Source organism: Microtus pennsylvanicus, chromosome 2 (genome assembly GCF_037038515.1).
Source record: "Microtus pennsylvanicus isolate mMicPen1 chromosome 2, mMicPen1.hap1, whole genome shotgun sequence".
In the NCBI taxonomy this organism is placed as follows: domain Eukaryota; kingdom Metazoa; phylum Chordata; class Mammalia; order Rodentia; family Cricetidae; genus Microtus; species Microtus pennsylvanicus.
The window spans coordinates 24,487,240-24,775,597 of record NC_134580.1 but is presented as its reverse complement, the minus strand read 5'-3'; the positions used below and the strand labels follow the sequence as shown (position 1 = coordinate 24,775,597).

The 288,358-nt window shown below is 40.0% G+C and overlaps 2 protein-coding genes and 1 pseudogene across 5 annotated transcripts; 1 reads left to right on the top strand and 2 right to left on the bottom strand.

The window, feature by feature from the left end:
* The first annotated feature begins 10,435 nt into the window (after window positions 1–10,435).
* Scaf11 (SR-related CTD associated factor 11) lies at window positions 10,436–55,417 on the top strand. Of its 4 annotated transcripts, none has more exons than XM_075960460.1 (15): window positions 10,436–10,664; window positions 24,395–24,476; window positions 26,621–26,778; window positions 36,697–36,774; window positions 39,304–39,404; window positions 40,115–40,179; window positions 42,039–42,094; window positions 42,225–42,331; window positions 43,231–43,332; window positions 45,298–45,404; window positions 46,512–49,154; window positions 50,057–50,397; window positions 51,617–51,790; window positions 52,113–52,232; window positions 52,449–55,417. In XM_075960460.1, the coding sequence occupies exons 2-15, from the start codon at window positions 24,416–24,418 to the stop codon at window positions 52,593–52,595; spliced, it is 4,260 nt and encodes a 1,419-aa protein (XP_075816575.1). In that variant the 5' UTR covers window positions 10,436–10,664; window positions 24,395–24,415; the 3' UTR covers window positions 52,596–55,417. The 4 variants fall into 4 exon arrangements, with proteins under 4 accessions (XP_075816575.1, XP_075816576.1, XP_075816574.1 ...); XM_075960461.1 differs by having other exon boundaries at window positions 51,572–51,742; XM_075960459.1 differs by having other exon boundaries at window positions 51,572–51,790.
* A 7,056-nt stretch (window positions 55,418–62,473) lies between these two features.
* On the bottom strand, window positions 62,474–209,432 carry Arid2 (AT-rich interaction domain 2). Its single transcript, XM_075960458.1, has 21 exons — window positions 209,202–209,432; window positions 209,002–209,095; window positions 207,817–207,914; window positions 135,309–135,442; window positions 128,674–128,892; window positions 126,608–126,675; window positions 117,339–117,405; window positions 116,991–117,241; window positions 116,570–116,666; window positions 116,278–116,487; window positions 115,239–115,406; window positions 112,384–112,465; window positions 110,079–110,213; window positions 105,389–105,585; window positions 102,195–105,034; window positions 93,355–93,503; window positions 82,454–82,592; window positions 82,283–82,368; window positions 80,716–80,839; window positions 80,531–80,622; window positions 62,474–64,126 (listed from the first exon to the last, which is right to left on the bottom strand). Exons 1-21 carry the CDS (start codon window positions 209,291–209,293, stop codon window positions 63,985–63,987), a joined length of 5,484 nt encoding a protein of 1,827 aa, XP_075816573.1. The 5' UTR covers window positions 209,294–209,432; the 3' UTR covers window positions 62,474–63,984.
* Window positions 83,916–84,024, bottom strand: LOC142845366 (5S ribosomal RNA; annotated as a pseudogene).
* Window positions 209,433–288,358: the final 78,926 nt, after the last annotated feature.

Genomic DNA, 288,358 nt, shown 5'->3' with positions numbered 1-288,358 from the left:
TGCACTTGGCTTTGGGGTCTTGCACAGAGACTAGAGAATGTTGGCTGGGAAGTCTGAGGGAGGAAATGCAGCAAAGAGAACACATACGAAAGCCACGGGGGGAAAGTCCTGGGAGTGAGAGAATGTGACATCTCGTGAGGAACTAAGAGACGCCCAGAGAAGAAGCTCAGAAGAACTGCACAGCTTGTCACAAGCCATGCAAATGCCTTCGGGCATCGATGGTCACAGCTGTTTCCTGTTTATGTCTGGTTAGTTATTAATAACTAAACCCCTATATCTAGAGCCCTGTGCACGCTCCTCTCACCCAGTGGCCGGAGGCTCACCTGAACTACCAGAGCCCAGGTCTGCAGAGGCGGTTAAACCATCTGTCCCTTTTACCCACATCACCACGAACCTGACTATGTGATAAGTAAGTTTCATCTTTAGAAATAACCTTATTTAGCACAAGTTTTGATTATTTTTTTTAGAACATTAGCAAATCAGTATGGTGCCACACCCTAACCCTAACCCAAACCCTGTCTTTAGGTTTTGTGTGGACATAGTTTGTTGACACATACTTAGACGCACAGTTGCTGGATCCTGTGGTTAGGTTTTGTTCAGCATTTTAAGAGAGTGTTGAACTTGGGACTTACAGGTGAAGTAGACTGCTAGAGGCTGTGGCCATGAAAGTCAGTGAAGAGGAGAGAGACTGAGACAGTATAAAAAACAACCAAACAAGCAAATATGCTCTTCTCTAAAGAGAGACACAGAGGGAAGAACTTTGAAATGAATGAAAGGGCTCTTGAAGAGTCCAGAGAAGGCCAGAGACATTGGGAAGAGGAAAGAATAAAGTTTTAATCTTGCCACTCGCTGGCAGGGGGAGACAACAGCCACTTTCAAACAGTAAGCCCCTGGGACAAGCCCACAAGCCTCGAGTCAGTGGTAGGTCTTGGTGAGTCGTGATTCTTCTCACGGGCAGTTCAGCAGTGAAGATAAATCTCTACGACTCTGAGGGCCCGGCTTCATCCTGAGAGAGAACCAATTGTTACAGTCTTAGCTGCTCTGGGGGCCTGAAATCATGTAAGAACCGCAAGTCAGCAAGTCTGGTGTAGTTTACCACCCTCCAGTGTGAGGGAAGACTGGGTGGGAGGGTACCTGGGAGAGTCAAACACTGACAAGCAGAAGGCACCAATCCAGCAAGAACATACGGAGATATGGCCCTCTTTCAGCTGGAATGTGTCTGAACAACTCTGGAGGTTGATAGCACCCAGCCTAAGGCCAGTGGGTAAGCCAACCTCAGTGCAGTTCACGGATAGAGCCCAAGAACTCTGAAGCCAGGGCTCTAGCTATTGGTTCATTTTCCCTTTGTAATAAAGTCCCTAAGGATACTTGGGATCACAATATCTAATGTGTAATCTCTATAGCCAATGTTATTCTAAATGGTGAAATCCTGAGAGAGTGGTCTCTAAACTCTAGAGCTAGGCAAACGCGCCCAATATTTCCACTCTTACTCAATATTTTACTGAAGTCTTAGCTAGAGCAATAAAAAAGAGAAAGAAATAAAAGGGGTAGAAATAGAGAGGTTACCCTACCCCTATTTACATAGTACATGATCCTATGTTTGAAAAATTGAAGACTAAACCAACATACTCTTGAACCCGATAAACATTTGCAGCGTTATAGTAGGGTACAACATCAAAATTCATAAAGATGTAGTAGCATTTCTGTATACCAATAATGAATATGTCAGAAGAAACCAGGGGCAGGAAATCATATAGTAACATTAGTTAATTAAAATAGCTAGGACTCACTATCACCAAAAAGGTGAAAGAACTCAACAATGAAATCTTCAAGGCGCTAAAGAAAGAGATTGGAGAAAGCAGCAGAAATTGAAAAGATCTCCCAGTGCTCCTGGCTTGAATGAATGAATTGAATGAAATTTATGCCCTGGCAATGCTGAAGCATGCATGGGCAGCCCGTACATGGTGGTTTTGTTGAACTTGTCCATATTGGGTTTCATGGATTAAGTTGATGAAGATGACTGACCAAGTCTCTTCCTCAAGTGGGCACCAGATCTCATTACAGATGGTTGTGAGCCACCATGTGGTTCCGGGAACTGAACTCAGGACATTTGGAAGAGCAGGCAGTACTCTTAAGTGCTGAGCCATCTCTCCAGCCCTATGCTCCTGGCTTAGGAGAATTAATATTGTGGGGATGGCTGCAATACTGAAAGCAGAGTCAACACACTCTCCATCAAAACTCCAATGACATTTATTGAAGAAAAGACTGTGGTGATATTTTGTTTGAGATCTAACAAATAATTCTTTCCTGAAGATCAGTGTGCAGAGCTAAACCACTGGTTAGCCATAGAAGCCAGGCCACCGTGGCACACACCTTTAATCCCAGCACTTGGGAAGCAGAGGCACACAGATCTCCGAGTTCAAGGCCACCCTAGGATATGTGTGATTGATCCAGTCTAAAAGAGAAACAGAGCCAGGCAGTGGTGACTCACACCTTTAATGTCAGTACCCGAGAGTCACAGCCTTTAATCCGAGCACTAGCTAGGTGGAGACAGGAGTGATGTGGCTGGGTGGAGAGAGGAATGTAAGGTGGGAGGAGACAGGAGCTCAAGGCATTTAATCTAAGTATTTGTAGAAACAGGATCTTGCCCCTTCAGTCTGAACATTTGGAGAGGTAAGAACTCTAGTGACTGGCTGCTCTGCTTCTCTGATCTTTCAGCTTTTACCCCAATATCTGACTCCGGGTTTTTATTAAATAAGACTGATTAGGATTGTGTTACAAAAGACAGCCTCTTCAACAAAATGGTGGGGAAACTGGCTTCCCACACGTACAAGAATAAGAGCAGATCTGTATCTCACACCCTAGACAAAATAATTAAACGCAAGGCCTCCATGTCTGCACCATTCCGCTTAGCACAGATATTTTCAAGGTTCATCCATGCCATAGCATATGGGTCATATTTGTTCCTTCTTACATCTGAGCAATATTGCTTTCTCTAGACATATCACAATTTGACTGTCCTTTGGGATGACTATTCTTGGTCATCAACTTGACTACATCTCAACTGGAATTAACTAACGCCCAAATGACTAGGCAAACCTGTGACTGATTTTTTTATTAATTAAATCATTTTAAGGAAGAAGACCCACTTGGATTCTGGATCCTTAAGGTGAGAAGATCCACCTTCAATCTGGGCCACACCTTCCGCTGGCAGCCTATTATAAAAGGCATGGGTAGAGGAAGCTTGCTCTCTTCACCAGCTTGGACTTGCCCTCACTAGCAAATCCATTCCTCCCATTGCGTTAGAGCCTACTTCTTCAGGATTCCAGAGTATACTGAAGACCAGCTGAGACATCCAGCCTTGCAGGCTGAACAACTACTTAGACCTTCAGTTGGTTGGTAGGCAGCCATTGTTGAATTAGCTGGACCAAACCTGTAAGTCACTCTTATAAACCCCTTTTATATATCTATATATAAAGAGATCCACTCTCTAAGTTTTGTTCATCTAGACCAGTGGTTCTCAACCTTCTTAATGCTATGACTCTTTAATATAGTTCCTCATATTGTGATGACTCCCCAACCATAAAATGATTTTTGTTGCTATTTCATAACTGTAATTTTGCTACTGTTACGAATAATAATGTAAGTATCTGATATATAAAATATTGGGTATGTGACCCCTGTGGGGTCATGGCCCATTGGTTGAGAACCACTGCTTTGGAGACTCCTAACTAATACATCCACCCCCCTGTTAATGGAGTTTGAATGTCTAATTAATAGTGTACTGTATTTTGAAAAGTCTGTTCTTTCGCCATTGAACTGACTTTGAGTATTTCCAAAACCCAATCTGTCACATTTGCCTCTCACATCTCTCTGTCCTGTCCCCATGTAGCAGTGTGTCTATTCTTTCACTGGTAGGTAGTAATTGGCTGGGTCCCTGACGTTTCAGAGTTAGGCTCATGAAAGGAAATCCCTCCCGTTTTGTTTGCTTTTCTAGCTTTGTGCAGGTTATCTTTATGTCTTTGTCTTTATCTCGAACATTATCTTTTCCAGACATATCAGAACAGAGCCACTGCCAAGCCTGGGGGATTCTAAACTAAGAAAAAAAATCAATTAAAAGTGCTTGAGAAAGGAAACTAAACTTGGACTAGCTGACGAAACATGAAGTGCAACAGACGGAGCTGTTAAAGACTTAAGAAAGGGTGGAAAATTTAAGAGGCTTTTTTTCTCTAAATAACGGTGGGAAAAGTAGCATTATTGGTACTACCACTGTGGACCCATCTATGATTGCCAGTTCAAAAATTGAGTCAGCTACCTGCTTGGTTTGTAAAACTATTATCCAACCTCTTATAGTCCCCTGTCACAACAGAGTTCTAACTCTCCTAAAATTAATGTACCAAGACATCCAAATGAGCACATGCTTTGCAAACAGAATAACCGAAGACGTGGGATTTCAACTTAACGATAATGTCTGTGACGAGAATCATCACAAGACAATCTACTGCAGTCCACGGTAGTTTCATCGGTAAAATACACAATGACATTTTACTTACTTGTAAAGAAAAATGAAACGGTGCAATGTTCAGGAAATTGATAGATCTAGAAAGTGGATAAATTTTACAAGACACATGTTTCTAGAAAGAACGGGTGCTGAAATGATGGAGGTTATGCTCTTTTGTCCTGATCTCACCCTGCCTCCATTTGTGTCTGCACAGGAGCTTTTAATCCCCTAAATGCCCTGAACCTTGTCAATACATTCAGGACTTTCAATGACCCTGACCCTGACCAGATGTATAACCAAAATACCTGCTGAATGTATAGTCAAAGCAAATGTCACCATGCCCCCCCTTACCTGTACCTGACGTTGTGCTTTTGTGGTTCCTGGCCTAATAAACACAGTGCCCCTGAACTAAAATGCCAAGCATTATTCTGAAGCCATACCCTGCTCTTGGTCACTGGACACACCCAACAAACAGCCCAGAAAAACAGAAAAGTTTTGTGTGCCTAAAAACAGTTAAGAAGTGAAAAGATGTCTGTGTTCTTACAGATGCTCTAGCTCTCAGAGTTTGCCACCTCCAAAACGTCCCCCGCTGAAGGTCAGTGACCTCTCTGGAGCCCCTGATGGAATGTAATCCACAGACCCCCCCCCATGAACCTGTAGGACATGAGGGTGGGGGAAGGTTAAAAACTGCAAAATTCTGCCAGGTGGTGGGGGCACACCTTTAATCCTAACACTCAGGAGGCAGAGGCAGATGGGTCTCTGAGTTTAAGAACAGCCTGGTCCTACAGAGTGAGTTCTAGGCCAGCCAGGGTTACACAGAGAAACCCAGTCTCAAACAAACAAACAAACAAACACAACCAAAAACCCTGTAAGATTTGAAAGAGAGAAAAAGTTTGTTTAAAACTTGTGGCAAAAAAAAAAACGGTTGATTGTAGCATGAATAATAAAAACCCAGAGACAGATATCAGAAAATAATAAATAAAAACCGAGAGACAGATACCAGAAAATAAAAACCTAGAGACAGATATCAGAAAATAGAATAAAATATCAGAAAATAATAAAACCCAGAAACAGATATCAGAAAATAAAAACCTAGAGACAGATATCAGAAAAGCAAAGCAGCCAAGCCACTAGAGAGCTCTACCTCTATGAAATGTTCAGACTGAAAGAAAACGTGCTCCTGTCTCATCCTGCCTTATAGTCCTCTCCAGTGCTGGCATTAAAGGTGTGCACCACCACTACCCTGTCTCTATGGCTAACTAGTGCAGCTGCTGGAGGAAGGTGTGGGCCACCACTGCTTGGTCTGTATGGCTGACTAGCATGGCTGTTTTGTGTTCTGGTCTTCAGGCAAGCTTTATTTATTAAAATACAAATGAAATACCACTACATCTGGTCATCCCTTCTTGTGGCTTACTTAAAGGCACATGGAAGAAGGAAGCTCTTGGTGTTTGCCTGCTTACTTTCACCCTTTACTGGCAAGGTCATATGCCGAGGTGTTACTTTGCGGGAATTAGAACCTAATTCTTCAGGATTCCAACAAAGACTGAAGAACAGCTGAGACATCCAGGCTTTCGGACTGAACACCTACTGAATTCGTGGCCTTTCCACCAGAAAATAGTCATTGTTGGAATAGCCGGGCCACAGCCTGAAGCCACAGTAATACATCCTCTTTTGGTGTATGAGCAAAGGACTCTGTCCTGCTTCAGAAATATTGGCATAACCATGTTTACTGCTGCTTTGTTCACACAAGCTAAGACACGGAAAGAGCCCAGATGTCCATCAAGTGGTGACCGGACAAGGAAAACGTGTTGCGTACACACAATGAGATTTTCTTCAGCTGTAAAGAAAGCACTACAAAAATGCAGGAAAATGGATGGAGCTTTAAAAGTATTTAACCAAGTAACCAGGAGCAGAAAGTCAAATGCTGTGTGTTCTCTTGTGGATCACAACTTTGGGCCTTTGGTTTAAGTTGGGATGTCTCTAGAAACCTGTATCTTCTGCAGCCAAGATTTCATTCTGATGGCCAATGCATTGCCTATAGTTCACTAGTTGGTCAATAACAGTAGGGCTTTGGTTGTTACATTCTCAGGGCAATCAAGAACTTGACATAGCAAACTGGCTTTGCTTGCCTTGGAAGATGTCTTTGTCCCACTGTTTGACAATCTTTATCTTTACATCATGGACTAATACATGTTGTGTGATGTTTTACTCTTTTGGCTTTTTGAGGGGCCTACCACCCAGCTCCTAAATAAATCACACACACAGATGCTTATTCTTAGTTATGAATACCCAGGCTTAGCTTGTTTCTTGCCAGTTTTTCTTAAATTACCCTGACTATCTTTTGCCTCTGGGCTTTTATCTTTCTTATTTCTGTATACCTTTCTTTACTTCTTTCTGTATGGCTTGCTGTGTAGCTGGATGGCTGACCCCTAGCATCCTCCTCTCCTTATTCTCTTGCTCCTCTTCTTCCTTGTGTCTCCTGCTAGTTCTATCTATCCTTGTTCCTGCCTTGCTATTAGCCATTCAGCTCTTTGTTAGACCACCAGGCAAAGAATCATGGCAAAGAAGCAAGGCTTCACAGAGTTAAACAAATGCAGCATAAACAAAAGCAACACACCTTATGATAATATTCGCCAACATTCCTTTTCTTGTTCTCTTGCTCCTTTCCTTCCAGATTTCTCCTTCTATGTACACTCTGCCTGCCAGCCCCGCCTATCCTTTCTCCTGCCTCATTATTGGCCATTCAGCTCTTTATTAGACCATCAGGTGTTTTAGGCAGGCAACGTAACACAGCCTCACAGGGTTAAACAAATGCAGCTTAAAGAACGCAACCCATCTTTGCATCATGAGACAAATGTTCCACAGCATAAACGGATGTAACACATCTTAACATAAAGAATATTCCACAACAGTATCACACAGGGTATAATCATTTCTGTGTCTTTGCCAGTGCCCTGGAGGGCTTGCTTTATTGACCACAATGGAGAATGCTCATGGGACACACCCTGACTCCATCTGTGTCTGGCTATGTTGATCAGTGTAAGAGACTGTATGTATGTGGTGGTTCATCTTTCTTGAGTGGAATAATGGCTTTAGTAAAGTCGTATTATTTTGTGAAAATTCCTATAACTGTTCCTTGTAGCATTTGCTTCATTTCTTATATGGACATTACGTATTTGACCATGTGCTGTTCACGAGTCTTAATTGTATGCCTTTGAATTTGTCAATTTTACTGATGCAAACATGCCATGGACATTAAATTTAAAACTTCCTCTGTTATCTAAAAACTGAAGAGGAAAAAACATGATGTTATTTGTTCAAAACTGTAAAGGCATTTGAAGTGACCCCTTTCTCACTTATTCCAAGGTCTTTATGCTATGATTTCTTCTCTTAATGTGAATTTTATTTTGCATTCTATTAATAAAAGACAAAGTATAGCTATTATTTCTGATAAAACTGTCAAGATCGATACATTGCATTCATCGTCAAAGACGCTGCTATGGGTGCCTGTTATGCTACGGAAAGTAAGTTGTCTGGAAAGTGCAACAGAACAATTGTGCATTTTGATGAAGATATTTTTATGTGCATCATTTGTAGTTTTTAGCAAATTTCTTTTGGTGGGCGGATGCAGATATGGCTCAGGCCAATTATTAGCATTTCTCTTCCAGGGGCCCTGGGTGTGAGTCCTAGCACCTACATGGTGGCTCATAACATGTACAAATCCAGCCACAGGGTATCTGACACCTTCTCTTGGCCTGCATGGGCACTGAAAGAATGTGGTACAGATCTACATACTGGTACAACACCCATACACATACAAATAAACTAAATTGTGTGTGTGCATATCCCTGTGAGTGAAGGTATGTGTCCCGTTGTACAAACGTGGAGGTCAGAGGACAACATGGGTGCTGAGTCTTGATCTGCAGGCAGGGTCTGTTGTCATTGAGAACAGGCTAGTTGACAGGCGAGTGTCTGAGGGCTCTCCTCACCTCACTGTGGGAGCACTGGAATTAGACATCTGCCATGGTGCCTGGCTTTACATGGGTCCTGGGGATTCAAGCTCAGATCCTCATTCTTGTGTGGTAAGCGCTTTACTTAACTAGCTATCTCCCCAGCCCTCATTTGTTTTTTTTATAGTTATTTTAATTTATTTAAATTTAAAATATTAACAAGTATGCCAAACTACATCTACTTTATTCATCCATTTAATAGTCCGTTCTTTATTTAAAACTCTGACCCTCTTTATTATAAATTTAAAGAGTTGAAAACAAAGAAAACAACACATTTTTATTATGTAAACACAGTAAAGAGAATACTATCTATAGAAATAGACATGGTCTCTTTTGGGGAGCAAGAGACGACCTATTAGAGAGCACCCTCTGTTAAGTGTATTTTGTAGATGGGGAGAAGGTCGTCAAAGGACAGCTTTAGTGAGGGAGGAGGAATCATTTTTGATGCTGTTACACAACACGATGGCTCTAAATGTTAAATGTTCTTTTGACATATGCACAAACAATAACGTTGAAGCAGGAGAGCAGGAGTTTGAGGGTAGATTGGGTTGGATAGTGAGATTCTGCCTCAGAAAATTCATAAATATATACATCTTCACCAGGAGCTACTCTACAGCTAAGATTCTCTAGGGTGGGTTCCGGAGCTTGGCTGCACACAGGAAGGCTAAACTTCAGCCGTTGGATGGTTAACAGGGCCTTTTATTTGATTCTGTCACGTAACCTTTTCAACAAGTTTTCAGAGTCTCCTAATCACCAGCCTTAACTGTCTTTACTACCGGGGAAGGTCCTTCAGAGGGGTTCGGTTTCATCAGAATAAAGTATTTTAGCACCCCTAGATCATTGCTCCCTCAAAAACCGCCAAACAGCAGCACCATCAAATCCCCAAACTTCCTATGAAGATAACGCACGGCAAAACTGCAGACTTTGGGAGAGACAAGGCTGCCATTCACGCATCCCTGCAGCAGCATTTTACCCAGTGCCTTGTAGGTGCTCGGCTCTGTGAAGAGCTTGGTGAGACACCATCGCACTCTTCAGTGTGACGTGACGGGATCTGAGCAGGCAAGCAGCACACGATGAAGGTGCTAGGGAAGCGCCCAGATCAGAGAGCTGGGGACGTGGCAAGCAGCAGTCTGGGAGAACGCGGGCTCGAAGAGAGGAGGGAACAGCTCGGGTCGAGGTGACCCGGGGACAGCAGCGCGCGTGGACAGCAAGAGTACAACGAGAAAAGGCAAGATCGTGGGGTAGGGGACGAAAGAGCCAGCGACCGACGAGAAGCCAGTAAAAAAAAAAAAAAACTCCTCCGGGGTGAAACAAAAGATCCGAGGATGCTCCAGGGCAGGACGTCGCAGAGTGACTGGAAGCCACCACCCTAGAGCGGAGGCGCTTAAAGCCAGCCGTGCTCGTCTAGCCACGGTGACGCCAGCTCGGGACGCGGGAGGATGCCCGGGACTGGCGGGCCGCCGCGCACGTGCACAGCAGGGCTGCATACGGCCTCCGCGCCAACAACGCACGAACTCTTCCCAGGCTCTGCTACTGCAGCCAGGGCCGCGGTCTCTCAGAGACATCTTTATTGTCCCCGCGGACCCGGCCGGGAAGCCCACCACGGAGAGCGGCAGGGAAGGCGGGCGGGCTGCGCAGGCGCGCAGCGCTCCGGGCGGCAGCGGGGGCGGGGCGAGAGGAAGGTTTCCCAGAAGCCTCGGCCACTCGCCGCCGCCGGAGCTCCCGCTCTCGGGCCGCGCGGCGTGCCCCGCCCACCACGTCGGTCCGTTGCCTTCGTAGTTCCGGGCGCCCCCTGGAGGTCCGGTCGAGCACTGCGGCGCCCGCGAGCAGCCAGCGTGCGGCAGGTCCGCCCGCGTCGTCACCACCGCGCGCCGACCTGTGGCGGCGCGGCTGAGCCCCGCGGAGGGAGGGAGGGACGAAAGAGGGAGGGAGAGGGGGAGGCCGCCCGACACGGCGGGGGAGGGGAGCGGCGGTGGCGCAAGCGGCGCTGTCCGGGTCCACGGCTTCGTGGCTGCGTGCTCCCGACCGGGCCGGCTGAACCCGCGGGCTCGGACGAGTCCATGGTGCGGAACTTAGCGGCGGACTGACTGACGGGAGAGCTGGCCTCCTGCGCTGGCGCGGCCGCCGGAACGACGCCTGGACCTCGGCCTGAGGTAAACACGGGGCCGGCCCGGGGAGAAGACGGACGGGGCTGGGGCGCAGCGCGGCAGGCGGGCGAGCTGGGGCGCGGGCCGGGCGGCGGGAGGGCGGGCAAAGTTTGGGGTTCGCGCGCGGCTCGGGCGGCGCCTGGCGCTGCGAGCAAAGTTGGAGCCGCGGCCCCGGGCAGCGCCGGCGGCCGCGCGGGGTGGAGGTCCCGTGTGTGCGCGGGGCCTAGGCGCGGGCTGCCGGGCCTCGGCGGAGCCAGGAAGGGGCTCCAGGCCAGGGCCGCAGCCGCTCCCCCACCCACAGTGGAAACGTGTCGGCCGGGCTTCCGGGCGCTCCCAGGCTGGCCGCTTTACCCCGGAGTGCGCGTCGATCGCCGAACCTCCCAGCCCGCTAGTGAAACCAAACTTCACTGCGCTGTGACCTCCCCAGCGCCTGACGGAGGAAGAGCCGGCGCCTCGGCTCGCTCGGCCTTTCCCTCAAATGCCCTCCGCTGCCGCCTCCCACCTCCCCCACCTCCACCCCGCCTCGTTTTTAAACCCGCTGCCCGGGCTGCCGACGGACTCCCCGGCCGAGAGATCAAAACTAAAGTAATCGCTCACCCCGCTTTAGACTTAGGGATTTTTGTGCCAGGTCGTCTGCACGTTATTCTGAAAATTTAATTGAAAAGACACCTGGTTGTGATTGATGAAAACATTCCCAGATTGAAATGGCGAGTTAAGATGTCCATGTGTCAATATATACAATGCCGTATTTACATTAGTATATAGTTAGCCGTCTTCGTGTGTGATGTAGTAAACAATGCATAATGTAAGTTTTACACATTAGTTGTACTGTGTGAAATGTCGTTCTTAGGATGTCTGATCACAGCTTTTTTCATTCATTTTGGATTACATTGACACCGTCCTTATGCTAGCGTGACCTAAGACATGTAGGCAAAACTGATGAAGTTTTTAGTATGCCTTGACTAATAGAAGCTCCCCCAGTTTGGGCAGTTTTCTCCGAATTTTGGGAAAGGGACATTAATACGTGTATTTTTCTCGTTTTCAAGGAAACGATAACTCGTGCATGGCTGTTTGCCACAGCAGCAAAACACTGAAGGTAGTAGATTCTTGGCCTTTGTAGTTTACTGGCAGTAAAATTTTAATTGTAATCCTGCCTCTCCAGACCAAGTCGTTTCTATCCTGCTTTGGCACTTGGCCTGACCATTTCACTGTTTTGCTATTAAAATCTGAAGGAAAAAGTTATTGTTAATTTCACCTAATCAGACTGGGGAAACGAAATTTTGAAAGTATCTTTGGATTCGTGGTATACTAGACTATCAAAGATAATATGAACTCATCTGCCTTTTGTTTATGCAGTCAGGTTTTCAAAGATCAACGGTTCTTCCTGTAGCTTCACTTTTGCATTAGTGTTTTTGTTTGTCGGTGCTTGTAAATAAGTAAACAGTCATTCACTTCCACTATAGTGGACTTTGCCTTTCAAATTGAAGTACATTTTAAGTTTTCAGTTGGGTAAAACTTGAACGCTGCCCTTCTGTAAATACACTCAGTCCGAAAAGACATTCTTCAATATAACAGAGGAGAAAAATGCAAAAGAAGAAAATGTAAAATTATGTTCCTTAAAAACGTGGTATAGAGAAACTTTAAGAAGAATTTTCTTCCTGGAATTCCTTCATGTGGTTATAGGCCTCCTATCAGGGGTACTTAGTTTTCTCATCATACTTGGAGCACTGATTGGATGAAAACTCGTCCTATTAGCCAGATAGGGATAAGGTACACCTATCATGCTGCTGCTGCTGTGTCCCATACCTTTAGTAATGAAGTATAGTGGTAACCATCCATCAGCCTGGAGCACTGTGCGTTTTAGGTACTTGAGTGCAAGAGAGCTGTAAAACCATACTTAGGGGGTGTGTGTTCAGGTAATAAAAGCTAGTTAAAAAGTCTTGTACACTGTCCACCCCAACTTCTGCTCCTGTCTTTCAGTGATGTAAATTGCTTCTGCCTTACTTTGCTGAAAATCAGGTAAAGTTCATGGCCTTGAACTTGTGGTCTTCCTGCCTCTGCCTCCCAAGTGCTGGGATTACAGTTGTACTAGTTTTAAAGCCTAGATCATTTTTTTTTTTTTAAAAAAATTCTTTATTTTTCTATATCCATGGAGGCCAGAAGAAGGTGTAGGATCTCCAGTTGTGAACCACCAGATGTGGGTATTGGGAACTGAATTCTGGTTCTCTAGAAGAGCAGCAAGTATTGTTAACTGCTTAGCCATCTTTTTGGTCCCCAAACCAAAATCTACTCCCTCCCCCCAAGACAAGGTTTCTCTGTGTATTTATAGTGCCTGTCCTGGAACTCACTTTGTAGACCAGGCTGGCCTCTAGGTCAACAGAGATCCACCTGCCTCTGCTTCCCGAGTGTTGGGATTAAAGCATGCACCACCACTGCCTACCTCCAAATTTTTACTTTGTGTCTGAGCAGTGGTGACTGTAGGAAACCCTAGAGCTGAGAGTTAAAACAGTCAGTATGGAAGCTGTTCTCTGGTGTCAGTGTGTGTGCTGTGGTCCCCTCCGCCCCAGCACAATAGTAATAAGTACGCTGGAAAAAATAGACCCGGTATCACTTGAATTTTATTCCTAAGAATTTCATTTGAATTGTGTCTTTCTTTTCTTTGTTTTTTTTCGAGACAGGGTTTCTCTGTAACTTTGAAGCTTGTCCTGGAACTAGCTCTTGTAGACCAGATTGGCCTCTGCCACCACTGCCCTGCTTCTCTTCTTTTTTTCTTTTTACATTATGGCACAATAAAATTTCAGTGTGAGAATTTTAAAAATACCAACATCTCTTGCTTGGAAAATAACTTCCTAAAACAACAACACCGCTTGCTTATCTTTGAGAGCCCACAGTCTTTAACATTGAGCAGCCAGAACGAGCCATTTGTATTATTAGATTGTGTTACTTACCTTCTCAAAAGGCTTTTTTCTTAGTCTAGTAGAATCTGTAGTTCTCACTGTGGCCTTCTCGTAACTCTAAGTTTCTCAAGTCTCTTGTCTGACTTCATCTCGTTACGTTTTCTCCAAGCCCATTTCTCCGATGCTGCTGAGGTGTTCTCTAACTCTTCCTTATGAATCAGCATCCCCTCCCTTCTCCCCATGTTTCCCATTATAGTTTATGTCAGTTTTCCCCGTGGCATTTTATCACTTTCTCACATACAATTGTTAATTTACTAACAAGACTTTTGTGGGTTTTTTCAGTCTAATGCAACTTCTATGAGAACAGAGTTTTTCTTAATGCTTTTTATATTATATTTACTTATATTGCATGTGTATACACATCTGCAAATACAGCCCATGAATGAAGTTCAGAGGACAACTTGAGGAAGTGACTTCTCTCTTATTTTGGACCTTAGGGATCAAACTCAAATCACCAGTCTTTAGCATCAAGTGCCTGTATCTGCTGAGTCATCTCACTGGCCCAGGGTTTGTCATTTTGTCACTGTTTTATTCCTAAAAATTTGAACAGTGTCCAGCATTATAGTAGGTAAATGATATTTAGAGGATTCATATGATTTTTGTTGTAACTATTAAAACTAGTATTATGGTTTTTAAAGTTTAGTAAATTATTTACATTTGTGTGTATAAACCACGTTCAGATAGAGTCCATGTTTTTGTTATTACTTATTATATGTGCACACATGTATGTGTAGCTGAGTGTCTGTTCTTGTGGGTGTCTGCGTAGGCCAAAACTGTTGTTACAGGTGTTTGTGAGCCACTTGCCATAGGTGCTGGGATCTGAACTCTGGTCCTCAATATTGAATAACAAATGCCTTCTACTGCTGAGCCATCCCTCTAGCCCAGGAGTCCTTTTAAAAAGAAGAGTGACAGCTTTTTAATATAGAAACCCTTGAATAAAAGCAAAGTGATGTAACTGTCTTTTTGTCTTTAAAAAAAAAGTTCCTGTAGAGGTTGTGTTTGCTGTATTTTTGGTAGTTCAGTAGGGTAGATAGGACTGCCATTCTGATGATCTGTCTTGAATGGAAGGAGAGGTAGCAGTAGTGAGAATGGGAAGATAAATCTGGAGGCTTTTAGCAGTAGTCTGGGGAGATGAAAAACCTTGAATAGATAATTGAAACAATAGATATGCATGAAATTGTCTAGGGGTGGGAATAACTAGGAAGAAAAGAGAGATGCCCTAGAATGGAAACACAGTGGCCTTAACAAATTTACTGGAAGAATGTGAGCTCCCAAAGAGCACTGAAGGTCAGAGAAGCAGGAGTTGAGTGTGTTGTTACAGAAGCCACAGAGAAGTCTCAAGGGGAGTGTAGTCAGTAAGGTCAAATGTGGATGGGAGCTGGTTAAAAGTCACTTTTGTTTTTGTTCCCTATAGCAGTACAAAACTCAATGGCTTAATGAGCAGGTAGGAATTAAAGTTTATTTTCTAATTGGTGTTTGTGTAATTGCTCTACTAATTCTAACAGAACTGAAATCAGTTTAAGAAGTTATCCACAGTAGAGAAGACACCTAATGTTAATCAAATAATTACTGTTAGGTTACTGTAGATATTTCACCTTTTAGTTGTAGATATTGCATAAATTCTATTCAGTAGCTTTGTAATATTAGATGTATTAGTCTATTATAGAAATTATTTTTGAGTTTCTAGAGAGATTGAATATATTAGAGTATCTGCTTCATATCTGTATGTAGGACCGTCTAAAGTTGGGCTATAAATAGTCATTATTATCAGTTGTCCTTCCCACCTGTAGACCATTGCCATCCAGTAGACATTTCTGTGATGCAAATACCATGTATCTCCATTGCCTACTATAGTAGCTGATAGCAATAAGAAATCTGGCCAGTGTAATTGGGGAACTGATGAGTATGGTGGTCATAGATGAGAAGTTACTGAAAATAGTATTGGTGATTTAGTTTAGTTGTAGAGCACTTGCTTAACAGGTACAAGTTTTTTTTTTTTTTAAATCTCTAGTGTCAGAAGAAAAAACATGTGAAAATGTTCACTCTTAAGCAGTGGTTCTCAACCTTCCTAATGCTGCAGTCCTTTAATACAGTACAGTTTCTCATATTGTGGTGACTCCTAACCATAGCATCATCTTCATTGCTACTTCACTGTGTGATATTTTCTTTGTGCTTTTAACAGATAGAGCTTGCCTGAACATTAAAGTGCAGAGCCATACTAGTTAGCCATAGAGGCGAGGCAGTGGTGGCACACACTTTTAATTCCAGCACTCAGGAGACTTGCAGTTGGAGTTCTGTGAGTTCAAGGCCACCCTGAGATCGAATCTAAAAGAGAAACAGCCAAGAGCCACGGTGGCTCAGACCCTCAATCCCAGAACTAGGGAGGTGGAGACAGGAAGTGATTGGGTTGTGAGGAGAGAGAAATATGAAGTGGGAGGAGACAGGAGCTCAGGATCCAGTCTGAGGTTCTGTAGAGAGGACATTCAGTCTGAGGAGTCTGTAGAGACAGGTTCTTGTCCGCTTGGTTCTAAGGATTTCGTAGAGGTAAGAACTCTAGTGGCCGGCTGCTCTGCTTCTCTGATCTTTCAGCTTTCACCCCTTAATATCTGACTCCGGGTTTTTATTATTAAGACCAATTAGAAATTGTGCAACACTTCACAACTATAATTTTGCTACTGTTGTGAATTGTAATGAAAATGTTTGATAGGCAGAATATCTGATATTTGACCCTGTAAAAGGGTTTCTGCCCCCTAAAGAGGTTATGACTGATAGGTTGAGAAACAGCGTTCCAAAGTACTGCTTTGATTGCATACCACTTTTAGATGATGTAAGTTTTGTAAGTTACTTAAAAATTGCAAACTTTGAGGGCTGGAGAGATGGCTCAGCAGTTATGAGCACTGACTGCTCTTCTGGAGGACCCGGCTTCAATTCCCAGCATCCACATGGCAGCTCACAACTGTCTGTAACTCCAGTTCTAGGGGATCTGAAACCTTGACACCTATGCACACAAAATAAAGTTAAATGAATTATTTAAAATGCAAACTTTCAGAAGATTTGTAAATCTACTGTAAACATTTCCCCTCAGAACTACTTGAGATTCAGTTGCAGATGCATTCTATTAATCATCTCAAACAAATACAGGAACAAGGACTTTCTGTTACGTTATTATTTTGTGTGTGTGTGTGGTTTTTGTTGTTGTTTTGAGACAGGGTCTTTCTAAGTAGCCCTGACTGCCCTTGAACTCACTCTGTAGACCAGGCTGGCCTCGAACTTGGAGATTGCCTTCCTCTGCCTTCCAAATGCTGGGATTAAAGGCCTGTGCTGCCATCACCTAACAGTTCTTGCTTAATGTAATACACTCACTCGACACACAAATCTGAGAATCACTCAGGTCTCTGTGCTTGTAAGGCAGGGACTTTTAACACTTAAAGACTTCTCCTTATCCCTTCAGGCAGTGGTTCTCAAGCTGTGGATCACAGTCCCTTTGGGGCTTGCACACCAGATATCCTGCATATCAGATATTTGCAATATAATTATAACAGTAGCAAAATTACAATTATGGAGTAACTATGAAATTTGTGATTGGGGATCACCACACCATGAGGAACTGTATTAAAGGGTCTCAGCATTTGGAAGGTTGAGAACCACTTACTGCCTTAACACAGTGTTTCAATGATTAGTGTTGGTATTTTTATGTTTGCAGTGAGCTTCTAATGTAAGAGGCTCTTTGCCTGATACAACCGTAGGCATATTGCATTGAACAGACTTGCTGCTGGTTTGTTGATTTTTGTGAGGGTTAGGTCTACGATAGATCATGGTCCATATCTTTGCCAAGCATCATCTTAATCAGATGCTCTTCTGTCACCCAGTGTTCTTTCTTTCTCTAACTAGTTTTCTGTAGTTTGTTTTCCCTTGCTTGCTGCTGTGTTAATCTCAAAACTAGTACTTTCCATTCCCCCCCCTTCTCTCTCTCACCTGTACCTACTGCTTTCTTAAGCACATTTGATTGAATTATTTCTGAAAATGTGTTAGAATACTTTTCCTTTACACCTCTTTAAAAAATATTTATTTATTTATTTATTTATTTTGTATATAATATTCTGTCTGTGTGTATGTCTTCAGGCCAGAAGAGGGCACCAGACCTCATTATTGATTTTTGTGAGCCACCATGTGGTTGCTGGGAATTGAACTCAGGACCTTTGGAAGAGCAGGCAATGCTCCTAACCACTGAGCCATCTCTCTAGCCCTCCTTTACTCTTATTAAAGTCAGTGGTTACTCCCTTCTGAATTTCTTAGAAACTCCTTACCTGTATCTCACACTTGGTACTTGTATATGCAGTTTTGTTATTTTCTGTATTGTGTTTCTCTAACTCCATGTCAAAAAAGGGTACCGTATCTTAATCTACATTGTCTTTATTTCCAATGTATTGTATGAGAGAAAAAGTTATATGATTCCCAGAGCAATGAAATTTATAAATTATATATGGTATTTTGTTGTAAATACAGTTGTGGCACTGTTATATATGACTGATAATCTGTAAAATGTTTTTATAAAGCCAGTGTTGTAATGGAGAGTAAATGTTAATAACGTCAAGAAAAATTGTAAGCCGTCATTTTCTTGAGCCCTTATTGTGAAAGAACTTTTCAGGTAGGGCGACTTAGTGCAATGCACTGTATGTCTATAAGAACATGTACTTAGACAGCGACATACGTGAGTGTGGTACATGAACAGTACTCGTCTTTATTGCTTCAAAACTGATAACAGAGGGCAGGAACTTCTGATGGCTGCCTTTTCAGAGGACCTGGGTTCAATTCTCAGCATTCATATGGTGGCTCACAACCAGCTATAACTACAGTTCCAGGGCTGCTACCTCTTGGTCTTTGTGGGCATCAGGCACATGATCCACAGACTTACATGGGCAGAACAGCCATATACATTTTAAAAAAAATCCTAAAACTGCCATAGAAATAGTAAAATTAACTATCAGGGAAGCCAATATAATTAAGCTTTAAAGTAAGTTTAAAAATGCATTTCATATTAACAAGCTACCCCAGCTTTCTTGAGTATTATTTGTGTGGCATGTTTTTCCCTATTTTATGGAAAAAGACACTTATACTTTCTATGTCTTTGCACATAAAGTGAGTTTCTTATGGAGATATAATTCAATTCTCTGTTTTTATGTCTCTACCTGTTTCTGTTCTTGTTCTTTGTCTCTCTCTGTCTCTCTCTCTGTCTCTCTCTCTGTCTCTCTCTGTCTCTCTCTCTCTGTCTCTCTCTCTCTCTCTCTCTCTCTCTCTCTTTGTGTGTGTGTGTGTGTGTGTGTGTGTGTATGTGTATGGGAGGGAAGGAGGGAGGGAGGCCTGTTAGAGGACAGTCTAAGGTTCTCTCCTTTTCCCTTGTTTGAGACAGATGGATAAGTGGGGAGATGAGAGAAGGAACACAGTGATGACTTTTTCTAGGGGATGTGGCTAGGGAAGAGGAACACTGAGAAGCTGTTAAGCTGAGAGGGAGTAGTTTCTCTTGAGGGGGAGTAGTTTCTCTTTTGGGATGATAGAAATGTTTTTAAACTTGATAGGGCACATTCTCTTTTATTTGTTGTTGGGCTTGGAACTTTTTATTTTTTTAACGTTGAATACAAAATGCTAAGTTTTATCGTGTGTCTGTCTGCTCACTTGTTCCTGTTTCTCACTACTTCCCCGTTTTTCCCTACTGGTTTCCTTCTAGTTTTCCCTTTTGTTTTTTTTTAATTTCATCTATTACCTTGTTTCCTGCTTTCTTGAGATCTCTTCTTTCTATCTCTTGATTCCCTTTCTATTTTGATGACCTGTGAACACACATGTGTACACACACACACTCATTTACGTTCCATGTATGGAAGAAAACACTGTGTGTTTTCTTTTTCACTTAACATAATGATTTTCAGTTGCATCCATTTTCCTTCAATTGTCATTTCAATTTTGTTAAATGACTGACTGCATAAAATTCCATTGTGTATATGTACTATAATTTTTCAGTTGTTATGTTGATGGACATCATTGCTTGTTCTATTTTTCACTAATGTGAGTAGGATAGCTGTAAACATGGACCAGTAAGTATCTCTTTGGCATGTTGACTTAGGAGTATAGTTGAGAGTGGTATTGGGTTATGGGGTAGTGGTAACTCTGCTCTTTTCAAGACCCGTTTTTTTTTTTAATTTTTATTTATTTATTTTTTGGTGGTGTTTCTATTTTTGATGATCTTCCATGCAAAATTCCATAGTGGCTGTACATGTTTACATTCATAGCATCAATGAGTAAGAGTTGTGCTTTTTTAAAATCTTAGCTAGTGTTGTCCTTTGTTTCCTGAATATTCTTAACTGACAAGGATGACAAACACTTTTTTGCAAGCATTTGTTGGTCACTTTTTTTTGAACTGTTTATTTAGTTCATTAGATAATTGGATGATTTGGATGTTTTGGTGTTTAAATGTTAAATCCATGTAGTTGGCATTGATTCCCCTCCCAATTCTGGAAGCATTCTTTTCATTTCAGTGATTGTTTCTTTTGTTGTGCAGATACTTCCTACTTTCTTATGATCCTGTTTATCACATTTTGGGATTATTTCCAGTGCTATTGTAGGCCCTTTCAGAACAATCCTTGCCCACTCCTGTCTTGAAGTGTTTTGCTTATGTTTTTTCTAGCACACTGATTCTCAACCTGTGGGTTGTGAACCTTTGGCATTGTTGAATGACCCTTTCACAGGGTCAGATATCCTGCATATCAGATATTTACACTAAAATTCATAACGGCAGCAAAATTATGGTTATGAAGTAGTAACAATAATTTTATGTTTGGGGGTCAGCACAACACGAGGAACTGTGTAGCGCAGGGTGGCCTTGAATTCACAGAGATCCATCTATCTCTGTCTCCTAGATCTGGGATTAAAGGATTTATTTATTTGTTTATTTGTGTTATATATTATATATTCTATAGTTTTGTTAATTTGTAAATCCTTGAGTCAGGGCTAGGGGAGAGGCTTAATGTATGTTGGACAGTATTAGACCTGTAGCATGCTTCCCAAATCAGAACACAAGACAACCCCCCATTACCATCCTTCCCTCCTTCCCCAGTCTTTGTTGGCCTTGAATTGGTGATCCTTCCACTTCAGCCTCCCAGTGTTGAGATTATAGACAAGATTCACTAAACTTGACCTTTTTTAATTAAAATATTTTTCTACACCAGATACTGCAAACTGTTTTCTTTTCCATTTTCTCTCCTCTTTGCTCCCTCCGTTTTAGGCTAGTACTCTACCTCCTAGCTGCATCCTCATCCAGTGGCTGATATCTCTCCACTATTGGTTTAGTTTTTCATGTTGTGTTTTGAGGGTTCAAAATAATTGTGGTATGCCACAATTTGGTGGAACAATAATGTTTTGATGCAGTTAAAATTACTTTTAGACTAAAAGGGTTTGAAAGTCAACAAAACAAACCTAAGGGAATGGGACAAGCGATAGAGTTAGCTATTATTATTATATTAAAGTACTTATGCAAAATAGTAGTTTAATAAGATACTTAAGTGCTGTAGAAGCTGTTATTCGGAAATGTTGGGCTGGGTGTTGATTAGTCTGTTTCCTGGTACTATAAAATACCTGAGCTGGGTACTTAATTAACACAAGAAATTTATTTAGCTCATAGCAGCATCTGATCTGCTCTGTTAGTTACTTATTTCATGTAAAATGGAGATGCCTTCTTGACAGGGTACTAAGGGAGGTCAGGGAGACAGTTTATCACCTATTAGGAAGTAGCAGCTACACAGAAATCCAGATCATAGATACTTGAGTGTAGCATTTTTCTTTAGAAGAGTAAACTGAGTAGAACAATTTAGTATCTATACATGCCTGGTACTAATGTAGTAAGTGGGTTTTTTTAAAAGTTTATATGAATATCTGGGTTAGAATAACTGTATTTCATAGGAGTACAATTGTCAAATACTTAAGGAATGTGAAATACTGATTTAAGGACACATTTATTTAATAAGCATCATAAAATACATATATTTTGGGATAACTAGGAAGAGGAGTTTAAGGGATTCACATAGTAAACAGTACTAGTAAAGAAGTGGAAATGTTATTTATGATGTAAAATGACTTTCTATAGTTTATTCATTGTAGCAATGTGTATCAATATGTAAGAGATAGCTGCAAATAAGGTGATCATGTGTCAAGAAACCTTTCAAAAAATAACAGTATTTGTTTAAAAAGAGACTGGTTCTGGAGTTAAAACTCAAAAGATTTAAAAGTTTTGTTTAAAAAAGAATAAAGTACAATCAATTCATAAACAACATTTTGAACATTTTCTTGTTCCCTTTTATTGTAGATGGAAGAGTCTGTTCTCATTCCTTATAGTAGTCAAGTCTATTTGATCATGTTTTCTTTAATTTTAATCTTGAACTCTGGGAGTTTTGTTGTAGTTTGAATATGTGTGTCCCCTTCACACATATCATACGTGTCCCTTTCACGTTGAATCTCTAATTCCTAGTGCAGTAATGTTAACAGGTGAAGCTCTGAGGGGTGGTTAGGCCATGTGATCTTTTGGATAGGATTAGTCACTTCTTATTAAATGGCTTGAGGGGTGACCAGCCCGGCCATTTTGCCCATCTGTCCGTTATGACATGTGAGGCCACTATAATAAGGCACCATCTTAGAAACAGGAACTGGACCTTTACTAAATACAAACCTGACAGTACAGCACTGTGAGAAATACGTTGTAGTTATTTAAGGAGAACACAATGTTAAGTATTTTGTAGCACAAGCAAAATAAGACATTTATTTTCTGTGCCCTGTTTTTTGTTTGTTTGTATTAAGGTTGGTGGTTTGGGAGGAATTACCATTTAATTGATCATTGTTCTTTTTTGGTTAAAAGAGAAGGATTTAACAACAATAACAAAATCACAAAATCTTCTATTTCTATACTGCCGCCCACAGTACCTTTTTCTCTTGGTTTTTTTTTTGCTTGCCAAGCTTGAGGGTTGAGTGCTCTTCTTGAGTGCTCCTACGGTTTTGTGGTAGTGTTTGGTTATAAAATAATATCTTAGTGATCTTTGTCTCTAATAGACATAAAATTTAATCTGCTAAATGTAAATTCTTTCCTATATATACAATGTTTCTCTTCAGGTGACATACAAGCATTTATGGAAGGTAGTGTTTTAAAAATAATTTTAGGTTTGACTTTGTCATTTAAGTTAGTGATGTTAAGAAAAATGAAATTACAGCATTTTCAGGAAAAGTAATGAAACTGGAAATTATGTGAGAAAAGGCAAATTGAGACAGGTATCACATGTTTTCACTCACGGGGATTTAGAAAAGGTGAGGGGATATATAAAACCAGAAGGGGCTGTTAGGGAAGATAATAGGATTAGTGGGAAGATCCGAGGCAGAATACCACGATTATGGTGTGGAATAGGCATATATAGGAAAATGCTGCAATGAAACTCAATTGTTTTATGCAGTTAATAGATGCTGAGAAAAATAAAGAGGGACCCTTAATGCATGTATTACTAAAAGAAATAGTTTGAAAAGGATATAAGCCGTGATTCTAACCAGATAATATTCTAGCAAAGGCAGTACTATGCACATAGTTAAAAAGACCAATAGTCAGGGATTTGGAGTAGGAAGGAGTAAATAGGTAGAACACAGGTGGTAAATTATAGGGCAGTGAACCCTATTCAGACACCACAGCCGTAAATGGTTAATAGATGTCTTACAACACCAAGAGTGTACTCTAAGTAGAAACTATGGGCTTGAGTGATAATATCGTATTAAGTAAGATTAATTGATTTTTGACAAACATTACTCTGGTGTGGAATGTTGATAGTAGGGAAAGTTGTGTGTGGTTATAGATGCCGTGTAGCGATTTTTTGTATAGATTTTCTGTGAACCTATTTTATCTCCCCATATTTTGCTGTTTCTTGAATATCATAAGTTCCACATACAACATCAGTTTACCAGATAATTCCATTTTAAGTTGATTTTTTTCCATGTATAAGACACTATACTTAAGTCTGTGTTAGAGAATTTATTATCTAACCCTTGATAACTAATAGTTATATAAAACTTCTTGTGTTAGTTACTTTTCTTGTGTTTGTGACAAAATACCTGACAAGAAGAAACTGAAGAAAGGGTTTGTTTTGTCTGAGAATTCAAAGGGATAAATACCACTTGGTGGGGAAAGTTAAGTGGCAGGAGTAGGTTGCTGGCTGATCACATTGATCAGATTGTTCAGTCTGACCATGAAGCAGAGATCTGTGCATTCTGGTGGTTAGCCAGTTTTCTCCTTTTTATGTAGTCCAGAGTGTGCTGCACATTCCCATTTATTTAGGGTGATCTTCCCATTTTAACCTAGTTATATCTAGAAATTTGTTTCCAAGATGTTTCTAGATCTTGCCAGTTAAGCAGCTCTTGATGTAAATACTATGAAAGAGTAACTGGATTTTGAGTGGCGATATGGCTTTAAAAGGCACTTGCAGCACAACCTGTTAGTCTTTGAGTTCAATCCCCAGAACCCACTTAAAAGGTGGAAGGAGAAAACAGCTTTCTGCACAGTTGTCCTCTGACATCGCATATGAACTATAACCCCTCCCCCCATAATAATAGATAAATAATTTTAATAAGAGTACTGGGTTGTCCATAGACTGACTGATTTGGCTTATTCTTTTATGTGTGCAATGATTTCTTTCTGTTCGGAAACTTTTGATGTGGTTGGGAGATGGCAAACATAAACATTCTCTTGTGACTATTCTATAGGAGACTCCTTCACAAATAGAGATGAAGAAGAAATCTTTGTATAACCAGAATGTGGGTGATCAGGAGTGTGAAGATATGGAAGGTAACTTTGTTGTTTATAAAGCCTGTATGTTGAAAGTCAAACAGTGTCACTAGGCTTTAAAATTAAGATTTCTAAAGTATTACTGTCTTGTTTTTATAGTCGTAAGAATTATACACTTTTCTTTTTCTTGGTTTCATTGATTGAGCATTTTAAGTTTAACTGCTGGCTGTATTTTTTTTTCTTGATTTGAGTGAAGTGTGTCTGTGTATGTGTACACATTTGTGTGTGGAGGCCCAAGGACAGTCTTGGGTGTTTGGCATGTTGTTCCTCAGGTACTCCTCACTCTTTTTTCTTTTGGAGACAGGGTTTCTTAGTGGCCTGGTACTTTTCAAGTTGGTTGGCCAGCAAAAGCTCCAGCAGTTGGCCTGTCTCTGCCTCCTTAGCACTGGAATTACAAACATGTGTTACTTGGCCAACTTTTAAAATGTGTTTTCTGGGAATTGGCAAGCACATTACTAACTGAGCTATCTGGCTAGTCTTTTTTTTTTTTTTTTTTTTTCGAGACAGGGTTTCTCCGTAGCTTTTTGTTCCTGTCCTGGAACTAGCTCTTGTAGACCAGGCTGGCCTCGAACTCACAGAGATCCACCTGCTTTTGCCTCCCGAGTGCTGGGATTAAAGGTGTGCGCCACCACCGCCCGGCCTCTTTTTAAAGTTTTAAAAGCATCAGTGTTTTCTTCTAAAATTAATCTTTTTTATTTGTTTACTTTACGTATATGGGTATTTCGCCTACATTGTGTGTCTGTTATTATGTGTGTGCCTATTATTATGTGTGTTTATATTGATAAATTTAATCTGAAACCCTAAATGCCCAGTTCAGATATTCTTTATAGAATTTGTATTTCCTTCATCCTAGACTCATACTGGAACCATGTGAGCTCCATTTGAGTGTCTTGGCTTAATACTGATCTCTTTTTCAGATTAGTGTATTCCCATCTGGGGGGCTCCAGGTTGTATTGAATTGTATGTATTGTACAGTACCTACTGCTTGCTTATGGCCCAGTATATATGCTTTTAAGTTGATTACTGTTAGGTACAATCTCATAGAGATAGATTTGGTATATCTATTCCTGTGTTATAAATGTTATAAATGTACATGTTAACCCAGTAATTCCAGTTTTTAAGAATTGCTCTGTAGATACACTTTTTGAAATGTTAGATGATTGTGTTACGATATAAGCTCATTGGTAGAGTACATGCTTCATGCATGGAGTTCTGGGCTCCATAATTGTCATTCTTTGTCATAGCTAATGGTTGAAAACAAGTGAAATGTCCATTAATAAATTATTTTAAAAAGCAGATTAGTATGTATAATATTCTGGTGTCTGTGTGAAGAAAGAAAAGAAATATGGAAGAATGTATTTTAGGGTTTACCCTAGCTTGTTGACTCAACCCTGCGATCCCAGTACCTGGGAACCTGAGATAGGAGTATCGGGAGTTTGAAGCCAGCCTACCTATTGAGAAGCACTTTTTTAAAGTTTTTTTGAGGCAGGCTTTCTCTGTGTAGTCCTGGCTGTCCCGAGACTCGCTCTGTAGACCCAGGCTGGCCTTAAATTCAAAACTCCCTACCACTGCCTCCAAATACTGGGATTAAAGGCGTGTGCTACCATTACCAGTCCAAGAAACCCTGATTTAATTGTGGAAGGGCGAGGAAGGAATTTCTTTTCTGTGCAATAAAAAATAATGGAGTACCAAAAGAAACTTAGAGTTATTTTTGGATTTGACAGAAGTGGATGGGTGTATGGGTGGGTTTGCCACTGTAATCATTTTTACATTTGAACCAGGTAAATAATACTTTAAAATTAAATAATTGTTCATTTATGCCCCCATTTCCTCACTGATATAAGAAAATTGATTGAGAATTTAGCTAAGTGGTAGGGCATGTACTTGGTATATACAAGGTCTTTGTTAAATTTCATAGACTCTCCCTACTCCTTCCATAAACACACACACACAGTGCACAAAAGAAAGTAATTGTTGGCGTTATTGAATTTAAAGAGTATATTTGTCATTTATCTAAAATCTAATTGTAGAGTAGGAGGGCTACCTTTTGAGGATACAGGCAACCATATTGCTTATTAAACATAAGTCATTGGTTTTGGGGCTTTTGAAAACATGACCTTTTTCTTTTCTCTTTTTCTTTACAGATGAAGAAAACAGAAATAATGCTGGTTCCTCTGGCCTTTTGTACAGTGGAGCGGACAGATGTCCAATATGTCTTAGTTGCTTGTTAGGAAAGGAAGTTGGTTTTCCAGAAAGTTGTAATCATGTCTTCTGTCTGACCTGTATTCTTAAGTGGGCAGAGGTAATAAATTATTGCATTTAATTTCCTGTTATAGTTTTATTTTACTTAAAGAGTTGCTACTGCTTTTCATGAATTTTTCATATTAAGGTATTTTCCCACTACTATAGTCAAATTTCCCTGTCTGTTCAATTTCTGTCTGCATATTTCCTTCTAATTGTTTTTTTACTTAGCGTTTTTATTCTTTTATATAATTAAAGAATTTGTATTTATACTTTGAAGAAAACCTTGCAAGAAGAGCAGGCCAAACAGCTTTCTGACTTTTAGGGTATTGCACCTGCCTGCTACTAATAACATTTCTGTGTGCTTTTTGTTTTATGTTTTCACAAAGGTTTATTTGATTTCTTATGTTAACCTATGGAATAACAAGAACAGATGTCATGGTGTCTTTTTACTTTAAAGCTTAGGGATCTTGCATGTTAATGTAATGTAATTTGGCCCAGATTCCATATCTTGGGAGGGTATTATCAATTTAGAATTATATAGTTGTTAATTTTTAATTTATCATAAACTAATTTCAGAGTTTAAGTTACAGATTTTCCTTTAGATTCTTTATAAAAATAAGAAACAAGATATTTTGGGCTTTGACTACCCTGAATCAATTTGGGCCAAATAAATTGAAGTGTATATTAACCTTAAGCCCTGTTGTTATAAATCATAAAATAACAAATTTAGTGTTTTTATATCAGGTTTTGATTTATTATTTTGTGAGTATATTAAAAATTAGTAAAGAAATAAGTAAATTAGTAAAAATTAGTTGTATCTTAAAATTGTTTTTTCTTGTGTTTGGATGTTTTTTAATACCATAAAACACTAACTTCATGTATGCAAATCCTGTTTTTCTGGTTAATCTTCATAAGAAGTTCATTAGACTAGTTGAATTAATGAATATATGAAAAAAACTTTAATCTAGATTAAAAACCTAACTAGTCTTTGACAAGAAGAGACTAAGGATAGGTGAAAAGGTATTTTTAGAAAAATAATATGAATTTAGGGAGAATATTGTTAAATGTTCATATGTAAGTGCAGTGCTGCTTATTGAAATGATGCCTTTTCTCTTCCACTCAACTACAGATGTAAATTCTATTGAAGTTAGTGCATCTGTGATATATATGTATTTAACTGGGTGGGAGTTGAGAAACCCTGTTATTGCATGAGTTGAGTTGAAGGTTTCAGTCTTTTTCCTGATTGTGTTTAGTGACTATATAATTATGAACTTCAAAATAATGTGTGTTTTTCTTTAAGACAATTAGAATGTATATACATGATTCTCCTTCCTTCCTTTACAACCTCAAGTGCATCTTTCAACATAAACTTTATCATGATGTACATGTTACAGGTTTCTCTGGGGTACGTATTGAGAAGTTGTAATGGCTATACATACATATAGATTATATGTAATTTAATGGCACTAAACAGTGGTAAATAGCTATATTTTAACTCATTTTAAATTTGAAAATACTTGGCAATATATGTAAAGTCAGCACCTTTTTTTTTTAAACATAGAATGTATTCCTTGCTTTTTGTTACTTTGTAAAAGTTTATTTTTAATTGTGTGTGTGTGTGCGCGGGGGGGGGGGGGGGGGGGGGGCGTATGTGCCTACAAGGCCAGAAGAGGATGTTTGAGCCTTGGAGTTGGAATTACAGCTAATTATTGTGAGCTGCAGACATGGGTGCTGGAAACCAAACTTGAGTCCTCCTTAAGAGAATTCTACAAGAGAGCAGTGCATGTTCCTAACTGCTTAGCCATCTCTCCAGCCCTAGTATTTTTTCAAAAATAAACCATTTATTGAAGTGAAGTTGCTTTTCATAAGCAAGTTATGTGTACTATTGTACTGCTGTCTTAAGTTGTGATTATGGGGTAGTGTGGAGTTGTTGTACTGTTTAACAAAGTAAGTAACCTTGGAAGGAGAGAAGAGAGAACATTCAGAACTAGTTCATTGTTCCTAGTGGAGATAGCAGCCATCAGTAAACCATTAAATTGACCAGTAACAATAGAGAAATCATAAAAATATTGTTCATTACAAATCATGAATAAATGCAGGCTTACAGAGTTACTTAGACTTCTAAATTTTCATTCAGTCTTTTGTTCTGATAACAATTAGATGCTTTTTAAATTATGTAAATGCTTTGGCAAACAGAATCAGATTTTAATTTCATTTTTTTTATCGTCACCATTAAAGGGCTTTCTAATTTTTTTCAACCTCCTGTTTAAAGAATTATGCAGTCTGTTTCAGATTGAGTACTGGAAATAAATGCTATGTTTAGAGACCCTTGCAGGTTATATTTTCTATTCTTTCATTTAATTCACTATTTTAATGTTTATTTTATGTACAAAGTAAGCACTCTAGACTCTAATTTGCAGACATCGCAAGAATAGCCTAAAGTTAAAATAATTTTTAAGAATATTTAGTTTAAAATTTTACTAATGTCCAATTCTAGGAGAGGCATAGATATCAAAGTAAAATTGTGGTACTTGGATAAGAAAAGCATAGATAAGAAAAAGCATAGGATGCGTTCTGGATCATTTTCTAGATTTTTGTGTCTTTTAGAGATTCAGCTTTGCTGCAGTTTGTAGTTGAGGTTTACTGAAGTATGATTAAGAATGGGTATCAAGGCCAGGTGGTGCGGGTGGCAACTGGATCTCTGTGAGTTCAAGGCCAGCCTGGTCTACCAGAACTAGTTTCGGGACTGGCTCCAAAGCAACACAGAGAAACCCTGTCTCAAAAAGCAAAAACAAGGGGGCTGGAGAGATGGCTCAGTGGTTAAGAGTACTGACTGCTCTTCCAGAGGACTCGGGTTCAATTCCCAGCACCCACATGGCAGCTCACAACTGTCTGAAGATCCAGTTGCAACTGTCTGAAGATCTAACACCTTTGTACCAATGCACATAAAAAATAAAGTTAAATAAACCATAAAATATTTTTTTAAAAAAAAGCAAAAACAAGAAAAGAAAAGAAAGGGTATCAAGCACACCCTTAGCATTGAAGAAATTCTTATATGAAACTGGTTATTTATAAAAGTTTCAGTGTATTTTAGTCTAATATTTTTATTTTGTACAGACTCCTGAAATTTTTTATATTCCTAAAATACCTATTTCTCAAATAAAAGTTAGTTTGAGTTTCTTGGTACTCTAAAGTCTTGTTTCTGTGGTTAAACAAACAAACAAAATTGAAGTAGTAAAGTAACTGACAGTCTGTGGTCTCTAGGTATGTCATAGAATTCACTTTACTTTGGAAGAAGGTTTCAGCTTAATTTCCCCTGTACCATTGTCGAGGCCCCAGAATCTAAAGGCCTGCTGTAGGTATACTAGAACAGATTGAACCTCTTATGACTATGTTCAGTAAAGAGGTTCTTTAGATGGCAAGGTTCTTATCTTAAAAGTACAACCAGGATACAAAGAGTTCTGAAAAGCCGATATGGTGTTGTACATGTGCCATCCCAGTATTGTGAAGCTGAGATTAGATTGTCACAAGAGGGCAGGTAGCGTGGGATACATAGCAAGTACCAGGCTATGCAGGACGGTACACCAAGGCTTTGTCTTAAATAAGGGAAAGGGGGAATAGAAGAAAAAGAAATGGAATATTTAACAAAAATGTAATTGGCAGAAGTACCCTGTTGACAGTTTTAGTAAGCCATTACTATTGCAGCTAAGAATCTTGAAATTTAGAAAATGCGTTTTTCCTGATAAGTGTTATAGAGCCAGTGTGCTTTTACCTTTTCACTGAAAAGATTTCTTTTTCTTACACACTACTGTTTCTCAGCTGGAGAGATGACTCGGCGATTATGAGCATTGGTTCCCACCACCCACATGGTGGTTCACAATAGTTTGTAACTCCACTTCCAGGGGTTTTTACATCATTTTCTGACTTCTGTGGGTTTCTACGCTCACATGGTGCATGCACATACTATCAGTTAACACACACACACACACACACACACACACTCTCTCTCTCTCTCTCTCTCTCTCTCTCTCTCTGTAGGAGGCTACTAGTTAGTTCCTGGCTGCTCAGCCCTGAAATAATCACTCAGAAACTATATTATTTGCAATACTGTTTGGCCAATAGCTTAAGCATATTGCTAGCTAGCTCTTACATCTAGAATTAGCCCATTTCAATTATTTTATATTTTATCATGAGGCTTGTGGCCTACTGGCAAGGTTCCAACTAACCTTCTTTCTCCTCTGGTGACTACATGGTGTCTTCTGGCTCTGCCTTCTTTCTTCCAGCATTCAGTTTAATTTTCCCTGCCTAGCTCTACTCTACCCTATCACAGTTTGTTTATTCATTAACCAATAAAAGCAACACATAGATAGAAGGACCTCCCACATCTCTCTCTCTCTCTCGCTCTCTCGCTCTCTCGCTCTCTCGCTTGCGCATGTGCGCGCACACACACAAATATTTTTTTAAATAGAGCTTTGAGCACACAGAAGTTTAACTTCAGTTATCTGAGCTTGCCCTTTTAAAAATACAAAGGCGAAGGCTACATAAGTTGGATGCGTCAGTGGAAGTAGTGACTGCTGATCATATTTATGATCCTCTACTGAGGAGATACCTCACCTGTATGTACTGAGTAAGAAGAGTGGCTTTCACTTTGGGTTTGGGTATTTAAAGTGTTATGGATTGAGAACTTTGCATGAGAATGCTTTGAGAAGTATTGCATGGTTAAAGGTTTAATAGTTCATACTATATTTAGTGTTGTTGGTGCTGAGGATTGAGTATACTAAGTACATCTCCTGCACTGAGCTGGTATGCTGCATTACAAGGGCTTGTGGTATTTGTGCTGTGTGTGACTAGTATAGTCTTGATAACTACTGAGGGTTCTCCTTCTTATCTTACATATTTTTAAAATATTATTTTAAAAAAATGTAATTAGTTTCTCTACGTAAGGAAATTGTTGAACTTACTTAACTCAATCCTCTATTCCTCTGTAATACTGACAACTTTATTCTGAGAATGAAAGGTTAATGAAGTCAAACTGGGCAGTTAACAAAGGCACTCTCCTGAGAATAGAAATGAAGATACCCTCAAGATGACACAGAGCTCTTAAGAGCAGTGTGCACACAGGTGCAAATGTGTCTTTAGATAGATTAAACAGCAAAGGTTAAGAAAGCAGTTGACACCTGTTACCTAAAGACTTTAAGAATATATGTGAGAATCTTCTTTTAATATTTTTTTACCATTCAGATAAATTAATCTTTAGATACATATTTCTATATAGGCTAGTTGTAAATGTCAGAATATTTAAAATGATTTATATAGTCAATTTACTGAATTTTCTGTTTGTATATTAGAAAAAGAGCATTAATTATTAGATGTCAGACGACATTAGAGAAAGTACATTATTACCCTAGTGTTAACAGTGTATCTTGGTAAATGTGCAAATATTCCTTTTGGGTGGGTATATTGAATGCATACTTAGTGTTAATTTTACCGTTGACAGTCATTAATTTTATGGATATGCTTCTGAAAGCTGGTGTAAAGAACCAGATGTGTGCTAATCTCAGCACTCAGGAGGTAGAGGTAGGCGGTTCTCTGAGTTCGAGGCCAGCCTGATCTACAGAGCAAGTTCCAGGACAGCCAGGGCTCTACAGAGAAACCCTGTCTCAAAAAAATTAAAAGAAAAAGAAAGAAAAAACAACCAACTGCGCATTGGCAAAGGTTGTTTTGAGTGAATGTTTAGATATGATAGAGAACATGTATCATGGCTCCATGTTGGCAAGCCTTGATGGCTAACTGTGTTGGAACTATTACTGAGAAAGGGATAATGGTCAACAGTTCTAAAATAAGCACCAACCTCTAACGGTTTGCATCCCTAAATTATCTTTGATTTTGAACTGTAATTTTGTGCATAATATGCTTTATTCCTTAGTGGCAGAGATAGGTGTTGTAGATACCCACGAACAGGAAGACCTACCTGTAAGCATAGGTATTGAGACTTAGTGTTTAAACACGTCCTTTAACACTTGCTTCTCTCTCTCTAGGAGGGGCTATCTATAGGCAGCCTATGTGATTGAGGATAGAGCAGCATCAGGAAGCAAGAAATGTTAGAAACCAAGAATCCTGAATTCCCAAATAAGGAAGGTTTCCTGTTGTTACATTTAAATATGGGTTTGTCTGAGCTGGGAATTTACAACGCTTCAGAATACTAGGGTATGTTTTACTAAAATCATTAGGAAAGATTTTTTTTTTTATCAAAATTGCCTCCTATAACAGTACAGAGCATGTGCTGTAAGATGTGTGCTCTGTTTTTAATACACATTACACTGTAAAACAATGAGCAAGTTCTATGAACTGTAGTTGTATCATAAAGTTGAATGGTGTTCTTAGATACTTTGGTTATGAAACTAATTAGATACTTAAAATTACTTGAAGTCACATATAAAATAGGTAAATAATGATATTTTTGTTACATGGTAAAGAATCAAAATGGTGAACATAAAATTTTGCATATAAAAAGTTTAATAGTCTTTAAAGTTAAACTCATTTAAAATGTTAATTTTTATCTATTAGCCTTAAATAGGAGCTTTTTAAAACTTGAAGCTTAAAAATTAAGTTAATATTTGTGGCCAAACAAACCACTTTGAAAACTATACTTTGAAGACCAAAGTGTCTGGGGTTTTCTCACTATCTACTAAATGTAAGGATAAGAATCCTTTGGGAATGCCTTAAAGTAGCCAGTCTAAGCCATTTAAAAATAAAACAAACCCTGGTGTACAATTATCACATGATGTGATTTGATACTTGTACATATTAATGAACTTGATGTGTAAGGGTATATTATGGAAAATAACAGTTCTTAATTTTTTAGTTTTGATTTTTTCCATTGACTTCTATAATTATTTTATTTACATATACTTTGAAAATGGAGAAGAGATACTAGATTTTTGTTTTCTTCCTGAAGTGCTCTTCTACAATGTATGTTTTTTAAGATTACATTTGGGAGCATTGTTTCCCAGCAAAGGCTTTTTTATCTTACCTTTCTGGGCTAATTTTTTTACTTAAACTTTTCCTACCTGGAGAAGATAATGCAATTTTAAGATTCTAGTGTTGATTACATCATCTTGAGGAAAGTTAAGTGTGTCCATATTATAGCACATACTAGTTGTTTCTCATTACTGCTCCTTTTTTTGGTTGTTTTTCTTTGTTGTGTGTTTTGCTATAGCAGTGGACATCTTTATTCAAATGGATCTAGTCAGATACAAAGCATTAGTCACAGTAGAAAAAGGAATGGCAATCCTGCTCCAAACCTACATATTTGAAATAGATCAAAGCAGAGTGGTTCAGGTTAAAACCTTGTACTTTAAATTGCAGAGGAGCCAGTCGGTGGTGGCGCTTGCCTTTAATCCCAGCTCTCAGGAGGCAGTGACAGGTGGGCCAGCCTGGTCTACAAGAACTAGTTCCAGGACAGCCAGGGCTGTTACACAGAGAAACCCTGTCTTAAAAAACCAAAGATAAATTAATGAAAAAAAAGCAACGGAAAGAATGGTGGTTAACTGATTTCGAGAGGAAATTTAATAAGGAGAACAATGAGACAGTATAATTTTATCCACTGATTTGATACATAAATTTCTTTGGGTCATAGATTTATTATACTTAGCCCAGCAAAGTAAATCATTTATGCAATCGTGTTTCTCATTTTTATATGTATCACATTACAGATTTTTCTGTTGTTAGTTTTTTTTAGGTTTTTGTTAGTGTAGTTAAACTAGATCTTATGTAGGAACTAGTGTATATTACATATTTTTTAAGAATTGCAAACAATTAATTACCATAGAAAGCTTAAAGCTCGGGCTGGAGAGATGGCTCAGTGGTTAAGAGCATTGCCTGCTCTTCCAAAGGTCCTGAGTTCAATTCCCAGCAACCACATGGTGGCTTACAACCATCTGTAATGAGGTTTGGTGCCCTCTTCTGGCCTGCAGGCATATACACAGATAGACTTTTGTATACATAACAAATCAATAAATAAATATTTAAAAAAAAAGAAAGCTTAAAGCTCTTATTCCTATTTTCACAAGTTACATACTTAAAGCAGAGAATCTGTGTAACAGGGCCCATATTTGGACAGAACAGGAAATAGGAAAGAAGTAAATACAGAGTTTGTGTGCATCTTATTCTTCAACAAACACTGAAAGAAACTTATGTTTCATTTAAATGAATTAAATATTTTCATTTATTCATTGTTTAATCTTCCAAATTGCCTTTAAAATGTAAATAAAAATATTTGAAAACTTTGGAAAAATGGAAAACACTGGCAAGATTGTCCTCTATATAGTTTCAGTATAGATGTTAAGAATGTGTCCTCTTAGATACTGCATAGTCAGTGCCGACTAACAGGCAGCTGCATTGTTAGGACATCAGTTCATTGAGTTAAAATTGTATTTGAAGCCAGGCAGTGGTAGCTTACGACTTTAATCCCAGCACTCAGAGGCAGAGGATCTCTATGAGTTCGAGGCCAACCTGGTCTACAAGACCTAGTTTTCATCACAGGGTCCAAAGCTGCCATGAAATCCTGTTTCAAAAAAAACAAAAACAATGTATTTGAAATACATTATTATTACGGTGCAGAGTACTTTTTTGCTACTTTTTTTGGGTAGCAAATTAATAGCATCCTAAATCATGAGAATTTGGAAGTGCCTTAAGGTGTCTTGTCAGAAGTGATTTATTGTAGTAAGGCCATGTTTTCTCTTTTCAGGGTGATGAAACATTCTTGTGTGACTCAGTTTATATTTTAGCTGCTTTTTAATAACTCCACGAATTTTGTCAGAATGTGTTATATAATCAGGGGCCACATAACATTTTTCAGTAAGGAATAGTATAAGGTGAACTAATTAAATTCCACAACTATCTTTGACCTTTTAGACAATTGCATTAAATAGTTAGAATTCTTTTTTACCTGTGTAGCTATAGTGACTAGTAATGTCATTAGGTTGTTGTTTTTCCTCTTATCCTAGTACAAAACAGTTTGTCTTAAACTAATTTCACAGTATAAATACATTCTTCTACATACATTTAACAATAGAATTATAGTTGATACATACAAACTTTTGAAAGCATAAGAATATATATCAAAATTAGGTTGATTTCTAATCTAAAATAATTAAAAGACAAATTTCCTTACAAACTAAAAAACACATGATTAAATTAGAAGAAAACTGGAAACCTAATGTAAAAATTAGTATGGATAGATTTTTCCTTTAAAGAACTTTTTAATGTACTCTTAAAAATAAGAAAATATGTTCAAACTTATATGAATTAAAATAAAAGAAAACTAAAGTTTATGACATATCATGATGTTAAGAAAAATTGCTTTGAACCAATGTCTGATCATTAATTTAGAAGAAAACAATGCAATTATCATATGAATTATAATATTAAAAATTTGTGTATATTGGGTAACAGCAAAAGTATGTAAGTACTTCTGGAGGGATTATTTAGAACCAACGAGACTGGAGGAATGCTTCATTCTTCCGTATTTTAATCATGTTCTCAGTTCTAACAACTATTCAAAATAATTTGGCAGAAATGTTAAATCATAGGGTATTAATGTAAATGGCTTCCTTAAGGCATTTTTCTATAGCCGATTTAGAATTTCACAAGCTTAGCATTAAAGCCAGCCTTATATGGCAGAGCAGTAGGTTTGAAGTATTCACTGGAGCAGCACGTCCTAATGGTATCTTAGTGAGTATGTGACAGCTCATGATTTCTTTACTCCAGTTAGTATCGTTTAGTGAGCATTTGAGTGAGTGAAGCAAACTTGAGGTGCTTGTGCTTTTGTGTTATGGTACAGTCATTTCCTCTCTGCTTTGAAATTAGAAAAGTATATTTCTGTGGTAGTGGAAAATTACAACTATTAGTGTAGTTTAATTGTAACCTCTTCTAAATACACAATGTAAATATATAATTTCTAATCACTTCTCAGATATTGGCTTCTTGTCCAATCGACCGGAAACCTTTTCAGGCCGTGTTTGAATTTAGTGCATTTGAAGGTTGTGCTAAGGTAAGTTTACATTTCATTGAGTTTATGAACTTCAGAATGTTAATTGGAGCTACTTTGTTTTGATAGGTCTCTAGTTAATATATTTTTAAAAATTGTTCACCTTTAGGTTTAATGTGTGTCATCATTTTTCTCTAGCATGGCAAGCTCATAGCTTCCAACACTGGTAACTAAAATACTGGACCTTTTTCCTTTGCCTTCTAGAGTGGGCATACCATAGTGGTTACCTTATTGTACAGATGTGGTAGATGAGATGTTTTAAAAGAAGTGTTGGATTTAACTATAGAATTATTGGTATATTATTTGTGTTTTAATAAATAAAACTTGCCTGAAGATCAGAGGGCTAAGCAGCCATACTAGTCAGCCGTACAGGCCAGGGAGTGGTGGTGTCCACCTTTAATCCCAGAATTTGGGAAACTCAGGCAGACAGATCTCTGTGACTTCAAGGTCACCTGGGCCACACAAGATTGAAACTGTCTCAAAGAGCTCACACAAAGGTGATCCCATGCCTTTAATCCCAGCACTAGGGGGTTGGAGGCAAGAGCTAGGTGACTGGGCTGAGAGAATAATATAAGGAGGGAGGAGACAGATGCTCATTGCAGTCTGAGATTTGGTAGAGACAGCATCTCACCCCTTTGGTCTGAAGATATGGTGGAGGTAAAAGGTCTGTAGTGGTTGGCTGCTTTGCTTTTCTGATCTTCAGGTTGAACCACTATCTGTCTCTGGGTTTTTATTATTTGTGCTACAATAGAATACTTACATTTCCAAATACCATCAGCATGATTGTTTACCTGTATTTTGAAGCAGTTTTTAGTTGGGCAGCACTTTGAATACATATATTTCATCAAAAAAAGTTTTAATTGGAGTATTGCATTCAAAGATACGCCCATAAATCTTAAGCTCCAAATATCTAAAAACCATTCTTATGAAAAACAAAATTTGGAGACTAGCTAAATAAAATTAAAAATAAATTGACATCTTTGTACTTAAATGCCATTGATGTTATTTAGTATGAGTCATTATTATATTTCAAAAATTTTTTAGTTTTTCAAATTAAAATATAATTGGTCTTTTTACCCTCTCCTCCCTCCAACTCTTCCCAGGTCTCTTGCCTTACTAGCTCTCAAATTTATGACCTCTGGCCTCTTTTTCTTAATTGTTATTATATAGATAAGCTTGCATGTATTTATATCTATATATCCCTAAATATATAAACATAATCTACTCAGTATGTAATGTTACTGTATGTATATGATTTTAGGGCTGATCACTTGGTATTAGATAGCCAACTGGGGGATTGTTTCCTGAAAAGATAATTTCTTCTGCTCTCAGCATCCCTTAGGTAGCTGTAGTTCTTTGTCTAGGGTTGAAGCCCTGTGGGATTTCCCACCTCCATGATAGTGTATCTGTTGGGGCCATCCTTGTTTGGGTCTTGTTTAGGCAGCCATGTTGATGAGACTTCATGGGTGTAGCTTCTCTGACACTCAGTCTCATAGCACACATCCTGTTCCTCTGACTCTTACAAATGATTAATATTTTTATTGTTGATTTTTGGCTTGTTAAAAAGAAGAAAATAAATAGAAACATTCCTGAGTTCATGAGGAAAAGAGGAAGATAGGACAGGACAGTGGTGAGTAAGTAAGATGTATGAGAAATATAATAAATATATGACAATAAATGATAGTTTAAATAAAACCATAGACAATGTGTGTGATGCATCTATGAGAAAAACTGATGTCCATTACAGTTTAGTTACTGGTGGGGAGGGTATAGAGAAACAACTATTTTAGTATTAGTTTTCAGTGTAGGTTTTTTTTAACTTGTTTTGATCTATTTTTATTCATGAGTCTTGATATAAAGTGCAAACAGTATTGCAGTACAAATAAAGTATGTTAGAGAAAGGTTTGTGAGCTGGGGAGATAACCCAGGCAGTAAAATGCATAGACACATAAGTAGTTGAGTTCCATGTCTACATTTAAAAAATAATTGTAGGGGTAGTGTGTGCTGCGACCTTTGCCTTGGGTCTTGCTGGCCAGCAACATAGCTTACTTAGCAACTGGTTTGAGGCCTATTAGAGACCTGGCCTTGGAAACAGAAATGTGAGTGGTGCTTGTGAGAAAATTCTGAAGCCTTCCTTTGGCCTTCACAAGCATGCCCATACTTAAAAATAAACATATACACAAAACAGAAGGATCTGGTTGTTATAATTGCTTATGTTTACCAAATATGCATATTACCATAAATATCTTGGAGAAAAGTGTTAAGATAATAAAAGTTTTAATAGAGTCTCCGGAAGACAAACTGTTTTCACCATTTTTATAAAATTATGTTGCTTAAAGATATTTGTATGCTGCCCTGACTTGTCTGGGATTCTTGGTTTGTCTTCTTCATTCTCCCGAGTGCACAGTGTCAGTCTGTGACTGCACTTTTCATTGAGGTACTTCTGTCTCGTTAATTTGTAATTACAAAGGAGAATTGAAAAGCTATGTGCAGTGTTGGTATACTTCTCTAATAGTTGTGCTTCTCTTATAGATTCAAGTAAAAAGACAGTTGAGAGAGATAAAAGACAAGGAAAGTGAAAGGTCTTTTAAGAAACAACTCTTCTATCATGAAAGTTCCAAAAGTGATAAAAGGTTAGTATCAGCTTTACAAGTGGGATTCGGTATGACCATGAGTAGTTGAGTAAAAATAACTTTGGCAGCTTCATACTACAGACATGCAGGACATTGAGATGAGGTTCACCTTCATTTCTTTTCTCCTCCTCATTCCTGATAAGTAAAGGGCGCAGCAGCATTTTTGCCTATAAAAAGCTCCAGTTACAGTCGTTAGAGGAGAGAATGTTAAATGAATGGAAGGTGACACTCAGGCATGCTGTACTTCCAATTGCTCCTTAAAAAAGTAATAACCTCTCATACTTCTGTTTTGCATGGCTCAGTAACCAGTCATGATAAGTCAATAAAATTGCTTTAGTACTGAAATAATACAACTCATATTAAAATCTAGTTTTGCCTATTACTATTTGATCTGAGTTCATGAGAATATTTAACCATTTATTGTCTTCCAGTAGTATTAATAAGATTTATGCATAATAGATTTATTATGATGGGTAGTGAATTAAAAATAAATGAACATGCTGGGTGGTAGAGGTACATGCCATTAATCCTAGCAGTATTCAGGAGGCAAGAGGATCTCTTGAGTTAGAGGCCAGCCTGGTTTACAGAGTGAGTTCTAGGACAGCCAGGGCTGCACAGAAAAGTATTGTCTTGAAAAACCATTTAAAAAGAAAAAAATAAGTGAACAAGATTTTTAAAAAAATCTTTTAAACTTTTATCCATATCTACAGAAAAAGGATCCTTATTCGAGAAGATCTATTGTGTGAAAAATTTCATGACTTCAAGGTGTTGTATAGTAAGTAACTCTGCTCATGTGTGTGTGTGAGTGAGTGTGTGTGTGTGTTGTAACTTAGTGTTTGCCAGATCCTCTCCCTCACCTTCCCCCCAAGACAGGGTTTCTCTGTGTAGCCCTGGCTGTCCTGGAATTTACTCTGTAGACCAGGCTGGGCCTCAAATTCACAGAGATCTGTCTACCTGTCTTTGTCTCCTGATGGTTGGGATTAAAGGTGTGTGCTACCACTGCTGGCCCTAGATTTCTTAGTAATGCTTTGATTTTGAAAATAGTTGATAATGGAACTTTTTAGATCTCTTCAAAATTACTTTACATTACCTTGCTTTCTTGGTGGTCATTTGTGCTGTTCCCTATTTTTGTTCTCTGTGCTTCGGTTGAAGGGAGAAGGAAGGAAAGGAAGTGTTAAGAGAAAAATAAAGTTTTCTGATTACTTGGTGTTTAGTAACCTGTATTGTAGTCTTATTCCGCATATTCAGGGGAGGTGGTAAAATGTCCATGAATCTTAGATATTTGGAGTTTGGAGTATTTGCATAGATTGGCTGAGCATTACCTTAGGGCTCTTCTACCTTGAAGTGAATTTTAAGTTTGGTTTGTTTTTACCATTCATAGCTTACAAAAATAGTCCCAGGCATTTCCCTTTTCTTTTTTTTTTTTTTTTTGAGGGGGTATATGTAGTGACTCTGTGTGTGTGTGTGTGTGTGTGTGTGTGTGTGTGTGTGTGTGTATCTTGGTGTCCTCTTTAATCAGTCTTTCACTCTAAGTTTTTGAGACAGGGTCTCTCACTAAACCTGAAACTAGATCATCAGCTCAGATTGGCTGGCCATTAATCCCTTGGGATCCTCCTGTCTCTATTCTTCCACTCTGGGATTACAGGTGTCTACTCCCTTAGTTAGTTGTTACGTGGGTTCTGGGGATTCACATGCAGATCCCTGTGCTTGTACAGCAGACATTTTACCACCTGAGCTATCTCTCCAGTTCCTTTCAGGAATTTCTCAAGGACATGCTTTCTCTATATAATTACTAATCTGTTAAATTTGGAATCAGTCAATCAGACTTTGAATACCTGTTTATCACTCAGCTCACAGCTGCCTGTAATTCAGCTATGGGGAATCCGTTGCCTCTGGACTCTGGGTACCAGCACTTATATGTACAGACTCACACACAGACACACCACCCATATGTGCTTAAAAATAATAAAATAAATCTTATAATAAAAAGAATATATGCTTTATGCTGCCTAATTTGAAATTACACAGAAATAATTTCCAGATGAGGACAAAGCAAAAAAGAAAAAGTGATAAGCAACATGGCAGCAGCACTGATGCACCAGATGCAAGGCCAGTCAGCACTTCAGATTACCAAGGTCAGCGGAAGAACCCCCGGGGTGCTTGATCTGAATTGTCAGTGGCCAAAATGACTTCGGCTAACCAGGCCAAACACCTCACTTCCCCTTGGGCAGCTCCTGCTTGAGATGAACACAGCTAACTGTCCTAATAGCTGGATAGGAAGCCCTAAATATGTTAATTGCATGTAACGCTTAAAGACTTGTATGTAAAATTTTTTAAAAGTTAAACATTTGCATAAGGTGATAGAAAATGTTGATTAGAATCATACCCATAAGGCTCTAAGCATGACAGTTCTATTTATTGTAGCCTTACGCATTTTCTCTTTATCTGTGGTTTAGTAAGATATTATGCAATTAGCATTTGGGAAGTTTTTTTAATGCAAATAATACTAGATAAGAAATACTCCTAGACACTTTGACATTCTTTATCAATGTCAAAGGTGTACAGACTTCTGAAATAAAATGTGAGGCAAGTACCAGTAACCAGGTTCTGTTTGTTTGTTTGCTTGTTTTATAGGAAACTTTTCAAACAATAAAATGAGGGAAAAGAAAAATGCCACAGTAAAGACAAAGGTTTGTTGAAATAAAAAAATACCTTCTTTTAAAGATAATAACATTTATAGTTATTTAGTGTTTAAGGTGCATACCAATACTTTAAAGTAGTTTTGTTTCTGGTTTTATTAACAACTTTTTATGTTTTTAGGTTCGAGGATCAAATCAGTGTACGGATCCTTGTATCGGAAATTATGTGTCCAGTTTGTTTTCCTGTGGCAGCCACAGTGTGGGACCTCAAACCCATAGAGCTTCCTGGTTAGTATTTGGTCTTTACACTTGACTGGGCTCAGTGAAAGTGATGAGAACTAATTTTTTTATTATTGTTATTCCTATTGAAAAACAAACTAGTTCCGGCAAAGAGAAAACTTGTTATTTTGTGATAGTCGGTGTTCTACAGTGCTTGCCTATGTCAGTGATCTTTGTTTTAGTAGTAAATTGCTGTGTGAATTTTGATATATGCTGGAGAAACAAGGTATTTGTGAAATTGTAAAAGTAGTACCTATTAAAACAAACCTATTTTAGAGCTGATTCTGTCTTCCTTGGATGTATAGTGATTTACAGATAGATGTTGAGTATATGTTTTTGTGATTTAAATATTGAATTTAAATATTGAATTAAAATTACACAAATTTAACTGAACCAACAAAGTAGAACACAGTTGTGATATTTTAGGGCTTGGCAGAGTACTCAAGAAACAGTTACATCTGAATCCCTTTGTGAAAAGCTAAGCTAAATCTATTTTTGGTTAAGATAACCACACCTCTTTTTATTTTCCTATTTTGTTCTAAAGTAGGACATGATTGTCCTGAGTAAGAATTTCTTTCACCAGTTGGAGTTAATATCTGAATAGAAAGTTGCCTAAAGACCTCATTGTTAAGTACCCATGATGGAGCGCTGCTATAGTCTGGCAGTGCAGCAGGTCAGCTTGACTCCATAGTAAGTTTGAGACCATTTCACAAGGCAGACAGTATCCTGCCACATACTGTAGGATTCCAGGTGTAGTGTGCATTATTTAAATGTTTTGCTTTGTAGTGTAAAAAAGCAGGGATATGCTTATTTTGAAAGTGTGGAAACTATTGCTGTTATTTCATATCTCAGTTTTTACACTTGTTAATTGTTGGAATTCTAACGAAAGTTTAAATTTATTTTTTTAGTACAGAATCTGTAGAAGTCAGTGAAATCAATGCATTGATTAGGCAAAAACGACAGGAATTGCAGTTGTCATGGTTCCCTAATACATTACCTGGAATTGGAAGGTAAAAATTGTTCACTAAAATTTATATGCTAATGTAAACCCAAAAATATCATTAAATTCTTAAGTATATGTTTCATATTTGATAGTATCGTATCTTCTTAAGGAGTGTCTTTTACAAGTATAAATTAAAAATATATAAAATAAAAAGTGAATTAAACTTTGGTGTTACAAATGCCTAATGAAGACTATCTGTGTACTATCTGCTGAGTCATTGTTTCTGTTTCCGTTTCCAAACATTCTCTTGTGAATAATGATTTAGTCGAGTGCCTGCCCTGCCCTGGCCTTCAGACTTTCTATAATCCAGTCCTTTTTAATAGTCCCCGGGCTGGTTCAGTGCCAAATACACACTACTGACTCAAGCTGCTGCGTGCATTGATGAGGAGCTCCTGAACTTTGTATTCTTTCTCTGTTAGAAGATCTTGTCACCGTGATAGAATTTTGTATCTAATGCCTTCATTGTCTAGAAATGGTGGGAAATAAATATAGAAAATACTTGAAAAGTGGATTGGGCTTGAATGCAGAAAATCTTGAGGACTCTTAACTGGTCCACGCCTTTCCTGACAACTTTGAAAAGACATCACTCAGTTTAAGAATTTTAAAATGTATGGGGTGCACCCACACACTGAGACAATGGTGATGTTCTATCGGGAACTCACCAAGGCCAGCTGGCCTGGGTCTGAAAAAGCATGGGATAAATCCGGACTAGCTGAACATAGTGGACAATGAGGAATACTGAGAACTCAGGAACAATCACAGTGGGTTTTTGATCCTACTGCACGTACTGGCTTTGGGGGAGCCTAGGCAGTTTGGATGCTCACCTTAGGAGACCTAGATAGAGGTGGGCGGTCCTTGGGCTTCCCACAGGTCAGGGAACCCTGATTGCTCTTCGAGCAGATGAGGGAGGGGGACTTGATCGGGGGAGGGGGAGGGAAATGGGAGGCGGTTGCGGGAAGGAGGCAGGAATCCTAAATAAATAAATAAATAAATAAATAAATAAATAAATACAAAAAAAATAAATAAAAAGAATTTTAAAATGTAAATGTAGCATAAAAATTCCTTCAGTAGGTGACCTGAGGAAGGGATAATGATTCAGAAGAATGGGAGAAAGCTTACTGAAAAGATAGAAATGGTCCTTCTTATGTATGAATATACATATTGGCTAAAAGTCATCAATTATATACTTAAAGGAACTTATCAGTTTATATTGAGTTCACCTCAAAGTTAGTATTTTTTTATAGTAGCAGAAGAGAATAAACGTTAAAATCTTTTTTTAAAGACTAAATTCTTTTATTTTTTTGAAAACGTATAATTATGTCTGCGTGTGAATGTACATATGTAAATACATGTATGGGTGCCGTTGGAGGCCATGGGAGGGATAGGATCTCTTGGAGCTGGAGTCACAGGCAGTTTGTGAGCCACACAGCATGCATTCTGGGAACTGAACTAGAGTCCTCTGAAAGAGCACCAAGTACCCTTAACCATTAAGACATTGTTCCATACTCCCAAGCAACATCTTGATAAAATGTTTCATTATTTAAAAGAGAAGGAACTATATTCTGAATTCTTTATCTTGTTTTAACATAAAAAATATGCCTTTAATTGGGTGGTGGTGGCTCAGGCCTTTAAATCTCAGTGCTGGAGAGGCAGAGGCAGGTGGATCTCTGTGAGTTCAAGGCCAGCCTAGTCTACAAGGACAGGCTTCAAAACTACAGCGAAACCCTGCCTCGACACCCCCCCCCCCAAAAAAATGCCTTTAAACATTGAATTTTTTTGTTTTGTTTCCTTTGCAAATTGTGACCATGTTTGGGTAGTGAATAACTTTGAGTTTATATGTTTAGGTATTTGGGCAAAAGCATAAGCTCTGCATTTTAATATTACTAATTTAATTTGGAGACTGCTGTAGTTTTAAATTCCGAGCTCAGTTTTTAGACCACATAACTAAAGAAGCCTTTGCTTAAATTTTCAGAGTTGGTTTTGTACCTTGGAGTATTGAGACAGAAGTCCTTCCTTTGATTGCCTCTGTGTTGCCAAGGACTATTTTCCCAGCAAGTACCATGTCATTAGAAAATTTTGGTAAAGTTTGTGAATTTATTTTTTGTTTTAAAAATAATTATTAGCTCCTTTTACTTTCACAAACATGTTAGTGTTGATGATTTAGAATAACTAAGTTAATTAGAGTAACTCTTGACTATTTCTGTAAATGGGTATTTTCTTGCTTTAAAATCATTACCACTGTGTGTGCACAGTGGATTATCATGTAGCCATTTAAAAGGGAGGAGTCCCATCTTTTGTAATGAATGAACCTGGAGGACATTATGCTAGGTGATAAAATCCAGCCACAAAATGACAGTAAACATAATTACCCTCATGTGGAATTGAGATCACCATGGCAGTTACCATGAAGTGGAGTGGGCTATAGTTGAGAAGTGAGATTGGGAAGTTACTGATCAAAGAGTACAAAGTCTGAGTAAGGAATAAGGGCAGTGGATCCAGTGTATATACGGTGATTATGTTAGTAGTATCATCTTAGATTGTGAAATTTCTACACCACACACAAATACAACTATGGGAATGGTGTGTTAATTAGCTGGATTTTTTCATTTTACAGTATGTACTTTATAATGTCGTATGTGAAAAGTACAGCAGACATGGAGAAACTGTCTTTGTTTAGGTTTCTAGTGTCTAAGTCATGGCCATTTAGAAATCACATCTGTGAATTCATTTAGTCTTCACATTCACTCACAGGTAGCATTTCCTGATTCCTTTGCCTAGAAAGTGTTCTTAAATGGTTTGTGCCACGCCTTCCTTTTTTTCTGTAAAGTTTTCCACCTCGGATCTGGCTGTACCCTTATTTTAGTAGCATTGACAAAATAATGGTGACTGACTAGATGATGTGGCACATGTCAGCACTTGGGAGGTGGAGGTAGGAGGACCCAGGAGGTCAGGGTCATTCTTGGCTACATAGTGAGTTTAAGGTTAACCTGGTATATAAGGACTGTCTCAGTCCCCCAAATATTGATGAATCCACCTATTACTCATTTGTTAGCAGAGACACACTAAACAGCTTGATTCACAAATACACTGTTGTACTGTATTACAGGCAGTCATTCTGATACTAACTAGAGTCAGATTATGTTTTGAAACACATTAAAATACCCTTTTATTTTTCAACATTATCAGGTACTTTTCATAAGGGATATGCATTAGCACATGCCCAAGGAGGAGGAGAAAAAAAGCAAACTTCTGGCACATCAAATACCAGAGGATCAAGACGAAAACCTGCAACAACTGTTCCTACAAGGAGGTCCACACGAAACACAAGAGCTGAGACAGTTAGTCAGCCCCAGAAGTCCCCAGTGTCAAATAATTCTGAGTGTGATGCCCCAGGGAATAGTAATTCCTCTGTAAGTATTTCCCCTCCAGCTGAATCAGAAAAGCAAACAAGACAGGCTCCAAAACGGAAATCTATAAGACGAGGAAGAAAACCACCTTCATTGAAAAAGAAACTTCGTAAATCTGTACCTCCCCCTGAAAAAACAACATCTAGTGATTCAGTAGAGGAAGAAACAGCCGACTCTGACACACCACCCATGTTGGAGAAAGAGCAACAGTCAGGTGTAGAAAGTAGTAGCATTTCTTCTGTTCAAACAGATGGAGAAAATCATTTGGTTAATTGCTTGAAAAGTTGCAGTGAACAGACAGAAGATGAACAACCTAAGAATCATGAGATAGAAGAAGAAGTGGAATTTTCATATTCTGAATCTTGTACTCAGGATCCTCCTGTGCTTGTTGGAGAAGATACAGGTATGGAGGCTAAGGAGTTAAGTGTAGACCATGAACTTTCTACAGATACTTCTGCAAAAGGAAGTGATCCATTAGAAAAAGAGCAGGCATCTGGAAGTTCAGAGTCAGAGGTTCAGGCACTTGTGTGCACAGAGAGCCCTCCTAATGATTTTCCTACATGTTCAACTTCTGAGAATGAAGGACCTCAGCCAGTGTCCAGTCCCTTGGGTGAAGTGTCTGCAAATACAGGGTCCACAGGTAATGATGAAAAAATAGAAGAGAGTCTTACAGTGGAAAGTACTGATTTGAAAGATTCTTCAGTAAATACAGATGGATTTGTAGTGAGTCCCAAATTGGAAACTTCTGAGGGTGAAATCACACACACATTGGACTCTGTTGCCAGCTCAGAAACTGAGTTGCCTGAGCCTGTTCAGACTGAAACTACAGAAGTAATTCCAACATGTGACACTTCAGAAAATGAAAGTTCCGGTGCTATTCAAGATTGTGAAGATAATTCATTAAAGCATGATCTTGACAACACCCAACTGGACAAATCTTTAGAAGAAAGGACTGAATCTCTGATTGAACTTCCCCTACCTATAGAGTTATCTAACACCGAGACTGAACAGAGTGAGAAACATTTTAGTGAAGATAACAATGAAACAGTACCTATGGAGTGTGACTCATTTTGTAGTGACCAGAATGAGTCTGAAATGGACTCATCTGTAAAGACTGACTCCAAACAATTGAGTGAAGATTCTGTGGCACACAGTTCTGAAAACAATTTATCTTCTGATCCTACCATTGAGAAGACTGAAACTGAGGCTCAGCCAACTGAAAGCCTAGTGGATAAAGCCCCAAAGCCTCGTACTCGAAGATCTAGATTTCATTCTCCGTCTACAACTTGGTCTCCTAACAAAGATACTGCACAAGAAAAGAGGCGGACTCAGTCTCCATCTCCAAAAAGAGAGACTGCAATAGAAAGTAAGAGTTCTCAGTCACCATCGCCTAAGAGAGAGTCTGGTAGAGGACGAAGAAAATCTCGTTCTCTCTCACCTAAAAAAGATGTGGCAAGAGAAAGAAGGCAGTCTCGGTCTCCAAAGAGAGAGAATGCTAGGGAAGCCAAAAAGTCGGAGTCAGTGTCCCCAAGAAGAGATGCTCCTAGAGAGAACCAGAGATCTCAATCCAGAGTGAAAGATTCTTCCTCAAGAGAACAGTCTAGGTCCCGGAGCAGAGAGCGAGACAGTGATAGAGATGGGCAGAGGAGAGATCGAGATAGAGAGAGGAGAACCAGAAGATGGTCAAGGTCCAGATCTCGCTCTCGATCACCATCAAGATTGAGAACAAAAAGTAAGAGTTCATCATTTGGTAGAAATGAAAGAGATAGTTACTCTCCTCGGTGGAAGGAAAGGTGGACAAATGATGGTTGGAGGTGTCCTCGAGGAAATGACCGCTACCGAAGGAACGACTCAGAGAAACAGAACGAAAACACAAGAAAAGAAAAAAATGACATCGTTACAGATACTAATGATCCAAATTCCACAGATAAGCATAGAAGTGACTGTCCCAGTTGGGTAACAGAAAAAATAAACTCTGGGCCAGATCCAAGGACCAGAAATCCTGAAAAGTTAAAGGATTCCCACTGGGAAGAAAGTAGAAATGAAAATTCAGGGAATTCTTGGAATAAAAACTTTGGCCCGGGCTGGATGTCCAACCGTGGTCGAGGTGGCCGAGGGAAAGGCAATTATAGAGGTAACTTTGCCTACAGTGACCAGAGCGAGAACAGGTGGCAGAGCCGTACACCCCTCTCAGGGAGTGACTCCTTCAAGTCTGTGGAGCAGCAGCCCTCTAAGCGGAAAAATGAACAAGATCTCTCTTTCGGTACACCTGCAGACAGGTCAGGGTGGACATCTGCGTCCAGTTGGGCGGTAAGAAAGACTCTGCCAGCAGATGTACAGAACTATTATTCACGACGCGGGAGGAATTCTTCAGGTCCACAGTCCGGGTGGATGAGACAAGAGGAAGAAACACCTGAACAGGGTAACATTCTCTGCTTGTTCTTGATGTTTAACTTGTAGAAAGAGGCTATTAGATAATAGCTTGAGTTGAAAATGATCCTTAATGCAATGTACTAAAATTATGCTATTAAACCAAACCCTGGTTATTATAAGTCACTCTTAATTATACAAACACATAGTAAATAAACATTTACTTTATTTATTTATATATATACAAATCTATGTGTGTGGCCTGGAACTGACTGTAAAAGACAGACTGGAATTAAAAATTCAGAGATCCACCTACCTCTGCCTCCTGAGTACTGGAATTAAAGCCATGTGCCATCATGCCTGGCTACGTCAGTATTTCTTTAGCACCAATTTCAACAAAGTCTGAAATACATTTTTTAATTTTTATTATTTTGAAATATTATATGCGTAACAACAAGCTGCATTAGAGGAATTTGTAATGTTACTATACGTAATTTAACTTGTATTTCATTTATCTCCAAAAATAAAAGAAAATGCCGTGAATATTCAGTCGGTATAATGTCTATAATTTATGTGATCTTTTAAAACTATTTGTTTGAATTAATAATTCTTTATTTTATTGTTTTAAAAGATAGTGTCTCATTATTTATTCCTGGCTGAAATTTGCTAAGTAGAACCAGGGTGGCCTCAAAACTCAAAACAACTGAGTGCTGGCATTAAAAAGCATGAGCTCCTACTTGGAGCTGTCTGTACTCTGATGTTTGTTATGTGAACGTACACTAGTCGTTGTCAGCATTTCCTTTTGTTAGAGAGTGATCACATATTATTTATAAATGACAGGATTAAATAAGTAGCTTTTGGTGTTGAACCGAGCCTGTTGCTGTTTGCTTCTGTGTTTATGATAAGTATAACATCATTTTCTTTTTTAAACAAAGCTTTTTTTTCTTTTGACAGATTCTAACCTGAAAGACCAAACAAACCAAGTTGATGGTTCTCAGATACCTGTAAATATGATGCAGCCACACATGAATGTGATGCAGCCCCCAATGAATGCTCAGCCTCAGCCCATGAGTATCTTCCCATACCCAGTGGGCGTCCATGCCCCTCTGATGAATATGCAGCGTAACCCATTCACCATGCACCCTCAGCTGCCCCTGCACCTCCACACAGGAGTGCCTCTCATGCAGGTAGCTGCCCCTGCCAGTGTACCTCAGGGACCACCACCACCACCCCCTCCCCCACCATCCCAGCAGGTCAGCTACGTCGCTTCACAACCAGATGGGAAACAAATACAGGTATGTTCTTAGTAGCTTGAGTTAAATCAGCATCCAAACATTTAGCAAATAGGATAAGAAAGGGTTTCCTGGCATTTAGGAACAGGGCTATAGTTGATTGTATTTTTACTTATTTCTAAATTATTCATCATTATTCCTTTCGTTAATTTCCATTCCTATCCCCAAGCAGGAAAATTGACCAGAAACATACATTATAAAGTGCAGGCTATATGCATGCCGTTATTTACATTCAAACTTGTCTGTCTGTCTGTCTGTCTGTCTGTCTGTCTGTCTGTCTGTCTGTCTGTCTATCTATCTATCTATCTATCTATCTATCTATCTATCTGCTGTTTGGTTTGGTCAAATTAGTTAACTCAAGTTAGGATCAGGTTTGAGTTCACTTTTTAAAAAAATTCCCTAAAATTTTAATGATTTTTGGGAGCAAGGTGATTAGGAACTAGTGAGCACTTGTGATAAGGTTTGTGCTGTCTGCTTGGGTAAGCCTTGGACAAAGACATGTCCATTACCGTCTCCTTTAGTTTGATTTTGAGTTAACTGTGCTAAGAGGAGATAAATTCCTGTGCGAGCCAAAACACGCAGATACTTTGAAAACATGGTGCCTACAGCTTTCCCTGTACTTACTTAATTTACTTTTTATTGTTGTATGTTTGTTTTGAGTGCCTAACACAGTAGGCATGTGGATGTCAGAGAATCTTGTGGGTTCCGGGGATTGAACACAGGTCGTCAGGCTTGTGTGACAAGTACTTTCACTCGGTCATCTTGCCATCATCACATACATAATTTAAAAGACATTTGATATACTTAAGTAAGAGCTCTGTTGAAGAATATATTCACTTTTCTTCAACTGCCCCTTCGTACACTTCTAAAGTAGGTACTTCTCTTAGGAATAAGGTCGAATAACTTTGTCAGGTATTTTGTTTTGTTTTGTTGTTGTTTCTTAGAGACAGGTTTTCTCTGTGTAGCTCTGGCTATCCTGGAACTTGTTCTGTAGACCAGACTGTTCTCAAACTCACAGAGATCCCTCTGTCTCCTAAGTGCTGGGATTGAAGGGGGGCGGTCACCATCATGCCCAGCTCTTTTTTTTTTTTTTTAGTGTCGGTCCTGATAACACAGAGTAAATTTTTTTTTTTGAATACAGTATTTCATTAACAGATGTTAAACCTCTTTAAAACAGGGCCTTCCCAGTGCTTCTCATGTAAGTAATACCATGGCTACACAGGTCTTGCCTGCTCCATCGGCAGCTCCAGGAAACACAGGACCAGTTCAGGGACCAAGTTCTGGTAATGCTTCGTCATCAAGTCACGTCCAGGCCTCTAATGCTGCTGTAAAATTGGCAGAAAGCAAAGTAAGTGTTCCAGTGGAGGCCAGCGCAGATAGCTCCAAGACAGACAAGGCAAGTTCAAGGTTGAGAGCAACCTACACAATTCTGTATATAATAAAGATGACCAAATGAGAGCTTTGGTTTTATGAGAGATGGAGGGGATTTATTATTGGAAGTTTCAGATTCTAATATCTGAAGGATTGATGCTTGATATGTTACTGGTAATATTGCATAATCATTTTTAGAAATGTTAGATATATGTTAATAAATGTATTATGTCATATTTGAACAATTATTCACAATGTCAAAGTATCCTGTTTTCAGTTTTATAAATTTCTAGAAAGTCTTGAGATTAAGAGTGGCAGGTAATAATCACACATTTTCTTCTCATCAGAAATTGCAAATTCAAGAGAAAGCAGCACAGGAGGTAAAATTGGCTATTAAGCCCTTTTACCAAAATAAAGACATCACCAAGGAAGAGTACAAAGAGATTGTAAGGAAAGCAGTGGACAAAGTAAGTGTAGCTGCAGCATGGACTATTTTAACCACCTCTGCTGTAATAACGCTCAAGTGTAGTTAATAAATACTAGATCCTGCTCTCATCTGTTTCTTTACCTTTGAATGTTTGTATGCGCATGCACATGGAAGCAGGATGTTCTCTTTTGGGCTTTCATACTACTATCCACTTGGCATTGAGTGTGAAAAACATTTTTCCCCCCCTTTCTTTTAGGTTTGTCATAGTAAGAGTGGAGAAGTCAATTCTACTAAAGTGGCAAATCTGGTTAAAGCCTATGTAGACAAGTACAAATATTCACGGAAGGGGAGCCAGAAGAAAGCTCTGGAAGAACCCGTGTCTACTGAAAAAAACATAGGCTGACATGGGGAGCGCTGTAAAGGACACTGTCAAGATATCTGCAAAGTGCAATTCAGTGTGCACCAACTGTGATCAGAATCTGGTTTTGATAAAACTATTTTTTTTATTGTAGGATATAATGTTTTGTTTTAAATATAGCTGTGCACTGCAACTTCTATATCTAACCCCACCCTCCAATAAAATAAATTCAAGGGAAAATTAAGGGTGTAATGGAATGTGCGTTTTTATCAGGAATGTGTTCTAATGTGGATACTGAAAGATGTACAACTTCTTAAGTGGAGTGCATACATCAGAAACTTGTAGACATATCTATATATCTATGTATAATACATTTATTCTGTCAGGCTGAAAAGTAACATGATCTTCATGACTCCCCCACTTGACTGTAGAAATTGAAACAATGTATTGCAACTAATATTTCTGATATTAATAGAATAAACCAATTACAGGTCCCTAATGTATTTTTGAAGCACATGTCTGAGTAAATGCTTAGGTAAAAAGCAGACCATCATGAGACTTAGCTTGAAGCCTGCAGGTGCTCCTCTCCTGCTGGCACCAGCTCAAGGTCACACTGTGTGTATTGCTTTTGTGCGCTTCTCTCCCACCCAGAAAAAACAATAGCAGTTTGATTTGCTGGATTACAGCTTTGCCAGATCAAAGCTTTGTTGAATTTAGAAGACCAATATGGGAGAAAGCTAGCTTTAAAAACTTTGTTCTTTCATTTTATCTTCTGTCTATCAGTGATGGTAAATTATTTGTGCCAATTGGAGAATTGCTCAGAGATAGCGACCTTCCTTTTTTGGGACTAAGAATACTTGACCTGCTTCTCTGGCTTCAGGCTGTTGGTCAACTGTCCAATCACAGTGCAGTTCTTCTCACACTTCAGAAGTTTCCTAGTACTTACAGTGTATGAAGTGTTAATCTGGTAATTGATAGCCATGCTGCAGAAATCTAGGTGTTATTGTGTCTGACAGAAGGAGAGAAAAATAATGATGTTTTTGCTTAGGATATCAGGGACAAGAGGTCTTTGGGTTTTTTATTTTTTTAAAGCATTGGGATATGTTAATGTTTATGAAAGGTAAGTTCATAGTGCTTTGGCACTATTATTTTCATTGCCATCTAGAAAGAAAAATTCTATGATAAACTTTGATTCCACTTAAAATTTTGAGGACATTTTTTTATCTGAAAAGATGTCCCATAACATGGTGATACAGCAAGGTGAACACAGGCTCAGTGAGGCCTCCCACTCCCACTCATGGGGCAGTGTTTTGTGAGTGCAGGTACCTGACTCTCAGCTCCGCACAGTGCCTCCTCTCTAGTTTTGGTAGGCAGAACCATTCTGAGATTTCAACCCCAGAGTTGATCGTACTAGGTAGATAATAAGTTTTGTTAGGTTATGATTACAGTCCTATACATATTTCCAAAAAGCTTTGATCTTCATTTTTATATTTCTGGGCACTTATGATGCAGTATTTTACAGACATTTTTAATTAATTTGTGTTTAGATTTTGATGGCAGAAGAAGTTTGGAGAAGTTTCATATACCAGTGGCACACTGTGCTCATTTCAGTTCAGAATCCCATAAACAGATGTGGAACTCTGATGCAGTTTCCTTGCTGACTAGTGGTGTGCCGTGCGCTTCCCTGCATGGTTTTCACTGACTCCTGGGAAGTAGAGAACACTGTAAAATCTGTTTATACAGTTTAGGTCTTGCAAACAAGTTTTAAAGCTTAGAAGAAAAGGTAGGTGATGTGGTGAAGTATTAAGGTCTTACGTCTTTGGGAGAGCTCCACTGTTCTTGAAATTAACAGGTGTGTGTTCCATATCTGGTAGGGCACTGGTTAGAGCGCTTTAAAGTAGTGAATGTTTACTATTCTAATATATTCTAATACGAGAATATATTCTAACTGGATTAAAATACAAACTTTTAAAGAATGAGTTAGAAAATGCATGCTTTGAGTTAAGAAATAACATTGCTTTTACATTCTTGGTTTTTCTTTCTTTTTTCTTAAACTCACATTAGTTTTGCATGTGTATGATGAACTTAACACAGTTAAGTTGCAGGTTCCTCTTGATCATGACTCAGTATTGACTTGACCTTTGGAACCGTGGGCCCTTTAACTTGCTAGTCACATTGATCCATGTTTCAAGTTGTAGAAATGCCCAGTAGTAGTTACTCATTATTTTAACATTCCAAAAGTTTTGTATCTGTTTGTTGCTGTTCTGGTAACGACCACCACATCTTCTCCATTCTCTGCCTTTAAATGGCCATGATGTGTACTGCTGACTGTTCCATCCAAGGAAATGTGGCCTCAGAAGCACAGTGGCTGTCTAAGTCTTGAGACATTGCAGTGTGAGTTGCAGTGCTGTCTGCTGAAACAATACTCTAAACCAGATTGTGGTCTGTAATATATCCTAATAAATTTTTTTGCTAAACAAAGTAGTGTCAAAATTTTATTAAGTTTTCTGGGAAATGATGACTTTTATATCGTTTAAACCATTTCCAAATGTGTTGAATTATTTCTTGAATTTTTACCAAAGTAATGAGTATCATGATTACATTAATAGCCAGGCAATAAAGTCAGAGTTAGCTATAAGCATATATTTTAATAGTAGTTTTCCTAAATATAATCACTTTAGGAAATTTAAAACCTTTAGTAATTTCTAAAGATAGACTGGAAACAAAAGGAAAAATCATCTGTAATTCTACCAAAGTTAACCTCTTTGAAGGCTGGCTACAATGCACATTGCTATGTTATAATCCGTTCTTTTCAATTCATGTACTGAGAATATTCCATTTTAATAAAAATTAATTTGACAGCATGACTTTTGGTGACTGCATAGTATTCTATTACACAGATGTACTCGTAAAACAGTCCCTTACTGTGGGATATTTGTTTGTTTGATGTTTTGTTTTTGGAGACAGTATCTCACCATGTAGTCCTGGCTAGGCTTAAATAGATTGGCCTCACACTCAAAGGTCCTCTGAGTGCTGGGATTAAAGGCCACCATGCCTAACTTAAGTTGTTTTTACAAATGTAGATAAAGTAAATTAGTGGAGTGTAAAGTTTAACTAACTTAAAGATGTTTTACCCAGGTGTAACTTATATTCCAGGATTTGGGAGGTAGAGGAAGGATGATCGGGAACTAGAGATCATCAGCTGAGTTTGAGGCTAGCCTGGCTCACAGAGCACTCTCAAAAACAAGACACAGAACAGCCTAAAGATGTTAATAGGGAAATATTTTTATAGATAAATTTTTATACCTAAATCTTTGTTGTTATTTATGAGTAATTTGTTGAAGAATTGGTTATTCAGTCATTTTTGCTAAACATTCAAAAATTATATAATTTTTGAAAATTGAGTTATTACTAGTTTGTAAAACTTGTTCACTTAAAGTGAACAAGTCTGTAGAGACCCACCAGAAAATGTTTTTTTTTTCCATTGTCAGACTAGTTTTGTAAGACAAAGTACATTTCCTGTCCCTTCCCTAGTGTGAGCACTGCTCTGAATTGCTGTGTCTGCCTCCTCATGTGTCAGTCTGTCTCCATTGCATTCTGTTAAAGCAGGGTTGCGTCCTAGACAGTGTTGGTTTTTTTTCTGGCTGTCTAGAGAGCACCCTTTGTGACCGACCACTATACCTTCTATTTCTGTGTACTCAGGTGCGTTGAATTTCAGGATATTCATATTGTAAATCTGGATACTTCATTCTCTGAGAGGAGTTGAAGTCATTAGACCTATCGTGTCTGTGTTACATCATGCCATGCCTGGTGCTCATGGAGACCAGAAGAGGTCATCAGATCCCTGGAACTGGAGTCACAAGTGGTTGTGAGCTGCCTGGTGGGTGCTCTGCAGGCAGCCAGAGCTGACTGCCGCTGTCTCCCCCGCCCCGTTCGTTCATCAGTGCATACTCGCCTCCCGGAGCTCAGAATTTCTTTGCTGCTTGACATGTTGCAAACATTTGATCTTGGCACATTTGTGTACCCCATTTAATAAAGCCAGTTCTAGTATTTTTTATGAAAATTGAGGTGTATAAAGATGAGCCATTATCTAATTTCATGGTTACTTAGTGCTAGATTCAGATGTCAGATTTGTAGACATTGAAGTCTGTGCTTGACTGAGTGTAAATACCGGGTTAGGAAGAGGAAGAGTAGCCGATGTGACACCAAGTGAAGGTGTGGAGGACGCAGTTCTGCACAGGTGGTGAGTGAGGGAGTGTGCCTGTCATGTCGAACTGCGCCCCTTCATCTTATCCAGTGAAGGTGTGGAGGACACAGTTCTGCACAGGTGGTGAGTGAGGGAGTGTGCCTGTCATGTCGAACTGCGCCCCTTCATCTTATCCAGAGCTGTGAACGTGTTACAGGCAAGTTCTTTACCAACAACTCAACATCCAGGCATGTTTATTTTTAAAAAAAACTTTAATAATACTTTTGCATATGTGAAACATTTGATCTTAAAGACATTGGTTTGTTTTTTAAAAAGCTGTACCATTTCCATAAGTTTATAGGAGGTACTGATAGATGGCTCCAGCAGTTAAGATACATGCTCTTCACTGCTCTTCATAGGACCCGAGTGCAGATCCCAGCACCCACACCATCAGCTCCTAGCTGCCTGGAACTCACGCTGCAGGGGACCAACACCTCTGGTCTCAGTCCCTGCACTTGTGTGCAGAGACCCACTCACTGAAACACATAATTGAAAACAAATATCTGTTTTAAAGAAGTTTTTTTAAATGAGTCAAAACTAAGAAGCTGCCTCCCTGAAATCAACAGAGCAACTAAGTTGACTCCACGTGGATCCTGTTGTTAGCCCTGTCTTGTACTATTAAAAACTCTGTTACTGAACAGGCAGCAGAAAAATCTACATTTTAGCTAAGGAACGAGAAAGGCAGAAAACTACAGAAGCTTCTTTGTTGCTGAAGTGTCCTTTGCCCCTCTTCCTCCAGATGCCCAGAGCTACCTCCTTCTGCTTGGTCCAAGGCAGAATTGTTTTGTTTCTGTCTGCTTGACCAGTTTCCATGGCTGCTGTGGAAATCCCTCTACATAAGGGTCAGTTGGCCACAGGCACACTACAGGCCTTGACAATTTGTGTAGTAGCCTCTTGGTTTAGGTGACTGAAATGTTTGAATTCTCTCTATCAAGTCTTTTGCAGCAACCCATGCTCCTTTAATTTCCAGAATCATTACGTACATGGTGTTTACATGTGTTGTCTTTCGATAGTGCGGTTCAGCTTAGGCACTGGAATAGTGATCTAGTAGTGCAGCTGTTTGGTGTGTTTATTAAACCATGAAGGGAAGTGGGTACATAGTATATATACCTGGTGGTGTGTGTGTGTGTGTGTGTGTGTGTGTGTGTGTGGTGCTCCAAGGACCTGGTGGGCAAGTGATGGCACTTTAGTTAACCAGTAGACAGTGAAACCGTGAGAATGAGCGAGCTGGAATAGTAGATGGAAAGTGTTTCTAGCCAAATTTAGCGTCAGAGTCCCAAGCCTAGAGTGGCTGCCAGAGAGATTTGTGGAGGTTTAAAGCTAAGCTGTGGCTTCAAGTTGATTTTTCTTTTGCTAGTACACACAGTCAGTAGGCTAGAGGTTTAGCTCAATGGTAGGGTGTACCCAGCATTCATGAAGGCATCCTGGGTTTGAGTCCCACCACTGAGGGTGGGTGGTAAAACAAGTAATTGTCTCTCAGTAGCTCAATAGAAGTGGTTAAGTCAAAAGTGTTCAACTTTACAAGGCAATACTTAAATTGATTCTGGCAATAGCATCATAACTATGGTGGGGTGCAAGCCTGTACAACACCCTGAAATGCAATTGGAAAATACAAGCCTTACAGAGGTTATAGATTTTTTCCCTTGTGATTAAAACATCCTCATCCACATGTTATCCCTTTCTAGTAGTGTAAAGTTGGGGGTTAGGGTTAATATAAACTATGGATTATTTGTATTAAGCTATTTGGGGACTATTTTAAATGTGTGCAGAAATTGGTGCTTTTGTAACAGTAAATGGAGAAAGGGTACAACCAATATACAATACTCTTTTTGAGACTGGACTGTGGACAGTCTTCCTGCCTTAGTCTCACATCTTGGATTACAGGTGTAAGCCACAGGAGAAGATTCACCATTATAAACCATAAATAGAAGTTCCTTCTGGGCTACCAACAGATGGAACTCTGTATCTTTTCCTTGGCTTCTACATTACCATAGTGGGAATAAAAAGTATGATCAAAATATAATGCCTCCCTCCCAAAGTACAAACTATGGCTTGGAGAGGCAGGGCAGAAAGGACTAGAGGCATTCAGAAGAGCTGCCGTGATTTCCCCTTGGCCTTCAGCTCCTCTCCTTGAGTGCCTGGGACTTGGTGGACTTGGCGGCTGATGGTTTTGACTCTCCATAGGTTTGTGGCTGAGAAACCTGTTTGTTAGTGGTCAAGTAGTGGTCCCAAGTCATAAGCAGGTGGAAGTTATTCTCAGTCCTTTAAGTATTAGGGAAGATCATCTGTAAGTGAAAGCAAGTGGGGAGTCTTGGTTTTAAAATTTAAGAACGTAAGGTGTCACCTCCCAGCACGAATTGTCTCTGTGAGTTCCTGCCTGTTGTGCAGAGTTGTGTCAGGGTTGGAAAACCCCAGCCTGTGTAATCACTGCTGGCTTTCTCAGCCCTCGCACCAACATGTAAGTATAACTTGTCCCATGGTTTGTAATCTAGGTACACACACATTTAACCTTCAAGTTCTAATCTTGTTAATTATCTGGGTTTAGACACCCCTTCCCCCTGCTAAGCACCGAAAGATGATGGGAAACTTTTTGCAGAGTATTTGAACAGCTGGTGCAAGTGAAGCGCTGTAGAACCCAGTTAGGTGTGTACGCCCACTGGAATCTTTGTAGAAAGGAGTCTTACCTTGTAAGATTATTTATTGCATTGCTGCTTTTTAAATCATATGCAGGACCTTTTCTTTAGACATAGATGCATGTGACCTTGAATATGATTGTCCTGCCCTCACCTTTGTGCACTGCTGAGATCTAGTGACCACAGCAGACACATTCTCCGTAGCTCTCACATAGTTCTATGGTCACAGCAGCAGTGCATGTCACGGAGTGCTTACAGCCTCTGTGCTGAGTTTACTTGTAGTCTCCTAAGATCCCTGAGGAGGTTCCACTTACTAGTGTCAAGGGTGTGAAAATCTGCAGTGAGTTTCCTTCCCACAGTCGCATGCAGCCACACCCCAGTCTCAAAGCACACAGCTGTCTTGTTTAAGTGAGATTGCCTTGGGCTGGGAAGCAGGCTCTCCTTAAGGAGCGAGTGGAACGAGTACTTGGCTGCTGCCCTACTGCCCGCCCGCCTGCCCTCTTCTTCTTTGAGACGGATATATATGTAGTCTTGGTTGTCCCAGAACTCACTCTGTAGACCAAGTTAGCCTCAAACTCACAGAGCTGCCTGCCGTAGCCTCTGGACTGCTGGGATTAAAAGCGTGTGCCACCACACCTGACTGACTCCAATGCCATAAAGACTTTTAACTATGAGAAGGGTCTGCTCAGGAGGAGGACGACTGCTCTGCAACATCCTACAGGCCAACTTGGATTCTGATTTGCAAATTATCATGAACGACTGCATGGCACTAATTTTTGAGATAGTAACTACACGTCCATCCCAAGTACTACCCAGCAGAAACATGCCCAAGGGCACTAGGAGACAGTTCGCACCGTCATTTGTAATAGGCAATAGGCAAACCCCTTCAGCAGTAGTGCTGAGTTAGACTACTGTCTTTAAACTAAAAAACTAACCCAGAGACAAGTAATAAGCTGTCGAGTGACTGCTTCAGGGCAGTTCTTTCTGATGTGTGAGTGGTGCTCAGGAAAAGGTGGGATCTGAAGCCGTGGGGGACTGTCATTGTATGTGAACAGTATTTGGATCAGGGTTTGCTGCAACATAGTAACACACTGCATTTTATGTTTTATTTTTTTTTTAATGTATGTCTTAGTTCACTTAAAATATTGATTGTAGCTGTAGACCGTAGTTATTTCATTGTGTGTATATCAGTCCTGGGCATTTAATTCAGATCTTTGTGTTTCATTTTCAGAATGAACCATCCCACTCTCTTAGTGTGGTTGTATTACCAAAGAAAATGAGTTCACTTACCTACATACACAATACAGCCCCTTAGTTTTTTGTTTGTTTTTAAGCAATGCAGGTAAGTTAACAGGAATCTTTGCTAGAGAAAGTTTACTGACTGTAATGGTACCAGCCAGTAATGTTGTCCCTTCTGTTTGTGGCCTTCAAGAGTTGCAGAGCGCGAGAGTGATAAAAACTAGCATCAGCTGGATATAAATGCCTTCTCTTTCTTTTCCTGAATTGTAAGATTGAACTAACAACAGTGTGAGGCGCCCTCTGTGGCTGATCTTCAAGTCCCACTCTTGCTCCTCTGGGGAAGAGCCTCACTCTTTTCTTTGGTCTTTCAGTACTTTAATCATGGTGTAAGATCAATACAGAAGTCAATTATCCAAACACTCATTTTAAAAATCAGTTTTATTGTCATTTTATGGTTTAAAAAAAACATACATGGCATGGCTATAAAATAATGAGACAAGTTTTCATGTGTGGCTTAGTCTATTGAGTCTCATTAATATATAGTCATATCCTGTCTCAAGTTGGAAGAAAAATATGCCTTCACTATATGATCACCAGTTTTGTTACTTAAAATTTATTAAGTGCCAACAGAGCACTAGGCACATATATAACACAGAATTGTACAGTCTCTATGTTGTTGACTATTATTTACATAGATTTCTCAAAGATAACATTAAAGCTTGTATTTACAGAACTTTAGACAAAAATAACAATACTGGAAGTCAGCAAGTTTCTGTCTAGCAAGGAGCACCTTTTCATGACTGCGAGGGTTAAGCAGAACCTGGAGTGCACGGGCACTTCTATTCCATTCCCCACCAAGTCCGTGTTATTCCATTAGAGGCAGATAAAGCTGAAAGAGGGAGATCCTACGAGGGACGCTACAGACTGGTTTCATTAGGTCAAATACATTTAGAAAATTCTGCTGAGACCATTGCTTAAAAGCACTAAAGACACATTTATACATTTTAACACAAAGTCTGCAGCTACAGGATGCAATCCAGTGAGGTGACAAGATGACAGTTACAGAAGTCACTTTCCTAACCCTGTCTTTGCTACCGAACATCAACCACCATGGCAATTTCCTGCTTTGAAGACAAGCAAACAGAGATGTTACAAAAATTGTAGAAAAAATTTTTTTAGATAAAAACAGTGAATAGAAAATTCCCCAACTGTCTGCTCTCAGGAACTTGTCTGGATATATCTGAGGGACACGCTAAGGTACCTGGACTTGGGGGTCTGCTGTGGAGGGGAAGTCAGACCGCCATCGTCCTGAGAAACACAAAGTTTCCGTGACGTCACACATTTCTTGCAGATAGAACTGAGTGCACAGACTCGGATGCCCTTAGGGAGAAACTACTTTTTGGTACTAATAAGTGATCAAGATATTTAAAATTTATGTCCAGACTGAAGCTCATCTCAAAGAATCTGCCCCCAATTCACGTTAAACTGAACCAACAGTCACAGATTGCTAAACATTAAAAGCTTTGTCAGATGCACGACACTCAGTAAGGCATACTGAACTTCAACTGCACCAGCTGTCTATCAGTTGCGCTCGGGGCTGCTGTTTGTTATATCGTAAACAAGAATTTGGTCGTCTTCCTACATTGACCATGGTGTCTGCCATGTGATACACCTATTCTCTACAGTATTAATCACAAAGGATTATAAAGTAGGTAGGTGACCGTTGGACCTTGCATTCAGCTAGGTTTAGAAAACTTAATATTTTAGAATGTCCTAAGCATACTCCAGAAATAAAGGACTCAAGAAAATGTTCAGTCTTTTATTTAAAAACTATAAACAGTCACCAAAGTAAATAAAGCCATTCTATAACATAAACTGTCAGGTCTATATTTTATACTGCACATCCTAAGGACACAGCAGAAATGGTGGCTGGGAGGCCCTCCACATTTGGATGCTAATAGAACAGGCAATAGGCAGTTATAAGTGGATACATTTCACGCTTGGGGGAAAAGACAATTTAAGGAAGTGAGCAGTTTCTGAGCAGGAATGTGGTACAGTATTAAGAATGGAAGAATAATACAATAAAATTCCACACTATATTAAGATAGAAAAAGTAGTGAAGAAAATATCATACCTGCACATAATGCATATATAACACAGGAGAAAACCTGTATAAAATTCCATGTATTTAAACCAATTTACAAATACAAAAAAATTCTGTACAAGCTCTGAGCTTGCACATGACAAACGCTTACAGTGGATACATGTTAGGGAAAACCAAAAAAAAAAAAACAAACAAAAAACAAAAACAAAAAAAAAAACCCTTCAAATAGTTTTTTCTTCTACAAAAATGACATAAGATATATTATTCCATACTCTTTCAGCCAGCAAAATGAGTTCTACAAGGTGTATAATACAAAAAACCCAAAGGGGGGAAAATCCAAGAAAACCAAAAAAAGAAAAGGAGAAAAAAAAAAATCACAGTTCCACAAAACTGTTCTGACTTTACAGCATCAGTACCTTTGCAGAAGTATTTACACAAATGTAAAGAACATCATCCACTGCGTAGAATATATCACAATTACTTACAGTTGACAGGAAAGTCTAGAAAACTTTAGAGCCTACCAATAATGCTTCTAGGACACCACAGAATGTATTTCCAGTGGCTGCAGTGGTATGAAGGGTGTTCATTCTATTCACAAATATTTACAAGATCTATTCAGACTGGTAAATTTTTATGATAATAAATAAGTGAAAATATATTGGCTCAAGTAAGAAAACCAAGCTACTGATTCTAAACAAAACACACAATCCACAGCTAGATATTGGTGGCCCCTCTGAAGCTGGGGGATAGGTGTGCTCAAACTTTGTCTTTATTCAAACCAGCTTAAATGGTTTTGTAAATATAAAAATGTGCTCCTTTTTGGATATAGATAAAAATATTAATGCTTCTATTTCATCTGCTCACGTAGGTTTCACACTATTCATGTCTATTCCAATGTGGATGGTACTGGATTCTGATCACAGCAGTCTCCATCAGGATGGCAGACTCGAGACATCCTGCAGATAAGCTGGCTGACAATCCCACAGTAGTTTTTTTTTTCCTTTTTAGAATTTTTTTTTTTTTTAAACAGAGGAGAAAGGGATTCATTCAGAGATCAGAATACGAAGCTTCCTCTCACTCAGCATCATGGGAGGACACAAAATAATTCATTCTATGGTCTCTGCTCCATTAAGACTTGGTGCTTTCTTCAGTAACAGTATGTGAAATGTATCTGACTTTTGAGTCCCCGCTGTGTAAGTGGGATACGATTTACTACAGCATTTCTGAGTCTTTTTCTTGTTCTTTACTCTGAACTGTAAAGTTAAGTTCATAAAGGCATTTGGCAAGGGTGGAGGAAGCTTCCATGTTACTAATGGCTAGCACTGATAAGTTGTTTTCATGTCTCTTTAACAATCTAGAAAAAAAAAACACAACACAGATTATCAGTCTCCAGGATCATAGTTTAGATTCCTTATCACAGATTATACAACTGAAATAGAAACACCCTACAGTTCCATATCCGGCCAGCGTTAATACAGCTTTGTAGAAAAAGGAGGAACAAGCTAGACGTCAGTCAGCAGAGCTCACCAATGAGTACATTAACGACAACTTCTGGCCCCTGAGCTCAATTGACTTTCTAGCTAGGCACGGTTTGTGTACACCAAAGGTTACACAACCTATTTCTGTATCTTCATTCAGGGTTTTAGAAATTTCACAAATCAGAAAATCAGAAAGTTGCAGGCAAGGAACAAAAACATTTATGAACTTGAAATTTTCTGTCACAAAGGTCACAGTATTGATGTGGCTGAGGAGTACTGAGAGGGCTGGGAAGGGAAGAGTGAACACAAGGACAGGAAGCTAAGGCAAGCACATTAACAACATGAGAAGGTGTGCAATGGTATAATCCTCACAGCACACTTCTTTCAAGTTGGGCTTAAGTCTGAACACTTTCATTTTAAACATCTGGAAAACAAGTCGAACAACAATGAGGGATTATCCCAGATCTTCACTATTTTCATTCAAGTAATCATGGATCAGGGAAACCAGAGGAGAGGCTGGAGAAATGGCCCCATGTTTGATTCCTAGCACCAATATCAGGTGGGTCAGTTTTCTTTATTCTGGTACTATGGGATCCAATACTTGACCTTTGTAGGCAGAGCACACATGTGGTGCATATACATGAATGTAGGCAAAATGCAGAAAATGAAATGAGTACATCTTAGAAAAAGAACAAAATCAGGAGGGAAAAAATGGTGAAAATATTTCTGAAATTATAATGAAAACACTGTAGAGAAGTAAAGCATGGAAACAGAAAAATAATCTAGCTCAACACAATGTGGAAGACTGGAGAAAGCTGGGTGGCGGAACGCGTGCACAGAATGTCCGAGGCCCTAGTTTCGTTGCCCATGACTAGGAGTAAAATGTGGACACACCAAGGGAACAAAACGGCAAGCATAATTCTATTCCAATATGAACAAAGTGCCGCTGCATGTAACTACAGAAACCAATCTCACAGTTCCTGCTGAAAAACCTCATCGTCTGAGACAACTTCTATCAAGTCAAAGTGAGGCAAAATATATTTTACTGTAGTATATATTACTGATTAGGACAATGGGGCGGGGTGGTACTCTACTGTTGTTTCTGTGTGTTACCGCTTTCCAAAAATCCAACACAATTCTACTTTGTGGACTCTATGCATGACTTATTTAAAAATTTTATTTAACAAATTTTAAAATCAACTGAAAATTATCTAATTTTTCTAAAAAAAAAAACTCAGCTCAGCTGAGAGGCATGTACTTGGGAGGTAGATGAACCTCTCTACATTTGAGGCCAGGGTTATAGAAAAACCTATCTCAAAACCAAAGAAAACAAACTCAATGTTTTGGGGTGGGGTGGTCCCTGCACATGCGTTATCACCTGGACCCAGGTACATCCTGAGCCTTCATTTCTATAAGGTTAAAAATCAATATAAAAACCTAACTTCTTTCTGTTTATTCTTCCCCTGAATTTTCAACTTTACATGCTGGCCTAAATTGTATTAATACAAACATTTTAAGATACAAATTATCTTCTAGGAAAACCAAGCAGTTTGAAGAAAGCTTATATACTACCAAAACAAACAAACAAACAAAAACAAAAAAAAAAACCCCACAAAAACCTAGCACCAAGAGATAAAGAAATCTGTCTTTGTAGAAGAATGAAAATAGATCCATATCTATCACCATGCACAAAACTCAAGTCCAAATGGATCAAAGACCTCAACATAAAGCCAGCCACACTGAACCTTATAGAAGAGAAAGAGGGAAGTACACTTGAATGCACTGGCACAGGAGACCACTTCCTAAATATAACCCCAGCACCACAGACACTGAGAGAAACAATTAATAAATGGGACCTCCTAAAACTGAAGAGCTGTAAAGCAAAGGACACGGTCAATAAGAAAAATGACAGCCTACAGAATGGGAAAAGATCTTCACTAACCCCACATCAGACTGAGGGCTGATCTTCAAAATATACAAAGAACTCAAGAAATTGGACATCAAAAGATTACATAATCCAATTAAAAAAATGGAGTACAGACTAAACAGAGAACTCTCAACAGAGGAATCTAAAATGACTGAAAGACACTTAAGAAAATGCTCAACATCCTTAGTCATCAGAGAAATGCGAATCAAAACAACTCAGAGATTCCATCTTACACCTGTAAATGTGGCCAAGATCAAAAACACCGATGACAACTTATGCTGGAGAGGTTGTGGGGAAAAGGGAACACTTCTGCATTGATGGTGGGAATGCAAGCTGATACTTTGGATACTTTGGATATCAGTGTGGCGATTTCTCAGAAAATTAGGAAACAACCTTCCTCAAGACCCAGTAATACCACTTTTGGGTATATATCCAAAGGATGCTCAATCGTGCCACAAGGACATGTGCTCAACTATGTTCATAGCAGCTTTGTTTGTCATAGCCAGAACCTGGAAACAACCTAAATGCCCCTCGACCAAAGAATGGATAAGAAAAATGTGGTACATTTACACAATGGAGTACTACACAGCAGAAAAAAATATCGATAGCTTGAATTTTGCAGGAAACTGGATGGAGCTAGAAAACATTATTTTGAGTGAGGTAACCCAGACACAGAAAGACAATTATCACATGTACTCACTTATAGGTGGTTTCTAAACATAAAGCAAAGAAAGCCAGCCTACAAACCACAATCACAGAGAACTTAGACAACAATGTGGACACTAAGAGAGACTTGCATAGATCTAATCTACATGGGAAGTAGAAAGTAGAAAAAGACAAGATCTCCTGAGTAAATTGGGAGCATGCGGACCTTGGGGAGGGATAAAGGGAGAAGGAGAGAGGCAGGGAGGGGAGCAGAGAAAAATGTAGAGCTCAACAAATATCAATAAAAAATGTATAACAGGGGAAATCTGTCTTGAGAAACAAAACAGAAAAGCTTAGGTGTTAGACACGGGCATTGCTGGAGATGGGAAGGAGAATTAATTAGAATGGAAAAGAGGATTAAGAGACAATTGAGGACCCCTTTCAATCTCATTTCCAAAATGCAAACCCTCATTTTAACTGTCTTTAAAACTGCTTACCCACAAAAGGTGAGAGAATTAGAGGCATTTTCCATGGAGAGAAAAAAAACAAAATTCCTCTTTACAGAACTGACACTGGGGACTCCTAATGGATAAGCTAGCGCACCGAGATCACCAACAGATGGCAACTGCAAGCCAGAACTGCCCGCTCTCACATTCTTCCTTTACTGTATTTTGATGCGGTCTTGCAATGAGGTCCACACTGACCTCCATGCAGCCCGTGACCCATCCTTCTGTGACAGGTGTCCATCGTCATGCCTGGTTTAGAGATTTTATTCTTAAAATATAAAGGAATCCCTAAAGTACTCAAACATTTGAGGAAAGAATAAGTATAGAAAAGAGCAGGAAAAAAATCTGAACAATACGAGCATTAGCATCCTCAGCCACCAAACTCAACATTGTCAGGACGTCATAAAACTGCAGCTGGGAACAAATAAGGCCCTCAAGGAACAGTGAAAACCCCACAAGTTTGAGGATTAAGTAAAAAAAGATTTCCTGAAGAGATTAGAAAAAAATTAAAAGCCAAAAGAAATAAAAAATAAACATGAAAACTTGTCATTATCAAAGTATATGAATCCATACTCAATACATCCATTCAACTGAAGGGCTCACCCAGACCTAGGGAACCCAGAACAGCATGGGACGGCAGAAACACACAGACACAACAGTGCACCAAATCACTTGTGCATCTGTAGCCAGCTGAAGAAGATGCACAGACACTGGAGAAAACAAGTGAGGTTGGTCCACAAGTAATCCTGCAACAATGAAAACAATCAATGCAAAATGGACAAGACAGCTATGAGATATAAAACTGTTCTGAGAAAATAGAAAGGCAAACCCTTGGTCATGGAACAGGCAATGCTCTAGGAGAAAATCTCTGCTCAGCAACGGAAATGACTATGAGGGTGAGAGAACACGAGGAGCTACCTGTAGAGCATGCATCTGACAGAGGAACAGCCAGGGCATCTAAGGGACAGCAAAATCTCAACCTCAAAATGCCAACCACCCAATTAAAGAATGGGCAACCCGCTTAAATACTCATTTCTTTAAAAACAGATATAAAAATTGTTGAGAGCTATATGGCCTAGTATCAGTCACCAGAGAAATGCAAAAGGAAACGATGCTGCCCCACTCAACAGCAATAGCTATTTTATTATCAAAAGTCAAGCTATGCGCACTGCTGGTGGGACTGCTAATCAGCAGATGCCCAGGAAAACAGTACTGATACCTCACAAAACAGAAAAGGCCATCTTGTGGTCTAGATGTCAAGTGGTGTGCTAAAAGCTATTCTGTGCAGGGGCTGAGCTTTGGGAGAGCAGTTTCTGGCTTCACCTATTATCCATCAATGTACTAATACTCTGATCACATCACTGGGGCTGTGTGTGTGTAAGAGCTGGCTGTTGGGCCTGAGCTGGAGGAAATACAGTCATAGGATGAGTAGCCTCCTGTCACATGTTCCTACTCATGACAGTTCTTTAGAATTATTTATTTTTTTATGTGTATTGGTGTCTTACTTGCATGTATGTGTGAGGGTGTTGGATCCCCTAGAACTGGAGTTACAGACCAATGTGAGCTGCCATATGGGTGATGGGAGTTGAACCTAGGTCGTCTGGAAGAGCAACCTGTGCTCTTAAACTGCTGAGCAATCTCTCCAGCTACACTCACAGTTCCAAAAGCAATCCTTTTCTTTTCTTCCTCCCTCTTTCCCGCCAGGGTATCGTTGTGTAGCCCTGGAACTGGCTTGCAACTTGCTCTGTATATCTGTACTAATGAAAAGCTAACAAAATTAAAGCACTCTGCCATTTTACCGCAGTACCATTCATAAGAGCAAGAACTGGAAACATCTGAAGTGTTCATCAACTAATGAACGAACAAGGAAACATGATCCACACATAAATGAAATGCTAATCAGCCATGAAAACAAACATCCTACCAAGTGTGTCTACAGTTCACTGCTGTTCACCATACAGCGTGAAAAGTCACTAGGCACAGAAAGACAAGGACTACATGACCTTATGCATAGAACGGCTGATCTCAATCAAACTGAGTAGATGGTACTTAGCGGGGTCTAAGGAGGGTATGGGGAGGAAAACTGGGGAAAGGTTGATCAGTGAGTACTAAGGCACTGTTTGGAGCCAGAGGCTCTGGTGCGACTGTATGGAATGTAAGGTGAACTACTGTAATGTAAGGTGGACTACTGTAATGTAAGGTGGACTACTGTAATGTAAGGTGGACTACTGTAATGTAAGGTGGACTACTGTAATGTAAGGTGGACTACTGTAATGTAAGGTGGACTACTGTCAGAAGGTGGACTACTGTAATGTAAGGTGGACTACTGTAATGTAAGGTGGACTACTGTAATGTAAGGTGGACTACTGTAATGTAAGGTGGACTACTGTAATGTAAGGTGAACTACTGTAATGTAAGGTGGACTACTGTAATGTAAGGTGGACTACTGTAATGTAAGGTGGACTACTGTAATGTAAGGTGGACTACTGTAATGTAAGGTGGACTACTGTAATGTAAGGTGGACTACTGTAATGTAAGGTGGACTACTGTAATGTAAGGTGGACTACTGTAATGTAAGGTGGACTACTGTAATGTAAGGTGGACTACTGGAATGTAAGGTGGACTACTGGAATGTAAGGTGGACTACTGGAATGTAAGGTGGACTACTGTAATGTAAGGTGGACTACTGTAATGTAAGGTGGACTACTGTAATGTAAGGTGGACTACTGTAATGTAAGGTGGACTACTGTCAGAAGGTGGACTACTGTAATGTAAGGTGGACTACTGTAATGTAAGGTGGACTACTGTAATGTAAGGTGGACTACTGGAATGTAAGGTGGACTACTGTAATGTAAGGTGGACTACTGTAATGTAAGGTGGACTACTGTCAGAAGGTGGACTACTGGAATGTAAGGTGGACTACTGTAATGTAAGGTGGACTACTGTAATGTAAGGTGGACTACTGTAATGTAAGGTGGACTACTGTAATGTAAGGTGGACTACTGTAATGTAAGGTGGACTACTGTAATGTAAGGTGGACTACTGGAATGTAAGGTGGACTACTGTAATGTAAGGTGGACTACTGTAATGTAAGGTGGACTACTGGAATGTAAGGTGGACTACTGTAATGTAAGGTGGACTACTGTAATGTAAGGTGGACTACTGTAATGTAAGGTGGACTACTGTAATGTAAGGTGGACTACTGTAATGTAAGGTGGACTACTGTCAGAAGGTGGACTACTGTAATGTAAGGTGGACTACTGGAATGTAAGGTGGACTACTGGAATGTAAGGTGGACTACTGGAATGTAAGGTGGACTACTGTAATGTAAGGTGGACTACTGGAATGTAAGGTGGACTACTGGAATGTAAGGTGGACTACTGGAATGTAAGGTGGACTACTGTAATGTAAGGTGGACTACTGTAATGTAAGGTGGACTACTGTCAGAAGGTGGACTACTGTAATGTAAGGTGGACTACTGTAATGTAAGGTGGACTACTGTAATGTAAGGTGGACTACTGTAATGTAAGGTGGACTACTGTAATGTAAGGTGGACTACTGTAATGTAAGGTGGACTACTGTAATGTAAGGTGGACTACTGTAATGTAAGGTGGACTACTGGAATGTAAGGTGGACTACTGGAATGTAAGGTGGACTACTGGAATGTAAGGTGGACTACTGTCAGAAGGTGGACTACTGTAATGTAAGGTGGACTACTGTAATGTAAGGTGGACTACTGTAATGTAAGGTGGACTACTGTAATGTAAGGTGGACTACTGTAATGTAAGGTGGACTACTGGAATGTAAGGTGGACTACTGTAATGTAAGGTGGACTACTGGAATGTAAGGTGGACTACTGTAATGTAAGGTGGACTACTGTAATGTAAGGTGGACTACTGGAATGTAAGGTGGACTACTGGAATGTAAGGTGGACTACTGTAATGTAAGGTGGACTACTGTAATGTAAGGTGGACTACTGTAATGTAAGGTGGACTACTGGAATGTAAGGTGGACTACTGTAATGTAAGGTGGACTACTGTAATGTAAGGTGGACTACTGTAATGTAAGGTGGACTACTGTCAGAAGGTGGACTACTGTAATGTAAGGTGGACTACTGTAATGTAAGGTGGACTACTGGAATGTAAGGTGGACTACTGGAATGTAAGGTGGACTACTGGAATGTAAGGTGGACTACTGTAATGTAAGGTGGACTACTGTAATGTAAGGTGGACTACTGTAATGTAAGGTGGACTACTGGAATGTAAGGTGGACTACTGTAATGTAAGGTGGACTACTGTAATGTAAGGTGGACTACTGGAATGTAAGGTGGACTACTGGAATGTAAGGTGGACTACTGTCAGAAGGTGGACTACTGTAATGTAAGGTGGACTACTGTAATGTAAGGTGGACTACTGTAATGTAAGGTGGACTACTGTAATGTAAGGTGGACTACTGTAATGTAAGGTGGACTACTGTAATGTAAGGTGGACTACTGTAATGTAAGGTGGACTACTGTAATGTAAGGTGGACTACTGTAATGTAAGGTGGACTACTGTCAGAAGGTGGACTACTGTAATGTAAGGTGGACTACTGGAATGTAAGGTGGACTACTGTAATGTAAGGTGGACTACTGTAATGTAAGGTGGACTACTGTCAGAAGGTGGACTACTGTAATGTAAGGTGGACTACTGTAATGTAAGGTGGACTACTGGAATGTAAGGTGGACTACTGGAATGTAAGGTGGACTACTGTAATGTAAGGTGGACTACTGTAATGTAAGGTGGACTACTGTCAGAAGGTGGACTACTGTAATGTAAGGTGGACTACTGTAGATTTCAAAGAGGCAGAAGAATGGAATCTGAACGCTTGTACCACAAAAACAAAACAAAAAGATAAAAGAATGAAGGTGGGCTTTACACATTATACAATGTGTGTGTGTGTATCAAAGCATCACAGAACACCTCATTAATATGTACAATTGTTTTGGTAACAGTTAAAACAACCTATAAGATACCACAGTCACTATATCTTAGAAAGCCAGAAATATGGTAAACTTCGGAATAGAAAAATACACCACATGCAAAGAAATGTGACCTAAAATGCCACTGAACTCTAACAGCACAGCTGGGGAAGACCTGCAGCAAAAATACTTTTCCAAATCAGAATTTCACATCTAGACAAAAGACAGGGTTTCTCTATGTAGCCTTGTTCTGTAGACTCAGGCTGGCCTTGTACTCATAGATCTGCCTCCTTCTGCCTCTCTAGTTCTGGGATTAAAGGCCTGTGCCACAAATACACAGCTCCATAGGCATATTCTTAATAAACATTAGGAAAATACCAGAAGAATCTGCTTAAATTCATGAAAGCTACTAAGGCAGAGGCGAGGAGGCATGGGACTGCTCTTGGAAGCTCTACAATGACTTGGGATTCCACAGTTCTTCTGACACGTGGTTTATCATCATACACACTTAAAACAATCCATTGGTAATGGTGCAAGCATGGCTACAATCACTTTTGAGTATTTCGTGCACCCCAACCAGAACCCAAGCTCATTAGCTGTCATTTCCCATTCTTTCCAAGTCTGTTTTGTTATATTACTTTTTCATTTTTATGAAAAAAATATATAATATGAACTTAACCAATTAGATAACATCAAGTATACTGATTCTGTAGTGTAACAATTGTTACTATCTGCAGTCCTTTTATTTTACAACAGATCATTTTATATATCAAACAATTTCCCACTCCCCAACTCACATTAATTCAGTGGTTCTCAACCTTCCTAATGCTGCAACCCTTTAATACAGTTCCTCATGGTGTGCTGACCCCAACCATAAAATTACTCTCTTTGCTACTTCATCACTGTAATTTTGCTACTGTTATGAATCATAATGTGAGACAGAAGTTTGGCAATGATGTTGCAACCCACAGTTGAGAACCTTGGGCTTAACTGGTCTGTCTGTGCTTGTTCTGGTAGAAACCACACAGAACTGGGACTTTGATCCCACATGCCTGGCTTACTTAGTCAGGACGTCCTCAAGGTTCAAAGCTGTGGCCTGCACTAGCACTTTCTCCTTTCTAACGGTGCAGGAGCACCCACTTTAAGTCTACCTAGGATATCTCTCTCCTTTCTAATGGTGCAGGAGCACCCACTTTAAGTCTACCTAGGATATCTCTCTCCTTTCTAATGGTGCAGGAGCACCCACTTTAAGTCTACCTAGGATATCTTTCTCCTTTCTAATGGTGCAGGAGCACCCACTTTAAGTCTACCTAGGATATCTCTCTCCTTTCTAACGGTGCAGGAGCACCCACTTTAAGTCTACCTAGGATATCTCTCTCCTTTCTAATGGTGCAGGAGCACCCACTTTAAGTCTACCTAGGATATCTCTCTCCTTTCTAATGGTGCAGGAGCACCCACTTTAAGTCTACCTAGGATATCTTTCTCCTTTCTAATGGTGCAGGAGCACCCACTTTAAGTCTACCTAGGATATCTCTCTCCTTTCTAACGGTGCAGGAGCACCCACTTTAAGTCTACCTAGGATATCTCTCTCCTTTCTAATAGTGCAGGAGCACCCACTTTAAGTCTACCTAGGATATCTCTCTCCTCTCTAATAGTGCAGGAGCACCCACTTTAAGTCTACCTAGGATATCTCTCTCCTTTCTAATAGTGCAGGAGCACCCACTTTAAGTCTACCTAGGATATCTCTCTCCTTTCTAATAGTGCAGGAGCACCCACTTTAAGTCTACCTAGGATATCTCTCTCCTCTCTAATAGTGCAGGAGCACCCACTTTAAGTCTACCTAGGATATCTCTCTCCTTTCTAATAGTGCAGGAGCACCCACTTTAAGTCTACCTAGGATATCTCTCTCCTCTCTAATAGTGCAGGAGCACCCACTTTAAGTCTACCTAGGATATCTCTCTCCTTTCTAATGGCGCAGGAGCACCCACTTTAAGTCTACCTAGGATCTCTCTCTCCTCTCTAATAGTGCAGGAGCACCCACTTTAAGTCTACCTAGGATATCTCTCTCCTTTCTAATGGCGCAGGAGCACCCACTTTAAGTCTACCTAGGATATCTCTCTCCTTTCTAATGGTGCAGGAGCACCCACTTTAAGTCTACCTAGGATCTCTCTCTCCTTTCTAATGGTGCAGGAGCACCCACTTTAAGTCTACCTAGGATCTCTCTCTCCTTTCTAATGGTGCAGGAGCACCCACTTTAAGTCTACCTAGGATATCTCTCTCCTTTCTAATGGTGCAGGAGCACCCACTTTAAGTCTACCTAGGATCTCTCTCTCCTTTCTAATGGTGCAGGAGCACCCACTTTAAGTCTACCTAGGATATCTCTCTCCTTGTAGAGCTAGCTGATGCAGGTTTCCACAGCAGCCAGGGCATTTGTATTTAGTTTCAATAAGGATCCCTTACCAACTATGTGATTTTGCAACCATTTTCTTACTCTATGATTTGCCATTTACTGTTGACAATGTCTTTTCATGTGCAGGTTTTAGTTTCATGAAGTTCAGTTTGTCCGGATTCTGTTTGCTTCACTTCTAGCATACAAGAAGCCTTTGCCTCATGTTTGCTTCTACTTGGTTAGTAGTTTTAGCTCATTTATGCAACTCATTCATCTATTTTGAGCTAGGATATATATGGCAATAGCAGCTGTTCGATTTCTTTTACAAATATAAGTCTAGTTTTCCAAACATCATTTGCTGGAGACAGCCTGAGACTGAGAAACTGGCAGCCTTCTTCAAGAGCTCTCAGCTGTGTGGTAAGGTCCACGCTGGGGTCCTCCTCTGCTCTCTCGAGCTGCCTGTCTTTAACCAGTAGCACAGGCATAACATCCGTGCAGCGAGTTCTAACACCAGGAAGTTACTATGAGCACTCTGACTTTGTTGTTCTTTGTCAAGATTATTTTTACCTTTTTGAGTGCCTTTCAGGATGGATTAATCTATTTCCAAAAAAAGTAACTGCTGTCACTTTGATAGGGGAAATCTTAAAAAATAAATTTATATATGTTTGCCTGCATGAATGTCTGTGTGCCAGAAGAGGGCACTGAAGCTCTTGGAACTGGAGTTGTGAGCAGCCATACAGATGCTAGAAACTCAACCTGGATCCTCTGGAAGAGCAGACAATTCTCTTAAGCACTATTTCTCCAGTGCCTATATTGGCACTTGACCTTTCGCCCACTGAACATGGGCTATCCTCCTATTTCTTCGTGTATCCTTTAAATTCTCAGCAATATTTTATTATTTTCAACATATAAATTTCCAGATTTAGCTAGTTCCTAAGTGTTTTGTTCTTTCGATGTTGTTATAAGTGTGATACTTTCTTAATTTCCCTTTGGGATTGCTCATGATTAATGTATTTAATCAAAAGGACTATCTGGGGATAGCAGAGATGGCTCAGTGGTTACAGCATTTCTTGCTCTCTCAAAGGATTCGAATTTGGTTCCCAGCACACACATGGTGGCCTCTCAGCCATCTCCAGTTCCAGGGGACCCGATACTTTTTATTGACCTCCACTGGCACCAGGCATGGATGTGGTGAACATGTGTGTGTGTGTGTCTGTGTGTGTGTAGGAAAACCCCCCAAACATAAAATTAAAAAAGCACTTAAAAAGCATTAGTTGATTTTCAAATAAGATCTAAGTATTATTCAGTTATCAAAAGGAAACAAATTTTGAGACTTCACCAGAGCTGAAACTCAATGAGAAGGGATAAAATGCATCATTCAAACTATCAGATCCTGACATTAAAACAAAAATACCCTCATACACCTACCATTTTCCATGTGCAGGGTACTGTATGTCGAAGTAAAGGTAAACTAACATCTACCTCTTAACCTAAATGTTCTTATTAAGAATAGAAATATGTTTTAGTATTATTTCACTAGCAAAGGGATTCCTTACATTCTCCTTCATGTACTAGGATTTCAGACACAGAAAGGTCCAGCCCAGAAAATGCTCACGGGAAGGACACAGTCAAGATGGGCTGGATGCGAAGAACTTGGTGGGCTGCTGTAAGACAAGGTCTCACCATGCATCCTAGGCTGACTTCAAATTTGCAATCCCCTAATGTACCCTTCATAATCTTGCCTGATGGTGGCTTGCATTTGTAGGAAGCCACTATTCCGAGACCCTAAGTACTGACATTCCAGAATACATTTGCGTGACAACAGTCTACATGCAAAACAAGAAGTCAACCAGAAGCGAACAGGGCAAAGTAATAACTTCTAGCTCTGTGACTTATAGTCAGAGAAATGGGCTTTGTCATACAAGCCCAAGCATGCAACCAGCTTCCATGAAGGAACAGCCCTAAGGAAAAGTTATCTTGGGAACTCTAACCATTACACAAATTCCAATCAGATCTCTGGCAGGAAAGGAACCTGCCAGTTCCCCTTCCTTCTGTCTATCACATACATACTGAATGACTGTCACTAAAAAGCAACAATTTAAATAAACACCCAATCTCTCCACCTTCAAAGAGCTCCACATGCAGCAGAAAGGACACAGAGTTATCTGAACAGGGCCAGAGGAAGACACCAGGAATGGGGGTAGGAAGCCCGGATGCAGATTTCCTAAGCTGTGTTTGGGCAGTATTCTAATGTTCATGCTGGAATGGGTACAATCTGAACATTCAAAATGCTTACAGAACAGAGATTAAAAATCCAAAGACAGACAGCTTAGAGAAACAGAACAAGAATAAACCAGTGGGGAATGAAATGCAACCTAAGAAAGGTGCAGGGACTGCAGAGCAGGCTCAGTGAAGAGCACTGGCTACTTTTCCAGAGGACTGGGTTTAATTCCCAGCACCCACATGCTGGCTCTCAACCACTATAACTCCAATTCCAGAGGACACAACACCCTCTTCTGGCTTCTGTGGGTACTGCACACATATAGTGCCAAGAGATACCTGCAGACAAAACTCCCATACACATGAAAAAAAAGGCTATAGAAAGCAGTGCTCATCTGCACAGACTCACAGAAATAGCACACACTAACAGGAAGGACAGCAGAGCCTGCAACAGATGTGCAGAGGCGAAGACAGTCTAATGTGAAGGGCAGCGCGCATTGGTTTTCCTGTGGCTGCAAAGCAGGCTACAACAGAAGACAGGGTGAGCAGAGTGGGGAAGGAGGAAGAACACAGAAGACACTGGTGTCCCGACAGAGCCGGGTAAGCCTTAACATTAAAAAAGTCATTCTTTAGCCGGGTGGTGGCGCACGCCTTTAATCTCAGCACTGGGGTAGAGGCAGGCGGATCTCTCTGAGTTCAAGGCCAGCCTGGTTCTAAGGAGAGAATTCCAGGACAGGTTTCAAAGCTACAGAGAAACCCAGTCTCAAAAACATACAAAACAAAAAAACAACAACAATAACAAAATCATTACTTAAATATTATGAATGTTCAACCTCTAACACCCAAACCAAACACTAACCTCCAACAAAACCAATTTGATACTTTTCATGTTGCACATTAACAAAAAAATTATTCTTGCAATATTTGTCTGTGTTATTTCATTCCCTATATTTTCTTGTTCTGTCTATCCGCTAATTTCATTTTTCTTTACAGTTTAGTACTGTTCCACAGTGAACCCCACATTTGTTACCTACTGGTCAGCGGAAGGACATTTAGGTTGTTTATGTTTCCTGACTACATGAATGGAGTGGCAATGCACATGGCAGAGCAAGCGTTTGTGGAGCAGAACGTGTGGTTCTCCTGGCATATGCCCAAGAATGGTAGAGCTAGGTGCTATGGTATTTATTTTTGGCTTTTTAAATTTTCCACACTGATTTCCAGAAGGTCTTACCAGTTTACAATCTGACCAACAGTGAATGAGGGTTCCCTTTCCCCCACATCTTCTCCAGCATTTGCTGTCATTTTGTTTGATCTTTGTATAGCTGGAAAAGATTCTCTCCTACTTCTGTGGCTTCTTCTTTAACTCGATTGGTTGTTTCTTTAGCTGTGAAGAAGCCTTTTGGTTTTATGAGGACCCACTTGTCAATTGTTGGCCTTAATTCCTGAGCATATAGGATCCTATTCAAAAAGACCTTTTCTATACCTCTATCTTGTAGGTTACCATCTAGTCATTATTCTAGCACTTCCAGTGTTTCAGGTTCAGGTTTTGGTCCACCTGAGTTAGTTTTTGTGGAAGGTGATAGATGCAGGTCTGTTTCATTTTTCTGCACGTGGATTGCTAATTTCCCCAGCACTGTTTTAAAGATGCTTTCTTTATTTCAGTGTATGTTTTTGGCAGATTTGTCAAATATTAGATGTCTGTAGTTATGTGTACTCATATGTGGGTCTTCTATTTGTTTCCTTAGTCTACATGTATGCCAGTACCCTATACACTGGTTCTGGTTTTATTACTCAGTAGCATATCCTGAAATTATAACTCCTCTAGCATTGTTCTTCTCACGTTTCCTTTGGCTATCCAGGGTGTTTTATGATTCCACATAAATTTCAGGATAGTTTTTTTCTGTTTCTGTGCAGAATGACATGGGGATTTTGATTGGACTTGAGGATCTGAACTGGATCTGACCTAAAAGTGACTTCCCTGAGGACTAACTTCCATAGCACTGGAAGGTCCTCTGTAAGCTTCCAAGGGAGGGAAGCAACTAATAGCCCTACATGGATGTGAAGCCTATCAACCACAATAATGGCTAGCATGGCAAGATAGTCTATAAATGACAAGGACAACCAGATATTTCTCAGGGTACAGCATTGGACTTAAGGCCTGCTCAAGAGGAGAAAACCACACCTGGTGCTGGAAACTACCTAGGGCTACGGGGGCATAAACCTTAGAAGAGAACCTATTCCTACAACTCTATTAGAGCGGAATAATTTCTGATTACACTCTGAATGCTCACACCCATAGCTAGATGTAGCTCTAGCTCAGGAATCACTGAAGAACAGCAGAACAATTTTAGAGGCAAAGGAACAGGAAATTTGCTGTGAGGCTGTATCTCCAACAAATGACAGGGAAGCTTTATTGATGAAGACCAACAATATGGCTGCCTAAACAAGACCTCACCAAGTACAGTACCAAGACATTCTAGTGTGCTCTATCCACAGACAAAGACCTATAGGCAACCATGGACTGCTTGTTGAGAGAGGAAATAGTCTTCCCCAGGAATGAACCCCCTTAATCTGTTAACTAATACCAAGTCATCAGCCCTAAAATCAGACATACACAAGTAACAATACTATGTGTGTGTTGAGTGTTGTATGTGGGTAGGAATAGCAATTACAGAAAATGAGGCCAGGAATATGGGAGGGAACAGGGCAGGAACAGACATGGAGGAGTTGGAGGGAAGAAATGAAGGAGAGAAATGATGCAGTTATGTTTTAATTAAAAAATTATCACAAAAAATTTAAAGAGCTGGTATAGTAAAAATATCTTCTTTTGTAATTCCACAATTCTTATTCTTTGAAAATCTACTTTAAATATTATAATAGCTAAAACAATTTGATTGACTATAGATAGAAGGCATTTGTAGGAGACAGGTCTATTTAGTAAGAGGTACCCTGATATACTCTAGGCTGCTCAGTTGAGGATATGGAAAGAGTAGCAAGAAGATGGGCTGAGGAGAAACCCTGCAGAGGAGTATTATGACTCATAATAGCAATGAAATAATTTTATGGTTGGGGTCACCACCATATGAGGAATTGAATTTAAGGGTTGCAGCATTAGGAAGGCTGAGAACCACTGCTTTTAGAGGAATACTGCAGGGCATATTCTTGCAAGGATAAAGAGTCATTTCTACTTAAAAATTTATCTACAGATCAGGCTGTTGCTGATGTCTATTATAAAACATCAAAAGTATTACAGTGATCCTAATATTCACGGCTTTGATAGGCTTATTAAAAATGCCAACTGTCAAATGGAACTGAATTGATTTCACGTGATGCAAATGGCCAATTCCCTCTTTTCCCCAATAAGCACTCAGGTTCTGTCCTCAGAACTTTGTTTTCTTCTGTAAATGCTGTAGCCAGGAAGAAAATTGACAATAAAATAAGTTAAAGGCTTGTTTTCTGTAGTTTCCACTTTATTTTCGGCTTTGGAGAGACCATGATACCTGGCCTTACCATAAGATTTTGGAAACATTCACAAATCAATTAAAAAAATAGCAAATAAGAGATAGGTAATATCATCAACTCACACAGAGAAATACAGTAAGTTTGCTTTGATTATGGAAACAGATTACTCACCTGCGCCCACACTCTGAATATTTACCAATATTTTTTAATATTAAGGCAGCTGTTAGTCGGATGTGTTTAGTTATTGGTCCCTCTTTTTCATCCTTAAAAAGAACGGAGAATATAAAAAAAAAAGAATAAAGATCTAAATCCACAGGGCCACATCTTTACAGACAAGGGTTTCAAGGAGCACTTACTGTAAAGTCCCGGAAGACAAGGTTCCTTGAGCCTCTCCTAAGAGCCATGAGTGCGGCGCTGGGGTGACTGGCAATGGCCTTCTGTGCTCTAGGAGCTGAGCCTGTGCTCCCTACAGCTGGCTGCCTAAATTGATCAGACAGACAATGTTAACTGCACAGACAGACAACTGTGACCCCACCCCCTTGCCAGCCCACACAAACAGGTCTCTGTTTTAGGGCTTGAATTTCCAGCCTGTTCATCACAGGGTTTTACTACGTGCTCGACCTGGCCTTGAACATTCCATGTCCCTGCCTGAGGCAATACAGGAAGCACTATACACCACGCAGTCCATCAGTTTCATTCATTCATTCATTCATTCATTCATTTATTTATTTTGGTTTTTTCGAGACAGGGTTTCTCTGTGGTTTTGGAGCCTGTCCTGGAACTAGCTCTTGTAGACCAGGCTGGTCTCGAACTCACAGAGATCTGCCTGCCTCTGCCTCCCAAGTGCTGGGATTAAAGGCGTGCGCCACCACCGCCCGGCAGTCCATCAGTTTCAAAGCAAACAACAGATGTACTGCACAATCCATCTCTAAAGTTCCTATCCCAGGAAAGGAGGCAGTAACAGTAACTTAACACAGTACCAAAGTTGTAGAGCTCTCATTTTTGAAAGTACTGTGAAGCTATGTGTTAGGGAGGAAACATCAGCAATTTCAGATTACAAAAGAAGCTGACCTGTGGATTAGAACCTGTGTTAAGGACTGTATTCACATACGGTGCTTTCTTAACAGTCTGACTTTCAACCAGTTCTTGTCCACTATTTTTATTAAAGACATAGGGTGGAAGGACTGAGAGACTATAGTATAAACTCCCAATAAAACCACTGCCAGTGTCTGGCCAAGCAGACCAGCTGTACCGCCTGCTGAGCTGGAAGGCAGCGTGGAAAAAGCACTGGAGGATGTAGTCTAACAAACTATGCGTCTTCTGAAACTTGTAATCCAGGGATATTTCTGATGTTTTTAAAATAAATTCTGAATATTAAAAATATAATGTAGAGGGGGCTAGAGAGATGGCTGCTCTTCCAGAGGTCCTGAATTCAATTCCCAGTAACATACCGCGCCTCCAAAATATATAATCTTCATATGTAAGCCAGAATGAATAGTATGTATGTTTATATGTGTGCATGTATGTGTATAAAGAAATCTCTTTCCCATTGTCAAATACATGTTTACGCCCTTTAAAAAAAAAACCCCAATAGTTCTTCTAATTCACAATGCTTCCTCCGGTGCTGTCTGCCTACTGGTGTCTCTCCAGAGTCAGGGCTGCCTCTCAGACCACACAGTGCAATCTCTACGGGAACAGATACCTACGAAGAGGCAGATAAGGAGAGAATGTATGTAGTTTGAGCACAATCTCCTAGCTTGGTAGTGAGAGCTGGGTTAGAACACAGGCTTTGGATTTCCCATATGCTAAGTTTCTTTGTGCTGTTCTAGTGTTTTGCCTAGCTGTTTACTTTTTCAGTGCCCTGACCACTGCAGTGACTGCTTGTTCTTTATGCCCGATAGTAAGGAAACTAATTTTCTTTACTTGGTAGAAGATTTTTGATTTGCCACTTGTCCTGGTTCATCTTGTTTTAATCCTGCAAGCAGAGCATCCTTTGAACAGTGCTTATCCTTAAGGAGAAAAGAAAAAAAAATATGTTATAACCTTTAATGTAACCAGATGAATTACTAAGCAAATAGCATCAAGAAAGTATACCTGTAAGTGGGTAATAAAAGAAAACCTCTGCCGCTGAAAAGGCTCACAACCTTCCCAAAGACACTGCCCTGGATAGACGTCTTTTCCTCCATGTTCAGTAGCTGCATGGTAGAACACCTGTGAGGGTGTCTGAAACCACCTAGGAAAAGAGAAAGCAAAAATATCTGACACTCAGATAAATTCTTTAAATCATGTTGATATAATAGATTTAAAAAAAATTCTTAAGAAATCTTGGCTACAGTTTTTTAAAAAGATTTTATTTTTGATCATGTGTAGCTTGTGTGTGCACACGCACATCTGTGCAGGCACCTGCAGTGTCCAGCAGAGGGCACTGGATTCTACTTTTTGGCTATTACGTAACTGTGTCTATGTTTGAATAAATTAAAAAGTAAAAAAGACTGACTTATGTTTCTGTGTATAAATATTTTGCCTGTACACATGTATATGTGTTATCTGTGTTCTTGGTGCCCCCAGAGGTTAGAAGAGGGTGTTGGATCCCTGGGAACTAGAGTTACAGATGGTTGTAAGCTGCCACGTGGGAGCTGGGAAGAGAACCTAAGTCTCTTTTTTAAATGCTGAGCCATCTTTCTAGTCCTGAATCAATTTTTAATGCATATAATCTATCTAGCATCTCAAATTAATATCAGTCCAGGATACTGGATATTTAAAACAGATTTAAAGAAGAATGTAATTACTGAATTAAAAAAGACAATCTTAGTACTCCAAATATCTCACACACATGAAACAAATGCAACTGGAATGCTGTCACAAGGGACATTCTTATTATGTTCAAATTTCACTGAGAGTTTATTACATTATTATCTGAAAATAATTTTTGGGCTATATAATGATGTTTTGATTAATGACAGATTGCATACATGACTTATAAAAGTATGATGAGACTAAAAACTTCCTATCACCTAAGTGACATTGTAGCCAATTGGTACAGAAGTTGGTATAAACCAATAGTCAGCCACACAAAGGACAATAGTTAATGCATAAAATAAGACATTTGATAATGATAACATATGTAATTGCTTTATCTACTATAATTTTTTCTTTTACTTAGAGCTTTCGTGTGTAGCAGATATAGGCTTCTATAAATACAGGCTCCATGATGCCTGTACGATGAAGAATCACCTAAGTCCCCATGTCTCAGAATGTATCTTGGTTAAGGGATGCCGTTAATATATACTTTAAGTGGAAATGTACTACTTGTGACTTATGAGAAGGACTGAAGTACTAAGCACTTTGCAGAACATAACATAACACATCTCTGTGATACATGAAGTTGGCAATGATGCGAAAAAAGATGGCTAATTTTGAAAATTTTGCTTTGAGAACAGGTCTCACGATGTAGCCCTTATTGCTCCAAATGGCCATCCTCCTGCCTCTACCTTTTGAATGCTGGACCACACACCGCATCTAGCCAAATAGTGTTTCCTTGCATCATTTTTTTTTAAGCCTACCGTACCCGGTATTCCCAGGCAGTCTCCCATCCAAGTACTAACCAGGCCTGACCCTACTTAGCTTCCGAGATCAGGCGCATTCAGGGTGGTATGTCTGTAGACCCTTGCATCAATTTTAACTGCTGAGATGTATACACAATTGTGTGTAAATGACTTTAAGATAGCAAAGGTTTGTCATCCTACCCATTAAAGGCTGTACTTGGCACTCCTCTCCAGTTCCTTTCCCACCCCTGAGTCATGCACTGGCTGTGGTAGGTAGTTCAGGATGAAGTTCTAAGGTATCTAGTTCTAATGCAGCCAGTTTCAATGATTGTACAGGTGTGAAGACAGTGAAGGGTCCACACTAATATGATAAATGATCTGAAGTTATAAGTTCAAATGTAATACAGGGGGAAGAGCTGGGCCTGGTGGCACCTACCTATAATCCCAACACTTGGAAGGCTGCGGGCCAAGGCAAAACTAGGCTACCTAGCAAGTTGCTGTCTCAACACACCCTCCACGCTCCAAAATGGAGAGCTAATCTAAAGAATGAAGCAAACGTATATGGACAATACAGATTATGCATTTTTCGGGGAGGGGAATAATCAATGACTAGTTACTGCTTGTTACCGTATCTAAAAGAACTTTCCTCATGCCTTCCTTTCTAGCAGTCACCAAGCTCACTCCTCAAATCATAAAAGCATACTCAGGTAATGAACCCGGAGATTAAAGAACAGTAAAGAAAACCAAAGTTTCCTGAGATCCAGTTCATTTCCTCTGGCCTTCTCTGTACTCTGCTGATTAGATGCTCGCCATTCCCACCATAATATGCATCTTTACTCAAATTGTACCCGTGTTTTCTTCAGCATACTGTACTGTCTTCTGCTGAAAACTAGTAGCATCGACACAGCCAATGTGCTCCTTTGCACAGGCTTACATGGTGACATTCTTAAACACTTCACTTACTGGAAATCTAGTCTTGATATTATTCTTAAAACCACCTGATGATAGATGGCTCTATCTATTTATGATAGATAAATAGATGGGAGCGATAATCACTAGTCACTGTGTTTGGCGATACGAGTAGCAACAGAAACCTCCTATACTTTCACCTCCTATTTTGCTAACTCTTTTCTGTTTGAGACAGTGTCTCACTGCGGAGCTCGGGCTGACCTTGAACGATCCCATGTGCGACCACCCCAGCCTGTCTTACTAACTCTTAATTCTGATATAGTCTCAGGATTCCATGACATGCCACTAAGCTACTGCATCCATTCTCGAGTGATTCACCAGTCAGCACTCACCAGAACTGGCCCACAGTCAATGCTGACTAACTGAGCAGTGTGAACTTGTGAACAATGAATGTCCCAGTTTTATCTTCCTCTCCAAAGGAGACACAATCCTGACAGAGCTTAGTGCTTCCTCTCTCCCTCCATAGCCTCTCGGAGCTCGGCTACCGTCCCCAGGCTGGCTCTATGATTTGCTCACTGAGTTCTATATTTTCTTTGACTCTCCTATCTTTCCCTGTCTACTGATCACAATGTTTAAGAAGAGTGTAGATGCTAGGGCCATCATGCCCGATGTGTATTATTTTATAGTCAAATGAGACCGCGTCACTGGCTGCTAAAAACTAGGAGTACCAATTATCTTGGTAGAGGGCTAGGCACATTGTATTGTAAGAGTTTAAGATGGGAGGGAGATGAACAAGTCTAATTTCACTGTTAAAATTCCTTATTCCGAAGCTGGAGAGATGGCTGGTTGGTTAAGAGGACACACTGCTATTACAGACAAGTTCAGTTCTCAGTATCCATGGCAGATGGATAGGCTTACAGTTGCCTAGCTCCCGCTCTAGGAGAATCAGATGCTTCTGTCCTTGGCAGACACTTGCACTAACATGCATAGACTCGCTAATACATAATTAATTTTCTTTAAACTACAAAAATCAAAGCAGATCTCTGCAAGTGGTATATATAGTAAGTTCTAGGCCAGTCAAGGGTATGTGGAAAAACCCAGTCTCAACAAACAAGCAAGCAAACAAAGATTTAGAGACATCAAGATATGTTTATTTGGTTTTTGTTTGTTTGCTTATTTGTTTTTGAGACAGGGTTTCTCTGTGTAACAGTCCTAGCTGTCCTGGAACTAGTTCTTGTAGACCAGGATGGCCACTAATTAAGAAAATGCTCTACAGGCTTGCCATAGCCTGATCTTAGGGAGGTATTTTCTTACATGAGGTTCCCTCTTCTCAGATGACTTTAGTTTGTGTTCAGTTGACATAAACTAGCCAGCACAATTGACCCCTTGTCAACCTGACACACACCACATTACTGTTAAGCCACCTCTCCTTTCACATCCATCCCTAAGATCTCATTAAAAACAGAATAACTTTAAAAGTCACAGTCTTTATAAATCCTTAACATTAAAAACTCAGTCCCGTTAACACATTCAGTATCTTTAAAAGTCCAATATCTCTTTTAAAAGTTCAAAATCTTTCAACTCTGGGTTTCTGGGGGGAAAAAAAAAGTTAAATACTTCTGTATTTCAAGAGGGAAGACCCTGGACACAGTAACAATCAGATCAAAGCGAAACCAAACTCCAACATGTAAATAATGAAATGCCCATCCAGGTCCTGGCATCCACTCACAATCTTCTGGACTCTTGTGGTCACTTCTCTAGCTCTGCCCTCTGCGGCACACAGTCTGTCGTCTAAGCTAGGGCAAAGTCCACTCCACTGCTGGTGGATATCCCAAGGTACTGGAGTCTCTCAAATGCTGGGGTCTTCTGCTGCAACTGGGCTGCACTTTTACCAATAGATTCTCATAGGCTCTCCTCATGGTACCAAGCCTCAACTTCTCTGCATGACCCCTTCAGTCCTGGGACTTCAACTTCCACTGAGGCTGTACCTTCACCAATGGCTGAGTCTCCTGGCTTCTTAAGTGCCGAGCCTCAGCTGCTCTCCATGACTACTTCACGCCTTCAAACCCAGTACCATCTAGGTCACTCTCACACTACCAAGCCAGCTGCCAGCACGAGGTACAGCCTTGGCCTTCTCTGGACCACAGCTTCTGGGTGCTGACCCCGAGGAAACACTTCCCAGGACACTGGGAAGAAGAGCTCAGTGATGCTGTTTTCTTCTTGGTCACTCCTAACGGCTCAGCTCCAGGTAAGCAGCATCCCAGGAAAACAAAGGCTTTTCTTCAGCACTTCTAGTTTCTTGTTAGTCACAGCTGAGTCTTGAGCCCCAGCTGACCAGACACCGCAGACTCTTCACACAAAAGGCCTGGTAGAGTCTTTGCTTTCCTGAAACCTCCCAAGCCAGGTTTCCATCCTCTGCACTGCTCTCAACAGTCTTCTCTTCCAGGCTCCCACAGAACAGCCCACTGAGCTCTCCACACTCAGTGACTTCTAGCTCAAAGTCCCAAAGTCCTTCCACGGCCCCCAACCCCTGTAACACGGTCAAGTCTGTCACACCTATGCCCACTATAATGGTACCACCTTGTTTTAGTTAGGGTTTCTACTGAGTGATAAAACAGCATGACCAAGACAACTTGGTGAGGAAAGGGTTTATTTCAGCTTACACTTGCAGGTGACAGTCCATCACTAAGAAAGTCAAATCAAGAAACTATCCATGACAGATATACATATACATTCCTAAACATAACCAGTTCCGTCCAGATACTTTTCCTTCTATGTATGTTTTCAGAGTTGACCATTTCATATTAGAAAACCAATTGGTGTGCTCGTCCCCGAGGAAAACTGTTTCTCTTCCTCTCAGCATTCTTTAGTTGCCTGTAGTTAGTTCTGTGTAGGGTTGGGCCTTATGGGTTTTTGTCCCTTTCACCTGACACGTCTACTGGTGTCATCGATGTTCTCATGTTTGGGCATCATGTTGAGACTTTATAAGATGTAGCTCCTAACATTACAAAGAGACACAATCTCACTACAAACTCCTGGATCCTCTGGCTTTTACTATTTTCCCACCCCTCTTTCTGCAATGTTCTCCGAGTCTTAGGTGCAAGGAGCTGTATGCATATTCTGAGCAGAATAAAGGAAGGATCGAAATGAATCTGAATAAAATTCCAGCATGAGTACTTACTTGGTTTCCCAGAAAGAGCAGGCACTGTGCACAACACTGTTCTTGGGAAGTAGCTCACAGCACAGAGTGCTTCTATCTAAATGTTGCTCAGTACACACAGGCACCAGGCACATTCACATCCCCTATTCGCACCCCCACTTTATGCTAAAAAGTGGACTTCTGAACATCATTTTCCAGAATCACAGAGCTGGGATTTCAAACTAGGTATATATGTTGAACACTAAAGACTGATTTTCTCCCCTAACATAACTTAATATACATAAATACATTACTAGGTATAAACTAAGGCATACTTTTATTATCAGTGTCTATGATACTGTAGTTTGTTTTTCATGTTTGTAAAAATTCTGAAAACAAACTAGGTTTAAGAGATTAGTAATGGCTGATAATTTTTCTGTATTCCATGAATAATTTCCCAAGGAATAAATATTAATAAACTACAGGCTAGATTCCCAACCTAGGAAATTATATTTATAACATTTTAAATATTTAACATTAAAACCATTTTAACCCCAATTAATTTTATGTTATATGAACCTTTTGATATTTGGTAACACAGTAATTGGGCTCTTTTGTTTGTTTGTTTTTCTTTAGACAGGTTTCTCTGTAGCTTTGGAACCTGTCCTGGAACTAGCTGTTGTAGACCAAGCTGACCTCAAACTCATAGAGATCCGCCTGACTGCTGGGATTAAAGGTGTGCGCCATCAATGTCCAGCTAATAACTGGGCTCTTTGGAACTCAATGTTGAAAGAATGGAGCCTTGTTCCAAACCAACCACCACCCACTCAAGCAGCTGATGCACATCACTACCATAGGTAATAACACTCCTGGTCACTATTTTCTTAGCACAGCGGTGGTGAAGCCTTGGGGAGCATACACTTCCCAAAATAATGCTGCCCATAGCAGCGCTACATGAAATCAGTCTTGCCCTTAGGAAGACTCATTGGCTCTAAATATCATCCAGACTTCCAGTGAGTCTCACTAGTACACAGATTCTTGCACCCAAACACAAAAGAATATTACTTCTCAGCACCTCAAAGAACTTTCTCTAAAATTGACCACATATTTGGTAACAAAGCAAACCTCAACACATAAAAAAAAATATGGAATAACCCCCCTGTATCTTATTGTATCACCATGACTTAAAGTTAGAATTCAACACCAACACTAATTTTAGAAAACCTACAAACTCAAGGAAATTGAACAGAGTGCTCAACTGAATCACCCCTGGGTCAAAGAAGAAATAAAGAAATTAAAGACTTCCTAGAATTCAATGAAAATGAATGCACAACATACCCAAATCTATGGAACACTATGAAAGCAGTGCTAAGAGGCAAGTTCATAGCACTAAGTGCCTACATAAAGAAAGTAGAGAAATCTCATGCTAGTGACTTAAGATCACATTGAAAGCTCTAGAACAAAAAGAAGACTCACCAGGTAGAGCAGATGACAGGAAATAATCAAACTGAGGGCAGAAATCAATAAAATAGAAACAGAAAATAATACAAAGAATCAATGAAACAAAGAGCTGGTTCTTTGAGAAAAATCAACAAGGTAGACAAACCCTTATGCAAACTAACCAAAAAGCAGAGAGACTACCCAAATTAACAAAATCAGAAATTAAAAGGGGGAAATAACAACAGACACTGAGGAAATCCAGAGGATCAATAATTAGGTCATACTTTGAAAACCCATATTCCACAAAAATGGAAAATCTAAAAGAAATGAACAAATTTTCTGGATAGGTGCCACATACCAAATTTAAATCAAGACCAGATGAACAATTGAAATAGACCTATAACATGTAAGGAAATAAAAGCAATCATCAATAGCCTCCCTACCAAAAAAAAAAAAAGGCCCAGACACCAATGGTTTTTATGCAGAATTCTACCAGAACCTTCCTCAAAGAAGAGCTAATACCAATACTCCTCATCAACAGAAACAGCAGGAACGTTGCCAAACTCTTTTCATCAGTATACTCTGATACTGAAACAATACAAAGATTCAACCAGGAAATAGAATTACAGACCAATCTCCCTCATGAACATTGATGCAAAATACTCAATAAAATATTGGCAAACCGAATCCAAGACTTAAACATCAAAAAAAAAACAAAACCATCCACCATGATCAAGTTGACTTCATCTCAGACATGCAGGATGGTTCAACACAGAAAAATATATTAAAAGGAATCCACCATATATATATAAACTGAAAGAAAAAAACTACATGATCATCATTAGATGCTGAAGAAGTCTTTGACAAAATACAACATCCTTTCATGATAAAGGTCTTGTAGAGATCAGGGATACAAGGAACATACCTAAACATAATAAAGGCAATATACAGCAAGCCAACAGTCAACATCAAATTAAATGGAGAGAAACTCAAAATGATACCAATAAAATCAGGAATAAGACAAGGCTGTCCACTATCTCTATATCTATTCAACATAGTACTCGAAGTTCTAGTTAGAACAATAAGACAACAAAAGGAGATCAAGGGGATACAAACTGGAAAGGAAGAAGTCAATCTTTTGCAGTTTGCAGATGATATGATAGTATACATAAGTGAGCCCAAAAATTCTACGAGGGAACTCCTACAACTGATAAACAGCTTCAGTAATGCGGCAGGATACAAGATCAACTCAAAAAAAAAAAAAATCAGTAGCGGGCTGGAGAGATGGCTCAGTGGTTAAGAGCATTGCTTGCCTTCCAAAGGTCCTGAGTTCAATTCCCAGCAACCACATGGTGGCTCACAACCATCTATAATGAGGTCTGGTGCCCTCTTCTGGCCTGCAGACATACATGCAGACAGAATATTGTATACATAATGAGTAAATAAATAAATATTAAAAAAAAAAATTAGTAGCCCTCCCAATCCTACTCTTAAATTCTTAAAAAAAAAGTCCACAAACAGCTTTAATAGACTACTTACTTTGTCAGTTATTCTTTACCAGAGAACACAGAAAAAGAAAACAGAAATTCATAATAAATAGATATAAAGTAGACACTAGTGACCAAAATGTCAAATTAGCTTACTACATAAGCTAAAATAATAACAATACCAATAGTAACAACATGAAAGCAAGTTCTGAAGGCATAGCCAGGTGGCAGAGCCCTTGTTTAACAAGTACAAGGCCCCAAGTACCATGTCAATAACAGCAAAAAGAGACAGAAAAAAAAAAATATGGTGAGTTTCACTGAATTAAAGAAGTAAGCAGACAATCTGAAGAATTTCTCTGGGACTTATGTCATGATCAAGTACACATAATACAGAAGTAAAAACAATTCCTACCCTTACTAACATGATGAATGTGTTTTATTTTTTCATTGAAAAGAAAACAAACAACAACAACAAAAACCACTGGTCAGGACACATTAAATTGATAGTATGCACCACTGCTGGGTTGACATTTAAGATTAAGTTTGATAAGCACTGGTTTTGGATGCTATTAATAATCCCAGGCTTATGATCTTATGAAATTAACAAAACATAATTATCTCTAATAAATAAAAAGAGCTAATAAAAAATTTTAAGCTATGAAAATGAAATCTTGGCTGAGCAGCACTTGCACACGCCTTTAATCCCAGCACTCAGGAGGCAGAGGCAGGTGGATCTCTGTGTTCGAGGCCAGCCTGATCTACAAGAGTTAGTTCCAGGACAGGCTCCAAAGCTACAGGGAAACCCTGTCTCGAAAAACCAAAAACTAACAAATAACAACAACAACAACAATAAAAAATGGAATCTCTATTCTCTATAAAATGAAAACTACTTTGCCTATTAAAGTAAGTGTCCAATGCTTAAAGTTCTCAAATTACTTACTCAAGGCAAAGTGTCTTGGCTCAGCTCTTCTGATGGAAAGAAACAATTTTAGCCAGCATCTTAAGGTTTCTTTCAAGTCTAAGAATGCTTTAACTAAGTTCCAGCTCTTTCTCAGCACATGCAAAGACCTACCTTCCAAACCCAACACCACCAAAGGAACAGAGGGAGTTCAGTCCTGGGGCTAGAAGATGGCTCAGTGAGAGAAAGTGCTTGCTGCACAAAGGCAAGGAGATCTGAAACATCACCACTCAAGAGTGCCCACACATGTGGACCTGAAGGGCTTTCTGGCCAGTCAGCGTAACCAACAGGCTGAGCTCCTGGTTCACACATATATACCATGCATGTACTGTGTGTATACATGCACATACACATGCACGCTCGCGCGCGCGCACACACACACATGCACACACACACATACAAGCACATATAGATACACTCACACAGTAAGTTCAGTTCTATTTGCTGTTAATATTTGTCACTAAATGTGAAATGGTACAACTTCAAATGATTTTCAAAATTAAAGACAAAATTCATTTCCTAAATCATATTACTTCTAAGCTTTTCCAAAAAATTTACATTTGTTACTATATTACTTTACAAAACACATTATCAGCCCAGCAGTGGTGACACACGCCTTTAACCTCAGTACTCAGGAGGCAGAAGCAAGAGGATCTTTGTGATTTTAAGGCCACTCTGATATAAAGAGTAAGTTCCAGGACAGGCTCCAAAGCCACAGAGAAACTCTGTCTCAAACAAACAAACAAACATGAAAACCAAATCAAACAAAACCAAAAAACACATAATCAAATTTGGTTTTACTTTTCTTTTTTTATTTTTGTTTTTCAAGACATGGTTTCTCTGTAGCTTTGGTGCCTGTCCTGGAACTAGCTCTTATAGACCAGGCTTGCCTTGAACTCACAGAGATCCACCTGCTTCTGCCTTCCAAGTGCTGGGATTAAAAACACCACTGCCCGGCTGGTTTTTCTTTTCTTTGAGATCGATCTTACAATAAACACAGGCCTCAAAACTATGGTAATCCTATTGCCTCAGCCCCCTAAGTGCTGGGATTACAAGTACTAATAACTAAATACTTCGGGCTATAATGGCTTTTTTTCCCAAAATGAGATAGGGTTTTATTATGCAGCCTTGGTTGACCTGGAACTTGCTATGTAGAACAGGTTGGCATCAAACTCAAGACATTCATCCATTTCTGCTTTTTGAGTGCTGAAATTACAAGTTGTACCACTATGCCTGGCTTAAAATCAGGTTATTAACTCATTTTCTTCCAAAATTAACGCTCAGACACATTTCTTACTAGCATTGAACAGTAGAGTTCTTCTGACTACTGACACACATCTTTGAGCTGAAGCATGCCACTTGTTCCATCTAAGTGTAATTAGCAACACAAAAGACTTTTCATTAAAAGTTACTGGTTTCAGAAAAAGAAATTATAAACTATATAAGATAGGAATGTAAATACGAAAGCACTCTAAAACAAATAACACTTTTGTATAACAAATAAAATAGTCATTTACTTTTTACAAGACTGCCATAGACACATGAAGTTCTGCCCAGGTTTTCTCACGGGATCTGCATGCTGACTGGATGCATTGAGTGGAGAAGGCTGAGAACTGTTAGGCTGGCCCTGTACTTGTACAGCTGCTGAAGGTGGCAGAGGAGTGTTCTGTAGAAAAGGACAAACACAGTTTGTGACTTGACACTGGAAAACAGCATTTTATAGTCTATAAGTTCATTAACACATTTACGCATTTGGAACATAAAATTTACATTTTGTAATTTTAAGTTATTGATTATATTTAAAAATAATCTTTATAAAAAAATTAAGAAGTATGCTTATATGCCAGGCGGTGGTGGCTCACGCCTTTAATCCCAGCACTCGGGAGGCAGAGGCAGGCGGATCTCTGTGAGTTCGAGACCAGCCTGGTCTACAAGAGCTAGTTCCAGGACAGGCTCCAAAACCACAGAGAAACCCTGTCTTGAAAAACAAACAAAAAATATGGAACCAAAGAAGAAAGATTATACATAATGTTATTTCTTGACATCTGTGGGGGCTTGGCTCCAGAATCCTCATGGACATCAAGATCCGTGTACATTTATGTAAACGGCAAAGCAGTCGGATATAAATGTGCATGTTTTCTTTATATAGTTTAAGTCATTCCTAAAATTATATACAATAATTCAAAGAATGTAATACATAAATGCAAATAGTTGCTTCACTGTATTGTTCAGGGTATAATAACAAGAAAAAAGCACATGTTCAGTAAAGAATCAGAAATTTTCTGATATTTTTGATTCAAGTTAATTTCATTCATGGATGTGGAACCGACAGACATGGACAACAGACTACATCACTCAAATTAAGACTCTTAAGCAGAAGCAACTAAATATAGTTTTAAATGAAAATGAAGCCATTTGATTTATTTGTGCCCTTCAAGAATAGATCAGATGTAAATTAATGCTTTGAATAATTCTTGTCTTTTAGATTTCATCAGTGATATAATATGAATCAAAGCAAACTTCAGATCTGAGTTAACAGTGATGAATATAACCATGTAAGGAGAGTATCAGAAATATTAAATAATTTGCAAAAAAAGTGGCTACTAACTTAATCTTTGCTATTCAGTTACAGTTTGCACTGGTGCAGTTTTGGGGATCTAACCAGGACTTTTCCCATGCTAGGCAAGTGCACTACCACTGACCTACAACCATAATTCTTAGTTACGGTGCTCAGGCTGGCTGGCCTTGAATTTGCCATGTAGACCAGAATGGCTTATAACACAGTCTTTCTGGCACCACCTCGTAGATGCTGAATCAGAGACACAGTCTACCATGCCTGGCAGGGACAGCTTTGATGGTAACACTGGCATAAAGTAGACATACAGTCTTCTAAATACAACCTTTGTTATATTCTATACCATATGTTTTTGTCTTTAAGAAACACTAAAGTATCTTTTAAAAAAATTAAGTCATACATTTTCTTAAAATACCTTAAATCATGTAAAAATTTCTTATAGAAACACTAGCATATCCTTTTCAAGAATTGTTTAAAAGTGTAGTACAATTCAGAATATATTTGTTCATTTATTGGTAACATCAGCACAGAACGGCAAATACTGAAAGTACTGTTCTTTTTCTGAGCCCAAACAAAAACATATAAGACTATAATAGTATAAAATACAAATAAAGAAGAAAATAAAATGCTCAATACTTGGCAGAAATGCAAATAGGACTTGAGTTCTAGGCCTAGCTGAGGCTGTAGCTCAGGGGGCAGAGTGCTTGCCTAGCCTGTAGTCCTGGAGTTGATCTCTCACACAGGAAGCCAAGTGTGGTAGTTTGCTACCCTGCGATGCTGGGAAGCTAATCCAGGGTCTTCCCCATGCTAGCAAGTATTCTACCACTGGGATTACACGTCTGTATTTCTAGCACTTGGGAGTAGAGGCTACGTGATCTGACGTTCAAGGTCATGCACAGCTATGAGTTCCAGGACCAGCACGGGTATACAAGAACTTGTCCTTAACGACAAGGAAAAAAAGCAAACAAACAGAAACAGCAAGGAAACAAACAGAAATGTTTTATTCTAAGCTCCAGGAGGAGGAAGCCTACTCTAGGAAGACAGGTCAAGTTGCTTCTGCAATTGGCTAGCATCTCTGAAATGTAGGAATGAGAGAATCAAAGTATGAGGAACTGGAGTGCCTCAAGCACCAAGGAAAGGGACCTTCCAGCTCCACGGGTCAGGACTCAATTGTTCAATCTGCTTTTTAAGGAATTTCACTCTTCTGTACGCCCGTCCCTGTGTGCATGCCTACGGCAGAGGACAATGTTAGGAGTCGGTTCTCTTTACCACCATGTGCTTCAGAGATGGTTTTGTGTGCTGAGCCATCTTGTCAGTCCTCAACCCCAGTGTGTCCTTTTCCAACAGCTTATGTGACCTGGGCAATCTTGTTACCTTCATTGATCCTTGATTTTTTTTTCTTTTTTAAGTCAGCATTCTGACTGATTTTTAACCATACATGGAACACCTAGATTTTCATTCCATGACAACTGTCACTATTACCATTATAATAAAGAAACCCAGAAGGGAAACATGTTTTGAGTTCAGAGGGTAAGATGAACCTACTCCAGATATCTCTGAATGGGTTAATACTCCACATACAGATCAGCCACTGTGGGGAGAAAGACCACAAATGGAGCATGCGAAGTGTTAGACAGTTTCTTTCTGAACAGAAAATTATGAATTCAATAATTGAAAAATAAAAGGACCAATTCTAGCCAAGCATAAATCTCAAGAACGAGGAATTACAGCACACTGAAATTTTCTTAAAGGAAGCATCTGCCAAGGTTAATGAACTTTCCTCATTTAGTCACTACTGCCTTTCAACTGGGAGTCTTACTGACCATCCTGCCCAATGTGTGTATAAAGGCTTACTGACTTTCACAAATGCCAAAAGACTTTTTTTGGTGGTTATGAAAGTCTTATTGGGTCACAGAAAACAGTAACAAGTAACATCGTGTGAGATTCTACTCCCTAATGTTAACAAGGGATATGGCAAGGATGACTGAAGTTAGTCTAAGTTGTGAATTAAAAATGAATAAAAACATATTAGTCAAATGCAATGTGTAGAACATTTTAGTATCCTCAAACAAAAAACACAGACACAAAGGCACAGACAGACAGACAGACACACACACACGCACACGCACACACTCTCTCTTACTTTAAAAGACAACTAGGGAAGAAAACCTGGCATATAAACTGGTGAAAGGAATGTAAAGGAACCATTACTTCTGTTAAGTAAAATTTGGTATTACAGTGCATGCATCCACCTAAAAGAAATAAAAATTGAAATGTAGTGAAATGAAATGTTTGTATTTGTTTTGGAGGAGAGGGGAGGGCATAAGGGAACAGAGGAATCCAAAACAACAAAATGTGACTAATATCTGAAGGTGGCTGGTTCTGTCATTAAAAAACATATACATATATATTTTTAAATACTCCAGTACATTAATGTATTAAGAATCAGGTTTTGGGAGCTGGAGAGATGCTCTTCAGGAGACCAGGGTTCAATTCCCAGCACCCACATGGAGGCTTCATAACCATTCCAACCCCAGCTCCAGCTCAACCAATGCTCTCTTATGGCTTTCCCCAGCACCAGGCATGCTTATGGCACACAGACACACATACAGGCAAAACACCACACTCATAAGATAAAGAATAACTAAAGGCCTTTTTACAAGAATGCAAAGCTGGCCTCCTATCCCTTCACGTGGTTTCTAGTGACTGCAGAAGGCTAGCCACAGCCAGAACTCAAGACAAAGACACAGAAAGCTACAAGAAGGATTTCAAGATATCTGAGCCAGAGGCATATTGTGTTATCATTTGTTACTGAGAAGAACTAAGGCTTTTTCCAAATTATGTTTTTTAAAAACAATGTGAAAAAGGCTTAATTGAACAAGCAAATGGCAAAATTAATATAACGCAAGGGATGTAAAAAATTGTTATGTTTTGTAATATAAAATTAACAAAAATGTTCACAAATATGGCAGATTTAATTTCTGGAAACAATACTATTCATTTTGTTAAACTATGACCTTGTTTCCTTTTATTGTCTGTTCAAGAACAAATTATGGCTAAAAATTCTACATACCACTGATAATATTTTGATATAACATTCTTGGATCTCTTTTTAATATTAGTAGTAAAAACCTTTGAGTAACATCTAACCTGAGTTATAATAGAGGGGAGTCTGGCGGCCAGGAACTGGATAGCGACAAAGATGTAGCAGGCACTTCAAAGGCTTCCGAGAATTAGAGCTGTACACAGACTGTGAGTATGTGCCTGCACTTAGTCTGGATGTGTAGCTCTTCCACAGCAGAATGGAGAGAAATAGCCATCACTGGGAAAAAGAGGATGAGGACTCTACACCAGCTAACTTTCTTGAGGCTGTACTAATTCCGTTTTCTTTAACTACAAGTTAACCATACTAAATGTGACAATCTGAAATGTAAGTTCTAAAAATTTGAAACTTTCTAAGCACTGGAATGACAAGTACAAAATTCCCTTCTATGACCCTTCTGTACTATGCACAGTCACGAAACATATTGTATAAACATGTGTATAAGATAAATGTTTATATACAAGATACATAAAAAAGAAACATATTTTGTGTTTAGATTTGGTTCCTATCCTTAGGATATCTCATTAAGGTCTTCAAATATTTCAAAATTAAAGAGGAAATAACAGGAAAATCTGTAAAACATTTAGTCAAAAGAACTTTGGATAGGGGCTTTAGCTTCTACTGAACTTTTTACTCTTATTAAGAATATATATAATGCCGGGTGGTGGTGGCGCACGCCTTTAATCCCAGCACTCGGGAGGCAGAGACAGGCGGATCTCTGTGAGTTCTAGGCCAGCCTGGTCTACAGGAGCTAGTGCCAGGACAGGCTCCAAAGCTACAGAGAAACCCTGCCTCGAAAAACTAAAAAAGAATATATATATATATATATATATATATATATATATATATATATATATATATATATATATATATATATATATGCCCTTGTAAGAACAAGTAGAAAGACGGTGGGCAGTGCTGGAACACACTTTTAATCCCAGCACCTGAGAAGCAGAGGTAGGTGTATCTCAGTGAGTTCGAGGCCAGCATGGTCTACAGAGAAACTTTTAGGGCAGCCAGAGCTATACAGAGAAACCCTGTCTCAAGAGAAAAAACAAAAAAGGAAGAAGAACATGTAGAAATACAACAAAAAAGGAAGTTAGATTTCTTGGTAAAGTCTTCCTTAGTTATTGCAATATGCAATTACAATACAAATCTCAGCAATAGATTAAAAACACTGAAATGGTATCATGTGGCTTTTGTTAAAATGATTTCTTATAATAACACTTAAATGTGCCCTCCTGAAGGCTAAAGATTCTCCTTTTAATGGGATGAGGCAATTCCTCAAGGTCCTTTTCAAAGGGAGGAATAAATTGAGCATGGTGGATCAGATTTGTAAACTGACTATAAACTCAGAAACCAGGAAAGAAGGTTGAGAGAGGCCAAACTGAGCTACATAGTAAGCTCTGTCTCAGAAACCAAACCAATACAGGAAGGGAACAAAAAGGAAATAAGCAAAAAACACTGCACTATATCACATTGAAAATGAGTCCTGTGAGAACAGGGAACTAAAACCTAATACACATAAAATATGTGTTAGTCACAACTTAATAAATGATTGTTATATACAAGAATTTAACAAGTTACCAAAAGCTGGGCATGGTGGCACACATTTGTAATCCTAGCAGTTCAAAGTCAACCTTTTCTACACATAGCTGAGTTCAAGGATAGTCAGAGCTATATAGTGAGACCCTGTCTCAAACAATAAAAACAAACAAACAAAAAAAAACAAGTAAGCAAACAAACAAAACACAAGTCATCAGATCATGGGATTATTAACAGATACAGAATGTTCAATACATGTTTTGCATGATGTTGAAAAAAACTTTCATTTATTTTTAAGTCTTTTAGTCATTTTTACTTGTAAATATGTTAATGCAGGTTTTGTTTGTTTTGCTTCTAACAGGCATCAATTCAAGGAAAATGCAGAAGGTAGGCCATCTGGAAATGGTACTCCATAAGGAGCATTCAGAACTTGCAAATATAATAGATTTTAAATGAGCAGCTATAAATAAGGAAATCTGCCTTGAAGCAGGAACAATTTTAAAATTTCTCTACATATTTCTAGTTAAATATCATTTAAATGTAAAATTTATATTTTCACACCACTTATTCTCAAGTATTCTTCGTCACTTCAGCCTTCTATAATTAAATTAATACACCTGATTAACAGGAGAAACAATCAGTAAGAAAAAGTGGTATGATACAGGCAATTGGAAGGATTATCTACTGCACTGCTCCAACCTTTCAGCCCTGCACACTCTGAAAGTCTAGTTACCCCTTTCTAGGGACTATACTCCTTCTTGGCATCCCTAGATCCTTTGAAATAGTAGGGAATGATGGCTCCATTTGAAAAAACAGCACATTTACAAATCCTCTGCCTTCTGTGTTGATGCAACAGTGGCATGAATGTTAAGGAGTAATTAAACCTCCGGATTAGATTTCAGGTTTGCCCATGGGAGAGAATTCGGTCCTGTACTGTAAATCTGGTCAAAAGACTATAAGCTATGAAGGTCACTGGCCCTACAGGGCAACCTTCTGCTACTACTACTTTGCTAAATATACACTGAAATGTTGACTATAACTAGACATTTAGTAAATTTGATTATTATATGTGAGAATCTCTTGTTTCATCTTGATTATAGGCCTGACTAGATAGACACATTGTTAAGCTGCCATCTAAATATTTGTTTATAACCATAGATTTGAGCTACTCTCAACCGTGGTCAGAGAAGGACCTCTGTGTAGTTGGCAGAAGTTAATGCAAAGACTCATACCTGGTCAAAGTGCTGGGAATAAGTCACTGTTGAGTGCTCAGCCCTACTAAAAACATCTGTATGCATCTACTGCCTCCTATTCCAGGTCTCTAAGGCTCAGGGATCACTGTAGATAATAGGATAGACCAAATGTAAGAACTGGAGAATGGGAGGATGCTGTGAAACGCTGACTTCTGAAGCTGGTGTGGTCACTGCACTCATTAACTCACAAGAGCCAGTTTCTGAACACAAAATCAAGCCAGTCGATATTCCACCATGGCTTGTAGCCCTGTCCCGTGCTGAGGAGCTACTGCCAGTTGATGGCTGCTTGAAGAGTCATTTTTCCTCAGAAATGTGGCATCTGGAATGGGTTGCTCATACTCTGGATGATTCTATGTTCATATGCATACGGGTACTATTAATTAGACTCAGTGGGTTATAAAAAGAGATGGGTCCAAGCACAGTGGGTAAAAGATGAGACCCCTCTCATATGATATGATTCAAAAACGTATAAAATCATCAAAGAACATTAAAATGCTCTATTTTGGACTCTTGTAAGCTAACAATTTAAATAATGAACAAAATGGCATTAAACCAAGGCCTAAAAATAAAACCTTGAGAATGAATAAGGAGATTTAAGAATCTGGGTAACAGTGAGATTGGTTCCTCAGGAGTAAGCAGGCTCTTAAGATGGCCCAACAACTGTCATTAACACTGGACTTGGGTTGTAAAGTCCGTCCCATATATCTAGCCCATATAAGTGCTTCATCTTATATATGGGGCTGAAGTAGACCTGAACCATTATGGGATGTCTACCTGAAGCAGACACTATATTAAACACCACACAAAGGAAGCTTTTGTTTTTATCATGTTCACAGACCTCATGCATACTTCATCTCTTTTCTTGCAACCAAGTATCAACTTTGGAGATAAGAGGCTTTGGTACAGTCTAAGTATTGAACCCAGTTATTGGATAGGCAAAACAAGCCACTCACACTACCACTCAGTTATACTCTCAACTCAGAACACAGCTTTTTTTAAAATGGATTGTGTTCTCATAGGAAATTAGTAGAGTTTAGTACAAAATGTTTCAGATCAGTAACAAAATGCATGATTTTAATGGCCTGAGCCATCTGCATATAACTAATATGGTTAAAATTTTAGTATTTGTGCCCTAAACTGATCATTTAGTAACACTAATGTCTTCTATACAATAGTTTAAATAATTAAAATGTTAGATAAGACAAGTTTCTATAGTTGTAGAGAGAAATGATGTGAACAGGAGAGCAAAGCTCATGACTTAAGAGCTGGCTTCAGTCCTGGACAAGTTATTTGGCATCTGAGCTTTTACCTCTACTGCAGTGTGTAACAGTTCCCATGTTAATAGGATTCCTAAAGATTTGATGAGAAAATGGTGGGGTCCTAACACCAGTTAACATTACTGTTCTTGGTTACTGAGCTTAAGAACACACAAAATGAAGGTAAATTCCGTAACATTAGAGTTCTTAGAGACCCCAAGAGAAAAACAATCCATCAGATATATATATATATATATATATATATATATATATATATATATATATATATAATCAAGATGAACTAAGAAGTTCACATATAGTAAAAATTAAAAAAAATTCAACATTACATCATTTAAGTGAAAATGCTAACACGTGGCGTTATGAGTAAAAGTGCCTTAGAATTTTCTACCAATCACTGAGCATCCACCATCATGATGAAACACATAACTGAAAAAATTCTTACCTTGAATGCTAGAGTGAAGAACTGAAAACTGTTTATAAACAAGGAGCAGGGAAGTGTGAGTTGTTATGACCTGACACTCTAAATGCTTAAATTGAGACTTACATAGTCATTTCCCCTTCATGTTACAGGCACCATTTTCACGAGACAAACAAAAGGACTCACCTGTGGAACCGCACTCTGTATGTAGGGTGGTGGCTGCTGTTTCTGCTGAGCAGCACTTTCCATTGCCGCTTTAGCTACAGTGTTTGCGTTCACTCCTGCCGGTACAGCAACCATCGTTGCACTGCTGCCGGCATTGTTGGGGTCACTGATTGTAACAATTCTAACTCCTACTTTATTTGGAATTGCTGGGACTGCTTCCCTATCATTATCTTCTGCTGGCCTCTTTACAGTTTTGCATTCAGCTGTGCCATTTGTAGACCGAACATCAGATGATAGGGCAGAATGGGACACTCTAGATCCTGAGTGGGGGACGGCTAGGATTTGATGACCCTGTATAACAGGGGTTGTAGAATGTGGTGAGACAACCACACTTGGGCGTTGCTGAGGCACATCTGAATTCAAACTTGAAGCTAGAGGTCCATTAGGCAAATCAGTACCACTGACTTGCTGTGTTGCCACACTTGAAGCTTCCTGCATACTGCTTGTGGACGGTGACCCACCCAAAGTTAACACAGGTCCATTAGAAACTCTTTCTAATTGATCACCTTTGGCAGTATCTTGCTGAGTAGCATCTGAAGTCCCCTGCGGTTCTACTGGAGATATCTCACCATTTCCTACATGATTAGAAGTTTTGTGATTTGGAATGTTTTTACTTAAATGAGAACCATCTCCTTTATCAAAATCACAGATCCCATTAACGAGTGTTTTTTTCAAATCACTTTTTATATCCTGCATGTCCATTTGTTCTGAGTTCTGTTTTCCAGATGCTCCATTCTCACCTGGTTCCAAGGATGGCCCATTACTAATTAGTGAGCACTGATTAGTCTCACTTTGAATTTTCCCTGAGTTTGAAGGAGGTAGACTTGAGTCACTGTACTTTCTTCCATTTAAAAGACTTCCCACCTGTATCTCACTTTCACTTGTATCCCCATTGCTGGTGTTTGTAGTTCCTCGTCGGCAAGACGGATTCTCCATGACTTCAATTTTCCGTTCATGAACATGTAAACCTGTTGCTTCCTTTGCTTCCTCCTCCTTTTGGCAAATTATTTTATCGCCTTTGAATGGGGGGGTAGCAGTGGTACATGGTGATTGTCCAGCTGGAAGCGTTTGCACCTGAAGTCCAGCTCCCGCCTGTGCTCCGCTCATGCTAATTCCTGCTGGAGCAATGAGCTGAGCTGCATTTCCCTGACTCACAGTCGCAGTTGCAAAACTGGTATTTGGCACAACTGTAATGGTTACCTGGTTGCCAGAAGTCCCTTGGAAAATTGTTGCTGGGCTATTTGAGATCAGTGGACCCGGCAATATTTGTAAGTTCGAAATGGGCACAGTTTGCACTCCCCCTGTTGGTGGCATTGCACTTTGGACCAACTGAACATTTTGCTGTCCAACCAATAGCTGTTGAGCTGGAGTTTGCCCCTGCACTCCAAAACCAGCTGCTTGGTTATTGGCCACCTGATAGACCACCTGAGGGCTAGGAGCTCTTGCATTGTTAGGGGGAGGAATCTGTGGTGCTGGGAGGATAAGCTTACCCCCTGGGGTTGATGGACCCCGCTTTGGAAGCAGCAGTTGTTTTATCAGACTAGACTCATTGGATGCAGGCTGGGCAACTCCTGCATTTGTTTGCTGGGGCTGAACTTGCATTTGTACTTGTTGTGGCTGTTGAACTTGTACCTGTACCTGCTGGGTGGGAGGTGCTGGTGAATGCTGCTGCTGTTGCTGCCTCTTCACAGACAGCATTTGACTGACAGTAGGAGGTGGCCCCTGTGATTGAAGAGTGGAAGATGATGACATGGCAGTAGGGACTTGGTTAGTAGTAGTTGGGACAGGTGATGGCGAAGAAGATGGAGTTATGTTTGGTTGCCCAGTTAGCTGAACTGTCTGACCAGCTGGGAGAGCTGCCGGATTAGCAAGAACAATTTGGTGAATGGCTGGTGCATAAGTTTGACCTTGTTGAGCTGGCTGGCTTACAATCACAACACTTTGCTGGGTTGGCTGCTGTGGTTGCTGAATAGGCTGTTGTACCACTGTTGGTGAAACTTGCTGAGAAGGAAGCGGTTTGGGTGCAATGTTCTGGAATCCGACCCTGGAGGGCTGTGGACTTGGAACACCAGCTATGGTAACCACCTGTCCTGTAGCTACCTGGAAATTCTGGACTGAAGTTGCTGAAACGATATTGGACGCTGAAGTTGTTACATACTGTGGGGGTGCTATGATAACAGTGTCTTGTGGCTGGCTACCAGCTGCTGTCTGCTGAGATGAAGTGTGCATAGGCTGTGGTGATGTGGTGATTAACTGTTGACCCTGTGAAACTGTAGACGTACATGCTGGTATGTTCTGTACTCTTCCAAATATATGACTCTGTGGTACAGTTTGCTGAATTACTGTAACAGGAGTGCCTGAAGGTATCTGTCCTGGTACCACTGTATGCAATGACGATGGCTGTGGCATCACAGAGGGATGGTGAAGCAATGTCTGAGAATTCACAACTGTAACAGGTTGTGGCCCTGTACTATGATTCTGAACCACAGAACTCTGTGCAGGTCCTCCTCCAAGAGCAACACTCACAGGAACTGCTGTCTGGGGCATAGAATTCTGAATTACTGTTGCCTTAACGACCTCACAAGGGATTGGAGCTTTATTCTGAATGACAGTCACTGGAGCATTTTGTTGCTGGTGGGTATGAACTGAAGGATTTGGCGGAATTCTAGAAACAGTCTGTGCCACAGTATGAACACCTTGTACTGGAAAAGACATTTGTGTTGCGGTCAAATTCGAAGATTGATTGGTAACAGGAGTCCTCTGAAAATGATTTCCTACAACTTGCGATCCATGAGGGATTCCTGTAGTATGGGAAAAAGGAAAGTTCCAAGTGAAATGACTGCAGAAGCCAAATTTCTTTTTAATTAATACAAAAGGGCGGGTGTTAAGAAATTAATGCCCCCAAAAGAGGAAACATTCGAGCATGACAACACCCATGAGAAGCACTGCAAAAAACACAGGGCATAGTCATCACTTAATATACATAACATGCATTTAAATTCTGGTCATACACAAGCAATACTTAAAAAAACTGAAAAACTTGAGTGAGTATGCTGCCTTTTGCCTGTTAATCCCACTTTCAGGAGGATCCCAAGATTGAGGCCAGCGAAGACCTGCCTATGAATACAATAAATATTAAAAATTAAAATTAATACCTGCAGGTGAAGGAGCTGGAGATATATCAGCAACAGAATCAACACGGACAACAGGAGTGGAAACTGGCTGTTGCTGATAGTACATCTGGATGGGGAGTGGAATAGCCCTCCGCTTCACTCCTATTACATGGATATGTGCCTGTCCACTGTTACTGGAATCCTCCACTCTCTTCACTGTATGATTTGGAAAAACTGTTCTGTAAAATAACACATACTCAATTATGAAAACCAGCAAAAGAACACAATACCGCCTCCAGTAATGCTTAGAGCACTGCCACTGCTGTTAGTGTATGGACCACGTGCTTCACAACGTAAGATTCTACTAGTGTATGGACCAGTGTGCTTCACAACGTAAGATTCTACTAGTGTATGGACCAACGTGCTTCACAGCGTAAGATTCTACTAGTGTATGGACCAGTGTGCTTCACAGCATAAGATTCTACTAGTGTATGGACCAGTGTGCTTCACAGCATAAGATTCTACTAGTGTATGGACCACGTGCTTCACAGCATAAGATTCTACTAGTGTATGGACCAGTGTGCTTCACAGCATAAGATTCTACTAGTGTATGGACCACGTGCTTCACAACATAAGATTCTACTAGTGTATGGACCAGTGTGCTTCACAACGTAAGATTCTACTAGTGTATGGACCAGTGTGATTCACAACGTAAGATTCTACTAGTGTATGGACCAGTGTGCTTCACAACGTAAGATTCTACTAGTGTATGGACCACGTGCTTCACAGCATAAGATTCTACTAGTGTATGGACCAGTGTGCTTCACAGCATAAGATTCTACTAGTGTATGGACCAACGTGCTTCACAGCATAAGATTCTACTAGTGTATGGACCAGTGTGCTTCACAACGTAAGATTCTACTAGTGTATGGACCAACGTGCTTCAGAGCGTAAGATTCTACTAGTGTATGGACCAGTGTGCTTCACAGCATAAGATTCTACTAGTGTATGGACCAGTGTGCTTCACAGCATAAGATTCTACTAGTGTATGGACCACGTGCTTCACAGCATAAGATTCTACTAGTGTATGGACCACGTGCTTCACAATGTAAGATTCTACTAGTGTATGGACCAGTGTGCTTCACAGCATAAGATTCTACTAGTGTATGGACCAGTGTGCTTCACAGCATAAGATTCTACTAGTGTATGGACCAGTGTGCTTCACAGCATAAGATTCTACTAGTGTATGGACCACGTGCTTCACAGCATAAGATTCTACTAGTGTATGGACCAGTGTGCTTCACAGCATAAGATTCTACTAGTGTATGGACCAGTGTGCTTCACAGCATAAGATTCTACTAGTTTATGGACCAACGTGCTTCACAGCATAAGATTCTACTAGTGTATGGACCAGTGTGCCTCCCAACGTAAGATTCTACTAGTGTATGGACCACGTGCTTCACAGCGTAAGATTCTACTAGTGTATGGACCAGTGTGCTTCACAACGTAAGATTCTACTAGTGTATGGACCACGTGCTTCACAACATAAGATTCTACTAATGTATGGACCATGTGCTTCACAACGTAAGATTCTACTAGTGTATGGACCAGTGTGCTTCACAACGTAAGATTCTACTAGTGTATGGACCAACGTGCTTCACAGCATAAGATTCTACTAGTGTATGGACCAGTGTGCTTCACAACGTAAGATTCTACTAGTGTATGGACCAACGTGCTTCACAGCGTAAGATTCTACTAGTGTATGGACCAACGTGCTTCACAACATAAGATTCTACTAGTGTATGGACCACGTGCTTCACAGCATAAGATTCTACTAGTGTATGGACCAGTGTGCTTCACAATGTAAGATTCTACTAGTGTATGGACCAGTGTGATTCACAACGTAAGATTCTACTAGTGTATGGACCAACGTGCTTCACAACATAAGATTCTACTAGTGTATGGACCACGTGCTTCACAGCATAAGATTCTACTAGTGTATGGACCAGTGTGCTTCACAACGTAAGATTCTACTAGTGTATGGACCAACGTGCTTCACAACCTAAGATTCTACTAGTGTATGGACCAGTGTGCTTCACAACGTAAGATTCTACTAGTGTATGGACCAACGTGCTTCACAACGTAAGATTCTACTAGTGTATGGACCACGTGCTTCACAGCATAAGATTCTACTAGTGTATGGACCAGTGTGCTTCACAGAATAAGATTCTACTAGTGTATGGACCAACGTGCTTCACAGCATAAGATTCTACTAGTGTATGGACCAGTGTGCTTCACAACGTAAGATTCTACTAGTGTATGGACCAATGTGCTTCACAGCGTAAGATTCTACTAGTGTATGGACCAGTGTGCTTCACAGCATAAGATTCTACTAGTGTATGGACCAGTGTGCTTCACAGCATAAGATTCTACTAGTGTATGGACCACGTGCTTCACAGCATAAGATTCTACTAGTGTATGGACCACGTGCTTCACAATGTAAGATTCTACTAGTGTATGGACCAGTGTGCTTCACAGCATAAGATTCTACTAGTGTATGGACCAGTGTGCTTCACAGCATAAGATTCTACTAGTGTATGGACCAGTGTGCTTCACAGCATAAGATTCTACTAGTGTATGGACCACGTGCTTCACAGCATAAGATTCTACTAGTGTATGGACCAGTGTGCTTCACAGCATAAGATTCTACTAGTGTATGGACCAGTGTGCTTCACAACGTAAGATTCTACTAGTTTATGGACCAACGTGCTTCACAGCATAAGATTCTACTAGTGTATGGACCAGTGTGCCTCCCAACGTAAGATTCTACTAGTGTATGGACCACGTGCTTCACAGCGTAAGATTCTACTAGTGTATGGACCAGTGTGCTTCACAACGTAAGATTCTACTAGTGTATGGACCACGTGCTTCACAACATAAGATTCTACTAATGTATGGACCATGTGCTTCACAACGTAAGATTCTACTAGTGTATGGACCAGTGTGCTTCACAACGTAAGATTCTACTAGTGTATGGACCAACGTGCTTCACAGCATAAGATTCTACTAGTGTATGGACCAGTGTGCTTCACAACGTAAGATTCTACTAGTGTATGGACCAACGTGCTTCACAGCGTAAGATTCTACTAGTGTATGGACCAACGTGCTTCACAACATAAGATTCTACTAGTGTATGGACCACGTGCTTCACAGCATAAGATTCTACTAGTGTATGGACCAGTGTGCTTCACAATGTAAGATTCTACTAGTGTATGGACCAGTGTGATTCACAACGTAAGATTCTACTAGTGTATGGACCAACGTGCTTCACAACATAAGATTCTACTAGTGTATGGACCACGTGCTTCACAGCATAAGATTCTACTAGTGTATGGACCAGTGTGCTTCACAACGTAAGATTCTACTAGTGTATGGACCAACGTGCTTCACAACCTAAGATTCTACTAGTGTATGGACCAGTGTGCTTCACAACGTAAGATTCTACTAGTGTATGGACCAACGTGCTTCACAACGTAAGATTCTACTAGTGTATGGACCACGTGCTTCACAGCATAAGATTCTACTAGTGTATGGACCAGTGTGCTTCACAGAATAAGATTCTACTAGTATATGGACCACGTGCTTCACAGCATAAGATTCTACTAGTGTATGGACCACGTGCTTCACAGCATAAGATTCTACTAGTGTATGGACCAGTGTGATTCACAACGTAAGATTCTACTAGTGTATGGACCAGTGTGCTTCACAGCATAAGATTCTACTAGTGTATGGACCACGTGCTTCACAGCATAAGATTCTACTAGTGTATGGACCAACGTGCTTCACAGCATAAGATTCTACTAGTGTATGGACCACGTACTTCACAGCATAAGATTCTACTAGTGTATGGACCAGTGTGCTTCACAACATAAGATTCTACTAGTGTATGGACCAGTGTGCTTCACAACATAAGATTCTACTAGTGTATGGACCACGTGCTTCACAACGTAAGATTCTATTAGTGTATGGACCACGTGCTTCACAGCATAAGATTCTACTACTGTATGGACCAGTGTGGTTCACAATGTAAGATTCTGCAAGAGTGGAATGCAAACAAAGATATGTAGATGATTAATTCTCTAACTAAAAACCTTTTGTTATTAACAATGTTGGGTTTTAAGCAATTCCACATATAACCAGTTTAAAAACATATTTTTATGAATTTAGCAAAGTATCAAAAAATCTCATCGCTGGTCAGATACATATTAATTACATATTAGAATTCAAGACTTAAGAAGAACTATGTCAGCCGGGCGATGGTGGCGCACGCCTTTAATCCCAGCACTCAGGAGGCAGAGTCAGGAGGATCTCTGTGAGTTCGAGACCAGCCTGGTCTACAGAGCTAGTTCCAGGACAGGCTCCAAAGCCACAGAGAAACCGTGTCTCAAAAAACCAAAAAAAAAAAAAAAAAAAAAAAGGAAGAAGAAGAAGAAGAACTATGTCTTCAACATGCCAAAGTAAATAGGAGAAAAAGGACAATTTGATTTCTTTTCTTTCTTTGATAAACCTCACCCTGCTTCAGCACTGTGACTTTACTTAAGCCTCCACTGCACAAACAACGTGTGGGCAAGTTCAAGCAATGGAGATGCACAAGTCAGCCTTGTGGTGTTCTCTCTAGTGTGCAAAAGCAACCAACATGAATGAACTTCACTTTGAAAACCATGCACTTTACCTCAGGCACCTGTAAAACCCAGTTGATGTGAGGATGCCTCCACGAGCTAATTTACTACAAGTTGAGAGATACTCAGAATACATTTCTGCTCGCGAGACTGAACAATCTGGATTTACTTCAAAATGAGCATTTAGCCTAAAAAAAGAGAGAGATTAAGGCATTATATAAAACTGGAAACCCTATCTTTAGCTATATTAAAAGATAATGTTATACTAATACTTCAAACTAACCACATTTTACTACATCATACGTCAGGAGTAAAAAATACACACTGGGTTTTTGACAGATTTAATGAAACAGACCAATTGCTTATCACACAGCAGTATTATAAACCAGCCACAGCCACATCTCAGCACAGGAAGGAAGGTCTGTTAGCAGCAAATGTTCTCTAAGAAGAAGTGTTACCCAATGGTTATTTGCTGGTGTACCTGTCTTGCAATAATTCCTAATCAAAGATTACATACTATGCACTAAGATCAAGGAAATAGTGGGAAACTGAACTCACTTTTTCTTTGCTCCTGGATCAAATTTCTTCAGCCACGAGTCACCAAAGCTTTTTTCAACTATGCCATCAAACAACGACATACTACAAACTGCCACTCTCATCTCAAAACACTTCCACTTGCTACTTGATAACAAACTAACATATACTTCTGTTTAGAGTAACTTCCATCTATAGGAATATAAGTAAGTGTGATAAGCAATTGGTCTGTTTCATTAAATCTGTCAAAAACCCAGTGTGTATTTTTTACTTCTGACGTATGATGTAGTAAAATGTAGTTAATTTGAAGTATTAGTATAATACATTATCTTTTAATATAGCTAATTATATAGGATTAGAAATCTAGTTAGCTTTGTAAATTCTCTTTCCAGAACTCACTTTGCAAAATAGGCCAACTTGTTTCTTTCTTTTTTAAAAAAAATATTTATTTATTTATTTATTATGTATACAATATTCTGTCTGTGTGTCTGCCTGCAGCCAGAAGAGGGCATCAGATCTCATTTCAGATGGTTGTGAGCCACCATGTGGTTGCTGGGAATTGAACTCAGGACCTTTGGAAGAGCAGGCAATGCTCTTAACCGCTGAGCCATCTCTCCAGCCCCCCAACTTGTTTCTTATATATTTCATCAAATAGTAACAATGATAAAATATTTTCTTTCCTCCTTGTCAGAAAGTGGCAGGAATATAACTGGGATGTGAAAAGTCTGCATGCACACACACACACATGGTTTAATGTGGTGGTGGTTTGTGTTCTTTTCAACTTTCACAATCCTCTGTGGCCTCAGAGTTCAAGAGCAGACAGAAAACATCATTTACTTTGTTTTGTACCGCAGAAGGCTAATAAATCCCACTGGCATTACAAGAGTCCTCAAGAATAAAGGGTTAATGTGCAACAATCCAGAAAGAAGGTGAAAAAAAAGCAGACTGAGATATTGGAAACCAAAACCTGGTCAGAACAGAGCACAGCAGTCTGGGAGCACGAAAACAGCACCACAGCACAGTGACAGGAGTCTGGGCTGGACACGACAATGGAGGATGGGAGAGGAGTTTTCAAGTGGTCACATAAACAAGGTCTGCACAGCTCCCACCAGAGCCTCGGCAGCTCTGCACATGCTTTGCTCAGAGCGGCTGAGATTAGATGACACCATCTTCTCAAGGAGGCAGTACTGTCAAGTTGTTTATCTTAAGGTAGACACACCAGCTATTCTATCATGTGATTAATTCTCCCTTATTAATCATGGAAAGAAAGCTGGACTACCTTTAAATAAGAAGTTTTGCTTTAAGCCAGGTGTGCTGGCAGCTGCCTGTAACCTCTGTACTTGAGAGGCAGTACACATTCAAGGATACCCTGGGCTACACAGGAAGGACCTGCCTCAAACACAAAAACAAAATCAAAGAAGATATTTATCAAATAAAAAAAAAACTGGTTCTACTTTTTTCAACACTAGTCCAATTTAGTTTTAACAAAATAATTTGACTAGATTACTTTCTACTGACAAATATTATTTCCTACAATGAAAAAAAAAATTTTTAGCACAAATTCTATTGCAGAGGCATTAAATGTCATAATTTAAAGACATTCCAGTTAGGCTGTTTGAATTTATAAATTTTTGATGAATTTTTTTCTTTCAAATCATGCCAAAGTCTAGGTGAGATGACTTACACACTTAGACCTGACTAAATTACAAACTCAGACCTACTCTTACTAAGAGCTGCTGGGTCACAAAGGAACCCGTTTCTTTCCTGGTGCTTTGTTCTTCCCAAGGATTTTAAAGCTGTGACAGGAACAAGTAAGTCACTTACCACTGACAAGCAAACTTTTCACTATCTATTTCCACTATTCCTGGAGGTGGAGCGGCATGCTGTGTTACAACTGTTCTGGAAGCTAAAGAAAAGATACATTAGTATATCACTTAAAAAATGTGGTCAGTATATGCTACATTCATGAGCACTGAACCGGTTCTTATTTATAAAGAATATCTTCTACAAAGGTATGGAAATACATGGGGAAAAAAACACAAAAAATTAGAGAAAGAAAGCAAAGTGAGCATATATTATATCAGATATTGTTTTAGATTCTTCCTATTTTGCTTAGCCTAATGGATAATTAGTTACTAGCAATATAAACTATTTTTCCCATCCTCAGAAACTGACTGAATACTTTATATATTTATTATTTTCCCAGTTCTTTGTTGTGTAGTTACAGGGAAGAAAATCAAGTCACAAAGTGATTAAAATAGAACCAGGCCTGAGTAAAGCGGCGGACCTGCGTGGAAGGAGTGCAGTCTGGTGGCAGTGTGCTTGCCTAACCTAGGTACAATGCCTTCATTCAGTCTCAGTACTGCAGTCAATAAATAAACAAGTGAACAAACAGAAAGGCTAATACCGCCAGCTTGATAAACATCTGTCAGCTGTTGCACAATGCATTAAAAACAATAAATTCATTTTTTAAAAAGATGAGTATTAATTCTATAGAATTTCTAGATTAAGATGGAACAGAAAGCAAGAGAGTTACCAATTCAAGGCTAGCCTTGGCCTCATGAAAAGACCTATTTCAAAAAACAAGCACAGAAATTTTGCTTCATATAAATAATAAAAATTAGCTTTGTGGGGGTAGACCCCGAGTGTGTGCTGGCACATTCACAGCCAATGCTTGAGCCCAAGCACTAACAGCAGCATGTTCTACCCCAGCTTTATTAGTTTGGTTTTGTGGCACACATTTTCATGTATTAAGTGAGGGAAATCTGTACCATCAAGATTTTTAGAAGAATGGAATCAAAACATATGATACAAGGCACTTTATAAATATCAGAAGCAGCACACTGAAATATAGTAATGTTCAATATTGAATACTACTTCAATTTTCTTAGCCCAGTGATCCACATCAATAGCATCAGCATCTCACATGAACTTGTTAGAAATGAAAGTTCACAGGTCCCACCTGACTAGAAAATTCAGAACTCTGTGCTATACATATGCCTTCAGATGATTCTAATCAGCATGATTTATAACAATGTCTTGTACATACCTTTTTAGAAATAAAACCTATCTTAAGAGGAAGCAACAAGTCAAGCATTTCATAATTCTTTGGTTTTTAACAAGAAGAAAGAAAGCAAAAAAAAGGGAGAGAGGGAGGGAGACAGACAAACAACAAAAAAGAAGAGAGCTATAGTTGCCAGATGAACAATAAAAATAAGCTTAATATTTTTTGGATGATTGTTTAAAAAAATTCAAAGATTCTAAGTTCTCTCCTTGTCCATTCATTGGCATGACCTAGATTGTCAACTTGTATCTTTAATGCAAACTCAGGGGTCACACAGGTGGCCAGGCTAATCTACATGGGTCACAAAGCACAACCAAGTCTTAAATGGGAAAGGGACTGCTAGTGATGAGAGAGGGTTAGAAGAATGGAAGGAGAAAAAACAGGGAATAATCAGAATACATTGTTTACACAGAAAATGTCATCAATTTAAAAAGAAGAGAAAACAGGATCAATGCTGGTTCCGCTCCATTCTAGCAATAACAGTGCACATCCACACATATGCTGCATGGATAGCTCTGGGCCCTGAGAACACTTCCAAACACCTCACTTTGCACTTAAAGATTATTTAGAAACAAAGCCTGTGCTTACTCTTGTCTGATGTACTACTTACTACTGAAACTTGTCATTATAAAACAAACTTCTAAAAAGAGTTTTATAAAGAAACAAACATTTACCAAGTGTACTTTAAGGTTGGGAACATGTAAAGTGATGGAAAGAGACTCCAAGCATAAGCCATTACAGTAGGAAAAGGATTATGAGGCCACAAGGGTGAGGACAAAGTAAAGGAGGGTTGTCCACAGTAGGTGACATTGTGAAAGCATTTCTGTCTTTTTGGCAAGGATGTTAGGATTGAACTCAGGTTGTGCTGCCATGGATGTGCTTTGACACTGACCCAAATTCTTAGTCTATACACATTTGAAAAAATGGTTTATGGCATCAAAATTCTAATAGCTATAAAGAACACGGTATTATTTTTAAAAGAAAATATACTTTTTGCAATTATTTAAATTATGATGAAATAAAGATGCTGACCTAAAAACAGCTAAAAAACTTTCATGATGATGAAGAAGGCAAAGTTTCAAGATAATCATTCCGTAAGAGAGCAGTACTACACCGCAGAAGTGTCTCGCTACAAAGAATAGCCAAGTGAATGCTCTCCAGCTCAAAGTTAATTCTCTCAGTCTCTAAAGTCCTCCTTCCACCTCTGTGATTCACTTACTACCTAAGTGAATAATCTACAGGTCATTAATGCTTACCTGTCTTCATTAGACAAATGAGAGAGCTAGAGGGTAATACACAAATAACTTGCTCAGGAATATACAGATCCCATGAATAAAACCACAAAAAAATAGGCACTGATTGCTTATACATCACTCATATTTCGTTAATTGTTCTGAATCTGCCTCCTCTATTTTATCTAGTCCTCCCTCAGTGCTCACCTTGATCTTGCTGTACCTATAATATAGGCTAGCTATGAAATCTGAAGTAATATAAGTCTTCTTTAGCCAACTCTTTCTAAACATTACTTCTTTGCATTGCACATTTGAATTTACCCTAAGTATTAAATCTTACACACCCATAAGCATATTGAAAAAGAACATATGAAAACACTAACCTGGGCCAGATGCTACATGGGCCTGGGTTTGGACCTGCTCTATAGCTTGGGGCCTAATTTCAGATAAAACTTGATGACTGGAGCTTGGATGTTCAACGAGTTTCACTGCAGCTAGTGCATCAGGGCCAAACATCTGAATGTCCATAGAAACCAGACACACTAGCATATCTAAAATTAAAGGAGAGGAATTAGTTAATAATATTATAAATCAACGTCAGAATTATGGGTGAACTATTAAGAAAAGAGAAGCAGTCCAATCTCTAAAAATAATTTAGTATCTGAGGAAGAAACTAGATGTCTTGATTTTTAAAATGTTTCCAAAGTAATTCTGATATGTGTCCAGATTTGGGAATCACTGATATGAAAACTGATCTTTTAATTTCTCAATAACATCATCTTTAAGTTAAATCTTTATTAACCTTGATCTAAGTGTTCATCCCTACGAAAGGCAGAATGCTAACATAGCATGTCAGTGAGTATATCTAAACTAGTAAGGGTGCACGGGTCAACTCACTGCTCTCTAAGACAGTGCCGCTGTGAGCACGTGCAGAACCAAAAGGAAACTCGTCTCATTTGAGCCACTTACTAACCATCACTGATGACTGTCTGCATAGGGAAGTTCTGAAGGAGTCGGGCACAGCGGCGCTGTTAGCTTAGATCTGACTTACAATAGGATCATACTGACAGCTACAAAATCAAGTTTGTCATACAGCAGATGTTCCTTATCATCTAAAAGGTTTACGTAAAGTTGCATGTCTGAGGGAGTAATAACTTTTCAACACTACACAATAAATCCTCAATGCCAAAGTTTCCACACCATATCGTATTGGTTTTCCTCAATAAAGAAAATACTTGTGCCAAAGATGTAGTTCAGTTGGTAGAGTGTTTATCTAGCATGCACAAAACCCTGGGTCTCATCCCCAGCAAGGTGGTGGCTCACACCTGTAATGTCAACATTCGGGAGATGGTTTTGAGCCCAGCTCAGGCTACGTAAGACCCTGTCTCAAAAACTAAAATAAAACTGTTGATGTAGTCTTACCTATGCTCTTTTCTACTTTCGCAATCTTTGTGCAGGCAATGTCTCCCATCTCAGTGAGCATGTAGAGCACCTCTAGTGTGGAGGTTACAAGTAGCACGTCAGGCAAAGTGAGGTGACAAATTATCTCTCTGTATGAGTCTTGATCCACATATTCACAAATCAACACACCATTATCTTCTGCTTTGCAAAGATTTCCCAAAATTTCCATGCCTGCAAGAACACATATGTTTTGTTTTTGAAATAAATAATAAAGTTTGTTCACATGAAATAATAAAAAAAATTGAGTTCTCACCCCTCATCTTTAAAAACCTATCCCTTGACATTAGGCATTTTGTAACAGTATGGAACATCAGATGAGTAGTTTTGAAATCAACAGGGTCCAATAAAAGCTGGAAGAAAGAAAGGACACCATCACTGAGCTATGCTTCTTCCCAAACTGTGCATTTTAAACTTAATAAAAATGAACAAGACAACATTGTATTACTTTAAAAATATAAGTGACATGGAAACAGTTATCATTAAATTTGTAGTATCATTTCAAATGCACCCCCCCCCCAGAAATATGACTCTTCTACACCACCTTTCAGCCACAAATATACATAACCATTTAAAATTTGGCAAATATAGGCAGATACAGAATGTAACATTTCAAAATTTTAAAGTAAATGTGGATAAAAACAAAAAGACATGTTAAGGAAATGCCACATGCTTACCTCAGCTGCAATATTTCCTAACGTGTCAAGGCCTAATTGCCTTAATGAAATAAAATGACTATGAGCAGAGAGTAAGAGGAAACGAAGACAGGTGCGATTAGCTGCCAAGAGCTTCACATTGCCCTCCTCAAAGGAAAGGTTCCGCAGAATCACTGCAATCTGAAGTACCCGCTGTCCTTCAATGTCATTAATGCCCAGCTTTCGAGGTGGATGAAATAAAGATTCCCAAATCCATTCTCCTGATGTATCTTCTGCAACAAAAAATACAAATTTCCCTGAAGCTGCTATTTCATTTATTATTGTTATTCTAAAAGTAAGTAATAAACTGACCTGTGCTGACTGACTTACCATGAGACTTGTTTCTGTCAGAAATTAGGTCACGCACTTCATTGTCATCAACAATGTCTTTCCAAAACTGTAATGAGAAATGATGATGATTTAAAACAAATATTATATTACTTTGATAAATGTTACATAAAACAAAACTAGATTTTTAAACTATTTTTACATTCCTGTGGATTGTGTTACAACCTATGGATTTTTTTTTTGACATAACCACTTGCTTTTCACGCAGCTTAATAAAAAATTTTTATAGACCAAAAGTTCTTAATCTGGGCCCACAGAATCTTGTAAGGTATCTGGGAATTTGGATGGGGAAGAAAAATGGCATCCTTAATATTCTTAAGTGGATTCAAGCATTTCTTCAGTGGTTTCTTCCCCTACAGGTATTATCTACCAAAGCACAGCGAGATTAGAAGCACCTGTGATTTCTCAACCACAAGAATCGCACATATTTTCAGGTTGTCTTACAACTATGCAAACTGTGATTTATGCAGATCAATACATGTAAACTGCATCTATAACTTGTGTTATTATCACAGTGCCCATCTTTACAGGCTCTTCTGATACACAGAGTACACTGGCAGGGTGGATGTTTAAGTTGCTTTCCAGTGTTTCCACTTTGAACTTTACATAGAAAGAGATGAGTCCAAACCTACAAACTGTTAAGACAGTCTTTCAGGACTTACACTGTTCTATTCTACAAAATTCCAGTTTGTCAAGGCTTGTGACCCTAACGTAGGTATAACAGTGGAAGTGGTTCCTGTTCCATTCTAAAGGCTGAAATGCACACACTGAGGTAACTGAGTTTTGGAAACAAAGTGTTTTTGATTTTGAGGTTATCAGTATGAATAAAGGTTTCCAGGCCGCACCAGACCACTGAGGATCTACCACACAAACAAAAGGTCTTGAGGTATTTGGTAACAACAGAAAAGAACTAAGTTATTAAAGAAATACAAAGTTCAATAGTCAATTTAAAAAAAAGAACAAAAAACAAGAAAACAGTAAATAATGAAGATACCAGATGTGGAAATCAGAATGATCATGGATAGTAAGTAGCTCCAAAGAAATAAAAGACTGAGCATTTTGGCAAAGGAATGGAAACTAAAAGAAACAAACAAATTCCAGAACTACAAAACAATAACTGAGTTTAAAAAGTCAAGAAATGGGCTTAACAACTGACAATTGTCAAAAGTGAACACAGAAAGTTTGAATTTTAAAGAAAAAAAGATGACCATAAAAAGGTCTGTGAGAAACTACCTTAGCGGGAGGAAAGTCAGAACAAAGTAGGCTGGGTTTTAAGGAAAGAGATTTTCTAAATAAATTAAAGTTCTAAGCTGCAGAATGAAGAAATACTATCTCAAAGAAACTAAATAAAAGTGTAGGGATGTAAAACTTCTTAAAAAGAAAGACAAAGAAACAATCAATGCAGGCAGACAAGAAAGACAGAGAACTTTAAAGTGACAGCAGAGTTTGTGGAACCCAGAAGACTTAGGGAACAGAAAAGTAGTGGAACAAGGATTTTAGGGGAAATGGTCTGATGGAGCAATGGGTACCGGTGTACCAACTTCCCATGAACTAACATGCATGGAAAGTGTTTTCACGATTGGACAACAGGTGTGCACGACTGAGAGTCCTGAAATAAAGGAGCAAAGGGTTGCACACCCATCACCCACAATTCTATCTGTACTTTATTTCTGGGCTAAGACATCCAAACAGAAAGAAACTCAAGAGACAGTGACTGCTAACATGAGCAGATTGTTTCGGCTTACTTCAAACCAATGCAGAAAGCATCTGAAAGCCAATCTCTAGAAATGAGGAACCATGTAGCAAAAGCTCCACAAATCTAGTAGGGTACCAAAGTTGTACCTCTGTACGGTAATATTCCACACAACAGGAAAAACATGGAAACAACACTACAGAGGTACGACAGAAGTTCAGAGAACAGAGAAAATATATAAACCGAGCTAATTCAACAGAATTCCTACAGATACCAAACACTGGGTAAGATTAATCTACACATATTATGGTACAAGTCTTCAGTGGCCCTTAATCTCCATGTATTCAAGACTTGGTCCCTGCAGGGAGAGGGTGGTATTGGCAGGCTGCAGAGAGCTTTGTGGGATGGGGTCAAGTAAAAGCTTTTTTTTTTTTTCCGAGACAGGGTTTCTCTGTGGTTTTGGAGCCTGTCCTGGAACTAGCTCTTATAGACCAGGCTGGTCTCGAACTCACAGAGATCTGCCTGCCTCTGCCTCCCGAGTGCTGGGATTAAAGGCATGCGCCACCACCGCCCAGCTAGTAAAAGCTTTTTAAATCACTGTGAGCATGCTCCCAAAAGGGACTGTGGTACCCTGCTCCTTTGTGTTCATTCTTAGTTCCTGGAGATGAGGGAGGAAATTTGCCCCACATATTATACTGTACAGATGTGTTAAATTAGCACAGCACCAAGGCCACTCAGATGTCATTGAGTATAAACTAAAATAACCCTGTCCCTTATGAGGTCATTATCTCCAGGGTCTTACACATGTTAGGAATTCTACTACAGCCATTCTTGGAGGTAGAGCTGATGCTGTAGGGATACAAAGCTGACTTTCAAAAACAAAACAAACAAAACTTTGCTGCAACAAGGCTAAAGCCAATGCAGCTACAGAGTTAAACCAAGTAACAGCTAAGAACCTCTAAGAAGAAAATTAAAATTCTCTAAAAGAAACCAAAATGTAGACTTCGTGATGTAATACACACAAATATCTCTAACTGAAAAAAAAATAAAAAACTTACTAGACATAAGAAACTAGGAAACCTGACTAATTATCAAGACCCAAAGAAACAAAAAAAAAAATTTTTCAGCAAGACTAGTTCTTAAATAAGAAAGTTTAGAGAATAGACAAGGCTTAAAAAAAAACTATATTGCCGGGCGGTGGTGGTGCACGCCTTTAATCCCAGCACTCGGGAGGCAGAGGCAGGCGGATCTCTGTGAATTCGAGACCAGCCTGGTCTATAAGAGCTAGTTCCAGGACAGGCTCCAAAACCACAGAGAAACCCTGTCTCGAAAAACAAAAACAAAAAAAAAACTATATTAACAAACATACTCGAAAGGACTTAAAAAGAAAAGATAAAGGAAAAATAATAAAAATGATAAAAACATGATAAGGAAAAAATAGATAATAAACCACATGGAAACTTTAAAACTGGGCTGGAGAGATGGCTCAGTGGCTGCTCTTCCAGGAGATCCAGGCTCAATTCAAGCTCACAATCGTAATAACTCTGATGCCCTCTTCATAGGCAACACACACACACACACACACACACACACACACACACACACGGAGAGCGAGAGCATAAAGATAACATTCAAGAAAACACTCATATCCAAAGAAATAAACCTCAATTAAAAATCTTAAAGTTTTAACTAGAAATGAAAATAAATTACAAGATTGTCTCATCTTGAGAAGATAAAAAGTTGACAAAAATACCATCCATATTGAAGTACACGTGGGCTAAAAGATTTAAAAATTAGAATAGAATATTAGATGTGTGAAATATTATTGTTTAATATACCCAATAAAATTTGAGGGGAATGAAAATAACTTGACAGTTGTTAAACACTTTCCAAATTTCATATAAAATATCAAACCATAGATTCACAAAGCTAAATGAACAATAGGGGAGGCATGTAATGAAAAATTTAAGATACAACCCAATGAGACTTAAAAAAAAATCAATAATAAAGAAAACATCTTTAAGTCAGAGATAAACTGCACCAACAAAACTGACTGACTGATGTGGGATTCCCCTCTGTATGCTGTGAATACCATTGGTGACTAAATAAACTGTCTTGGGCCTGCACAGGGAAAACTAAACTGAATGCTGGGAGAAAGGAAGCAGGGTGAGGGAGAAGCCATGGAGCCCTACTGGAGACAGCCACTGGAACATTTAGCTGGTAAGCCACAGCCACGTGGCAATCAATACACAGATTACTAGAAATTAAATTAAGATATAAGTGTTAGCCAATAAGAAGCTAGAGCTAATGGGCCAAGCAGTGTTTTTTTGGTTTTTCGAGACAGAGTTTCTCTGTGGCTTTGGAGCCTGTCCTGGAACTAGCTCTGTAGACCAGGCTGGTCTCGAACTCACAGAGATCCGCCTGCCTCTGCCTCCCGAGTGCTGGGATTAAAGGCGTGCGCCACCATCGCCCGGCCCAAGCAGTGTTTTAAATATAGTTTCTGTGTGATTATTTTGGGGCTGAGCAGCTGGGAACCCACAGTGGCCTTCATTACAACAACCGGCTTCTTGAGAATAATGTTAAGCAATGAAGTATCATCTTCAAAGAACTGAGACAAGACCCCAAAGTCTACTATTCATGAACATACAAATCTCTTAATTTTGGAGGCACAACCAAAATTTCAATAAAATAAAAGGAGTTCAAACTCCATTACATCATTAACATCATGAAATGTACTTAGTTGAAACATGATTTAAAGACATGATTGCATTCTGTGAAGAGGAAGAAATCAAGATCCAACCAGAAGCAAGCAAAAAGAAACAGTGAGGAAGGAAAAACTGTGGTACAAGAACATCAACCATAAGAAAACTGTAGTGGCCAAACAAGCAGCAGACAATGTTGAATTCAAGGCAAGAGGTAATAGCCAACATGTTATAAAGTATTTCATAATGGCAGAAAATGGCACAAAGATCCGTCAGGAAAACATGATTGTTAACTATAGAAGTGATTAATAAGTTTGAATACTTGAAGCAAAATCAGACAATTGAAAATGGATACAAATACTTGTATCATAGCTGGCAATTTCATTACTTCATTACTCAGTGAATCACAGAATAACAATTATTAATAGACAACATGTCCAATATAGCAGTATAAAAAATCCTTTAAGGCCCACTGGAATCACTAATGAACCAAGACCATACACTGGATTATAAAACAAACTTTCCTAAATGTCAAAGGCCTGAATCATAAGGAGCATATCCTTCAAAAACAATAGAATTTGACTAGAAATCAGTATGACTGGTGATGATAAAAGCCATAAGGAAAAAAATCTACCTTATAGAAATTACAAGTATTCTTCTATGATACTTAGGAATCAAAAGTCACCAGGAACACCAGAAACTACTCTCAAACTAAATAATAATGAAAAGTGAACATAAAGGGGTGTGCATGTGACCAAAGCAGTTTGTAGAATACAGTGCATAATAAATGAAGATATTGATAACAGAAAGACAAACAGATAATCTAAAAGAGAACAATTTAACTTATACATGGTGTGCTAATACCAACTGCACAGAGAAATGGAACTGTTCCAGGATCCCTGTATCATCCACGGAGTGGTGATAACAATTTACTCAAAGAGTTAATACGCAAATTGCTCTAGTATAAACAATTAGATAACAGAAAGGGGCATACGACCTCAAGGTACTAGTGAATAAACATTTGTAAAATTAACAGAACTTAGAGCTGGGTGTGATGCCTGCCTATAATCCTATTACTAACAAGGTGATTACAGAACTGCACAGGGGAGGCTGAGACAAGATTCTGAGTTGATGCTACTCTGGGATACACAGTAAAAACTTGTTAAAAGAAACACCTCCGCCCAACACATCCACACACACACACCCCACCAGCACTATTCAGTCCTGGGGATAAGACCCAAACAAAACCAAAACAGGCTATAAATTCAAGAAGCTGCCAGGAATCAGGAAAACTGAAAATCAATTAACAAAGTTATTTGGTTTCTGGGAACCAAATCCCTTTCTAAATAAGTCAGTACCAAAAGGGAAATTAGGAAATATTTTTAAACTGAAGTATAACAAAAGCAAGACATCATAAATACATATTACAAGGCTAAAAGTGTACTGAGAGGGGACTTCACTGCCTTAAATGTATTTTATACATTAGAAAACCAACCTTCAACCCTTAACTTGTTAGAAAGGTGCAACATACCAAAGCCAAAGAAAACAGCATAAAGATTTATGAACAGCAGAATATAAATGAACAGCAGCAGTCGGCTTCCTCAAATCACCACACTCACGTCTTTGTCTGCACATAATTAGTAATTAATTATTCTACTGCTACTGTGACTGTGTAAAATATTCTGTGTAACTTAAAATTTCAGCATCAACTCTCCTGAATTAAGAAAATTATCTAATTCTATAAACAACAGGTATGGTTTTTTAGGGGATAAGGTAAGAATATGAGACGGGATCTTTGTTTAGTTATGAAGAAGGAATTAGGAATAAAGCTCTATCATAGCAAGAAATTTACAGGCTTAATAGTCTCAGTATCCCTGAATTTTGAGTAAGCTGTTCACCACTGGCTTGCTCTTCAGTTTCCATGGGCTTGGTTTCTACTCCGGAGTCAATGGGCACTAACACAGTGACTTCAGAACAGTATTTATTTGTCTTTAAATGTATTGAAAATTTAAGATAGTAGCATAAGTAAATGAAATAAAGAAATAAATAAAACAAGACTGGAAAAAATACAAGGGACTAATCCTGTGAGCCAGTAACACCTGGCTCACAAGTTTTATTAGGGTGTTGTGGTCTGAATAAGAACGGCCCTCATAGGCTCATATAGTTGAATGTTTAAACACCAGGGAGTGGCACTATTTGAAATGATTAGAAGGATTAGGAAGTGTGGTCTTATTGGAGGAAGTATGTCATTGGGGGTGGGTTGTAAGGTTTTAAAAGTCCACGCCAAGAACAGATCAGGATGTAGTTCTTAGCTACTGCTCCAGAGCCATGCATGCTGCCATGCTCCCTGTCATCATACAGGACTAAACCTCTGAAACTGTAACAAACCCCTCAATTAAATGCTTTCGATTATTATAATTGCCTTGATCATGGTATCTTTTTAAAGCAATAGAACAGTGACTAAGATACCAGGTTTATGCGTATTACATAAACTATCCTAAACGAAATAATTTATTTAAAGATATTTTTAAATATATAGATGTTCATATTATTAAAAGCAAAAGAGAATATTAAAAGATATTAATTGTATGAAAGTACCAAAGAATCAAAGAATTAAAATTACAAAAAATGATCTTCACAAATTAAAATGAATTTCTAAAAAAAATTCAGCAAATGGGTAAAATGACATATTAGACACAACTAGAAAAGGATTAAGTGAGCTGGAAAAAAAAAAGTAACAAGCAAAAGAACAAACAAAAAACAGAGAAAGGATTTCTTTAAAGCCAGTATCCAAGAGGCAGAGACGGGTAAGATTTCTATGAGCTTTGAGCCCCGACTATGGTGGGAGTTTTGGGACAGCCAGGGCTGCAGAATAGAACCCCGTCTCCAAAGATAAAACAAATACACAGAAAGACTCCACAAATTCAATTATGGGATTCCAAAAGTCAAGGAAACTTTTATCTTGTCACATGGTTCTAAAACATCAAAGAGATTATCTAAATTAATAAAAAATGTCAGAAAAGAAAGGTAGAAAGCAAAATAGCAACAATAAAATAAAAATACAACAATTCTATGATTTAAGATATTGGTAAAACAGAGACAAAAGTGGAGAATTATTTGAATATAGTACCTAGACTGACAGATCAATTCAGGGTATTTTTATATAATATGGAAAGAACACAGATTCGGAAGGGAAAGGAGATATACACACCATATTAGACACTAACAAATCACAAGACAGCCTGCTTTTCAAGGCTTCAAACTATACTGAAGCATAAAATTAGAGAGAGCATAACTCTAGAGGTAGACCCTGGTTAACAAAAGACAAGTATTTTAGAAATATATCAGAATATATATATATATATATATATATATATATATATATATATATATATAAATTAATTTATTTATAATTTTTTTTAGCTATATGAATGTTTTGCCTGGTTGTTTGTATATGTACCGTGTATATAGCAAGTGCCAGAATAAGTCAAGAGGGCTCCAGATCCCCTGGAACTGAAGTTATGGATGGTTGTGGGGCACCATGTGGGTGCTGGGAATCAAACCCAGACCCTCTACCAGCAGCAAAAACTGCTTTTACCTGCACAACCATCTCTCTAGCTGAGAAATTCAGTGACACACCAAAGCTGTAAACAGATCAACAAATAGGACAGAGTGCAGAAATTGACCCATACATATGTAATCATCAAATCCATGCAAAATGTGAAATTGCAACGAAATGATGAAAATACAGCAAATACACGAAAATGAACAAATTCCTAACTTCCACACAAATGCTATACAAACTGTATATGTAAATGTGAAAGGTCATACAGAAAAAATTCTATTTATGACATCAAAGTAGGCAGAATTTTGTAAAAAAAAAAAAACCACACACACAAAAGTTAAAACTTAAAGCAAGAATTGACTGAGCTGCACTGCACTAAGATTAAGTCACCACGTACAGCCGACAGCAGAGGCTGAGAGAGGACAGCTGCATGTGTGAAGTCAGCCTGCTCTATACAGTAGTAAGTTCTAGGAAGTCTGGGCTAGAGTAAACTCTGTCTCAACTGACTGACAGACCCATCAACCAACCAGTCAGATAAATAAACCTTTCCAACAAGGAACTCCTTTGAAGAAAGGAAAGCAACAAAAAAGAATCTTTTAAGACATATATTTTAAAAAGAACCTTACTGGGAAACATACAGACCTCTAAAAATCAGTAATGTTAATAATATCAATTTTAAAATGGCCAAAGAAGGGCACTCACTACCTCAAACAAGCTATCAAAATAGTCAAAGGTATTTCAATTTTCACTAATCATTGGGGGGAAAAGGAAATTACAACCTAAACAGTAAAACCATATATTCATATATATGGAAAGGATAAAATCATAGACCAACCATACAAAACCCTGACAACAATGAACAACTGAAACCCTGATTTATTGATGTTGAAAATTCTGACAATAGCACTATTCTGATAGCCTGTCTGGCAGTATCTACTAACAGAATATACAGCCTTTGTTTGTAATCTAGCAATTGTACTTCCAGGTGTATCACCCAATACATGTACAAAATTTTCTGAAACACCAAATCCTGGCAGCTTAAAACTTTAAATATTTTCGATTATTACATATTTATTACTTCAGAAATCAAGTAAAGAATAAAGAAATTTCATTTCTGTTCACTAGAGCCCTTAAAAGAGTTTCCATTCAATCACAACCTCTAAACAGGTGGATAAACAATTCTGACAAAGATAAAGTAGTAATATGGAATACACACAAAGCCGGCAACCACTGACTTCAGGGTGGCTTGGCTGCATGCACCCCATGCATCAGCATTCAGTTTTTAGATTACCTTAACAAAGTCTCTATCCGTCTTCTCTCTCCATTCTTCTCCAAAGACAGTAGAGAATGATCCTAAAGCTAAAACAACAGTACAAATGCAATCAATTAACTCTCAGTTCTTTAATATCATGTATCTTTGAAAAATAATAAAACTACATTTCAATATATCATTTTTGCTAAAAATATTTCCTAATAAATCACATTATTAAATATAAGTGTACTGTAGTAAACAACAATCTTTTAAATAGAGCTTCAAAACAGCTTAAGTCTCTACACTACAAACACACAACTCTAACCTGGAGATGTCTTACTGGTAGAGCACAGATGAGGCCCTGAGTTTGATCCTTAGCAACACAAAACAAATCCATTTTTTAAGTAGCTAAAGAGGCAGCTTGGATTTCAAGACTATGCATTGCTTTTCCAGAGGACCCTTGTAGGATGTTCACATGTATTCACTCCAGGTCAGGGAACTTAACTTTCCTCTTCTGGTCTCTGTGGACACTGCTCTTGTGTGCATGTATGCCACCCCGTACCCACCCCCCCACCCACACAATCAAGCATAAATCTTTAAAAACTAGCCCAAATTTAAAAAAAAAAAAACTATATGCACCGTAAGGAAAAACAGTGTTCCAATACAAGCTTCCTTTTGTAGGGAAGAAAACACAGTAAAGAGCTAAACAGATGCTGCTGCTATGGAGTGCCAGGAGCCAACACTGAAAACCCCGGCATCGATTTCAGAGACGACTGTATGAGTCATACTTTAAAAAACAAAAAGCAAGACATTCGTTGTAAACAATTCTAGTTAAAAAAAAAATCCCTGTAAGGAAAATTCTCTATAATTGCATTCAATAAATAAGTAGATAAATGAATAAATGCTACTGTGCTGTGTGTGTTCCACACTGTGTCATTCTCCCCTCCCACTTTCTTTGAACAGGGTCTCGCAGTCATGTATGACACCAAGACTCGGAGTCTTCTGTCCCTGCCACAGGAGGACTGTTGCACATGTGTACTGCCACACACCAGCTCAGGCCCCAGGTTTGGCAAGTAACTTGCTCACTGAGCCATTTCCCAAGCCCTGACGCCTCTGTATTTGTTAGTGCTTTTTTTTTTTTTAATCTCAAACAACTTTTGGGGACAAGGTCTCACTCTGCAGTCGTCTGGACTTAAACTGAAAGGACCACCTGTCTGCCTCCTCAGGAATGACACCACACCCTGTTAAAAGCACTGTCTTAGCTGATGAGACAATAGTGTTTGTTAAAATTAACATTCCAGATCACAGAACTACAAGTACAATGTGCTTACAGAATGTGAGAAGATATGCCAGACATGAGAATGCCATGTCTTCATTCATCAAAACTAGCCAAGTTACTTCTATCCTACGCATTTTAAGTCACTATTTACACATATTCCATTCAATGGCCAGATTTTAAGTCTTCACTAATATTCTGATGTGAAAAAAATGTTCTTTACAAAGTTTTTGTTTTACAGTTTCAAAAAAGGAATAAACAACTTCAAATTCCATTCTATTTTAAGTGCCGAATTGTATTTGAAAGAATAAAAGAAAATATCCCAAAAAAACCCCATGAAAATGGGATGGAAATCTACCTAATTCAGATACTTAAAATTACAAAAAAATTAACAATCTTTGTTCCTTCCTCTTCCTCATATAATTGAAAATATAGTTCAGGCAGCGGAAGAAGCTAACTTTTATGCATGTTTATACTATTTTTAGTTTTCTTCATATAAAATAAGTCTATCGCAAATTCCCAACAGTCTTAGCTAGATAATCCCAAATTCAATAGTTTGTAAAGTTTGCAAATTGATGCAAAGCAAAATGCACTAAAATGAATTCATTTTCAAATAATTTGCTACATAACAATAAAAAACCCACAAATTTCTAAAACACTACGTGAATTCTCTCTCTCTCTCTCTCTCTCTCTCTCTCTCTCTCTCACACACACACACACACACACACACACACACACACAGCAAACGTGTTTTACTGGTGGTTTTTAGAAACTATGAGAAAGCTTTAATGCTTATCTAGCACTGCACCTGACGTTTGCTGGAACTTACTGTCATCAAACACCCCAGCGTTAGCGAGCAATAAGGTGATGATTTTGGGGTCCTTCTCAAGCTGCATGGCGTGCTTGCTCTCATTTGACAGCAGAGTACACACGTTAATAGCAAAGTCCACCTCATTTGGGAGTCCAGATAACAGTGAAAGCACCAGTTTATTATAATCATTTGGCGAGTTAAAATCCATAGATAACCCATAACTTTGACGTAGATAATCTAATAAAAAAGAAAAGAACCTATAAGTTAACCATGGACGGGATACTTGTGGCTGTTCTATTCTATTCTCTTCTAAACACACAGCAGACCCAGCTCTTTCTTCAGAATAGACTATAAGCTTACTAAAACTGTTCAATTTCCTTGACTTTTCAGGCTAATTGTTTAAAATTACATTTTTATATATTAAAATGCAAAAATACACTTACCTTCTTGGACATCACTGACGAAGAAATAGCAAATGATTATTTCATTGGATTTACTGAGACAACAGTAAAAGCAATAGTTTTTAGCATTAGAATCCTAAAATTTTTAAAAAAGACAGTTTTCTAACCACAACCATAGACACAACAGTTCTGCTCGTTTGCTGCTATCTTACCCCATCACTATTAAGCCAATGATCTTATTTCTCGTCCCTTGGTTCTGCTTTATTTTGAAATATCAGATAGGTGGAATTAAATAACACATAGGTCTTTGTGTTTATTTTCTTTCATTTAACAAAATACTTTTGGGATTCATATTGATATGTGAATCGATAATCTAGACATAGTTCATCATACACCAAATCAAGGGAATTTCTATTTCTATTCTAATTTGAAATACCCACCTACAAACATGGTTGTTATATTCCCGAGAAAAACTTTGTGGGAAATTTCTACTGTTTCTGGTTTGGGATATTGACTTACAAACATGGCTGTCATAAACTCCCCGTGAAGGACTTTGGGGACCCACCCATTTTTGTTGCCTAGACATCCCCATGAAGAACTTTTGGGGGGAATTTCACTGTTTCTAGTTTGGGATTCCCACCTCCAAACATTGCTGTTATAGATACCTTATGGAGGACTTGGGGACCCACCCATTTTTGTTGTCTAGATGTCCAGAAGTCAAAGTGTTGGGCCACACCCAAATCGAGTGCTTAACTTTCTAAAATCTACAAAGCCACAGTGGCTGCAGCATTTTGCACTCCCATAGGCAGTGCACTAAAATTTCTTTTGTTCACATCCTTACTAGCACCAATCATCAGTATTAAATATCTTCAATAATAACCATTTATTCAATATTTTCCCCAAAATTTCCCAGTCAGTGAATGGCTTGTGTTCTTTTTATGCTTCCCTGGTGGTCCTGGAACTCGTTCTGTAGATCAGGCTGGCCTTGAACTCACAGAGATCCCCTGTCTTTGCTTTCTGAGTGCTAAGAATAAAGGTGTGCGCCACCACTGCCTAGCTGGCTTGTGTTCTTGTTGTTTCAAAGCGAAGTTTTAATTGTGATTAAATTTAATTTATAAAGTTTTACTTTTATGTTTCATGTTTTTATAACTTAAAAGAAATAATTCAAGAAAAACTTCAATTTTTTGTACAAGAACTGATTTTAAAACATTCATTTAACAAAACTTTGAGGGTTAGAAGACAGGCATACAGGGCAAATAGAAAGCACACAATCACAGTATGTGTGGGCCTTGGCAGCCATTACCTGAGACAAATACCCTAAGACAATTTTTCAAATAGAGCTGAAACTAGTTTAAAAAAAATAAGAGTTGGAATATCTCCAGATCAAACCTTTCAGAATACTTCAGAATGACTTGGATTCTTAAAAGTGTAAAATAATAATAATAATGAACTCTAAAACCTTTCTATAAAATATAAGTAAAAATCTGAGGGGTGGGTATGAGATGTGGTCTTAATGTGTTGCCCTGATTGGCTCTGAATTCACATTGCTCCTGCTTCACGCTCTCCAATGTTAGAATTACACTTTTAGTACCATATGTGGCTCAACATCAGCATCTGAACAGGTAACTCTTCAATTCTAAAATATTTTAGGAACATCACTAATATTGGTGAGGTGCATAACAGAGTTGACAAATGACTAAGGCACAGATTCTTTGAAATGTTTAACACTGAACAATAATACAAAGTAGAGCTCCTAGGGCATGGCTCAGCTGGTCAGTGTTTGTGGTACAAACAGGAGGACCTAATTTCAAATCCCCAGCATCAAAATAAAACAGCCATGGTATCATTTGACTGTAATCCTAGCACCGTGAAGGCAGAGACAAGAAGGTCCACGGAGTTTGCTAGCCAGCTAGTCTTGCTCACTATGTTTGAAATCTTGTCTCAAAAATCAAGGTGAAGAGTGGCTGAGGGAATCACCAGTGCCTACCTCGGGGCTACACCACACACAAGCTTATTTTTTATATTGACAAACGAAATTGCGCAAATATCTTAAAAAGTGGACAAATATCTAGGGATGCAGGAGCAGATTTAGATGTTTGTATATTGCAACAGTAACTGATGAGAAGGAAAGTTAATTTTACAGGTGCCGTCACCCAAACCTCCTGAGAGTAAATAAACCTGGAACTCACACTCAAAACACCTGCCACACTTCTTCGAGTTAATATAATTCTGGAATTCCTTTGTTGCTGAAAAATAAGAATCTTTACATCTTACCAGTAACTTTGATAAGCATGGAACAAACAAATACGAACTATCTTTTTAATCATACTAGGTTTGGTAAAGATTCCTAAGGAGAATGCACCATAAAATACAGGACATTAGATCCAGATGGGGACTTAGCAAGATGGCTCAGCAGATAAAGGTTCTTGTTGCCAAGCCTGATGACTTGAGTTTTGGTTACTGGATTGCACACGATAGAGAGAATATCACCTAACCCCCACATCTGCCACGGCAACCCCCTCTCAAAGAGAGAAGATCAAGTACCTGGAACCCTGGGCACAGATGGACTATATCAGTCCATGTGTTTCAAGCCAACCTGAACAACTACTAAAATGTAGTCTCACTAACAAAACAACACTTCATAGGTCTTAAGGTCTTCCTTTTCCTTGCCAAGCAAGCTATGTTATTTCAAAATGAGATTGGCAATTTATTTTTAAGAATCGTGATTTAAAGTTTACTGAAGTGCATTGCTGTCAACAAATTAAATTTGAGGCAACCAATTCTTTCCTGTCAATTTAGAAAAGAGAGGACTCCACCTAACAGGCTGTTTATGACTCTTGCAGGGATTTTGTGGGATATTCTTTCTATTAATGTTGGCAGTGACTGTAATTGCAGTCCAAATGTCTGTTAGATTATAGAACATTTAATCAACAATCAATGTAACACTGACTAGCTCTAAAACAGTAGAGTTCTATTAATTTTAATGAGTTGTCTTCTGAACGTTTTCACACTTATTAAAGTTAGAAAGCAGCTGGGTGTGCAGTCATTGAACACTTGTTCAACACAAAGTCCTTCCTGGTTTGCTCCTTAGCAACCTTCACCCACATAAACCGTTAAAAAAAAAAAAAAAATCTATGCATAATTCAAGCAAAAATATTGATATCTGTGTTTAATAATCCAAATGTTCAAAACAAAAACTTCTCAACATTTTTTATAGTTTAAAGAAAAGAGGCAATACCCTCCAGAAATTCAGACACCTGTTCTCTTACTGTATGACAGTTACGTGTATGGGTATGCACGTGGCAGGTGGAGGCCTAAGGCTGAGGTTAGGAATCACCCTCCATTGTTCTACCTTAGTCATCCACAAAGCCTTTCAATCAAACTCAGGGTTTGTCTACACAGCTAGAGAGCCCATCTTCATCTTCTGAGGCTAGAATTACAGGGGGACTGCCTTGCATTTGTATGAGGATCCAAACTCTGGCATTCATGGCAAGCACTTTAACCACTAAGTCATCTTCCTACTCCCTGATTTTATGTTTAAGGTAAGGCCTTGTTATGTAGCACAGACAAGCTTCCAACTCAGACTCATCCTGACTTCACCTGCTGGAGTCTGGTGTTTGCTACCACATCTGGGATTATTTATGGATACTGGGAAAAGGGATAAAGGCCTTCTCCTGTGCCGAGCAAATACTCTGTCCTTGAGTACTTGATTTAGGCCTCAGCCCTAAATAAAAATTTTCAAGGTCTTAATTAATCACTAGGTAATTCCATTTTGGAACGTATTTTTCACACACGCACGCACACACACACACATGCACACGCTAAAACAAATACATACTGGAGTTTACTCGGCTTTTCTACTGACAACTTAGAAAGACTCATCAGTGTAGGGCTTTCATACTGATGATAATCATAAACATTTATATAATACTATCATGAAGTTGCAATATCTCTTTTGATAAAAATAGACTTGCAAAATTCCTAAACATTATTCGGAAACAACATCTCTTTTCAGTTCCTTCCTCTCTAAGAATCCCTTGTGTAGATTTTGTCAAAAATGTTACATCTAAGATACAACTGTCCAGATTTCCATTAAAACAAAGCAGATACTTTTGTGAAATATTCCTTTGCACTGTGTGAAGATACATCATTGTTATTTGTTTAATAAAAAGCTAAATGGCCACCAGCCGGTCAAGAGGTATAAGTGGGACTTCTGGACAGAGAGCATAGAAAGAAGAAAGATGGGGTTGCCAGCTGACTTGGAATAACCAGATGGGCATAATGAAAAAGAGGTTAGGAGTGTGTGGAAGAACATAGGAAAACAACAACAAACAAACCAAAGGGTTAATTTAAGTTATAAAAGCTAGTCAGAAACAAGCCTAAGCTAAGGCAGAGCTTTCATAATTAATAAGAAGTCTCAGTGTGGTTATTTGGGAGCTGACAGGCAGGACAGAGAAAGACAAGTTACAAGAAACATTATATTAGTTGATGAGCCTTCCATTTCTTTTTTTCTTTCTTCCTTTTTTTTGGTGGGTGGAGGGTTCCTGAGACAGGGTTTATATGTAGGTTTGGAGCCTGTCCTTGAACTGGCTCTGTAGACCAGGTTGGCCTCAAACTCACAGAAATCCATTCACCTGCCTCTTCCTCCTGAGTTCTGGGACTAAAGGCATGTGCCACAACTGCCCAGCTGAGCCTTCCATTTCTATAATATGTAGCTTAGCTACTTCTGCTGCAGGCTTCTGAGCACGTCTAGCTCCACTACAGTTTCAGCATAGGCTTCCAAAGATGCCAAAGAATACTTCACTCCTTAAAGCTGAAGTGTTTTAGTAAAACAAAGCTAATCCATGTTAATCAGACAGATGTAGAGAATATAATATAACCAAGTAGATAGCAGGGTATGGTAACACACTGCTGTAACCTAACACTGAGGGAAGAGGATCACAATTTCAAGTCAAGCACAGCTGCAGCCTGTCTCAAAAAAAAAAAAAAAAAGCAACAAACAGAGGTGGTCTTAGTTTGCTTCCTGTTACTATGATCAACTACTGACCAAAACTGATCTGGGGAGGAAAGGGTTTATTTCAGCTTACAGCTTATAGTTCATCAGGCCAGAAAACGGAAATTCGCTGTTCCTCCCTCATCTCGGTTTTTTAAACAGGCACATGATGAAGCCTCTTCCAAGGGAAATCCAAGATATTAAGAAGGGACTCTATTTCTCTCTAGTTATTACCCATTGGGGATGAAACTGAGGTAAATCTGACATGAAAGAAACTTTGGAAATAGAAGTAAAAATAAAATGTAAGAACTGTAACTGCAAAATGAGCCAAATTAAATCAAAGGGCTACCCATTAGAGATTGGCACTAGTACCAACAACTGACACAGTAAGTGCATAAAGCCGCATTTTTTGTAAAGACCACTATCTTAATAAGTATCTCTTGCTTTGTGTAGGCCAAATGCTAAAGACATTGATCCATGTGTCCCCAGCTCATCTTCACAGAACAGAAAACTAGAACCTCAATCAGTTCTATTCCAATCCCTTTATCAGACTATCAAGATAATTATTTCCTAATCCAGTTCAACTCTTTGTAGCTAAGGAATTTATTTATAATGATGCCACTTGAATGAAAAAATTCTTTAGTATCGCATTAGGAAATCATAGAATAATTCAGAACATTCCTGACATTCTAGCATACCCAACATTAGCTGTAGGAATTGCAGCAGGACTTCATAGAAAGGTTCCTGGCTTCCCTAACACCTGATACTTCCCTCCATCCCTCTGAGCCCAGGTTTATCTTAACTCAGTTTACAGTTAGCTCTCAGATAGCTTTTTTGTTGTTGTTTGTTTTCTGAGACAGGGTTTCTCTGTGTTTCCTGGTTGTACCTGAAGTCAGAGATCCACGTGACTCTGCTTCCAGAGAATTCTGGGATTAATGGAATGTGTTACCACCACCTAGAGTATCTCTAATTTTAAATGAACCTTTCTCTTCTCATTTTAGTGGCTATTCAGGATAAACTAATGATTATCTAATAAGGATAACTGTTTACATTCAATACGAAATTTTACTTGAAGATACTCTAAAACTTCATAAAATCTATGAAGCAAAGGGACTCAAATACCAAGTAAAGCCAAACTGTGGAAGTTCCATCTCTCTAATGCCTTAAGCGTGCGCATGTGCAAAATCTGGAGACACTGGATGATGTCTATTTCCCAATTCAAAACTCTGAATGCCCAGCTAATTTTAAATGATATTTACCTGACACACTGTGTTGCTGGTAATTGTAGGAAGATGGGATTGCACCAATAGGAAGCTGTGGCTTTGGATTGCCTGGTGGTACCTCATCATCATCTTCCCCAAAATGATGAACTTTCTCGTACTTTTCTAGATAACTGAAAGAGAAAAACAGCAGAGCAAAAAAATGTTTAAATATGTATATGCGTTATTTTTAAACTTTTACCACACATGTCTTTTTTGGATACCTAAGAATCTAAGTACCATTCACAATCATAACGGTGACCTCGGCTCATCAGGAATACTGCTATAAACTCAAAGCAAGTTAAAATAGTGTTTCTCTTTACAGAAAAGATCTTACAATTCCATAAAGTTATTTTAGCAAAATACAACTATCTGTCGGTAAATAGCAGTACCCCTTATGCACTGTTTTTAATCAAGTTATATTAACTCTAACAGCTGCTCTCAGATTTTAAACTATGAGCAAGGCCACCATGAGCAAAGACAGTGAAAGAGGTTGGCAGAGGAACTAATGTGCGGCTAGTTATATGTCAACTTGACACAAGCTCAAGTCATCCGAGATGAGGGAAACTCAAATGAGTCCATAAGATCAGGCTGTAGTTCCGACTGACGGGCGAGGATTCAGCCAATTGTGGGTGGAACCACTCCTGGGCAGGCGGTCCTGGGCAGGCGGTCCTGGCTTCTATAAGAAAGCAGGCTGAGCAAGTCATGAGGAGCATACCATTAAACAGTACCCCTTTTCATGCCCTCTGCATCAGCTCCTGCCCTGACTGGGTTTCTGAGCTCCTTTCACTGATGAACAGTGATAAGGAAGTGTAAGCCAAATAATTCCTTTCTTCCCCCCACTCCCAGTACCCCTCAAAGACAGGAAAATTAATGTCGGAGTAATTGAAAGACAAGCTCTAGGAGTTAACAGACACAGACATGTTAAGCCTCAGGTATACCACTTCTGACAAAAAAAAAAAAAAAAAGGTAATTCAGCTGATTTAAGTTTCAGTGACCAGGTCTGAAGCTTCAGATAATAATACTGGAAGCTAACTGAAGAAGCTGTGCTGAGCATTAAATGGTGTATATTTTAACTATACTGTAAAAGGCCGTTAGGTCACCACTAAGAAGCAATAATAAAGGTAGATTCATATGGTAACAATGGGGTTTTTACTGTAGTAGCAGTAGCTATACTCCTACCAAGAAAGCCTGTAATATTTCCAATGGCCAAATGAAAGAAATTCAACACTTGTTGTCCTATATATAGAGATAACTCTATTGAGTTCTATTTTCTGCAATGATATAATGGACTCCTTTTAATAACTATGGAAGACTGATTTTGATTACTTTACAAATTAATTTTTGTATTTGGGATTGAGTCGTCAGATTTTTCAACTTACTGTTCCTTTACCAACATTTCAGGGGGAAATGAAGTAACTGGAAAAGTATTTTAGGTACTTGGATCTGGCCTATATTCTTGATTCAAAGTGAAGCTTCCCCCCCCCCCTTTTTTTAAAAGCTATATAGTCACTGTAAACATAAATAAAAAGATGATTCCCTGGTCTTGAAGTCTACCACAGGCTCACTCCATATTTCAAAATATTTGTGATACTTTTATTTATCAACATGTAACAGCAATGCACCAATTTACTCAATTGATAGCAATTCAGTTCTCCAGTGACACATATAGGCTATTTTGTTTTACAGTTGCTGTCAACAAATCATGCTATAATTATGTATGTATGAATTATTTTATTTCTTTTATTTGCAATCGTTCACAGCCATCTGTAGGCACATATATGGTGCATAAAAATGTATACAGATAACACATACACACATAACATAAAATAAATCAATCTTTTAAAAAAAACTTTAAAAACTACATGGAAAACTGTCACTAGTTTATTTTCCCCTTCTAGGTCTCTCTGAAAGTAAGGGGGTAGGGCTTCCAGGATGGGATAGAAAGACGCTCTACCATTGAAACCCACACCGTCATACTCAAATGACTGACATCTTACAACAGTCAAAAGTTTTGAAAAGTTACAAGCTATCAGTTAACATTTGAAAAAGAAAAGTGTTTTCCCATGTAATAATCAAGCCACACTTCTGAAACTGTACAGACAGGTGGAAGCAATACATAATAGAAGTGTGAGCCCTTAGCAAGCAATGGCATTTTATTTCAAGGAACTTGTCTTCCTTGATATAATCTGCATCACAATGAAAAAAATTTAAAATAACTGCAAAAATAATACCAATTTACTGCCTGAAAAATAAGGAATTAAATTATCTCCCTTCACCCATCCCAAGTTCTCCATTTAAGCTCAAATAGGTCAGAACTTTGAAAACTAATGAGCCCAACACATCTCTACTGCACAGGTAGAACGTCTTCAGTTTGATCCTGGAGATGTCCCAGGCAGTAGTTTACAGTCTAAAAGAATGACTGAGAATAGACAGTCCCACATACATCAAGCTGATTCTTCTTGTTGTTAACCAAGTTATCATAGAAAGAATATGCATAAATTTAGACATAAAACTATGGAGTAGGGTAACAAAAGAAATGTTTGGGCTGCTAAGAACGATTTCAGACTAAATTTTAGATATTAACCTTGCTGAGGTAAAGTAGCTGTGAAAGGATCTACAGGGAAGATGGGTGGGCAGGCCAGTGTTACAATACCTTTCTGTCACCTCTACTCAGCTCATTTACTCGAGACTATAATTTTCAGTGAGATTATTATGACAGAACATAATCCAGCATGCCATCTTCCACTTGTGTGTTGTGATACCCAATAAATGTTAGCGTGTACCAGGAAATATATATTGAGTGGACAATAGGAATCTTCTATGTCTAGAAAGTTTAAAGGTCATGACCTTCGGGCTATTAAAAAGGAACAAACCCAGATAAAACAAAAACAACACAAACAGGTTCTCCTGGAATGTTTGAAAAAGAGTGAACATACCCATCAGCAGTATTAGCATTTCTCCCTGTTACTCCTCCTCTTGTCTTGCCTGTGTGAGTTGATTCATAATTACCCTGTCTTTGGTTTTATTTTCTCTTTTTGTATATTGTGAAAATGTATCACTCTGATTGGTTTAATAAAACGCTGAAGAGTCAGGCAGAATTTTCAGGCACAGAGACCACTGGGGGGAAGAAACAGAGAAACCAGGGACACCAGAGCAAGCAGGATGAGCATTACAGAGATAAGGTAATAAAGCCACTAGGCAGCAAGTAAATTAATAGAAATGGGTTTGTTTGAGTTATAAGAGCTGGTCAGAAACAAGCCTAAGCTATTGGCCAAATTTTCAAATTAATAAAAAGTCTCTGTGCCATTATTGGGGAGCAGATGATCCTGATGAAAAATCTTCTTACACCCTGTAATTTTTGCTTTTATTTTGATACCTACCAATGCAAAGATAGACAGTTTTTAACAACTATATCCAAAGTTATTTGCCTGTTGTGGAAGGAGCTTGTCTTCATTCATACAAGATTTCAATAGCTGTTTCCCTAACAAATACATTTTCTAGGAAATTCTATAATAGTCTTAATATATATTTAAAAAACTTGATACTATGGATTACTTTTGTGAACAGCCTTATTGGGGATCTGATCTCTCAAAATACAAAAGTCTTTATTAAATCATGAATGTGGCACTGGAGAGATGGCTCAGAGGTTAAGAGCACTGGCAGTTCTTCCAGAGGTTCTGAGTTCAATTCCCAGCAACCATATCTTCTGACCTGCAGACAGACATAACACTGTATACATGATTTAAAACACACACACACACACACACACGTGGAGGCAAAACTAAAATAACAATAACAAAAATACCAGGAAGGCTTGGAATTAGGCTTTACAAGCTCCAAAGACAGTAATTACAACCCAGACTATTATACCCAACAAAACTTTATCTCACAAGAAAAAGAGAGTGAAGTTTCCACAGTAAAGACAAGATTAAAAGAAAAAAAAAGTATGTAGGGTCTCTATGGCAGTTCTACAGAAGACAACTGAAGGAATCCTTTATCATGGAAAGAAAGATAAATACATCTATGAGGCTATAGGAAAGAATAAATGATGCTAAAGCAAACATGAAACAGGAAAACAAAAAGTACTATAAAATTAACAATAATGACAGGTGCTTTTGTCTTTTTTTAAAAAAAATAATTTATTTAACTTTATTTCATGTGCATTGGTGTGAAGGTGTCAGATCTCCTGGGACTGGAGTCACAGACAGTTGTGAGCTGCCATGTGGATGCTGGAATTTGAACCTGGATCCTCTGGAAGAGGAGCCAGTGCTCTTAACCTCTGAGCCATCTCTCCAGCCCTGCTTTTGTCTTTTTGATCAAAGTTAAACTGTAATTACTATATTGTATACAGGTGGGAAAAGTGACCCTTGTCTTGTTTCTGATTTTAATAGAAATGCCATAAAGTTCTCCTGTTAGTATGATACTGACTTTAGGATTTTAGTTTATTGCCATTAGGATATTGAAATATGCTCCTTCTATCTCTAGTTTCTGTCTGGCTTTTGTCAAGGAGTGACAAATTTTGTCAAAAGGCTTTCCTGAATCTTCTGAGATGATCTTGTCTTTCCTGAAGGAATCCTTTATCATGGAAAGAAAGATAAATACATCTATGAGGCTATAGGAAAGAATAAATGATGCTAAAGCAAACATGAAACAGGAAAACAAAAAGTACTATAAAATTAACAATAATGACAGGAATGAATACATCTCTCTAAGTAGCAAATCTGTGAAGCTAAATTAATAACCACCATATTACAGGAACCCATTCAACACAACTCTGAATGCCAATGGTCTCGATATTACAACCCAATAACTAAGTTGAGGGATCAGACTTACAAACAACAGGTGTTCACATTGAAATGAAAAGAGAAGTCCAATAGTGATGTACCTAAAGGCCTTGGAAAATCAACAAGCCAAACTCAAAACCAATAAACTGAAGGAAAATAAGAACAGGGTAGAAATTAATAAAATACAAATGAAAAAATTAAAAGAATTAATGAAGTCATTGAAAAGATAAATAAGATTAACAAACAAACCATTTGCTAAATTACCCAAAACAAAGACTGATTTAATGTTAGAGACGTAAAGACATTATATATCCAGTATTACATATACTTAAAAATTCATAATACAAAAAACTAGAAAATTTAAAAGAAACAGATCAATTTCTAGACACATATGCCCTATCAAACAAAGTTAAGTCAAGAAACAATAAGCATTTTAAACAGACCTATAGCAAGACATAATTCTGAAGCAGTAAGAAATAAACATTAAAAAGCCATGTCCAGATGTATTCACTGTTGAAGTCTACAAGACCTTTAAAGAGAAAAACAACTGGTTTTTTGTTTTGTTTTGTTTTTTAATTTTTTTGTTTTTGAGACAGGGTTTCTCTGTAGCTTTGGAGCCTGTCCTGGAACTAGCTCTTGTAGAACAGGCTGGCCTCGAACTCATAGAGATCTACCTGCCTCTGCCTCCCGAGTTCTGGGATTAAAGGCATGCACCACCATCACCCAGTGAAAACACCAACTACTTATAAAACATTAAAAAAAGTGCAAATGGATTAAAGACCTCACTATCAGTCAGAACACATTGAACCTGATAGAAGAGAAAGTGGGAAGTACCCTACATCAGATGGGCACAGGAGATCGCTTCCTATGTGTAACCCCAACAGCTCAGACATTAAGGGCAACATTGAATAAATGGGACCTACTAAAACTGAGAAGCTTCTGTAAACCAAAGGACACTGTCACCAAGACAAAAAGGCAACCTACTGACTGGGAGAAGATCTTCACCAACCCCACAACAGACAAAGGTCTGATCTCCAAAATATATAGAGAACTCAAGAAACTAGACTGTAAACTGCTAATTAACCCAATTAAAAAATGGGGCACTGATCTGAACAGAGAATTCTCAGCAGAGGAAGTTCAAATGGCCAAAAGACACTTAAGGTCATGCTCAACCTCCTTAGTGATCAGGGAAATGCAAATCAAAACAACTTTGAGATATCTTACACCTGTCAGAATGGCTAAAATAAAAAACTCCAATGATAGCCTTTGCTGGAGAGGCTGTGGAGGAAGTGGTACCCTCATCCATTGCTGGTGGGAATGCAATCTTGTGCAACCACTTTGGAAATCAGTGTTTCGGTTACTCAGGAAATTCGGGATCAACCTACCCCTGGACCCAGCAATACCACTCCTGGGAATATACCCAAGAGATGCCCTATCATATGACAAGAGCATTTGTTCAACCATGTTCGTAGCAGTATTATTTGTAATAGCCAGAACCTGGAAACAACCTAAATGCCCCTCAATGGAAGAATGGATGAAGAAAGTGTGGAATATCTACACATTAGAGTACTACGCTGCGGTAAAAAACAATGACTTCTCAAATTTTGCATACAAATGGATGGAAATAGAAAACACTATTCTGAGTGAGGTAACCCAGACCCAAAAAGATGAATATGGGATGTATTCACTCATAATTGGTTTCTAGCCATAAATAAGGGTCACGGAGTCTACAATTGGTGATCCTAAAGAAGCTAAGTAAGAAGGATAACCAAAGGAAAAACATATAGTTATCCTCTTGGCTATGGGAAGTAGACAAAATTGCTGGGGAGAAAATTGGGATCTTGGGGGTGGGGTGGGATGGGGGTAAGGGGAGACGGGGAGAGAAAAGGGAGAAGGGGAGAATGGGGGGAACTAGGGGAAAAAGGAGGATTGGGATAAAGGAAGGTCGGATAGGGGAGCACGGAAGCACAATTCTTAGTTAAGGGAGCCACCTTAGGGTTGGCAAGAGACTTGAACCTAGAGTGGCTCCCAGGAGCCCAAGCCGAGGTCCCCAGTTAGTTCCTTGGGCAGCTGAGGATAGGGAACCTGAAATGACCCTATCCTATAGCAATACTGACGAATATCTTGCATATCATCATAGAACCTTCATCTGGTGATGGATGGAGATAGAGACAGAGACTCACACTGGAGCACTGGACTGAGCTCCCAAGGTCCCAATGAGGAGCAGAAGGAGGGAGAACAAGAGCAAAGAAGTCGGGACCACGAGGGGTGCACCCACCCACTGAGACAGTGGAGCTGATCTATTGGGAGCTCACCAAGGCCAGCTGGACTGTGACTGAAAAAGCATGGGATAAAACTGGACTCTCTGAACATGGCGAACAATGAGAGCTGATGAGACGCCAAGGACAATGGCAAGGGGTTTTGATCCTACGTAATGTGCTGGCTTTGTGGGAGCCTAGCCAGTTTGGATGTTCACCTTCCTAGATATGGACGGAGGGGGGAGGACCTAGGACTTACCACAGGGCAGGGAACCCTGACTGCTCTTTGGACTGGAGAGGGAGGGGGAAAGGAGTGGGGGGAGGGGGAGAAGGGTGGGAGGAGGGGGAAGGAAATAGGAGGCTGGGAGGAGGTGGAAACTTGTTTTTTTTTCTTTTTCTCATTTTCTCAATTAAAAAAAAGTTTAAAAAAATAAATAAATAAAAAGACAAAAGCAGGAAATAAAAGGGAAACAAAAAAGAGCTTTCCTATATACCAAATAGTTACATCTGCTGAGAAAAAATAAGTCAGAATTGATCTTCCAATTGTGTAAGTAAGTAAGTAAAATTAAATAAATAAAACTAAAATAAGGTTTGGAGCAAACCTTAGCAAGAAAGCAAAAGATTTATACAATAAACCTTCAAAACACTGAAGAAAAACTGTGAGTCAGTACAACAGGAGCGACAGCCCCAGCTGGTAAAGCACCTGCTATAGAAGCATGAGCACCAGAGGTTAGGTTCCTAGTACCATGGAAAAAGAATCCCCAGCGCTTGTTAACAAGTGATCTAGACAAATGAATGAGCTCCAAGTGCACTAAGTGACCCTGTTTCAACAAAATAAGGTGGAGGGTTGGAGATATAGCTCAGTGGTAGAGTGTTTCCTTAGCTGCATACCACTCGGGGCTCAAAACCCAAACCACAAAATATGGATTTTTAATGAAAGAGCAATTGAGCACACTACCAAATGTACATGCATGGACACTCACTCTCTCTCTCTCTCTCTCTCTCTCTCTCTCTCACACACACACACACACACACACACACACACACACACACAGAGACACACACAGAGAGAGAGAGAGAGAGAGAGAGAGAGAAAAGCAAGACAGCAGAAGTTGGCAAGACTTTCATATCTATAGCAAGAGAGTCCACATAGACATACACAGAGCTACCTGCACATCAGTTTGTTACAACAGATGTTATGAAGCCAGCCTAGTACCCAACAACAGTGGGTGGGTAAGGAAAATATGCTAAGCACAAGGAAACCATATCTGCCACAAATAATGAAGTCATGTCATTTAAAGTTTGGCTTAATTTCTTTTTCTATCTGTGTATTGTGGGTTGAAAGAAAATCACCCCTATATGCTCACAAGGAGTCGTACTATTAGGAGGTATGGCCTTGCTGGAGTAGATGGGGCTTTGTAGGAGGAAATATGTCACTGGGGTCAGACAGGCTTTGGGGTCTGAAATCAGACTCTCAAACCAGGCCTAGTGGTACGCAGACTCTTCCTGCTACCTGCGGATCAAGATGTAAAACTCTCAGCCCCTTCTCCAGCACTAAGTCTGCCTGAGTGCCTTCATGCTTCCCAGAATGATGATAATAGACTAAACCCCTGAAACTGTAGGTCAGGCCCAATTAAATGCGTTCCATTACAAGAGTTGTCTTCACAGCAATAGAAACCCTGACTAAGACACTGTGAGTTTACTTCTAGGAAATGAAAGATACTTAACAAACGAGAGAACATAGTAGAAACATAAACACAGCTCTCCTTCCTTTTTTTATTTTTTGTTTGGGTTTTGTTTTTTAAGACAAGGTTTCTCTGTGTATTCCTGGCTGTGCTAGAACTTTCTCTGTAGATCAGGCTGGCCTCGAACTCAGATATCTCCCTACCTCTTCCTCCCACAGTTTTATTTCAATAGCCAAATCATCATATTTTCAGTTTGTATGTGAATTCGAAGTGCATATGTATTTCTTGAGTGTCCACATGATGAATATGTGCGCACGCGTGTGTGTGTATGTGTCATAGGTCAGTATCAGTTGTTTTCCTCTGTTGCTATCTACCTCCTTTTTTAGAGACAGGGTCTTAGTGAGCATGGACCTCACTAAAAGATTAGCTACCCAGTGAGCAAGAGGGTTCCTCTGGTCTCTGCCTACTCGGATCTGGGATTACAGGTATAGGTCACTATGCTAAGATTTTTTATGTGGATGCTGGCAATTCCAACTCAAGTCCACCTACTTGTATAACAAGTACTTTACTGTCCCCATTCTGCTAAATTCTCTGCATTTCCCAATATTACAATAAGTCTATTCAACAGATCAACATGTCCACTCATTAAACTACAAATGCAAGATGGAACATTCTCGTCTTGTTCTCAGTGACATAACTTGAACAGTTAATATTGATCAAGCAAGTATATTTTGAGCTCTTACAGTAATCTGCTTGGTATAGTATATATTCACCTCAAAACTTACAGAATCCAGATGACAATAACTGATCAGGCAAACAGAACCAAGTTCAGATCGCTGACATCTATTCCTTGACTTGACACTAATTTCCTACAGGTTGTTCTTTACACCACACACTTTCATGACCTGAAGGAAGGTGTGAAGTATAACGAGCATGGTAGCTTGAAAATGACCATGTGGTTTTTGGAGCAATGTGGAAAACTTTGAGACTTTGGACTAGAAAAGTGGGTGAATGCTGTAAGCAGAGCTTAGTGGGACATCCTAGTAAAAGTTTGGAAGACAGCAGTGCTGAGAGCAGTGTGGACTATGGAGGCCTAACTCAATGTTTCAGAGGGGAACAGTATTAACAACTGGGCTACAGACCTTTCTTGTGATAGTCTGGCAAAGAATATGGCTGCTTTATTGCCCTTGTCCTAAGAATTTGCCAGAGAATAATTTGGAAAAATAATGGGCTGATTTCTTTGACAGAAAATTCAAGGCAAGCATATATTGACACTATGGTATGGTTATTAGTAATCACTCTTAAGCAGATACTCAATAAAAAAGAGCAAGTAGATGTCTCAGTTACTTCTAGTGATGTGAAAAGATACAATGACCAAGACAACTTTGAAAAGAAAGAGTTTATTAGTGCTTACAGCTTCAAAGGGTGAGTCCAGGACTATCATGGTGGGGAACATGGCAGCAGGCAGGCATTGTGCTAGAGCAGTTACTGAGAGCTTGCATCCTTATGCACAGGGCGGGGGGGGGGGAGCTAACTAGGAATGGTATGGGCTTTTGAAATCTCTAGCTCCACACCTGATGACACACCTCCTCCAATGAGGCCCTACTTTTCTAAACCTTCCAAACAGTTACACCAACTGGGGACTAAGTATTCAAATATATTACCCTATAGGGGTGAAAAAGTTTGAAGAGAGAACAAGCATCATGAAATTAAGGAGAGGCCTGATCTCAATTGAAATAAAGAGAAGATGGCCCTAGCCCAAGACACCACCCAGTCAGCTTCCAACATGAGGGAAAAAAAAGGGGGGGGGGTGGCTGCGCTCAAGAATTTGCTGCTCCTAAAAAGCAACAACAAAGAAAATGTGCTGCAACTGTGATTCAAGGAGGGGAAGCCAGGCTTCATATTAAGTGGGGAGCCAAACTTGGCAGTATTCGCATGCATTTCTCACTTTAGAGTCAGGAAAGATACATGAGTAAAGGGTTGTGGACTCTCCCTCCACATTAATAGTGAGCCACTAAGGTTAGGCATATGTCAGGGGAGTGCCATTACATGAAACTTTGAAAATGAAGTTTAGATAGTGCTAGAGACCTCAAGATGATAAAGAATGTTTGCCTAGGAGAGCTGCAGATGGGACAGAATCAGACTGAGAGAAGTAGGCTGCAAGCAACAAGTCATTTAAGCCCCCTGACATTAGACATGGAGCTGTAGTATTTGGTTTGTTCTGCTTGGTTTTGGCCTTGCTTTGCTTCAGTATTCTCTTATTAAGCCCATATTCCTCCCTTTTGGAGTGGAGAATGTATATTCTGTGCCACTGTATGTTGAAGTATGTGATTTGCTTTTTGAGTTTACAAGAGTTTAGAACTGAGAGATTGCCCTGAGTCTCAATAGAGGCTTTAAAATTTTGAGTTTTAAACAGTGTAGAGACTGAAAAACTATAGTGATTTTTTGAAGTTGCTGCATTTTGTATTGATGTGGCCATGAGTCAAGTGAGCCAGAAATATGGTGGCCTGAATGAGAATGTCCCCATAGGCACATGTTTGAATATCTGGTCCCTGGTTTGTGAAGGATTAGGAATTGTGGAGGCGGTGTGAAACTGGGAGCAGACTTTGAGGTTTTAAAAGACACACACCAACAAAAACAACAAGGTATCAAATTAATATAGAATTCAATGGTACTTTTCAATTTAAGCCTTTATTTGTGAGTGCCGAAGCTTTAGCTCAGTGGTAGAGGACTTGCCTAGCACAGGTCAGAATCAGTTTCCATCCTCAGCATGCTAAGAAAGCACATATTATGATCAACACAATAGAGACAACTGCTTGTTTAAAACAGCACCAACTAACATTATAAAGAATGTAGAAAAAGGTACTAGTCTTCTAGTCATATCTAATAAATTAATTAGAAAAGCTGGACAGGGTTTCAGAAGATTTGACTAATCAAATATTAAATCACATAGAAAATAAAATTAAATTTAACATCATATATCTCATAATGTATATTTTGTAACCATAATGCAATTTGGATATTTTCTTTCTTAAACACTGGAAAAACTAAAACAACTTTTGCTGTGGAACAATGGTCTTGTACCCTGTAAAGATTTGTCACTTCTACTGGTTTAACAAAATGCTGATTGGCCAATAGCCAGGCAGGAAATAGAAGCAGGGTGACCAAAACAGGAGAATTTTGGGAAGAAGAAAAGCTTAATCTGCAGTCGTCACCCAGACACAGAGGAAGCAAGATGAGAATGCCTCACTGATAAAAGGTACCAAGCCATGTGGCTAACACAGACAAGAATTATGGGTTAATGCAAGTTATAAGAGTTAATAAGAAGCCTGAGCTAATAGGCCAACCATTCTAAAATTAATGTAGACCTCTGTATGTTTCTTGGGGACTGAACAGCTGTGGGACCAGGAGGGACAGAAACCTCTGTCAACAAAGTTTTAATTATGTTACAATCCTATTCCATGCACAAAAGCACAGAAAGTAATACAATTCATGATTAATCTTTCAGTCAGTCAATCTGTGTGATGGAAGAGAAGTATTTTCATATGAAGCCTTCTGAAACATGGCAGGAAAAGATAGCAGGACTCACAGCTATCTCTACTTCTGAGCCTAAAATAAATAAACTTCTAAGAAAAAAAGTAAAGTAGTTTCCAGAATCAATTACTTATTAGAAGCCTTCAGAAACTTGGGTACTATTTATAGAAATTTAAAGGATTCACGGATTATTCTTACAAAACACTTTTTGAGAGAATGGTATAGTGGGGAGTACAAGAGAAACTAGGTTAAATAAACCACATGAAATGGCAATTTGTATCCCTTCCAGGTACTGATGAGCTATGAAAGTTGTCTGCATGTTTGTTTCATAATAGGATCCAGCCCTCTACAATGAAAATGACATATTTCTGAAGAAAGAGATAGAAACACTAGAAATGATAAAATATCTCAAGTTCATAGACTGGGAGAATATTATCAGATGACCATCTGACCAAAAGCCACATAAAGATTTAATGCAATTGAATCAAATCCCCATCTCATTTTCCATAGAAATAGGAAAGGAAAAAAATTATACTAAAATTCACATTGAACCACAAAAGACCCTGAATAGTCAAAGCAAACCTGGGCAAAAAGAACAATGCTGAGGGGACTGGTCATTTCATTCTTCAAAATACATTATAGAGGCACAGTAATAAAATCAATATGGTACTGACACAAAAAGAGACATTCAGATTAATGGTACAAAACAGGAGACCCAAACATGAATACATGCAATTATAACCATCCGGTATTGACAAAGATGTCAAAAACATACACTGGAGAAAAGAAAGCATCTTCAGCAAAAGCCAGAAGTGCCAGCAAAACTGGATGTCTACACATAGAAGAACGAAATTAGATTAATATCTAATGTCTTGCACAAAAACTAACCCCAGATGAATCAAAGACCTAAATGTGAAGCACTGAAATTTCTAGAAAAACCCAAAGGCAATGCTCTATAAAACATAGGTGAAGGAAAGGACCTTCTAATTAGAAACTCCTTTGTTCAAGAATTGAGGCCAATAATTGACATGTAGGACTTTATAAAACTAAAAAGTTCTGCAGAACTAAAGAAACAAGCAATTGTGTTAAGATGAAGGTTACACAATGGAAGAGAATCTTTGCTAGCTATACATCTGACAAAGGATTAATATTTAGAATATGTAAGAACTCAAAAAATAAAGAATCAAAACATAAAAGATATGTTTGGGAAAAAAAGGGCCTGGTATCTGAATAGAGAGTTCTCAAAAAATAACAACAACAAATGGCTAAGAAATATCTTTAAAAGTATTCATAAACCCCTAGCAATGACAGAAACAAATCAAAACAATTTTGAGATTTAATCTTACATCAGTCAGAATGACAAAGATAAGAAAACAACTAAACATGCTGGAAAGGACGTGGGGAAAGTGAAAGGGGGATCCCCATTCACTGTGGGTGGGAGTACAGACTGGTCTAGTCCTTCTGAAAAAAGTGTAGAAAAAAAAATCTCAAATAGCTAAAAATAAATCTACCATATGACCCAGCTATACCATTCCTTGGCACATGCTCAAAGGACTTGACATCACACTCCAGTTACTTGCTCATCTATGTTCATTTACAATATAGGAAATAAAAACAACATAAACACCCTTCAAGAGACTAATGGATAATGAAAATGTGGTACATATACGCTATAGGATACTACTCAGAAAGAAAAATAAAACCACAAATTTTGGAGATAAGAGGGTAGAAGTAAAAAGGATCCTATTGAGTCAGGAAGTCCAAACCCAGTAAGACAAATGTCGCATGTACCCTCTCAATTTTGGTTTCCAGTTTCAAATGCTCAGGTGAATATGCAACTTGGAATAACCACAAAAACTAAAGTATAAAGGGACCTAGAGAAGAGAGTAGAGAGGGGAACAGCAGTGTACAAGGAATTTGAAGAGGGAAATAGGAAAATGGGAGAGAATAATTTGAGTTCGGGGAGGTCAATACAGAAGGAGAAGGAAGTTGAAGGATAAAATAACTGCAAGAATGTCTGGAAAAGTCATAAAGAATCCTATTATCTGCTTATCTAAAACTATGTCTTTGTGTATGCATATAGATATACAGTTTAAATGAACTTTTCCTACCTGAGCTGCCAATGCCCATCCCCCATAAATCATAAACTATTTAACAAAAACCTTAACACCAGGTATTTGAAATCCCCTATCTAGCTGTTGGTGACATGAGATTTCCAAAACATTATAGCCTATTGCTGTTTCCCTTGCTTGCGTCCCAGAGGCTGAAGGTAAGTAATTCCCTACTGCTGAAAACATAATGTACTTTGTACACAGGCCAGATCTGACCCAAAAGCCTCTTTTCTGTGGTCTACCTTTCATAGAACCAAAAGATACCATGGCAGGCTTCCAAGGGAAGGAAGCAGCCAACAGTCATACCTAGCTACAATGTACATCAACTACAACAATGATCAGCATGGCAGGATATCCTTAAGGATACAGTAGTGGCATACATACCTTGGAGGTAACCAGAAACTCTCTAATTGTGGTATATTTCTCTGTGTGTCATAAAAACACTCGATTACTGAAGATAAAATACCACACAGTTCAGAAACAGTTCTTGGAGGAATTGAACTGGTACTAACATGGAAGCCTTCTCCCCCAGGGTTAGCTTTCCTCAGAAGGTGCCATGTAAGCTGACAAGGGAAAAAAGTAATCAATAGTCCTATCCAGCTGTAAGGTATGAATGCAAACCACAATGATGATGGGCTTGACAAAACATCCTAATGATACAACAATGCCACTTACATCCTGGGGTAAAAAGCAGCTGTCTAACCAAACTTAAAAAGAAATTTATGAGTGGTACTGCAAACCTAGCCAGCTAAGAACGACTGGAGAGGTCATAGACCCTAGGAGAACTTAACACTGCTATTTTCCTAAATCACTATAGCTACTAAATACATTCTAAATATTTATTCTTTTATCCACAGGCAAAAGCAGTTCTCACCCAGAAAGCTTCTTTTTGCAACACACATAGGCAACTAAAAGCTCTATAATTGGTCAAAATGCAAAGAATAAGAGGGGTGTTGCTTACTGCCTTGATCCTCATGGCTTGTTCAGCCTGCTTTCTAATAGAATCCAGGAACACCAGCCCAGGTGTCCACAAACTGGGCTTTCCCCTATCATTTACTAATTAAGAAAATGCTCTACAAGTTTGCCTGCTTACCGACAGTTCTTAATAGAGACAATTTCTCAACTAAGGCTCCCTCCTCTCAGATGACTTTAACATGTGTCAAGCTGACGTAAAACTAGCCAAAACAGGGGCTAACTAAAATTAAATAATAAGGCATGGTGGTACATGACTTTAATCCCAGTTCTTGGGAGGCAATGGCAGGCGGATCTCTCGGAGTTTAACGCCAGCCTGGTCTATAGAGGGAGTTATCTGAATAGCCAGGGCTACACAGAGAAACCCTGTCTCAAAAAACTTAAATAAATAAAAGTGATAAACTGATTTAAAGTTACAATAGTTGAAACAGGAAAAGGTGAACCCCTAGAATAGTACATAACAAATCAGATGTCTAGTATAAAAATGAAATATTTCAAATATATGTTAGATATAGCATTTCTATCATTCATACTAAGATAATCATTTGGGTGTTGTAATAGGAGCGGCGGGGCTGCGTCCCCGGCACTCGGCTGCCCCCACGGCTAGGAGCTGCGGTGGGCTGTGTTCCCACCCAGCTCCGCACGGCTAGCTTTACCCGAAATAATTACACGGAAACTGTATTCTTTTAAACACTGCTTGGCCCTTTAGCTTTAGCCCTTACTGGCTAATTCTGATATACCGATCAACCCATCTCTAATAATCTGTGAGCACCGGTCTTACCGGGAAGATTCTAGCATAAGTCCATCCTGGGTCGGAGCTGGGGCATGGCGTCTCTCTGAGGTGTCTGCTCCCGAGAGGAGAGCTGTGGAGTCTGAGCTCACTTCCTCTTCCTCCCAGCGTTCTGTTCTGTTTACTCCTCCCACCTATCTTCTAACCAATGAGGACCAAGCAGTTTCTTTTTAATTAACCAATGACCTTCCTCCATCATTTCCCCTTTTTCGGTTTAAACAACAACAAAAAAAAAGGCTTTAACTTTAACATAGCAAAATTACATATAACGAAACAGTTATCAAGTAAAAGTTGCAATAATCTTTATCATAACTAAGGAAAACTATAACTGTGACTAACTATTCTTAACTCCATCAAAGACTCCAGAAAGATACAATGCTACCTAAGCAAACAAGAAAAAAGCAACTTTTAAAACTCTAGAAATGACAGAGACATCTCGCTGCCTGGACAGTCACCCAAAGTTCCTCTGTACCGTTGCGGCATCCATCTTCAGCCCTCAGGCCCATGGTATCCAGCAGACATTTCCATAAAGCAGGAAAATTCAAAGTCAGTTCAGTCACTATCTGTTGTGTCCTGCAGAATGTCTTGCAGACTCTTTCATGAATCAGGAACCCCGAAAGATCATCTCACCTTAGGCAAGTTCAGTAGTCCTCTCTCTGCGGGTTCTCTGTGTCCAGTTTATGCAATAGTCCAGGCAAGAGCAGTTTCTTGCCCAAATGGCTATCAAACTCCATAAGGTGCCTCTTCGATGCCCATCTTCCTCTTGAAGTAGATTGGTGCTGCCAGGAGCAGAGTGTCTCATTGTCATGAAAAGTCCTCAGTTATTAAAACATTAAATGTCCTATTCTGTAATCTTTGAAAGACATGAAGAATGTCTATCTAAAATATATCTCTATATATCTAGAAAATCTAACTAACATGACTACAAGCTTTACTATTATCGATGATTATCCATTAACAACCTATATTTCTTAATTATACAGTACATATTTAAATGAACTACACAATCACAATACCTTAATCAAAATCAGAAACACTTATACATTTAACAAAATTGACCTTAAATCTCTATCAATAAAGCAAAATCTATACTAATGCAAATTATTCATATCTATATCATATCCCCCTTTAAATGTAAAAGAACATTTATAAACTATATTTGGGAACATGGGCGCAGTTTTTTCTCTCCAAACTGCTTCCTGCTGAATGGGGGCGTCGTTAATGATTTCAGGGTGTAACCTGTGTGCCAGGTTTATCTCAGTTGGCAGTTGAGTGAAGTAATTTTTTGGGGGTATTCACAGGAACCTTTTGGGAGGTCGTGGTCTATCATACCATATCGGGATAGATGCAATCCACAGGGTCTGGTCCTCTGTGAAAACAAAAGAAGACCCTCTCCAAAGCATCATATCCTTAGACCCAAATTCTGAAATCATACCCTCATGATATCCGTTCTGGTTCCACTTGGCAGCCCATATAATGAAATGTCTCTCTGTACTTAGCTCCTTCACAGTCAAAAATCTTAAAGAAAACACAATGTACATAATCCAGACTCTCTGTAAATTTTCCATTTTTACGTGGCTTATTTTTCTTTATTTTTTTTAATCTCTTAACTATCTGTACTCTGTCTCTTTAAGGACTTTACCTTTTTTTTTTTAAACCATTAACTTTATTCTCTATATTCTTTTTCTTCTCTCTCCCAAGCCTACATACATTCATCCAACAGTGTGACTCATTTAGTGGTCTGAATCTGTCCTATTGTGAATCTGCAATTTTTTTACCATCCAGGAGCACTTTTGATTTGCGCCTTTAAATCACTAGGAGCTTAAGAATCTAAGCTGTGACATTCCTAGGTTAACTTTTTGCGTGTATATCTTTGACCTGGAATAACTCTGTAGACCAGGCTGTCTTTGAACTCTCAGAGATCCGCCTGTCTCTGCCTCCCAGGCATTGGGATTAAAGGTGTTTGCTACTACACCTTGAACTCACAGAGATCTGTTTGTCTCTGCCTTTTAGGCACTGGGATTAAAGGCGTGTGCTACCATGCCTTGAAGTCACAGAAGTCAATCTCCCTCTGCCTTCCACGTGTTAGGATTAAAGGTGTGTACTACCACACACATCAACTCTCTTCCTTTTTTTTTTTACTTTAAGAACTTCAACTTTTAGTCTGCATATATTTTTAACACACTTTAAACCATTCAGAAATTTTCTCTGTCTTTGAATCTCTCTTTACTGTATATCTCTCTTTTTCTGACCACATGAGTCTTTAATTTACCAAGCAATATCAGTAGGACTAAAGCCGTGGCTTTGGCAGCTAGATCCAGCCCATTCCTTAGCTTTCCAGCCTCATGGCTGAGGTACTGGCTGTAGCCGTGTTTACTGCCACAACTCTATGGCGTTTCAAGGTCCCTGCCAGCAAGCGAGCTTCAGCAGCCTGTGCTTGCAAACCGCACTAACTGCCTGCGTAAAAGAGTCAGAGTTTGCCCTGGCAGGACAGTCCAGAAAGCCGGCATTTTTAAACGGCGCAGCTTTTTTCCTGCTACGGCTGAAAACCGAAAAGCATGCGTTCAGCTTTTAGTCAACACCATTTAAGTGTTTCGTGGCAGGACCTCTTAATGAGCTGCAGGGTTTTGCAGCTAAAGCTGAGTCAGGAAGCCTCTCTTAGATGAGGCGCTTGCTTGCCTCTAGCAAGCAGAGTAGACCCGAGAAATTGCCACAAGAAACATGCTTTACTCTATTCTTTTCCAAGCTTTCTCGGGCTTTCTGTGGACTCAGTTAGCCACACGTCTGGGCGCCATTTGGGAGAAATCATTTTTATATTATACTATACTGGTCAAAGTAATTTTTAACTGAAGAACGTTTAAATTAATATATACAATAGTTACATGTATAAATGTGTACTACACTTAACACAATAGTAAGTAATAAGGAATAATTTTCTCAGCATGTAGACAATCAACAAAGAAAGATTTATCTCACTAGAAGTTTCAAACTTTTTAGGCAAAAAGCGACAAAATGCCACAAGACAAAAAAAAAAAAGAAAGAAAATGTATTGCGTAGTATAATCAAAGATGTATTCCCAAATTCCATTATCATTTTTAAGGATTAAAACCAGACTAGCTGCCTAATAGAGAACCGATATATTAAATTTTATGGATGATAAATCTATGGAGCCCATAAAAATGATGCTGTAAAGAATACTTAATAATATGAATATGTAGGATAATAAAAGTTAGAAAATACAGTATTTTAATTTTTATAATGTAATAAGTAGATATATGCAAAGAAAAATAGTTAATGTGTCTACAACAAATGCTGACAATTACTGCTATTAACTACGAATTTTTATAGAAAATGTTTTACTCAGAATTTTCTTTATCAAGAAAAGAACAGACACATGTAAAGAAGATATTTCTTCTAAGACTAGAAACAAAGAAGAGTTTTGAATTATTTTGAAATAGTAAGAACAATTTAAAGAATCGTAAGTTGAGTTTCTACTTTTTCATTATACTAGATAGAAGGCTGTGCAAGAGGAGTCCAGCAGGCAGGAGTAAGGACCCAAGTAAAGTGATAAATCTTCAAGATGGTTTTTGTTGGTGGTGGTTTTTAGAAAAAGAAGAAAAGTTAGGATTTTTTGAGATGGTGCCCAAATAGTAGTAGTAGAATAAATATCTGGAGACAGACATTAAGTAGATAGGCAGCAGCCAGGGTAAAGGAACACGTAAGAGAAACAAACGAGGACTAGTGGGCCTGTGAAGGGAAGGAGAGGAGAGGAGTTAAGAGGATAAAGATGGGAGTGGGAAGAGCAAATCAAAGTAACTGGGAGGGAGAAAAGGGGAGGAAGAAGTAAGGGGAAGAAAATAAGGAAACAGAACGGAGGGGGAGATGCAGCAGAGAGACAACCTGAGATTGATGCTCTGAAGCAATGCTGAAATTAGCTGCAAGTAGCAGCCTCATGAGCAGAGAAGCAGACGGGAGGTGGTAAGGTACATACAGGCAGTTTTAGAAAAGGGTCTTTAGAGGCTGAAGGTTCTAGGTGGGATTTTGACAAAAGTACATGAAATATAACTCTATAGTAAAATGCACCCATCATAAGCTTCATAAAGGTATGATTAATTTCTCAATTATTGCAAAAGATAAAATTTACTTACATTTCTTTAAAAAAAACCAAAAGACTTTTTTAAAAAGTCTAACAATACATTTAAAACCCAAGGGGAAAAGAGAACAGGGGTAAGAAATCACAAGACAGTATAGTTTGACTGAAGTGGTAAGGGTGGCACTTGTAGTAACAGACTTCTGGAACACTGAAAAGAAATCAGGTAAATATGCTGAACTATTCAAGTTACACATAGTGGCTATGAAGGCAGAATATTATGAATCATTTTTCAAAGTCAGTTCCATGGCATATGTAAATTATTTCTCTACTTAGCCACAGAAACAATAAAAATGCACTCTTAGCAGTATAACACCAGCTTCTGCGACTGGTTCTTTCTAATTTACTTATTTACTCCTTCTTTCAAAACTACTCCAGGTCATTAAATAAAAAACATTTTCTAAATAATTTTTAAACAAATAGTAAGCAAACTATAAAAGCATATCAGTGCTAATCAATACAAGCTAATCAATACAAACAATACAAGTATTCTCTTATGCACACAAGATACAATAGACTAACATAACTTTATGGTCAGCAAAGTCTATCTAGAAAAAAATAAACTCACCTCTGAATTTTTCTATCAAGTAGCTACTTTTACAAAACTAACTCTCAGTTGTTTTTCTCTCGTTCCGATCTGGAAACTGCTATAACTATTTCATTGCTTTAATCCTATTTTCTTACACTCATCTCTTTTAAAAGTCATCATATTAGGACACTTTCCAGAAGCTATGTACCCAGCATGAAGTGAAAAGTAACAAGATTTCTCTCAAGCATAATGTAGAATCACTAAGTCGAACTACTTTAAATTTCAGAAATAACTGACAGTAATTTAGGAGAGAAAAGAATGGTAGTTTGTGTTGTAATATTTATAATGTACACTACAGATTGAGCCATAAAACTATAAAAACAAACTGGGATTTGAGTTTGAATGCATGACGCTAAGCATCCCAACAAACATGATTTTTAAAAAGATGGTTCAAGTACGTTGAGACCACTTTACAGACAACTGCTTGTTCGTGGTATTAGTAGCAGGGGACAAATAATGATCTTCAAGGTTATTGTTTCAGCTCCAATAGCTTGTCAAGAGACAGAATCTTTCTCTAAGGCTATTGGTCCTCTGTAAAAGGGGGTTGGTAGTGGACCCAACAGCAATTTCTTCTCACTTGTTGAGAACCTGTTCATCTAAAAGTATTTATAATACTTTTATTATAAATAGTACCTAGTGATATAAACGTTTTAAATCATAACTGATACTTTCATTACCCAGTCATGTTTTCTGTTTTTAAATCTTGTTAATTAGCACCTGTTCCCTTGAGGGCAGAGTAAAACTTAGGAGTACAGAACCCTCTGCTGGAAAGTACAGACTGTAAAGAGGTAAAAGGAACTGAACCAAATCCTGTCTATCCCTCCGCTCCCACTGTTATCTCCCTCAAGGCCCAGGGTACTTTAGTAGAATAATGTGCAGCTCTGCACAGCAGTCTGAAATGCTACTGACTTTTAAGAACAAGACACTGTGGAGTGTGAGAGACGGCTCAGTGGATAAAGCACATACCATTCTTACAGAGATCCTGAGCTGGGTTCCAAGCCATCCATGCCAGGTGGCTCACAAGTCTCTGTGGACATCTGCACTAAAAAGCACTCATGAGTGCACATGTGCACACACACACACACCATTTTAAAAACAAAAAGAAAGATTTTTTTTTTAATTTTTAAAAAAAGAATGAGCATTTAAAGCTGATTCTTGACAAAGCATCTTAGTAGATAATGAACAGAACAAATTAGAGTTGAAGGTGCCAGCATGGGCAAACTAATCATTTACTGATTTCCAGTGAAGTTATGCCACTCCAGACAGTCTGAAGTGTAGGTCCGTTTATTTCTCACAGTGACTAAGGAAGCACTAAATCATGATTCATAAGGTGACGCCAAGGGTACAAAACATGCCACATGCATGACAACCAACTGTAGCATCTCAAGGGCCAGTATTTCATCAACTGAAAATATTAAATGAATTCAATAAAAATAAGAAGCAAAACTAAACGAGATACTTCCAGTAAGTTGAGAAATACGCAATGAATATTTGATTCACCGATATTTTCTTTCTAAACAAAGGACATGGGAACTCAAGAGTAGAGAGGCCCTGCCACCAACAGAAATAAGTGTTTGAGCAAAATCAAATAATACCATCTAGAAATTGACTACATATTCTTTGAGGCGGGGATTAACAAGATGCAGCCACCTGGAGATGTTGCTTGCCCAATCCACTTACAAAACAAAGCAACAAAACCAAAGACAGAAAATCAAACAACAAATAAAAACAAAGAAGAGAAAGGAAAAGATATATTAACTAGGAGACGTTTAAAACACTTTTAGCATTAGGAAGAATATAACTGTGATTCTAAAATTTACTGGAAGGCAAAGTGGACACTGGAAATCAACCTAGAGAACAGAATGGCATTTCTATGAGAAACTTCACATTCATTTTCATGCAAGCTGTAAGTATTATTACCAAATAAAACTGACTTATAAATTAACTGCTATCCACCAAAGCCAACAGAAATGGCCCTGATTTTACAATGATAATTAGATTTTTATGTGTAATTCTTGAGTCAGAAGGACAAACATTTACCACATGCTATTCTAAATGAGGTTATCTTATTCAATTGAAAGTGTACTTAAATATTTAAACAGACATTTTGAGTGTATTAAAAATATCATTAACTACAGATTATGTGGCTACAAAATAGTAAAAAATTGAATGCACGGCTAGAGAGAGGGCTGAGCGATTAAGAGCTCTTGCTACTCTTCCAGAGGACTGGAGTTTGATTCACAAACACCTAGAATTCCAGTTCCAAGTGATCTAATACTCTCTTCTAGCCTCTACAGGCACCCCGACACATGTGTTATTTACTTGCACACACACACGCACATGCATGCACACACATAAAAATAGTCAACGTAAGTCTTGGAGCTAGCGAAATGACTTGATAATTAAGGGTTCAGTTCTTAGCATCCACATGGCAATTCCAGTGGATGTAGCACCTTCTCTGGAGTCCCCGGGCACCAAGCACAATGCAGTGCACATGAGTATATGCAGTCAAAACTCATGCACATAAAAAAAAAATTTAAAGCTATAAAAATTAAATTCAAGGGTCAGGTAGTGGTGGTGCACACCTTTAATTCTGCACTTGGGAGGCAGAGGCAGGTGGATCTCGAGAGTTCAGGGCCATCCTGGTCTACATAGTGAGTTCCAGAATAGCCAGGGCTACACAGGGAAAACCTATCTTGAAAACATACACACACACACACACACACACACACACACACACACACACACATAGAAATTAAATCCAAATGGTTTTCTTATAAACTATGAACTATTAACAATATTTACATAATACCTATAAAATCAGCAGAAAAGACTGTACCTTGCCAGAAAACACTAAATTCCAATATCATTTCCCATACCATCATATTGGTAAATCAATACATAATCATCTTAGGAACAGAAAATCTGATAAAAACAGACCAACAAGTACACACATGTACCTTCCCACTGAGTTCTACACTTTAAGCTTTTCAAAATAGGTAATGAGAGGTTATCCTGCATAGAAAGTAGAGACCATGATCTAGTAAGAGAGTTCAGTGTTACTTGAGATATGGATTTAAAAAAAAGCCTTGCAAGATATTTTTAAATAAGCATAAGGTCTAAAATGGCTATTTTTTTATTTTTTAATATTTATTCATTTATTATGTATACAATATTCTGTCTGCGTGTATGCCCGAAGGCCAGAAGAGGGCACCAGACCCCCTTACAGATGGTTGTGAGCCACCATGTGGTTGCTGGGAATTGAACTCAGGATCTTTGGAAGAGCAGGCAATGCTCTTAACCTCTGAGCCATCTCTCCAGCCCTAAAATGGCTATTTTTATCAAGAGATGGCAGAATAGGTAGGTGATTTAGTGCCATCTTCTTATTGGGCAAAGCTAAAAATACATAACTATGCATTTTACAAGATTTTCCCGTGCCAGTGAAACGACTCAGTCACTAAGATGACAACCTGAGTTCAATCCTGGAAATCACATGGGGGAAAGAACTGACTCCTTCAAGTTGTCCTCTGATGTGGCTTTGTGGTGGATATATGCATGCCTGTGCACACACATACTCTAAATAAATGCACAAAACAAAACACAAAACAAACAAACAAACAAAAAAGCAAAAAAACACCCTAAGGCATGGAGAATAGTGACACTTACTGCACCAAAAGGAAGAAGAATCAAACATGGGCAATATTTAACATGAAGCACTGGGAAGAAGGTGGCTGCAGCCAGCTAGTGCGACTAACAACCTCGAACACTAAAGGACAAGCAAGCAAGCAAACAAAAGCAGCTACGGCTTTGATCAAGACCCTGAAAATTTTCACAGTGGTAGTAGGAGTGAGAAGGTCACAAGGGCTGGGGATACACAGCTCTGTGGTAGAGTGTGGTGGTCCCTACAGTCAGTCCCCGGTGATGGTGGAAAAGAGGAGGAAGGGGCTTCAAATACCTCACACAAGTTTTGTGCTATCTAGGAGACTGGGAAAACTTCTATCCTAAAGCTTAATTAACATGATCCCAGACCACTAATACCCCTAAATTCTTCTTATGTGCCAACATTCAAAACAACAATAGAAAAAGACGAAAGTCTAAGTTCTAAAGAGTTTTCAAATACAGTCAGAGAAAAGACAAACCAGGAAATAATAGAAACAAAAATTGAGAAAATGTACTGAGGTGCTTTGGTTTCTGGCTTCTCAAAGACTCAATTCTCAGGCAATGTTAAGAAAAAGAAGTCTATCCCAGATTGTTAAACACAAACAGCAAAACACAACAACAAAAAAGATGATTTTAAAATAAAAACAACTAGACTTTTTCTTTAAAGGAGCAATATAGAAAGCACATCAGAATGTACTAGAAACTATGGAAGCCAGGAGAAAAAAATTACATTTTCACTGTTTTAAAAATTCAACTCAAAATTTAAAATTCAACAAAGAAATGATGGCATCCCAAAGTAAAACAACTAGGAATAGCTAGACACTAATTTACACAGGTTTAACCATAGCCTGATAGACCCAGCTTACCTGTAATCCTAGCACATGGGTGGCACAGAAAGGCAGGAAGGGGAGAAGTTGAAAACAAGCTTGGGACATATAGCATGTCCCAGGTCAACATCGGCTTACTAGCAAGACCCTGACTCAAAAAACATAACAAAAGAAAAATTTAACCAACAATGCTGAACTAAAAGGCATACTTAACATCTAGAGGGGATTAACATTTAGAATATATACAGAAATGGAAAATAAACAACAAACAAAAAAAATCATCTGTGCGATAAATGCATAAAATAAAAGAACTGAAATGTTTTCTTTTCGGGTTTTGTTGTTTTTTTTGAGAGATAGTCTTATGTTGCCCAGGTTGGTCTAGAACTATCTTCCCTGCTAAAAACAACCTCAAACTCACAGAGATCCTCCTGTCTCTACTTTCCAAGTGTTGAGATTATGTTCAAAGCTTATAAAACTTGTGTCAAAATTACTAGCGTGCATGTGTGCATTTCAAGAACCATGCATCTTCTAGGATTTACAATAAAAACAAGACACTTGTGACATATATGGTATATATACTAGAGGGAGTGACATATGGAATATTCCTTTACACTGTGATTGGTTTAATTTTTAAAAAAAGCTAAATGACCAGTGGCTAGGCAAGATTTCCAGGGCAGAGAGAATGCTAGGAAGAAGGGTGGGGCGGGGGCAGGGCGCCAGCCAGATGAGGAAGAAGCAGCATGCAAAGTACATAGATGAGGTAAAGGAACCTCAGGGCAGCGCACAGGTGAGCAGAAATGGGACAATTTGAGTTATAAGAGCTAAAAACAGGTCTAAGTTATTGGCCAAGCTTTCATAATTAATAAGGAATCTCTGTGTGGTTACATGGGAGCTGGCAGTCCTAAAGAAAAATTGCCTACAGTGACAGAGTTTTTCAATTTATGGAATAATATAGGACCAAATATTTGACTTTAATGAGGATGGATGTCATTATAATAAATATACAAACATTAAAACATGATAGAGATAAATCTGCATTTAATTTAAATGAGGCAATGAGAAAAAGAAAACTTCAGGTAAAAATGCAAAATAAAAACAGGCAGTGGTGGCGCACGCCTTTAATCCCAGCACTCAGGAGGCAGAGGCAGGCGGATCTCTGTGAGTTTGAAGCCAGCCTGGTCTACAAGAGACAGCTCAAGATCAGGCCCTAAAACTACTGAGAAATCCTGTCTCAGAAAAAAAAAGGAAAAGAAATGTTAGATTTAAACCCAAATATATTGCTAGTTGTATTAAATATAAATAGACTACACTCTAGCTAAGAGAAACAACGACTTTCCAACTTTATATTACATACAACAATATATTAACTATCTAATTATATACTACTTATCCAGGGGGTTAAACTGAATAACTAAATGTAAGCTGATACAGTTATGGTTGTAGGAAACAAAACAATTAGCATAAAGCAGCCCTGCACCACCACTCTGAGGAAACTCCACTCCAGCTTCAAAAACACTGCAACAGCTGCTACCTCAGGAGGCTTCACTCCAGTCAGGAGAACTCCAAGCAACTTGGAAGAGATTTGGATGATTGTGCTCCAGGCCACACAAGCCTCAATAAACTCTGGGTGACCCTGTTCCCCTTGAGACTATTCTTAGTTAGGACAAGTGTGTAAGGGGGAGCATTTCCCCAGTGCTTCAGCTAACAGCTCACAATTGGTGCAATGTGAGACTCAAGACTGGTTTGTAAGCAAAGCTTGTGAATGGTGCGCTTGTGGAAGGTTTTAAGTTGGGAGTTGGAGGAACTGCCAGCCATGCACATGCAAGGCTGATGGTAAAATTATGACAATGGCACTGCATTTTAATGTCTTTCTAGCTATATAATAAGTTTCTTCTGTATTGTTGGGTTTGTCTGAGATTCTCCTTCTCCCACCATGTTGCAATGTTAGGCTCAATAAAGTTCCTGAATTGTCAGTCTTTTTTTTTTTTTTTTCATTTTTGAGACAGGGTTTCTCTGTAGCTTTTGGTTCCTGTCCTGGAACTAGCTCTTGTAGATCAGGCTGGCCTCGAACTCACAGAGATCCTCCTGCCTCTGCCTCCCGAGTGCTGGGATTAAAGGCGTGCGCCACGATGGCCCGGCTGAATGGTCAGTCTTAATGTTGCCTATTTGTCTTTTTCACAGAAAGAGTGGGTTGATGTAGTAACACAAAGAGATGAAACCCTGGACTTACAGGCCCAGGCAGAAGCAGCAACATCTAGAAGGCAGTTGTCCCAAGACTAAATGCCTGCAGGACACCTCAGGCCTCCTCAGTTGGTTCAAGGACAAAGAGGTCCATAGAACTTCCAGGACCAGAGTCTGTACAAGGACCTAGAGAGTGAGAGGTAGCACAACACCAAGCTAAGGAAGGCAAGCGGCTATGACGAGTCCCAGTCACTAGAAAATTCCCAGACAGCTAAGCAGGAAGAGGCAAGCAAGGGTCACAACAGCTGAAACTCGCAGCTATCAAATCTAGTTACCACAGGTAAAAGTCTGACCTGCAGAGCAAGAGCTCTCTAACTTAAGAGCGCAGAATGATAAGCCCAGAGCCTCCTGCATGCTTATAAAGCTCAAGTTCCTGTACTCAGGAGTGCAGAATGCCACACGGAGAACAGTTTCTGGCCTATTTGCAAGTTCCAGTTGAATAGAGCAAAGAATTCTCAGCCAGACACAAAAACAGCCCACAAGCTTTTGTACGCGTAGCCATTTCCCAAAGTGGAAGGAAGAGTAACACTTAGGGGTGGGAGAAGGCCAAAGAAGATAGTTAACACTGACTCACACTGAGAAAAACTGTTCTACTTTCAATTCTTATTTTAACCAGAAAGGAGAGGGAGGGAGGGAGGGAGGGAGGGAGGGAGGGAGGGAGGGAGGGAGGGAGGGAGGGAGGGCGGACTCGGTTTTATGAATGTTTCTTTGGCACCAGTATGTAACTCTAATCTTTTTTTGAAAACAAAACAAACCACATGGGTAATGGGCCCACTATCTCCTTCTCATTATACTGCTTTTTAAAGGGTTACTCCTTTCCTGATGGACATTAATATTAGTGTGTTATTTACGTCTTAAACGGTATTTAAGAATTAAGAGATCTATCAAAAGAAGAACACAAAGAGGGCCAGATTATAGACGATTTGTAAAGCAGTAACAAGAGTTTTCCAAACAATAAACCCCTCCACTTTTTACTGAGTATATGTCATCAGAATAAACTATAGTTAAGCTTCACTAAATTCTGTACATCCAAGACCTGAACAGAACGTTCAGGAGCATCTGTCAGGAGCCCTGGCCATGAGATAGCTAGCTCATGCCTTATCTTTTGCATTGTTTCCCCTGATACCAAGAGAGAAGCTGATGCCCAAACTACAACAGCTGTAGTGTCTGGTTTGTCTGGCAGCCTTGGCAAAGGAGAAAATCCATGGCACAAGGCATGAGGCAAAGGAGCACGGACCCTGAGCACCGTAGGATTCAGGGTCTGCCGTGTTCATATACAACCTCACTATAAAACACGAAATGTGAAAAAAAAGTCACAGTTCTGTATGAGTGACTGAAACTTGCAAACAATGAATTGAAGCACTTAAACATCTAGGCTGGGTCACCATCATTTCCTCAAATAAACCACAAGGCTGCTGGAGTTTGAGACAAAAAAGTGTGTGTGTGTGTGTGTGTGTGTGTGTGTGTGTGTGTGTGTGTGTGTGTATGTGTGTACACATATGTATACATAAATAAATATATTTTAGAATGTAAAATTCATATTTTCACTGAAATTTTATTATGGATTCAAAGGTTGTATTAGTTATAGTACAGAGACATTCAAATCATATTCATATTTTAAAAATTCTTATCTGCTTAAATGTGTACCTTTTCATTATTTCCATTATGTTTCATCATATTCCCAATTCATTAAATTGCTTTCTAAAGAATTATTCACCGAAGTAGAAAAACATTCCTGAAAACAGTACCAGAACTGGCCATTGGGATTAAAACAGTTGACAGTGACAGTGAAATGAACAGTGACAGAAAACATGAATGCTGCTGAGATAAACAAGTCTGTGTGGTGATTTAATATACATCGAAATGAAAAATGCAAAGCAGAAATAAAATATAATCACTTTCATACATGAGATCATCAAAACAAACATCCAACCTGAGATTCACTGTATTATACTGTAATAAATACTAACACTTACACAATACCCCCCCGTGAGGTACTGCAGTATGTACAACCACTTACTTATACAGCCCCCAGCACCCTCGTGAGTATGTACAATCGCTTACACAAATGCTGATACCAAGATACTAGAGTCTTAGGCTTTTCCAAAGTAGGGAAATCTTTGAAAAGTCACATCAATTTTAACAGCATCCCACCCCTTAATCCTTTACATACGGAAATTAGCACATTTTATTTCAAACCTGAGAAGAAACAAAGATAAAAGATTTCAAGTTAAATCTCTCACAAGAAGTACAATTTATTCAATTGCCGAAAATGCTTATGAACTATTAATAAGCTTCTTAACAAATATACAATGGCTGAAAAGAAAGTAGAAACTACTACTGGCAACAATCTACCTATCAAATGACAGTGTCAGATAGTGTCGGTCAGTGATAACTGAACTGGAAGTACAACTACGTGAATACTTCACTTAGAACTGAACAGAAAACTAATGATGAACAGAGCAAAAGTCAATTCAGCAAACATTGGCAACTATACATGAAAGAAAGAAATTCAACCAATTTCCATCCTATTTATTGATAAACTCCCAGCTACTGAATTAGCTGGCATGGGTTTGATGGCAGCATTATGTGGAAGTACACCAAGAATACTCCACAAGAATCCAATTCCACAATCTTCTTCCATAGGGTCAAATGGAAAAAACCAAGGCATCTCCTTTCATCAACATAAAATTCATATAGAGTTACCGATCTTTACGTGTATAATCAATGGCATTTGGAACACCATTTTTACTCACCATTGTCTCCATCTTCTTACTATTTCTTCATGCCAAATGTGAAACTTCATCTTCACTAAGACTCTAACCACTAATCTCTTACATGCCTAAGATATTTTCTATTATTGATATTGGATATAAATTGGATCCAAACCTCTTTTGTTTTGGTGGTGATGGTAAGAAATACTTAGCTGCTTCTACTTAGCATATGAGGTTTGTATATTTTGTTTTAAACAGAATAATATTGTATGTATATGGCATATTTTGCTTATTCATTCTTAAGTTGATGAGCATGTGACTTATTGCTACCTTCCAGCTACTGCTGAACAGACTGATTGGTATCAATTTTCAATTCTTTTGAGTACTATCTAAAAACAGAATTAGTTGGTCACATGCATTTCTCTTTTGGAAAGCAGTTAAAGAGTATTTTTTTAAATTATCTATCACTGTTGGTAAAAATAGAAAAATCTAACCAAATAGTATTAGTAAAAACACATATCAGTATTGTTTTAATAAGACTTACAGAAATGAAAAGTGCTATCTCCTTTTGAAAAGACATGTGGCATGCTGTATCCGTGCCATTTTATATATCAGAATATACATTTCAAAACTTGGTTAAAGACTATGTATGTTCAAGAGAGATCTGTACTCCTCTTTCCATGCACCTTTCTCAAGGACTCCTAAGAAAAGGCAAGATGTTCCTTTACCAAAACCACCAAATATACTTATCATCTTATGTTTTTACTACTGATGAACTAGTAGAAAAGCTGTATCTAGTACAGAAAAAAAATGACATTTACAGGCATGAATTATGATAATATATGCTTATAAACATTTTAACTTTAAGGATTTTATAATATTTCTTCACAGAGTTCTATATTATTTGGTATGAAAAAGTAGATTTTAAAAAAGCTTTTCTTTTTTATATTCTTGTATTATATATAGTATATCTATTATTTTATTAGATTTTTGTATTAGGGTATTGTATTTTAAAAAATAACGAAATACAAGGCCTAGATACCAGTAAACTAGTACTCCCACCACTAACCCAAGGGCCATACAGTTAGGCCATGTAAATCAGTCAATGTTCTTTCAAGTCATATAAATAAGCACATATAAATAATTTCCCCCTCATACCAAGGAAAGACAAAAATATTTTTTTGACTCTTTAAAAAGACACTACAGTGACCCTTCTCACTTAGTATGAAAACAGTGAGGATGATGCCAGGCGTCTGAACGTTCACTATGAGGTCAGTTACTGAAACCTGTGAATAAGAACAACACTGAAGATGAAAGAACTTAGATTCTTTTCTTTAGTTCCAAACTAAGTAATTAAAAGCAGGATTCAAACTTGTTTAACTTTACAGCTCTCTCTCTTATACCTTTCTCTACAGTTTACTATCTTCATCTTGTTTTCAATTATCTCTATTCCTAATGAAGACTTTCATAAATAATCCTTCCCATTTACCCATGTTAATATCGTAACAGTAAGCTCCCTCCCTCCCTCCCTCTCTCTCTATAGATATATAGATATATATACATATCTATATATATACAGATTCATTTATCAGTTACCCGTTTTACTTATTATACATACTTTAGTGCCTTTAGACTTAATGACCACTAGATAAAAGGACTTCTCACTAATCTTTCCTGCATGCTGAGGAAGCAAGTAGTGAGTGAGTCACTATCTTGCTCCACTGGGAAGTGACCACTGTCGCCTGCCAAGTGCCAGCCACCAGCACAAGCCATGAGCTCAACAAAGTAGCAAGTCCCCACAATCTCTCACACAGGCACAGGTACAGAGATACTTCTTGCTGTTGCCTGCAGGATGGAGACAGCCACCAACCGCCATGTGTTAGCACCATTCACTAACGTGAGCAGTGCTGTCTGCCGCCGACATAACAATTTAAGATTAGTCTCATGCAATCAAAAGGCAATACAGATGCTCGGTAAAGACAGATCAAGATTTAAAAACCTCTAAACAGGCCTGGAGGGATGGCTCAGCCGTTAAAGGCTGGGCTCACAACCAAAAATGTAAAAACCTCTAAACAGGTTACAGTGTGTTTAAAAATATAATAGGCTTGGGGAGAGAAAAGAAAAAGATTATATACAGTTTTTGTGATATTTTGTTTGTGCTGTAACAAATGAAGCTTGCCTGAAGATCAGAGTGTGGAGCTAACTGCACTAGCCTAAGAGGCCAGGCAGTGGTGGCACATACCTTTAATCCCAGCACTCAAGGGACAGAGAGGAATGGATCTCTGTGAGTTCAAGGCCACCTTGGGTTACAGTCTAAAACAGAAACACGTCTTTAATCCCAGTATTTGGAAGTCACACACCTTTAATCCCAGCACTAGGGAGGTGGAGAAAGGAAGGAATGTGGCTGGGCAGAGGAAGGAATATAAAGCAGGAGGACATAGGAGCTTGCTGCATTCAGTCTGGGAATTCAGTCTGAGGACCTGTAGAGACAGGACACCATTTTTTGGTCTGAGGATTTCATAGAGGTAAAAACTAGTGGCTGGCTGCTCTACTTCTCTGAACTTTTAGCTTTCACCCCCTAATATCTGACTTCAGGATTTTAATTACTAAGACCAATTAGAATTCATGCTATATATGGTCACAGTACAAAGTATAATAAAGTCCTTTAAAAAGGAATAAGGCAATAAAAATATAATAAGCCACATGAAGATAGGCAATACACAGTTTGGGTCCTGTATGTTATGTGTTGTATTTGAATTTTTTGACAGCTGATAAAGGAGCGATAGCTGCTAAAAGACATTGGATTATGAAGCCTCCTAGATTAAACCAACCTATATATTTTAAAAATATCTTGACTTTAAAATGGAAGTCAAAAAGTATGTTGCTTTGGGGGAGAGGTTATGTTTTTATTTCCACATGAAACGAGAGGCTGTGGATCAGGTTTGATCAGGGAAGACTCCCCCCCCCCAACCCTGAAAATCCTGGTTATAAAGAAAACAAATGGATCAGATGCCAATAAAAACAGATGGCCCAAATAATCCAGTACCTCTGTTACAGTCAAAGTTCTGCATCTAGAACAGCCTCACAGACTACTCCAGCCAGTAATTAATAATTATCCTGATTCTTCTCAAGGTTGCCCCAAAGAGTCCAGTATCCCCATGTAACAGGAAGCCGTCTAGAAAAAACAACACCCACATTCCCAAAAGATGTGTTAAGAATGGTTATCTTTTAAGTGGGGGTTGGTTACAAGTTGTTATTGGTCACAGTAATGAAAAAAGCTAAACAAATAAGTTAAATTCAAAGATCTCTTTCTAAAAAAAAGGCAGATATGATATAGGAATGATAGGAAAATAGGGCAGTTATTGAATCTACTCTACTCCAAAAAAAAATTATTAATCTCAACATATGTTATATTGGTATAAATTTTGGTTCACTGATACAAATTCAAAGTTATTTTTGCTATACTGTATGTATGTTTCCACTCTTGTAAAAATGTAATGTATAATTTTAAATTACAGGTTAGTAGTTAGTCATCTATAATAATCAAACTTGCAGTCAAATTAGGTATGTTTCAAGGTTAAGCAGATGTAGATAGTCTTCAAACACGTCAAAGACCTGCAGAATATGGCATTTAAAGTATTAATTAACTGAAGGCTTTTCATGATAGTGAGACATGTCTGCTCCTGACAGCACTAATCTACTTCAAAACAGTATGATGGGCATTAAAGAAACTCTGTATGGAGTTTGCTTTCGTTATGGAAAAAGTTAGCCATTTGGACAAAGAAAATGCCCTTGCCTAAATTGCTGGCGGTATACTATCCAATTGGACCAGTGGGAGACAAAAGAAAGTGACTGGCAAACTTTGCCAAGACAAGGTAGGACAATCTTTCAAAATTTCCTGCTTCTCAAAAATATCAGCTATATATCAGATATACTAGGCTTGTAGGCCAAAGATGGATGCCCCAATGCTGCAGAATAATTCTGTGCGACTGTCTAAGCTGTCAGATGTCGCTGTCCTTAGGTAACATCTCACTCTTCTGGGGTCTTTGATGGAGTTAAAGACTAAATCATTAGACTTAAAGTTTTCCTTAATTATGGTAAAAAGGTAAGTTATATATAAAACTTTAGACTCACAAGGATATTAATCTAAGTCTGCCAAATACAAATTGACTGAATATTATAACTGTAATTCTTACTTGATAACTGTTTTTGTTATATATAATTTTACTATGTTAAAAACCTTCCTTTGTAACTGGACAAAAAGCAGGAAATGCTGTGGAACAATCTTTGTAGACTGTAAATATGTATTACTCTCATTGGTTAATAGAAAACTGACCTTTAGCTGGGTGTTGGCAGAGTTTTCCTGTTTCACAGCCACTCTCAAATAAACACATTGAAGCTTATATTAATTATAAATGCTCAGCCTATAGCTCAAGTTTATCACTAACTAGCTCTTACATTTAAAGTTAACTCATATTTCTTATTTATGCTCTGCCATATACAGTACCTTTACTAGCTTGGCATATTCACCTCCTGAACCCCGAGTCTGGCTGGCAACTCCAGACTCTGCCCTTCTTAAATTGCAGAATGGGAAACCATGAACTAGGAGGAAGCCCTGAACCAGAAGCGCTGGTAGTTCCAATGTTGGAAAACATTATTTAAGAAACGGAACTTTCACTTGCATTTCAATTGTCTTCTATCTGATAATGACACTGATTATTAGTATACAATGCCTTAGTTTTGCTATCGTCTTTTAGTTTTACCAAATCACCAAGATTTAACAAACTATTTCAACGATGGAATTAATATCAAAATAATGAGCTACCATAAGGGAAAATATATACTGAGGTTATATTATAGCCAGATTATATATTATATATAATAAAAACCCAGAGACAGATATTGGGGTTCAAGATGAAGAACAGAAAAGAAAAGCAGTTAGCCACTAGAGAGACCTTTTAACTCTACCTAATCTTCAGCCCGAAAGGGTAAGTTCATGTCTCCATGAATCCTCAGATTCCACACTCCATTGAGTTCCTGTCTCTTCCATTTATATATTCCTCTCTCCAACCAACGACATCTCTACTGTCTTCACCTCCTTAATGCTGCGATTAAAGGTGTGAGCCGCCACTACCACCTGGATCTGTCTTTCGATTGATCTTGTGTAGCCCAGGGTTGCTTTGAACTCACAGAGATCTATCTGCCTCTGTCTCCAGAGTCCTGGGATTAAAGGTGTGTCCCAACACTCTCTGGTCTCTAGTGGCTCAGCTTTGCATCCTGATCTTCAGGCAAGCTTTATTTATTCAAATACAAATAAAATATCACTACACTATACTTTTCTACTGTCAAAAATAGGTTTCATATTTTATCAAGTTTTAGAAGTAGACTTTCCAACATCAAAATTAAGAGTGCTGCTTTCAGATTACACTCTTTAGGTTCTAAGAATGTGTTTTTATGTTCCCGGATTTTATAATAGACAAACTGCTAATTCAGATGTCAGTTTCCTTATATATTAAATGAAATATTTAAAAAAGTTTTATTAAGAGTTGTAAAATGGCTGGTAGGGTGACTCATTGGGTAAAGACATTTGCCAACAAGTCTGAAGACCTAAGTTCGATACTTAGTACCCACTAGGGGAGATAGAAAACCAACTCTCAAACATACCTTGACCTACACATGAGCCCCATCTCTGCAAATAAATGAGTAAACAAAGCTTTTTTTTTTTCTTCTGAGATAGGGTTTCTCTGTGTAGCTTTGGAGCCTGTCCTGGAACACGTTTTGTAGACCAGGCTGGCTTCGAACTCACAGAGATCTGCTTGCCTCTGCCTCCTAAGTGCTGGGATTAATGGCGTGTGCCACCACCGCCCAGCTTCTACTTTAAAGCATGTACTTTGAAAATGTCTATGGTGTGGAGAACATACTACATTAAATGTGATTATTTCTGAATTAGAGTCATGAATGATTTGTATGTAGTTTCTTCAGTTTTCCAAGGCTCTCTGTAACTAAAAATATCAGCTTTATTATGAAAAAAATAAAAAAAAACCATTACTCCCAAAGAGTTAAATCCATGTGATCAGATAAAATATTACTTGAGATTCAGTCCTGAAGGAACTGTAAATAGTCATATATTAAAACATTAAAATAATTCAAATAAAAATGCATTATATAGAATCCTGAAAAGATTAATTTTTCTAACTTAGATAAACAACTATACTGAGCACTATAACATGCACTCTATATGACTTCAGAGTAGTTACCAATGATCAGTTGGGTGCTTTGGTCATTATTATTACTGTGCTGTGCCCCCTCCACTTAACCCCACAAACACATGCACAAACATAAACTACTAAATAGTCCTAGGAGACACTCAATTTATGTAGGACTTTAATAATGGTTTTGCACAGAATCGGTTCTCTACTTAGAATTATGGGAGTAAAATGAGAATGGGGAATGAACAACACACAGTTACACTCTCTTGGTCATCTATCAATCTTCATTCTATAAACCACCTTCTTTAAAAGTGTACAAAGTCTGAAGCTTTAGTCACTGCTATTAACAAAATTACTAAACTAGATTTTCAAAATCTTACTTAGTGAGTATAATATGAAATCTCTATGCATGACAAATTAATATGTAAGCTAACATTTCATATATAATAGGTCCATCAAAATGAATAGTACATGCAAACACTGGTATTGAAAGAATATTTGGAATCAGACTCAAGAGTTCAGTAAAATATAATATGAATACAAAAATACTGTAACTCACAGACAGAAATACTTTAATAATAATGTGCTACTTGTATAAGAAGAAGCAAGGTTTGGAATATACAGATAATAGCATTGTAATATTAACATTTTGACAGGAATTAAACCATAATGGGCACATTAGAGTATTAATACGTGCTACACTATATTACAGAACACCCCTCAAACAGACTAGTAATACTACTCTATAGGCATCCAAATCAGGAATTCCTTTTAATCACTATTTAAACCAGTTATTTCTAGCAATCTAGACCAAGAATTTTTTAAGAGCACCATTTGATACTTTATATGATTATAGGTTTCTAGCATATTCTGTGAGTGTGTGTGTGCATGCGCGCAAGTGCGTGTATGCATACTAATACCTAATTAATCCCAAAACTCAAGTACCTTTCTGGAGAACAGCTTCCAACATGGTCAAGCATCCAAATCCCCTACTGACCAGTCTGTTCAGCTCTAACCCCAAGACCACATCTAGTATGTACAACTGAAATCTGTATTTCTAACAAACTCCAAGAAAATGTTAAAATGTTAATTCTGCTAGCAGAGGGACAACAATTTTTTAAAAAGACTACTATAGAATCAAGAATCACAGAGAAACTACACTAGGGGCTGGGTGTTGTTAAATCAAATTATAAACGAAATGCGTATTTCGTTGTTCAAGTATTTATAAGCAAATCCTTTTTATCTACTAAAATATTAGTTAATAATTGGAAGTAAATTTAGAGAAAAATAGCAGCAGTCGACTTTTACCAGTTCATTGTCTAACATTATTGGCAGAGGCCTTTTAAAGATTAAGTTTGTCTGCTAGACACTATTCAAGTGATCAACAAAACCAGAAAAGGAACCTGAGTAAACCACATCCTCAGCTTCCTATTGTTTTCTATTCTTTTATTTTTATTATTATTTTATTTTATGTGGTTTTTCGAGACAGGGTTTCTCTGTGTAAGAGCCCTCCCTAGCTGTCCTGGAACCCAGTCTGTAGACCAGGCTGGCCTTGAACAGAGATCTGCCTGTCTCTGCCTCCCAAGTGCTGGCATTAAAGGCGTGCGCCACCACCATCTGGCTCTATTCTTTATTCTATCACTTCTGGCTTGGATCTTCAGGAAAAGACTGGAAATTAGTTATAGCCTTCAAAGTCACACCTCTAGCAACCTACTCATTTCAGACAGGCCCCATCAACTAAAAACTTTTACCACTTCCCAAATAGTGCTGATAGTCAAGGACCAAGAAACTAACACTACAGCCAACAGTGGGCATTTCATTCTCAAACCAAAAGGAAAAACACTGATACAGGAAAAATATGCATTAATCTCAGACAAACTGAGTATTTAAAAGGACTATGATTCCATTTACATGTTACTCTGACAGCAAACATGGGGGGTATAAAAAAGATGGCTAAAGACAGAAAATGAAAATTCTGGTTGTCTACAAAGAACGTAACGAAATTTGGGGATATATATATATTCATTCATTCTTATGGTAAACAGAGCAAAGCTGAACGGGATAAAGTTTACTCATCTAAATTGCACATAATAAGAAAAACAGATTATGTTGCTTTAATACATAAATAAGGAGGAGACAAACAAAGACAGACAAAGCAAAAAAAAAAAAACAAACTGCAAGCAAACAAACAAAAAAGCCCCCACCTAGCTTCAAGGCCAGAAAGATGGCTCAGCAGGTAAGGGCATTTGCTACCAGGTCCCAGTGCCACAACTCTTTTAAGTTGTCCTCCAACTTCCACACGCTAGCACACACAGAAGCGCATGCACACAAATAATATAATTCATTTCTTTAGTATCAGTTTTTAACAACAACAAAAAAAACCCTGGGAAATGCAAATAACAAACTGCTTTAGAAAGCTGGGGTTCATTGTGTAAGCACACAATGAAAATTCTTGGGGACCATTCCTATTTGCAATTTTGTATAAATATAATATAAAATGGTCCTATACAATCACTTTAAAAGCTATGAAATATATGAGGTACAAGTTCCTTAAGTATTCATTCTCTCAATAGTAGCACACTCTAGGTCTCCTCTTTCAATCATTCTTTTCCTATAGGCAATGATTTTAGTGATATTTAGCATTATTAAACATTTTGGATAGAGTTTTCACCTGAAAGAGCCAACAGTAACCAACAAATTTTATAAACCAATTAAGTGGCACTGACTTACTAGTAAATCATATTGGTCTCACCTCAGCACAGTACTAAGGACACTGCAGACACTGAAAATGGTAACTCTTACTGATCCCAATACTTTAAGTCAATTGCATCCCTACCATAAAAGGTTTTCAAAATATACTGTAACCTGAAGAGTAAGGTTCTACACAAGACAAAAGAGAACGGACTGTTAAAGACAAACTTGTTTCTTCTTGCTAAGGTAGCCCAGGCTGGCCTCAAGCTTACAAGCTCTGCTGCAAGGTCTACAGGCACACACCACATGGCCAGCTTGGAAGAGATGTAATCACCATCACAGGACTAACTGAAGAAGCAAGGATTTTAGATATGAAAAGATAAAAGACCAGCACCATCTGCTGGTTATTGAACCTCCTCTAAAATATACTACTAAGATGTCATTTCTATCACTGATGCTTCTCCGAATCGAGCTTCGAAACAGCACAGAACAGGTAGCGGCGGGATATGCATAGGGAGCACACAGCACCACGTGTCCTTTCAGGGTCAGATCCTCACAGGCGTCTGAGTGACTAGAGAACAGCAGCAACACCTGCTTCCAGCACTAAAAACCAAGGTGGTTTTTCCTTACTGTCCTAAGAAACAGCCACATGCTTTCTTTTTTAATTGTTGCTGCCTTTTAAGCTATGGGCTATCCTAGACAGCAACTGCAACTCCCCCAGCAGCAGTTTGGCTCTAAAGAGCTGCAGCCTGAGGAAATTCTGTTCCCTGGGGCACCAACTCTTTCAGAGCTACAACAGCAACTTACCTAAATCTTTGTCCCCCTAAAGAACTCAAGATTCAAAGACAGAGGTAGAATTCTGCTCCCCAGAGAGGCTGAATAGCAAGCAGCTCACCTAGCTCACCTCCTGGTCTCTCCCAAGTTCTCCTGCGCCTCCTCCAAACAAACAAACAAAAAAAAAAACCCGCTTCTTCACCTGGCTTCTCCCCTACAACTTCAGGTAGGCTAGAAGCTGACTCAGCCTCACAACCTCAAGTGAATTGTATTTAATCAAACACACGTTTGCCTCATTAAACAAATGTTCCAGAACATAAACAAAAGTAACACACCTTGAATTTCCACAACAGCCATAGGTGGGCAGACTGCCCACTAGAGGTATGCTCAAATAAGCTCTGTGTATGGTTATTTCTTACTCTATAAATGTATTACTGCCCAGGATTAAAAAGATGAGGAAGGTAAACACACACAAAGACAAATATGCACACCTGAATACACGAGGAATAACCAAATGAAGAAGCAGTATAAGAAAAAAAATTTTGTAAATCTTAACAGCCTTATAGAAACACAAGAAAAATTACAAACATGAAGCAAGAATAAGCAGTGAAGGCTGGAAGAGAAAGAAACAAAAGAGAAAAATGGAAGAAAGTGGCTATAAATGCATATATGCCACACATACATGTGTGTATATTTTAAAAGTCATAAAAATAACTTATGATTTGAATCACAGAATGGACAGAGACGAAGAACAGACTGGTAGGATTCAAGACTGAATCCACAAATGTTTCAAAGACCACTGGTGAGGGATTAAAAATACAAAAACAAATGAATTCAAGGCCAGTTTAGAATACAAGAGACCCTTCTCCAAAACCACCCTGCCAAAAGATAGACTGAGGAGATGGCTCCATAGTAAAGTGGGCTTAGGTCTAAGGACCTGAGTTCAGACCTCTCAGACCCACATAAAAGTCTAGAGAGGCCACATGTACCTATAAATACAATTTTCTTCTTCTTTTTTTTATTTATTGTTTTTAATTGAGCTATACATCTTTGTCTGCTCCCCCTCCGTCCTCCCCTCCCCTTCTGTTAAGGGTGGAGACAGGATGATCCTGGTCCAATCCTAAGGACTCTCTGGCGAAACTGTCAGATCCAGATTCAGTGAGAGGCCCCGTCTTAAAGAATAATGTAGAGAAGCAATTGAGAAATCTATCCTGATACCAATCTCTGTCCTCCACATATGCCAATGTACTGGAGGCAGGCATTCGTGCATACACAAGTGAACTCATAACACAAAAAGAGACAGACTAGAAGAGGAAAAAAACAAATTAATATGGAGAAAGCTATAAATGTTAATATCTGCTCAACAGTTCCATAAACAAAGAAAGGGATGGATTATGAAGTATAACTAAAAAAGTATATATATAATAATAAAATTTCACAATAGTCAAATATGAAATCAGAAGTTGAAATAGCTTAAGGTACCAAGAAAAAAAGTAGTCCATACCTAAACATATTAGTGTAAAATTTAAGCCTTTTAATGACAATAAAATGTAAAAGCTCCAAGCAATAGGATGAGAATAAAGATCACCCACAAAACAAGCTCAAATTACTGACAAATATATTACAAGCAATATCAGAGCAGCAAGCTAAGATATCCTATCCTTGAAGTATTATGATGGAAAATCATGCTTATGACTTAATATCATAGTAAGTACATTAAATGTGAGTTGTACGTATTAGGACTATGGTATCTCAAAAGTTCACCACATAAAGATCATCTTCCAAAGGTTTGAAGAATATGTATGTTATTGAAAAATAAATGCTTTTTGTGTTTAACCAGAACGTCTACAAAAATTGGTCACATAATAAGCTACAAGAGACAGCTCAAAGTCAGACGTGGTGACTTATACTAGTAATCCCAGAACCTGGGCTACCAGAAATCCTCATCTTTTGAAGAGGACCACGTCTTTTTATCTAGGAATTTAGGGCAACAACTGACAAGTGGGACCTCATAAAACCAAAAAGCTTCTTCACAGCTAAGGAAACAGTCAATCAGGGGAAAAAGCCCACAGAATGGGAGAATATATGTGCATGTATGTATGCATGCATGTATATTATATGTGTGTGTGTATATATATATATATCAGATGGAGGATTAATATTTAGACTATATAAAGAACTCAAAAAACAAAAAGCAAAACAACCCATTCAAAAACTGGGCCTGGTATTGGAACAGAATTCTCAAAAAAAAAAAAAATCAAAAAATGGCTAAGAAATATCTTTTTTTAAAAAAAAAAACAAACTGTTCATTGTCCCTAGTAATGAGAGAAATGCAAATTATAACAACTTTGAGATCTGGCCTTACCCGAGTAGATGTCCAAGATCAACCAAACAACTGACAGCAAATGGAGGGGATGTGGTGAAAGGGAGCCCTCATTCACTGCTGGTGGGTTGTAAACTTGTGAAGCCACTCTGGAAATCAGTGTGAAACCTTCAAATAGCTAAAAATAAATCTACCATATGATCCAGCTGTACCTACCACTCCTTGGCATATGTCCAAAGGACGCATTCCAGATACTTGCTCACCCATGCTCACTGTCACTCTATGCACAATGGCTAGGAAATGGAAACAATCTAAATGTCATTCAATTGATGAGTGGATGGAGAGCGAAAATGTTGTACATATATACTACATAATACTATTCAGCTATAAAGAAAATTGAAATCATAAAATTTGCAAGTAAACAGATGGAACTAGAAAAGATATTAAGGTAACCCAAGTCCCAGAAAGACAAATGTCCTATGTTCTCTATCATCTGTATTCCTAGCTATAAAATACTTCAGATAATCACAGAAACTAAAAAAGTTAAAAAGGGACTATAGCAACAGAGGAGGTCAATGGGAAAACTTGGATAGGGTGAATTAATTTGAAGGGGGTGGACATAAAAACAGAAAGAGGAGGGTAAAATAACAGGAGACTTAACTGAAAAAAGTCATAAGGAATCATATTATCTTTTAACACACACACACACTTTAAATGAGAATTTTCTACTTGAGATGACAATGTTTTCCCCACAGACTATATACAAAAACACCAACAGACATTAGAAGTTTCTCTTTCAATTGTTGGTCAGGGTTGTCCAAGAACCCCCCAAAACATTACAGGCTGCTTCTGTTGCCATTTGTTGTCTCCGAAAGGTTGAGGGGATCTATCCTGGATCTGAACTGAAAGCCTCCTTCCTACAATCTAGCTTTCATGGTACCAGCAGGTGCCATGCAAACTTCCAAGGGAGGGAAGCAACCAATAGTCCTACCCAGCTATGATGTCTATGAATTACAATGACCACCATGGCATGATATCCCTAACTATGCAAACAAATTTATATGTGTGTGTATATATATTATGTACGCACACATAAACAAACACACACACACACACACATCTTAGGGTGATGGAGGAAGGTCATTGGTTAAATTAAAAGAAACTGCTTGGCTCTCATTGGTTAGGAGATAGGTGGGAGGAGTAAACAGAACAAAACGCTGGGAGGAAGAGGAAGTGGGGGCAGACTCGACAGCTCTCCTCTAGGGAGCAGACGCCTCAGCAGAGACGCCATGCCCCGCTCCCGGGCAGACAAGACGCGATGAAGCTCCGACCTAGAATCTTCCCGGTAAGACCGGTGCTCACAGATTATTAGAGATGGGTTGATTGGGATATCAGAATTAGCCAGTAAGGGCTAGAGCTAAGGGCCAAGCAGTGTTTAAAAGAATACAGTGTCTGTGTAATTATTTCGGGGCATAAGCTAGCCAGGCAGGCAGCCGGGTGGCGGGGACACAGCCCCGCCACTCATAGCTCATATTACTACATTAGGGGTTATTAGCTCCCTGAATAGACTTAAGGACCACTGGACAAGAGGGAACTCACACTTGATACTGGAAACCCAGCCACATAGCTGGATTAGTGACATCACAGATCTTGGAGGAAAACCTACAACCACCTCTTTACTAAACCAGTATAATCCCTAGGGCATTAAAATATTTATAAACTTAGACCCATAGGTCCTACATCAAAGAAACAACTCTTTGCAACAGACACAGTCCATTACAGAAAATCACAATGGATCAAAATGCAGAGAACAATAGATTATGGGGTGACCAGCCCAAATGGATCTGCCTACAATACAGCTCCTGTCCCCTAGGCACAGAATCACAGGGGAAGAAGGAGAAAAAAGAGTTTAAGAAAGCACAGGAAGATTGCTGTGAGCTTGTATCTCTTAGAAATGTTACAGAATATACACCCTGAAGTCTTAACACAGGGCCACCTAAACAAGACCTGAACAAGGATGACACCAATCGACATGCTAACATGGAAGAAGGACAGCTCACAGAGCCCCACCTCTAGACAAAGATCTAGAGGCAACTATGGCGTTCTAAGAGCAAGAGAAATAGTCTTCCCCAGGGAATAACAACCCAGTTGGTTATCCAATACCAAGTGGTCAGAACTGAAGCATTATATGAACTATGTTAATTGTACTTATATATTTAGGAATGTATGTGTAACAACAATTAAAGAAAAAAATGTCATGAATTTGAGAGCAAGATAGGGTGAGGGAGACATGGGAGAGGCTAGAGAAAGGGAAAAGGAAATGGCATACTTATAGCTTAAATCTAAAAAAATAAAAACATTTTTAAAGAGGTATTTTTATAAATTTAAGTGGCTTAGGTACAATTTAATATAAAAAACTATGACATTATACATTTACAAGACAACTTCTGTACCCAAGGCTCAGGGATTACTGTAAAAGGGGTGGAAATATTATAAAAGCCAGAGGAACAGAGAGTCTGCTGTCACACCGTGTTTCCTAGAAATGTCAGAAGCTACCCTCATACTGTCTCACCAACACAACTGCCAAATGTGAGTGAGACACAAATATAACAACGGACAACATGGGCTGGAGAGATGGCTCAGTGGTTAAGAGCATTGCCTGCTCTTCCAAAGGTCCTGAGTTCAATTCCCAGCAACCACATGGTAGCTCACAACCATCTGTAAGAAGGTCTGGTGCCCTCTCCTGGCCTGGCCTGGCCTGCAGGGATACACACAGACAGAACATTGTATACATAGTAAATAAATAAACAAACAAACAAACAAACAAACAAACAAACAACGGACAACATATGCTAGCATGGAGTGGGACCCCAGGAGGCCTCAGCCTACACAGAGAACTCAGGCAACTAGGGAAAGCTGAGAGTGAGAGAAATAGTCCTCCCCAGGGAAGTCCGCTCTGAACGCATACATACAAATAACATTGTACAGACTGAGAAGGTTGTACTTATGTATTTAAAAATAGACACAAAAGACACACAGGCACACTTAACAACAATTAATGAGAAAAAGAGACCATGAATTTGAAAGAGAGCAAGGAGGGTGTAGATGGCAGGGTCTTGAGGTAGTAATCACATTATATTCTGAAAAAAGAAAAGTAATTAAAAATTTTTGACACTAAATTTTGTGCTTGACTATATAAAAATGGGATCTATAAAATTAATGTATATGTTCTAAGAGATAGATATACTTTTCTGGGGGGAGGGTTTTTTGAGACAGAGTTTCTCCATAGCTTTGGAACCTATCCTGGAACTAGTTCTTGTAGACCAGGCTGGCCTCAAACTTAAGGCAATCCGCCTGCGTCTGCCTCCCGAGAGCTGGGATTAAAAGTGTGTACCACCACCGCCTGGCTCAAGATATACTATTACTTTAAAGCTACGGATAAGTTCGAAAACCCCCTACACTACACTGCAACTGAAGAGCCCAAACACAGCAATTCACTTCTTTCCCTCTTGTGGAATCAAAATCACCCATCTAAAAACAAAATTACTCACTTTTTAAAAATGCACTTGACTTTGTTCTCTTTAGTATTTGTACAACCACTAGATGCCTACCAATTGTTTCACTATTCATTTTCTCTCCTGTCTCTCTCTCTCTCCCCTCCTCTCTTTCTCTCTCTCCCTCCCTCGTTCACACACACACACACAATTAATTAGGATATACACTCACACATCTTAGGGAAAATGAGTATTAAATGAGTATTTCATACATGAAATCATTAAATCTTTAAGTTCCTTACAGAGAATTTAAAAAATAATATACATATGCACACACACAATCTTAACGGTTTTTCTTTTGTAAATACTGTACATACTGTCAACTAATTTAAAAAGAAATACACTATACTTAAACAGAATTTCTACCACACACAATTAATTCACTTTATGATAACACAGAATGTACTTTAGCACTTGGAAAGTGATACCCGAATGATGGATGACAAAAACTGCTAACTACTTACCCACAAACCCATACTCTATAAAAATCATTTACAGTGCATTTATGTGTGTATGTCTAAGAGAACAATGGACATATCTATATGTGATTTTTAGGGAACCCCTTATGGCCTATTACATGATCAATCTTTCTGACTGTTCAATGAAATCCCAGATTCCAATTTCCAGCTTCCTATGTGTGGTGTGAGACAAGATTCTGTTTGGTGGCACGGGAATGGTAAATGCATGTACAACTGTCAGGTTTGTCCTTCAAGCAGAAAAAGGGCCTCTTAAGTCTCTCCTGTTGAATGAAAGCAGGGTGAGGTTTCAGATAGTGAATTCAATCAGGACATGTCCAGCACATATAGCAGATAGAAGAGTAAGGTTCAAGGGATCCTCAGAGCTAATGCAGGTCTGGACAATTTATGAAAACAAATTATTAAATGATAGAGAAAAAACTGCTGTCCTTAAGCCACTGTGTAACAGCAATGAACCAAGTGTCCTACTTCAGTTTAAAAGACTTCCCTTACAGGTCATCAGAAGGAAGAAGTTAGGACTTAATGACATAGCCTCAGTGGTCTTTCTCCTACTAAAACCATCTAGGACAGACCCAATTATTTACATTGTTCTCAAAAAAAGAGAGGAGCATGTGCTGTATCACGAGACAGTGTACACTTCTGGTTCATATTCCTGAAGAACAACTGTATACATCTTGCGAAAGACAGTTCTTCATGAGAACTTTCTCAGTAGCATCTTGGCATTTGTAATCTTTACATAGTCATTTAAAGGGGATATTGGAAAAACATGAGAAAGCAAGCATAGTAAAATAATACCATATGGTAAAAAGGACTAGAGAAGTAATGGACAACAGAAGCAACCACCCATTTTACGTGTTTAGGAATAATCAGATAGAATTGAATCATGTTTGTAATTTATATTCATGTGACAGAAGCAGGAGGAATTTTCATTGATATGTTGAAACATAATCCTATTCACTAAAGATCAAGGCTCCTAAATGCTTTACAAGATACTCTCAAGGCACCCTGTTCTGACTAGTACAGTAACAAGATGTGGCTGGCTTTGCACTTCTGCTTTCATCAATCAACTAACAACAATTTGTGATCAGCCGTGCTTTCCATGCGTTCACAACGGGAACAGCTATGGGCTTTTCCATGCATCTCAGGAAGCTAAGCATTTTTTTCAAGACCAGCCCAGTTGTGTTCATTTTTACCTACCAAGTTGGTCTGCTGACAAAGCTTTTCCTATGAACAGTAATCCTGTGAGTGGATTACTTCTGAGGGCTAGTGACGCCAGGAATGAGCAGGGATCACATAATGTCTACTCATGTAGATGGTCTCAAGGCACATTGTAAGTAACTCTTTTCAAGGGAGGGTGCACAAACGAATCATGTTTAACTCTTACAACAACATTTTCAAATTCCACCAGAACACAAACCACTATTTTCTACAGTCCACCCATTTCACAGTTTGAAGATTCTGAACCAAGCATCTCTGTGATGACAGCCAACCTAGTCGGCCACAGAAAATGGTACAGTGAAGGAAGAAATGCTATTTCAGGAGAAGTTTAAACATCCTTTCCTTGCAATGGTTTAATGAAAACAATGAACTAAGTTTTGCTCCACTCAAACTGCAGTTGAGCAGCACAAAGAATACAATCTCCCCACCCCATCCCACCCCCCGCCTGCCAGTATCCATACAGGCTTGTTGCCATGATAGCCCACAGACCTGCACACAGCTCTCAAATCCCTTATATAAAATTAAATTGCACATTATTTTCATACAACCTAAGCACACTCCTCCACACTCTTTAACTCACCTTTAGACTACTTAATTTAACAATTGAATCCTATATAAATCTTTCATTTTATATATATATATATATATAACACCCCCCCCCCCCAGACAGGGTTTCTCTGAGTTTTGGAACTTGCCCTGGAACTAGCTCTTGTTCCAGGCTGTCCTTGAACTCAAAGAGATCTGCCTACCTCTGCCTTCCTAGTGCTGGGATTAAAGGCGTGTGCCACCATTGCCTGGAATAAATCCTTCATTGTTATATTATGTTGTGGTGTGTCCAAGAATATCCAAAGTTTACATGATTGTGAACTCATGATAAACTTGCACACAAATAAACAAAAGGCACAAAAAAGGTGGTTTTCTTAAATTTCCTAGGAGGCAGAAGACTTTACTAACTGGCTCTTCTGTAAACTGAATTCCAACATCAATGTGTTCGTGACAACCATGAGAACACTACTAGATACTGAAGTATGAAGTACTTCTCTGAATGTGACTTCCGACCTAACTCTTAGTAAATGGTAGTTTACATGTATCTTAATATTTAGTGAAATTATATTCCATTCTCTTATTAAACCAAGCAGATTTATTCTCCTACCTTAACTCTACAAAAGAATACAAGATTAATGCTCCAAAAACATAATTTTCCTTTAGATATTGTTTTGCTAAAGAATGAATAACAGCAATACAATATCAAGCCTCACACCTACAGTATTAAACACGTGTGCATGTATGTTAGACACATGTGTATTTTATGTGTGTGCAGTGCATTTTATACACCTATGCACATGCATTATAATGTGTGCATTGTACACATGTGTGCATGGGCATATTATACACACGTATAGATGTGTGTACATAGCTAAATACTTTGTCTGGTTTTCAAAAGAAAGAAAAATCTATCACCATCTGGTACCAATCTTCAGACCTAGTTTTGTTCAAGGCCTGTAGCCAGGTTCATTTTATAATTGAAACATGGTGCCCACACCTTCTCTTTTCTTATATCTGAAACAAATCTTCTAACCATCCTTTTTCCTCTTCCTATCTTGATCCAAGTAGGTTTTCAACACCAAGATGAGCTCAAGGCCTCATCCATATGTTGCTGTTTACTCTAAAACTAAAGTGATTTCCTTTTCTTTTTCTTTTTTTAATTTGAATGACTTTTCAAGCATTCATATGTTGTCTCCAATAGATACACCCATGTCAAATAACTCCTATAGTAACCAGTACTGTAAGAATACTTTGGGGCTACAAACATCATAAACCTTAAGTTCCAATGTCTTGTTTGGGCTTACCAGGTAAGAAAACGGTAGCTAATTAACAGCAGTGTCTCTGTAGTAGAAGTATACAGAGGGCTAAGTGGCCCTGTGTGGAGAAAAGGATCACTTCAAGCTGCTGGAAGACATAAGGCTTTATATACAAGATAATATGACGTTTTAAAGATGGGTTAGGAACACCTTAGGCACAGAAGGCAGAGAAAACAGCACATTCAAAGGCAGTGGAGGAGAGCAACTTGGTGTTCTGAAGAACTATTAACAATCAGGCCATCATGGCTAGAGCACAGATCACCAAGCCTTAACACAGTCTCAGAGACATGGATCTATCCTCAAAGAACTAGCAAGGCCAAATGCACAAAGCACTATCAATTTTTCACCTTTGTGATTTCACGCCCATCAGGTTTGCTTGTTTCTAATCTTGACACCACATTACACTTTCATTTATACTTCACAAAGCACCCAGAAATATTCAACTCATAAAAATTCACTGCTCAAAATTAAAATTCCCCAACAGCTTCAATAAAAGCCACAGAACTTTACAAACCATACAAGAGCCAACTCTAGTCATACTGGCCTGTCTCCATTTGCTCTTTATTGCTGTGATGAAACACTAACCAAACCCAATTTAGGGAGGAACTGGTTCACTACTTCTTACAGGTTAGAGTCCACTACCAAGGGAAGCCAGGGCAGAAACTCAAGCAGGAACCCAAAGACAGGAGCTGATGTAGAGACCATGGAGAAACACTGCTTTCTGGCTTGCTCCTCAAGGCTGGCTTAGCCTGCTTTCTTATACAACTCAGGACTCCCTGCCTAGGCATGGCCCAGAGGGCTCGCTCCTCCCACATGAATTGTTAATCAACAATAAGCCCTATAGACATGCCCACACTCCAGTCTGACAGTCAATACTTCTATTAAGGTCCAGTCTTCCCAGGGGAGCCAAGTTTGTGTCAAGTTGACAAAACTAACCTAAACAGCCTCCATAATTATTCCCAGAAGACAATTGGCATGCCTCTTGCTGTCTAGTCAATCCTAACCCAGGCATGTACCTGAACTGTCTCTTTATCTTTGCTGTCTGCACTCAAATGTCACCCCCTCATAAGGCTTATCTATTTAAAGATGTAACCCATATCCAAAGACTACTTCCCTTTCTCTGTTTTATTTTTCTCTTTGTCTTATTATTTCATATGCTGCTTGATGTTGTTTTGTTTTTCTTTGGTCATTACACTAATTCCAAAGAGTACTTTCCATTTTCATCACTGATCTATGTTCAGTGAGTGGAACAGTCCCAGCCTGTAACAAAAACCATAAACTGGCTCTGTCTCTTCAACTAAATCCTTAGTTTCTGTACAGTAAGACTTCTGCTTTTTCTATTAATCATTTATTCTGTGACTAAACAAAGAGCAATATTCTGCATGGCAGTTTCACGTTTGATCCCTGGAAGCAGACGGGTCCACTGCTTTGTATTTTGTGCTATTGCGAAAATTACGGAACCTCTTCTAAACCTTAGTTCCCTATCATAGGATGATAACAGGCATCAATCTTGTAGGAGAGTGCTAAGAACTAAAATAATGCAGACAAGCACATTACTACCGTCCAGGCAGACAGCAAGTAATGGTTAGATAGCAAAGTGATGGCAAGAAACACTCCGACTCACCAACTGCTTACACCAAGTTCTCACATCATTTCTAGTATCCATTTCTTCTCAAAGTAGATATTTTCAGAAAATTCTGCATCTGCATATGCCGGCTTAATATATCAACTCTTCTCTACCCAAATTGTATTTTCATGCTGTTAACTTATAAACCGAGACATGGAGAGATTAATGTATGTAGTTTTACTTAAATATTTTTTGAAGGCTAGGAATGTAGCTGAGTTGGTAGAGTGGTTGCCCTGCATGTACCATGCCCTGGGTTCAAGCACCATTCCCACCTAAACTAGGCAACGGAAGTACTCATACTCTCAGAGGTGCTTCTGAAGAAGGTAAAGGAAGATGAGGAGTACACAGCCATTCTTGGCTACATAAAGTTAAGAGGCCAGCCTGACTACATGAGACCGTGCCCCGCCCTCTTAAAGGAGAGAGAAGAAAGTTACTTAAGTGATAAATTATACAAAAGCCATATATATCATAGATGTTAATTTATATTTTTTGCTAAAACTGAGTCTTGGTGTCTGTTTCACAAAACCTCATTAAAAAAAAGGTTTAACCTTAGAGCCAGATCACTAAATAAAACGTTATACTTCTAATTCTGTATTATATAGATTTGAATTCTTTCAGACTATACCAAATTAGACCTCCCATTTGTTGAGAGAGCCACCATGAGGACTTACACTCCCAGGAAACTAGCCAGTGACAGGATAGTCTCTCAGAGTTAAGCTACTCCACATATCAGGAAGTAACTGGGGCTTTAAATACATAAATAGTTTTGTTAATAAACTGTCCTCCACCTAAGGCTTATGCTGACAAACAAAACAGGACTAGCATCAAGCTAAATGTCAACCCTACCTTGACAATGGAACTTGAAAGCACTGTGGCATTCATTTGTAAGCCCAGTGCTTGGGAGGCAGGAGGGCCTGGAGTTCCAGTGAATTTTTAAAGAGCTTTCTTCAGTGATCTAGAAAATAGGATAGGTCCTATCTTGTAGAGGAACTATGGAGCTCCGTTCACATCAACAGAAGTCAACTGTTTTGCAGCACCAGTTTTATAGGAAAAAGGGATGCAGTACAAGATTTAAAAACTGCTAAAGTCATCACCCCACAACTACCTCACCACCTCCATGTTCTGCTTACTCCTTTCAAACCAATTTTTATAAAGTTATAATCACATGTGTTTGGTAACAAATGCCACACATACACGCACACACACGTGTGTGTGTGCGTGTATGTGCATGTGGTTTGAGTATGATGAATGTGTAAATGCAGAGGACAACCTCAGGTGTGGGGTTCCACCTTGAGACCAGGTCCCCTCGTTTCCCCTGCTTCCTTTTCTGTTTTGCCTCCCATCTCCCCGTAGGACATCAGAACTATAGACACTCCCGCAACACATCTGGCTTCTCCTTGGATGCTGGGGATCTCATGCTTGTAAAGCAGGTGCTCTTACACACAGAATCACCTTCTGCACTCTAGAACACCATCAAAAAAGGCTAGATAGCACCAGGTTAAATACTAGCCCAACTTCTGTGTGAGCCTGTACAATGTTTTAAACTCCTTTGTCCTATTTCTGAACTACATCATAACAAGTTATGTCAACACGGATATGAAGGAGAGAGCACTCAGGACAGAGCTTTATGTGAGGCAAACTGAATGTGTTACATAAAATACACAGCTCAACTGTGATGTCTTAAGTCAGAGGTATGCTACTAAAGTGTAATAAAAACATAGTTTTTTGAAAAAAACTATTTTTATTGTATGTGTATGAATGCTTTTGCTTGCTTATTTCTGTACACCATAGGCATGCAGTACTTTCAGATGTTGGATCCCTAGAACTGGAGTTCCAGAAGGTTGTGAGCCACCATATGGGTGCTGGGAACTGAACTTGGGTCCTCTGGATGACCACTGTGTGAGTCATTTCTCCAGTGTCCATAAAACATAAAAACCTATTTTAAAAGAATTTTCTTATACTGATGTTTTAAAATAATCTGTCCTACCATCCCTTTGTTTTGCTAAACTATAATTCCTCATTATTAAAAGGAGAACTTAAAAAAGAATTAGTGGCCAGCTTTATCAACTATGTAAGTTTAAGTTTTTCTAACAAAACATTTTTAATAACTGATAATCTATATAGTAAGACTTTCTTGTGTTGAGCCCTCCATTATCCCCATCTGTATTACAAATACAATTCTTTAGGCAAAAGAAAGCCAAAGGACAATGCTAAAGTAACCTATCACCTCCAATGGCCACCAAACCAATATCTATGCTTTACAGATGCCTCCATCCAGGAGACCATCTCAACACTAACAGAAAGGTCGTATTTCTATAACAAAGAATCTCCAACAATCTTCTCCCTGTATTTCTTCAGAGAATGGAGTGAGTAGTGAAAAACAGATAGTTCTGAACTATGTCTTCTTGTAGTAAGAATATAGATAGCTGTTAACTTCATGTAGGCATGCCAGGAACAACAGCTTCCTTTTATCACACAGCCTGAGCTAAGCTGTTCTTAAAGCTTATCCCACAACTGCGGCTGATGGCACTATAAACTAGGAGGTTTGGTAGACATACTGAGCTGCAGCTATCTACGTCATTCTTGCTTCCACCTTTATGATACTGAAATTTCAGGCTCCGTAAGCTATTCTACTAAAGCTGCTATAAAATATTAAATGTGTACACAGCATCTAATATCCATTCCAACATAACCCTTTAAACTTTTAAGATTTGTCAAATTCCTACAATTTTGGTTACAATGAATTGATCAAGAGATTACTAAGTGAACACTCTAAGAGATAAAGAGAACCACATTCTGCATCCATATATACTTAGGGCATGCTACACGATTTATAAGGAGAATAAAGGCGTATCTGAGCAGCTCCCAGGACAACAACACTTTTGAATAACCAAATTAGGCCTAAAGGTGAAGGTCAAATACAATATACAAAGTAAACAGCAACACTTCAGTGATGCTGGACCAAATAAACATACGCAATGAATTTGCTTTTCTGGTTTATGAGGTAGATGCCTACAGAAAATTCTTAAAATCAAAATTAACCTTGACCTTTATAATACAAATGTCATACAATGATTTAAACTGCCGTATTTTGCATATCAAGTATGGCAATGGCCAACAAAGACAGCAGCAATGGAGTTTGTTTTCGTTTTTTTCCATACTGGAGATTAAAAACTTTGTGTGTGCCAGGCAAGCGTCCACAAAATGAGTTACAGTCCCAGTCCTGAAGACTTTTTCTTTAAATTTTTATTTTACGTGGGATTTTTTTGTTTGTATTTTGCCTGCCAGAAGAGGGCTACAGGTGCCCTAAAACTGGTGTTACAAGTGGTTCTAAGTCCCTGTGTGGGTCCTGGGAACCAAACCCAGATCTCCCAGAAGAGCAGTTAGTGTTCTTCATCACTGAGCCATCTCCCTAAAGACTTTTTCATAGGTAGACTATATAATAGGAAAATTTTCTCCAAAGTTACCATTTAATACTGTAACTGATTTTTTACTTACATATTAAATTCCCAGTACATGAACAATTCAAATATAGGCTGTAAACTGGGATTTAATAAATATAACATGCATCAGCTCCTCACTTTAGAGATAATAATGGCCTGTCGGTAGTGGTGCTTGCCTTTAATCCCAACACTGGGTAGGCAGAGGCATTTGGACTCTGAGTTCAAAGCCAGTCTAATCTACGGAGCAAGTTCCAGGACAAGCAGGACTACACAGGGAAACCCTGTCTGCTCCTAGCCCCACCCCCAAAAAAGCAAAAAAAAAAAAGGTAATAATGAAACCACTACAGATTTGTGTATTTGCACATAAGAATGTGGGTATGTGTGTCTGCACACGTGTATGTATTTAGGCCAGAGGCTGGTTTCAGGTATCTACCTCTGTCACTCTTATTTTCTGAGATAAGATTTCTCACTAAATCTGGAGCGCAGCACTTTTTGCTAGACAGACTAGTCAACAAACTCCTAAGATGTACCTGTCTCCACAACTTCTCGATCTCCACAGTGATGGATTTACAGGTCACACTACCACACCTGGCTTTTACATGGGTGCTGGAATCCGGGTCCTCATGCTTGCACAGCAAATGCTTTATCTACTGAGTCATTTCCCCGGCCCCAATTTAAAAACTCTAGTAGGTAAAAACATATACAACATATCTTGAAATCTGACTTAATAACCTAGCACTATTGCTCATTCAATAAACATATTTGTGAATATTTCAAATGTCAAAAGATTATTACATTAGGATTGCATCAAGAACACACAGTAGGAGGTATCTCAGTGATGAAATGCTCAGCATAGCAAGGCAGTCAGAATTAGGGCAAGGAAAAATCTGCTATCTCCCTACTACTTAAGTTATATTGGCCAAATCAATTAGAAAAAAAGGAAGAGCCAATTAAAGACATGAAAAGTTGAAATTAAAATATGTATTTCCAAAAGACATGCTAGTACAAAATCCTAGAAAAAATATTATCAATGATAAAACTAAGCCACTAAAACTTTTTGCAGGACCTTTGTTCACACTGACACTCCGAGACTGTCAGTAAAGCTGACTCTGAAGCAGCAGATGGAGTTAGCAACTAGTTGACCAGAATTAGCCATGGAGGTTTTGGAGGACCCAGGATACAGATAGAGAGAGACACAGGAGGTAGCAGGGAGGGGCTTAGAAAGATTCACAGGCCCTTCTGGATCAAGGAAGGAGGGAGAGAAGTTTACTGGTTGCTGCTCTGATCAATTAGGGTTTTACCCCTATCTGACTCCTGAGGTTTATTTAATTAAGGAACGATATAACTAAATGCCTCAAAAACTGACACACACAAAACAACAAAAGTGCAACCTAAAAGAGCGATGGCCATTTAAAAAAGCATACAGAAAACCATATCAGCAAGAGCAGCACAAAAGATATCCTAAAGAAGGAACTTTTAGGACCTAGAATGAATAGCCCTAAAATTAACATGGAAGAACAAACACAAAGAAAATCAGAGAAAACCTGTAACACAAAAGTCACTGGCGACAGGAACAGCACCACCAAAGGCTAACACACACTCTGAGGCTGTACCAGCACAGGGCAGGACTGTGGAAGAAGACAATTTCAGGAACTGCTAGTGAGTTTTTTTCAAAGTTCTCTAGTCCTAAAATAATTTGGCAATAATTAATAAAACTATACACCAAGTTTCCTTCCCTCTGCTGCCTCACCTCCACCACTTACTCTGACGGCGGCTCCACAGCAGCGCGTAGTGGGTTCGGCAAAAGGCTACGTGTGAAAGCACGACTCGTCTGGCATCAGTATTAGTGTGATGTGTTGAAACAATAACCTGAGTGTCACTATGTGAGGCCCTTGTTTAATAAGCTAGCAGAGACAAGCACAATGGAATACAATGCAGGTGCTAAAAAAGAAAAAAAAAGGCTTCTATGAATAGATGAGTAATTTTCAAGTGAAAAAAAGCTAAAATACAAAAAAGGGGTTTCTAAATTTAAAAGAAAATTAAAAATATATGTATGTTTTATTTTTTCAAAAAGAACAAAGATAACCTGAAACTAAGGAAGCTAGTCAGTCACACAAATAAAGCATGAGAATGAGGTGGGAGATACATGAAGCCCCCAAGTGTATTTATCTCCTAAACCTTGATTTCAGAATTTTACCAAAATTGAGTCTTTGAGCAAAAATGGGAGATAAGCACAAAAGTAATAAAATAGGGGATACAGGAGTTGTGTTATAGTTCATACAAGTAGTAAACATCTAGAAAAATTCCAATCACCGTAAATTTCTTTTTGAAATGAAATAGGGTTCTCATTTTGTTGCCAGGTTAGCCCACATTAAAAGACTCAAACGATCCAAAGTGATCCTCTACCTACGTAGCATGTGCCACCAAAGCCAGTTTCATCGAATGTTTTAACCTAATATTTCAATAACATAACATATCTTCAATAAAAACAAAATGCATTTTTGTCTTGAAAAGAAAAGCCTATAGTTCTACTTGATAGTTTTGTTTTTGTGGTACAATGGGTATAGTAGGAAATAATTATGCTGTAGTAAATGAATCCCCACTGCAAGTAGAGAGATATGGATAATGTAAGAAGGCAAGAAGAAACTTAGATGACTATGACTGGAGCTGTTAGGATAACCTCACAACTCATGATTTATATAAATATCTATGTCATCCAACAGTTAGAGACACATGTGTATGTGCCAATATGTATGTATGTTTCCCCGGAAAGGGTCTGGAAAAAAAAATCTAATAGTAATGAAAACACATATCACAGTATCTATACACTACCCCACACCAGGAATCTAAGGGAAATAATGATGATTCTAGAGCTAAAAAACAAAACTAAGCTGAACCTAGTTGATGTTTTGTCAGAAAGTAAGGAAAAGTTAAAAACTAATGTAGACACATGAAAAAAGTCAAGGAACCCACTTGAAAGGGCTCCCACCGGCAAAATCCAAGCAGCAAAATGTATGAGAACAGATTGTGGACCCTTGTAGAAATAAAAATCTCAAAAATAAATAAAATGAAAATACTTCCCTTACCCAGTGACTTATTTAGCCACAGGCTTATCAAGACAGATGGGATGACTGAATCAGAAAGTGAGTGTACACATGTATCACAGCAGTAATTCAAGGCAGAACCAACAAGAGTAAAGGGTAATGGTCAGCAAGATGCTTCCATGGTCTCAAAATATGTCTCACAGGTTCCTTCATTACAAAAGACAAAATACAGTGCAGAAACCAGGACACCTTAACCAAAATTAACTTCAGCAATAAAGGCTCAAAGTGACATCTAATGAATGCCTCCTGCCAAAATGTCTAACCTAAATCTGACCCTGAACCACTCAGACAAACCAACTTTAGAACACATTCAACCTACACTTTGGTTGCTGATGTTATTTGGGGTTATTCAAATAACTGTTATTTGCAGCAGGGCCTCACAATACTTCCTAGGCTGACCTGAAATGTACTAGTCGATTAGCCCAGGCTGGTCTTGAAATTGCACAGCCGTGTTGTTGGCTTACAAGTATGTACCAATATGCCCAGCTTTGACAGCATTATTTAAAATGGTAATATTCTAAAAAATGTAGGACAGATACAACTGGAAAAAAAAGGGCAGGAAAACATGACACATAATCATGAATAGCATGAAACAACTGCAAAATTTGAGATAAGGTCTGTATATTACACACTACAATTAAATTAAATTTTCTGTTAAATCTATGTAAAGGTTTTGTTTTCATATGTGTGCATGAGCATACATGTGACATGTAGGTAAATATGCATGCCAAGGAACAGACTGAGGTGTCCTCAGAAATACCATCTAGCTCCTGTGAGACACTGGCCTGCAGCTCACCAATTAGGCTGGCAGCCAGCTGGCCCCCCATCTCAGCCTCTCCAGCACTGGCCCCCATCTCGGCCTCTCCAGCACTGGTCCTCCCATCTCGGCCTCTCCAGCACTGGTCCTCCATCTCGGCCTCTCCAGCACTGGTCCTCCATCTCGGCCTCTCCAGCACTGGCCCCCATCTCGGCCTCTCCAGCACTGATCCCCATCTCGGCCTCTCCAGCACTGGTCCTCCATCTCGGCCTCTCCAGCACTGGCCCTCCATCTCGGCCTCTCCAGCACTGGTCCTCCCATCTCGGCCTCTCCAGCACTGGTCCTCCCATCTCGGCCTCTCCAGCACTGGTCCTCCCATCTCGGCCTCTCCAGCACTGGTCCTCCATCTCGGCCTCTCCAGCACTGGCCCCCATCTCGGCCTCTCCAGCACTGGTCCTCCCATCTCGGCCTCTCCAGCACTGGGCCCCATCTCGGCCTCTCCAGCACTGGTCCTCCCATCTCAGCCTCTCCAGCACTGGCCCCCATCTCGGCCTCTCCAGCACTGGCCCCCATCTCGGCCTCTCCAGCACTGGTCCTCCCATCTCGGCCTCTCCAGCACTGGTCCTCCCATCTCAGCCTCTCCAGTACTGGCCCCCATCTCGGCCTCTCCAGCACTGGTCCCCATCTCAGCCTCTCCAGCACTGGCCCCCCATCTCGGCCTCTCCAGGACTGGCCCCCATCTCGGCCTCTCCAGCACTGGTCCTCCATCTCGGCCTCTCCAGCACTGGCCCCTCATCTCGGCCTCTCCAGCACTGGCCCCCATCTCGGCCTCTCCAGCACCGGTCCTCCCATCTCGGCCTCTCCAGCACTGGTCCCCATCTCGGCCTCTCCAGCACTGGCCCCCATCTCAGCCTCTCCAGCACTGGTCCCCATCTAGGCCTCTCCAGCACTGGTCCTCCCATCTCGGCCTCTCCAGCACTGGCCCCCATCTCGGCCTCTCCAGTACTGGTCCTCCCATCTCGGCCTCTCCAGCACTGGTCCTCCCATCTCGGCCTCTCCAGCACTGGTCCTCCCATCTCGGCCTCTCCAGCACTGGTCCTCCCATCTCGGCCTCTCCAGCACTGGTCCCCATCTCAGCCTCTCCAGCACTGGTCCTCATCTAGGCCTCTCCAGTACTGGGCCCCATCTCGGCCTCTCCAGCACTGGTCCTCCCATCTCAGCCTCTCCAGCACTGGTCCCCATCTAGGCCTCTCCAGCACTGGTCCCCATCTCGGCCTCTCCAGCACTGGTCCTCATCTAGGCCTCTCCAGCACTGGTCCCCATCTAGGCCTCTCCAGCACTGGTCCCCATCTCGGCCTCTCCAGCACTGGTCCTCATCTAGGCCTCTCCAGCACTGGTCCTCATCTAGGCCTCTCCAGCACTGGTCCCCATCTAGGCCTCTCCAGCACTGGTCCCCATCTAGGCCTCTCCAGCACTGGTCCCCATCTCAGCCTCTCCAGCACTGGTCCTCATCTAGGCCTCTCCAGCACTGGTCCTCCCATCTCAGCCTCTCCAGCACTGGTCCCCATCTAGGCCTCTCCAGCACTGGCCCCCATCTCGGCCTCTCCAGCACTGGTCCTCCCATCTCAGCCTCTCCAGCACTGGCCCCCATCTCGGCCTCTCCAGCACTGGTCCTCCCATCTCGGCCTCTCCAGCACTGGGCCCCATCTAGGCCTCTCCAGCACTGGGCCCCATCTAGGCCTCTCCAGCTCTGGTCCCCATCTCGGCCTCTCCAGCACTGGTCCTCATCTCGGCCTCTCCAGCACTGGCCCCCATCTAGGCCTCTCCAGCACTGGTCCCCATCTAGGCCTCTCCAGCACTGGTCCCCATCTCGGCCTCTCCAGCACTGGTCCCCATCTCGGCCTCTCCAGCACTGGTCCCCATCTAGGCCTCTCCAGCACTGGTCCTCCCATCTCGGCCTCTCCAGCACTGGCCCCCATCTCGGCCTCTCCAGCACTGGTCCTCCCATCTCGGCCTCTCCAGCACTGGTCCCCATCTCGGCCTCTCCAGCACTGGTCCCCATCTAGGCCTCTCCAGCACTGGTCCTCCCATCTCGGCCTCTCCAGCACTGGTCCCCATCTAGGCCTCTCCAGCACTGGTCCTCATCTAGACCTCTCCAGCACTGGCCCCCCATCTCGGCCTCTCCAGCACTGGTCCTCCCATCTCAGCCTCTCCAGCACTGGCCCCCATCTCGGCCTCTCCAGCACTGGTCCTCCCATCTCGGCCTCTCCAGCACTGGGCCCCATCTAGGCCTCTCCAGCACTGGGCCCCATCTAGGCCTCTCCAGCACTGGTCCCCATCTCGGCCTCTCCAGCACTGGTCCTCATCTCGGCCTCTCCAGCACTGGCCCCCATCTAGGCCTCTCCAGCACTGGTCCCCATCTAGGCCTCTCCAGCACTGGTCCCCATCTCGGCCTCTCCAGCACTGGTCCCCATCTCGGCCTCTCCAGCACTGGTCCTCCATCTCGGCCTCTCCAGCACTGGTCCTCATCTAGGCCTCTCCAGCACTGGTCCTCCCATCTCGGCCTCTCCAGCACTGGTCCTCCATCTCGGCCTCTCCAGCACTGGCCCCCATCTAGGCCTCTCCAGCACTGGTCCCCATCTAGGCCTCTCCAGCACTGGTCCTCATCTAGACCTCTCCAGCACTGGCCCCCCATCTCGGCCTCTCCAGCACTGGTCCTCCCATCTCAGCCTCTCCAGCACTGGTCCTCATCTAGGCCTCTCCAGCACTGGCCCCCCATCTCGGCCTCTCCAGCACTGGTCCTCCCATCTCGGCCTCTCCAGCACTGGCCCCCATCTCGGCCTCTCCAGCACTGGTCCTCCCATCTCGGCCTCTCCAGCACTGGCCCCCATCTAGGTCTCTCCAGCACTGGTCCTCCCATCTCGGCCTCTCCAGCACTGGTCCTCCCATCTCGGCCTCTCCAGCACTGGTCCTCCATCTTGGCCTCTCCAGCACTGGCCCCCATCTCGGCCTCTCCAGCACTGGTCCTCCCATCTCGGCCTCTCCAGCACTGGTCCTCCCATCTCGGCCTCTACAGCACTGGTCCTCATCTAGGCCTCTCCAGCACTGGTCCTCCAAGCATGCTGCATTTCTACACGGATTCTGGGGATCGAACTCAGTTCTTTTACTTAAAAGAAAAATGTTTTGCTGGCTGAACCGTCTGTTCTTTGAAACAAACTCTCACTCAGTAGATTAACTTGTTTAAGAACTCACTGTGTAGTTCACACTGGTCTCAAACCCTGGCAATCCTCTTTTCTTAGCTTTCCAAATGCTGAGAGTTCCAGGTAAGAAGACTTTTATTCCAAGGTAGCATAAGACTAAACTAAACACAGTCACTACTCCTGTAAAGGCATCAAATGATTAAACAGTGCCTACTACAATGTACTATGTCTACATGCACCATCAGATACAAAAAGAAAATCATAAAAATACAACAAATAATCTAGATAAGGTGTGAATAAGAATTTATGAGGGTGGTGGCACAGGCCTTTAATCCAAGCACTCGGGAGGAAGAGGCTGGTGGGTCTCTGTGAGTTTGAGGACAGTCAGAGCTGCTATACAGAGAAACCCTAACTCAAAAACTAAACTATCTAGCTAGCTATCATCTAGCTATCTAAGCAAAAATAACAACAACGAAGAATTTACATATTTGTAGCAAAGCATTTTCAAAAGAGAAAACCTAACAAAAAAAGAAAACTGGTATCTTCACTATTCATGTTATTCAAGGTAACCCAAAAGACCAATGTATAGCAACATAGGGTTATATAGAAAGGGGAGTCAGAAATGTGATTCTCTAATGATATAAACTAAAAAGAAAACATCAAACTCCATAAGCACTCTTGACCAGTCACCCATTATCAAAGAACACACTTGGAAACACAGGCTACCAAGGTACTAACTTCAAATAAGAATAAACTCAGGAGCTGAAGAGATGACTCAGTGGTTAAGAGCACTTGCTGTTCTTCTAGAACTCCCAGCACCCATGCTCACAAACACATGCAACTCCAGTTGTAGGGGATCAGACACCTTTGAGCTCTGAGGGCACCTGTACTCATGTGTGTGCACAACATACACAATTAGAAATTTTAGAAATTAAAGTTTTAAATTTAAAAAAAAAAGCATAACCTAAAGCACATGGGAAATCAACTTAGCCCAATAGCAATCAAGGAAAACATCCTCAACTCTGGGGTGACAATGGACACACTAAGGCAGCCCTTGCTCTAGAGGACCAGGAGTCAGGACCCCAAATCTATGCTCTCTGATATTTACTTATTTGTTTATCTACTTATTACGTGTTGCTAGAGAGAGAACCCAGAGCCTCATGTGTACATTTTCACAGAATATTCCTACTGACCTCATGTAAGCTTTTATTAACATTGTATTTCCTTAATTACTGGGCTAGGAGAGAGACAAAATAAAACTTGACCCAAAAGACTTCACCATAAAAAATGTTATAATTATAGGATAAAGAGTATCTTTGTAAAACAACTGATCACTGGGCCCACAAAGCAAACATTACATATAATGCTAAGAACTCAAAGACTAGAATTACCAACATTTGCCATCCTTCACAATAACACGAACATCCAAACAACAGATTAACAATGCCAAATTCCATTCCGTAAGAAAACTTTCCAGTTTAACCTTCACTACATGGTAACGAAATTTACTGATACACAAAATTTAAACACACCTAGAACATGGGATGTACATGAAATATTTAGCAACTGTACAGGGTGGAGAGTTATGAATAATGTTCTGTAAAATAAAAAGCAGGTCTACTACTAAGGACAAAAATGGGAAGGCAAAAGAGAAAAAGCGTGCTCAACACATGAAACATGGTTCCTAACTGGAATGTAACACTGGGAGTTGAGGCTGGAGAATATTACTCAGTAGCAGAGTGCTTGCCTAGAAGGTACAAAATCCTAGGTTCGATCCCCAATATGAACAACAGGGAAGGAGGGAAGGAAGGAGGAAAGGGGAATACGGGAATACAAGCAGAACTATGATGCCTCTCACTACTTAAAAGTAACCTACAAGCCTCTAGAAGAAAAGGCTCAGGAGTATAAAGAGTTTTTAATGGTGTTTTTCCTAGGATTAAATAACAATAAATGCTTCTAAAATTTGAAACATTATATGCGAGCAAATTAAAACACCGGGGCTGGGGAGATGGTTCAATCAGTAAGGTGCTTGATGTGGAACTATGAGGACATGAACTTAAGACCCCAGCACTACTATATAAAGCAAGCTGTGGGGACTGGAGAGCTGACCCAGTGAATAAAAGCACTGGCTGCTCTACCAGAGGACCAGGATTCAATTCCTAGCCCTAGACAGTGCTCACAACCACATGTAACTCCAGTTCTAGAGGATCCAACACCCTTTTTTGGTCTCAGTGGACATAAGGCATGTAAGTGGTATAGAGACAAAACATTCATACATATTAAGAAACAAAACAAAGAAAGCAGGATGTGGTGTAACCCCAGTGCTGAGGGAGTAGAAACTGGTGGATCATAAGCTCATTCGCCAGTCAGCCAACCTGAATGTATGAGCTCCAAGTTCAAAGATAGAGCCTCAAGTTAAAAAAGAATGTAGATAGCTATATAGGATGGGATCCAAAGTCAACCAGTTTTCAACACTCGTGCACATTGACCACATGCATGCAAACATACACAAACAAGTACATGTGTACACACCACACACACACACACACACACACACACACAAATACTGCATTAAACAAAGTATCACAGTAATACAGCTCGTTTAGTTTTGGTGCTTTGAGATAAGGTCTTTCCTGACATCTCCACCACCCCATAGGTAGTACTGTTATCCTCACAGTAATTTACATATGAACTCTCCTAAGAGGAATCTGGATGGAAAAGAATCCTTGCCAAGATGATAAGCACTGAAGAAATTTGGTTAAACCAATGGTTTCTCATTTGGGAAGAATAATGTGAAGTCCAAACAGGTAAAAACAACAAATATATGTTAAGAAATAACTGGAAAAAAAACTGAAGGGAATCTTGTTTTTAACTTTTTTTTAAAGCCCAAGTTAAATAACTACAGTTAGGGTGAGATAGGAGTCTTCTTCCTAAGGAAAACAGTGCTCTCTCTCTGAAACTCGAAGTGCAGGGTGTGCCCCGACTCTGCTTGGAGACAGGTGCAGCTTCAGCAGGTGCCCAGAGCAGATGCCACTCAGAGGCTTCGTTCTGGATGTGACCCTGGCCAGCATGTTGGTGCCAAGTTAAGTCAGTTATCTCAGCAACTAAATTGAATTCATTGGTACTTAGATCAACTGTTCTCAAACTCAGACCCACTAACAACCACCTGGGGGCATGCTTTTTAAAAGTACAGTTTCAGTCTACTAACTACTAAACCCATGGGTCAGTCTTACCATTGAGATCTACACACCATATGAAACCTCGGCTAGCAAAGCACCACTATGAAGCATGCTTGCATACTAAAGCTGTGGGTTATCAACCTTTAGGTCCAGCTTCTTCCAGGACAACTGGATGGAAAAACCAGTTAACTGGTTTCAGGAGGAAGTCATCAACCAAGTCCCTAAGTTAGGACCTTCTAAAGGACAAATTACCTCGTTACTCTAATAAATAATGGCATATGGGAAAAAGAACAAGAACTGATTTTTAAGAGGTAAGACCCAGCAGCCAACACATCAAAAACATCGGCTTTTTCAGGTTCCATCACAAGACACTATGGGGGTAAGTGGTAGAGTCCTGCACTCACTGATGGTGTGTTCACAGAACTACAGTTCTGTCACTGGAGAGCAACATGGGTTATAGCAATTACTCCTAGATATCAGTAAGAGATTTCAGTCTCAACAACAGGGTATCACAATATACTTAGACAAAAGTAAGAGCATGCATTTTGTAAGACCAAATTTCCTCAATTTACAACATAATATATTTGCAAAAACTATAAGCTCAGTGATAGATCTACCTTTTTTAACAGAAAAAAACATACAATTTACCTTTTTCTTAAAAATCATATCACATTAACAAATAATCTAAAGACTAATAAATGCAAAGACACATGGACATGAAGCATATCTGAAGATAGTAACTATGAATAATGGAGAATTATATATGATAAAGATTTGTAAAACATAAAGGGCTTAAGGTGTTCTTTGAAAAACAAAATTTATTTCCAAACTGGCAATCATAGCAAACACTTAAAAGTGAGAGTGAAAATTTACACGTAGGTCTTTATTACAGGATATCATATATCCTATGTATATGTGTATTAATAGATGGATCTTCAAGAGGTACCCTGAACTCATCATTTTCTATCTACTATTGTATGATTCTGACCAAATAAAATTGCCAACATTTTGGTTACACTATGGACCAGGGCACCAATGATGTTACATATATTTATCTTAACTTCAAAAACTAGTATCTTTTATTTTTATCCAAAGCGCACACAGCATGCTGGTGAGGTAACTAAAGCACAAGCCAACAAAGCCCGATAACCTGAGTCATCCAGAGGGCCCACACCATGGAAGACAAAACTCTCAAAAGTTGTCCTCTGGCCTCTACACATTTGCTATGACACACAAGTGCACAATGAACAAACAAACAGAACTTTAAGTATACTTATAATTTCAAGTCATAAACTAACTAGAGATAGCTTTAATCCAAACACCTCCCTTCTAAGTTCAATAAAGTCTGGCCTTAAAACTGTATCTACTGATAACAACTTTTCCCTAATATCAAAACTCAGGATATGGCCTCCCCAGTTTTCAAAGTCACCAGAACTGAAGAAAAACACAAATTTTTAGCAGAGTTAGCATCAAACTCAACACAATCACTAGTCTATAAACAATAACTACCACAATTTGCCAGGGAAACTTATACAAATTTTTTAAAACTCAAATTTTCAATACAAGTATCATGTTTTTTCTTAAAAAGCAGTCTTTAGTTAGAATAAACAGGAATTATAGGGACAGCTAAATCAACTAAAAACCTAAATATAAAGACTCAACAAAATTAAAGTTATTATAAACTTTTTCCTAAGAAGGAATAACCATGCAAATAAATGAGTCTGAGACTCAATTTTTTTTTGGCATTATTTATTTACTTTGTGTCTGTGGGTGTGGGCATGCCATAGCACACATGTGGAGGTGAGAGGACACTTGTGGAAATTGGTTCTATCCTTCCACCATGTGGGTCCCAGGTACGGAACCCAGGGTTGGTGGCAAATATCTCTACCCACATCTCATTGGGATTCAAACTTAATCTTTTGCCATGGGGATAAGGCACAGCTCAGGCAGAACACTTGCCCTGAAGGAGGCCCCGAGTTCCATTCCCAACACTACCAAAAGCAAAGATAAAACCCCATTATTTTTTCTTTTTCCTTTTTCGTATTTGGCCTCTATCACACTGACATCTGAGCTGTAGTTCAAATAGTAGAAAAACCCACTTTTTTCCTATTATCTTTCCCTATTTGAAACTAAGGCCACTGCTTATCTTCCAGGCTCAAATTTTCTTCTAAAATTAAAACTGCAATGTGTCTTTACTCTTCTTTTCCCATCAATGAACATGCAATACTCTTAATATTCCCCTGCAAGAACTACTGTTTAACTAGAATAGTTACTAATATAACTTTGTACAACCATTTATGAAGATATGGAAATAGCAGCGCCACAAGATAAATAAATAAAAAGCCATAAATGTAGGCCAGGAGAAGTGGCACACACCTGTGGCTGTAGCACGTGAGAAGCACAGGCAGGGAAACCTTGAGCTCAAGGCCAGCCTGAGCTACAGAGTGAAGCTCTGCCCCAGCTGTTTTAAGTTAAATATATAGAAACTACATGAGTGTGATACAGAAATAGTCCACGTTTAACCTATTCTTCCTAATCACATGTCTTCGAGTTTACAATTCCCAAACTGTGCTCCAAGAAACCTAGTAAGTCTACCTCAAAAATGACATTTCACACCATACAGCATTATGGTGGTACTTGGAGTAAGGACAAAGGAAAGACAGTGATCCCAAAGGTGTTAGAGAGTCACACCCCGAAACACAACCTCTGAGTCCTAGATAAAATAGCAGTAGCCAACTTTACATTTATGATTCAAAATCATTTGACCTTTCCTAAGAGGCACATACTATGTTTCAGGAAGACTGGCTTTTACACAGCGCACAAACACAAGTTTCTGCCTTGACCATGAATATCAAAGAACATTGGGATGGAAGTGGAGGCAGAGAGAGGGAATCCACCAGCTCTCACCCTACCAGGCCACATGTCCCCTCTCAACTCTTACAAACTCATTTTATTATTAATCTCTAGTAAGCTTGGGAAAGGCACAATAAATAACCTTCACAAAGAAAAAACAGTTCCAAAAATACTTTACCTAAATTTATACATTAGGTATCTGCATGTTGATGAACTAAAATGTCTTTCCTTGTCCCCCTTCCAATTTTGTTTAGTTTGAGAATACAGAAGAGCTTACAGGAGTGCCAGGCTTTCCTAAGACATAAAAGTGGATCTCACATAAAGTTCACCATGAAAACACCTATCCCTCAAGAGCTGCTCTTATAAAATGGTACTTCTAATCAGAAAAAAAGGTATTTCTAGTTCACAGCTGAGGCCTAAGATTTAAATAATAAAGGCATATGTGTATGTTAGGAGGGCTAAGGATGTAGCTCAGTGCTAGACAGAGTTCTTGACTTGTGCTGTGCTGGAGGCAGTGGTGGGGGAGGGGTATTATGAAATCCCCTAGCTAGTAACCTGGGTCAACGTCTATCTAGGAAAGTAAATTGACTTCCAGTTTGAGCAAATGCATGCAGCTGAAAAACATGGATTCTGAGAGCTGACACCAACCTGAATGTGATCAGGCTTTCAACTTCCTTCATCCACTTTCTACTTCCAGCAAGTCTACAAACCTTTCAGAAATGGCACACACTGTCACAAAACAGCAAACTCAGGTTTGTTCAAAACAAAGGACACAGCTTATGAAATTAAAGTTATAATTCTCACTTAGTACCTTACTAAGGATTTAGTTATTCTCCCTGTACCCATTATTATTTTATTTACTCTTAACTAGGAGTAATCTGGGTTTTTTTTCAGCTGTTTAGCAATTTATACTCAATGTGCTACTTTACTCACTTACTGAATAATACTGAATTCTGTCCCCATCACCTCAAGTGATTCATAAAATGCTTCCTCACTGACCTACATCTGACAATCCCTAAATGTGTTTATGTCACTTAACTGATAAAAGTTAACTGCTGTAAAACAGCTACTCATGTAACTAAAGGTCTTCTACCCAAAATTGACAATGTGACTCCAGAGTGGCTACTGTAAGCACGGGTATAGCCAAGCTCTCAACTGTCCCCAAATGCATGCACACTAAACAAGCAGTACTGCAAGGTTCAAATACAAAAAACAACAACAACAACAACAACAACCGAAATTTGGAGTTTTATACAATAAAATTTCAAGGTCTAAGATAGTTCACCTCCTTTCCAAGTTTTATAAAGAACAAACACATCAAGGTAATCTACAGCTGTACTATAATTATAGTTACATTCCTGGTATCTATAAGTGAAAAGATTCTCAAATTAAATGTTTACTTAAACCTTATAGCAAAACTACAAAATCTTTTTTTTTCTTAGACAGGGTTTCTTTGTGTAGCCCCATCTGTCCTGGAACTCACTCTATAGACCAAGTTGACCTCAAACTTAGAGTAACTGCCTCCCAGTTACTGAAACTAAAGGCATGTACCACCACACCTAGCTAGAACTTCAAATTCTTAATCCAAGTAAGAATAGCAAATTGTTCCTAAATCTTAGTACCATAATACGGCAAAAAATAAAATTCATCAGGTAAATAAGTATCACACTGCTTATAGATATACCCAGGCATAGGATTAGCCACACTTCCAATTATACTTTAATCTATTGAACTCATTTGTAAATGACAAACTGAATCCATAATAGCATAAATTTTACCAAGCGCATACAACAAATACAACTTTTTGATATTTGAGTTTCTCCATAAACAAAATGTGGAAATAATGCCTTATCCTTTTTCACTTATATAGACAATCTAACAAGTATTCGTGGAACACACTGAGATAAATAAGCCAAGAAGGTGCTAACTGAAAAAAAAAGGGGTTACAAGCATAAGAATTTATTAAAATATAATTTTAAATATAATAAATGTTAATACTTCTATATACTGTCAGAAGGCACTTAACATTTTTTAAAAAACTAAATTCTAGTGTTAAATAATCAACTGCATATTCAATTTTAGACTGAGAAATTTTGGGTAGATAATCTACAGTTGAATGGATGTGTATTTAATAGATTCAACCTAACTTTTGGCAGACTACAATGTCTCTGTACTTAATGACTATATTTGTACCAAAAAGAACATAGAGGTGTTAGAACGTGTGCATGATTAACATAGTCTGCTCTTATTTGTCTGTAAGAGTGTGTGGCTGTATCAAATGATACTAGTCTAACAGTTGCCCATTCCAGTAACTGTACAACTAACTACAGGAGGACATAGGCAACTATGAAACTTGTAAAGAGAGCTAACAATAGCATTGACAGTCTCACAATATGTCCAAAGAGAAAGCAGCTCGAATTAAGTATTATGGAGACTATCACTCTGATGTATTAAATTCTTATTTCTCACTCTATTACTAAATCAACAGTTTGGGAAGCATTTTTATCTACCCTTTTATTTAAAAGGTATTTTGACACACATAGTAACACACACACACACACCTGGTATTTTCTAGAGTTCCTATGGAACTCAGTGACTGCCAAGTTCTACGAACTCTTCTTCAGTGTCAAGCCTGAAGTCAATCTCTCAAACTTGTGATTAGAGAGAACATTGCAAAGCCAAAAACAAAAGAAACCCACCAAAAATACAAGGTATTGCTTTCCTTATCAGGAAGGATGGTATTAAATCTGATATGGCAGGTTAACTTGTCAAGTCACTTCATTAGCATATCTGGCTGAGAAGGCACTCTTAAGGTTAACTAGTAAAATTCCTGTTAGAGTCTGGCATTTGGTCTGCCAATGAGATTTTTTTTTTTTTTTTAGAGAAAGGTGTATAACACAACCCAGTACACACATCCTCTCAATGTACAGTACACCACTAGGGAAAATTCTATCAAGGTTGGTAGTACCCAGTTTTTGATCATCCTATTTCTTTTCAAGCCATGCAAATCTTCACATGGTTTTATTTTCCAAAACAAACAAACGCTTTAACTTTTTCTCAGTATCCTAGCTACAGCCCTACAAAAGCAAACCTGGAGAGTGACATATGGAGGCAAACAAGTCTAGCGGAGGACACAGATCAAAGCAGCTTCTAATAGGAGCATAAAGCCCAAGTTGACCTAAGAACAATGTAAATACTTAAAACAACCTGGAAAGTATCCAGTCAAAAAGACTAGCTATAAGGACAATTACTGCATGGCATAATCCCAAGATAGAAAAGACAACAGAAGCAACCTACTTATAATTAAACTTTACAAAAGAAAACAGTCCAGGTATTTTATTAATTATGCTGATTGTTAGTATGAAAGCAAATTTTACAAAAAAATACACATCTCACCAGCCATATATACCATTCAGAATCGAACACAGAAATGTAATCTATAAACTTAAAAGATACTAGGCATAACTTTAGAATACACAATTTAAATATACAAAATGCTACAAACGTTTTAAACTGATTAGTACAAAAGCCTAGCATGTATTAGCATGATTCTCTCAGGTCCTCTATCAGAAACAGAAATCATCAAGTGACTATCACTCTAAGTATTAAATTCTTGTTTCTTGCTCTATTACTACATCAATAGCTTGAAATGCTTTTTATCTGCCCTTCTATTTAAAAGGTACTCTGACACACATATTAACACACACAGCCACCCACGCCTGGTATTTTCTAGAGTTCCTATGGAACTCAGTGACTGCCAAGTTCTGTGAACTCTTCAGCAGCGGCAAGTCTGAAGTCAATCTAAGGCAGCCAATAGGAAGTACACCTGTGCAATTACCCTATTTCCTATTTCAGAACCCTGAGCCCTGTACAAAGTAACTAGTGCATCTGAAGCAACACAAAACTCAAATTATACAGAAGCTACATTACAAAAATAAAATAAAGGCATATTATAATATCACCATTACCAATATTTATTAGAAAGAACTATTAAGATCATTATTTTAATTTTAAATAACTAAGAACACTGGGTAATCAAACAAAAATAAAGGTTGATTTCAAAACAAAGTACAATATGAACGGATCTATAGAGGAAAATCTACGAGGAAAAAAATTAAAAGTCACAAAGTACATTATCTAGACTAATACACCAACTAAGTAAGAAATTTACTTTTTTTTTGAGCAAACAGTCAAAATATAAGGAAAAATTCCAACCACAGTACCTGGTTTCACGCCATCCCCATTTTCCTAAAGATACTGAATATTTCCAAGTTTCTCAGAAATCCAATAACAAGAGCCCCAAATGAAATCCTTGCCAACCAAGGTATCTCTATTATATATATATATATATATATATATATATATATATATATATATATATATATTATTTATGTAAAAATATTCCATTGAAAACTTACTGAGTAACAGTTCCAATAAATTCCCTTAAAAAAATCCCGAAAGTCAAATTGTAGAGGATTAAGGAGTTTAAGATGAAAGAAAGAAGGAAGAAGAAGAAGAAGAAGAAGAAGAAGAAGAAGAAGAAGAAGAAGAAGACGACAACGACGACAATGACAATCTTCCCACAGGTTACAAAGTTTCCTTAAGTAAGTCTTTTACTAAGCATCATCATTTCTGGTCCTTAGTGGCTATCAAGCAGTCAATAACAATGTCACAAAAGAATGTTTACAAGATAGGACATGGGGTGTCACCTGTAATGACTCTGTATGAAAAATGCAAATGGCCGTATTTTAATGTGAGGAAAACTTCAGCCTCCTAGCATCTCACTTTATTGACAGTAAATGGTTCCCAGGCTGAAATAAACAAGGGACTGGAAATTGTTTACAGGGTAAATTTCTTTGCTGTTTAATCTCCCCTAAGTCCCTCGTTTCCAAACACTGAGGAAAAGTCACCACTACTCACCGCAAGTAATACTGTTTTAAAGCAAAGGCAGCGTTAGAACAACTTCTGGGAAAGTTGAACTCTTCAACAATTTCTCCCCACTGATTCTTCTCGGAAACCTGTTAAAAACACAGGCACACTTGTCTGAAAGTGCCCAATCCAAGAAAAACCTACCCTAACTTGGGAGCTAAATGCCCATTCTGCAGCGATCTGGAGACACCTAAGGCACCAGTGGGTGTCTGGGGTCTAGCCACAAGAGCTACTAAGCCAGGGCCGCCTGAATCACTGTGTTTTCACCAGAGAGCCCTGTATTTAGCAGCACTTGTTTTGTTTTGGGGGTGGGGGGGTTGGTGGGTTTGTTTTGTTTTTGAAGCCCGGACAATAACCAATCGCAAGTCCCTCTGTCGCCCCCTTTTAAATCTCAACGCGGTCCGTTTACACTAAAGAAAGAAAAAAAGTTCAAAAGGATCAATACTGCTCCGGACAGCGACGTCCGCGAGCTCTGGGGGGGCCGGGGCCGGGGCCGACTCCGATCCCTCTCCCAGATCTATCCATCTCCATAGGCCCTTCTTTGAGGCCTACAGCTTCTGCCTAGCCTTGAAGCCTAAGATGGCTATTTGCAGACAGGTCCTGCTTTCTTTTGTTAGCTGCAGAAAGCCAGGGCGAGCGGGCCGAGGCTGTGCCCCCGGCCGCCGGGATCATTTCGCAGCCGATTATCGATGTTAAACCTGCCCGCGCTAATTTTGAGTTGCACGAAAACTGCTCAGAGTCTGTGTGTCTCTGTGTCTCCGCCTGTGCTAGAGCGGCAGCAGCGGCGGCGGCGGCGGCGCTGACTCGCGGGCGGGCGAGCGGTGCGGGGCGGGCGCGGGGCTCGGCGGGCGGGCACCCCTGCTCGCCCGCGCTCCCCGCCGCGCCGCTCAGACCCCGCGGGGCCGGCCGGACACCGGGCAGGACGCTCCCCGCCGCCGGGCCGCCCGCCCGCCCAGCCCCGCGCCCCGCCGCGCGCACGCGAGCCACCAGGCCGAAAACAGCCCCGCCGCCGGCCGCCTCCGTGCCACCGCCGGCTGCGAGCGCCGAGAACGCCTTGTGCCCCGCCGGCCGGCCACCCCCCTCCCCCCGGGCCCGGGCGCCCGCTCCCGGGCCGGAGCAGACTTTTTTTCGGAGCAGGCCAGCGAGAGGGAAATACAAATTAAAACTTCCACTCACCTTCGCGAATCCGCCTAAAGTAGTGACTCTGGTGTAGAGCCCGTGAAGATCCAGCTCCTTCCCACCCACCGCAGGGATCTTCTTAAACGGCGACCTGCGGGCGACAGAAAGCCCCGCACTTGTCACCGGGACCCCGCGCCCGCCGCGGGCCCCGTTCGCCCCGGCTCGCCCCGGCGCTGCCCCCCCGGTCCTGCTCTCACCCTCTGCTGTGGTGGAACTGCCGCAGCTCGTCCAGGAAAGCCAGTCCCTTCCTCCGCTCGTCCGGAGGCGCCTTCCCCGTCGAGTTTGCCATTATTTTGCCAAAGGAGGTCTCCCGAAAACCCAGATCGCGGTTCAAACGCGGCCCCCGCTCCCCGCGCTCCCTACCAGCGCCCGGAGCCCATTCCTCGGCCGGCGGTGGCGGGGCTCAGTCATGGGCCGGCGGTGGCGGCGGCGGCGGCGGCGGCGGCGGCGCAGGGAGGGAGGAGGGAGGGGGAGGAGGCGAGGAGGAGGGGAAGGAGGGAGCGGGAGGCCAGGGGGAGCGCAGGGCCGGAGGGAGGGGAATTTCTAAAAAAGTTTAAAGAAACGGGAGCGAAACTAGAGGGGCAGGCGACGGGCGGCCGGGCGCGGAGCCGCGGGGCGAACGCGGCCCCCACCCTGCCTCGCCGCCTCCCGCGGGCCCGGCTCTGGCCGCCTCTCAGCGCCGCGGGCCTCGGCGGCTCGGCCCGGGGACGCGATTCAACATGGTGCTGCGGCCGGGGGCGCACGAGCCGGCCGGGGGCCGGGCGAGCCGAGGCGAGGGGCCCGGGCAGCCGCAGGCCTGGGAGTTTCGGCGGCGGAGGCGGCGGCGCGGCGGGGCCGGGGCAGGCGGGGCCGCGTGGGGAGGGGGAGGTCTGTGTGGTGGCTTGTGGAGAGCGGGGTGACAGCGTGGATCCGGGCCGCGGCTCCGCGGGGCCCTCGCACACATTCACGCGCGGCGGCGGTGGCGGTGGCGCCGGTGGCGGCGGCCCGGGAGTCCCCGGGCACAGGCTCCGGCGGCAGCCGAGCCGCTGCGCGCCGCCCGCCGGCCTGCCTGCCTGCCCGCCAGCCTCGCTCTCAGCCGCCGCCACGGCCGGGCCGCCAGCGCCCGCACAGCGCCCCCCGAGGGCCGGCCGCGGCACTGCGTCTGGCTCCACACGGTCGCGGCTGCTCCTCGCGGGGAACAATAGACTCCGGCTCGCCCGGCTTAGGGTTCATCTGCAATGTGCAGCACATTTCACACGCACACAAAGCGGGCGGAAAGGGGGGCGGCGCGGGGAAACGGCCACTACCGGTTGTTCCGGGGTTAGGGGTGGAGGCGATGTTCGCTGCCTCCGGGTGCCCGCCGGGCCTCCCGCCGCACCGAGGGGCCCCGCGGCTCGCCCGGCGCAGACCGCGCCGCCCCGGGGAAAGTCCTCTCGCAGCCTCTGCCACTGTTTAGTGCGGGAGGAATCGGCCCCTCGGCTTTATGCGACAGTGCTGGGGCCCGAGGAGCACATTCCCCACGGTGTGGCCATCAAGTCACTTTGACAAACTGTAGAGCACACACACCCAGGGTGAACTGTCTGCCCTACTTCTGTGCGGACCCGGAGCAAAGGCTCTGAATTCGTCTCGCCTTCGGTCGGTTTCGGGCACCGAACCGGAGTTATGCAAACAGTCACCGCGCCGGTTAAGAAACCACCTCTGGAACTTTGAGGATAACGTTTATATTTTTGCACTGATGAGCTGAAAATAGAAGGCAAAAGGTTTCCATTTTCCGTAGTGATCCTGAAATGTGTAAATAGGGAACTCAAAATTTTATCTCAACCCATACCCCCCCCAAATTTGCATTTACGAGGACGTTGGAGCCCTCCCCTCGTCCACAAACGTTGAGCCCCGTGTTTCCCCGGCGGGTAAGCGTTCCCATTTTAGAGACCGTGCCACCACCGGCAAAGTCACCAGCCCAAGGTCACACGACAGAGTCCGGCTGGGTTGACTTCGGGGTCGTCTTTCCAACGGCGCACGGATTGGGTGGCGACCAAAATAAAATTATGTAACGCCGCGGAGCACGCTTCCGGTACTCGGTCGAGGAAACGGATTTATTTCCCAAGTAAAGTTTATGTCTTAAACGGGGTCGGAATAAGGTGTGGCTAGGAAATTCCTGACACCCGAGGACCAGTGAGTGCCTCGCAAGCCTGTGAGGGGCGGAGACCCTGCCCGTGGAGGAGGAGGAGGAGAAGAAGCTGGCCGGGCCGGAGGCGAGGCGCGAGTGGGCCGGCGGGGCGGACGGGCGAGCCCGCGGCCCCTTCCCTCGCCGTCTCAAGGGCAGCGGCGAGCGGGCGGCCGGCCGGCCGGGCTGTGCGGCTTCCCTGCGCGCGGCACTTGCGCACGGCCCCTTGCGTAACCGTCAGCGCCGGGGATTCCCTAGAGGGGGGTCACTCGCTGCAACCATTACACACCAGCCTGCTCCGCCGCGCCTCACAAAATGGCGGCGCCCATGGAGCCGGCGGCGGCCGCTCCCCGGCCCCATTTTGTGCGAGGCGAGAGATCTGTCAACGTGGAATACCTCCGCCGAGGACGCAGCTGACTGGAAAGCCTGCGGGAGGGAGCCGAGCCCGCGGGGACCACGTTACACGAGAGGTCGACGGCGCACCCCACCCCCACCCCCGGCGCCGCGTCCTCTCTGTCTTCTCGAAGGGGAAGCCTCCGAGGCCGCGGGGGTGATGGCGGCAGAAGACAGAGGCGGCCCGCGGCCGGCTGCTCCGGGGACTCGCGGCGGGGTGACGGCGGGCCGGGGATCCGCAGGGATCGAGGTGTCGTCAGGTGTGAGGCGGCCTGGCCCCTAGTGCGTGCCGGGGAGCGCAGAGGCCCGGGCTCCGGGAGCGCCGAGTCGCGACGCCGGCAGCGGCGGCCCAGGCGACCCGGGGGCCCACGGGGTGACCGTGGGGACGAAGGCTGCAGCCTGGCATCTAAGTCGTCGGAGCGGCGACCTGGGACTGTATGTTAATGGCTCTAGGTGGACATCGGACCGTCCGTCTGTCCCACTCTGCGGTGGGCAGGCCTGCTTGGCTTTAATTGCCAAGTCCAGGGACAGAGTGGAGGGATGACATGTTTGCACTTTAGAAGGGAAGGTTGTCACTTCGAAGCCAGCGAGTGCTACTTAGTGTGTACGTCCATCTCACGTACCGTGGAGCAATTTTGATTTCAGAGCAAGTATCAAAGGCTAAGGTCTTGGAGGGAATCTAACCTTTTAAAGCTTTTTTTCCAGGAATTTTAGATCACTGAAGAGGTATAGTCTTTAAAATGAAGTCCTACGTGTACTGATGGATAGGATTTCAATTCTTTAACACTTTGGCTATAGTCTGATTATAAGCGAAAACAAACATAAAAGTTGATGTTATCAGGTCACTCAACAGTTCAGTTTTCTTGGGTTTGGAGAAGACAGTGTTGAGACAGAAATTAACCAATGGTTATTTGCTTGAAAAGGAAGGACTTAAGAGATCTATCTGAGGAGACAAATATACTTTCCACGACTTGAGTTTGTGTCATCTTCCAGTTGTGCGGGTCACTGCTTGCGTGTTTCTGCTGTGTGTCGGGATGTTCTGGATGCTTCCTTCATCATATTTCCTTCTGCGGCTGCTGTGCACTGTAGTTCCACACCCTGTCCTCGCCCTGTCATTGCTGCAGTCCTGTGCTGCACCAAGATAGCTCCTGGTCCTGTCTGTTCCTCCTGATGGCCTTTATATTAATAAGTTTAGTTCCTGCTAATCAGTCTGGATCTCTTGCAAGGATGCCATATCTTAGCACCCACTCAGGCAACCCGGGAATATTCTTCTGCTTTTGTACTAAAGTAACCCCAGTGAATAGTATCATGTTTCTCATTAGCATAATACATTTCCAATAGTGGGCAGCATAGAGCAGGTGGAGCCTAGAGGAGACATGGTAGAGGCGTGCTGACAGTTTGACAATAGCTATTCTCTAACTAATTTGATGTAAAGTACAATATAGCTCCGAGTTTCCAAGCATTAATGAAAAGCATTCCTTTACAATTACAGCAAGAGTGAGCATTGTCCAAACCTTTAGATAGTTTGCTGTTCTGGTGAGAAATGTGACAAAGACTTTATCCTGGAAAAAAAGACAAAGTTGTTTTTAATAGTGACTGCAGATCTTGGGCAGAAAGTCCTGTCATGGTGAATCTTTGTCTCATACCATCCATTTGCTCCATCAAGAATCATAGTTTAAAACTCCCTTTTGGTGATACTTCATAAAACCATACCCAATTTCAAATCAAGCATGACAGGTATGTGACTTCAAGGGGTAAAATAATGTAAGTGAGGAGTTGGCACATCAACTCAGTTCTGGATTTTAGATTTCTCTAAGGTCTACGGGAATACCAGTTTGGTTGGCTGAACAAGGCTTTTGCAGTCCAGTTGGTATTTCTTTGAAGATGACGACGTTAAGAAAGTACTGTTAGTGAGATGTGAGAGCGCTTTGCTGGAGTCGCCTGCAGTTTTCCATGTGTGCCAACTTGTCTCCTTTGAAAATTTGACTACAACTTCACATAATAGATATGTCCTTCCCCTTCTGATGGCGAGACTTGGCAGAACTAATACCAGTGAGGGAAGGAAAGGATTTCTTCCTCTGAGTAGGAGAGTTTTAATGTAGGCAGGTGATACTCTTGACTCCTCAGTTGATGGGCTTCCAGGTGATTTGACCCAGGAGGATCTGGTAAGCTTTGAGAGCCTTTTACTCCTTTCACTAGGTATTAGAAGTTAGTGTATATACAAAAACAGTGTGGTTTTATTTCAAAGTAAATGATCATTTTCAATTTGAAAACTTTAAAAGATTTAATTAGAATGTTAAATTATAGGCAGTTATTATAATAATACCCCCTGGAGGTAGCATTGCCCTGTGCTTTGATAGAGAGCATTGGCCTCGGATGTTTAGGTCAACTTCTCTAATCTTGAATTTTTTTCAAATAGTTACGGGTTTGATGTGATACATTTATCATCTTAATTATTTCCTTTTGGATCACTGAAACTAACTTATACAGCTTAACATTTCAATGGTCTGTTTATGTCATAGCATCTACCTTTGGGAAGGTATAAATACTAGGCCATGTAGCTATTTATTTTTGTCAGTGTAGATTGCAGGCTCACTAAGTAAATAGCTATTGAATGCCTGACTTGGTCAAGAGGTGGAGAGAGAAGGACTTGACCCTCCAGGAAATGGTGTTCAGGCACTGGGTGTTCTAAACTGCTAGCTTTAGAGGGCTATGATGAAATATTTAGACCATAGGGTTCTTAATTTTTAATACTTCAGTAGAATCTTTAACATGGAGTTGCATTCTAAATTTGTTTTCGGGCAGGCCTGTGCCTCTTAACTGTAATCTCAGCCTAGGACACTGACACAGGGTTTTGAGTGCCATGATAGTCAGAGCTACAAGTCTGTCACAGACAAGACAAACCAGAATTCTATTTAGGGACAATTAAATATGATTCTGTATGAAATAGCATCATGGCATCATATCAGCATTGGGATCACGGTTGGGGCTAGTAATTACTCAAAATGCTATGGTGTTCATAAGTGCTTAAGTCTTAGTCTTTGAAAACAGATCTGTAAGACTCTAATGATTAACTTTATTTAAAAGGACTGACAGGGGACTGCTCAGTGAGTGTTTTACACACAGACATACACACACACACCCTACTGAGCATTGTTTCAGTGAATTTTTATTTTCTGTTTCAATTTTTTGGTACATTGACTCCTCTCTATATTGCACTTTGCTGTTAATTTTAAAAATTAAATCCAAAGACATTAATTTTGTATTTAATTCAGACTTAATTCTTGACTAGCCGTAAAGCTTAAGGAGTAGGAAGTCATGTTGGCACAACAATAAAACAAGGATTAAGCTGAAATGCAAAACTGTGTAATAGGTTCCATAAAGCTCTGTAGTTTTTCTGTTACTGCATGAGTCAGAATGGTGCTGACTTTGTAATAACTGAATCTATTTAACTCTTCTGTTTCTCTGAGACTTGACCTGTTCATCTATAGCATCAAAATGGAAACTCAGTCAAGTCCACTGTAAACAAAAGTGTAGATCTCAGAGTACTGTAAGATACTTTTAAGTCAAGCTCCTCTTACCAATACTGATGGCAGTAACAACTAGCATCATTGATTGTCAATGTGTTTGTTGGTCCTGTTTCTAACATCTGTTTCTTGAACCATATTTAAAGACATTTCTTACTTAGGGTGCTGGGGTTATTTTTTTTTTAAGTCTTTTATTTTCTAAGCTTTGTTCCTGGGTGTTTTTTAAAAAAAAACAAACAAACTATTTTTTATTTCATGTGCCTTAGTGTTTTGCCTGCATGTATGTCTGTGTGAGGGAGGGTATCAGAAGCCCTGGAACTGGAGTTGCACAGGTATGAGCTGCTATGTGGGTGCTGAGAATTGAACCTGAGTCCCCTGCAAGAGCAGACAGTACTCTAAACCATTGAGCCATCTATCTCTCCAGCCCCAGGGTACTGGGGTCATTAAAAGGTTCAATGATGACTCTCTTTCTGTGGAAAATACAAAGCAATGTCCCTTTCTTTGGAGTATTTGGGACTTACTGTCTTCCCACTGAACTCTGGCGTTAACACCGCCATTTGTTAATTTTGGTTGTTTTTCTGCTCCATTAAGTTGGTTTACCAAAATTAGTAGTAAGGCCATGACTACACTACCGGTCATTGCACATAGGCTCCTTCCTTCCCCATCTGTTTTCTGTGTGGATTTCTAAAGACTTGAGATAGCAGCATCTTCCCAGCTAGCTAAGAGGTTCATCTTGTGATATGGGCGTGAGTTGGGGGTGTCCATGAGCCCTGTGAAACAAGACATTGTCATTTGCATTTTCCTAGGGAGAAGGGATCCATGGGCATTTTAGAGAACACTACACTATGCAGAGTTCACTACTTGCTAAAGACACGGACACACATGGGAAGCTTAGATCACCTCAGATGCCCCTTTCTGTTTTAAATGGTGTTGGTTGGCCTCCTGCAATAAAATGTTTTGAAGCTTTAGCTGAAGATAACCACTTGGTTTACAGCACTGACATAATTACAACTAGCAGAAGTGAGTTTGTAGAAAAGTACGTACAATAGACTATTGACGGTTAATTTTAAAGGCACCTAGCCATTATTTTGGTTTTCCCTCTGGTAAATGTGTGTATATAGGATGGCACCAATTAAAAGTTCATTTCACATATCATTCTTTGACTAACTGGGAATGTGTAAAGAAATAATGAATGCATGAGTAGTGTATATTGTGTTCGTAGATAATGTTCGGGTGACATTCAACAAAATGCTTCTAATGGTGTGGCCAGGTCACATTGCTTTTATTGTTAGTGCAACTGCTGTTTACTGTTGTATCTGAGGATTGTGTTGGCATTAGCCGAGATTTGCTTTTGTAGAGTTTATTCACAGAGTACTTTTATCCTAATCAAGTTTTTGTACTTTGTGGCCCAATGTATAGTTAAAGCCTTTTTTGGCAAGGTCTCACGCTATATAGCTTTATCTCTCCCATCCTCTCAATTGCTGCATTGCAGAGGTGCATCAGCACAGCTGGCCATAATTGGCACTGTGGCTATAGTGATAGTAATTCAAAAAAGACGCCCCCCACCCCACATTTTATCTCTGGTGTGGGTGTGGTACATGTTTACAAGGCTTTGTGATGTATCTACTTTGGTATTTTTGTTTTCCGTGGTGCTGGAGTGTGAACTACTCAGAACTTCATAGCTGGTAGTGAAGCACTCTGCTGGTCTATACACGCCCGGACAGTTTTTTGGTTTTTATTTTGTTTAGGTTTAGATTGATTTTTGAGACAGTCTTTCTCTATAGTCAAAGCTGACATGAAAGTTTTGATCTTTTGCTTCATCTGCCCAGGTGCTAGGCTTACAGGTGTGCACCACCGTGCCTTTAAAAACATTCAAGTTCAAATGTGAGTGAAGTTGATGTGCCCTTTGGTAGGATTTAGAACAAATAATTTTTGATGCCTAAAATCAACAACTCCATGCATTTATTTGTAGAGGAATAGTTAGCATCTACCATATCTTATATAGAACATTAAGATTTTCTTCTTTGATGCCTGGCACGCCTTTAATCCCAACACTCAGGAGGCAGAGGCAGGTCAGGTGGATCTCTGTGAGTTCGAGGACAGCCAGGGCTACATAGAGAAACCCTATCTCTAAAAGCCAGGAAAAAAATTCCTCTTTGTTCCACTCCTGCTGAGGAAGGAGAGGGTGTAGTTGGGAGGAAATGTGCAGTGTCTTCCCATTGTGTGACTTACGCTTACACATTTGACTTGACTTACACTTTGAGCTTATTCATAAAAATGTAAACATTCTACTCTGTGCCTCGTGGCTTCCAATCCCAATGCTTTTTCTACTGAATGTTCCTTCTGTCTTGCTAATAACATCCAGTTCCTATAATCAGATTAGCTACTAAGTAAATATGCACTAATGATGTATTTATCTAAAGCATTTCTAATTTAAAGGAAAAGATATAAAGGTTTAAGCAGAATCATTGATCCATGAAAGTGACAGAAAATAAAATCAAAATGGAATTATGGGAGAGTAGACTAAAAGATTTTTAAGGAATTATTGAATAATTTAAAATTTATTAGCTGTACAATATTGGGCTTCCTCAATAATACTTTATCTTAGACTCTGCCTAGACACTGTTTATTAAGGCTTCCTCTTCCAGTGTGCCAGGAAAACCATTTTAATCCAGACTACAAACTACTTGACATCTTTATGCTCTTACTCCCACGACTGAATAGGTTCACGTTTTTAGCCTTACTAGAGTACCATGTACAATTATAACTTCTGAGTCCCCTGTCAAAAGACAGCAGTCCATAGACTTTAAAGTCTTAGCTTTACTCCAGTGCAAGTTGGCAAAAAAAAAAATAAAATTGTTTACTTTATTGTTTGTGATAATTAGGGGCCTCAGCCCTTGCCAGTGAGAACATGCCTGTTTCCTTGTCTGGCTGCGTTGAAGTCTATAGGATTGTAGTACAGTGACCATTCATATATTAGGATCTGGCAGATCCAGAGAAAAAAACCTTACTAACCTTTTTATGGCCTTGCTTATGTTTTTTCTAACCTTGCCATGATAGTGTATACCCTTACATGATGAGAAGGTTATTTTCCCCAATCCATGGTGCTTCCCGACCCTCCCTCCCCGCAAAGAGGACCTAAGGGCCAAATGTGTATGGCTATAGTGAGCATGGGCTCAGCAAATGAGATGGGTAACTTTGTAAGTTATACTGCTATTTCTTAAAAGGCTGGAATGGTTTCTCACAGGAGATCAAAGTGCCAGGCTAGCAGAGGCAGCTCAGCTCACATAAGCACAGGACAAGAATTCAGAAACATCAAATGCTAAGTGTAAGGCAGGTCCTTTTGTGTTTTCCAGTAAACACTATCTTGAAGCCAGTGCCATATTCTGAGTATAAAAGGGTTTAGTTGCGGCTATCCAAGCATGACACCATTCAGGAAAGGTGCTGGGACGGTAAGGGAGTGTGCATTCTTTTGTGGTAATCGATAGCAAGTCCAACAACTAGAAGAGGAGTATTATTTTAACTTAAGATTCTGTAGCCAATACCATAAGCAGCATCTAGGTATAGGTCCTTCATTTTTAATAAAGTCAATTTTACTTAGACTTAGTAATGCTTAATAACAAGCCCAGAATGTTCAGGAAGGCAAAGGGAGTATACACTGAAAGTTTGTGTGTCCGTCCATCCCCCACACCCCAAACTCATAAGCTGATAACCTAAAGGTGATGGTAGTAGGCATGTGGGGATGTCCTCGGAAAACTGGGTTACATGAGCAGACCTCTTGTGAAATTGTGCACAAGAACCCCTGCAATGATTCACCCCTTCCCTCACAAGTTCCACAGCAAAGAGACTGCCTCCTGGAAAATTGGTTCTCGCTGGACACCAGATACTTCTGTTCTGACTTTGGACTGCCAAGCCTTGAAAACTGAGAAAAACGATTTCCCATTGTGTACAAGCCACATAGTCTATGGCATTTTGTCATAGCAGCTCCAATAATCTAAGACTGGTGGCAGGAAGTAGCCCTCTGTTAGCTCAGCGCCCTGTACATGTTGTTCTAGTACTGATCACGTGCCAGTGTCCACTGATGAAAGTGATCTGAGATCTCACTTTCTCTTGTACAGTGGCAGATCTCAAGAATGGATTAATTTTTCAACAAGAAAGTGACTAAGTTCCTTACAGAAAGGTTTCAGAGTCATAGATCTGCCATAGCCTTTGGACTTCATTTAGAAGTACAATCGGCCTCAAAACGTACAAACAGGTTGGACTACACTTACTGTATGGCAGAGGCAAGACTTGCTTGTGCTCAGGCACGTTAAAATTGTAGCTGATTCTTGATGGACTTCCTAAAAAAGATCTGGAAACTTATTTGGTCATGTATGAAACATGGGGTGGGCTCTTCTATACCAGGAGGTCCAGAATTAGGTCTGCCAGCCCTCTGGTTAGTCTTCAACACTACCAAAACTGCACGCAAATGGGACCACGTCTGGTGAATCTGGTGCTGAATGTCAGGGAGTGGTCTAGATTGCCGATAAATTTCTTAAGGATGAGATGACATCTTAAAACACAGATCAGGCCTTCGTGCCTGAGTAGTAGTCCTGAAAGCTTGGAAAGCCTCCTTTATGTGGAATTCAAGATGTATTTTTCAGTAATGAGACTTTTAAAAAGAAAGTTCATTCTAGTTGCTGAAGTTCCTGTTAGTGTGTGCACATGTATGCAGTGAACACCTGTTCATTTAAAATACCCTACTTCCACCAAATATGGAGAAAAATAACACAAGAATGCATGTTATTTAATAATGATTAATTTCAGTTTCAGTAGAATCCCAACTAGATGTTATAATTTATGGTTTTTTAGACAGATGCATGACAAGGGCTTTGAGTAATCTTTCAAACTATATTCCTTGATTATTCTTAATGACTAAATGTTGTTCCAAACGTATAATAAAAGCTGTTCCAATATCCTTGAGTCATGCATACCTTTGTTTCTGCTAGCCTATGAAAGTACACATGGCTACCAAAAACTCTATTAATTATACTGAAATCCTTAACCTCGATCTTTACCGAGGGCTGCCAAGTGAGGTGATTTTACATACTCACTGTCCTCCTTTGTTTAGCTTGCAGCCTAGTTTGGAAGAAGCATAATATCTGAATGAGTTAGCAGAGGAAGCCAGTTGGTTAATACAGATAAGAGCAACGACCCTTGGTTGAACAAAAACTTGCCACAGCCTTAGTAAGAATAACAGTATTGTGTAATACACATAGCAGAGGAAATGTAAAGGACTATTGGACATTTTAGCTCCTCCTAAAGTAGGCATTTTTACGGGTATTTGTGATTGGGAACTGGTCAACAGCCTGAGAAGACTCATGTGGTTAATGGTCTTGAGGAGGAGACAAGGATAATCATAAGTGAACACAGCAATTTCTACTACAGAGGAAGAATCTAGAGAAAGCAAGAAGGTTCCCTCTAACTTGGTGGTTCTCAACCTTCCTAATACTGCGACCCTTTAATACAGTACCTCATGTGTGGTGACCCCCAACCATAAAGCTATTTTCGCTGCTACTTCATAACTGTGATCTTGCTACTGTGATGAATGGTAATGTAAATGTCTGATATGTGACCCCCGTGAAAGGGTTGTTCACCCCCCCCATACACTGAGAAACACTGCTGTAATGTGTTACCCATCTGTTTTATCTTAGCAGTTGTCTTAAATAATACCTAGTGCATAAATAATATAGAATGTATTCCGTTCCAAGGGGGGAAACACAAAATGGATAGACTTAAATGTATGTGTTAAGCAAGGACACCCAGTCTCAGAAAGAAAGCATGTTCTGCCTCATATATGGTTTCTAATGTATACATGTAGACAATTGCCTCATACATGGATCCTAATGTATGCATGTAGACAAACAGGTGGGTATATGTAGTAAGGAAAACAGGGGCAGGTAGTATTTCATAAGGTAAATGACACATGAGTCATTGGAAAAATATAGAGCTGATTCTTTTTTCTAGTTTTACACTGTCATGAATTGGGGTGGGGTTGTTTTTTTCTTTGTGATGGGTAAGTACATAAAAATGTAATTGATAGCGTGAAATCCAAAGCGAAACTCCACAGCTCCAGAATGTCCATTCTAACAAAACGTTCATTGAGATGCATAGACTTGGAGTCTGGGCAAGTGCTTGTTTGAATGGCTGTGTTAATCTAACTGAATGGTATCTTTCATCTGCAAGTTCTTTATAATAAAGTGATTTTTTAAAAAAAGGGTGAAATAGTCTAAAGTCTTTAAGAAACAAACCGAGAATGTGTATGAATGGCTATGCATTTGTAAGAAGGATGTGTGGGGTGTTTTTTTCTCTAACACTAGATAAGTTTGCCAAAGACATTTTCAGAATAAGTTTATTAAATACCAACAAGGCCACAGAGTTACTAAGACATCTAACTGGAATTACGGGCCTTTAAATCATGTTATTTTCATAGGATATAACAACACCCAAATTCGGGTATTTGACAAGATTTCTCGGTTTGACATACTATGGAAAGGGCTGTCTTAAAGACTACGACCCTGTCTGCTTTTTTGCAGCTGTAGGAAACAGGAATTTTGTACCCTTTTGATCTTTCTTTTTTATTCCCCATTATCAGTTTGTGTGAAGATGGAGTTGCATTAGCTCGCATCAAGAGAAAAGACAGGCGCCATCCTAAATTTTAGAGAGGGCAGAAAGGTGGCATTAGTAGAAGGGTGGAGGGGCTGGCAGCACCTGCCTTCAAGAGTAAGAATTCAGTAAGCAAACTTTATCTCAGACTGAGATGTCTGACTATTCAGAGAAGGCAGATTTTAATAAAACAATTAAATCATCTGTTTAAATTTTAGGGCAATTTTTGATCTTCATAAAACCCAATTCACTAGCTGTGACTTTGGAATGTTCTCCAACTCTTAACCCCACACTTCAAATTATTCTTTAAGAATGTGCAAGTTCAATCTTCCTTATGTTTTCTAAAATGTTCAAGTGTTAGAAGTATTTCATGCCTGTGTACATATGTGAGAATGAGCTTCTCATCAGATTGATGTTTCTCATCTGTTTGTAAGTGTGAAAGGAAGATAGGGGTTGCATACGTGGGAAATATCAAGCCGAGTAAAGCTCCACTTACTATCTACGAAACTTCTCAGGGCAGTTACTGTGCCGTTTAAATATGCCTGTCCTTATAGGATGGGCATTCCTGGAAAAAGCTGGCCTGGGTTTTACAAAAATTAAACACTCATATCAAGAGAGAGAGAGAGAAAGGCTCTCTCCATCCTTTACTGGAATGGCCTCTACTCATCCTTTATAATCACTGCATATAGCCAATATAATGTTAAGCATATTCATACATTCTTAAGTAGGTTAATGTAAACCTAATATCCTTGGAAGTCCAATTCTCAGACCTAATAAGCTCCTGTTTGCTGAAATTAATCATGAAATATCAAGTGTTTTATAGTTAAGGAATAGGATTTTTATTTTTAATTACTTGTGTATATGTGTTTAGCCAACTGTATTTCTGTGCCTAGTGCCCAAGGAAGCCAGAAGAGGGTGTCAGATTCCTTGGAAGTGGAGTTAGAGATGGTTGTGAGCCACTGTGTGGATACTGGGTGTGGAACCCAAGTCCTCTAGAATTAACCATGGAGCCACCTCTCCAGCCCTCCAGGAGCAGGATAGTTTTCAGTGAACAACAGTTTCACAGTTAGGATGATGATCACCTGTCCTTCCCTGTTGAGCTGTAAACTGACAGATCTGCTGGTCAACCACGGACACATTGCAGAGGCACAGGATGCGGAAATAGGAAGTGGCCTGATTTGTTGCACACACTTAACATTTACTCCCTTAGAATTGTAAATGTTTTTTTTTTTTTAGAAGGAGAGACAGGCGGAGTGGGTGGAGCTTGTCTCTTTTTTTTTAATATTTATTTATTTAGTATACAATGTTCTGTCTGTATGCCTACAGGCCAGAAGAGGGCGCCAGACCTCATTATAGATGGTTATGAGCCACCATGTGGTTGCTGGGAATTGAACTCAGGACCTTTGGAAGAGCAGGCAATGCTCTTAACCACTTAGCCATCTCTCCAGCCCTGTAAATGCTTTTATATTGTGTTTGTATATATTATTTTTCTCTCTTATGTGTCTGTCAAATTGTCGTGACCTCAGTCTTTTTGACCCAAGCAGCCTCCCAGGATCCAGGACATACCCTTCTATGCTTGTCTCTCCCCCTCCACCCCCAGACTGAGGAGCTGCCTCCTGTGCTGCCTACAGATAGTCCTGCTTGTCACAGTAAGGAGCACCACGTACTCCTCCAGTGAAGGGACCCTGCAGAGAACTGTCTGTGCCACGTGCGCTGTGTGCACAGGGCCTAGAGAACTCTGCAGTCTTTCTTCCTGAGGTAAACGGGAAACTCCTAAGAAGATCACATACTTTTATGTATTTCCGTTGGGCAATCTGATCAATACTGAATACCTTAAACTATAAAAAATAAATGCTAGAAGAAAACAGAGAACAGGGAAAAGATGAGTGAATTCTTGAAGCACAGAGAAAATATAAGCAGGAATGAATACTATGATTAAATCAGTTTGAAGATGGACACATGGGTTAACTGAATTACACTACTTTTTGAATGATATTTAATGGGAGGTATGAAATTGTTACTAAGATCACCTTTCTTTTGGTAAAATTTTATGAGAATTCCCCAAGTAAAAGAAAAATTTGGACAAAATATAACTTACAGATTTAAAGTGTTCCTAATAGTAATTACAGAATACCCATGCTTGAAGGCATTTTGAGATAGAAGATAGTCAGGGTTAGTTTATGTGAATCGACCTTGTAAACAGCCAGATGTTTTCTTACTATATGAAAGTACTTGGCATGTTGGTAGGCCACCCACTGTGCATAAGCCCATTTTGGTAAGGATGTGATGTGGGAGTGTCATATCAATCTGTTGATTTCATTGGTCAATTAATAAAGAAACTGCTTGGCCTGATAGGTTAGAACATAGGTGGGTGGAGTAAACAGAACAATGCTGGGAGGAAGAGGAAGTGAGCACAGATGCCATGCCTCTCCTCTCCAGGGCAGATGCAATGAAGCAAGCCGCCAGGTCAGACATGCTGAATCTTTCCTGGTAAGACTGGTGCTACACAGATTATTAGAGATGGGTTGATCGGGATATGAGAATCAGCCAGTAAAGGCTAGAGCTAATGGGCCAAGCAGTGTTTAAATGAATACAGTTTATATGTTATTATTTCGGGGCATAAGCTAGCCAGGCGGCAGGAACGCAGCCCGCAGCTCCTTCAACAAGGATGAAAAGAAAACTAGAAGCCAGAAACCTGTGGACTCCATTCTGAGAATTGATCCTCTTTCTCCCTGTTGCTGTCCAAAGCCTAACTGCACATGCATGCAGGCCCTCCCTGTGGTCTGCTCTGCCCCATTTTACACACAGCAATGCATGAAAAGGAATGGCATTGTTACAGACCATTGGAGACAGATGTTTTGACTATTTAAGTGTATGTTTGCCTTTTAAAATTCTTATGCACAACTGGTGAAAATAGGTGTCTTGCCATAGGCCAAGAGTAGGAGGTGACTTGTCCTACAGAATATCCAGAAGCCACTAGCATAACAGGCAACTGGAAATGGGTTTCATTTCTGGAGTGGAGGGAAAGGATGGATGTTAAAAGATGCTAAGAAATCCAGTTCAGAAGACTTGACTGAGCACCACGATTTATATTGACCATAGATCAATTCTAATAATACTTCCAGACACCCTCCCCCACTCCTGTCTCACGCACAACTTTTTATTAATCCTTTAAGTTGCTTTGAAACTAAGATCAAGAGAAGTTAATATAGTTGCCTTGACAACAGCAGGTTAGACCTGAAAAGTGAGTTGGCTCTGTGCCTGTGTCTTACGTTCTCTTGTCTCTTGTTACAGCAGAAACATATTAATTGATGGCCCATAAATTGTATGGATATACTTCTGTAATAGAAAGTTCAATATAAATATCTCAAGGTCTCCCTGGCCCCCTCCCATCACAGCCTTTCCCTAGACACCATTCACGGATTATTTAATACATTCCATTAACCACTTTTTCTGCATTTGCTTATGTGATTTATATGTGTGTGTACACATGTCCTCTAGGAGATGGGGATTCCTAGAGCAAGCTGGCACCTAGACTAGCCAAATGGTTCCTCTAGGTTCATTGAGAGATCCTACCATCAACCTGGTCTCCATGCACTTGCATATGTACCACACATGTATCCACTCCACGTGTACACATGCTTGAACCTATGAAGGATTGAATGAGAATGGCCCTGTAAGCTCATATGTTGACTACTTGGTCCCCAGTTGATGAAATTGTTTGGGGAAGGTTAGAAAGTATGGCCTTGGAGGAGATGTGTCGCTGGGGGCAGGTGCTGAAGTTCCAGAGCCTTGTGCCTTCTCTGCCTCCTACTTTGCAGTTGAGATGTGAATTCTCAGCTGCTATTCCCCATCATGCTTGCTGCCTGCTGCTGTGTCCCCTAGCATAATGGTAATGGACTCCTATGCCCCTGGAACTGAGTCCCAAATACACCCTCCTCTATCAGTTGCCTTCATTGTGGTTTATCAAATAATAATAGAGAAGTATCTAGTACAGACCCTTTTGGGAATGAAGGCAGCCCCCCCACCACCACATAATGTAGGTCTCAAGGTCTTGCACTCAAACTAAAGAGAAAAGTAAGTGTTGGATAGCTTGAATATAAAGTATGTACAGTCTGCTTGTAATCATTTCTGCATATTTTGCTGACTTAGGACAAACTCCAAACCCCAGCAACAGTTGTATAATTTCAAGCATGTAGACATTTCTAAGTGAAACCTTTCTTCATGGAGTAAGAAGAACGTCAGGATGTTGTTATAAATGAAATGGGAACAGGTCAACATGGAGACTGCTGAATTATTGAAGAAACTAAAGTGGGAGGTGCGAAGTTTGCCAGAAGGAGATAAAGAGAAAAGTGACGGAAGAAAAGGAAGAGTCCACACTGACTGCTCTGGCTGCGTGGTAAGAGCTGGCCTAGCATGTCAGGTTGTCGGTTCCATCTCTAGCACTGGCTGGGGTGTTGGGGGGTGTCTTGAGGTCAAGATGCAAAAGAAAATTAGGTCATAGCAAATTTTCATGCTTCTTCCGTGGTTTGTGGAAGATCTTTTAAATTTTTTAAAAATGTTCCGGTCACTTTAAAAGCTAGTGAAGAGGTAGGAAGCAATTTCTATGGAGAACTTAGTTTATGGGGTATTCAGAAAGGAACAGATTTTGTTTATTTGCTTGTGACAAGGTGTCACTCTGTAATCCAGAATGTTTGGAGCTCACTCTAGAGCCCAGATTGACCTCATTCTCTTGACACTCACTTTTGGGTTCAGCTTCCTGGTTGCTAGGTAACAAGTGTGAGCCAGTCCACCCAGCTAGGAATAAGTATTAAGTAGTCAGAGTCAAAAGTTGCTCTTGAGCCTGGATGTGACACCCTCTTCTGGCCTCTGCAGGCACCAGGCATGAATGTGGAGAAAATACACTCATGCAGGCACTCACATGTGCACATAAAAAAATAAATAAATGTTTTTAATTGCTCAAGTGCCCCCCCCCCCGGGCCAATAACTGAAAATTTCAGCAGCTCAAGATGTGACCACTGTAAATGCCCTTTCAGTTTTGCTCTGTCCCACCCTTGCCACAACCTCTCGGGACATCTATCTAAAATGTGTATTTTTATTTATTTTTAGTTTCTCAAGACGGGGTTTCTCTGTGTATCCCTGGCTGTCCTAGAACTAGCTCTGTAGATCTGCCTGCACCACTCTGATATGTGTATTATGTATAGCATCCATTCCTTATTGGAATGGAAGTTCCTTTTTTTTTTTAAGTGTCTCTTTTACAGCTAGGTCATCAGTGCTGGCACTGTTTAGTAAAGGAATTCTGGTATAATCATCTGAGTTGAAATTCGCCCTGTCTTTCTGGGTCTGGTAGTTTATGCCTCTAACTTCAGCACTTAGCAGTTGAGCTGGGAGGATTAGAACAAGTTTATGGATTACATACTGACTTTGTGGCTAGCCTGGGCTATCTCAAAAACACAAAATATGTGTAGCCTTTTAATGTAGTGCTTGGGATCAGTTGACAAGGATCAGTAAATGTGACAGGACCCCAGAGGTCATGCTGCTTGTTTCTTTCTGTGGGTATTTTGAGGATTTTACTGCTTTAGTCTTTCCTTGGCCTTGAGAATGACAATTTATGTTTTTCTTTAATTAATAACATTAACGAAACATTTCAGTGTAACAATACAGATGTGGTCAGTCTCCCACTGAATGCAGTAGTTTATTCTACTTTGGTCTTTCTGTAGCTCCTACAGGAGTGGAGAGCACACTCCTGGCACATGCCTCTGCCCGTGTGAGCTAATAAGTATTTCCTAAATGGCTACTGTGTTCAAGGCTAAGAATCCTATGATTAAACAGGGCATTTCCTGCTTCACTGGGTTTAGTCTGGTGAATTGTTACTTGTAGCAGATGAAGTCCCCCGTGTCCTGTTTTCACAGTGCTCTTTGGAAAGGAAGGCAGAGTCATTTGAAGAAATAAAGAACAAGGGAGTTAAGCCTCCACTTTAAAAAAAAATAAAATAAAATCAAGACTTTAGTTTGTAGGCTTAAAAGTTCAATCTGATTCCATTCAGCACACCCTGGCTGAGTTCTGAGGACAAGAGCGGATGAGACGAGGAAGCATGCAACTGCACGAATTTGGCCATGTGCAGTAGGCATGGCTCCACGGCTCCACGGCTCCACGAGGCTCACAGAAGCACTGTGCAGTCCCCATGTGGGCTACATGCCTGTCACTTAAGTGCTGTGTGAACAGTTGTGCCGTGCTGCAAAGGGTGTAGACTAGAAAACAAAACCGTTTGGCTATGGATGCATCTTTTTTTTTTTTCAAGTAGTTTTTCCTCACAAGTTCCTTTTGGAGGAGGAGCTGGAGGGTTCAGAAGGCCAACTGTTAACTGTGGGGGTAATTTAAACTAAAACCCAATGTTGTTTAATTTGTCAAGCTTCTTTTAACTTTAAATAAACCAGACACCTGTCCTTTGACCTCCAGAATCTGTGCCATCTCTCTTTGACTCTTTACAGCTTGTGGGAAGGCAGTCTTGAGGCATGTCTTCTTCACTGGCTTCCCAGCCACTACATCATCCCTCGCAATCTAGATTCTGGTGCCTTTACTGCCTCAACAGCTCTTGCTCAATGATTTCCTTTTACTTAATCCAAAGAACAATTTTCTTTTATTCTCCTCAAACATATGTGATGGTTAACTGACTCTCCACTCTCCCTTCTGTTCTTGATTGCTAACATAATGTCGCATTCACTTTGAATTGACCTTACAAGTTACCCAATTATTCCGCAATGCCCGTCTTCCTCCACAGTTTGCATGATTCAAACTAGCTAGCATCTGTCAATAAATCCAAACTGGCAGGACTAGACCATTTTTAAATTCCTGACTCTGTCTCATTGTGTGCATTGGTAGAGCTGCAGCGTCCATGTCTTCCATGGGCTAATCTCAGCCCATTTCAGTCATTTCCTCAAGGCAGTCAGTTAAGAGTTACCTTAGATCCCTTCCTTTCCTCCCACAGCTCCTCCTGAATGGATTGTAGGTCCTGATTCCTTCTTCAATCAGCCCCCTACTCTGCCACCTCACTTCCTTAATTCGGGGGCACTTATTTCAGAAGCCAGTGTTGGAGGAAAATTGATGTCACTCCTCAGAAGAATGAGACACTTAAAAAGTCAAGAATTCAAAGATTCTCATTGACAAGTTCCCTAAGTAAGTTCAGTTCAGTAACAAACATGAGAAACATTTAGTAGAAAAGTGTAGGACTGCTTTTAATGTCATATTATGAGTCCATTGGGTACAAATGGCACAGACATCAAAGGAACAGCCATTCCTGTTGGCCAGGAATAAAATTTAGCAGTAGATTATGTTCTGCAGAGCTATTGATATTACTTTCTCACCCTTTCCTATTACCAAGTTTCTGGGTAGGGGACATGTATGTTGACACCCTAGTCCCTTACAGATATTGGATTTTGTCACGTTTTACTTTCCTTTACCATTTAACAGGCTCAGACGAAATGATAACCAATCACACTGATCTCATAAGAGCTTTTTTTTTTTAATTGTTGTCTTGGTGTACAGCTGTTGGCTTGCCTTGAGAGGTCCCCTGCAAAAATCATCTTTATATAGAAGCATGTGGGTGTGATTCCTAGACGCAGCAGTGGAGAGGACATTTTTCAGTTTGTAACTTTTCCCAACACAATATCCATATTTCACCTTTCACTCAGTAAAAAAGGTCACTTTTTTTTATGCCCGGAGGTTATCTTCATCACACAGCGCCTCTTTACGGGCTCCTGTATGTGGCACTTTTTATCCTGTTCATGAGGCCTCTGTTTTGAATAGCTGGATCGTTTTCATCCAGTGGTGACTCAGGTTTCCCTTTCTGAGCTATGGCTAGAAAGCTTAGCTCCAAATTCACCACCTGCCTTACAGGAGGCGCACGAAGTCCAACTTTTAAATCCTAATCTTAGTCTTTTGCTGTTCTTTCCTTTGTTCCTTTCTCCCCTGCCTACTTCTAATTGGTTTCTTGATGTGTGTGCATCCTTGCCAGACATCTTAAATTCTCTTTGAATTGAGGAGTGGATAAAGAAGCCCACAACAAATGTTCTGCTTCCAGTCCTGGATGACTCAAGAGGAACTCTTGTTCAGGTTGACTGTTCCCTGTTCCCTGTTTTGTTTGTTTCTTTGATCCATGATAAAACTTTTGGATGAGTTGTCAGATGTGGACCAAATGAGATGAATTATTGGTGATATGAAGATGGCCGGTCAGCCAGCGTTAAATATAGCTAGCATCACGTTTCAGAGCTTGGGAGAGAAGTGATCTGGTTCAGTGAGAAATACTAGGAATTTATAGCCAGGCATACTTATCTCTGCCTCGTATGGCCCCAGGAAGATGACTCCCATTCTCAGATGACTGCCCTGTGGCTTCAAGTCACTGTATTACAGCCAGTGAGATAATACGCGTAATGTGCCTGGCCTTCCGTTAGATGCCCGGGACCTTTATTCTCATGGTTAGTAACTTGACAACCAATCATGACCACTAAGGATTTTGCCCTTAGTAAAGACTGTATATTTTCCTTTTTGAAATGAAATGATAAAGGGCTTGGCCCTAGCAGTGTAAACCAGCTGGGCAGTTAGCCCCTCCCATAGCAAGTCTCCTAAAATCCGAATAAGGTGTGAAAAGAAACTGGCTTTTCAGTGTATAGTAGAGTTTTCAAGACACTGCCCCCCCATATATACCACCCCCCCAAAAAAAAAAGAAAAGAAGCTGGAAGCTGAAGTCAGTGTATATGACTCTTGAGGACACGTTCTGAGATCAGGAACCTCAAGTTCCAGACACACTACAGATTTCAGAGGTTCAGGAAATCACCAGGTCTCTGAGCATGCGCAGAGCCAATTCTGAGACACCTGAAGAGGCTCCAGTCTCAGCAGATGAATAATGGAAGAATCAGCCTTCCATAGAGTACATAAGGAAACCCATTTATCCTCATCATAGCTTTAAGAGGAAAAGCAAAGACTATAATGTGTTCTAGGGTTTAAATATATTCCCCGTGGCCAGGACAAGAAATTAAATGATGCCTAACAGAAGTAATCAGATCTTTTCTGTAGAAAAGCACTCCTTAAGCCCTTTGGGATTTTTTTCAAATTCAGTCTAATATGAATGCACAATAAAAAAATTAGTTGTTAGGCCAGCAAAATGACTCAGTGGGTAAGGGTGCTTGCTGTCATGCCTGTTGACCTCACTTCAGTCCCTGGTATCCACATGGTAGAAGGAGAGAACCAACTCCTACAATTTTCCACTTGAGCTTCGCAAGCTCACGGGAGCACAAATGTGCACATGCACACAGATAAATGCATACAATAGGGCTGGAGAGATGGCTCAGTGGTTAAGAGCATTGCCTGCTCTTCCAAAGGTCCTGAGTTCAATTCCCAGCAACCACATGGTGGCTCACAACCATCTGTAATGGGGTCTGGTGCCCTCTTCTGGCCTGCAGGCATACACACAGACAGAATATTGTATACACAATAAATAAATAAATAATACATACAATAAACCCTGCACAAGTACTAAGAGAAGGCAGAGTTCTATCCGTGAAGACTTCGGACTACAAATACTAGCATACTGTGATGTGCAGAATGTAAAAGATTGGAATCAAGCTAGGACAAAAAACAACAAGTTCACATTTAGACACACTGTAATAAAAATGAGCTATCTCAAATAGAACACATTGATAGGAACCCTCCAAAATGATAATCACTAAATTAAGAAAAAGAAACAGGCTCAGCATACAGCCGTGGCTGTCCTGAACTTGTTATGTAAACTAAGCTGCCCTCTAACTCAGAGATCCTCCTGCCTCTGCCTCTGAGTGCTGAAATATCAATCAAACCAGCAGACTTAATGGCAAGCGAATCCAGAGGCAGTCAAGTAATACTTGAAAATGGCTAAGAGAAAAATAGCAATAAACTAAAAACTACATTTCAAAAATGGCAGTGAAATAAGGATGCTTTCAGATAAAAAAAAAAAACTCTATAGTCATCGTGTTCTGTGCATAGAGTATACCAAGCAAAATAAGGATAGCTGTTTCCCTGTAGGTCCAGAGAGTTAAAATCTTAGTAATTGCCGTCTTCTTTAGTAGATGAAAGGTTACCACTAAGAGTCGTTGTTTTAAAGAAGCAATGAAAGTGAGAAAGAAAACTTTGTTCTTTAGGATATATGTTTCCTATCACATTTTTCTACAATGTGCTTTGGGGGAATATAAACAGGGCTGTAATACCCCCTTTTAGACATCTCTGCATGAGTGTTGGACAATTACATTTTTGCCACACTAAGAAAAAATATACCTGAGGAACAATGGCAATCAGAAATTAATTACCTATTGCCATATTGGATAAACTATTTAAATTAGTTCTGCTAGAATTATTAAGTAGTTAAATACAACATTTCATAGTAAATGTGGCAGATGGTTCATTTGAGATAAATTACTTCAGTATTTTTATAAAATCATTTAAGCATTTATCTCATATTTTTATAGCTAGATTCTTTGTAATAGCTGAAACTATGTTGTCTACTCAGAAATTAAATTAGGCCCTCTCAAATATCCTGCTGGATACCCTTGTTGAAATGATTGTAAAATGTAAAAAGAATAAAAACTCTGTTGCCCCCAGCTCCCATTATTGGAATTCTGTTCCTGTCTCAGTAGAACAGAAAACCACGGGGATGACTTTGTGTCATTTACATAGAACAACTTTTTCAAAGGGTGTGTGATGCGTGGAGACATTTTGTAACGACAAGGTGCATACACAGTGCTTCTGACATATCAACATTGTCGATAAAGACTAGGTTTTGCTTTGCAAATGTCCTTGTATTGCGGACAAGAACTTAGGGAAATTAACAATGAAAAGATTGACAGTAGCAAACAGTAACAAACACCTATAGTGTAGCAATGTTCAGCACATGCAGTGAATGTTCTTTCAAATTCCAAATCCCCACTGTGGCTACAGCTATCAGTTGGGATCCTCAACAATTTCAACAAAGTACATCAAATTTAGGCCTTTTGGATGGAAGTTCTGTGATACTGTATTGTTCTTGCTTGAAGAGTATTGGCACAAGGTAAACAAGTACAAGCAGTTAAGCCTTCTGGATTTAAGCTCTGTGGTCCGGTATTATTCTCCTGTGAAGGGTATTCACACTCAGTAAGCAGAATTGAATACGGTCTTGCTTTCTGAAACAGCCTAGTTTCTGACTAAGCTGGAACCTGAACAATGCTCACGATAGAGGAACTAAGAGATGCATCAGGAGTCCTTAGTCTTGCACTTTATCTCTTTCCCCTTAAAATGACAAAAAACTTTACTATTTGCTAATAAGCCAGAGTCACCGTGACTGTTTGAAGGGCTTGACAGAGCCTCCTCCCCCACAGAACAGAGCTACCTACGTGAGGAAAGACCTAAACTAGTCAAATTTAGATTGTGCTTTAACAAAACACCCCTAAAATTCAATTCAGGTTTTAAAACAAACAAACAAACAAAAAAAAAACGGCACCTGGTTACAGTGCAGTCACATGCCCTAGAAGTGTCAAAGCTTGGTGACAAGGAGGAAGAAAACTGAGGTGCTGTCACCTACTCCGGAGCTGGTGGTGTTCCTGCTATTTGGATTGTGGCTTAGAGGAACTTTGGGCAATTGCAGTTTCTTTCAGCACGCTGCTGGGTGTGGTGTCTCCAGGTCCCCACCTGTTATGTTCATAGCACACTAAAAAACTTACATTGGGAAACTTCTCTGGAAATTTTTGCAAGTCAGCACTGTTTTCGAAATCTTTTTTTTATTTGTTTTTTGGTTTGGGGGACAGGGTTTCTCTGTGTAGCTTTGACTCTCCTGGAATACATTATGTAGACCAGGTTGGCCTCAAACTCACAGAGATCCATCTGCCTCCCGAGTGCTGGGATTAAAGGCGTGCACCACCACCTGGTTGAAATCTCTCTCTCTCTTTTTTTTTTATATATTTCTCAGTCCCTTCTAGCCAACCATGATAATGTTTACACATTAAAGTGGGACAGAGGTGACTGACAAGAGAGCCATGTCCATCTAGCTCCTGCAAAGGCTAGTCTATTCTCCTCTAGGCTAACTGTGGTGTTCAGCAAAGGAAAAGCTCGGCACACCGAGTCCTGTTGGGGTCCATCGTCACAGTCACCTCGGTCTTGAAGGAATGACACTTCACTGGACAGAAATTGGCGTGAGAAGCAAAGTCAAGCCCTCCCATACTTTGCAAACTTGAGCCTGCTTTTTGGAGCACTGTCAAGTTACCGTCACCTACTCTAAACGTTTGTGCAGGGAGGCCCAGGTGGCAACTACAGCAGAGCTGGCTGGCCCAACCCCTCCATCTGAGTGGTCACGCCACACGGTGGAGCATCAAAATGCTCTTTTACCTTATCACAGTGGCTGGTGCTTTAAGCTACTAGCTGCCAGCTACTAAGGTCTTAGCCTAGGGGGGTAGGGATTCTGCTCTTCCCAGACAAAGGCAGCTTTAACTAAAACTTTGTGGTTATAATAAAACTCAAGATTCAAAGGCTAGACTGAAAACCTGGGAGCCAAGAGAGTAGAAACTGGTTAACTTTCTCTCTGCAGGCATCCTTGAAGTCACCCTCCTTCCACACCCCCAACTAAAAATTCCTATGCCAGCTTTCTCTCTGCTACTTCCTTTCAACCAGTTGCTAACCCCACCTCTTTGAGCACAAGTTAACTTTAATTAATGCAAATGCAACAGATCTTTGCATAGTCAAACAAATGCAGTATAAACAAACGTAACACCTCTGCCTAGTTCAACAAATATTCCACAGGAGAGAAGTGAATCTTAGTCAAGGGATTGTGTGTGTGTGTGTGTGTGTGTGTGTGTGCACATGCACGCGTACATGCATATGTGTACATGTTCCTCTGAAGGCCAGAAGATAACTGTGAGTATCATCCCATGGGTGCCATCCACCATGTTTCCGGAGACAGTCATTCACAGGCCTGAAACCTGCTGAGTAGACTAACTGGCCTGCAAGCCCCAAGGGTCCATTTGGCTCCCCAGGGCTGGGATTACAAATACATAGCACCACACCTGCCTGGCCTTAAAAGTCAATAAACTAAAACACGGGTTCTGGAGCTTCAACTCAGGCCCTCAAGCTTGCAAACCAGGAACTTTCCCAGCTGAGCTACTGCCCTAGCCCTTAGCCAAGTGGTGTTGTTTGTTTAAGATTTCTTTTAAAAATATTAATTATGTGTTTTTGTGTGAGTCTGTGTTTGGTTATGTGTGCGCGAGTGCAAGTGTCTAGGGAGGCCAAAGCAGCCTCTTGGGTCCTCTGGAGCTGGAGTTCCAGGTGTTTGTGTATCACCTGATGTGGGTGTTGGGAAGCAAACTTGGCTCCGAGCTGGAGTTCCAGGTGTTTGTGTATCACCTGATGCGGGTGTTGGGAAGCAAACTTGGCTCCTCTGTAAGCGCAGAATAGGATCTTAGTTGTTGAGCCATTTTTATAACCTAGCTTGGCAAAGAATTTTTTTTTAATATATAAGGAAAATTCATTTTTCTAAACAGAAACAGTCTTTAAAAATCATTTGGAAGTACAAAAGACTCTGGATAGCCAATGAAAGTTTGAAAAAAAAAATAATAACGGAGAAGGCATCAATGCACCTGATTTCAAGGTAGAGCAGAGCCAACATGGTAGCCATGGTAACAACATGGCGCTGGTGGAGCACAGAAAGGACTTAGACATAAAGTCAAGCTACTATAACTACCTGAGCTTTTTTAAAGATGCCAAAAATATACAGTGGAGAAAATATTGTTTGATGAGCAAGTGGTGCTGGAAAACCTGTATTATCTACATGTGAAAAAATATAACTAGATTCTTCCCCCGTATTCTGTATAAAAATCAACTCCAGCAAATCCAAGAGCCCAATGTGAATCCCGAGCTCTGAAACTGTTACAAGAAAATGTACAGGAAACACTTCTAGATATAGGCACAGGCAAGAAATTTCTGAGTAGAAATCCAGTCTCTAAGGAAACGGTGCCAACAAAAGGGATCTCATGCAATTACAAAGCTTCTATACGTCCAAAGAAATAGTTAGTAAATGAAGAGAGAGTTTATAGAGTTAGGGAGATGCTTCACATTGGTTTTGCTGTAGCTCTGTTCACAATAGTAAGTCATGGAACCAGCCTTGGTGTCCAAGAACAGGGATGGATAACAAAAATGCCATCACTCATGCATGTACACACATGCATTGATGCACACACACGGACACACACACAAAGGATATATTTACAGAAAAACAGATGCAACTGGAGATAATCATGCAAGTGAATTTGTGAAAGACAAATAATTTTTTTCTTTTAAGTGGTTACTAGTGTATAATGAATATGTGTAATAAAAGTTTTTTTCAAGTAAAAATATATAGAAATCCTTTTTTTTGTTGTTTTTTTTTGAAACAGGGTTTCTCTGTGGCTTTGGAGCCTGTCCTGGAACTAGCTCTTGTAGACCAGGCTGGTCTCGAACTCACAGAGATCCGCCTGCCTCTGCCTCCTGAGTGCTGGGATTAAAGGCGTGCACCACTATCGCCTGGCCTTAGGAATCCATTTTTGTTTTTGTTTTTTTTTTTAATTTATTTTTTCTTTCTTTCTTTTCGTTTTTTTTTTAAAATTTATTTATTTATTAAATAAATTTATTATTATTATATATTTATATTTATATTATTATATTATATATTTATTATTATTATATATATTATTAGAAATTTATTAAATTTCTGTCTCTTCCCCCCCCCCCAGGAATCCATTTTTAAAGCAATAAAATTAATGGTATGTAAACATCTTGATGCGCACTGTATGTACAATCTTTTGGAGGGAGGTTCCATAGCTTGTATTGATTCACAAATGAGTATCTTGGTGCCTGTACCCATTCCTTCACCCCACTGTTCATGTGTTATTGATGTAGAGTTTAGAATACCCTTCCGGTAACACAACCCTTCCTCTGAACTCTCAATAACCTGCTTGTTATCAGCACACTTTGGGTATTGGGTGTCCTTTTGTGGCTTATTTCTTCACCGAGGATTATGCATTTGAAGGGTGAGAAGATCCCTCGTCTCCTTATTCAACTGGCTGCACACAGTAAACTTTTTATACTTGTTTAATTTTTAAAGAGTTTTTAAAAAATGAATTAATTTGTATGCATGTATATATGTACATATATATGTTTACATATGCTGCAGAACCAGTGTGGAGGTCAGAAAGCAAAATAACTTATTACACCTGTTGAGGCAGGGTCTTTCTTGCTCCTGCTGCTGTGCCGTGTACTTCAGGCTAACTGACCTTCATGCTTCCAGTCAGTTTCCCTACCTGTCCCTCCCATGTCCACATAAGAGTGCAGGGGTTACAGATGTGCACCACTGCACACGGCTTTCTAGGTGAGTCTTGGGTCTCAAACATGCGTCTTCATTGCCACTCCAAGTGCTTTTACCTGCTTAGCTGTGTCCCCAGCCCAATTTTATGCTAGCTTAATTTCTAAAAATCCTATTTTAGGATCAAATAATATTCTGATTTATTAATATAGTATATTATTTTGTAATCACATAATTATATATAATTTATATGATATATTATTATATTTTATATTATATAATAATCTATTGATATAACAACTCATGTACTATACTGATCAGAATAGCATACCACAAATGTGAGATACCGCAAATACAGATTGGATCCTCTGGACACCAAAATTATTTCTCTGCATAGTCAATATGTAAGCGCTAAGCTACATACTTACGCTGCACTTTTATAGTATATGTTCCTATTCAATATTCATGAAAAAGGAAACTGAGACTTTGTCCAAATTTCCTCTAGCACCAGGATGTTTTCTTGGCATGAATAAGTTAATAATTACTTGTTGAATATGCTGTGTAAACTTTTCCTGGACAGACGTTGACAGAATGTCTATTCATCCCAGAAAGAGCAGCTATGATCAAAGTAATAATCCCATTCAAATCTGACTAGGTAAAACAATGAATTTATTCAGCTTACATACAAAAGCACAAACAGCCTCCCCTGGACAAGCTATATGAAAATTCTCATGCCCAACAGGATGACACTTCCCCGCAGATGTGTGGTTATCTTCGGTTAACCTTCCAGATTCCGTATACTAAACCTCCCAAACACTGTTCCGGGGAAGAATTACATGCAGCTGGAAGGTGAACAAAGGGAAGTGGCTAAGATGTTAACTGGTGAACTAATGACATTCCTAGCCCCTTCCTTTTATGGAGGACCATCAACAGGAGACCTTACTGAGGGCCCCTTGAGAGCAACCGCAGCTATCTAATGATATTTTATTTGTATTTTAATAAATAAAACTTGCCTGAAGATCAAAATGTAAAGCTAAACCACTAGAGGCCAGAGAGTGGTGGCACACACCTTTAATCCCAGGACTTGGGAGACAGAGGCAAACAGATCTCTGTGAGTTCAAGGCTACCCTGGGCTACACAAGACCGGTCCAGAGACAGATCCAGGTAGTCATGGCTCACACCTTTAATCCCAGTGTTTGAAAGTCATACAGTTTTAATCCCAGCACTAGGGAAGTATAGGCAGGAGTGATGTGGTTGGGCAGAGAGAGGCATATAAAGGGGAAGAGACAGGAACTCACTGGAGTGTGGAGTCTGGGGATTTATGGAGACAGGATCTTGCCCTTTTGGTCTAATCCAGCATGAACATCTGGTTCCTGGAAGATCGGAAAAGTAGGTTCTACTGACCCTTTCCCTAACGAAGCTGCAGCAGGACTCAGGGATTTTAAGGCAGAGAACAGTGTTGCTCTGTATGTTCTCCGCAGAGCCCACCTTGACATTGCACACGGAGTAGGCATTTGCCACATAGTTAATACCCCAGCCCGAAGCTGCACATGGCGGCGTATTTGCCATGTAAGAAATGCGTAAGCTGGCAGACCTATGAGGAATGCTCCAGTCACCTCTAGCGAGCTTTTATTATTCGACCGATTTCACATTTTCAAAACATCCAACTTCAAACATCCAAGTCCTCATGGCTTTATACAATACATGGATCTCAAGCACCTTGGTGTGCTGCCTGTGCTGGTTAAATCAGGCCACTCCTCGCTTGCCTTTCTCCTGACAAACAGAAACAATTTTGGTTAACTTAATATTCCGAGGGGGCGGGACTGTCTGAACGCTTTCTGTTTTGCTGCTCCCACGTCTCACGGTGAACTCAAGAATCCCAGGCACTCTGAGAGCAGGTGTGTCTCTCAGGTTTACTCCTTCCAGGGCCATCTCAATTCCGACTTTTCCTGTGCTGTGAAAAAATATCTCACCAAAGAACTTCAGGAAGAGTTTGTGCTGGCTTTCGAGGCAGTCTGGTCCTATGAGGAAGTCGGCGGCAGGAGCCCGAGGCAGCTTGTCTCATTGTATCCTCAGACGGGATGGGGAGAGCAGCCCAGCCATGGTGATGCTCAGCGCACTTTCTCCTTTTCCTTCAGGTCCTCCACCCCCACGAGGTGGTACATTCTGCCTTCAGGATGTGTCTTCCCACCTCCCTTAAGCCGCTCTGAAATGCTCCCACATATACAGTCAGAGGTGTGTTTCTCTGGTGGCTCTAAAGCCAGTCAATTTGTTAATGAAGATTAGCCTTCAGAGGGGGTGTTTTCTCTCTCCCTTTTTAAAAGAGCGAATGAAGGATGTATCCACTCAGCTATTCCATTAAGCAGCTGGAGCTTCATTTCACAGGGAAACTGGGCAGTTGTTAGAAACAGATGACTCAAAGAATCCCAAGAAAGCCTGAAGACACTGTAGTGTTTATGCGCCAACTCCTGGGATCAGTTGTTGGGTGGGGGCTGTTGGCCAGTTGGAACTTTCTCCTCTTTGTGAGGTTCTGAAGATGGGGCAGGATGGGAGAGGAGAGAACAACCTCTAAGGCAGTTAGACACTGACCATGGCAGGAGCCAGGGCACAATGAACGGCTAGCCACTTTAATGTCTGCTATAACCACCCCCAGAACTGTGTGGGGACAACACCATTCAGTGTATTTTAATTTTCTTTCATTGGTATAATTTCTCCTCTATATTGCTTTGTATTCTTTATGGAAGCTGTCAGCCTTCAGGGTCCAAGTACAGTTTCTTCAAATGTTCATCACACAGTATACATAGATTCAGTATGTGAAGGACACACTTCTAAGATTTGGTGTTTCCTCTATCCGAAGGCTCACTTACTCTTTTTTTTTACCCACTCTGTAAAATCTTCAATGGAGTTTCTTTGCCCTCAAGTGTTTAATTGTAAAGCATCATCCTTATAATATAAATCCAAAATGAGAAGAGGGGAAACATCGCTACTTCCCCGCAGTTCTCGGTTGCTGCCCCTCCTCTCAGGTGGCTATACAGTTCTCCTGACTGCACATTTAATATGTGTGACTCTGCACAGGGGACTCGATGCTGTGGGGACAATTTTCATAGTCATGTTTTGAGAATTTACAGGCATAATCCAGGTATCTTAAGGACAGAAACTAATACATACCGTTTTGTAAATGTCACCTGTATTACACCTCTTTTGCATATGTAAACAAGCATGCCAACTTTTGTTTTTGCCTCTCCATTTATTTTTATTTATTTATTTAATAAAGATTTATTTATTATGTATATAGTGTTCTGTCTGCACGTCAGAAGAGAGCACCAGATCTCATCATAGGTGGGTTTTTTTTTTTGTTTGTTTTGTTTTTGTTTTTGTTTTTGTTTTTTCGAGACGGGGTTTCTCTGTGGCTTTGGAGCCTGTCCTGGAACTAGCTCTTGTAGACCAGGTTGGTCTCGAACTCATAGAGATCTGCCTGCCTCTGCCTCCCAAGTGCTGGGATTAAAGGCGTGTGCCACCACCACCCGGCTTATAGGTGGTTTTGAGCCACCATGTGGTTGCTGGGAATTGAACTCAGGACCTTTGGAAGAGTAGTCAGTGCTCTTAACCTCTAAGCCATCTCTCCAGCCCCCAGTTTCTCCATTTATATTTACACTATATCTACAAAGAATTGCCTAACATTTAATAACAGACCTCTCTTAGCAGACTATTTTATAGTCTTACAGTAGTTATTGTTATCAATAGGGCAATTAACATGATGCATAAAGTGAACTGAAAATAAGACTTTTATGTTACTTTTTTTTTCTCTGACTAGATTTTCTTTATGCTTAGAATTTAACATATGTTTGGAATCTTCTCATTTTTATTACAGCTGCACACAAACCTCCGACTCGAAAGGCCATGAATCCTCAAGTCCTAAGGTTGTTACTAAGATGTCTTCCCTGGGGGAGATGTAATTTACCCTTTCTCCAAAGGTCCCTCCAACGAACAGGCATGATTCCCCTCAAGGTTACTCTGGGGAACCAGTGAGTTTATTGGGCTTCCCTACAAAGCATGGTGGGGTTAGTTACAGGGTGCTCCTGGTAATAAGTAATTAGGACAGAATTGCATATGGCTGACTGGGAAGAGCCGCTGGATACTCGGTCATAGCCCTATGACACTCCCTGCCCTCTCCTTCCCTGAGGGAATAGGTTCAGTTGTGGTGACCTTTTGGGAGAAGGCCCAGCAGAATTCTTGAGGATGTTGGCAGTGTGGCTCAGAGGACAGTCCTGTACAACAAAGGTATATATGGTATGTATAGATACAACCTCTGCTGTTACTTGCAAGGGACAGGTCAAAAAGAACAGGGGTGGCTGGACAAGATGGACTATTTCCCTGCCGTATAAAAGTCTGTGCCTTCTCTGTAACCCCTTTAGAGCTGTGCTGTGTCCATTGGTGAGGTTCAAGGCTAGACTTTCTGTTCCAGGCATGTATCTGCATTCCAGCCAGGGAAGGGAAGGGAAAAAAAAAAACACATACCAACTGCCTCTCATGTAGGCATGGCAGATTTATACAATAAACTTCACAGATTAACCATGTTAAGTGTATGGTTTAGGGAATTCTTTGGCGTTAAACACATTCACTTTGCTGTGCAGCCATTACCTGCATCGTATCTAGAATTCTTTTTATCTTCTCAAACGGAAACTTCGTTAAATAATGATTCTCTCTTGAGCCGCAGGCAGCCGCTCTACCTTCTGTCGCCGTGATCTGATTACTCTAAATCCATGGATGGAGTCCTGCCAACATTTATTTGTCTCTGACTGGTCTAGTTCCACGGATAACACGGCAGCAGTGTTCACTTGTTGTGTAGTTTATACCAAAATTCCCTTTGCAAGGCTGAGTGTCATTCCATTGCAACCAGATGCCCATGTATTTGCTGGTGGGCAGTCGGGTTGCTCCTTTGTTTTTTGATTACTGTGAAGAATGCGACCCTGAGCATCACCATACAGACGCTCTTTCTTCCCCCCAGAAACTGCACCAGTTTGTATTCTCACATGGAATGCATAAAGTGGACATTTCTCCACTTCTTACCAAGACCCGTTTTCTGGGTTGTTTTTATTGTTTGCTTAAAGAGCAAACATAATGATGAGCATAAAGCGGCCCCTCACAGTGGTTTTGATTTGCACCTTCCTAATGATTAGTAACGTGGCCGTCTTGTTGGTTATTAGTTCATCTCCCTGGAAAAAGATCTGTCTGTTTATTTCATTTGTCCATGTTTTAATCGGATTATTTTGTATGGCGCCGTATGGATTTTGACTCCTGTCAGATGTAGGACTTGTACTAATCTTTCCCATTCCCCAAGTTGTCTTTTCATTCTCTTGGTAATATTGTTTGCCTAACCCCAAAGATTTTTCTTGTTACAATCCAATTTATACTTTTTAGTTTTACACAGTGTCTCACTCTGCTTGTTCAGGCTGGCTTTGAACTCTTGCCTCAGCCTCCCAGTGCTGGGAGTATGTGCCCAGCCGTTTTCCTTAAGTGTAATTCTGGTATCATATCAGAGTAGTTATATGCCAGTCAAATATAGTTTCTCTTCTTAGCATTTGTAGTTTACTTATTATATTAGGGTCTTTGATCCATCTTGAATTAATTTTTTAAAAATATTTATTATTTATTATGTATACAATATTCTGTCTGTGTGTATGCCTGCAGGCCAGAAGAGGGCACCAGACCCCATTACAGATGGTTGTGAGCCACCATGTGATTGCTGGGAATTGAACTCAGGACCTTTGGAAGAACAGGCAATGCTCTTAACCTCTGAGCCATCTCTCCAGGCCCCTTGAATTAATTTTTGTATATAACACAGTAAGGATCCAATTTCATTCTTTTGCTTGTGTGAATCCAGTTTTCCTACACTAGTTTTTTGAAAAGATTTCCACGGCCTTTTATAGGAAGGGTCCTGTGAGCTTTCACGCCACACTTCTGCTCGGACCCCACAGGCCAGGACTTAGGCACGGGGATACATTTACTTGGCTGCAGGAAGGTGGACAGACGAAGTGGTTGGTGCCAACTGCTTTGACACTTAAAATGATTTCTTCTGATTGTGTAAAATAGCACCATAAAAATAATGTGTGCTTTGATGTCTGCATTAATTTTGGGAGTAGGGCAGTGGAACTTTATGCAAATGGTATGTTCTTGAGTAGCTAGGATGATATTTCAATAGAGCTAGACATAAAACAAATGGTAACGGCACGGGAAGAGCTGTTCAGAGCGTGTAGAGCTGGTGGCCAGTATTGACCTTGTCGCTGAGTCATTGATAGCTTTATTTCCCCGTTATCTTATTTGGAGACCAGAGGGTTTTATTATTTATTTATTTACTTCGTGGTTTTGCTTCTGTAATTATAGATCTGTATATGTGTGTGGGTATGCCCATGTGAGGGCAGGTGCACTGTATATGTGTGTGGGTATGTCCATGTGAGGGCTTAATTTCCCCCATTTTTCTACGTGGATACCAGAGGATTTTATCTATTTAAAGTTTTTTTCACTCTGAAATTGTGTGGTTCTCAGTTATTACACAGTTCTCAAATGATTTTCAGTTAGCGTCTAGAATGAGATGTTTAAGTTTGTTTTTTTAAAAAAACTATGTTTACATATGTGTAAGGGTGTATGCTCATGGATACAGTGCCCTCAAGGAGGCCATTGAAATCAGGTCCCTGGGAGCTGGAGTTAGAAGCTGTTGTGAGCCACCGGCCTCTATGTGGGTGCTAGGAACCAAGCTCAGGCTCTCTGTAAGAGCAGCAAGCAGTCCTAGCTGCTGAGCCATCTCTCTTGCCCTAGAATGAGATGTTATTGTGTGACTCAAACTTGCACAGAATGGACACATGAATTGCATAATCACCAATATCAGATATTTTTCTTTCAGCGAAACCAGTTGGCTTTAAAATGTGAACCAGGAAATGGAGAAGAGTGAACAGGAGAGAAATAAAACAGACCTGGTCACAGGTTGCCAAAGTGACGGCCTATTTCTCTTTACCTTTGTGTATGTTTGACTATGGTAAAAAAAAAAAATTGCCATACATAAACAAGGCCTGCTCTGTTCATGGACAGTTCTATCCTAAGGGCTTTTCTGTCAGAAAACTGGAAAAAATGGTTGTGAGAGCAGTATAGCGCATGCACTTTTGTCAAAGAAATGTCTTGAAGGAGAATAGAGCTTCCACAGGTGTGGCGCCCTGGGACGCAATAGTGAGGAAGAACTCGGAACCTCTGGTGAACCATCCGAGGGTGAAGACCTAGGAGGCATTAGTGTTGCGGATAGTAAACCATGACAGACGCTGTGCTCAGTCCCCACTCGTAATTCACCCTCAGAGAATTCCCCTGGACTTGGAATTCACCCTTTCCTCTCCTGTTCACAGATAATTCCCACACCTGACTCCCTGATCTCTCGTTTTCCACTCCTCTGGGAACTCCCTGCGTCAGCAACTCTCCTTCCAGCCTTTCTGACTATCAGCCCCTGCCCCCACAGCTTGCCTGTGCAGATCTTCTAAAACTTCCAGCCCCTCTAAGGTGGCTCAAACGGCTCCCTTGCTCCCTTCTTCAGCAGTATTTCTTTTCCTGTTCTTCAGCTTCCTCACCAGACTTCTGCAATGGCTATATTCTTCAAACTACAGGCCTAATTAATAAACTTGATGTCTGCCCTAATCTGACTGCCTTTCACAAGCGGTTATTTTGTGTATGTTTGTGTGTGTGCACTCATGATTGTGGTGTAGTGTACATGTGGAGGTCAGAGGACAACTCTTGAAACACCCCCGGAGTGGGGAGACTCTCACTCAAGTCTCGGGATAACACGACCCCCAAGGAACTCACAAGAGACCGTCCTTGCTGCAATCACACGAGGTTTATTGACAGGAACCAGTGTGCTGGGGCCGAAACTCATTTCCCACGCAGGGGTAGGGGAGTTCGACCCTGAGTAGCTGGAAGAGGGGGTATTTAGGGGAAGAAAACACAACCCAAAGGGGGTACGGAGGGAGTCATTGGAAAATTTCAAAATACCAGTGATCATTGGGAAATTCCGAAAATACTAGTGATAATCACAAGGGGGTAACTCCCCATTTCTCAAGATTATAATCTAACTTTATGGTCAGCTAGTTCCTGGAACAGAGTCACTGAACCGGCTAACCTAGATTTTTGGTTCTTCTCTCCTTGCTAGATATTTGGCTTATTTTTCCTGCTAGATTTTTTGCTCTATTCTTTCTGCTAGAGGGGTCTGGATTTATCCAGGTCTTTCACTCTCTGGTGTTGGTTCTGCACTCTGATCTTCACGCAAGCTTTATTTGTTAAGACACAAACAAAATATTGCTACAGATAATGCTATGCTTCATGTCTAAGCTGATGAAGGTCTGGGTCAAGAGGGATGGACTCAAATAGGAAAGAACTCTACAGAAAATAGGGAATTCTCGAGAAAATTAGTGAATGATTCCATAAAGAATAGAGGGAAAGGAAGATGATAAACCTCAAAGAAACAACTCAATTAAACAAGTCCAGAAAGGAATCTGGCTTGGCAATAAAATGACCATGCTAGAAATCAAATTGAGACTGAACACATTCTTCTACAAACTCTGTCATCATTGTTGGGTGAAATCTAGAAAGACCATCATGGTTTTCTCTGATAACCTCTGTCCTAATTACAAAATAGTGGTTAGTGCAGAACCAAAAAGAAACACACATTAAGATAAAAAATATGCATAATTCAACCATAGAAGTATAATGACCAAATCAAAATTTCTGGAGGTATTCCAATGTGTTGATGCTGCTACAGGCATTATTGTTCAGTTAGAACTTATTTCTTCACTGTCATTAATCTTAGACTTTTAAAATGTTTAAATATGAAGTATAGAGTGTTTGTTCCAAAAACATTAAGAACAGCTCAGAAATATGTGAATTTACCTAGACTTTTCCTCCTTCAGTTCAACCTATCTTTGTCTTCTGCAGGAACCATTCTTAACCGTTTTCAGTGTTTGGTGTACAACTCCACCCACATACTGTGTATTCACAGACATATTATTTATGTATGTATGCATGTATGTATGTATGCATCCATCCATCCATCTTATTTATCTACCTACCTATGCAATCATGTACCATATTATAATGCTACATGGTGTTTGTATTATGAATGTGTCATAATTTATTTAATAGTCAGTTGTTGACTATGCTATCCAGATTGTTTTTATTTTCTGTACTTGACAAAACCGTAATAAAGAACATCTTTGTCTTGATGCTGAATTTATTGGAAATTGATTTTATGTTTCATTGTTAAATATATTTGCCTAGATAGTATTCTTTGTTGTGGCTGAAGGGACTCTGTCCCTAGTTTCTTAAGATGCTTTTCTTTACTTAGACTTAGGACAAAGTTTTAGCAAGTACTTTTTGTTTCTATTGAATTGATATTACTATTGATAAGGTGATGAATCTTATTCACGTGTTAATAACCAACTGTTGCTGCTTGCCTGGTTAAGCCTTCTTAGGTAATTATTCTTTAACAACAAACCTATCAAGCCCCATTTGCTCACATTTTATTTAGGATTTTAATTTATAGTCCTTTGTTGATATTTTTAACTTGACTGGGAACTGTTTCCTGGATGCTTAAAGGCTTTGTCATGGCAAATATCAGAGACTTGAAAATAGACACACACCCAGTGGCCTAGGAATGTAAGATGTCTGCCATACAGCTCCCATAAGGATTAACTGTTTCAGTCCCTAGTATAAATAGAAAGAAATTTCCCACTCCCCCTGTTCTAAGTAACCCTACATCGTCTCCAGGCCTCCAGCTGGGGAAACAGGCACTGGAGAAGACCTGGTCCGTGTTGACGCCCTTCCTTCCAACCCAAAGAGCCTCCACTCTTCCAGGGGAGCTGTTTACTCTTTCCTTAAGGTTGAGTGACTGGGTGCAAGTCACCTCAGCTTTTTTTAAGAGAAGCAGGAAATAAGCAAATTCGATTTAAATTAACACCTGGGCATAGGATATTACTGTCAGCGAAGCACTTGCCACTCGAGGATGAGGACCTGATTCTGTAGAATCAGAACTCGTGTAAAAAAGCTGGGTGCTGCACTATGCACCTGTACCCCCAGACCTGGGGAGGTAGAAACAGCAAGATCTCTGGGAATTGCTGGCCACCTGGTTTAGCTGCTCACTGAGCTCCAGGTTTTTTTTGGGTTTTTTTGTTTTTATTTTTCGAGACAGGGTTTCTCTGTAGCTTTGGAGCCTGTCCTGAAACTAGCACTTGTAGACCAGGCTGGCCTCGAACTCACAGAGATCTGCCTGCCTCTGCCTCCCAAGTGCTGGGATTAAAGGCATGTACCACCACTGCCGGCCATGCTCCAGGTTTAACAGAAGAATTTATCTCAAAAATTAAGGTTGAGAGTGATGAAGGAAGACACCCAACGCCAACAAATGGCTTCCCATGCAGTCTCGAATACACCATGTACACCTGTACACACATACACAAAAATAAACAAAACAGAGAATTCATTTGGATAGCTTGTATTCTGGGTAACGTTTTTGTAATAGGAAATTTAAGATGATTCTGATTGGCACTTTAGTTTGAAAAAAAGAATTCATGTGAAGTTATATTCCTTTTATAAATTATAATGTGTAAGACAACTATTTTTAGGCTAGGGAGGGTATGTAGCTCATCAATCAGTAAGGTTCTTGCCTAACGTGTGAACACCCCGGCTTGGATCCTGGCTGTTCCTACATCCTTATCATCAGCTGCATGTTAGTTGTTTTTATATCTTTTGTTAAGAGTAACATTTCCTTGTTATCCTAGGACTGGTAGAGCCCAAACAGACTTACTTTGGGGGGAAAAAACTGTTTTCAATTTCCTGGAAAGAGCCATCCTATGAGTAAGACAAAGGATGTCGTAGAGGAGATGTGATTGGAATAGGTTCCATTTCTAGGACTCATTGTCCCACAGTAATACAGAAAAGTGGTGCTCTTCATTCTTGGGCCTTTGATGCCATGGTGACACTCTCTCTTTATATTGCTCTGCCAAGTAGAGTTCATGGTGAGGATGTGTGGCGGACTTCTAGACCGGCGAGGAAGAATGACCACCACATCAGGATTCTACTCAGATCATGCTTTACTGGAGTGCCCTTGATTGATGGGGAGCAGGAAACGAGAGGGCAGGAAAACGAGGGACAGGAAGCGGAGGGACAGGGAGCGAAGGGGAGAGACAGCAGGAAGCGAAGGGGAAAAGCGAGAGAGAGAATAAAGTGAAGGGGAGGAGGACACTTAGGCAGCCGCTTAAATAGGGAATTGGCACACGGGTCGCCCTGTGATTGGCTGCCACCAACAGCTGACACCAGACCGCATCGGGATAGGCTCAAGGATCCTCATCCACCGTGCATGCGGGAAGCGGGGACGCTCAGCTCTCAAAGGCATAGCCAAATATGGAGTTGTTTATTTCCAACAAGACAGGATGTCGGCACCATCTTGTAATGGCGATCCTGTCCGGCTCACTACAGATCCCCCTTATTGTTTGTAAGCAATGAGCGCAGGACTAACGTCATCCAATCTGACCCCCACCTCATGATGTGTTGGTCGATCGAGGATGGAAGATATTTTCCATGGACACACCTTCCCCTGTGCAATGGGTACTCGAGGAACCCCGGGGGTGCAAAGGCTGTGTCGCAGGAACCTACATCCACACACCTACCCAAGTGCAATGGATTGACAGATCCCATGGGGTGCATAGGCTGTGCAGGAGGAACCTACATCTGCACACCTACCCAAGTGCAATGGATCAACAGATCTCATGGGGTGCCAAGGCTGTGCATGATGGAAGCCCTAAGCGTCTCTTAGTGCTGACAACCATATCTGGGGGAAGGAGCCACACTCCAGGGTAGCTAATGCCTGAGAGATTATAACTTTATCCCAATATAGCCTTATCCCTATTGGTCTGGGCTCGAAGGCAGCAAACCAACCACAGGCACAACACACAGCCACCCAGGCAGCTTGCCAAAAAACATGCCCACACAACTGAAAGCACAGGGACCCTTTCTCTGTAATGTTACGTGCTTCTCCTAAAAGGGCCACTTCAGACTTATACATTGAAAATGGTAAATCAAGGTTTCTATTGGGGGTAAAAATCTGGGGAAAACTGTGGCATCATGCCGAACAGGCATCACCTTTGGGAAGGCTGATAGGATTCCCCTTCAGTGCTCCGCCTTCCCCAGGATCCACGTCATCAGGGATGTCTGCAGGAACTTCCTCCAGAGACTCAGCCTCATCCTTAGGAACTTCCTTGATCATGCATGTCAGCCAGCTCGGAACCCAAAGCGGAGCCTCTTGGCCCTGTGGAAAAACACATACAGCTCCCCTAGATCTTGCCACCACAATATCCGGTCCATACCATTTGTTATCCAATACATCTTTCTACATCACATATTCCTTTTGTTCCATAGAGCCTGCTGCATGCTTTTCAGCTGCTGCAGTACCCGACTCATTCAGGTTTAAAAAATTGAGTGTGAAGAGAACAAGGGAGATTCTTTCCCTGGGGGAAGAGGATTCAGCTATTCCCCCTTTTTGTTTTTGTAGAATTTCTTTAATATTTCTGTTGGCTGTAGTAATATGGGCGGCAGGGCTGCGTCCCCAACACCCCAGCCGCCTGCTCGGCTAGCTTATGCCCCGAAATAATTACACAGACACTGTATTCTTTTAATCACTGCTTGGCCCTTTAGCTATAGCCCTTACTGGCTAATTTTGATATCCCAATCAACCCATCTCTAATAATCTGTGAGCACCGGTCTTACCGGGAAGATTCTAGGTCGGAGCTTCATCGCGTGTGTCTGCCCGGGAGCTGGGCATGGCGTCTCTTTCTGAGGCGTCTCTCTCTGAGGCGTCTGCTCCTGAGAGGAGAGCTGTGGAGTCTGACCTCACTTCCTCTTCCTCCCAGCGTTCTGTTCTGTTTACTCCACCTACCTATGTCCTAACCAATAGGATGGGCCAAGGCAGTTCCTTTATTAGCCAATGACCTTCCTCCATCAGTTGGCTCTCTCCACAATACCTTGTCCTTGTGGATTGTATGGAAGACCCGTAATGTGGGACACTTGGAGCTGTGCACAAAAGGCACGAAATCTGTGGGAGGTATATGCTGGGCCTTTGCCTGTCTTCAGGCGTAGGGGTTTTCCCCAGGCAGCCCAGGCCTCCAGGCAATGTATTTTTACATGAGTTACCTTTTCTCCCGCTAGGGGCGTGGCATGAATAATGCCAGAAAAGGTATCCATTGATACATGCAAATATTTTAATTTGCCAAATTCAGGCATATGGGTAACATCCATTTGCCACAACGTTAGGTTGCAGCCCTCTAGGATTGACCCCAACTTGTAGAAAAATGAAAATAGACCTATATCCATCTTCATGTACAAAACTTAAGTTTAAATGAGCCAAAGGCCTTAGCATATAAAAATTATGTTGAACCTCACAGAGAAAAATTTTTGAAGAATATTTTGCCACATCTTAAACATAGCCTCAGTGGCACAAACATTGTGAGAAACCATAAATTATATCTCCTGAATTGAGAAACTTTTGTATAACAAGGCTATATAGTGGGAAAAGATCTTTACTTATCATAAACCCATTTTAAAAATATATGAAGAACTCAGGAAATTAGTTATTAAAAATTAATCCAAAAATATTTGTTATAGACCTAAACTGAAAACTCTCAACAGACGAACTTAAAAATGACTGAGAGACATTTAAAAAATGTTTCCTTTTGCCCTCAGAGAAATGTAAACCAAAACTCTGAGATTTTACCATATCCTTGTAGAAATTACCAAGATTAAAAATTAGTATATATAAAATGTTTTGACTGTTTTCTGGCACATAGACCTTCGATAAATGTTATGATGTTATTATACTGAAAGACCCGAATAAACCCAGACACCTCTAGCAGAAAGAGTAGAGTCAAAAAAATCTAGCAGGGAGAGAAGAACCAAAAATCTAGATTAGCCGGTTCAGTGATTCTGTTCCAGGAACTAGCTAACCATAAAGTTAGATTATAATCTTGAGAATAATCTTGAGAAACAGGGAGTTACCCCCTTGTGATTATCACTGGTATTGTCAGAATTTTCCAATGATCACTGGTATTTTCAGAATTTTCCAGTGAAGCTCTCTACCCCCTTTGGGTTATTGGGTTATGGTTTCTTCCCTTAAATACCCTTTCTCTCAGCTACTCGGGTCAAACTTCTCTACCCCTGCATGGGAAATGAGTTTCGGCCCTAGTGCACTGGTTCCTGTCCTGTCAATAAACCTCATGTGATTGCAGCAAGGACGGTCTCTCGTGAGCTCCTGGGGGATCGTGTTATCCTGAGACTTGAGTGAAAGTCTCCCCACTCCGGGGGGGGTCTTTCAACACAACGTTATTATTTCAAGAGTGGGAAGCTCCGAGCACGGTTCTGTGATCTTCACTATCCTATATCTCTGTCTGTTTATTAATCTCCACCAGGCTGTGTGTGAGCTGGGCCAAGTGACTTGCTTCTGGTAATAGAATACGGCAACGATGATAACTACGGTCAGCGGTGACACCCATTCTGCAGGACTCTATTTCCTTCCCAGCTTCCCCACATGGCAAAGTGCCACACAACACAGAATTAAGGGTACTTTCTTTCTGCAGCCTGGAAGGAACTGCGTCCTATTATCAACCCCATGAGGAAGCTTGGAGGTAGTTCTTTCCAGTCACACATTGAGATGCCTACAGCCTTAGGGAACATCTTGACTGCTGCCTATCAAAACCTCTGGGTCAGAGGACCCGGATGAAGTGTGCTCCAATTCCTGATCATAGACACGGTTGTGTTAAACCGCTGAGTTTGGGGATAATTTGTTATGCAATTTGTAGATGATAATAATAACAAGTAGTAGTAGCAGTGTGACATAGAGTTAAGGCTATAGACTCTGGAACCAGACGGTCTGAGTTTGAATTCGTGCCATTTCTTAACTATTTGGCTTCGTATAAATTCTAAGCATTTTCCTGGTGAAGCGCACACTTTTAATCCCAGGACTCTGAAGGCAGAGGCAGGCGGATCTCTGGGAGTTCCAGACCAGCCAGAGCTAGATTGTAAGAACCCGTATAAAGGAATTTAAATTACAGATCCTTCTTGATTTATAATGGGCGAAGTCCCAATCAATCCATTGCATGTTAAAAAAAAATATCATAAGTGAAAAATGCACTCAAGATACCTAACCCACTGAGCATAAGAGCTGAGCCACAACACAGCACACCACAGAGTATTGATTGTTTGCCTTCGTTACTGCACGGTTGGCTGTCAGCCTGCATCCACCATCCAGCATGCTAACCGAGCATCACATGGAACATCACCAGAGCAGGAAAAGATCAAAATTTAAAGTGTGGCTTCTACTGAATTGCTGTGGCTTTCGGCCATCCTACTTGAAACCATCCCAGGTCAAGGATTGTCTGTGTTCTCCTTATCTGGATACGGAGCATGAAACAACTGGGAAGAGTCTGAATGCACACACAGAGCAGCCCCGCACGTGGTGAGCATAACCCTCTTGGCGGCTGTTGCTATTTTATCCAGTCCTTGTTCCATTAGTCATCAGCTCTGGATTCCAGCTAGCGCTGTGCCAAGCAAGAATGCTTTCTAACTGAGGTTATAAGTATGTTCAGCCCTGTGCTGAAGCGAGATACAAACAGAGCTCTGGGTTCTACACGGTTCCACGAGAAGACACGAGAAGTCCTTTCTAGCCAGTTTCCAGGGAGAGAGGCGGGGTTTCGTTCTCTAAAACAGAAGTGAGATTCCCTGCCTCCTTCCCTCCATCCTCAAATCCCACAAGGCACTTTCACGGCTCCCAGTGCTCGCTGTGACAAGGTCAGCACAGTCCACAATTAGATACAGAGTCAAATAGAAGTCAGAGCTTCCAAGAAGCTGGGCAGAGAGGCTAAAGAAATAACCCCACTGACTGCGGCTTTCAATCTTGAGTTAATTAAAGACCAAAGAAAAACTTAAGAACAAAGAGGTAGTGATTGGGAATAGAGATGATGTGCCGGAGACCTCAAAATAACCAAAGTTCATTTGTCTGACACCTCCGAGTTTACCAAATGTTTTCATGCAGAGTTTTCCTAGTCACAGAGGGAAAGGCAAGACGGAACAGTGCAGGCACAGGGGGTTAAGTTCCTTTCTTAATGTGAACCAGTCACTAAGAAGGATGAAATTAGGTTTTTTTCCTGATCCATGTTCTATAGGACATTCGATCTGCTATAGCGGCTGGGGTGTGTTTATCTATTTCTGCGTCATTTAAGTGACAACTGTTTAGGACCTACCATACCCCAAAACTAACATGCCCTGTGTGAGCAGGACATTGCATACACCTTGTAAGTGAATACGGCTTTTTTTGATTTCCAGGTTCCTAGTAGGTTCACTTTATTCTAGATAAAACTGTATCTCTCTATTTCCTGCTCAACCGCTATTTTGTGGCAATTTCCCAAGTTCCCTGAAATCTTTGATCAAAATGGGATATGTAAGGTTAAGTGTACATTCAAAATAAGGATTCCCCATTAAAACCAACTGTCACTACCCACTAATGACATTTTACAATATTTTGCAGTATAGCTCTAGAGATGGTTGTAGGGTATAGAAGCCCTATTTGGTAGATAAGAAAAATGGCCCTAGATTATACCTTAAAAAAGAAACCAAAACTGTAGCCCTCATAAATATTATAAAATGAAGGTTTTTATTTAACTTTAAACATCCTTTAGAAGGAAACAGAATATATGCTACCTGTTTCTTCCTTTGCCAAGTATTTTGTGTCAGCAACTTTATGTATTGTGTGTATTAAATATTTTATATTATATATCATATAACATACAAATATGCTATATTTATATCGTGTAATAATTTTATAAATTATACATAAATATATGTAGGACCCAAAGCCTTCCTTCTGAACCACAGTCGAGGAAAGAATATTAATTGCATTGTCCTTTAACACCCAGCATTTTCTCAATGCACATGTCTCACTGAGGTCCTCAGATATACTATTTTTTGGAATGGCCTTGGGATTCAGGCCTTTCTATCACTTACCTCATCCTCTAGTGTCAGGGCACTTCGTTATGCCCTCTGAAAATACAGGTTCTTTTGTTGTTATTGTTGTTTTATTTTTATATTTTGTTTGTTTGCTTTTTTGTTGTTGTTTGTTTTTTGAGACAGGATTTTTCTGTAGCTGTAGAGCCTGTCCTGGATCTAGTTTTATATACCAAGCTGGCCTCAAACTCACAGAGATCCTCCTGTCTCTGCCTCCCAAGTGTTGGAATTAAAGGTATGTGTGCCACCACCGCCCAGCTGAGAACACAGTTTTAAGAAGGGTGACAATATGAATTCATCAGACAGCTATGTGCTGGCCTCTATGAGGAGACATCCAGTAGACAGGACAGTGAAAGTAAATTTACCTAGTGGTCTGTGTAATGGCTGTTCTGTCTCTTTAAGAGACAAGCCACGCCCACTCCCTCCCCCATCCACTGAGGTAGGCAGGTCTTCCTTCCTGCTTGCAGCCTTAGTCTCTCTCTCTTTTCGGGCTCCCTCTCAGAGAGGCAGCTTCTGTCTCTCCTCTCTCTGTCTCTTCTCTCTCTCTTTCTCTCTTCCTGTTCTTCTCCCCTTCTTCCTTCCCTTCCATAACCACTAAATAAATATCCAACCTCACTCTATATGGTGTGCCTATCTGTCTGTCTCTCACCCACCTGCCCACATGTTTCGCTGCCAGGGACCAGCCACCTTCGGAGACCTGCCACATGGTCTCGTGCACCACTCTGCCTGGGACTGGCTGCTCTTAGGACCTGCTGCCCCTGGCCTACCACCACTTAGGAACTCTGCAGCGTTTCTGCTGCCTGCCGCCACCGGGGATTCTGCAGCAATTATTACAGTGTGGTCATTATTTTTCTTATCACTATAACCAAACACCTAACAAAACACGCTTTAGAGGAAGACGGATTCAGCTCATAGTTTAATGGCAGGAAAGGCTATATATAGCATGAATTCTAATTGTTATTAATAATAAAAACCCAGAGTCAGATACAGGGGTAAATGCTGAAGATCAGAGAAGCACAGCAGCCAATCACTAGGGAGTTCTTTCACCTCGACCAATGTTCAGACCAAAGGGGTGATCCTGTCTTCGTACTGTCTCCTAGGACTTCATCCTCAGACTGCACCTGTCTCCACCAAACCTCAGACTGCTACGAGCACCTGTCTCCTCTGCCTTATATTCCTCTCTCTGCCCAGCCATATCACTCCTGTCTCCACCTTCCTAGTGCTGGGATTAGAGGTGTGTGCCACCATTGGCCTCTAGAGATTTTTCTGCACTCTGATCTTCAGGCAAGCTTTATTTGCTAAAACACAAGCAAAATATCACTACAAAAAAAGGCATGGCCACTGGGGACAGACCCTTCTTAGGAGCTTGTGGCAGGTCATATCACAGCAGAGTAGAAAGCTGAGAGCTATTTGAGTCAGAACCCAAGCACCTCCCACCCTCCAGTTGACTAAAGTTTCCACAACTTCCCCCAAACAGTATTTATTATCCATTAGCGACCAAGTGTTAAAGCACACGCCTATGAGGACATTTCTCATTCAGATGGTAATACTCTTCCCCTAGCCTCTGTAGGCCATGGTCATTTCATAATGTAAGAATGTATTCAGTCAGTGTCAGAAGCCTCCATAGTCTAGTCTGTCTACCCCAGCTCTTAGCCTCACTATTGCTGAGGCCTGTGTTTGCCTTTGTGGCCTGACTTTGAAAGACATTTCTTTGGGCCAGAGGTTTCCAACAGGGAGCCCTAGAGGCATTATTCTAGGTTCAGGCTCTCTCTTCAAATAAATTTGCATTTTTACAAACTGAGGCTTACTTAGGTAAAATCTTGCCTCCCAGTGTAAACAGCCTGGTCTGACTTTAGTGGTACAGATCTCTTTAACAATTATAGTCCAAACCACCCCACCCATTTGCAATTTTATCCACAGTCACACATTTTTCCTTGCCAACTTGAGCATCTTCCATACCTTCTTGTGCAGAAAAATTTTATTATGATGCTCACTAAACACAGCGAGTAACAACCAAGCCACATCCTGAGGTATGCCATCTTTAAATCACTCCACTAAACAACTTGGTCTCTTAAAATTTGTCCTAACTCAGATGGTCAGGACATGAACAGAAAGACTACAGAGTCTCTGCTAGAACACAGCGTGGGTGGCTCTGGTCCGTTCCAATCACAGTCTGTCTGTCTCTGAAATCGTGTGAGCACCGACTTGATTATTAGCTTTTCTTTGGGCATTCTTGCCCTCCATGCTTCTACAAAAATAGCCGATGAAGCTCCTTCCAGTATTCTAGGGCTTCTCTAGCTCACAGCACCACATGTTTCTAAATTCTCACAAACCAGCCCCAAAGGTCTGTGAGCCACATGGCAGGGTTTATCTCAGCCACAGTCCCACTTGTAGGCACAGATTTCCTATATTGCTTCCTTTGCTTATTGCTGTAACCAATTTAAGGAAGACAAGAAGTGGTCTGAGATAGAGGTACATGCCAGTGACTAACTGCTTTGCTTTTCTGATCTTCAGCTAAAACCCCAGTATCTGTCTCTGGGTTTTTATTATTTATGCTTCATTTGATGTCCAATGCTTGGGGTACAAATTAATGAAAAAGTCTTTTGTCTGTGACTTTATAGTCATTGTCATGGTCCAGCGCTATATATGGCCAGAGTCACTGCCCTACCAGCTAGGTTTTTCTTTTTTTCCCTCTCCTGGAAGGCTCTCCCTGAATCTGCTTCTTTGTAGCTGCCTTGAAATCCAGTCAGGTTTTTACTGTTCTATGCAAAAAGGAGATTCTATTAATTATTTAGGCTATAAAATAGTTTTACAAAAAAAATTAGACCCCCCCAAAGGTACAAATTAGAAGAGATCAATTGTAGACTCCTAATGACTTTCAAAGATTTCTAGGAGACATTTCCCATCTATGGTGCACTATTAGACAAGGTCCTGATGACTTGATTAATTTAAACAAAGCCTTAGATAGTGACAAGGGCTTAAATAGTCTCAGAGAATTATCAGATGAAGCTGAGAGAGAATTGGATTTGATTGAAGAGATATTACAGAAGGCATGTGTGGATCATGTGGATTTGAATCTTAACTGCATTCTGGTCATATTACCCTCCCAACATTCCCTTATAGGAATTAATTTTAAAGCAGAGAGAACATATTATTTTAGAATGGATCTTTTCCCCACACAAACCAACTAAAAAATTAAAAACTTATGGGAAAAGGTCTCTGAGTTAATTCTAAAATGAAAATTGAGACTTTGCTAGTTGGTAGGAAAAGACCTAGCAGAAATTATAGTACCTTTTAGTAATGATGAAATTGAGAAATTATGTGAAGGGAATAAACCCTGGAAAAGAGTTTGTAGTAATTTTTTGAGAGAGATTAACAACAACAATCCCAAAAGTAGGAGAATTCATCTTATAAAGAGAACTAACTAAATCCTTTCTTGCATTGTACTGTAGCCCCTACATTCTATACTGATGCAAATAAATTAGGAAAGACAGGTCACAAATCAGAAAATTTAAGTAAAGTAGATCAAATCCCTTATGATTCTGTCTAAAATTCAGAATTATATGCTATTCTCATGGTACTAAGAGATTTTAAAGACCCTCTCAACATAGTTATTGATTCACAACAGGCAGAAAGAATTGCTTTGCATATCGAAACCACTGAATTTATACCAGATGATACAAAATTGACAATCAGGAATAGGAATCATCCCATATACATAACACACATCCTATCCCATGTGGGTTTGCCAGGTTCTCTAACACAAGGTAATGCAGAAATCAATTAATTATTGATTGGTAATGTGTTGATGGCCTCAGAATTTCCTAAAAAATATTATGTCAATAGTAAAGATTTAAAAAAAGACTTTTCCATCATGTGCAACAAACCAAGGAAATTATAAGGAAGTGTCCTACTTGTTCTTTATATCTTTAAACACCACTACATGCAGGAAGTAATCCAAAGGGTACACAAAGGAATGAAATATGGTAAATGGATGTGTTCCATCTTGTAGAATTTGGAAAACTAAAATATGTACACCTTACCATTGATACCTATTCAGGTTTTCAATGGCAACTGCTTTGAGTTCAGAAAATGCTGATTTTTGGTAATCACACATTTGCTAGAAGTTATGGCCATCATGGGTATACCTATACAAATAAAGACAAACAATGCTCCAGCATATGTCTCTAAGAAAATGAAACAGTTTTTGCTTATTATAATATAAAGCATATTACATGTATACCACACAATCCTACAGGCCAGGCAGTTATAAAAAGATCAAATTGAACTCTAAGGATATGCTAAATAAACAGAAAGATAATAATATCCTCAGAAATATATTGCACAATGCTTTATTAACTTTGAAATTTCTAAATGCTAATGAGAAAGGAACAACAGCTGTGGAGTGACATTAGATAGTAGAAAAAACTACAGAATTAAATCAGCTAATATAAGCTGGGCGGTGGTGGCGCACGCCTTTAATCCCAGCACTCGGGAGGCAGAGGCAGGCGGATGTCTGTGAGTTCGAGACCAGCCTGGTCTACAAGAGCTAGTTCCAGGACAGGCTCCAAAACCACAGAGAAACCCTGACTCGAAAAAAAAAAAATAAATAAATAAATCAGCTAATATACTTTAAAGATATACTGACCTCAGAATGGAAACCAGGACATGTGTTGTGTTGGGGAAGGGGTTTTGCTTTTGTTTCCACAGGAGAAAAAAAGCTATTGTTACCATCAAAATTGATAAAGATTTGATTTGAACAAGAGATACTTCTTAATTAGAAGAGATGATAGTTCCTCAAACAGCATGGGCAATTAATCTAAACTAACCTATACAACTAACAAATGTTTTAAATTTGATCAGAATCTTCCCAAAATTAGGTTTGGGGAAGGGTTTGTTTTCTGTCTTTTCAGAAGAATAAAGACATGCAGCTAAGGAATCCAAAGACCACTGGACAAATGAGATATCTGTGAAGACAAATGACAAATCATTCAGAAAAAATGTCTCAAGAAAAAGAGTAATTGGCCTATTAGTATATCACATTTTAAAAAGGATAAAATTTCATAAATCTTTCCAAATGTTTGTTTCTGCTGTTCTCTGCGGACATATAATACCAGTGGTCTTTTTGTAGTCCTAGTCCAATTAAAGATTAAAGCTGGCTTTGGAATTGGAGTGTAACTCTCTCTTTCTCTAAACCCAAGCATGCTTATTAAAATGAAATCCAAAATCTCTGTCTCATGTCAGAAGAGTCACCTGATATGGGACAGAAGAAAAAAATATTTATGGACTATCTTATTGCTACTAATTTCATAATTCTTTAGTTTTATAGAGAGCCTTTAACAGCTTTTCTTAAGGTATAAATTTTATAATATTAATACATATATATATATTCTAAACTTTTTGTCATGATATTAATGGTCATATAGAGTACTAATTCTTAAAAAAGTTTTCATCTACTTTCCTATACATGATTTTGGGTTTGAGCTGTCGGGGTTTCTGTCCTGCCTGGTTCCTGCAGTCATTAAGTCCCAAAGAAATCACACAGAGGTCTACATTAATCATAAACTGATTGGCCCTAATAAGAAGCTCTGGCTTCTTATTAACTCTTATAACTTATATTAGCCCATTGTTCTTGTCTATGTTAACCATGTGGCTTGGTACCTTACTCAGCGAGGCAGTCACATCTTGCTTCTTTTATGGCTGGGTCAGGACTGCAGACTAGGATTTCCTTGTTTCCAGAATTCTCCTGTTCTCATTGACCCACTTCTACTTCCTGTCTGGTTGTCCCACCTATACTTCCATTGTTGGGACAATGGTCTGTATTCTGTCAATTATATTTTAATAAAATGCTAATTTTCCAATAGCCAGGCAGGAAGTATAGGTGGGACAACCAGGCAGGAAGTAGAGGTGGGTGATGAGACCAGGAGAATTCTGGGAAGAGGAAAGCTTGGTCTGCAGTCATTACCTAGCCACAAAATAAGGAAGATGTGACTGTCTTGCCGAATAAGGTACTGAGCCATGTGGCTAACATAGACAAGAGTAATGGGCTAATAAAAGTTATAAGAGTTAATAAGAAGCATGAGCTAATGGGTCAATCAGTTTATGATTAATGTAGACCGCTGTGTGATTTCTTTGGGACTTAATGACTGCGGGAACCAGGCAGGACAGAAACCCTGACAACAAGAGTCTTTATCAGTTTTCTGCAGTGAACCACAAGCCTAACAGTGACTTTTGAAGTCTCCAAAGGAGGATGGGACCCCACAATGATGATTCCTCCAGGACTAAGATAATACCACTAAGCTGAAAAACACCACCTAGAGATCAGCTTTGGACTACAAACTACTCAGATCAATATCAAGGTAGCTAACTGAGATGATTTACCTTGTAAAAGAGTAAGTTATTGAATCTACTCTGAAAAGAAGTAAGGGAGGATATAGATATGATAAAAAGGTAGATTATTGGATCTACTTTTAAAAAGCAACTACTAGTTTAAGTGTTTTACATTGAATCTTGTATATTGATACAAATTTGAGATTGATTTTTGTTAAAACATACTATACATACATTTCTACTCTTGTTCAAGGTATAGTATCTATATAACTCTTTTAACAATGTAACGCAAGGGGGCTGGAGAAATGGCTCAGTGGTTAAGAGCTTTGCCTGCTCTTCCAAAGGTCCTGAGTTCAATTCCCAGCAACCACATGTGTTCACAACCATCTGTAATGAGATTTAGTGCCCTCTTCTGGCCTGCAGGGATACATGCAGGCAGAACACTGAATACATAATAAATAAATCAAAAAAAAAAACAATGTAACACAAATTTTTAGTCCTTGGAAATTTTTATTACCAACTGCTTAGGATAATAAAGAAATGTAGGTTAGTATTTAATCACTTATTGTAATCAAACTTGTAGTTACATTAGGTATATTTTCAAGGTCAAACAAAGATATATTTTAAATAAGCAGGTCATCTTGTAATACTTCAGAGATCTATAGAATATGACATTTGCTTTTGCTTTTTTTTTTTTATGACAATGAGACATGTCTGCTCCTGGCAGCACTGATCTACTTCAGAGAAGATAATGGGCTTCGAAAAAACTCCACGTGGAGTTTACTTTCTTTGTGGCAAAACTAATTCACTGGGCAAGAAAATGTCCTTTCCATGAATGTTGACAGTATGCTGTCCTAATTAGATAAGCAGGACACAAAAGAAAGTGACTGCAAAACATTGTCAAGACAAGGAGGGACAGCCTTTTGGAATATCCTGATTTACAGAAAGTCTGCCGGATAAGCTAGGACTGTAGGCAGAAGGTAGATGCCCCAATGTTGCAGAGAAACTTTGAGTGACTGTCCAGGCTGTTTCTGTCATTTCTCACATTTTCTGGAAGCCACTTGCTTGAGCTTTCTGCTGACTTAGTTAATATTATCTCCTTCTTGGGTTTCTGAGGATATAGAAGACTAGATATTTATAGTTATAGAAGTCCTTTTTACCTGACACAGGAAGCAAGTTATGCTAGAGAGTAAATTAGGTATAAGATTTTGGACTCACCAAGATAGGATAGATATAGAGTATTTTCTCTGAATTTATCAAATGCAAATGGACTAGACATTGTTAATGTATTTTTGCCTGTATATATTGTATATAGTTATTGTGTTTATTGTATAGTTTTCTTATATTAGCTATAGGCATTTTTAATACAAAAAGGGGAAAGATAATGGTATATTACTTGTGTTTTTATAAATAATGTTTGCTTGAAGGTCAGAGGGCAAAACAGTCATAGTAGTCAGCCATATAGGCCCAGTGGTGGTGGCATACACCTTTAATCTCAGGACTTGAGAGACAGAGGAAGATGGATCTCCGTTAGTTCAAGGTCACCCTGAGCTACACAATATTGAATCTACTTAAAAGAGAAACAGACCTCGCGCAAAGGTAATCCCAGCACTTGGGATCCCACTCCTTTAATCCCAGCACTAGGAAGGTGGAGACAGGAGCGAAATGACTGGGCAGACAGAGGAATATAAAGGGGGAAGAGATAGGAACTCAGTGGAGTGTGGGATGTGGGGTGTGGAGTCTTCAAGATTCATGGAACTAGGATCTCATCCATTTTCAGTCTGTGGTGGAGGTAAGAGCCAGTGGCTGACTCCTTTGCTCTTCAGGTTGAACCCCACTATCTGTCTCTAGTTTTTTACTATTCATGCTACAATGCAGCTTAAGGAAGAAAGGTTTTTCTTGATTCATGGTTTGAGAGAATCAGAGTAGGGAAAGTATGGTAGTAGGTAGCTCCAGGATGGTGGAATTATACAGCTGGGACATCTTACTTCCTCATGGGTCAGTGGACCAGGAGGCAGGAAGTGAATCCAGCTAGAACCGTGACCAGGATGTAACACATAAACCTGCACCCAGTGACCTACTTCTTTCAGAGAAGCCTCGGCTCTTAAAGGTCCATATCCTCCCCCAAATAACACAAGCTGGGGTCAGTGTTCAAATACTGTGGGGAGTGTTTCTCGTTCATACCACAAGTGGGGAGTGCGAAAGAAAGATGTGTGTATGTGATAGAAGTACATGTGTGTCTAAGTACATATAATGATGGTGATGGTACTGAACACCCATGTCAATTTTCTATCCCAGCTAGGGATACATAATTTGGGTAAGTTCAGTTGATCCGGAGTAGGGCGAAATCAGAAAAGGGATCCCAAGTTGCCCCTAACCGTAGCAGTAAGAGCTGGCAATGGGAAAGCTTTTGGATGTAGCAGTGGTAAGAGAACCAGACAACGGGAAGCATATATATATGTCCAAGCAGAAACCTGTTTGATGTGACTGAGGGAGTGTCTAGGAGACAGCCTCATCATAATGGTACCCTGATAATTACTGTAGGAGCCAATTTTCTCTTACTGGAGATAATATAGCATAAAAGGACTGTAGAGAAAGAGTTTGAATACAACAAATCACAAGGGTTTCTTTTGGGTCTAGGCTGCTAGAGGCAGGAAAAATATTTCCACATAGTTTTTTACTGACCTTTCTGAGGTTCTCAAAGATCTAAGATGCAAAACAATTTTTCAAAAACTCCATCTCTGGTGGTATAAGTCTTTTAATCCTAGCACTGTGGAGGCAGAGGCATATCTCTCTGAGTTCAAGGTCAGCCTGGTCTACTGAGTGAGATCCAGGACAGCCAGAGTTACACAGAGAAACCCTGTCACAGAAAACATAAAAGAAAAACAAACAAAAACCCCATCTCATTTTCCCCATCCTTTCCTAATCAAACAGAGATGACTGACTCATTCACGAAGTCACCTCTTGGTTTACCATCTTGGGAGGTGCCACCTCCGCGTTACTTTTCTTGTTCTTATGACTGTAATGATTATTCTATCTCCTTAAGAGACAAGCCACACCCACTCCCTCCCCCATCCACTGAGACAGGCTGATCTTCAGCTTTCGGCCTGAGCTTTCTCTTTTTTGTCTTTCTCTCAGAGAGGCAGCTTCTGCCTCTCTCCCCACTTCTCCTCTTCCCCCACTTCTGTCTCGTCTCTCTCTCTCTTCCTCTTTCTTTCTCTCTCTCCCTCTCCCCCTTCTCCCTTTTTCCTTCCCCTCCATAACCTCCTGAATATTTAACCTCACTCTGCATGTCGTGCCTATCCAAGTCTCTGTCTCTTGCCTGCCCGCCATGTGTCTCCTTGCCTGGGACTGGCCTGCTACCACCTCTTGGGAACCTACAGAATTTCTGCTGCCTTCTGATGCCTACTGCGGCATTTTTAATTTTTCCATAACAATGACCAATGCCTGGCAAGAAGCAACTAAGTAAGGAAGGGTTAATTTGACTCAGTTAAGGGAAGGAAAGGTATAATGGAGGCAACCTGAGGCTACGGGACTTGTTGTTTATGTGGTCAGGAAGCAGAGAGGTGAACGCTGGTACTTGGCTGCCTGTTTCCTTAATCTTTTTATATTCAGAGTTTAACCCTAGCCCATGAGATGGTATCACCTACATTCAGAGCAGGCGTCCTCCACAAGTGAGGCAAACCTCTCCAGAAAAACCCTCCTAGACACACCCCCAAATGTGTCTTGCTAATGACCTACATGTTTTTAATTATTAATCAAATTGCTTCATTGACAACTTGCTCTAGATTTTTTAAAATCAAGTTCACAGTTGAAATCAACGACACACCTAATTTCTGAGACTCCTGCTCTTGTCTGTCACGTTGGTTTTCAATGTCCATGAGATATGGTTTTTTTTAATGTGTGGTGAAGTTTCTCATGCAATTTCCCTCCAAACTAACATTACAGGGTTTAGTGTTGCTTTCTCCGTTGACGTGCTTCTTTGAAAACTCCCAGCACGAAAGACAATGATAATTTGAATATCTTAATGCCGTTACATTAGCAGGGAAATTGCTTCAGCGTGACGCTGTCACAATTTTTATTACAAATCTTGGTGAACAGAGAGAGACTTCACTTGTGAGATCATGAGGATAAAGGACGGCATATTGCTCTGAGACGCTGCAGGGTTGTATCTTAATTTACTAAGTATATTTAACTGCCGACATTTCTTTCTTTCCAGATGTTTTCTTCTTCTTTTTTTTTTTTCAAATTGTGAATGCCTATGAGAATTTATTCAAATCACACTATTGGCTGTAGAACAAAAAACAATGACCCATGACATAAGAAGGTGGCTTTTTGGAATGAAAATAAAGAGTTTGACCTTATGTTCAGTTTATGAATATGCTAATAACTGCTAATTTGCTCTTGTTTTATGGGGTTTTATTCCAGGACCTGCTCTAAGAACTCTGAAATGGTAATTTTCCAGGTAACTTTTTTCTCCCTCAAAGGCAGGCCACACTTCTAATAGTATTTGAGTGGTTAAAAAAAAAAAAAAACCAAACAATAGTGCAGGTAGAGCAGAGGGAGGGAGGGCGCAGGGAGGATGTTGCTTTACCGTTTGCCTTTGTCTACATGGCTTCTAAAAGTGATCACCAAAGATACAAAATGACCATATTTTGTGTAGTATGTGGCTTGAGTTTCAATTATACAAATAATTTAAAACATTTTAAAAGAGTACAGTATTAGCTTTGAGTTCTTGTAAATGGCAACAGTGTCAAGACTGCACACACTTAACTAAAATTAAATTATGGCATCTCTAACTACAGCGTGTAAATTATCAAGTCAGATGAAAAAAAATCTTCACCACAAATTCTAATTTGATATTAGAATGAGCAAGGCAGGTCTCACAGGGTCCATGCTCCCTTCTCTTCTCTTCACCCATCTGTCCGCTCCTAGATGTTAGCCGAACCCACAAACCATTAGTACCAAAACTCACCCTGACTCCTGATGTATCTTTTCAATAACTGTATCCTTCTAGGCTAGGGAACCAGAAATACTGCAATTCCCAAACATTCTCCTCTTTTCCCTTTCAATATTTTGTTAAAGGTACCAAAGGGTTCGTCTTGGTGCTCAAATTACAAACCTAGAGATTATCCTGAAATCTCTTTTCAACTACTCTCTGCAGCCCATGAGTAATGGTCTTTTTTTATTTATGTGCTTTAAAAAAAAAAAAAAAAAGAAGTCCCTGAATTTGTCTCTGCTTCATTTCTCCTGCTGCTGCCACTCTCATTATTTCCCTTATAAATTCTAGCTGATGTCTGACGTATCTCCTTGCCCTTCCAAACTAGTACCAATGCTTCTGTTGCAGTGACCTTCCTGAGATGCAAATCTGATCATCGTCCCCATCATTGTCAAAGGCAAAGCTGGGGATCTTGATGCTGTCTGTGGCCTTTGCTCTATAGCCCTCCATTTTGCAATCATGTTGAATGACTCACGATCCCTCCAGTAATCCCCCTTTATCATTATACATCATCTTTTGGAGAGCTTTTCTTGTGTCCTTCATTCATAAAATTTTGGTGCATGCCTTGAAACTTAAGGCTGTTTCTGAGGCTTCTTTAACTCTGCAAACAGAAAACACCTTTTCTGTGTATTCTTAGTGGAGTGGGCATTTGGGACATATACACACTCACCTCACATTGCTAGTCAATCTGTATATTTCCCTTTCAAGAATTAGAGTTCTGGCCCGGCGATGGTGGCGCACGCCTTTAATCCCAGCACTCGGGAGGCAGAAGCAGGCAGATCTCTGTGAGTTCGAAACCAGCCTGGTCTACAGAGCTAGTTCCAGGACAGGCTCCAAAGCCACAGAGAAACCCTGTCTCGAAAAACAAAAAACAAAAAAAACAAAAAACAAAAAAATTAGAGTTCTGCAAAGCCAGAACAGGGTTCTATTCATTTTTCCAGCCTCAGTGCTTGGGACAAAACCAATAATTCTGTATGGAAAGTGAAGACAGATTACAGAGATGAAAAACACAGATAGCATAGGGCATGGTGTATTTACATATCCACACACACTTACACACCTGTCCTTCCTTCCATCCATCATCCATCCATCCATCCATCCATCCATCCATCCATCCATCCATCCATCCATCCATCATCTATCCATCATCCATCCATCCATCATCCATCCATCCATCCATCCATCCATCCATCCATCCATCCATCCAATACATACTTGTTGAGCCTACTAAGTGACAATTCTGTATCTTCTAATAATGAGTAAACCACACAATCTCTGCTCTCCCAAAGTTTTTTTTTTTTTTTGTTTTTTTGTTTTTTTTGTTTTTCGAGGCAGGGTTTCTCTGTGGCTTTGGAGCCTGTCCTGGAACTAGCTCTGTAGACCAGGCTGGTCTCGAACTCACAGAGATTCGCCTGCCTCTGCCTCCCGAGTGCTGGGATTAAAGGTGTGCGCCACCATCGCCCGGCTCTCCCAAAGTTTTTAAACTACTAAGAGAGTGGTTCTCAACTTATAGGTTGCAACCCTAAGGGTTGAACAACCTTTTCATAGGGGTTGTCTAAGACCATCAGAAAACACAGATATCCTTCATAACAGAAGCAAAATTAAGATTGAAAAGTAGCGATTAAAGTAGTTTTATGGTTGGGCTTACCACAACATGAGGTATCAAAGGATGGCGGTGTTAGGAAAGTCGAGAACTGCTGTACTAAGAGAAGCAGTCATTAAAAGAGGGGGCTATAAATTAATCACTGCAAACTATGAAGAATCTATGAAGGGAAAGAACCTAATATTACAAGAGAGAATTGTAGTCAAAATTTTCTTTTGGGCCACCAGCTCACAAAAATGACATGGAGACTTATTATTAATTATGAAAGCTCAGCTGATAGCTTAGGCTTGTTCTAACTAGCTCCGATAACTAATTAACCCATTTCTATTCATTTACAAGCTTCCATGTGACTCATGGCTTGTTACCTTGTCTCCTACATGTCGTGCTTCCTCTGAGTTTCATTGTGACTCTGCCCTTCTTCCCAGCATTTTCTCTGCCCAGAAAATCCTGCCTAGCTCTTGCCTGTATAGCTTTTTATTAAACCAACCACAGTGGCATATCTTCGTACAATGTAAAGGATTATTCGACAACAGAGAATGAAGCGAGACAAAGTCTTAGACCGAGTGTTCAGTGGCCACTCTCGACAGGTAGCAAGTCACTAGGAAACGGTGAAAAGTTGGAATGAAATAAAGTTGAAAATGGTCATTCCCAAGGAAATGTAAGTGTGTCTCTAGTGCCAGAGAGGTGACAGATTCCCAGAGCTGAACGTTCCCTGCTGCTGGAACTGCCCAGAGTTGGAGACCGTTACATGACTCTGTCCAAAGAAGATATGACTTTTATAGCTTGGGTGTTTGTTTTGTATTCCTGAGGATTGACCCCAAAGCCTTGTGCTTGCTCAGTGCTCTACCACTGAGCCAACCAAACACAAAAGGCGCAAAGAGAATTTTCCCATGAAGCTACTGACTGGAGCACAGCCAGCTTCCTTGACTTCATCACTCTCAGCTTCCACTCCTATCCTTTCTTGTTTTATTAAAGACATGACCTGGGGCTGGAGAGATGGCTCAAAGGTTAAGAGCATTGACAGCTCTTCCAGAGGCCCTGAGTTCAATTCCCGGTAACCACGTGGTGACTCACAACCAACCGTTTATAATGATATCTGATGCCCTCTTCTGGCATGCAGACAAAGATGCAGACAGAACACTGCATATATAATAAAGAAAAAAATCTTTCGGGTGGAAAAAAAAAAAGACATGATCTGGCTACTAGCTCAGCATCCTGGCTTTGCGGAATCATTTCTTCTCTATTGCTGTGTTTTTCTTTCTATTTCTCTTTTAATCCCTCCTATCTATCAGATCTTCGGTTTTCCTGCTTTCATCTTGTTTTGTATTCCTCATTTCTCGACTGTATCTAAAAAGGAAACAACATAGCCGTGCAGTGGTGGTGCACACCTTTAATCCCAGCATTCTGGAGACAGAGGCAGGTGAATCTCTGTGAGTTCGAGGCCAGCCTGGTCTATAAAAGCTAGTTCCAGAACAGGCTCCAAAGCTACAGAAAAACCCTGTCTCAAGGAAAAAAAAAAGCAAGCAGGCTAAGGAAAGAGTATTTCATGTAGAGGTCCCTTCAGGCACAGCTCTTGCCTCCTTTCCTCTTTAACCTCTCTTGACTGTCTCTTTCATGTTCTCTTTCTTTCTCTGTCTGTCTGTCTGCCTGCCTCTCTCATGTCCCCCTTTTGCTCTTTCATTCCCCTCTCTCCCAATAAACCTCTTGCACTGACTTTGTTGTGAATTATGTGTTTGTTTAGTGATGTGTCTCCACAGGGCCCGCCAAAGGGTACCCACTTGGCCTTTCTTTGTTTTATCCTCACACACAGGCCTGAAGCTTGCCAGTCCGTGTAACCTTGTCTCCGCGCTCCCTTCTACTCTGCCTCAGCTAGCAAATTTGTGGCTCTAATTCTCTGTTTCAGATCTTCTCTCTGAGGAGGGCCGTCTACATGAAATGCTCTTTCCTTCCCTCCTCTTTTCCATCCTATCAGTCATCGTATTTCTACGTTCGTGCTTCCTCTTTGAAAAAAGAAAAAAGTGCGCGCATCTTTGTTTACTCCAGTTCACTTACCCGTATACTCATGGAACCAACTCAAGTTTAAGCGTGGTAACTACACATGATAAAATGAACAAAACACTAGCAACAATCTCATTCTCCATGTGTACCTCCCTTAGCCTTTTTTTTTTTAAAAAAAAAAAAAACCTGAATCTGGCAGATTCCATTATAAACTATTCACTTATGACCTCATAAATTTTGACTGAAACCTTTCAACTTCATGCCATGAACTGTGAAGAATGCATCTTCCTCTTTTCCTTTTCCTCGCTGGACTCTGATTTAGTACATTTAAGTTTTATTTTTTGCCTTTACCTCGTGTATTTATAATATTTTACATTTTTATTAAATAATCGCCCCATAAGATAAGGAAATTAAAGTATTTCTACTTTGTCCATACGTATCTCTCCTCATTTTTGTTATGCCCTGATCATGGAGTCCCCTCAAAACCAACTAGGAGACCAAGCCCTGTATGTAAAAGCGAAGAGCCTTTATTCTTATACAATTTTGCAAACTCGGACTCTCTGTGCGTCCGTTGTATTGGAGTGATCGGAGAGTCCCGAGTTCAGTTGGGGTTGGGTATTTATAGTAGCAAAGGTGGGGATGAGGGATTCCTAAGGCTCAGGACCCCTGATTGACTGACGTTTGTGAAGGGGTGTCCTGGAGAAAAGCGATGGGTGTGTGCTGGCAGTGATCCTATCTACAATGGTTGGAATGTCAGGGATTTCCTTTGGATAGTCTGTTCCTGGGTGGTGTCAGCTTATGGCTTTTCCAGGAACCCGGTGCTGAGTGCTATGGCAGTGGTGCGGCGTGGGCTCCAGGTGTGGCCAGGCTGCCCTGGGTCCCACTTGTGTGGCCAGACTGCCCTAGATCCCACGCTTTTATCTTGTTAACTATCACAAACTTACATATTATAAACCTGTTATGGTCTTATTTCTATGCTTTAGAAAATATAGTTGAATTTTTTATGCTTTTCCTATAAAAACAATAAATTACATTTACAATATCAAATATGTAAATACTTTTTATTTGAGTAGTAACTCAAACTGGACACATGGGAGAAATGATCATGTGACCAGATCCTGCCTTTTATAAATGATTATCCCAAGCATTCATTTACTTTCCCTCTCAAAAAATGGCTAAAAATTTGAGTTTTCAATAGCTCTTTTTTTCTTACTCGGCCAAAGAAATAAATGCTACCTACCATTTTATCAACCCAAACCTCAAACTTCCAATAGGGTCTTCTTTAGGCTCTGGTGTGGGGAGCACTCTGGAGACCTGCTTTGGAGAAGGGAGTTCAGGGCAGGCTGCATACAAAGTGACAGAAATAAAACCATTCTTTCTCTTAGATGACGACATTCTTCTCAGAACACAAACATCCTCTTTCAATTCCTTAATTTTCCCACATCCTGTCATCTCGAAAAGTCCTCCCAGGTTAGTGGCCGAGGGTCCTAGATTCTAGGATTCTGTGCTGTCTTCTTTTTGGGAGTCTATTTCACTGTAGTGCACCCTCAGGCCATTTTCCCTTAAAGATTTATTTATTTTGACATGGATATGCATGCTTGTTCATTTATATGTGCACCATACACATGCAGGCGCCTGTGGAAGGCAGAAGAGTATGGTGGGTCCTTTTGTATTGGGAACTGGATGCTGGTCCTCTGAATGAGCCGCAATTGTCCTTAACCACTGACCCACTCTTCCGGTCATTCTTCTCATGATGACTACATGAGCCACCAATTTTGTGAATAACTGACCAGCAAAATGGCACCCTCACACGTAGTAATTAAAAGAGTGCCAGGCTTTGGATTCAAAGCCCGAGTCTGCCTTCCGTGTCTGCACAGGTCTGACAGTTTTCTCCTCTATGACTGCTTTCTCATCTGTGAAACCAAGAATACAATAGCACCAAGTTCATTGTCATGTTCTGCAGACAGGGTTAATAGGTTAATTACAAAGACCTCAGATCTATACCTGACATATAACGAGAGTTTAATAAGCTGTAACTATTACTATAAAATGGAAAATGTCATTATCTCCCTGACCACAGAATAGTTTGTTGAAGTGTGGAATCAAGAGTTAAGATAATTTCCTCTTACTTTTGTGTAACAACACACATATTGCTGTTGACCTGCTTGGTTTAGGTTTATTTCCTTTTCAGGTTAAGCTGCTGCTTCTTTTTCTTCTTTTTCTTCTTTTTCTTCTTCTTCTTCTTCTTCTTCTTCTTCTTCTTCTTCTTCTTCTTCTTCTTCTTCTTCTTCTTCTTCTTCTTCTTCTTCTTTTTCTTCTTCTTCTTCTGTCCCTTTTAGGGCATTTTTCTTTTTATACTAAGAATTCTAAGTGTTTCATGATATGCTTGGGTGTAGTCATATCATTCATATTCATTAGTATTTGGTGATATTGTCCCAGGGAATTTTCCCCTGGGTATATATTCATTTACCATCACAGAACCTTTCTCTTTCCTTGGTAGAATCTAACCCTTGACAAGTATATCTCCAGGAATACCCATTGTGCTATGTCTGTTAATTCTGGCACTTAGCCTTTCTGTTGGCTTTTTCCCTTTTAATAATCATATTTCAAGGCCTTTTTCATATCCCTTCATTGATCATTTTTAATAGCAGCCTTTTTTATTTTATTCCTGCATCATCCTCTCAAGTGTCTATGAGGATACTGTTTTTAATTTATGAATGTTCCTCTGGGTTTTCTGCACCTTGTCTCTTTCTTCTTTTTTCCCCCAGAGCAAATTAGATTTTATTTATGCTAAAAGACTCTTACATAAATTGAGAAAAAAAGGAATCAGGAGCCTTTTGATTTGATCAGTTGTCCACTGATAAACTCTTTATTCCTAAATCCTGTTCTTTGTTCAAATGACTATTGGACTAAAGAGAAGACAGAAGAATAATAATGGTATAAATGCCCAATTTTGGCCAATGCTGTCTATTACTCACTACTTTCAATGTGTAAAATCAATATAAAATCTGAATTTAGTTTTTCAAGCAGATTTTGGAAATATAATCTGTTTCCAGATTCTGTTACTAGCCCAGGAAGCCTTTCCACCAAGGCAGATGAGAAAGAAAACATCAATAGATGTTGGTCATGCACTAAACTACACTCTGATGCGCAACATAGACCACCTGCTAAGGAGCCACAGAGACAGAGTAATCCCAGCCTCTTTATACAACTAAGAATAAAAAGATGCTTTCATGACAATAATTAGACCTCATATGCAGGGATATGATGATACCATCGGCATGACGTTTTATCCCAGTCACCCTCTTACTGAGATGCCTATACATACGTGGTAGTGGATTGTCTTTATTGGGATAAAGAAGAGATTCCTCAAGTCCTGTGTTTTTGGGTATGAGCCTAGCCTTTAGCAGCCGAGTCATCTCTCCATTCATCCCTTATGTCTTTATTACAGTTTTGCAACCAGAAACATGCCCCTGAATTTAGGTGTTACACTCGCCCCTAGGAATCGGCAGACATGGGTGCTATCTTCTTTGGTATATTCACTTTGGCTCCCTGGTTCCTGATTAATACATTACTAGATCACTGTGGTAACAAAACCTAGCTGTAAAAAAGACATACTTGCTTTTTTTTTTTTTTTTGGTTTTTTTTTTTGAAACAGGGTTTCTCTGTGGTTTTGGAGCCTGTCCTGGAACTAGCTCTTGTAGACCAGGCTGGTCTCGAACTCACAGAGATCCGCCTGCCTCTGCCTCCCGAGTGCTGGGGTTAAAGGCGTGCACCACCACCTGGCGACATACTTGCTTTTTAAAAGCGCTTATATAGTATCAAGTCAATGGAAAGTTCTTACAATTACAGACTTAGGGATAGTTCACAAGAAGTAGAGAAGATGGATACGTTTCCTCTTATTTGTTTGGGAATAACAAAGCTGCCTCTCCATTCTGTTCCTCTACCTTTTTTCCTCATACCATATAAACTATAGACTGTCCAGATAAGCCTGAATCTCAGATAAATATTTTTAGCATTAGATGTGTTATATCATATTTGTGATTAATTTGATAAACATGACAAATTTTGATCTAATTTAATTATTGTCCAAATATGAGACAAAAATCTCTAATAAAGTAGTGTTCCAAACTCATGACGCTCTATTGGATCTCACACTTCTATTCTTCTAGAATGTACAGAGATTCAAATGGAAGGCAGAGAGGTTTTGCTTCCTCCCTGAAGCTCATCTATGAGACCTCCTTTATGTGTTAACTCCTAAGAGAGAAAGGCAAACATATGCACCCAGACCTGGTGAGATACAATGCATTCTACATAAACAATAAATGCTAACAGTAAAGAAACGCAACCATCTTAGTGGATGCAATGTTTAAGAGGGAAGGAGTGGAGATGAAATCCAATCCCCAAACCTTCCAAACCAGCCATTTAAATAAGAATTCCAAGTAATCCCCATACTTGTGCAGTACATTGCAGGTATTTTAGTAACATGAAGATCATTATCTCGGCAGGATAGAGAGATTAACAAGCTGAGTATAGTTTATGCTTATTCTTTTTAATTGTTTTATTTTTTGATATTGAAATACAATTACAACATTTTTCTCTTCTCTTTCCCTTTCTTTCTTCCATCTTCTCCCATATATCCCAACTCTATCTTGCTTTCCCTCAAATTTATGGCCTCTTCACACACCCCCCACACCTAACTATATAAATACAATATGGCATATGTTTTCAGGGTTGACCACTGGTATTGAATAAGGAATTAAGAGCTCTTCCCTGGGGTAGACTATTTCTCCTGCTCACAGCATTCCTTTATTGTCTAACGTTCTTTGTCTAGACTGGAAGCCCCATGAGCTTTCTCCCTTCTAGGTTAGCCTGCCTGCTGTAGTCATCTTTGTTCGGCTCATGTGTAGGCAGCCATATTGCTGAGACTTTATGGGTATAGCTTCCCTCACATTTCAAGGAGACAAAATCTCACAGCAAACTTCCTGGTTTTTGGTTCATGTATTTTCACCCCCTCTTCCTCTATGCTCTCTGTGCCTTATGTCCAGGAACCAGGCTGTAGGTGGATCACTGGGAACCATGTGACCACTTGTTCCTTGCATTTTGATTAGTTGTGATTTACTGCAATGGCCTCTGTTTCAAAGAGGTTTCTTTGATGAGGGATGGGTATTCCACTTCTCTGTGGCTATAAGGGCAAGTAGTTATAATGCAGTTATTAATTAAGCTATTTAATAAAATGACAGTTGTATGTTCCCCTGGGGATTGGCGAGGGTTCCAGTACCAGGCATAGTTTTTTCTTGTCGAGTGGGTCTAAGTCCAATTCAGAAGCTATTGGTTGCTGTCAAAATATTTATACCGCTATTGTACCATTAGTGGTATCATGCCACGCAGATCATTGATGTGGTTCATAGTCACCACAGCTAGGTATGACTGTTGGTTGCTTTTCTCCCTCGGAAGCTTGCATGGCACCTTCTGATACCACGAAAGTCAAATCCCTATGAAGGAGGCTTACCAGTCAGATCCAACTCAGATCCTCTGTGTCCTGTGTCCAAAATACATGCTGTTTTTAGTAAGAATTTACCTTCTACCTTTTGGGGAAAAGCAAGGGCAAGAACAACAGCCTATAATATTTTGGGAGCCTCATGGACCCCCATGACCAACAAATTATAGGGGTGTTTCTAACATCTGACATTGAAGATTTTGTTAGTTTATGGCTCTTGATGGAGGAACATGGCCAGCTGTCTTGGTTACTGTTCTATTGCTGTGAAGAGACACCATGACCTAGGTAACTTATAAAAGAAATCACCTAATTGGGGTCTTGTTTACAGTTTCAGAGGATTAGTCCACAATCATCATGGTTGAGAGTATGGCGGCAGACAGGCACTCACGGTGCTGGGGTAGTAGCTGAGAGCTCATATCTGAACCACAAGTTGTAGGCAGACAAAGAGTGAGACTGAGCCTGGCGTGGGCTTTTGAAACCTCAAAGCCCTCCTCTAGTGACACATCTCCTCCAAGAAGGCCACACCTCATAATCCTTTCCAGACAGTTCCACGACCCGGAGGCAAGCATTCAAACACATGAGCCTATGAAGGCCATTCTCACTCAAACCACCACAGCAACCCAGGTAGGAAAATTTGCTTAAAGTCTACATGTATGCACATAGATATGTTTTATATGCAATTTCAGGTAAGTAAATAATAGGATTCCTTATGACTTTTTCAGACATCCTTGTTATTTTACCCTCCTCCTCTTTCTTTCTGTGTTGATTTCCCAAATTACTCCTTTTTTCCCACATTTCCCCCTTAAAATCACTTTAACCACGATATTCCCCTCTTTACAGCTCCGTATCCCCTGCCATGGCCCTCTTTACTTTCTTAGCCTCTGGGGTTACTCCAGATCACATACTCACCTCTGAAGATTTGGATTTAGGAGTCACAGATGAGAGAGAACATTCAATGTTGACTTTCTGGGGCTGTACTACCCATTTAGTATAATATTTTCTAGTTCCATCCATTTGCCTACAAATTTCATTTTCTTTATATCTGAGTAATATCCCATATGTGATTCTTCCATTCATTTCTATTATCCATTCCTTAGCTATTCATTGGTTGAAGGGCATTTAGGTTGTTTCCCTTCCATAGCTATTGTGAATGCATCACCAGGGAGCGTGACTGATGAAGTCTGTGTGGGGTAGGTTGTGGGTTTGTGCACATACCAAGGAGTGGCATAGTTGAGTCGTGTGGTAGATTTATGGTTAGCTGTTTGAGGGTTGTCTGCACTGATTTTCAGAGTGACTGGACCAGTTTACAGTTCCACCAGTAGCGAATGAGGGCTCCTCTACCGTATTCTCCAGCCCTACCTTTCTAATCTTAACCACTGTGACTGGGGTAAGATGAAATCTCAATGTTGTTTCGATTTGCATTTTCCTAACTGTTAAGGACAGTAACCATTTTTTTTTGAGCTACTTCATCATTACTTTTATTTATTCTTTTTAGAACTCTGTTTAGATCCATATCCCATTTTTTGAATGGGCCATTTGTTTTCTTGACTTTGTTTTTTATGTTCTTTATGTTTTCTGGATATTAATACTCTGTCAGATGGATAGCTGGACAAATTCTCTCCTATTCTGCTGGCTGCATCTTCAGCTGATTATTTGTTTCTTTTAGTTGGTAAGAAACTGCTGTAGGAGGGCTTGCAACTTGTGGTTACCCGCCTACTGGGGCGTGGCCTCTTATACTATATATGCTGATGCAGAGCCTGCTTCCGCCCCTTCTTCTTCCTTTGCCCTGGCTGCTCATTCGAATTGTTGGATTGCTGGATTTGATCTCTGTCTACTGTTCAAGCAGAGAATTCTGATTTGTCCGTTTACCCCTAAATAAATAACTATCTATTTCTCAATTCTGAGCTAGTGTGGGATTTCTTTTAAGGGTTCCATCATCAAGAATTTTTTTTTAAAGATTTATTTATTATGTATACAGTATTTTGTCTGCATGTATGCCTGCAGGCCAGAAGAGGGCACCAGATCTCATTACAGATGGTTGTGAGCCACCATGTGGTTGCTGGGAATTGAACTCAGGACCTTTGGAAGAACAGCCAGTGCTCTTAACCGCTGAGCCAACTCTCCAGCCCCCCATCAAGAAATTTTTTAGTTTTATGACGTCCCACCTGTCAATGGTTGCCCTCAATTCTTGGACAAATGGGTCCTACTCAAAAAATCCTTCTCTACACATATATCTTGTAGGTGCTGCCGATGACTTCTATCAGCTTCAGTGTTTCACATTTAGGTCTTTGATACAACTGGAATTAATTTTATGCAAGGTGATAGATGTGGATCTTATTTAATTCTTCTACATGTGGACAATAATTTTCACTGCAATGGAAGATGCTTTCTTTTCTCCAGTGTATGTTTTTCTGGTGTCGTTGTCAAATATTAGATGGTTGTCATTTCCTATACTAATGTTTGGATATCCTATTTTGTCTCATTGGTCTTCATTTCTATTTTTATGACAGTACTATACTGTTTTTATTACTGTGTCTCTATACTGTATTTTGAGGTATATAACGGCAATCCCTAGCATTGTTCTTTTTGCCCATTGTCTTTGACTATTCAGGGTCTTTTGCAGTTCCATATAATTTTTAGGATGGTTTTTGTTTTTTTCTGTTTCTGTGAAGAATGAGATGAAGATTTTGATTGGAATTACATTAAATATACAAGTGCTTTTTGGTAGAATGGTCATTGTCACACTATTAATTCTATAAATACATGAGCATGGAATGTCTACATTCTAGTGTCTATCTCTTTCTACAGAGGTTTAACATTTTCATTGGTGAGACATTTTACCGTTGGGATTAGGTTTATTTCTAGATATTTTATTTTATTTAAGATCATTATGAGTGGGAGTGTGTTCACAATCTTTTTTTCTGTGTATTTGTTGCTGGTGTAAAGAAAACCCATTGCTTTTTGTAGGTTGATTCTATATTCTGCCACACTGCTAAAATTGGTAGTTGGTCATTTCTAGCTTTCTGGTAGATTTTTTTTGGAATCTCATGTGTAAGTATCATATTATCTGCAAAGAGAAATAGTTGGGTTCCTCTCTCTGTTTTTATACCTTTAATTTCCTTCTCTTATCTTATTACTTCAGCTAGTACTTTGTGCCTGATATTGAAAATGAATAAGGGTAGTGAACACAGCCTTGTCTCATTCCTGATTTCAGTGAAGTTGCTTCAAATTTTTTTCCATGTAGATGCTGTTGGCTGTGGGTTTTTTATATATAGCTTTTATTGTGTTGAGTTATGTTCCCTTTAGTTCTACTCTAGGATTTTTATCATGAAGGCATTTTGGGTTTTGTCAAAGATTTTTTCTATGTCTATTGAGATGTTCATGTGATTTTTGTCTTTATGTTTATTTATGTAATTTGTTACCTGTATTGACCCACTTATGCTGAACAACTCCTGCATCTTTAGTATAGAGCCAACTTAGTCATGATGTATAATTTTTTTGATGTATATCTGTGTTCCATTTACAAGTAATTTTTTGAGGACTTTGAGTCTGTGTTCACTGGGGTTATTGGCCTGTAGTTTTATTTTATTTTTTGTTATGTCCTTACCTGGCTTTGATATTAGAGTGATGATATTGGCTTCATAGAAGGAGTTTGGTACTGCTTCATCTACTTATTTGTTTGTTTGTTTAGAACAGTTTAAGAAGGACTGGCTGTAGAAATTCTTTGAATATCTGGTAGAATTCTGCTGTGAATCCAAGTGGCCCTGCACTTTTTCTTTTTTTTAAGTTGGAAGACTTTTCTTTTTTCTAGACAGGGTTTCTCTGTAGCTCCAGGCTGGCCTCAAACTCACAGAGATCCGCCTGCCTCTGCCTCCCGAGTGCTGGTATTAAAGGCATGCGCCACCACTGCCCGGCTGGAATACTTCTTATTACTTTCAGTCTCCTCATTTGTTATAGGTCTGTTTAGATTGTGGATATCATCTTAGTTTAATATTAGTTGTTTGGCTGAATCTAGAACTTCATCCATTTCCTTTAGGTTTTCCAACTTAAGTGAGTATAGGGTTTTTTGCTGTTGTTGTTTTGTTTGTTTTTGAGACAGGGTTTCTCTGTGTAGCTCTGGCTGTCATGGAACTTGCTCTATAGACCAGGCTGGCCTCGAACTCAGAGATCCACTTGCCTCTTCCTCCAGAATGTTGCAATTAAAAACGTGTGTCAACACTGCCCAGTGGAGTAAAGGTTTTTGAACTATTCCCCTATAATGCTCATAAGTTTCTTCAGTGTTTGCTGCAATGTATCCCTACTCATCTCTAAGTCTGTTAATTAGGTCCTCTCACTCTTTCTTTTGGTTAATTGGGCCAAAGGTCTATTAATCATTTTTATCTTTATCTCAAAGAACCAGCTCTTAGATTTGTTGATTTTCTGCATTGTTTTATTTCTATTTCATTCATTTCTGTTCTGATGTTTAAAATTGTCTCTTGCTGTCTACTGGGTTTGTTTTCTTGTTTATCAGAGTTTTTTAGCTGCATCATTAAATAATCAGCTGTCAGCTGATTATTGACCTTGATCTTGATCTCTTTAATATTGTGAGTTTTCCTCATTTGTTGGTCACATTTAGAGTGAAAGGTTCAGGGGCTAGAGAGAGGGCTCAATGGTTAGGAGCACCTGCTGCTCTTCCAGAGGACCCGAGTTAGGTTCCAAGCACCCATGTTGATGGGATTACCAATGCCTGGTACTCCAGATCCAGGAGATCTGATGCCTTCTTTTGGCCTCCTCCTGTTACACACACACACACACACACACACACACACACACACACGCACGCATGTGCAGCAAACATTCATCATTCATGCACGCACACACACAGATTAAAAGAATAAATATTTTTTTAAAAAGAGTGAAGGACACCCACATTGATCATTTTAGGTAGACGACACGCTCATGTTTTATTTATGTAGGTCTGATTACCCACAAGCCCCTTCCTTGACAAAGAGTATTCCTTGAGTACTTGACTGGTTCCTGCTAATGCAGACATCTTTACATTGGCAGCTAGGCAAACTGCCAATAAGTAAAGAATACTTGACTATTGGACTAGAATCGTTTTGAGCTCAGCCCATCCCTATATCCCAGGAGCACCCAGGCCCACAATGCATCCTTGTATTTTTTTTTTCTCTGCTCTCCCTTTGTCCCCTTTGCCCTCTCTACTTCCCATCTCTTTTATTAGGTACTGTATAATGTATCTGATCTTAAAGTCATTGTGTAGCTAAGGACGACTCGAACTTCTGATCAACCTGCCTCTGCCTCTCAAGGACCATGATTATAATCATGTACCACCATGCTGTTTTATTTGATGTTGGCATCTGAACCCAGGGCTTCATGCATGCTAGATGAGCATGTTACCAAGTGAGCCACACCACCAACCTGGTGTATTATCTTCTTTTTGTTTGGAGGCCCAAAGCTAACTCTTGATTCTTTTCTATTTGTCTCTAGTTCAAACAGCCTTGCTTAGCAGACATGAAATAAATACCACTACACTCAGCTGTCCTCTCGTCACGTGAGAGGGGGCAGGCTGCAGTGTCCCTCAGCTTCTGTCCTTTAGCATAAACAAGTCCATCTCTGAGGTTGCTGCCTCTCATCTCAGAGCTCTGCCGAGGAGCCAAAGGAACAGCCTACTTCCCTCGTGTGCTGTTTGACTCCCTGAGAACTTGGAGTCACAGCTTCTTTTATTATGGTTTATCTGTCCATATGAGCCCAGATGCTTCCCAGATCCTAGATAATTATCATTTCCTGCCTGCTGGAAGTATGTTTTTTTTTTGTTTGTTTGTTTTGGCTTTTTTCGAGACAGGGTTTCTCTGTGGTTTTGGAGCCTGTCCTGGAACTAGCTCTTGTAGACCAGGCTGGTCTCGAACTCACAGAGATTCGCCTACCTCTGCCTCCCGAGTGCTGGGATTAAAGGCGTGCGCCACCACCGCCCGGCCTGGAAGTATGTTTTATTTCATGGATAGATTCTCTTTTATGCTACTCCTGGAATTTAATTGGGTCATGAGAAAGGTGGGAAATGCATGTTCATTCAGTTATCTTGAACCAGAGCTCTGATACTAATTAAAAAAAAAGATTCATTCAAATAATTTTAATCTTTTGAATAGGTAGTATGTCCACACCATTCAAAATCCCAAGGCCTGTAGCAGTTCTGGGTGGAATGGGAAATGAGCACTCTATAGAGGAAGTGTGCTTATGTGCATGTCTGTGTATCTGTGTGTGTGTGTTTGCATTCATGTGTTCATGATCACAGGCTTGGCTGCAGTGATCCACTGAGTGGAATCAGGACAGGCTGTGGACCCCTCTGGAGAGTACTCAGCTCTGCTAGTGCCCAACTTCAGCCTCACAGCAACACGTCTTACGTGCATTAACCCAGAAGGCATGCGTTTATGAACGAGGGTGTTCCTCTGGTTGAATAAAGAGAAGGTGCGTTGTCCTGACAGTAGTTTTGTAGCTAGTGTTCACAGAAATGCCTCCACAAATAACAAAATCCAAGGACACCTGGGTCCTTTATGTAATATGTGGTAATATTCACATATAACCTTACAACCCTCCCATATACTTCAAAACCTCTCTGAATTATTGTTCATTCGAAAAGCAACGTAAATGTCGTAGTTAGAGTTTTTAATGCTGTGAAGAGACACCAAGACCACAGCAACTCTTATAAAAGAAAATATTTAATTGGGGACTGGCTTACAGTTCAGAAGTTCAGTCCTCATCATCATGGTGTGTGTGGGGGAAACCATGGCAGCATGCAGACAGACATGGTGCTGGAGAAGGAGTTGTGGGTTTTACACCAGGATACCCAGGCAGCATTTCATTGGTCTCCTGATTTCATTTCCTTGGAGATATATCTAGAAGTTCAAAACTGAATCCTGTGGCTGACCAATATTTAGTTTTTTAGGACTTTCTGCAGGATTTTTCATGCAGCTGTAGAAATTAGCATTCTCCCCAACAAGGAATAATAGTTCCATTTAAAAAATTATTTCTGTGCCTGAATGTGTTGTTTTTGTTTTGTTTTCCTTTGTCTGAAAACAGCTTCTTTAACCCCATAAGCCAGCATTTCCTTGTGGACTTGGTTTGAATGTCCCTGATCACCAATGACACATGCATTTTCAAGTAGTTGTTGGCTATTGGTATTTCTTCCTCTGGGAAGTGTTTACAGAGATTGTTAGCCCATCTTTAAAGTGAATCTCCTGTTACTGTTGAATGCTGCTGACGTTCAGTCTGTCAGGCAAGTCGCCAGCAGGCATTTTCTCCACTCTGTAGACCATCTTCTAAGGAGGATGTGATTCCAACTGTCAACCTTGCCCACATATTTTATGTTTTGCAGCTCTATCCAGAGAGTAGATTGTCTGTGCCAATGTTTTGGAGTGTTCCGCTACATTATTTCTAGGAGTTTCTGAATGCCAGAACTTTGATACTCTGAGTTATTTATTTTTCTTCTTGCAGTGCTGGAGCTTCAACTGAGCGTCTCATGTACACCAGGCAAGTGCTCTACCACTGAACCACATTGCCAGTATCATTGATTGATTTTCGCATGGAATAAGAGATTGTTGTGATGTTTCAATCTTTTCCAGTTGTGTTTTTTTGAGCTTTGTTGGATTCCTTTGGTTTTACTCTTGGGCATCCTACCTCTCTCCCTCCCCCCATATGTGTATCTGTCTATAGTCTGTGGAATGCCATGATGCCAGGTACTGTGGTGTTCCCAGCTCTTGTCCTTTTTCTATGGGTTTAAATCATTCTTATAGTCCTGTGAAGATTGTCATTGTTATTTTGATGGGACTTGAATGCGTTTGATGTGATTGTTTTGAGCAAAACAGGCATCTGGTTTTTAGAATTATTATTTTTATTTATGTATGTGTAAGTATACACGTGGATGTCAGAGGAGTTGGATTCCCTGGAATTAAGTTATAAGCACCTGTGAGCTGCCATGTGGGTGTTGGGATTCAAACTGATGTTCTTACAAGAGCAGTATAAGCTTTTAACAACTGAAACATCTCTCCATCCACAATATGGGTATCTTATCAATACTCTGTTTTGGGTTTGTTGGTTTTTTTTATTTTGTTTTGTTTTTCTAACAATTCAAGAACACGGTTGAAGCATGAGTTATAGGTTTTAATAATAAAAGCCCAGAGTCAGATCTAGAGGAAAATGCTGAGAGGTCAGAGAGCCAAGGAGCCAACCACTGCAACCTTACCTCTCAACTTCCCAGCCAAAAAGAGACTGAGTTCCTGTTTCTTCCCATCTTATCACTCCCTCTCCCCACCCAGCCATATCACTTCCTGTCTTTCTGTACAGATCTCTAGACCTCTATGGTTAGCTAGCGGCTAGCTCCACCCTCTGACCTTCAGGCAAACTTTATTTGTACGAACAAAATATCCCCACTTGGGTGAGCTTTCCATTTTTTCTGTCTTGTTCCATTTCTCACATCAAAGTTTTGTACTTTTATGGCAGAAGTCTTCCACCTTCCACTTTCTTGGCTAAGTTTAATCCTGATTTTTCCTGAGATAGCGCCTCAGGAATAAGACAGAGGGAGAGAGGAAGATATGGTCCTCTGGCCTTCACATATGCATGCATAGGTGAGTGTATCTATACACACACCACCACCACCACCACCACCATACCACTGCTACCATTGTCACTGACACAGCCACCGCAGCCACCATCACCACCACCGTCACCAAAGAATGGGGGTATTTGAGCAGTTAGGGTAGAAGATATGTAGACAGCTTAGATTTGGGGGTACTTATGGTGTGTCTACTCCTACAGAAGGATGGTGGCCCTTACTGAGCAATGAGACTTCCTTGGGTTTTCTTGATTCTAGTTTTGCTACTTCAAAGGCCTCTGGCACTAACATCAGCAGTGGTAAGGGTCCTGAAACGTGCTCCTCCAACTGGGCAGCAGTAAGAGCCCACATCTTCTATGTGGGAGAGTGGTAGCAGGAACCACAATACCCCCCTGTGAGCCTCCTAAGCAGCCCTGAAAGCAGCATAAGACCAGACAACTAAGACAGAGGGAGAAGTAGCCCAGAGTGGAGCATCATCTCAGCTGCTTTGGTGGTAGCATCCACCCAAGTAGGAGCCTGGCCAGAGCCAGGGAAGGTTGTACTTACTCCTTAACCCCGGTGGGCATAGCCAAAAGTTGGGCTATAGCTAGAGTCATCATTTCTCCAGGCTCACAAGAGAACAGGGTTATGGCAGGAACTGCAGGGTTTTGCCTCTATCCTATCATTAGCAGAGCCGTGATCATGGGACAGCAGGAAGAGAGGGTAAGAACCGCGTGCTTGCCTTCAGGCCTTGGCTGACAGGAGTCCACTTGCTCCCTCAAGTCCTGGTCATTAGGTTTGACATTCCCCAATTCTCTGTGTAGCAGTTTTCATCCTGTGTAGGACAGCCAGGGGGCTAAAGTGGAAGCAGTCGTCCTGGGCTAGGTTGAGCTCGTGAGGCTCCGCAGTGGACAACCTGGGTTCTCAGAGGTCGGGATATATGGCTTTTGTGACTCACAGAGTCATCTAAAGTTAGACAATACTCTCTTTCTCAAGACGGCTCTGGCTGCAGCACTGGGGATTGACGGGAGCAGACGTGTGATACACTTCCAAAGCAGAGCTCCTGTGGATATTTCAAGGTGCTCATCTGCGTGGGCTGCAGACCTGTGAGGATCATAAAGCCCTCCTGTATCTGCAGCTGCAGCATCTACACTGATGGAATTCGTGAGGACTCTCTTTCCTTCTTACCATTGCAGAAGAGGTACTGCCTGACCACTGGCTACTGAGTTGGAGCGGAAGAGCTGGGGTAATTAGTTTCCGTTTCTGTAATTTTACACAGGGTCTCTAAATCTTACAAGTTTCGGCTCTCTGCCTTCTGACTCCGGTGTTTCCACATGTCACCGCCATGAAATGTGCTCATACACCCGCTACTGTGGTTCTGCTTTACGGGAGAGGAGCTGTATTCACCACCCTGGAACTCTCCAGCAAATCTGCCTGGTTTTGCTAGTGGCTCTGAGTCTTGAAATGTAGTTAAAGGCTCTCTGGTCAGTAGCCACAAAAATGGTCACATGTTTTCTTTGGATTCCCTTAGTCTGTTACTTTCTATATTATGTCCTCACCGCATTGAACTTGGCTTTGTGTTAAGCATGAGATATCAATTTAATGATATATATTTTTCTAAATGGGCACTCATTCATTTGTCCTGATGATGCGTGCACACTCTGAAACACCTGGATAAATCCAGACACCCCACCCCACCCCCCGCAGGAAGAAAACAGCCAAAAATCCAAGCAGGAAGAGAAGAATCAAAAATCTAGGATTAGCCGGTTCAGTGACTGTGTTTTAGAAACTAGCTGATTATGACCTTGGGAGTGGTCCTGAGAGGCGGGGAGTTGCCCCCTTGTGACCAGCACTGGATTTTCGGAATTTTCCACCACCCTTTTGGATTACTGGGATGTAGTTTCTTCCCTTAAAAACTCCTTCTCCCGGGGCTGGAGAGATTGCTCAGAGGTTAAGAGCATTGCCTGCTCTTCCAAAGGTCCTGAGTTCAATTCCCAGCGACCACATGGTGGCTCACAACCATCTGTAATGGGGTCTGGTGCCCTCTTCTGGCCTGCAGGCATACAGACAGAATATTGTATACATAATAAATAAATATTTAAAAAAAAAACTCCTTCTTCCATTCACTCAGGGTCGAACTCTCCCCTGTGTGGGTTATGAGTCTCGGCCCCAGTGCACTGGTTCCAGACTCATTGATTAAAGCCTCATGTGATTGCAGCAAGGTCTCTAGTGAGTTACTGGGGGGGTCGTGTTATTCCGAGACTTGAGTGAGAATCTCCCCAGCACTGGGGGTCTTTCAACTTTTTTTTTTTTGACACAGGCTTTCTCTGTAGCTTTGGGGCCTATGCTGGAACTCACTCTGTAGAGCAGGTTGGCCTGGAACTCACAGAAATCTACCTGTCTCTGCCTCCCAAGTGCTGGGATTAAAAGTGTGCATCACCAGTGCCTGGCTCTTTTTTCATTTTGACATCCAGATCACTTTCCTTATCCACAGGTAAACTGTTAACATTCCAGGTACGATGCTGAAGTAAACTATCTTGGAATCCAGGAGCACGGCCAGCAAAGACAGTTTCTAGAGTCTAGGGCAGTGAAATCTTGAAAGCCACCAGAGTTGGTGCACCTACTTTGGTCCTTTAAGACTTGGTAGCTCACTTTAATATGACTTAAGAGTTGGAAGCGGTATGAGCTTTGTCCGGTAAGAAAGGAAGCCTGTTGCTGTTCCCAAGATGTGCATTCTTCTGCAGCGGGCCATATGTTGTTTTATAACATCACATTTCCTTTCTTTTATTTTCTTTTTTGAGACAGGATTTCTCTATGTAACAGTCCTAACTGTCCTGAAACTAGCTCTTGTAGACCAGGCTGGACTTGAACTCACAGAGATCTGCCTGCCTCTGCCTCCTGAGAGCTGGGATTAAAGGCATGCGCCGCCACTGCCCGGCTCCACGTCCCATTTCTAATAGAGACCTGGATTTCACACTATTCCTCTCCCCATGGTTTCACATTCGCCCTTTAGCTATCACAGAGAAACCTTGGCCAAGGCAGGAGGAGCAGGCAGGAAGTCCTTTTCGGGTCAGACTCAGGACAGACAGGCGTTCTGATCTGTTTGTCAGGTGTGCCTTTGGTTCTGATTTTTTTTTTCTTGGCAAGGTGTGCATGGTTATTTCCACATGCACACACCTCCCCATCAAAGGGTGTATTGTCCTGCTGGACACATGGAACTATGTGTTTATTCAGCCTCCATTCACTCCGCATAGTTTCCAGTGGGTCGAATCAGTGCCATGGCTGGAGATAAGGTCAATGGAATCTTCCTCACTTGGAATAGTTGGGGGTGGGGGCGTGGGAGAGAGAGCACTTCCTGGAACCATCTTTAAAACCATATACTTCTTTCTACACAGAATATCCCCCCCCCACCCCGTCTTTATTTAGGAAACGGATCTGTTGGAGCTATAAGAACATGGGCTCTATCTGAGACAGTTTACGGTGCCCCCAAATCCTAGCTGCATTAGTTACTTTCCTGCTGTGAGAAAACACCAAGTCCCAAAGCAGCTTAAGGTCCCAGAATCCAGAAGCACAAAGAAGGCATGACATGACAGCAGGTGGCCAGAGCAAGAAGCTGGCTCATTCACACAAGAAGCTGAGAGAGTCTACTGGGAGTGATTTAAAGCTATAACCTCTCAAAGTGTGCCCCAGGGATGTCTTCTTCTAGCAAGGCCCCACCTAAACAGACCCACACTGCCACCAGCTGGGGACCAAGCATTCAAATGCCTAAGCCTATGGGGGACCTTTCCTATTCAAAGCAGTATGTGAACACCTTAGAAGAGGCTAGCTTTTGTTCCAGCATTCTAATTAGCATAGCCCTTTCAAATAGCACAAATAACACTTATTTCTGCAACCTTCCTGCCTTTGGCTGAGCCTGTGCTCAGGATTAGTGGAGGTTTTAGGAGCTGGAAGCAGATGTTGCACAGGACATTTATATTTTAGTTTCTATAAATTTAGGAACTTAAAACATCCTGTGTGCTTTGCGAAGTAGATGTGGCCTGCTACGTTCTGGGACAGACGATTACGAACTGTTTAAACTTTGCTTTAGCCTAAAACAAGTTATATTTTCCTTCTACATTGGCAAAATTTCTCCTCCACAGACAAAAACTATAGCCACGGATGTAAAGTAACACATACAAAAAACTTAGGAGCGAGCCTCTTCTGGCTTTATGAAATTTAAACCTTCAGTACGATACCACATCAAACAAATGTACATGCTTTTGCCCATGGTTCCTAAATTTTTCCCTCAGGCAAGATGTAGCTTCATAGAAACCATGGATGGGCTTCATGGAACCTCTGGAGAGATGAATATTGTGTGGGTTTCCCAAGCGTGGCACATCTGGATAGGACTTGGAAGCTCCAGTGCCTATAATACACACCTTACCCTATGCCTTTTTATCCACTCTTACAATAGTGCTTATAATAACCAGTAAGCATGAGCACGTCCCTAGGTTTCATGAGCCTCTTGGATAGGCCAATAGGATCTGCAGGGAGGGTTATGGAAATCCTGATCTGTAGCAGGTCAAACGACCTACATCTTGGGACTGGCATGCACAGGTGGGTGTGGCAGCCTAGGTACAATGTGTTAAACCTGCTGTGCCTGATACACCACCAGGTAGGCAGTGTCAGGATTGGAGTGTGCTGGTGATAGTTGGTGGCTGTTACAAATTTTTCTCTTTCTTTCTTTTTTTCTCTTGATTTTCAAGAAAGGGTCCCTCTGTGTAACCCCAGCTGTCCTATAACTCACTTTGTAGATCAGGATGGTCTCAAACACACAGCGATCCACTTGCCTCTGTCTCTCAAGAGCTGGGATTAAAGGTGTGCACCACCAATGCCCAGCTACCTGCAAATTTTCTTACTTGGCTTGGTGTGTGAAGAACAAGAAGCCTCATCTATCAGGTGTCTGATGTTATCCGTGTTGTGAGTGCATAGGAAAGATTAAATTTGGGGTTGTTTTTCCTTTGTATACTTCAGAAAATCATATTATAATTTATAGCTATATTGAAAAAGAAGGTGTAGGAAAGCCAACAGGGCCTGAATTTCGCTTAGATCTCCGGACGGAAGAAGGTGCTGGGGCAGTGTAAACCGCGTGGGTCTGAGAAGCGAAAGTAGAGGGCAGCATTTATTCATTCTCCCAATGCCTTCTTTTCCTAAGTTTACAAGTCATGACTAGTGTCCCTCACGTTTGTAGA

Coding starts and splice junctions, on each gene's coding strand:
- Scaf11 (XM_075960459.1), top strand. CDS start 24,416: ATGAAGAAGAAATCTTTGTATAACCAGAATGTGGGTGATCAGGAGTGT. Junction 50,398..51,571: donor CAGATGGGAAACAAATACAG/GTATGTTCTTAG, acceptor TCTTTAAAACAG/GGCCTTCCCAGTGCTTCTCA. Junction 51,791..52,112: donor ATAGCTCCAAGACAGACAAG/GCAAGTTCAAGG, acceptor TCTTCTCATCAG/AAATTGCAAATTCAAGAGAA.
- Arid2 (XM_075960458.1), bottom strand. CDS start 209,293: ATGGCAAACTCGACGGGGAAGGCGCCTCCGGACGAGCGGAGGAAGGGA. Junction 112,466..115,238: donor CCATGTAGCATCTGGCCCAG/GTTAGTGTTTTC, acceptor TCTTTTCTTTAG/CTTCCAGAACAGTTGTAACA. Junction 82,593..93,354: donor CTATGGCAGTCTTGTAAAAA/GTAAATGACTAT, acceptor CTCTTTTCCTAG/GTGGTTTCAGACACCCTCAC.